At 41.5% G+C, this 288,358-nt stretch overlaps 7 protein-coding genes and 2 long non-coding RNA genes across 13 annotated transcripts; 3 read left to right on the top strand and 6 right to left on the bottom strand.

The window, feature by feature from the left end:
• Window positions 1-16,891: 16,891 nt before the first annotated feature.
• LOC117445001 (complement factor H-like) lies at window positions 16,892-54,602 on the top strand. The gene is made up of 32 exons (XM_071203026.1): window positions 16,892-17,089; window positions 17,195-17,377; window positions 17,587-17,692; window positions 18,874-18,950; window positions 19,041-19,223; window positions 20,023-20,205; window positions 20,298-20,495; window positions 20,583-20,759; window positions 22,533-22,751; window positions 23,081-23,248; window positions 23,697-23,852; window positions 24,408-24,584; window positions 24,677-24,862; window positions 29,991-30,089; window positions 30,275-30,454; window positions 30,778-30,883; window positions 30,980-31,056; window positions 31,702-31,893; window positions 32,503-32,664; window positions 32,981-33,160; window positions 34,956-35,138; window positions 35,460-35,512; window positions 44,039-44,192; window positions 44,509-44,688; window positions 45,479-45,666; window positions 48,063-48,165; window positions 49,174-49,356; window positions 50,766-50,948; window positions 51,041-51,238; window positions 51,298-51,474; window positions 53,510-53,689; window positions 54,316-54,602. Exons 1-32 carry the CDS (start codon window positions 17,020-17,022, stop codon window positions 54,504-54,506), a joined length of 5,052 nt encoding a protein of 1,683 aa, XP_071059127.1. The 5' UTR covers window positions 16,892-17,019; the 3' UTR covers window positions 54,507-54,602.
• Window positions 54,603-56,354: 1,752 nt separating this feature from the next.
• On the bottom strand, window positions 56,355-92,914 carry aspm (assembly factor for spindle microtubules). The gene is made up of 26 exons (XM_034081146.1): window positions 92,518-92,914; window positions 92,158-92,301; window positions 89,946-91,440; window positions 89,565-89,657; window positions 89,376-89,480; window positions 89,113-89,259; window positions 85,434-85,673; window positions 85,194-85,261; window positions 84,945-85,086; window positions 83,877-84,007; window positions 81,461-81,636; window positions 80,452-80,597; window positions 77,192-77,277; window positions 76,884-77,096; window positions 76,203-76,407; window positions 73,480-73,628; window positions 72,931-73,059; window positions 72,273-72,467; window positions 67,347-71,957; window positions 66,955-67,104; window positions 66,660-66,851; window positions 66,094-66,286; window positions 63,395-63,549; window positions 57,001-57,177; window positions 56,703-56,875; window positions 56,355-56,608 (listed from the first exon to the last, which is right to left on the bottom strand). Exons 1-26 carry the CDS (start codon window positions 92,791-92,793, stop codon window positions 56,506-56,508), a joined length of 9,894 nt encoding a protein of 3,297 aa, XP_033937037.1. The 5' UTR covers window positions 92,794-92,914; the 3' UTR covers window positions 56,355-56,505.
• An 11,168-nt stretch (window positions 92,915-104,082) lies between these two features.
• Window positions 104,083-108,129, bottom strand: LOC139433772 (uncharacterized). The gene is made up of 3 exons (XR_011643165.1): window positions 107,739-108,129; window positions 106,657-106,735; window positions 104,083-106,160 (listed from the first exon to the last, which is right to left on the bottom strand). It is a non-coding gene; the product is annotated as an uncharacterized lncRNA (long non-coding RNA).
• Window positions 108,130-109,177: 1,048 nt separating this feature from the next.
• LOC117445814 (retinal Mueller cells isomerohydrolase-like) lies at window positions 109,178-117,464 on the bottom strand. The gene is made up of 14 exons (XM_034081690.2): window positions 117,114-117,464; window positions 116,010-116,092; window positions 115,319-115,469; window positions 114,632-114,739; window positions 113,761-113,902; window positions 113,407-113,554; window positions 113,169-113,250; window positions 112,861-112,993; window positions 112,035-112,177; window positions 111,818-111,947; window positions 110,834-110,948; window positions 110,579-110,673; window positions 110,371-110,482; window positions 109,178-110,140 (listed from the first exon to the last, which is right to left on the bottom strand). The coding sequence occupies exons 1-14, from the start codon at window positions 117,122-117,124 to the stop codon at window positions 109,995-109,997; spliced, it is 1,599 nt and encodes a 532-aa protein (XP_033937581.1). The 5' UTR covers window positions 117,125-117,464; the 3' UTR covers window positions 109,178-109,994.
• LOC117445815 (uncharacterized) lies at window positions 111,205-115,370 on the top strand. The gene is made up of 3 exons (XR_004552046.2): window positions 111,205-111,274; window positions 111,833-111,919; window positions 115,328-115,370. It is a non-coding gene; the product is annotated as an uncharacterized lncRNA (long non-coding RNA).
• A 1,189-nt stretch (window positions 117,465-118,653) lies between the features above and the next one.
• Window positions 118,654-127,147, bottom strand: depdc1a (DEP domain containing 1a). Of its 2 annotated transcripts, XM_034081689.2 has the most exons (12): window positions 126,995-127,147; window positions 125,545-125,810; window positions 125,303-125,450; window positions 125,058-125,182; window positions 124,802-124,932; window positions 124,510-124,557; window positions 123,795-123,932; window positions 122,539-123,477; window positions 121,550-121,722; window positions 120,873-121,049; window positions 120,327-120,533; window positions 118,654-120,241 (listed from the first exon to the last, which is right to left on the bottom strand). In XM_034081689.2, exons 1-12 carry the CDS (start codon window positions 127,040-127,042, stop codon window positions 120,104-120,106), a joined length of 2,538 nt encoding a protein of 845 aa, XP_033937580.1. In that variant the 5' UTR covers window positions 127,043-127,147; the 3' UTR covers window positions 118,654-120,103. The 2 variants fall into 2 exon arrangements, with proteins under 2 accessions (XP_033937580.1, XP_071059097.1); XM_071202996.1 differs by lacking the exon at window positions 122,539-123,477.
• A 2,493-nt stretch (window positions 127,148-129,640) lies between these two features.
• Window positions 129,641-150,374, bottom strand: LOC117445992 (methylcrotonoyl-CoA carboxylase beta chain, mitochondrial). 2 transcript variants are annotated; one of them, XM_034081977.1, is made up of 13 exons: window positions 150,264-150,374; window positions 144,452-144,553; window positions 143,692-143,856; window positions 143,394-143,590; window positions 143,049-143,227; window positions 142,573-142,653; window positions 138,485-138,663; window positions 138,184-138,403; window positions 137,778-137,869; window positions 131,557-131,713; window positions 130,637-130,759; window positions 130,226-130,522; window positions 129,641-130,151 (listed from the first exon to the last, which is right to left on the bottom strand). In XM_034081977.1, exons 1-13 carry the CDS (start codon window positions 150,281-150,283, stop codon window positions 130,065-130,067), a joined length of 1,899 nt encoding a protein of 632 aa, XP_033937868.1. In that variant the 5' UTR covers window positions 150,284-150,374; the 3' UTR covers window positions 129,641-130,064. The 2 variants fall into 2 exon arrangements, with proteins under 2 accessions (XP_033937868.1, XP_033937869.1); XM_034081978.1 differs by lacking the exon at window positions 144,452-144,553.
• A 2,010-nt stretch (window positions 150,375-152,384) lies between these two features.
• Window positions 152,385-217,758, top strand: fnbp1l (formin binding protein 1-like). 3 transcript variants are annotated; one of them, XM_071202941.1, is made up of 17 exons: window positions 152,385-152,578; window positions 196,179-196,294; window positions 198,753-198,803; window positions 201,510-201,657; window positions 203,314-203,376; window positions 204,481-204,585; window positions 205,338-205,466; window positions 205,895-206,041; window positions 206,169-206,393; window positions 207,617-207,769; window positions 208,944-208,958; window positions 209,555-209,664; window positions 209,821-209,953; window positions 210,166-210,260; window positions 211,190-211,365; window positions 211,488-211,525; window positions 211,962-212,430. In XM_071202941.1, exons 1-17 carry the CDS (start codon window positions 152,555-152,557, stop codon window positions 212,100-212,102), a joined length of 1,869 nt encoding a protein of 622 aa, XP_071059042.1. In that variant the 5' UTR covers window positions 152,385-152,554; the 3' UTR covers window positions 212,103-212,430. The 3 variants fall into 3 exon arrangements, with proteins under 3 accessions (XP_071059042.1, XP_033936654.1, XP_033936653.1); XM_034080763.2 differs by lacking the exons at window positions 207,617-207,769; window positions 208,944-208,958 and adding an exon at window positions 213,765-217,758 and having other exon boundaries at window positions 211,962-212,082; XM_034080762.2 differs by lacking the exons at window positions 207,617-207,769; window positions 208,944-208,958.
• Window positions 217,759-217,958: 200 nt separating this feature from the next.
• Window positions 217,959-275,540, bottom strand: bcar3 (BCAR3 adaptor protein, NSP family member). Its single transcript, XM_034081859.1, has 17 exons — window positions 275,388-275,540; window positions 268,041-268,227; window positions 267,561-267,776; window positions 260,637-260,679; window positions 226,758-226,886; window positions 225,882-226,007; window positions 225,643-225,759; window positions 224,603-224,835; window positions 223,855-223,955; window positions 223,611-223,736; window positions 222,769-222,993; window positions 221,742-222,343; window positions 221,404-221,519; window positions 220,794-220,965; window positions 220,485-220,596; window positions 219,743-219,946; window positions 217,959-219,636 (listed from the first exon to the last, which is right to left on the bottom strand). The coding sequence occupies exons 2-17, from the start codon at window positions 268,217-268,219 to the stop codon at window positions 219,458-219,460; spliced, it is 2,880 nt and encodes a 959-aa protein (XP_033937750.1). The 5' UTR covers window positions 268,220-268,227; window positions 275,388-275,540; the 3' UTR covers window positions 217,959-219,457.
• Window positions 275,541-288,358: the final 12,818 nt, after the last annotated feature.

The following is a 288,358-nucleotide window of genomic DNA, read 5'->3' as shown; positions in this document are numbered from 1 at the left end:
CCATATTTCATACTTTTGAAATGTATTAACTTTATATCATCGTATCTCCGTGTTTACTGGGTCTTTTTGCATGAAACAAAGACTGGGATATAGTTTCAAGCCAGTACTTTCGACAGAAACACACGGCCATGTTGTCCGGACTGTTGTTTTTATGCGACACCGGCTTGAACAGGTCATGTGATCTGATCACGCCGGCGTGACGGTCAACTCCAAAGGGTTAATATTAAATACATATAAGTATTGTATTTTGAAATACTCTGTTGTAATTATTGATGCATACATGTGTTCATCCATTTAATGTGGCATCTGCTATAATGGGGTTAATGTATGATATTACTTAATAATACAATACATTATAATATATGATATGATAATTACATTTTAGTTTTATTCATTTCTTATTTCATAGTTTCTCATTATTATTATCTTTATCGCTCATCTTATTTTTGATTTTATTAATCTGTGTGAATCTGTGCTGTCCTGTTTTTCACTCTCACCCTGTTGCTGTTTGAACTACTGAATTTCCCCACGGGATTAATAAAGGTCCATCTTATCTTATCTTAATGTATAAGTTGATTTACTTCAATCTACTGTACAATATTACAAGAAATATACTGCATAAAGCAAACTATATACTTTATTTGATCTAAAATATTGATGTTCCTACAACGCCCATTGTGTATTTTCTGAATGAAGCGCCATCTCATGGTTAAATCCTGTAATTGAACAAATGGGGAAATTGGGCAACGCCCTCTAGCAATTTGGCAACACCCCCAGCCACTGGCATCCGCTGGGCTTTTGACTGGGACACACCCATTTGAGTCTGATCTGGAGTGCTACATCTGTAGATAACAACCTGTCCTTCACTGCAAACATCGCTGCTACACTCTTTACATCAGGAGGATACGTCCCCAGCTGACCCAGAAAGCGACGCAGGTTCTGGTCCAGGCTCTCGTCATCTCACGCCTAGACTACTGCAACTCCCTCCTGGCTGGTCTACCTGCATGTGCCATCCAACCTATGCAGCTCATCCAGAATGCAGCTGCTCGTCTGGTCTTCAACATTTCTAAATTCTCCCACACCACGCCGCTCCTCCGCTCCCTCCACTGGCTTCCGGTAACTGCTAGAATCCACTTCAAGGCAATGGTACTTGCGTACCATGCTGCGAATGGATCTGGCCCTTCCTTCATCCAGGACATGGTTAAACTGTACACCCCAGCACGTGCACTCCGCTCTGCATCAGCCAAACAGCTCGCTGCACCCGCACTGCGAGGGGGACCTAAGTTCCCATCAGCAAAAATACGTGGGTTTGCTATCCTGGCTCCAAGATGGTGGAATGAGCTCCCCATTGAAATCAGGACAGCAGAAAGCTTACACATCTTCCGGCGCAGACTGAAAACTCATCTCTTTCGACTCCACTTCGAGCGATAGAACTATTAACAAAGCACTTATATACTAATAAAGGACTGGCTTATCTAAAGCCAGTTGAGTAGCACTTGAAATGTTTTGGCTCTATTGCGGCTTTCACACCAGCGCTTTTCAGTTTCTAGCTCCGAGCGGGAGCTTTTCTGGTTCAGCTCCGGTTTCCCTTTTCAGCTCCCGCTCTGTACACACCGCCCACTGGCGCCCCAGAGCTGCCCTTGCTGCGTCATGACGTCACCGTTTACATCGCTGATTTGCTCCCCAACGGCAGCTCACAACAACAACTGCGTCGGGTTGATGATCGTGTTGCTTTTAATCACACGAAGCCAGAATAAATTGAATAACGACTTCTCCAACCTTATACTTTGCTCCAGAGTGCCGTGGTTCATTGTTTATTCATGTGTTTCTGCAGCATTTACCGACCGCTGCAGTGCTGGCTGCTCTTCCACGGGAGTTTATTCTCCCGTTAGCTCCCGGTTAGCTCACACTGCAGCGGCCGCTCTAAAGTATTCACTGTCCGACTCACACAAGCAGCTGATGCATATCCCCAGTTCCCCTTAGCCTAAGTGAATGTGTGTCAGTCTGAATTGACACTGTTTAGTATCACAACGCTGTTATGAAAGTTTCTCTGGTATAAAACGGGTGATGTTAGCATAGCAACCGAAGCTAAACTGACTACTTGCATCCGATAGCTGCAATAATACAAAACAACACGTCTGCCTCTCTCCACAATGATCGATAACAGTGAACGGATGGTCAAAGTAAGGCACAAATAAACAGAATCACACGAAGCCTGGTTAGTGTTGCCTGACTTTATAAAGTGTGTTTATAGGCACTACTGCTTGTAGGCAGGCATAACAGTCGACCCATGGGAGGTGGGTTTAGTTTCCTGCACGCCTCGACGTAAGAGAGACGTAAGCGACGTCACCTCTTAGCTCCAAAGCTCTTGCCTCTGGACCGACAATTTTTTGGAGCTGGAAATGAAGCGGATTCCGGAGCTAAGAGCCGGCGCAGCTCCGGTGTGAACTGGAAAACCCGGCGCTTTTCAGGCTCTAGCTCCGAGCCGGAGCTGAAAAGGCGCTGGTGTGAAAGGGGCATGAGAAACCCGATGTACTTATATGATTCTGTTTTCTTCAAGTTTGTATTTTGTTGGTCGAACGCACTTATTGTAAGTCGCTTTGGATAAAAGCGTCAGCTACTGTAAATGCAATGTAATGTAATGTAATACACACATGCCCTTTCCTAGCCTGTGTAGGTAGTTCAACAACAGTGTGTAGTATTGGATCAGCAACAGGGAGCCAACAAGAGAAAGACAGATTTGACTTGAACGTCAAACTGCTGTGTTGTCATCAAAATGCATCTTCTTTGGCTGACCTTTTGTGAAAACATCAGCTGCTTCTCTGCCCATTTTTGTCAGTTGAAGTAAAACTGAACATTTAAAGCTCTATATGCCGGGTTAGAATCATCTTCCTTGTTAGATAGCTACAGTATCTGGCTGCATCCACATCTACAACAGTTAGGTGAAGAAAGGGGGGAAAGGGGAAAACAAGTTTGAATGTTGGCATATCATTTGTTTGATTGTTGTAGAAAAAAATATTATCCAAGCTTTGATGTTGACTTGAAATGAAGTTGGCCTTATTTCAAACATATATTGGCTGCCAGGCAAAATGTCCCACATTCAGATTGTATTTTGTGTTGCCAAACAAATAGTAAAGTAGGGAACTTGTGTTTGTGACTGCATCGATATAAAGTCCATTCAAGTTGTAATTACACCGTGCCTTAAGCAGAGAAGGAAAATTAAATAGCAAAAGCACCTCTGCTTAACAACTCTGTCCAGGAAGAAAACATCATAATAATTGTGCTACCAGAAAATGTTAATAAATAAAATGATTTCTGCTTTCCCTAGCAGCTATTACTCTGAAGAATATTTGTATTGATGACCTGTAATTCACTCATTGCTCACACATTCCTCCACAGACATTAAACTCAATACACTGTGCACATAGATTTACAAAGTGCAATTTCCCAACTCATTGACAAAGCTGCAATCCTTAGGTAAGTGACAAGTATTTCTCACGGACGTATATGAGGCATTCATCACACGAATCAGGGACAATGTTGTCAAGCTCAGCAGGATAATCAGACACAGCAATCCTTTTATTTCCTTTCAGCCCTCTCTGAACTAATGAAGAGTTATTACTGAGGTTAGTCGACCAAAAGAAAACCCTGTCGCTGTCTCTCTTGCTGAGGAATTAAAGTTAATTGACTGTACCGGGGATTAGGTGTAGGCCAGAACTAAATCAGTCTGCACAGTCAGGTGCAAAGTCATCCCGCATCCTCAAATTGAAGTATTATTTTTGAAACCATGTCACATCACTGTCCTCTATATTTTGTCCTCTTTTCTAACTACCAGTGGCAATGATGCACCTGCAGTTTTTCTGTTGTAACATTCATCCCATCTCTCTAAAAACCACAACATCCTTATTATTTAAAAATATATTGTAAAGCTAGTAGGTACTACAACACTTACAGTACTGTCAGATTGACATTTTAATCATTAATGATAATCTCTGAGACTGTTAAAAATAGACTTTTTTGGGGCATACATGGTTTTCTCTTTCCTGTAGTGTGTAATATAGGTTTTTCTGCATGTAAATGTTATGCTAAGGCTGCAAATGTACTTGGCAACTTGTGTTTTTATTAGGGAATTTAATTTGGTTGTAGGGGGAGAGAGGCTTCAGAGAGGGCAGTGCTTACAACCCACAAGGATATGCATGGACGGCAAAACAGGAGGAGTATAGTGCTTTTGTATTCCCCTGTTTAGTTAGTTACAGTATCAATGTGAGTTCTTTGCAACTCAAACCCCGAGCAACGGAAATGTTCGAAGGTGGAACAATCAAGGTAAGTGTGTAAAACTAAACACGGTGTGTCCTGTGTTTTGGGCATCTCTGAGGGGAAAGTGAAAGCAATCTGGTTATCTTTGCCCACGGCTCCAACAATAATACCTCTTTGTAACTCTAGGGGGGAAACTCAAATCTTGTCTTGTTGTACTACAAAGTCACAGCTGGAGATCATGCTGTCTGGGTCTAGGGATATATCAGTGCCTACAGTCCCAGCAGGGAGGAAGTCAAAACCAAGGGAGGAAATGTTATAGGTTCAGGCAGTACTTTGACATAGACATTTTGTAGAGCAATAACAGTATTAGAGGGGAGGGGGTTACAGTCTATTTCTACATAGACATCATTTTTTGTCTTAACTATTTTTCGATAGAAGTCCCAATGTGGGCGTGGTTTCTAACACAAGTCTCTGTTTCAAGTCAGTAATAGAAGTATGAAACTGTTTCTTTATTTACCTAGTTTATGTGCAGTTGTTTCATTTCTGCTCGATGTGAGTCTTTGCATGTTGCTGTCTTGTAAGGTAGGTTGTTTCACTGCAGGCTGAGCCTCACTAGCAAAATGTCAATAAGTGTAATTTATTACACACTGAAAATGCATAGGAGATGAACAAACACACTCAAAGGAACAAAGTTTATTCAAGTAACGCTGAACTGATGCTCTGGACTAAACTTTTAAAGAAGTGAGAAACTCCCTTGAGACAGCAACAAATCAAAGACCTCACAGAGGTTTATTTTGAAACCAATATATATTGCTGCTTTACTGAAAATAGCAATAGTGTCATCATACCTATGTACATATGTTTTTAATGTATCAAAATATAGTAGTTAATCAGTGCCAGTAGATGCTCTTGATGGCTGGATGGAGTATACTTTAAAGGTCCCATGTCATGCTTTTCCGGTTATTACCCGTCCCCTTGTGTGTTATGTAGCTTTTTCTGCATGTAAACGGTCTGCAGAGTCACAAACCCTCAAAGTACACCCTGTAGCGAGTAAAACTCTAACACAGAAAATACCTGTCTATGCTTCCCCAGAACGCCTCGTTGGAGATTCCTCTTTTTCCATTGTTTTCTTCCTGGGTACAGTGACGTGCCCATACCCAAATGGACAAATCCGTGGAGCCGTGACGTTACGTCTGCGGAGCCGGCGTTAGGTCATACACATACACTCAATCTTTTCTCAGCTGCAGCTCCGCCGATTTCTCCTCCCCGAGACGGCAGGACGCGGCGAGGCTGTGAGTCGGTGTGTGAGCACACACACAAACTCCCAGCCAGGCTGCGGGTGTGTGTGTGTGTGTGTGTGTGTGTGTGTGTGTGTGTGTGTGTGTGTGTGTGTGTGTGTGTGTGTGTGTGTGTGTGTGTGGTGTGTGTGTGTGTGTGTGTGTGTGTGTGTGTGTGTGTGTGTGTGTGTGTGTGTGTGTGTGTGTGTGTGTGTGTGTGTGTGTGTGTGTGTGTGTGTGTGTGTGTGTGTGTGTGTGTGTGTGTGTGTGTGTGTGTGTGTGTGTGTGTGTGTTGGGCTGGTTTCACTGTCTCACAGACGCCCACTGGGTTCAGAGGGAGGGGGGGCAGGAGCTCCAACAAGCTGTTTAGGACAGAGAGTGAATACACATACTCAGTGGCGGCTGGTGGAAAATATTTTGGGTGGCGCTGTTGATATAGTGAGTACAAAATATTTTTTGGGGAGAAATGACCCCTTAAATTAGGACTTCTGGTGATGTAATGGCGCGTTTCCAGTGCAGCGCGGAGCTCGCTTTTGGTTGCGTTTCCACTTGGCCTAATTCACAGTTTTTCTGGCCCCATAAAATCGTGGTTCTAGGGCCAGGAACAACCAGGCTGAGTCGGGCTGAGTATGCTAAACTAGAGAGAGAACCGCTGGCAAGGGGGCTACAACTACAACAAGATGAACATATTTTACCGTGATTTAATTGTAATACAGGTTTCAAAATGATGCCGAATTAACAACATACTGATACCGGTTAGTAAAAACCATGAATTAACGCTTTGACAAGTCTGCAGACAGACGGCAGGCGAAAAACCCTTTTAAAATGCGTGTTTTCTAAATCGAGCTTGGCTAAGCTAACGTTATGCTCCGACCGTCCACACTCACAACAACGGCCTATACAGACATAAATAAACCAACGACTGTATTCTCCATGACACAGACAGTCTGTGGTTTGTACTTGTTTAACTTTTGTCTAGTTTCTGAACAGATCGTATTTGTCCCCGGCTGTTTGAAGAGCAAGCATGGGAAACAAAAGACAGCATTTACCTGTTTGCATCCAGCTAGCCATGCCTTTCTGGTGTACCAGCTACGTGAGAAGGCTCGTTGATACGTTTTGTCTTTTTCACGAGCTTGCTGCGATATATACAAATCGGGTTGGTCCGGTCCAAGGTCTTTAAGCAACAGTTTATCTCCCAAACTTCTCCTTTCGAAAGGATTGGAGAGTAGCTCTTGCACGGAATTGGGTGCGGACCTCGGTCCGGCGACTCCACCTGCACACGAAGCCATTCTCATCCAACTACTGCGTCACCTTGGTCACTCACGAGTCTAAAACACAACTCACGTCAACGCACATAAGCAACGTGGGCGCCAATGTGGGCGCCAATGTGGGCGCCAATGTGGGCGCCAATGTGGGCGCCAATGTGGGCGCCAATGTGGGCGCCAATGTGGGCGCCAATGCTGGCGCCAACGTGACCAAAATATTTGACGGCGCTGATTGGCTGAAATTATGTTTCGGCGGGACAGTTTACTATTGAGACTTTTGCAACGTGCTGGTTGCTGCTGTTTGGCTCGGGGGCTCCTTGCACGGCGCCCGGTAATGATAAACTAATGCCACGGGCAAGGCCAGGCAGGAAACATGTGACTTATCAGTAGGCTCATGCTTGAGGAGATCATAAAGGAGTAGGACACATTTAAGCACATTTACATAGCATTAGGAGAAATCAAACAGATCTTATCTTTGTCGCCAATAAGATACCTCATGATCGATTCATAACTATTCAACTGCAGCCTGTATTTAATCAATCAGTTCCTTGTCCCTAGAAGATAGCTGTTATGACTTCCATAAGACAAGATCTGTTGTGGTGAGAAACACAGCACATGTATTTTGTGGAGCTGACAGTTTCATAGAAGGATGCAATAGTAATGGTCTGAAAAGCTTAGATTTATAGAGCTGGCAAAAAAGGCAGAGTACTGTGGTTGGAAACCTAAAATCCACCCAGTGGAGGTCGGAGGTAAATGTTTTTTAGTGAACAATTATAGCCCTGTTAACTGAAGTGGATAGTAGAGGGTGGAGCCTAAAAGCAGGACATGAAAAACGTGGCAAGCCAGTCTTAACAAAGGGCTGTGGGTTAGAATATGGATAACTGACTGTCAAACATAAGTGCAATACTTAGTCTAAACACAACTGTGTGGTGTGTTGCTTGCTTGAAAAAGTGGTTAAAGAACCTTGGCCTGTTTATGTGGTTGAATAAGCAGCTCTTGGCATGTTGGGTTAAATATCAGCATCAGTTTGGTCTGGAGAGGTGGCTCAGCTGGTTAGCTCAACAAGCTGTTAGCACACTAGTAACATAACCGGCCAGTTAGTTTAAGTGTAGTTGTTTTTAACTGTCTCTTCGTCATTCAACTTAATTGAAAAACTACTTTCACCCTCTCTTATTAACATATTGATGTTAACAATTATTCAAGTCACAACATATCTTGAAAAAGGTCCCTAAGGGTCCCTAAGAGACAACGTCCTCCAAGTGAATAACCAGTTTTGAAGCTTTACCAAGATTTTTAGCACATTTTGAATTATTATTTTGGTCCCAACAAACAGGAAAATAATTGCAAACTGAATCTTACTATGAATCTCGCTGCTAAACACCCAGTTGTGGCGTTTTTTCATTCGTTGGTGGACAAAATAACAGAGCTAAAACGAGAACCAAAAAGAATGTTCTTACTTATTCACCTATAACTCCAGATACTATTGCTTTACTATGCTTGTATGCCAAAGGTGAATTGTTTGCTAAAACCTAAGCTCTTTCAACTTTTTATAGGCAATGCAATGTCAGAGAAGTGAGTTTTAGCTTGTTGTGAATGTTATATCAACCCAGAAATAATGTTTAGGCTGAGATTTTGCCTACAGACAATATAACCCAACAATGTATTATATATTTTCAGGCTGTACAATGACATGGAGCTCCTGTGTGTCAAACCATCAGCCTTCAGGATATAAAGATCATGAGAGACTGAGAACAGTGAACCTTGCAAACTTCTTAGCACCTCCACTGCTGACAAAGCAGAAAGACAGAGAAATACAAACTCAGTTTGAATTGATAGGGGCTTTTGAAGACACAATTCCAGTATTTTCGGTCCACAGTCAAGATCTTGAGATTTTGACCTGTCAAGATATTCTGATTTACTGAAGTTGTATTCTTGTCAGATTAAAAAACCAACAGAAAGACCCTGCGGAATACAATGAGAATTCTACCACGGTGAGACTCTCAAAGCACCCTTCCCACGTATTTAGTTGTTAAAAGATAGTTTAGGTAGGGTGTTAAAGAGATTATTATATACATTTAATATCAATAATTCGTTTTCATTTGTTTGGAGTTGTGTGTCTGGCCACTTGGCAAATCTTGCTCCGTTCCAACTCTGGAGAAAATATCTGGCTCTTTAGCTGATAATGCTGCTAAATGTTAACCAGCCTTCGCTAGCATTGGTTATCTGTTTGTTTGGTGCTGTGCAGGTAGTGTACAGTGGGATTTTAGAGCTTATTCTCTGAAAACAGCTGCCTGCTAGGAAGCTAAACAATGAGCTGAAACCTGTTTTATATTACAGACTACAGAGGAGAGCTACAAGCAACCTTTTACACATCATGTCATTTGATGAAACATTGTTATTATAAAACTATCGATTACAGCCATTTTTAAGACGTAGCTCTAGAAGAGGATCTTGTAAGACTATAAGTGGACAACAGTCATGTCAATACATGACATTTAATAAAAAAGCAATCTATATTTTGTCTCAGCACAAATTAAAGGGGATGGTCCAAACTGTTTTGTCAAAATGCAGTCCCACCTATCTTCATCTGAGTCGTTGCTTTCCCTAGAGATAGTTCCGACTATTCACTGCTTTGGCTTTCTACAGGTTTTTCACTGAATTAGTTCCAGATGCATTGATGGACCATCGTTTGTGCTTTTTGAGGCTCAAGTCTGCAGAGACCTCTTGTTTCATCACGCTGAATCATTCATTATTCCTATTTTGAGCTGCGGGAGGCTCGGCCGCTGAGGAGACATGTGTCGGATCTGAATCGGTCAGCCATGTGTTTTTAACAGGGCCTCTCTTCAGCTGTGAGAAACACGAGGTTCAAAGCAGGAGAGGCACTGGAACATAAATGACTATCGAGTCTGTAGAAAGCCAATGACGGCCAAGACTAAGCTTATCTAGACAATCTGACATTTTCACACATCAGACTTTGCAATGTTGAGAAGTAAATCCCCCTCTCAGATGGAACAACCAGTTCATTAACCTGTAAAATAAATTGCTACTATATATCATTAGCATTAAGTGAAATCCTTAGGGAGATCTTGGCTGTGTGTTCATGGGGAGATAAATATTCATTCTTATCCCGTCGAATAAACAGACACAGATTATCATGCTGCCAAAGACAACATGGTAACTGCTCCGGATACAGCCTCAAACACATCCACTAGTCCTCCATAAGGAGCCCTACACAGTTTACTCAGACACATGAAGCTGATTGGCATCTGACCAGCACTGAAAATACGTTCCTTCATTAAAAAAAGTAAAATAAATTTTATAAAAGTTGAATTATTTATGGGGCACATTTTAGGTTCATTATGTCAGTCAGATAAATAATTTATATCTTCAACATTTTAACATCATGTATATTTTACTTTTTACTAAATGATTAACTTGGCAGAAGTTTGCTCAAATTAAAAATATGTTTCCTCTTTACCGATAAGAAAGTGCCATGGTCTATCGTTTTTTTAAACTGAACTGCTGATAGGATTGGATCTTTTTCTTAAATAGCCATGTTTTGCAAATTAATTGTTGTAATTTTGGAAGATAATATTAAGCAGAAGAAAGCTTTTTTTTGATCACATGTGTTTGCTACGTGAAGAAGTTTGAGTTTACATACGTGGTCAAATATTTCCTCAACGGCATTCAGTCTGAATTCTGCTCTTAATACTTCCATCCATCACCTGTATGTGGATATCTGCAACTAAATGAATGTGCAGAGCAAATATACATGTCGTCCCTGACATACATAAACACAGTAAAGGTCAGACAGTATGCATTTCTTTTTCTATATTCTTTGGAATATTGGTTTATTTTACATGAAGCCAAACTAACTGGCTGAGCAGAAAAGTTAAGGTCAACATTACGTTTACTGGACGTAATAAAACCAGCTGGTGTCCATTTTCTTCTCTTTCCAACAATGCGTTATAATATAAAACATGGCATTTAAAATATTTTATTTTTTTATTGATTTATTTTATTTTTCATTATACCCTCAGTTTTCTGCTCTTCCAACATTGTGGATCGCTTCTGTCCTCTAGTGGAGAGATAAAGAAAAGGTGAAAACACAACCTTGTCCTCCAGATATAAAGCTTATCAAGACCTAACATGGTTAAAATAGTGGCTTGGATGACGCCTGTGATTACACTTTTACATTGTGGTGTTTTTGCCAATAATTTATAAATCCTCCTTTTATTCATAATTTGATATGCTTGATATACATTTGTTGTGTAGACATTGCTTCAGATTTTGCATCTTGCTGTCCATAGCTATGGGACACACATGTCCTCCTTGACCCTTTGGTAATCCATATACTGTAAGGGGATATTTCTAGCCTCTGCACCCTCTATAGCAGGGGTGTCAAACTCTATGTCATCGCGGGCCACATTAGCATTATGGTTGCACTCAAAGGGTTGTAACTTTAAGACTATAGTCTTGAACTTTTTTAATCTCAGCTAAAAACTCACCTCTTTGCACTGGCTTTTAATAGGCCTACTAGTTGAACATAAAATGTTGACATTTGTATGTGTTTTTATATCTTTCTAATCATTGTGCTTTTTATCTTGTTTTTAATTATTGTTTTATTATTTTACTCCTATTTTGTTATTCTATATTGTATTTGTTCGCTGTAGAGCACTTTGGTCAACTGAGGTTGTTTTAAATGTGCTATATAAATAAATAAAGATTGAGATATAAATATACATATATAATATAATGTATTATATGATATTACATTATTGCCTCTGCATTGGATTATTACCGGATAGGGTAATAACTTAATAATTAACTACGTCTGAAAGCAGAAGTCTAGGGCAAATAATTGCAAGTCTCTTCAGTGTGCATGTCACAAAATGAGATGCATTGTGGGACATGCAACATGCTTCTGTAAAGCGGCATGTAACTGTATAATAAACGTATTATATTCTTTGCAAGCTCTTGCGGGCCACATAAAATGAAGTTGCGAGCCAGATTTGGCCCACGGGCCTTGAGTTTGACACCCCTGCTCTATAGGCCTACTACAGTAAATGCATCCACATCAAGCATGGTGTGCCCCTGTGGGAATGAGTGGGAGGGCCAGTGGGATTTGAATCTGCCTCTGTTCCCACAGTTGCCTCTCAGCTGTGCTCTGAACAAGACTGACACACAAGCATAGTACATATCAATTCATTAGATGGACTGCATTTACAAATAATAATACAACAAAGATGTTTTTGTTGTTTAATTTGGGGGGATTGTTGACAACAAAAGTCAACTTTTTTCAGTATAAAAACATTTATTATGTGACAATGAATGTTTTTATACTACAAAAAAAAGTGGTGAGTCCCAAACCTATGGCAATTGGTATGTGTTTTATTATGTCATCTGTAGTATGAATTTTAAATGGAGTTTGGTTTGAATCATGATTTCTTTTTAAATAAAAAACACCCAGCAGATTGACTGTTTCTACCAGAAGAGATTAACACAAGTTTGTTTGTGTTGCATTCTGCTTCTCTGTAACTGTATATGTAGTATTTGAATATTCAGCGCCATCTGTTTTAACCTCCTGTCTGTCTTTGCCCCACTGATTTACTTCATAAACTCGGTTTAAGGAACATATGCTTAATCTAAACAGGAATTAAGTTTGGCAAGTTTTTTGGCAATAACAGGAAACTTAAGGGAGAACAAAATGTAACTTTTTTTGTATAGAAATAGTTTATTACTTCATTCCAAACACTTGCTGGGACTTTGCTGTTACCTCTGGATATTTCTTCATATTTCTCAGTGTGTTTTGTCTCTGTGGAGCAACACCTGTCCGGTACCTCAGGAGGTCACTGTTGAGCGGTTCCTGCAGCAGCTGTGTTCATGGGTCAATATCTAATCTAGAATCTTTGTGTTTTTATTTATGGATGTGTCCTAGGCTCTCTTAAAAATGATCAAATTGAAGCATCTTTGCTTCTCATATCATGCCTCTTTCCCTTCTATCAGCCCTTTGCTGTGTACTGCCTAAAACAGATATGCATGCAACTGAAACCATCATAAAACTAAAGAATTCCAGGAGCTTTTTTCCACCCTGGCAGGAAAATAAATTATATTCTTGACACATAAAGATAGCAAGACAGTGTTGAAAAGGGAAGACGGCTGGATTTGAACCCGGGTTCTCTGCATTAGGACTAAGCCCAAGTGCATGGGTTGCCATTTTGGGGAAATGTAGAATATAATAAAGCTTTATATCGGCTTTAAACTAATCTCCTACCTTCAGATTGAATATCATAACAGTTTCTTATCCCTGTTTGGTTACAAATATTGTGCCAAATAAGTTGGTGCAATATTTCAGCCTGTCCTCCTACAAAAAACGACCATATAGGTCGATTGTTCAGCAGCTAAATACGACCCAGAGTCACATTTTAAAGTGTAGCCCCTCTAGTGGTCGTGTAAGAAACAACATGCTCCTGTCGATTGCAAACGCTCCGGAGGGTCGTTTATTCACAAATAACCCTCTCTGGGAAATCCTAAATTGTGGAATAGTTTGGCCATTAAAATGCTTTTTTATTAGATTTCTAGCGAGAAGTGTATATTGTACTTTTATAATCTACGTCCAGTGGATGTGTAGGATCTACAGTTTGCTAGATATACGAAGATGATTTGAGGTCTCGCCAGAAGAACGTGTACTGTATATGGGGCAACTTCCATGTAAAGTTAGCGTGGGTGAAAACAGTATTTCCGGTCTCGAAGTTTTCATAATAAACCCGGAAGTATTCCCCACACTGTCAAATGATTACACAGTGATATCTCCATTACTCATCCACTAAAAAAACATCAGTTTATCCTTGTTAATTACACAATATTGATTGGTTTAAATTGTGTACAATACTTTTGTGTTTTTAACCTTCGATTCGGAGAAACAAATTGTGTTTTCGGAGTTTAGACACTACAGAGTTTCCGAAGACACTACACTACCCAGAATCCCCAGCTATCGTTTGGGACTACAACATCCGCCTTGCTTTACAAACCCCGTGATTAGCCCTCAAGCTCTGTGATTGGATATTGGAGTAGCAGTGCGACAAGGTTACGCTGAGCGTCAAAGCTCTTTGAAATGGAATGGAACCACGCCAGACTATCCAAAACTGGACTTGGACGGGTCCAGCCCGGCCCTCCCCCCCAGAATTACACTTGCTGGCTATTGTGTGTTTCGCAACATGTTCTATGGCACATCTCTACTGGGAAATGTAGTTTTAAAAGACGTTTTCGTATTTCCCACAATTAGAAGTTTCCAGTATTAAACTGTATACATCCCTGGAGGTTTAGGGGATACGAAACACATTAGTGTTATCAAATTTAAAACATATAATTAATACATGGGTGAAAATTGCTTGTGTCCATAATGGGCAGCATTAATACCACATGACAGCTAAGGTCAGAAGAGCTTTATTTAACAGCTGGTCTTATGTCTGTGACCCCTCCTGTTGTTAATTGATAAGCCTGAAACATGCACTTGTTAAGGTTCAGATGCACATTTAGCAAATATGGCAGTAGCCATCGATCATCTTAAGATAAGATACTTTATTGATCCCAAGTTGGGAAATGTTTTTGTTACAGCAGCATGTACACCTTTGTTCTACTCCACTACAATTCACAGGTTAACCTGGTATTTTTACTCTACTACATTTATTTTTGTTACTTTGCAGATTCTGATTAATGATGTGAAATATAAACAACCCTTAAATCAGACTTTAGTTACACCTGAGTAAAATTCAGCCTTATCAGTTTGTCTGTTTTGCACATCCTCTTGTTAATATCTTTGGACGTCCTGCACTAAACTGTTTTATTGTAGAGATCACTACAGTATCTTCTTGATATTTTCCATTCTATATTTCTATCATTGACCCCTATTTTGTATGTAGGCTACTCTTAATATTTAAATGTTTTCATCAAATATAACTTATTCTTCAACAACAACATTCAATAACGTGCTTTAACCACTAGGAGGTGCGGTTTAGACCAGTGGTCTAGTTAATAAAACATAATAATATCGTACATAATATGACTATAAACTTGATTGTGAAATTAAAACAGAACGTTAAAGGAAAATACAGTTTCAGTCTCTCGATGTGAAGCTTATGCATTGTACCATGAACTTGTATAGACCTGTAACAGTCAACTGCATGAGGAGTTGGAAAGGTAGTTCAGAAAATCAGTAATATCTTTAAAAACTACAAAAAAGTCCCTTTCTATCAACAGACTATCTACTAATTGGATCAAATATAAAAGTCAGCCGAATTAGTGTTGATACTGCAAGGAGACGTATTGTGTGAAAAGAAATATATTGATGGTCCACGTCACGTATTCAGTTTTGGCGGCATCTCTTCCAGTTTGTCAAAAGGTCTTCTGATCAGGGCTCTATAAATACATATCTAGGGCAAATATGTAATATTTAATGCAGCCGAACCGTGTATTGCAATGCCGTTATGTGATGACTTTCAAAGAGAAAAGCAAGAACACTCGGAATAAAGTATTATTATTATTTTTTTAATGTTTTCCGATTTCATATCACATAAACACCATACCCCGACGTGCATTGCGGCGTGATTTTAGCCTATCAAAACCTCTGAAAACAGAAATGTGTCTCTCAGAATCGAAAGAGAAAAACCTATGGGGAAAACACAAAAGGATTGTACACAATTTAAACCAATTAATGTCGTATAATTAACTAGTATAAACTGATGTTTTTTAGTGGATGAGTAGTGTAGATATCACTGTTAAATCATTTGATCATTGGTTTTATTATGAAAACGGCGAGACCGGAAATACTGTTTTCAACCCGTAACTTTACATGGAAGCTTGCCGCATATACACGTTCTCCTGACGAAACCTCAAATCATCTTCGTAATATCTATCAAACTATAGATCCTACATATCGACTGGACGTGGATTCTAAAAGTACAATATATACTTCTCGCTAGAAATCTAATCATAAAGCGTTTTAATGGCCAAACTATCCTACAATTTAGGATTTTACAGAGAGGGTTATTTGTGAATAAACAACCCTCTGTAACGTTTGCATTGAACGGGAGCACTAGAGGACGACCATTTTAAAAACGTAATTATAGGTCGTATTAAGCGCTTGAACAAACGACATATTTGGTCGTAATAAGGGCTTAAACAATCGACCCATTTGGTCGTATGAGTTGGAGGACTTGTTGCAATATTTATAATGACGCAAACACTTACCTAACTTCTGTTTTAATATTGTCTGCTTATCTGTATTATTGTGTTGCATTGTTGGAGAAGCCTGTGACCTAAGATTTTCAATGACATAATTACTCTGTAGCTATGTTAGCTTGACAATAAAGAACCTTGAACCTTAGTACATCTAGTATGAATAACATGAAGCCATGTTGAGAAATGAAGGCAAATCCTGCATTGCCTAACAGCTACATTTTGATTTCCCAACTGAGTTTTGGATCTGAATTTGTTTGCAAGCCTTTGGCAACTTTCTCTACCTTTTTACAAGGCCATCAACAAACAAGAGTTTGTATGAACTCTGTGTGAGTGTTGCGACAACTTTGAAATGTATGCACATAAAATAAACTCAGTTTAGTTTGATATTCATGTTAAATAGTGGTAATACTTTGGAGTTCAAGTTTCAAGCTTCAAGTTTTGAAGTCAAATTCCTCTTAACTTATTGTTTTATTTTATTTTCACTCGAGATAAGAAGAATCTGTGTCGACATGATAGAGCGCAGCGCATTTGTTTGCGCTATTGATTGCTGCAAATGATTACCAAGAAGGAAAAAACCAATAAACCCTTACAGGAATATTCTGTTTGAGTTACTGAATGATAGCAGAAGATGACTGGACAGGAAAATAAATTCATTGGAACACTAATTGCATTGTATTAAAAAACCAAAAAACCTAAATCACTTTTTCTGTGATTTATTGAGCTTCAACTACCACATAAATCATAGTCATACTTGAACCAATACAAAGAACAAATGTTTCAGGCTTTCTTAGTGATGCAGTGTGTCTTTTGTTGTGTGTGTTGTGACTTCCCCATTTGTTCTGTTCCCTGTGAGCTTCAGATTGGTTTGGAGGCTGGAACAGACATGCGCAACATTGAGCTCTCTCCCTCTCCCTGTGTATAATAGTGTTTCAGTCTCCTGTTTCTACTTCTGTTTGGCGGTTCAGGGTAATGAAGATAACATGCATCTAATAACCCAAAGCTGTGTCCTTTTTTTGTGGATGCACTCGCTGACCTTCGTGAAAGGTCAAGGTAAGCCCAAGTATTTCAATTTTGTATCTAACCATTACATTTACCGCTTGATGTTTTGTATTGGAGTTGGACACAAAATACTGATATGTATTTCTTGTCCCACAGATTGTACACTTGAACAGTTTTTAAATAGCCCCCTGTATAATAAAAATTTTGACACAAGTGGTCTGGCAGCCACATACAGTGGTGGAAAACAAGTCAGAGTGGGCTGCAATGTTGGCTTCAGCGGCTTTTTCAAACTGATCTGTGTCGAGGGACAATGGGACAGCAAAGGCAAAATATGTACACGTGAGTTAAGATCTATTACTTTGTATATTCTACCATTAGGAAGTCATTCTATGCTAAGTACTTGTAAACATTATATGCAACATGTAATCTTGTAATAGTATATGATTTGACCTATAAATGTCATGGTTTGAATCGGAGTACATTGCACAAGCAGGCTAAAAGTACTAATGTATCACCAAACATTTGTTTTATCATTCTTACTTTTTAAGTAAAACCATGTGGTCATCCCGGTGATTCCCAGAATGCAGATTTTCAACTGGAAAAGGGAGAGGATTTTGTCTTTGGGTCACAGGTGAAATACACCTGCCACAAAGGGTATGAAAAGATATATAATTACAAATGTGTACTTCTTATGAATCTTTGACTTCCTACATATTATACGTTGTACATGTAGTTAACCCTGTTTATTACATGGCTTAGTTGAATACTCGATTCTGATTGGTCAATTCAGAACACGTGACACGTTGTTAATACCGAACAGACAGACCGCTGTCAAGGACTTATTGACCGTTGTTAAGGACGCTCACATCTTCAGAAAGAAGTCCGGTCGATTGAACTGTATACAGTTGGGCCGAAAAGCAAACTGCATGCAGTTTGCTTTTGGAACTGGGACAAGAAAAACTGCGGAGAAGTAACGGGCAGAAACCCTCCTTTTTACGCAGCGGTCCAGACATAGACATCAAACGGCGACACATATTCACTTGCCAGTTACTTTGTCATTAGGGCAGGGATATCTAGATACTTTCCAAGGTTTGACATCATGAATTGTGCTACTTTTAAAGCAAGGAGCGATGTTTTCAAATCTGTAATCAAAAAGCTCCTCAAAAACGCTATCGAAGCCTGCCGTTGCTACGTTAGTTCAAACAGTAACAACGGACTATTTTTCTTCGCGGATGCATGTCAATTTAAATCAATACATACAACTATTTTTTGAATCAATAAAATCATTTTCTAAATCCATAAAAGCATTTCAATTAATATTGGGAGTCATAACGTTACTTTGTTGAGAATGTGGCCATGTAATAAGCGGGATAATGTGCAGCGACTTGGTCATTATGGGGAAAAGAACACCTTCATGCCGATCTAGATCCCTCCGCTTCGCGTCGGGCTCCTGATCAGCCTGTCGGTGTTCTTTTCCCCATAATGACCGCGTCGCAGCACATTATCCCTTACATAACAAGCAGTACAGTTTAAATGTGGCTTTAACCCTTACATTTTAAATGAATGTATTACTATTTTCTACATTTCACCCCATTGCACCGTTATTACACCCATATTTAACTCATGTCACAACCATGTTACACTGTTATTACACCCACATTAATCCTATATTACACACATGTTACAACCGTATTACACCCATATTGAAATGTTATAGCCCCCATTTTAAACATGGACACAGCCTATCAAATGACTGTATACCCCGGGAAACAGGAACTATTTAATGGTGAACAAGGTATGTCCATCATCCTGTTACTACATTATCCTGTTTTCAGTTATCAAATGGTCAGTCGCACAAACTACCGGCGTTGCATGGCTCAGGGCTGGGATGGTAATATTCCTGTATGTGAAGGTAAGAGCTAAACAATTATGTTATTCTTCCAATAATTGACACTCAAAAACTCTATACATTTTTAATTGTTTTGGGTTATGTTTGTTTCAGCACAACAGTGTCCAATAATCAACGTGGACGAGCAAGTCCACGTGAATGGGAACATTGAGGAAGCAACCTTTGGCAATGTAGTTCAATTCAGCTGCAAGTCCAGCTCTAAAATGCTGTTTGGGTCAGCCGAGATGTATTGTGATGAAAATGGAGAGTGGGTGGGCAAATCTCCAACATGCAAAGGTATTGCACCGTGTGAAAACAGGAAGCACAAAGTGTCTCATGTTGAGAAATAAACTGATAATAGAGGTAGACAGACACACATACACTATTAATTAATTAATAGTTAAACATAACAAAAAGCACATAATGACCACCATGTAAAAAAAGCAAAATATGTAATACCACCACGCCCCTCCAGTCGTTCAAGGCGCATTCCACACTATGGCTTTTTCATTTGCCTTTTCCTTAAAGGTCCCCTATTATACTGTTTTTCATCAATATGATACAGGTCTCAGTCATATACAAAACATGTCTCTGAAGTGTGTGGCTCCAAACACCAAACAGATCATTGTAGCATCCCATAATCCTCTCTGTTTCAGCCCTGTTTCAAAAGTGCTGATTCTCTGTCTGTTACTTTAGAATCTGAAAATAAGGAGCCACTCCCCACGCCCCTGTGAGAGATATTTGGTTAAAAAAAAAAATGGAGCTCTAGGAGGAGATTCAGGTGATAAGTTGGGGTGGGGGGGTTACCTTGGTTGGTGATTGGCTAATGGTTACACAAGCCAATAACTTGTGTAATTGGCTTGTAAAGTGGCCGAAACCTGATCACCGCATTTTCAGACAGGTTTTTATATAAATGGATCAGGACAAAAAGAGAGCAAATCTTTTTTCCTGAAACTTTCAGAATCTCTTTATACAGTATAAACATATTATATATATATATATAATATATATATTTATGTATAAAAGACATGAAAAGACATTGCATAATAGGTGACCTTTCGGAAATCTTTATTCTTGCTCGTGTATTATTCAACAGAGATAATATGTACAGCACCCGAGATTGAAAATGGTGAAGTGCTTGAACAAATCCAAGAGTACAAAGAACATCAAATCCTGGAGTTTCGGTGTGATCGCTCATTTACACGTGCTGATGCCAGATCTCCAAAATGCACAAAGCAAGGAGCAAGAGTAGAATGGAGCCCCACACCTCTGTGTAAACGTAAGTAAAAACTGAGTAATGCAGTGTACTGGTGACACTTCCAATAAATATAGGTTCTGACGGATAATGTGTTTATTTTCCAACATATACAGCAATAACATGTCAACTACAACTGCTAGGGCTGAAAGGAACCAGCTATGTACCTGCTAATAAAGACACGTTTCTACCTGGTGACCAAGTGACAGTAAATTGTGGAGACACGCACTGGATTGTTAGTCATCATCAACGGGTGTCAGTAGTAACTACATGCAAAGAGGACGGATTGTGGACTATCAGACCTGAATGCCAAGGTAGGACACTGCTGTGAATGCTGTTTTATTTGTTTATATTTCATAAGCTCGATTACTTGAGATTTACAAAACGTTTTCTTATTCTAGAGGTTACGTGCAGCAAACGAGTCCCACATGTGTCTTGGGACAGTCAACGGCCGCACACATTGAAATTGGGTTATATGGCACGTTATAGGTGCGAGAGAGGCTACACGAGGAAAGATGACAGCAACGACATGGCCACATGCACCCGAGATGGATGGCACCCAAATCCACTTTGTGAAGGTATTGTGAAGTAAACCTTATGTGTATAAGATATCTGTTATTTTGTTTCCATACTTGGCTATAGGGGGGGAAGTTTTTACTATATAGTTTACTGTTTACTGTAAAAGCTACTTTTAAAAAAAAGAGTCCCATGAACTAAGTGTAGCTAAGCACAGGAACAGTCAGGAATTTACTTCTTTTTTTTAAATTGCTTACACATGCTTTTGAAATCATGGCTTTTTTCTTTTGATCACACAAGTCTTTAGGGTGGTATAAACATCATGACTAACAAAAACTAAACAAATATATTTTTATTTTTGTTTTATTATGTGTCCTTTGTAGAGGACATCAGGTGTTAGTTATGCGAAGCATAGTATACAAACAACATTAACATACAAGTACATTTAGACAACATTAGAGCACAACAACTCAATGCAACAAATACTGAGCCCTCATTTGTAGTACTCCATCCTTTTTTGAAATGCAGAGATACATCTGACACTTAAGGCACTTGATGTATGTGTTCCCACTGCATCCGTCTGCCATGAACCCTACAGAAACCTAAGTGTTAGTTTTGGCCCATAGTGGACTCCATGTGTGGTGTAAAATGGGGGAAATAAAAAGTTAGCAAACCCCCAAAAACATTTCGTTTTAGGTCAAATAAGTATTACACTGCTCTGAAAGCTCACTACACTAACTCCTAAGATGTTCCCTTACTGTAATTAATAAAAAATATTGAACTCACAACACTGGTAATTACAAAATTACAAACTTACCATTTATCTTTCTATAAATAGTGCCTGTGTTGATGGATGCCATTTTCTAAATACAATGAAATTATCTTTTTCAAAGCCACACACGCACATATGTCATATGTTTGAAAAGCCCAGGATGTCCTCTGTGGAGTACAATTGGACTTAATTCTGTGGCATGCATAACCTCAAAGTAACGGACCAAAACCCAATGTGCTCCACAGAGGACACAAATGAATGGGTGGGTCTCTGGAGGATAAACACTTGAAGTGTGCACCAAATGGCACACACTTCATTTCAAATACGAGACACTTTTTCCAACCAACTTCAAACTCTGGTGTTCAATCAAAAGCACACTCATTTCTTATGGACTTTGTTCTGTATGTAGATAGTTCTGCAGGACAGACATATGTGCAGAAACACAAATATGTTGTTGAAAGTAAACATTTTTATTTGTATCCTCAACTAATCTGCGAAACATGAATGCACAGCAAATACAGTCACAGTTGTGTGAACAAAAAACATGCTCTCAATCTGATACAGTAAATGGAAAAGAAAACTTAGAGAGAGGAAAGAAAAACACTTAAGCTGCATTTCACCACCTAGCTGGGTCTGGCCATCAACATGCAGAAGAAGCATGCATCTATACATAGGCCTGACGCTCATAGAGCTTCAACTGTTAGGCTGCAAATCACTTTTCAATTGACTGTAATTCATCCTCCCTCTCACTCTTATCCTCCCTCTACCTCTTGCTGCTATGTCCATATATCCATTGTTGTAAAAAGCTCTTACATGAAGCCTTTTTCTAGTGCTTACATCCTGATTGATGAGTCAACAATAAAGCAGGTTGGTGTCTATGGTCATTTGGCATGCGTATTTGTTAACTGCTTCATGTAGTATTTTTAATGGCAGTGTTTTGAAAATAGCAAACAAGTTAATATGTCAGATGTCTGTGTCTTACTTAGAGAACAGTGTGAAGTGTTTTGTATTGAATTGTAAATTGGGTTCAGAGCTGAAAATGTGTTTAGAGTTTTGGAGATTTGAGCTGAGGTTTTGCACATGTGTATAGTATGTCCAATCTTTTCATATATATTGGGGTTGTTTTCAGTGATGACATGCCCTCAGCCGGTTTACCCGAATGCAAGCATTGAAGAATACAAATACCAGAACAAAGTCAAGTTTATTTGCAACAACGGTTACGAGGGAGAATTCACTGTAACCTGTGGGGATTACGGTTGGAGCAGAGATTTGCCATGTAGAGGTTAAAACGTTTTCCTTTTTGTTATGCTTAAAACACACATTAAGAACTTGATTTATTTGTAACAGGCTTGCTGTTCAGTAGATTATCAAGAAATGGATCACTTAAAGAGTAAAAGTGGAGGTACCTTGTCTTTAAACTCTATTATATAGTTTCTATTTTTCTTTCTTTGTGTTGCCTCAACAACTGACTTTGGGGATCAACAAAGGCATTTTCTTTTCTTTTTCTTGAAGACATCATTTTTGAAATGGTTTGTTTGATTATGTTTTAATGTAACCTGAATAGCTGGAGGATGTGTGAATAACTTCAAATATTCATTGAATTTGTTTCAGAAAAACAGTGCAAGAAACCTCACATCGACGATGCAAACTTTATCGGCGTTGTAAGGGAAAGTTACAGGCAAAATGATCACATCAAGTATTCGTGCAAGAACAACGTTAACATAATTGTTACTCTTACCTGTGAAGAAAATGGTTGGAATGGGACTCAGAGCTGTTCAGGTAAAGTCAAACAACAAATCATACAACACATACAGCTTAAAGGAAAATGATAGAGGGATTTGGGTGTTTAATTAGCATGGTCTTAGCGTGTTCTCTTAACAGCTAAAAAATAACATCTTCAGTGACTTTAAATTGCATAATTCCTTCGATGACCCTGTTTCATCAGTTTCAAAATGTGTACTGTTGAACCATTTCTACATCATGCTTTTTCTCTCCCCTCAACACATGCCTGTTTACTTGAAAATGATAAATGAAGCTCCTCTCTTGATTTACTGCACTCTAAACTTTCATTTAAATAACAATGCTATCTTGTTATCATCCTGATCATTGAAATGCTAGCATGCTGTAAAGGTATCAGGTCAACTGTCTTAGTCTAGCATGCTAACATTAGTTATTTATCAAGTCACGCCATCTCAATATCACTTATTTCTTTGTTTTTCATCAACAGCATGTTTAAACGTTAAAGTCCCAAATGGATTTGGAGTGCCATACAAGGACACCCTGTACTACACCTGTGAAGAAGGATATAAGCTTCCAACCAAAGGCTGGTGGGCTGAGGCCAAGTGCAATGACAGTGTGTCGTCCGAACTTAAACCATGCATCGGTAATTCATCTTTAATGCCTAACAGGTCTTGTTGTTACAACCATCATGAAGCATACCAAACACTATTTTAAAAGGTGTAGAAGATGTTTTTTGGAAACCGTTAAGAATAAGATTTCCTAAGGATATACACAAACATAATACAAATCTATACTTTCTGAAAGAGATTTTTAACGGTTCTGAGGAACACGAAAATCATCTCAAATAAACACAATTGTGTATGATTTTGCAAGCATAAAAGCAATCGCAAATATAAAGCTAACGGTAAACTTAATAAGGCTATTAATAACTAATAACACAGTCACGCGACTTCAATTCCTCACCACCAAATTAAAGGCAGACTAATAATGACTTATGAAGTAGTCTGATTTTTGACACTTGTGAGCAACCACCTATTTGTAAAATGTTAATTAGTCTTAGTTTGAATTTGTTACAACTTCATTTCTTTTTTTAAAGTGACATCCTTGATTGTTTACATTTTTATAATTTCAATGTTATTTATTGCTAATACCTGTTACAACAATAACAAACTAATTGTTTGAAACATATCCACTCTAGAGAACACAAAGTGTGGAGATCTTCCTGTTATACCAAATGGGAAAGTGACAGTTGCAGCCCCAGGGGAAAGTGCCCAGGTTAATTGTAAAGGAGGATACAGCACTGAGGTGTCGCACTTTAGTTGTCGTGATGGAAAATGGAATTCAAATGGAGTAGCACTGAAAATAATCTGTACACGTGAGTCATCTTCACTCTTAATCTGTACATGTTAATTATGATTAGAAGATCACATGGCGTAATCTAATGCTGTACATGTTTTCAACTTTCAGCTATTGCTAAACCCTGCAGTCCTCCACTTAAAGTACAGAATGCTGTTCTCGTGACTCCATATCAGAAAAAATACTTATCTGATTCCACAGTTACTTATAAGTGCCGTGAAAGCTATACAGCGGTGGGAGAAACCACGATTCGATGCATGACTGGGCAATGGGGGGAAACGGACATAATGTGCACACGTACGTACATGAAAAAGCATTTCACAAATTGTTGTTGTATTATCTATACTTGGTAAAGGAAATTTACTGGCCTGAAGAAATACAGTATCTCTAAATCAGAATATGCTGTAAGGCAGTATTGGTTCATAATTTAGCTGTTCAAATATGTAGACTTGATTGGTGTTCATACAACTTTATTAATGACATTATGATTTAAACTGAAAAAGAATTCCTTAAGAAATGCTACAATTATTTTCCAATGTATTATTATCATTAAGATGTGAATCAGAAGATGCACTGATTTATGTTTATAGATCGCAAATAAAAAAGCTTCTCAAACTTTGTTATGGTTAGGATTAGGTTCTAGTTTCTCTTTGTTATGGTTAGAGAAAGGTTAGAAGACTCGTGTAAAAAGGATGGAGCTGAATGCATTATTTACACACTGCACTTTAAGATATGATACTGAACACATGTATTCCCTCCCACAGCTCCCGCTCAACAACAGTGATGCTGGATTTGTTGGTGGTCCAAAGAAATGCCAATAAAATGGACCCCCCCAAAAATAATCTATGGTCTTTTTGGCATCTGTTCATCAGTAAGGAAGTGATTTTAAAGTGTGCATTACTCATACTCATATATCATCTTAATACATAATGCATGTATTATTATATACACATGTTGGAAATGGAATGACTGAATCAATCATTTATGTATTAAACAACTTTTATACATTTGCCATATTGATTAAAAAATCAAATAAATTACAATTGCCTTATTTGGTCTCTTTATTGTGTTATAATGAAAAACAAGCCCGTAGTGACTGAATATGCTTTTTACTTATTGTAAGTGGGATTTCGAGCAATGACGAGCTAAAGCTGAAAAATAGACTGTAAGATAAGATAAGATAAGATAGAACTTTATTGATCCCAATTTGGGAAATGTTTGTTTAGCAGCAGCATAAAAAGACATGGCATTGTACAATACAAATTCAAAGACAATAAATAAACAAGAAAGTAGAAAATATACATGTTGAATTTACAAATTAACAATAATAAGATATAAAGCAAGGTGTTATATTTTTATATTTAAGTATGTGAGAGATGGAATATTAAATATTAGACTGAATATATAAATGTAAAATGTACAGTGAAGAGAAAAACTACAGCTTCAAAGGGGTCCAGCTTGATGCCGATGACAGACCCAGCTTTCCTGATCAGTTTATTTATTCTGCTGGTGTCACCGGCTCTGATGCTGCCCCCCCAGCAGACCGCAGCAAAGAAGAGTGCACTGGCCACAACAGACTGGTAGAAGATCTCCAGCATCTTGCTGCACACGTGGAAGGATCTCAGCTTCCTCAGAAAATAGAGTCTGCTCATCCCCTTCTTGTACACAGCGTCAGTGTTGATCCTCCAGTTCAGCCCATTGTCTAAGTGCACTCCCAGGTTGTAGTCCTCCACAACAGCCACATCCTCTCCCAGAATGCACAGGGGCTGTGGAGACGTCATCTTCCTCCTGAAATCAATGACCATCTCTCTGGTCTTGGCCACATTCAGAAGCAGATGATTTCTTCCAGTCCACTCCACAAAATCACCCACCAGCGCTCTGTACTCCTCCTCCCGTCCATCCCTTATACACCCTACCACTGCAGAGTCATCCGAACATTTCTGCAGATGGCATGACTCAGAGTGGTATTGAAAGTCAGTTGTGTTCAAGGTGAACAGGAAAGGAGACGGCACAGTCCCCTGTGGGGCTCCTGTACTACCAACCACCACATCAGACAGCACACTACCCAGCCGGACGTACTGTGGTCTGTCTGTGAGGTAGTTGGTAATCCAGGAGATGGTGGACGAGTTTACCCTCATAGCCTGCAGCTTGTCACTCAGTAGCCGAGGCTGGATCGTGTTGAATGCGCTAGAGAAATCAAGAAAGTGAGCACGCTGCAGCAGGTAAATAATGGCATCGTCCATCCCCAGGTGAAGCTGGTAGGCAAATTGCAGAGGGTCTAGGAATTATCTCACCCGCGGTCTGAGATGTGAGTGCAGGGCAATAGTCATTGAGCCCAGAAGGAGTCGTCTTTTCAGGGACAGGGACAACGCAGGACGTCTGCCACAGCACCGGGATGGTCTCGAGGTACAGGCTCAGGTTGAACAGGTGCTGAAGAACAGGAGACAGCTGGCTGGCACAGGTCCTCAGGACCCTGGGGCTAATACCATCAGGGCCTGCAGCCCGAGCAAAGCGCTTTTACATGTCATTCACCCTTTCACACCTCATTCAGACAGTGCCAATTGTTCTTAGGAAACTAACATTCACACACATGCATACACCGTTGGGGTGGGTTAAGTATCTTGTGCAAGAATAAATCGACATGTTGACTGGGATCGAACCCACAACCTTCTGGTTCACAGTCGCCCACAAAAAACAAATTAGAACTTTCTTAAAACCTTTTAACCAATCAATCAAAGGAACACAAATAAAGTTTCCAAAATCAAAGTTTTTACAGTGGCTTCAGATTTTAAGAACTTTTAACATCTATAATAATTTCTTTAATATGTGTTTTGAGGAAAAGTATAAAGTATAGGAAGAAAGTAACTTGTGAAACGTATTAGTTCTATTGGACTGTTGATCCCCAAAGTAATGCTAATGTAACACTTTCAACTTGAGAAATATGAAATACAAAATAATGATTTAAGATGATTTAAAATTATAAATAATTATTGGTGATTATTTAGATACTTAAGAAGGATTCATTATCGTTTTAAAGGAATACTTAAAACAGTTTATAAAAAGTATGAAATACAATCTATTTGGACCATAAATGCACTCACAGAGCGGTTGTGGGTTAAATAAATAAAACAGCACAGTGGTCATTTAGATTTGAAAGGGACAAAGTACACCATTGTTTTCCAACCAGGACTTTTTAGAACATCATTTAGTTGTCATGTTAAAACTAAGCTCATGGGTTATTATTTATGTATAAATGATATCCTGTCTAAACATCAGTCAGGATTCAGAAAGAAACACAGCACCATCACTGCGACAATGAAAGTGGTAAATGACATTACTACTATTTTAGATAATAAGCAGAGTTGTGCAGCTCTGTTTATTGACCTTTCCAAAGCGTTTGACACCGTTGATCATCGCATTTGAAAGCAGAGGCTACTCAGTATTGGCATATCCAGCCTTGCAGTGGGGTGGTTTGTGAACTACCTCTCTGAAAGGTCCCAATGTGTTCATTTTGATGGACTGTCTTCTGAGTGGTTAAACATTTCTAATGGTGTACCACAAGGTTCTGTTTTAGGACCACTTTTATTCTCCATATATATTAATAGTGTAGGTGATAATGTGGATGAAGGTACTTTACATTTTTATGCGGATGATACTGTGATGTATTGTGCAGGTCCCTCCATTAAAGAGGCTGTTGTTAAATTACAGGCTGTTTTTAACACTATTCAGACTCAGTTCTCTGAATTAAAGCTTCTTTTAAATGTGGATAAAACCAAGGTAATGCTCTTTTCAAAAGCTAAAAAGACACCAGAGCCTGTTTTAGATATTGTAACTATGCAAGGAACAAAACTTGAAGTTGTTGCCTGTTACAAATACCTTGGTATCTGGCTTGATGATTGTCTCTCTTTTAAACTTCATGTCAATAACCTGCTTAAAAAACTGAGGGTTAGGCTAGGGTTCTTTTTCAGAAACAAGTCCTGTTTCTCGCTTGAGGCCAGGAAAAGGCTAGTCACTGTGACCTTTTTACCTGTGCTGGACTATGGGGATCTGGTCTATATGAATGCACCTGCCCATTGCCTGAGCAAATTGGATGCTGCGTATCACAGTGCTCTGAGATTTGTCACAAATTGTAAAGCGCTTACACGTCACTGTATACCAAGGCAGGTTTACCATCACTCTCTGTACGGAGGCTCAGTCACTGGTACACTTTTATTTATAAAATATACTATGTTGGGCAAACTCCCGTATTACATCTGTTCTCTGGTAAAGCAGAAAGTTGCGGGCAGCTATTGTCTGAGGTCACATGATGTAGTCTTGTTAGATGTGCCAAGAGTGAGGACTGTCTTAGGTAAGACGGCTTTTATGTGCGCAGCTCCACTTGCTTGGAACAGCCTACAGTCCAAATTGAAATTGAGCAATTTTATTTCTCTGAATGTTTTTAAGGCACTTCTGCACGAGATGCTTTCTGACACTATGGGTGTTTGTAAGTGTTGGTGAATATGTAATTATGATGTCCTCTATTGTTTGTTTTTATGTTGTTTTTATGTTTCATGTGGAACTAAATGGATGCAGGTCTCCCTTGTAAAAGAGATCCATGATCTCAAGGGACCTATCTGTCTAAATAAAGGTTTGAAATGAAATGAAATGAGTCAAGTTAGGGTAAGACATGTAGAAAGAAAAATGTAAAGGCGACTCGTGCTTTTGAAGGTTTTCAAATGGGAAATGTCCTAATTATTAGATTTTCTTTTAGTTAAACATCCTTATAGAGCATTATTTCAATACAGTAACTGTAATTCCGTCTTTGACTGGTTGTTCTACTTAATGATTTCAACAATGGACTTTGACTCTGTAGTATCAACACATTGGATGTGGTAACTTGACATAAACTGATACTCACAAACATATCCCAAAGTCCCTCAGCTTTATTTCTAAGTTGCTTCAAGATAGTCGTAAACCAGTGATGTATCTGCTCCGTTAAACCATACCAATTTATGATCACTTTAATCGATAGTGTATTAAATACATTATTTGTTTTAAATGTCCTTGTTGCTGATCCTGTCGGGTCCAACTTGATTTACCATAAAATATTTCCTGAAATCTGTCCCAAATGTTTATTAACATAATGTTTTCAGAAAGTGCAGAGTCTCTGGCAGTATTTTATGAATTATTTTTGAAAGGATACCAAAGGGAATACACTATTAAAAGACTACAAATAGATTATTTATAGTACAAAAGACACTGTCTGTGAACTTTTCTGTCGCTTTATTATTGCTTTTACGAACAGTGTGTGCTCTTGTTTTCTAATGCATCATGTTGTGTTCATACAGCCTTGTGCAATCCCACTGACCCTCGGTACTCCCCGACGACTGTGGCTGGGGACAAACACAGAAAGACAGAGTTGGTCAAAGAAGTTAGTCTCAATTAGACTTTGTCTCTGCACGGCTGCTCCTCAAAATGCAATTGTCTCTAATCCTCTTGCTTCTTCAACTGTGGAGGAGTGTGGAGGTTACCTTATCACAGAATGGTAAAACAGACTTTTTTTTAATATTTGCTTTTCATTAGTAGAAACAGAATACAGGTTAAAGGGAGGGGGGTGAAGTTCATGGATGTGATGTTGACTTTTTAATATTACAGTGTACTGTAAAGTTATATCCTCATTTTTAAGACATGTCCAATTAACCCTTGCATTCCCATGTTGCTGTTTGTTAGCATGTGCAAAGGTCCCACACATTCCTCATGCCCATGTGGTTGACGAGACCAAAAGAGCTGAGTACCAAGAAGGAAATGTGATACATTTCGCTTGTGAAACTGGTTATATATCAGGTCTAACCATCAAATACGTATGTACAAACGAAGGGTGGCATGTACTCCGGAAAGGAAGTTGCTACTGTGAGTTAAACAGCTTTCTTCTTGAGTCATTTTTCTGTTACCACTTCAGTGACGGCTGTCATCAGTTTATAACATATATAAATCCTTTATAAACTGAAATTCATTTTTATAAAGACATGTTACATTATTTCCTTCAGGCTCAGAGTAGTTTCACATTTTATTGACACGACTGTAATTGCATACACTTGATTGTCCATAGCATCTGAAAACATTTGGAAGCACCCAGTCAATTTGCGTTCATGTTCAATTAAAATATCAAACATCAAAACAGGGATAATGTTACATTTATTAAGAAACTGTGCTAAGGAATATTCTTTTTTCAGTAAAGCCATGTGAACTACCTGACGACACACCCAATGGTTTTTATCAAATCATCCACGGGGAAGAGCTTGTTTTTGGAACACAAATTAAATACTTCTGTAATGAAGGGTAAGTACTCATGGAATGATTCATAAAATAGACACGTATGTGTGTCTGTATGTATGATGCCATAATGTAAACCTGTATTGTACTGTTTAATTACAGGTATCAGATGGTGAGTAAGGATGACACCAGGACTTGTTTCCTGGACAATTGGACCAATCACTTGCCAATATGTGATCGTAAGTCTGGTAACAACACAGCAACAATATTGTTCAACGTTCTGTCGATTACTATCAACTTCATAGCTACAGTTCTTTTCATGGTTATTTAAAAAGAAAGATTTTATTTTATTAAAGCACGGGTGCTTCTTCGGTATCTTAGTAGGCAGCCCTGTGTTAATGTTAAAGGATTCAGTTGGCACAAAACTCTCCCGGTTGAATCCTCAGAACCAAAGAGCAACAACTAGAAAGTATGTGTTTCTTTGATAAAAAGTTGATGGTACAAAACTGTAGTAAAACAATGGGAGAGAGGTTAACACAAGGTGCATTTCGGTATAAAACATCCAAGCGTCAACGCATTCAGATTTGATTTTTGGGGTTCATTTTGGATTATCTATGTGATGTGTTATGTTTCACAACTGCAACACCAAAGCTTTTTTTTGTGGTCCGTGCCTCTCACTGTCTTACCTCAATTGCAACTTGTTGATGATACAACAATGACATTCAAAACGTTGTTTCTAACCTATAATGATTACAGTGATGGTCATAGGAAAATATTAGTCTTATTTTTAGGCTCACATTGTGTTTTGGGTTTACTAAAACGTGTTGTACAAACTTTGTTTTATTTTCCTTCATTGACCTAACTGAGTGTTTGTGTTTACTCAGCTTTGAGCTGCGACCTCCCGCCTGCAGATGGAGGGTTCATTGTAAAAGGTATTCCAGAAAATGATGACCCCATACTTCCTGACCGCTTCCTCGAATTCAGCTGTGACGGTCCATGGAAATATCTGAATGGCAGCTCAATGCTGATATGTCTTAAAGATGGACAGTGGGACAATGCATTCCCAACTTGTGAAAGTAAAATAAAAAAAGTATTTTGTGTACTATATCTAGATAAATACTTTTTATATGTTTGACACTAAGTTTCTCATTTGACAATATTGATTTCTATTTCACCCAGACATCACCTGCAAAGTTGTATTAGCGATACAGAAGATGAATGTTAACTTATCAGATACATTAACGTTAAGCTCAAAGTTTGGTGATCAATAATTACAGAAATGTTTCAACATAATGTCCTCTCAAGAATCTGCAATATATGTTGTCTATACCAATAACTAAACATACCATATAAAAAAAAATGTGTCCCTTGGCGGCAGTAGAAACGAGCTGACATTGACATTAGTAATTATCTTTGAGATAACTATGTTTACTACAGCTATTCTATAACTGTTACTTCAGTTAGCAGTCAGTGTTCCAGTGCTGTTTATTTCCGACCTCCCTAATGTGATTTATTGTTAGCTTAAAAATGCTTGTTATAGACTCATTAAAATCAAACATCCAACATACTCTTCTGTACCTCTATGTTCCGATATAAAAAAAGAAATCCAAAAACTCAGATCTTTGGTCATTCTATTGTTTATACTGTACAAACTCTTGATTGACCAGATTCTCTTCTCCAAACAGAGAAATGCAAAGTCACGGGTGTATCTGACAATGTACGCCTCGACACAGACCCCGAAAAGTTGAGGTTTAGTTGCCATGAAAATGGAGACACTCTTTTGGGGAATGCAGAAGTGACATGCTTAGCAAACGGACAGTGGAGTGCTCCCTTCCCAACATGCGGAGGTGAATCTTTTCTTTCTTGCTGCTTTACAATACATCAACCTCAACGTCTTTCTTTTAGTATAGAGTAGTTATTCTGACTGTTTCATGGTGACTCAACTTTCATAAAATACACTGCAATCTGGACATATTTTCGCCTTGTTCATGACCTGAACATTAAAACTTGCATTAAGGTATGGTTTGTTGCAGAGCTGTGACAATAGACTGTATTTGATTTAAGCTAAGTGAACCTAGTAAAATGGCAGTGTGTATGTTTACAGATTTCTAAACCCTAAGATTGTTTATTTATTTGTGTGTTTTTCTTTTTACATTCTTTTAGCTCCTTCGGATTGTGGAAAACCAACACCCCTTGAAGATGGAGACATTGAGGGAACTGTTGGACACAGGTACAGGCACGGAGACTGGGTTAAATACACCTGTCCGAATTACTACAAAATGCAGGGTGATCCTCACAAAACCTGCACCAATGGTGAATGGATTGGACAGATGAGATGCCTCAGTAAGTTACAATTTCATTTACATTTTTTTATTCTGTGAGGTTTTTGGTATAAGGCAATATAACTTCCTGTCTGTTTACCAGTATGCTAGCTAGTAAGGCTTTGAATGTTGAGTATTGTAACAGAACAAGATACTGATTACATTTTGGACTATAGTTTTCAAGCCCTAAATATATTAGATTTATATATATTAGGGCTGTCAGTCGATTAAAATATTTAATCGCGATTAATCGCATGATTGTCCATAGTTAATCGCGATTAATCGCAAATTAATCGCACATTTTTTATCTGTTCTAAAAGTACCTTAGAGGAATATTTTTCAAGTTTTTAATACTCTTATCAACATATGAGTGGACAAATATGCTTTATGCTAATGTTTATTATCATTTGAACAATGACAAATATTCTCATGAATATTAAACACAACAACCTGGAACCTCTCTCATTCAATACAAATGGTGTGTGCGTGTGCGTGCGTGTGTGTGTGTGTGTGTGTGTGTGTGTGTGTGTGTGTGTGTGTGTGTGTGTGTGTGTGTGTGTGTGTGTGTGTGTGTGTGTGTGTGTGTGTGTGTGTGTGTGTGTGTGTGTGTGTGTGTGTGTGTGTGTGTGATCGTGATCGTTGGAGCTATGTGCAACTCAAGGCATATGCTCGAACGGGAGCTGCCTGGACGCTGCAATCATGTTGCTGCAATCATGAGTGTGCTGACTTCTCCTACAATGTCCCACTGTCTGCTTCCTGCATCAAGTCAAGTGCTCAGCGCAGTTGTGTGGATAGGGCGCTCCTCTGTTTTCATTTAAACAGCTCCTTATATCCGTTAGCGCAGCTAGCTAGCACCAGATGCTAACAACAACAATAGCCGCGTTCACACTGCGGAACGGTAATGCACGTAGGACTAAGGTCTCTCTCTCGCTCGCTCGCGCCACACATACACACACCCTCCCGGTCCTCCCGATGACCAGTCGGTGCCTGCCGGTGAGCGTGGAAGTGTGGTCTGCCACAAGCGGGCGGCAGGAGCGGGGCTGTCAGCATCAGCTTGTAGATGGTATTTTAAACTCGATGCGCTCTGAAACTACGGGGCGGCCGAGGAAAAAAAATACACATGCGTTAATCGCGTTAAAATAATTAGTGGCGTTAATTTTTTTTTTGCGTTAACGCGTTATTAACGCGTTAACTTGACAGCCCTAATATATATATATGAATCAGAATCAGAAACGGGTTTATTGCAAGGTAGGTTCACACATACAAGGAATTTGACATGATGTAATGGTGCATATACATAAAATATAAAACAAAAAAAATCTAATATAAAACAAAAAATCTTTAAGGACACTGTAATAAAATATAGTTAAATAGCAATACAAATAAATTAAATTAAATAAAGCAGTAATTTACAGTGAAATAGAGTGGAGTGAATTATAAAATATAGAAATAAGAATATGTGCAGTAAGCAGTATGAGCATTGTGTGCATTAATGTAATGCATATAGAGTCTACGTTGTGGCTGAGGTAAAGTGTCAGTGGTGGGGCCGGGCCTTGTTTAAGAGGCCGGTAGCGGAGGGGAAGGAACTGTTCAGGTGGCGAGAGGTTTTGGTCCTGATGGAGCGCAGCCTCCTGCCAGAGGGGAGGGGGTGAACAGTTTGTGTCCAGGGTGGAAGGGGTCGGCCACTATCTTCCCTGCCCGCCTCAGGGTTCTGGTAGCGTGCAGGCGTTATAGTCATATGCCATTAACAATGTACCTGCCCCTCTGAATGACTTTTAAGTATTAACAATATGCTGTGTATCCATTTTCCCTTGCAGAACCCTGCACTGTGAATAGTCAAGACATGACTACACATCATATTGACTTCAGACATGTTCAACAGAATAAAATGTATTCAACACCTGATGATACAATCGAGTTCAGGTGTACCAGTGGAACACATGACGGCGCAGTGGACATGCGTCAGAAATGTAATGATGGTGTGATCCTCCTTCCTACTTGCCACTAAAGCTTTTTAGTCAACTGGATGTGATGACCATGAACTAGCTGGACAAACATGTACGATTAACCAAAGTAAAGAGTTAGACCAGTTCTTTCCTAATCAAGTGTGTGTAACCCAGTGCTCTGTGTGGTCATTCTAATAAAACAAATATGTTGACTTGGTCAGATGTCTGCCTCTATTTATCAGATGAACTCTTTATCTTTCATGATGATATCCAAAATATTAATAAAGCACAATAAATGGCCAAACTGGGCCAAGTTTCCTAATAATGATTTTCCTTAAACATAAAGATAATTTTCCATGAATGTTTCTTCAACAGTTTTTAAGGAGCAGTTCCCCAGGAAACAGACATACATATTTCTCTTCGCTCCTGTAATGCACTTTATCAGTCTGTATTGTTTTGGTGTGCTGTAGAGATGTCTGCTTCTTCTTGAATATGATGCCACTAGATGCCACTCGGCTTGTGTTGCTCATAGCCTCAAATAGATACGTTTTGAATGTAGAATTTAAAAGCAGCGTTTCTTTCCGGAAATCTAAATAATTCGCAGTTGTGAGCAGTTTCATATAGGAAACTATTTTCTATATACCGAGCTACATTTGCCAACAAATAGACAAATAAATATTTTATAGTTGGATTTGTTCATTTTGAAAGTAAGAGTAATGTTCATTAAAAACTAGGCTTGCTGCCTGTAACACATCAAGGTCCTGGTAAGGAGTTTCAAGAAGTACACTTTTCCTGCTGGAGGTACACGTTACCATTATGATCATATTAACCCTGAACTGAAGCCATATCTTCACAATACACGTAATCTACTGTTGTATACTGTACATTTATACTTGTAAACTATACATGTGTACTGGTATACAGTAAGTATATACTGCAATATACTGTTAATATATACTGATCATACACACTGTTATATAATGTTATAAGTTGACCTAATTTCTGTAGTATTATAAGATATACAACATAAGCACCATAAAAAGAGAAGATATGGAACCTGAAACTTCAAAATCAGAAGGAGGAGGAAGACCTGTCGGCACATTGAACATTGAACATGAGATGTGTTGATGGTGTGATGCTCCTGCCCACTTGCCAGTGAAGGGGTTATTTCACTCAAAGTAACTGAATTGGCTGAATACCATTTGAATGCTAAATAAAAGTACAAAAATTGAGCATATATAAAAAATACACGTTCAATCAGTCTGTTTCCTTCCTTACTGTATATGTATTATGAGAAAATATGTAAATACTCCTTATTACCATCTATATTTTCCAACTCAAAGAATGTCATTGAGTAGATGATGACGATACTTTCTAGTATTATAAGTATTTGAAAGTATGTACCTTGCTTGCAAACAGTTTTTTTATTTAAAATGCCCCCTGTGCAGATGTGGGGAGAAGTACTCCGATCTTGTGCTTGAGTAAAAGTAGAAGTACCAGAGTTTAGGAATATTCTGTTACAAGTTAAAGTCCTGCATTCAACATGTTACTCAAGTAAAAGCACAAAAGTACTTAAATAGTACTAAAGTACAGTACTTTAGTAAATCTACTTAGTAACTGTATACCACTGCCCCTCTCCCATCACTGGTATGTCACTGTCTGTCAAACGAATACCCTTTGGTACATTGAGATGGCCTCGATGTTTTGAAGGTGTGATGACCCTGCTCTCTGCCAGTAAACGATTGAGCTAACTGGAAGTGACATGAGCTTGCTGGACAAACATGTTAATGATAAACCAGAGGAAAGAGATTGACAACATTTGTAGAACAGTTCATGCTATCTGCACAATTCAGTGCTTTATACACCAAAAGTTGTAATTTTGAAATATATTATTCCACAGACAGGAAGCCAGTGTACATTTATGAGAACTGGAGGGATATGGGTCTTTGTTGGGACCTCTTAGAGAGACATCATTACCGTATACGCCTATAGAAGGTAAAAGGGGAGGACAAGTTATTCTAAACCCTGGTCAGACTGTCGTCCTCAAATTTCGTGGACTTCTTTAAATAACTGAAACTTTATATTTTATTTGTTATACGTTCTCATATAACCTGCACCTAAATCATTGTTTGCAAACTTTGTATGCTGAAATTTATTAAATACTTATATATCAATACTGCAAAATACGGTGGAAAAACAATTTCCATATCAGGGTTGTTTTATAATACAAATAACATATATATAGGTAAACCAATCGGAGAGAGAGAGTGTGTGCGTGTGTGTGTGTGCGTGCGTGCGTGCGTGCGTGCGTGTTGTAAGGGGGAGGTACTCGTGTTCCTGAGACAGTTTCATTCAATTGTTTGTACTTTCCACTGTGTAGAAAGACTCGATTTAAGTAATTACAGAAGTACAGCTATTCCTGGATCCTCACAATGACATATTTTTACTTTCTTGGGTTCTTTATACTATGCCTTAAAATGGATACGTCTTTACAACAGGAAGGTAAGCAAGAGGGGGAATTATTTGTTATTTTAATTATTTATTAATCCCTCTGTTTCTCTATTATATATGAATAAAACCATATCCAGGACTTAATGTGAACCTATGTGTGAACTGAGTAACTCAATTGACTTGTTATATCAGACAAACCACTGAAAACTGGTTCTGTGATGGACAGTGCAACAATAAAATGTAAACTATATCTGCCACCACTGGAAGGAACGATAGTTACGGCTGTAACTACGGTTCTATGAGTCCCGGATGACCGCCAGAGGCGGTGCTTTAGCACTGGATATGTCCATCGCGCGCATGCGCAGCTCGAGTACCAATAACAACAAAGTCACCTGTGACCCACGTGACACCGGCTATATCAGCCGGTATTGTCAGAGGATCTGTTCCCCGAATCTTCTCGCGAGCACACAAGAATTCTGAGTGACAGGGAACTCTGGCGGTCATCCGGGACTCATAGAACCGTAGTTACAGCCGTAACTATCGTTCTATTTCGTCCCTACTGACCGCCAGAGGCGGTGCTTTAGCACTGGATGACTTATACCAACAATATCATGAAGAATCCAAGCCCTTGCTCACCACTGGAAGCAGCGGAGCTCGGCAAAAGGACCACGCCCAAAGAATGGGGAGTGGCGACATTGACCTGATGACAACTGGAGAATGTGCCAGAAGACGCCCACGATGCCGCGGCGCAGATGGTCTCCAGGGGCACCCCTCTCAGGGCAGCCCAATATGTTGAGACGCTCCTTGTAGAGTGGCATCTCAGCCTGATGGCAGGGGGCGGCCACTGGCCCCGTAAGCCTGTGAGATGGTATCGACAACCCAGTGGGGCAGCCACTGGTTAGAGGGCCTAACCTCCTTTAGTGCCGCCAGGGCAAACTCAAGAGTTGCTCCTCCTGCCGTATACAGGCAGTAGCCTTGATATACGCCCTTTGGGCACCCCGAGGGCACAGCAACTTCGATGTGCCGTACTCCTGGATGTCAAAGCGTGCCAGCTGGGCAGGCTGATTGAAGTGAGTTTGTGGAAGGACCCCGGGCGGGAATGCCACATTTGCCCAAAGGGCAACGCCTGAGAGTCTCACCTCGGGCATGTATTGTTTATGGAGAGGACATGCAACTCCCCGACTCGCTTCCCTGAGGCTATGGCAAGCAGAAATGCTGCCTTCGTGGGCAGCCACCTAAGCCCCACCTGGGCCAGGGGCTCGAAGGGAGGAGATGATAGGGCATCCGGCAGCAAGGGCAGGTCCCAAGCCGGAGCCCTCGGGGTGCAAGGGGGACGCTGCCGTAAAGCCCCTCTCATAAAGAGGGACACCGACCTGTGGCACCCCACCGTGGCGCCGTCGACCCGAACATGTCGGGCAGAATCGCAGCCACATAAATTCAGAGTGGAGTGAGAACGTCCACTATCTAGAAGGGACTGTTGTCTAAGCAACAATATACATGCTGTCCCCAAGGAACACGCACATTCTTGCCCCCCAGTTGGGGTAGAAAGTGCGTGAGTGCAAGCTGCACGGCCCGAAGCTCTAGCACGTTGACCCAGCGCGCACTCTGCTGGGCAGACCGCTGACCCTGAACGGTCCTGCCCTGCCGCACTGCACCCCACCCTGAGAGACATGCACCTATGGTGATGGTCTCCTGGCGAGATGGGATGGCGCCCATGGGCACGCCTACCAGGAGATAGGCCCTGCCCCTCCAGCGTGACGGAGAGTGGAGCAATGCTGCGACACCCTGACTTCACTGTGCCTGTGCCACTTGGTGTCCAAGTGAAGGCTGTTCAGCCACATCTGCATGGGGCACAACGACAGCGGGCCTAAGGGCCCAGCGGCCGAGGCAGCTGCCAGTCTGCCCAAGGGCCGGAGGAACTGAATATAAGGCACCCTCTTGCCCGGCCCACGTGGAAGTAGGCATCCCTCGGTTGAGAACCACTCCACCTGTGCGTATGCAGTAGTCAGCATATAGAATGGCAGCACCTTCAGGAATCTGTTGATTCCTCTGAGGTCCAAGATCGGGCGAAATCCGCCGACTTTCTTGCTCACGAGAAAGTATGCCGAGTAGAACCCCCTGGCTAAGCAGAGGGTCTTACTGGGTTGATTGCGTCCTTGGACAAAAGGACGGACAACTCTTGGCCCAGAGGTAGGGCCCCTGCCGGATCGCTGACGACTGTCAATTAGACCCAGCCGAAGGCTAGGGGCCGGAGCTGCGGTCCGTACCCCTGGGTTAAGGTGAAAACCACCCAAGGGATGGAAGTACAGACTGCCCAGAAACTGAGCTGCTGCTGGGAAAGCAGCCGCCGACCACCCCCGGGATTTCAGAGCCCAGTCCCCCGGACCCTGGAGCCTCTTGGGGGGTTCCGGTAAGGCTCTGGGGCACGAGGCCGCCTGGAAGGCGGGCGACATGGGGCACGAAAGTCATTGGGAGGCGGTTGAGTGGGCCGCTAAGACCTCTGCAGACCACCCCTGTAATCCGGCGGCTGAGTGCGGCTGCTAGAGCGGCCCCTGGGCCTGCTGGGAGTGGGCACAGGTCTGCGAGGACCCGAGTGCTGCTGCCTGGTCTGCCTAGCTTGGGCGGCAGCTGATCTAAACAGCTCCCCTGGCTCGACTGGTACGCTACGGAGGACTCTCCGTCAACCGAAGGAGGTGCGTCAGCCGAAGGAGGGGCGCCAACCGAAGGAGGGGCGCCAACCGAAGGAGGGGGGGGGGGGGGCAGGTGGCCCGCTAGCAGCCCCTACAACGGGCCCAGGCTGAAGGGCCAAGAGGCGACTTCATCATGCCCCTATCGGCAGCTAGCCGATCCACTTTTAGCCGAGACACTTTAGAGGACTACTCGCCGAACAGAAAGAGGGATGTAATTACACCCACGTTACAGGCAGAGGGAGCGGGAGCGAGAGCACTGCCTTCACCTGGCTGGATTAATAAACACGGCAGTTCAGCGTTTACCAGGAGCGGGGGCGAGAACACTGCCGGCTGAGTTAGAGACGAATGCCAGATGCAGCATAACCGGGAGCGGGTGCGGGAACACAGCCTTCACCCGCTACCTGCTTAACGGAAAAAAGGGCAGTTCCGCATCTACCAGGAGCGGGGGCGAGAACACTACCTTCACTGGTTGAGTTAGAGACGAATGCCAGATGTAGCGTAACCGGGAGCGGGTGCGGGAATACAGCCTTCACCAGCTACCTGCTTAACAGAAAGAGTAGAGCCGCGCCGCTACTCGCCCAACAGAAATAGGGATGTAATTACACCCACGTTACCGGCAGAGGGAGCGGGAGCGAGATCACTGCCTTCACCTAGCTGGATTAGTAAATAAGGCAGTTTACCAAGAGCGGGGGCGAGAACACTGCCTTCACTGGCTGAGCTAGAGGCGAGTGCCAGATGCAGCGTAACCGGGAGCGGGTGCGGGAACACAGCCTTCACCAGCTACCTGCTTAACGGAAACCAGGCAGTTTAGCGTCTACCAGGAGCGGGGGCGAGAACACTGCCTTCACTGGTTAAATTAAGACGAATGCCAGATGCAGCGTAACCGGGAGCGGGTGCAGGAACACAGCCTTCACCAGCTACCTGCTTAACGGAATAAACAAGGAAGTTTAGCGTCTACCAGGAGCGGGGGCGAGAACACTGCCTTCACTGGTTAAATTAAAGACGAATGCCAGATGCAGCGTAACCGGGAGCGGGTGCGGGAACACAGCCTTCACCAGCTACCTGCTTAACGGAATAAACAAGGAAGTTTAGCGTCTACCAGGAGCGGGGGCGAGAACACTGCCTTCACTGGTTAAATTAAAGACGAATGCCAGATGCAGCGTAACCGGGTGCGGGTGCGAGAACACAGCCTTCACCAGCTACCTGCTTAACGGAGAAACAAGGCAGTTCCGCGTCTACCAGGAGCGGGGGCGAGAACACTGGCTTCACTGGTTGAGTTAGAGACGAATGCCAGATGCAGTGTAACCGGGAGCGGGTGCGGGAACACAGCCTTCACCAGCTACCTGCTTAACAGAAAAACAAGGCAGTTTGGCGTCTACCAGGAGCGGGGGCGAGAACTGCCTTCACTGGTTGAGTTAGAGACGAATGCCAGATGCAGTGTAACCGGGAGCGGGTGCGGGAACACAGCCTTCACCGGCTACCTGCTTAACGGAAAAACGAGGCCGTTTGGCGTCCACCAGGAGTGGGGGCGAGAACTGCCTTCACTGGTTAAGTTAGAGTCGAACGCCAGATGCAGCGTAACCGGGAGCGGGTGCGGGAACACAGCCTTCACCAGCTACCTGCTGAACGGGAAGAGTAGAGCGGTGCTACTACTCGCCGAACAGAAAAAGGGATGTAGCTACATCCGCATTACCGGTAGAGGGAGCGGGAGCGAGAGCACTGCCTTCACCTAGCTGGGTAAAATAAAGAAGCTTAACAGTATACGCAAGACGTTAGCCGAGCGGCTGCTGCTAACGATCAAGCGAGATCAAGTCAAATAACACACATGTTTAAGACCAGATAACTAGCTTCTAAAGAAGAGAATAGCACATAGCCGTAGTTACAGCAGTAACCATGGCCAGGGCTCACACGGCATCTAACCGTAGTTACAGTAGTAACTATGGCCAGTACTTACACGGCTTAGGACCGTAGTTACAGTCGTAACTCTGGCCAGTACTTGCACGGCTTGGGACCGTAGTTACAGTAGTAACTATGGCCAGTACTTACACAGCATAGAGCCGTAGTTACAGTAGTAACTCTGGCCAGTACTTGCACGGCTTGGAACCTTAGTTACAGTAGTAACTATGGCCAGTACTTACATGGTTTAGAACCGTAGTTACAGTAGTAACTATGGCCAGTACTTACACAGCATAGAGCCGTGGTTACGGTATTGCCTATGGCCAGTACGTGCACGGCTTGGAACCGTAGTTACAGTAGTAACTATGGCCAGTACTTACGGCTTAACCCCGTAGTTACAGTATTAACTATGGCCAGTACTTACACAGCTTGGAACCGTAGTTACAGTAGTAATTATGGCCAGTACTTACGGCTCAGAACCTTAGTTACAATAGTAACTGTGGCTGGTGCCTAAAAGTGTCAGCCAACGGCTGGCCACTAGACAATATAATATTGGGAGGATGAAATCCTCCTTAATGGCCATACATGCAGAGCACACAGCACACACAGTGAAGATTGTTCTCTGCATATCGTCCTAGTGCTAGGAGTATAGTACTAGGAGCAGTAAATACAACGATATAGCAACCCAGTCTCACGGCATTTCGTGTTCACCAACACGATTTTTAATCTATTGATTCGTGTTCACCAACACGATTTGCCCCTTTTTTTCGTGTTACACAGCACGACTTTTTTCGTGTTGCACAGCACGAATTTAAAAGCAATGTATTTCTACTGCCTGCAGCACGTCTTTTGTGTGGTTCATAAAAACATGTTCTTAGTCAATATCAAGCCACAAGTATTGCTTTTATTTTAAATCGTATAATTTCGGACTTTTGTTGCCGTCTGTGATGAAAAGAAATGGGGCTCAGAGCCTCAGGATACTGAAATCTGTATTTTTTAAATCTTGTTTTCCTTCTAATTTGTTATTCTTTTCAAAATAACACACTGTTATTTACTCACCAATAACACACAATTGTCCTTGCTTTTATTTATTGGTTTAATTCAATAATCTCGGGCTTTTTTGACGTCCGTCAGGGACTGAATTTCAAAATAAAAATAACCGGAAACAGACGTAGGCCTATAAGGGACATTTCGAGCATCATCGACTTTGCGCTGTCATCGAGGTGAGGATGGCTGAAGACACTACACTACCCATAATCCCCAGATATCGTTTAGGACTACAGTCCACGTGATTAAACTTCAAATCGGGATTGGATGTTGGATTGGCAGTGCGTCAAGGTTACGGAATCGAAGCTGGATCGATCCGTCGAACGCCCCCCCCCCCCCCCCAAAATGATCTATGGGGCGTCTCGATTGGGAACGTTTTCGTTTTTCCAACAATTAGAAGTTGCCAGTATTAAACACCAATTATTAAACAATTGAAATGAACCGATTAAACATCTCTCTGACACAGTTTAAACGCATTTCAAGTGGAAGAATTGTTCGTGTCTCCTCTTCGTGTCCCGGGAAGCCGGAAGCTGTATTATTTTCAAAAAATAGAAATAAAAAAATATTTTTTTTAACCATAACGGGTACTTTACACAACATTGATTCAAATGTATCCTTGTTTTAATCCTTGTTTTATTTATGTTAAATTGTTGTTGTCGGTTAATTTTCCATTTTATTTATTTTGGTTTAAGATATCATTAGTTTTTTTTATTATTATCATGCTAGATGTTTAAACTTTTCTGTATTTTATAAGGCAATATATACTTTTTTTTCCGTAGGCTACTTAGGTTATTAAAGAGTTATCGTGTCAAAATACAGGAAATGTATTAATATTTTTATATTATGTATTAATATTTAATATTTTAATGCAAAGTCACGGGTGTATCTGACAATGTACGCCTCGACACAGACCCCGAAAAGTTGAGGTTTAGTTGCCATGAAAATGGAGACACTCTTTTGGGGAATGCAGAAGTGACATGCTTAGCAAACGGACAGTGGAGTGCTCCCTTCCCAACATGCGGAGGTGAATCTTTTCTTTCTTGCTGCTTTACAATACATCAACCTCAACGTCTTTCTTTTAGTATAGAGTAGTTATTCTGACTGTTTCATGGTGACTCAACTTTCATAAAATACACTGCAATCTGGACATATTTTCGCCTTGTTCATGACCTGAACATTACAACTTGCATTAAGGTATGGTTTGTTGCAGAGCTGTGACAATAGACTGTATTTGATTTAAGCTAAGTGAAATTAGTAAAATGGCAGTGTGTATGTTTACAGATTTCTAAACCCTAAGATTGTTTATTTATTTGTGTGTTTTTCTTTTTACATTCTTTTAGCTCCTTTGGATTGTGGAAAACCAACACCCCTTGAAGATGGAGACATTGAGGGAACTGTTGGACACAGGTACAGGCACGGAGACAGGGTTAAATACATCTGTCCGAATTACTACAAAATGCAGGGTGATCCTCACAAAACCTGCACCAATGGTGAATGGATTGGACAGATGAGATGCCTCAGTAAGTTACAATTTCATTTACATTTTTTTATTCTGTGAGGTTTTTGGTATAAGGCAATATAACTTCCTGTCTGTTTACCAGTATGCTAGCTAGTAAGGCTTTGAATGTTGAGTATTGTAACAGAACAAGATACTGATTACATTTTGGACTATAGTTTTCAAGCCCTAAATATATTAGATTTATATATATGAATCAGAATCAGAAACGGGTTTATTGCAAGGTAGGTTCACACATACGAGGAATTTGACATGATGTAATGGTGCATATACATAAAATATAAAACAAAAAAAATATAATATAAAACAAAAAATCTTTAAGGACACTGTAATAAAATATAGTTAAATAGCAATACAAATAAATTAAATTAAATAAAGCAGTAATTTACAGTGAAATAGAGTGGAGTGAATTATAAAATATAGAAATAAGAATATGTGCAGTAAGCAGTATGAGCATTGTGTGCATTAATGTAATGCATATAGAGTCTACGTTGTGGCTGAGGTAAAGTGTCAGTGGTGGGGCCGGGCCTTGTTTAAGAGGCCGGTAGCGGAGGGGAAGGAACTGTTCAGGTGGCGAGAGCTTTTGGTCCTGATGGAGCGCAGCCTCCTGCCAGAGGGGAGGGGGGTGAACAGTTTGTGTCCAGGGTGGAAGGGGTCGGCCACTATCTTCCCTGCCCGCCTCAGGGTTCTGGTAGCGTGCAGGCGTTATAGTCATATGCCATTAACAATGTACCCGCCCCTCTGAATGACTTTTAAGTATTAACAATATGCTGTGTATCCATTTTCTCTTGCAGAACCCTGCATTGTGAATAGCCAAGACATGACTACACATCATATTGACTTCAGACATGTTCAACAGAATAAAATGTATTTAAAACCTGATGATACAATCGAGTTCAGGTGTACCAGTGGAACACATGTCGGCGCAGTGGACATGCGTCAGAAATGTAATGATGGTGTGATCCTCCTTCCTACTTGCCACTAAAGCTTTTTAGTCAACTGGATGTGATGACCATGAACTAGCTGGACAAACATGTACGATTAACCAAAGTAAAGAGTTAGACCAGTTCTTTCCTAATCAAGTGTGTGTAACCCAGTGCTCTGTGTGGTCATTCTAATAAAACAAATATGTTGACTTGGTCAGATGTCTGCCTCTATTTATCAGATGAACTCTTTATCTTTCATGATGATATCCAAAATATTAATAAAGCACAATAAATGGCCAAACTGGGCCAAGTTTCCTAATAATGATTTTCCTTAAACATAAAGATAATTTTCCATGAATGTTTCTTCAACAGTTTTTAAGGAGCAGTTCCCCAGGAAACAGACATACATATTTCTCTTCGCTCCTGTAATGCACTTTATCAGTCTGTATTGTTTTGGTGTGCTGTAGAGATGTCTGCTTCTTCTTGAATATGATGCCACTAGATGCCACTCGGCTTGTGTTGCTCATAGCCTCAAATAGATACGTTTTGAATGTAGAATTTAAAAGCAGCGTTTCTTTCCGGAAATCTAAATAATTCGCAGTTGTGAGCAGTTTCATATAGGAAACTATTTTCTATATACCGAGCTACATTTGCCAACAAATAGACAAATACATATTTTATAGTTGGATTTGTTCATTTTGAAAGTAAGAGTAATGTTCATTAAAAACTAGGCTTGCTGCCTGTAACACATCAAGGTCCTGGTAAGGAGTTTCAAGAAGTACACTTTTCCTGCTGGAGGTACACGTTACCATTATGATCATATTAACCCTGAACTGAAGCCATATCTTCACAATACACGTAATCTACTGTTGTATACTGTACATTTATACTTGTAAACTATACATGTGTACTGGTATACAGTAAGTATATACTGCAATATACTGTTAATATATACTGATCATACACACTGTTATATAATGTTATAAGTTGACCTAATTTCTGTAGTATTATAAGATATACAACATAAGCACCATAAAAAGAGAAGATATGGAACCTGAAACTTCAAAATCAGAAGGAGGAGGAAGACCTGTCGGCACATTGAACATTGAACATGAGATGTGTTGATGGTGTGATGCTCCTGCCCACTTGCCAGTGAAGGGGTTATTTCACTCAAAGTAACTGAATTGGCTGAATACCATTTGAATGCTAAATAAAAGTACAAAAATTGAGCATATATAAAAAATACACGTTCAATCAGTCTGTTTCCTTCCTTACTGTATATGTATTATGAGAAAATATGTAAATACTCCTTATTACCATCTATATTTTCCAACTCAAAGAATGTCATTGAGTAGATGATGACGATACTTTCTAGTATTATAAGTATTTCAAAGTATGTACGTTGCTTGCAAACAGTTTTTTTATTTAAAATGCCCCCTGTGCAGATGTGGGGAGAAGTACTCCGACCTTGTGCTTGAGTAAAAGTAGAAGTACCAGAGTTTAGGAATACTCTGTTACAAGTTAAAGTCCTGCATTCAACATGTTACTCAAGTAAAAGCACAAAAGTACTTAAATTGTACTAAAGTACAGTACTTTAGTAAATCTACTTAGTAACTGTATACCACTGCCCCTCTCCCATCACTGGTATGTCACTGTCTGTCAAACGAATACCCTTTGGTACATTGAGATGGCCTCGATGTTTTGAAGGTGTGATGACCCTGCTCTCTGCCAGTAAACGATTGAGCTAACTGGAAGTGACATGAGCTTGCTGGACAAACATGTTAATGATAAACCAGAGGAAAGAGATTGACTGTTTGTAGAACAGTTCATGCTATCTGCACAATTCAGTGCTTTATACACCAAAAGTTGTAATTTTGAAATATATTATTCCACAGACAGGAAGCCAGTGTACATTTATGAGAACTGGAGGGATATGGGTCTTTGTTGGGACCTCTTAGAGAGACATCATTACCGTATAAGCCTATAGAAGGTAAAAGGGGAGGACAAGTTATTCTAAACCCTGGTCAGACTGTCGTCCTCAAATTTCGTGGACTTCTTTAAATAACTGAAACTTTTTTTATATTTTATTTGTTATACTTACTCATATAACCTGCACCTAAATCATTGTTTGCAAACTTTGCATGCTAACATTTATTAAATACTTATATATCAATACTGCAAAATACGGTGGAAAAACTATTTCCATATCAGGGTTGTTTTATAATACAAATAACATATATATAGGTAAACCAATCGGAGAGAGAGAGTGTGTGTGTGTGTGTGTGTGTGTGTGTGTGTGTGTGTGTGTGTGTGCGTGCGTGCGTGCGTGCGTGCGTGCGTGCGTGCGTGTGTGCGTGCGTGCGTGTTGTAAGGGGGAGGTACTCGTGTTCCTGAGACAGTTTCATTCAATTGTTTGTACTTTCCACTGTGTAGAAAGACTCGATTTAAGTAATTACAGAAGTACAGCTATTCCTGGATCCTCACAATGACATATTTGTACTTTCTTGGGTTCTTTATACTATGCCTTCAAATGGATACGTCTTTACAACAGGAAGGTAAGCAAGAGGGGGAATTATTTGTTATTTTAATTATTTATTAATCCCTCTGTTTCTCTATTATATATGAATAAAACCATATCCAGGACTTAATGTGAACCTATGTGTGAACTGAGTAACTCAATTGACTTGTTATATCAGACAAACCACTGAAAACTGGTTCTGTGATGGACAGTGCAACAATAAAATGTAAACTATATCTGCCACCACTGGAAGGAACCAGCAATGAACCTGCAGTTAAAAAAAACAAAAAAACAGCAACAGATGTTAGACCACCATGCCCTCCCACACCCCATTGTTACAGGCTGCATCCACTCTACGGCTTTTTAATTAGCCTTTTCCTAAATACATTTGTATTCTTGCTTATGTGTATTATGCAACAAAGATAATATGTTCAGCATCCAAAAACTGAATTGTTGCTCATTAAAGGGTGATCTTATTTTTCTTTATTGGAGACTAGTATTCATTTCTAAATGGTTTGTTTCACTTTATTTTAAGTATTATTATTTACAGTTTAACTGAAAATTCAAGGGAAATTGTCATTCAGTTTATTTCTGTTTCATTTCCTAAATTATTTTTTTAAAACGCTACATTTAAATGTTTTTGGGGTTATGTTTGTTGGGAGCCCCACACCTCTGTGTGAACGTAAGTAAAAACTGAGTAATGCAGTGTACTGGTGACACTTCCCAATAAATATAGGTTCTGACGGATAATGTGTTTATTTTCCAACAAATACAGCAATAACATGTCAACTACAACTGCTAGGGCTGAAAGGAACCAGCTATGTACCTGCTAATAAAGACACGTTTCTACCTGGTGACCAAGTGACAGTAAATTGTGGAGACAAGCACTGGATTGTTAGTCATCAACAGGCCTCAGTAGTAACTACATGCAAAGAGGACGGATTGTGGACTATCAGACCTGAATGAACAATTATGTTATTCTTCCAATAATTGACACTCAAAAACTCTATACATTTTTAATTGTTTTGGGTTATGTTTGTTTCAGCACAACAGTGTCCAATAATCAACGTGGACGAGCAAGTCCACGTGAATGGGAACATTGAGGAAGCAACCTTTGGCAATGTAGTTCGATTCAGCTGCAAGTCCAGCTCTCAAGTGCTGTTTGGGTCAGCCGAGATGTATTGTGATGAAAATGGAGAGTGGGTGGGCAAATCTCCAACATGCAAAGGTATTGCACCGTGTGAAAACAGGAAGCACAAAGTGTCTCATGTTGAGAAATAAACTGATAATAGAGGTAGACAGACACACATACACTATTAATTAATTAATAGTTAAACATAACAAAAAGCACATAATGACCACCATGTAAAAAAAGCAAAATATGTAATACCACCACGCCCCTCCAGTCGTTCAAGGCGCATTCCACACTATGGCTTTTTCATTTGCCTTTTCCTTAAAGGTCCCCTATTATACTGTTTTTCATCAATATGATACAGGTCTCAGTCATATACAAAACATGTCTCTGAAGTGTGTGGCTCCAAACACCAAACAGATCATTGTAGCATCCCATAATCCTCTCTGTTTCAGCCCTGTTTCAAAAGTGCTGATTCTCTGTCTGTTACTTTAGAATCTGAAAATAAGAAGCCACTCCCCACGCCCCTGTGAGAGATATTTGGTTAAAAAAAAAATGGAGCTCTAGGAGGAGATTCAGGTGATAAGGTGGGGTGGGGGGGTTACCTTGGTTGGTGATTGGCTAATGGTTACACCAGAGGCCTGCATCGGGTCGGGTACCCGACGGGTGACCCGCAAAAAAGGTGATTCGCGGGTGCTATTTTTTCAAACGCTTTTTTCCGGGTTCGGTTCTGGGTAAAACAAAGATGATGCGGGTCGGGTCGCGGGTATTGCATAATAAATATATTAAAATAATAATAATTTAGTTTAATGTTTAAATCCTCAGACTTCTCCCCCGCGGGACCGCGCATAATCATAACCTCTGCAGCGCATCAATCTGCTGCTGTGCGCGCCACATTTGAAATGGCTGAGGTGAAGCTCTCTAGTGGAGAATACAGCATTTTCAATAACACTTCCTCAAGAGCGAAATCCAACGTCTGGGAGGCTTTTGGTGTCATCCTAGATGGAGAAAATAACCAACATCCCACGCTTTTTGAGACAAATATGCCACTGCATGTGTTAATAATTGCACGTTTTCACTACTCATATATAGGCTATGCGGGTTCGGGTCGGGTTGCGGATCTTGTGCCGACGGGTCGGGTCGGGTTGCGGAACTAATTGGCAATATGTGCGGGTAGCGGGGCGGGTTCGGTATTGCACGTCGCGGGTGCGAGGCGGGAGAGGGTCTTGAAAATCAGACCCGTGCAGGACTCTGGGTTACACAAGCCAATAACTTGTGCAATTGGCTTGTAAAGTGGCCGAAACCTGATCAGCTCATTTTCCGACAGGTTTTTATATAAATGGATCAGGACAAAAAGTGAGCAAATCTTTTTTCCTGAAACTTTCAGAATCTCTTTATACAGTATAAACATATTATACATGTTTATGTATAAAAGACATGAAAAGACATTGCATAATAGGTGACCTTTCGGAAATCTTTATTCTTGCTCGTGTATTATTCAACAGAGATAATATGTACAGCACCCGAGATTGAAAATGGTGAAGTGCTTGAACAAATCCAAGAGTACAAAGAACATCAAATCCTGGAGTTTCGGTGTGATCGCTCATTTACACGTGCTGATGCCAGATCTCCAAAATGCACAAAGCAAGGAGCAAGAGTAGAATGGAGCCCCACACCTCTGTGTGAACGTAAGTAAAAACTGAGTAATGCAGTGTACTGGTGACACTTCCAATAAATATAGGTTCTGATGGATAATGTGTTTATTTTCCAACATATACAGCAATAACATGTCAACTACAACTGCTAGGGCTGAAAGGAACCAGCTATGTACCTGCTAATAAAGACACGTTTCTACCTGGTGACCAAGTGACAGTAAATTGTGGAGACACGCACTGGATTGTTAGTCATCATCAACGGGTGTCAGTAGTAACTACATGCAAAGAGGACGGATTGTGGACTATCAGACCTGAATGCCAAGGTAGGACACTGCTGTGAATGCTGTTTTATTTGTTTATATTTCATAAGCTCGATTACTTGAGGTTACGTGCAGCAAACGAGTCCCACATGTGTCTTGGGACAGTCAACGGCCGCACACATTGAAATTGGGTTATATGGCACGTTATAGGTGCGAGAGAGGCTACACGAGGAAAGATGACAGCAACGACATGGCCACATGCACCCGAGATGGATGGCACCCAAATCCACTTTGTGAAGGTATTGTGAAGTAAACCTTATGTGTATAAGATATCTGTTATTTTGTTTCCATACTTGGCTATAGGGGGGGAGTTTTTACTATATAGTTTACTGTTTACTGTAAAAGCTACTTTTAAAAAAAAGAGTCCCATGAACTAAGTGCAGCTAAGCACAGGAACAGTCAGGAATTTACTTCTTTTTTTTTAAAAACACTTAGCACAATTCACAAAACCACACACCCAAAGTGCAAACACTTCATATATCCTGCAGAATTATTAGCTATACTCAAAACTACATAAACACTTATCAAAACCTAACCTTTGCAACAAATTGCACACACTAACTTTATACAGTTCTCGATTGCTAACACACTACAATTCTACATAAAGCACAATTATTTTAACTGACACTCAAAGAGCAAAACTCAAGAACTCAAATCTCTAAAACTCTAAACACGTTTTCAGCTTTTCACAGAATTTTCAAATCAACATGGCACTTTTTGCAAACCTCTGCACACGTTTCTCCACATAAGACACAGGAATCTGACATGAAGTCACGTGTTAGCAGGTTTAAAACACTGATATTCAAAATGCCTCACATATGGACCAATGATCAAGAAACACGTTCCACCTGACCAAACACCTGATAGCATAATTGTTGGCTCATCAATCAGGATGTTAGCACTATGAGAAGACCACAGGTGAGTACTTTCTTACAGCAACAATGGAAGCCACCATGGAAGCAAGAAGAAGAGCTGGGCTGAGAGTGAGAGGAGGAGGAAGAGGTGGGTGAGAGTGAGAGGAGGAGGAAGAGGTGGGTGAGAGTGAGAGGAGGAGGAAGAGGTGGGTGAGAGTGAGAGGAGGAGGAAGAGGTGGGTGAGAGTGAGAGGAGGAGGAAGAGGTGGGTGAGAGTGAGAGGAGGAGGAAGAGGTGGGTGAGAGTGAGAGGAGGAAGAATGAGAGGTAGAGCTGGAGGGAGAGGACGTGGACAAAGAAGAATACTCTCTAATGAAATGAAATGTTATCAACCATGGTTTGACGATGAGAGAGGCTGGACACAGGGTTCAGCCTAATCTAAGCCGATTTACTGTCACCTCTGTAATCCGGACACTTAGACTTGAAAACAGGTTAGTTACCAGTTTTTAGCTCTGCATAATTCATGATATATCAGTGCTTATATCTGTTGTGTGAAACGTATTTACTTCATTACTGTAATTGAATTGTTGGCATGTTGATACTATAACTGTACACACATCCTGCACAATGTATTGTGGTAAACTCACTTTTATGCAACACAGACACTGACCGACCACTATGTCTTTGGTGTTTATCTGAAGGACTGAGAAACAAAGAGGTGGAAGGCTAAGGATTTTCAATGAGGCAGGAAGCAGCAGTTACAAACTGGGTTTTGGCAAACAATGCATCCCACTTAGAGAGATCCGAAGCATAGTAGCTATGTGCTGAGATGCAGAGTAAACAGAGTTATGCAAAGTACTCGTAATAGCACATTGTAAGACTTTGGACGCATTCCCACAATGTCAGTGAGGGCTTTGGTCTGCCACTGTCAAAAGTGCTTAAGGACACTCAATTTGATCCCTTGATGCACACTATCAGTAACTCAGCATTTTTGCAGGGAGCTTTGTGAAGTTATAAAATAGATACAACCAGCCTTTTGCTTACACCTTTGCTGTAGCTCTATGGTGTTGCCAGGGTTTCTGCTCTGGTCACATGACTGAACACTATGAATACTCTTTTAAACACATGTAGCCTCTCACACTCAAGGCTCACATATTGGTATTAGGCCAAAATAAAAAGGGATCATCCCCACTAAAACTACATATCATTATATATATTTTAATTCCTGTGCTTATCTTTTAGTCTACAGTGCATACACATATAGAGTATATTTATGTTTTCGTTTGAGAATGGTTGTCACTTCCTCAAATCAAATCAAGTTTTATTTATATAGCACATTTATAAACGATTTGTGGTCGAGCCAAAGTGCTGTACATAAAACAATCACAATCCAGTACCTGAACTGTATGATATACTTTTTAGAAGTTCTAGGTTGTGGCACAGCACCAAGCATTGCCGATGGAGACCTCAAGTACGCCAGGAAAAGTAATAACAGCCATAATGAAATGGTTAAATACATGTGCCAGGCATACTACACCATGGAGGGAGAGCCTTACAAAACCTGCGTCAATGGTGTATGGACTGGACACATGAGATGCATCCGTAAGTTACAGGTTCTTCTTTAAATAACATGTGCAATATAACAGAAAATCAAACTTCATTTTAAAATGGTTAGTCGTTGCATTTTGTAATTTCATTGGAAACCTAATAGATGAAATCCATTTATGCAACATGTCATTTGTGTCTGACCTACGTTCATGGCAATAACAGAGTACGAAATATGGAAAGCTGTTTTAGCATTTGAGCTGTGTGGCCCTTTTATTTAACCTCCTCTGCCAGAGTTTAAACTGTTCAACAAAAGAGGAATAGTTTGTAAACAGTTGGGTGCCAAGAGGCAATGTGTCCCAAATAAACTGTCAGTTTATTGTCACATTAGCAACCAAGCTAAGCTCCCAAGCTAACAGAGGGCTATATTTATGTAAGTATTTATGTATATTTATATAATTCCAGGGGGAGAGTGAATGGCACAGTACAGAGCAAATAGAAATAAGGTCAGAGAGTTAGTTTGAATTACTTGTGCTGGGCCTGCTGGCTGGCATGTAAGCAATCAGCTCTCCAATTATTTTAGCTCACCAACTAGCCCTCTAAATCGCTATTGCTCAACATTGGCAAAAGTTGTAAATGCAGTATGCTTTAGTCATTCATGCTATGTTGATTGTCTCTTGCAGAACCCTGTACCGTGAATGAAGACGACAATAGACACAATAACATTACCTTTAAATATAATGGCGGTACATATTTCACTCATGATGAAATAATTGAGTTTAAGTGTGCCAGAGGAATACCTGTTGGTTCAGTATCATTACTTCAGAGGTGTAATAGTGGTGTTATTGTCTTGCCTACTTGCCAAGAGTTTTAGCCAACAGTAGATCAAAGTAAAAAACGGATTATGCAGAGTTTTGAACTGATTCCGTCTCCTCTTTGATGTTGTAAACTGTATAAATGTTAAAACATACATGATCTCTTTCTCTTTTCTGCCTCCTAAATACAGTCTGTAGCATACCATGAGTAAAAAGAAACGATTAGAATTTAGCCAGTGTAGAAATAAAATTCGGTATGGATTGGAAGTCAATGGGTCTCATGAAATGAAAGCTATTGCAAAGAAATTTGACTTTTCAATAAACAGCATATTTTTCAAAGATATTATACAAAGATATATACAATTAAATTAAAGCATTAAACATATACACTGAACAAAAATATAAACGCAACACTTTTGTTTTTGCTCCCATTTTTCATGAGATGAACTCTAAAACATTTTCTATATACACAAAATAACCATTTATCTCAAATATTGTTCACAAATCTGTGATAGTGAGCACTTCTCCTTCACCTCACAGGTGTGGCATATCAAGATGCTGATTAGACAGCATGATTATTGCACAGGTGTGCCTTAGGCTGGCCACAGTGCAACACATCTCCTTCGCATAGAGTTGATCAGGTTGTTGATTGTGGCCCGTGGAATGCTGGTCCACTCCTCTTCAATGGCTGTGCGAAGTTGCTGGATATTGGCAAGAACTGGAACACGCTGTCGTATACGCCGATCCTGAGCATCCCAAACATGCTCAATGGGTGACATGTCCCGTGAGTATGCTGGCCATGGAAGAACTGGGATGTTTTTTGCCTCCAGGAATTGTGTACAGATCCTTGCAACATGGGGCCGTGCATTATCATGCTGCAACATGAGATGATGGTCGTGGATGAATGGCACAACAATGGGCCTCAGGATCTCGTCACGGTACCTCTGTGCATTCACAATGCCATCAATAAAATGCACCTGTGTTCATCGTCCATAACATACGCCTGCCCATACCATAACCCCCCACCACCACGGGCCACTCGATTCACAACATTACCCTAACCCCAGATACTGACTGGTTTTCAGACCCACCCAATAAAGCAAAACTGCACGTTTCAGAGTGGCCTTTTATTGTGGCCAGCCTAAGGCACACCTGTGCAATAATCATGCCGTCTAATCAGCATCTTGATATGCCACACCTGTGAGGTGGGATGGATTATCTCGGCAAGGGAGAAGTGCTCACTATCACAGATTTTTTTCAGATTTGTGAACAATATTTGAGAGAAATGGTTATTTTGTGTATATAGAAAATGTTTTAGATCTTTGAGTTCATCTCAGGAAAAATGGGAGCAAAAACAAAAGTGTTGCATTTATATTTTTGTTCAGTGTATGAAAAATAAAGAGATGTATCCAATGTTTAGTTTAGTCAAATGATATTGAATTGATTTCAAGTTCCCATAATGTAGGAGCTTATTTTCAATTTAAAAACTTCAGATTTCAGATCCTATTTAGTAATTTAATGCTGCATTGTTTTACACGAAATGGTTCATATGACATGAAAGCTTATAAACATATTTAAGACTTTAACCACCATCCAATTAAAATTAGAATGCCATAATTGTTATACAATTCTGCATTGACATGGAGACATTTAGGTCTATTGATAGGGAAGCTATTTAAAAGATGCAATAATCTTAATACAATGACGAACATCATTGTATATATAATTCATTCGACCAATGCTTTAACATACCTCATTGTAGAGTGCTTTGTTAACAGTGCTAACAATTACATTAGGTGGCTACAACTTCCCACCTGGGAGCAAGTTACCCTGAATTTCATTCAAACACCCACCTGTTCAGCCTCATTTCAGTATAAAACCCATTAGATAGAAGAAACTGGCCCGTGTATAAGAAACATATCCATTTTAATATTTACAAGGAAATCGTGGAAACGCAATAGTGAAAAAAGAAGAAGAAAAAAACTCAAACTATACAAAAAATTATATTTTCTGAAGCACAAGAATGAGATGATAAAATGAAGATTTAAAAGCCTGTATTTACAACACAATAGAGAGTGTGTTTGCCAGCATCTGAATGGCCCTGAGAGGATCCACAATATCTTGGAGCTTGTCCTTTCTGAGAACCCAATCCGGTGCAAATCTGAAAAACAAACAGGATGTCAGTTACCACTGCAAAACACATGAAATCTGTGAATCTCAGACAAATACTGTACATAGACACATTAAAAACTTACTTTGGCACAGGGCGGGATTTACGAGGCGTAGCTGGAAAGAAAAAGCTCCCGTTGATTGATGCGTTCATTTTCTGTTTCGTAACAGTTCTTTCAGCGTCCATCTTGTGTTTGCGAGCGGTGAGGCGGTAGATACTGCGTAGCCTATCCAACACTTTGGGTAGCTTCATAACCTCCTATAAATAAGAGAGTTCACATTTATTACAAAACTACAATAGCAGTTTCTGTCAGATTAGAATTTGGTTGTGTAAATTCTATAATAACATATTTCAACAGTTTTTATGTCAGAGGAGCTACGGACCACAACGCGGTACTTGTCTTGCAGGAGGAGAGCAAGAAGGAAGCAGGCCTTTGTGAAGATGCTGCCGCCCTTTTCTGCCACTTTATCTCCAGCTTTCTCACGGTATCTCTGCAGCAGGTCCAGCAGAGTCTCGACAGAGTTTTCCACCGAATACACTGCCTCAGTGGTCTTGTGGTACTATGGAAGGAATACCACGAAAGAGTGGAGGAGAGGAAAGGAAGAAAAACACAGGGAATCAAACGAACTACATATTTTACTTTTTAAAACCATCAATGCTTTTGCTTCATCATTCCTTTGGAAGGCTCTGATTAAACCATCTGTTGGTTTGAAGTCATTGTACAATGTACTGGCAATCCTTTTCTTACCCCACCTTCCTCCCTCTTCTTCCAATAAAAAAAAAAGTTAAAAGTCCAAACTGCTATTTACACATGAGGACAAACATCTCATTGTGGAGCTGTACCAATTGTTGAACTTCAGATTTTTTTGTATTCTTTTTTAAAAGTATAGCCATTAATGGAAAATGTTTCACTTTGAAAAAGCAGAATTTCTAATTTCCACATTTTAAACTTCCACATTTTAAACTACACTTATTTAAGCCTGTAACACACAATTATCTGACAAAAAACAATTAACTTGTATTTAATACATCTAAGGGTCTTTCTCAAAAATTAACTTAGTTCAGGACATGTAATAGATTACTGTAAATCAAGTAGTCTCCCTAGGTTTTAAATCACTGGAAAACATATTTCATAGAACCATGTACTACACAGTGTTTCCCCTAAGTTTACTGCTTTGGGGGGGTGGGGGCGGTGGCATTGGGATATATATTGTTTAAATCCTCTGGAGCAGAGAGAGGAGCTGTGTATTATTGTTATTGATTAATGCATCAGTGTTTCTTAGGGTCAAAAACACTAAACTCACAACTTAAAATGAAAGTGTTGATAATTTGCTCCACTAATAATCAATCAGATCGATGGATTCCAGAGAAGAGGAAACTTTAAAGGCCTTTTTCTCAAAATGAGGACTCGGTGACAGTCAAAGTGGCTGGAAAGTGTCCGGCCTCATACCCTATCGGGCGCGTTTCAGAAGCGGAGCGTCTTGCCTGCCGGCTCGCAGTTTTTGTTGATTTGGGTATATTTCCTGGACAGGCTACTTTGTACAGACAAAGTTAATAATAATTGTAATATCCCAGTTATAAACGACATGAATCAAAGATGTGTTGCTGTATTTTAGTGGTAAAAAAATGCATTCATCATCATAATTATTCTATATATATGTAAACCTGAGGAGAACGCTGGCATTTCTCCTCCTACTTGAAAGACTACGGAGGGATAGGGTCTGCAAAATTATATATATATATATTAGGGCTGTCAAACGATTACAAATTTTAATCAGATTAATCACAGCTTAAAAATTAATTAATCATGATTAATCACCATTCGAACTATGTCCAAAATATGCCATTTCTTTATGTATATTGTTGTGGGAATGGAAAGATAACCGAAAGAAGGCGGATATATCCATTTAACATACAGTATCTATGTTTATTATAACATTTTTCTGTGTGTCAAAATGAAAGACAACCCACACACCTATCAATCATCAAACCGTGGGGTCTTAATTCATTACGTGTTGATTTCTATCAACGGGGGAGTACTTCAGGAAAGTCGACCGAGGGGGGGCTAGTGGAGTACTTCGTGACCACAGAGTGTGAACGTTGTGATCAGCTGTTTTAGCGCAGTTCTCCAGTGAAGGGGGGAGTCTCCCTCCGCAGCCGGTTGACGTAGTTTTGGCACAGTTCCGTTGTACAGACCGGTTAACAGCAGCCCTGTCTGTGCACACGGTGATCGAACCGCCTTCTGGAAAAGCTTCACAAGTACGTCGGTACGCAAATGCGCTTTGTGACACAAGTGACGGTACGCATTTCAGATTACGCACATAACCTGCGTACCAGTTATGTGCACCCCTGTACCAGAGCCATATTATTACTATTGTATGGCTCTGCCCTGTACTACAGCAAAAGTATCCTCCGTCGGGACTTCCTGCAACAACACCACGCCGTTATCAAAGATGTTCTATTGAGAAGACGATCACTACGTGACAAAAGTTTTCAAAACCGTGGCTACTGAAATCAATCTTACTAACTGCTGTCTGTGCAATTTACTCCGCGCGAGTTGGCAGACTTTATTTTGCTTACTTTAACATCATTTTTCATGGTGGGGCTAAGCCATTTCTTGGTATGGGTGTAGCCTACCCCAGCCATGCGCTGCCACTGGTGGCACGTATGGGGCGGGCCATTCTGCACATGCGTTAAATATTTTAACGCAATTAATTCAAAAAATTAATTACCGCCGTTAACGCGATAATTTTGACAGCACTAATATATATATATATATATATATATATATATATATATATATATATATATATATATATATCTATCAGGTCAGGGGTGAAAAAGGTGAGAAGGATATTATCCCTCTAGGGGGGTCCGGGGGCATGCTCCCCCGGAAGAACATTTTGAATATTCCATATTTTAAAGATTCAATCGGATGCATTTTGAGATGCATTTTTTTGCCAACCTGGGGAGAGCTGGAGAAACTTAACTTCAGCCATGAGTCAAAAATATTATGGCCTCCTTACTAAGTATTATCAGGGATGCAAACTCATCAGGTATGTTTGTCAACAAGCCGAGGCGCAGCGGCAGCTGCACTCCCACTTGCAGCCATGCTTCTCGTTTTCTCACATGCTCTGGCAGCTAGCGCGTGCACGAGAGAGGGGAGGCACTTGAGCGTGCTTGAGAGGGGCGGGACTGCATGCACGGCTGCAGTGCAGGTAGTGGAAGCAGAGCGTTGAACACACACGGCTCTTATTAAAACGGCGCTTTCTCACCGGAGTACTTTCCCCCGTCATTCTTAAAGTACCGATACTAATGAAACGGAGGAATCGTAACGTTTTTAACGGCAGGGTATCGCGGTACCTTTCAAGTATCGGTACACCGTGCAACACTTGTCAGGAGTCAGTGTCTCTCCCCCAAACTCACACAATTCGATATGAACTGAAGAGCCGCATGAAACAAGGCAAAGAGCCGCATGCGGCTCGAGAGCCGCGGGTTGGCCACCCCTGAGCTAGACCATCATCGCGGCGCAGCAGAGCCGACAGGCAGGAAGACTCGAGCACACAGCTCGCGCTGCATTATAATATATAAAAAAAAGAACACCATGTGTCATGATGGCACATAACAACACATAACAGCTCCCGGCCGCAGATTACTCTGGGTCCCAGACCCCCCCCCCCCCCAAACCCCAAAAATATTTTTATTGCAGATCTACATGAATCACACAAACGACCTATTTTGGATTCAAAATGGCGAATTTCGCCGAAAGGTGAGTGATTTTCATGCCTGATATATGCTATATGTGACCTGCTCCATCGAAATCAGTCGCATTGACCCGAAGACACATTTTGAGTTGTATACACTGTTGGAAAGAGGATATCCCTAGCTTTCTAATGATATCAGGATTGTTGTTGTACTCCAAATATTAAGCGAAATATGTCACATTATATAATGACTGTCACCGAGTCCTCATTTTGAGAAAAAGGCCTTTAAAGTTTCCTCTTCTCTGGAATCCATCGATCTGATTGATTATTAGTGGAGCAAATGATCAAAATACTACGGAGGGAAGATATTTTCGTTTGGAGGGGAAGCTCGCGAGTGTGTGTGTGTATACGTGTGTGTTTGTGTATTTTTGCGTGTGTGTGTATTGTGTTTGTTTCCCGGGGAAAACCCTTACGAGAAACACCGGCTGTTGTTATGCCTGCTGTGACCTTAAATTACTCCGTTCTCCACTTGTAATTATGCCGTTACAAGCTTCAAAGTTGTATTTATCATCTGAATTTGCCGAAACAAGTTTAATATTCTGAAAGCCAAGACTTTGTTTAATTTAAATCAGATGAAAACAAACTGTAACGGACCCTGCCGTGTAATCTATGATTACTATACTCTTACATTCATAATTTCAGCCGGAGGGAGGGGGGGCGGCGCTGCTGGAAGAGCAGAGTGCGAGTGAGAGGTGCCTGTCATCTTCTCTTTACAAGCTTAAAGAATGTATTTATCGTGTGATTTTGGAAATAAAAGTTTCATATTCTGAAAGCCAAGACTTTGTTTGTTTAAAATCAAACAAAACACCCGAACCCCGAAAAAATAGTTTTTTACGTAAATCCACGTTTATTCTGAAATGAGCCGTTGCGTCTTCCGACTGATTCCGATAGAGCGGGTCACATATATGCTCTGAACGTTCCACTTCCTGCCTGCCCGACATTACCTTACGGCTGCGTCGCGTCGAAAAATAGACTTCAATCCTATTTCGAGCGGAGCCCAGCGGCGAGACGCTTCTGAGCCGTAACGCGGCGCGTCTGGTGGAATAGCACCCATTGACTAGAGTGGCCGCGATCTTTGCGGACGCCGCGGCACAGCCGTAACGCGCCGCAGATGGACCCGGTGGAATCTAGGGGTAGCATGAAACAAGGAACTGACAAGCTGTAAGTTTGTGGGGAAGTGAGCTCTGTTGATGCTGTGGCTATCCTCAGCTTTACTCACTAGCGTTAAACATGTGAACATAACTCATGTCAGATCATTTAAGGCGAGACACCCCAGGTGAATAGGGTAATTTTTTTAACTTAAAGATATCTATACATTTCTCCAGGTAATTACTCACAATAAGGCAATTGTTTTTTGTATTACAAGTTTATTGAAATAGCATGTTTAAATATGCAAATCATCCATTATATCAGTAAATATGCACATATTTTAACACATTTCAGGAACCGAAATCTGAACTTTGGATAAAGCAAGGTTCAAAATTCTTGTTTCATTTTGTAGTTATATTAGTATCTAAGGCTTTCACAGAACGGATTTTGGATATCTCTTTTTATCACTCCATAAATCAGAAAATACTGTCAACAGCCCTAAAATATCCATTTTCGCCATGTTTTTAGGTATAAAATGTTATACAATTCAGGTTGTTGAATGATATATGAACAAACCCTTCTGTAAAAGCCTTCATAATATTGATAGGAATATAACTGGAAGGTTTGGTGTATCTACGTGCTACTGAAGTGGAAATTTCGAAAACGACCTTTAAAGATTGCAGTGTGGCGCTAGATAAACCCTCCTGTTATTTGGATGATAGCTTGCGCATCGACGCACTCCGTGAAGGTATTTCATGTTCGGGGTCATTTGTTTTTTGTATAACCTTGCTTCGTGCAAGTGACAATTGTTGTCATCTTCTCTGCGAAAAAAATGTTCGCCGTTCTTTTGCCATTTTGAGATTTACCAAGAAGTGTTTTAGCACACCACGTGACACATCTGAACGAATCACGTTGTCAGAAATTGACACCAGCCAATGAGATTTTGTTTCTTGGTTTAAGACCCCTTTGTACTTTCTCGATTGGTTGCTGATACAAAGGAAATTACCATATTTGGATCCTATGAGGTTGTGCAGGAAAAACTGGTGAAAAATTGGTGAATTTAGGAGAAATCTACAGACGCAAATAGACAAACTATAGTCAAATAAACACTTAAATGTGTATTTTGTACATTTTCCTTCCAAAAGCCTGAAAGAAAACATGTTATAGAATCAAAATAGCACAGAATCTCAAAATTGACCAGTGCATGAAAAACGATGTTTTTGCCTGCCGTGTCTCACCTTAAATAATAACCTGCTTTTCAGCACCATGTGCAGTAGAACTATAGGTACTGCAACATGAACTAAGCACAATACATAGTTATATGTTGTGAACTTTTGTTTGTTTTACATCAACAATTGGCTACCTTGTGGCACGTTGCTACAAAAGTTTTGTACAGACAGATGTTGTCTGTGTCTTCGTTTGACTCGCTAACTCTATCTCACTGTGTTTCGAGTTCATGAAAGTTAGGTGTAAGATTTTAATCCCCTAAAAAAAAAACGTTTTAACCTTCTTTTTTCACACCTGGTCCCAAAGAGCCAAGAGGGCACTGGCAAACGTGGATTTGAAAACTTCAAAACTCTTTGTGATAGTCTCATGCTAGATAGATTTGTGTTGGAATATTATCTTATTACGCATTTTGTGACCAAAAAAATAATAATAAAATGTTCAAACCAAAGTGTCAACTTGGCTTTGAAAGCCCAACTCTTTGTCCATTCAATAGCTAGGACAACATAGGAAAGACTCAGCTACATATTGCATATGTTCCTACCTTCCTATCAATAGAAGAAGTATAGCTTTGAATGTTAAAGTACTGTTTAACAGATTACTGTTCTCTCCATTATCTTATTTTTTCACACCAAGAGCATGATAGCCGGATAATCTTTTTATGGCAACATTTCATAAACAGAGCAGGCACGGTTTGTACCTTGGAGAGGTTGAGGAGGATCTGGATGGAGTAGGTGATGACGTCCATGCAGGGGACGCTCCTGTTGCAGCAGCGGACGAGTGTAAAGATGGTGTTTGTGGCTCCGCTCTCCACCAGCCGCTCACAGCACTCTGGGGACAGTCTGGTTGCAGACTCTGCGCACACACACAAGGAACAAAACACACCAAACGGTAAAAATCTGGATATGGGAAGAGAATAAACACTGCTGTCTTTCATTAACTACCCAAATAGGTCATCTTGCTTTAAAAGCTACTTGGTTTTAGCAGGAATCTTTATGGTCGCATCACAGTGGCGAGTCGTTAGGGACCTCTAGGCCCTCTGTGAGGGCCTAAGATATTCAAAAAAATTATATTTGAAAACATAACATTTTTAAAAAATATTATTTTTTATATATTTCTTTTGTTAAATGTTTCATTACCGAAATAACTTGATTTGATTGTATTTAAAATAACATTTCCAAAGAAATAAATCCTTCGAATCTGCCTGTTCAGTTTCTGTTGGAATGTGAAGGGTTACGTGCAGTCTCTGCGAGTTATGTGAAGACGGGAGAGCTTGTTGGTTCCTCTCTACATTCACAGAGGGCCAGCTATAGTAACTCAACGAGAGAGTAATATCTTCCCTCTAAATGGACGGGCTTTATTTTCGCGGACTTTATGACAAGTTCCGCCCACTGTGAGGTCTATGCAAGTGGTGCAGTGACACGTCCTAAAACCCGGAAATAAGCTGCGCTCGGATTCCCTCGACAGAAAGCAATGGGATTTCTCCATAGGATTTTGGAAAATAGCTGGAAATAAGGTCTGTGGAAAACGAACCTGTTAGGTAAATGCAAGTTTTTTTCAGCCTGATAATATCCACATGTCTACCCTACTTTTATTATTTTTGAATCATAAATCTAATCGATAGATTTATGATCGTTAGATTTCTGATTAGCATAAGTTCGTTCATGATGGCTCACTTCAGTGATAGTGAGGGCATCGTTTGCAAAATTATTAACCGAGTCATTCTCAAGATTGAGTTACAATGATAAACTGGAGTGGCAAAGGATCAGCTGAATGACCCGCAAGTGCTTCATCCAAAAGGACAGGAGGATGGACTTTGTGTTTAAGTGATTTGATCATCAAAGGTAGGCCCAAGTCATTTTCCGTGCCGACTTAGTTCATTTGTAATTGTTACTTGGCTGTGGGTGCCCTGTCATGATATGTGTTTATATAAATGGTGTTGTTTTGTGTGGTAAAGGGTCGCTGTCATTGATGCGTTTTGCACCCCGGGCCACTGTTATGATATTCCGCTGAAGTATACGCTGTGACGTAATAACTCTTCTTTTTTTTTCCGAGGAAAGGGGGGGGGGTCAGAGGGCCTAGGTATAAAAGTCACGGCTCGCCACATCATATGGATGCATTATCCAGGCATGAAAACGGGTCAGGGGTGAAAAAGGTGAGAAGGATATTATCCCTCTAGGGGGGTCCGGGGGCATGCCCCCCCGGAAGAACATTTTGAATATTCCATATTTTAAAGAATCAATCTGATGCATTTTGAGATGCATTTTTTTGCCAACCTGATGCAAACTCATCAGGTATGGAAAAGGTGACAAGGACCCGAGCCCCCCGACCCCACGGAATATCGGCTTTAAAATGAGGAATAACAGAGGATTTTAGCAGTCAAAACAACTAAAGCAGCAATGTTAATAATAACAGAAACGCTAAAGAGTCACATCTAATAGAAATATATAAAAGCATTTATTTTAATTGTGTAGCAGTCAGTTTATAATTTTGGCAGCACTGTTGAGCATTTTGAAAATCTATTGTCATGCCTCTGTGCAAGGCTGAGTCTTTCTATCTTTATGGCATCTGGTGTAAAGTAACTAAATTCATAAACTCAAGTACTATACTTGGGTACAATTTTGAGATACTTGTACTTTATTTAAGTATTTCAATGTTTTGCTACTTTGTTCTTCTTCTCCTCTACAGTTCAGAGGTAAATGGTGTACTTTGACTCCACTACATGTATTTAATACCTTTAGTTACTTCACAGATCTGGATGAATGATGTGAAATCTAATCAAGTGTTGAATCAGACTTTAGTAAATCAACAAGCTACCCTGCAGTATACAAAGTCATACAAACTAGCTGCACCTTCACCAGCTTTGAGAACACTTTCATGATCAATCATTATAAAACATATCATATATATTATTCTGAAATGTACCAATCTGCACAATGACTACTTTTACTGTCACTACTTTCACTATATTTTGATGAGAATACTTTTCTACTTTTACTTGAGGAACATTTTGAATGTAGTACTTTTACTAACAGAGTATTCCTATTCCTACACTCTGGTACTTCTACTTTTACTCAAGTACAAGATCTGAGTATTTCTGCTTTTAATCAAGTACAAGATCTGAGTGCTTCTACTTTTACTCAAGTACAATATCTATACTTATACCACCTCCGTTTATAGCCTATGAAAAAAAAACACACCATGCGTGTCATGATGGCACATAACAGCTCGCGGCCGCAGATTACTCCGGGTCCCAGACCCCCCCCGTACCCCAAAAATATTTTTATTGCAGATCTACATGAATCACACAAACGACCTATTTTGGATTCAAAACGGCGAATTTCGCCGAAAGGTGAGTGATTCTCATGCCTGATTATCAGAAAATAGATCAAACCTCACCTAGGTTTCTCAAAGCCTCAAGGATGTACGAGAAGTGTTTGTATCGGAGGAGGTAGTCCAGGGCAGAGGACGTCTTGTTGCACAATTTGTCCTCCTCTCTGACGCAGGCGGAGACTTCCCATAAGCGCTGTCTCAACTTCACCACCTTGGCATTGTCATTCAGTCGACGGGAGCAGTGTCCTCTCCAGAGAGCCTTCAGGGGAGATGAAGAGGAGAAAGACGATTAGAAGATTTCATCGTTACATTATATTTTCCTAAAAAGAGTTAGCCTTTTTGTCCTCATGAGTTAAAATATCGTATGCCTTTGGGTCAATAATGTTATTGACTACTGTGTCCACTAATGAAAAAAAACAACAGGTTGGAGTGAATTTTGTCCTTCATCCCTTCCGTTAAAAGCAGAGCAAAGCCAATATGAACAAGAATAATAACCACAACAAAAAAGTTTCAACGCTCGCATGGCCTCTTATTGAAAGACCTGCTAAAAATACAGTGAGCCATTTAAAAATACAGTGAGTCATTTAATTTACAGAAGTAATTTGTGGGAAATTAACCACTAGTTGAATCACCTGAGCTTTGACAATGCCCTGTTCAACCCTCTTCTGGTGCCTAAGGAGGAGGAATTTTCTGGCGGCTTGCTGGATGACAGACGCTGACTTGTGGCGACGAGCTAACCAACGCTTGACTGCTCTCTGGGCTACAACCACATTCCTCCTGTCCTCAAGATACCGTCTCCTCTGCTGCCTCGCCTTCACACATCGCTAGGAAAACAAAAGGAAATCATTGTAAGAAATGTTCACCGATTCATCAGAAGTGACAGATTGTTTTTCAAAATGTCATTCATTGCGGGTTCTGTGTCTGTACCTGTATTGTGATGACAGAATGGATTTGTTTTTTGGCCGACTCCAAAGCCCAATGGGATCTGAGTGCTCGTTGGATCTTTATGGCACTGAGATGGTAGAAGACCGCTGATGTAAAACGGAGCCTCCTCTCTGCTTTGACTCTCTCTAGTACCTGGAACAAAATAGAATGTAAAGGAAGGTAAGCTTTTTTGTGTAGCCTACTAGCACGCTCACAACATATCAGATGTTAATGTAGTCAGCATCTTTCCAGGCAGACAGTGGTTTAATTACATTTTCTCTCACAACAATATCAACTTCTTATTTCTTAAAATATGTGATGATAATCTGTTATGAGCAATGTAACAAGATTAGTGAAGGCTGCCTGAAAGGTGTGAAAATTCCTAGCAAACGCACCTGTCGTCTTGCAATCCAGGCTCTGCAGTGTGTTTGAAGTGTGATGGTAGCCTTCTTCATTCGGATGTAGTTGTTTCTCTCCAACCTGCCGAGCTGCACTGCCCGGACCCACCGCTGAAGCTTCACAGCAGTTTCCCGCTTCCTCTGGAAGATACGCTTCTGCACAGAGCATCTCCAGCACGACTGGATTACAATGGCGGCTTGATTTTGTCGACTTATATCCCTCCTGACACACCAGCTTCTGAAAGCTGCCTGAAGGGTGATAGTTGATTGCTTCAAGTTCAGGAATGCTCCTCTTTCTTGCCTCTGAAGAATACAGGAGCGATAGTATCTCTGGATGATAATGGCGGACAGACGCATGGCCTGGAATTTGACTTCCTCTCTGTGCTTCCTGAATGCAGACTGGATCACAGTGGCAGCGTGATGCCAACGAGCCACCTCCTTTCTGACTTTCCACCCTCTGTATACCGCCTGAATAGTAATGGATGCATTGCGCATTTCCACATATTGCATTCTTTGAGCTTTAGCTGCAACAGAAGCCCGATATTTTCGCTGAATAGCAAGGACAGAAAACTTCAATTTCACATATTGTTTGCGTTCGAAGAAACATCTGTAAGCTCTCTGGACAACACAGGCAGCATGAAGTCTTTGTTTGATGATTCTTCTGGACTTCAGCCCACGGAAGGCGGCTTGTAACACAATAACAGCTTTCCTGACCTCCTGATAATGTTTTAGGTCAGCATTTCTCCGCCTCTGAGCTCTAAACCTCTGCTGTAAGACACAGGCTGCCCAGCGTTGTTTCCTGAAGGCTGACTGCTGATTATGCCTCTTGAAGTTAGCTTGAACGACAGTAGCTGCCCTGTGCATTTTGGCAAGTCTACTTCGCACACGATGACCTCTAAAAGCTGCTTGGAGGATAATGACAGAATGTCTCACTTTCAGGAACTTTTCTCTGTCCTGTCTTTTCAGAATACAGGAGCGATAGTATCTCTGGATAATAATGGCGGACAGACGCATGGCCTGGAATTTGACTTCCTCTCTGTGCTTCCTGAATGCAGACTGGATCACAGTGGCAGCGTGATGCCAACGAGCCACCTCCTTTCTGACTTGATTGCCCCTGCATGCTGCCTGGATAACAACAGCAGCACTGCGCATCCTTTGGTATTGTTGCATCTGTTCTTTTGCAGCTACAGTGGCCCGATACCGTCGCTGAATGGTGAGAACTGAAGATTTTAGAGTCTGATACTGCTGGTGTTCACAGTGGGCTCTGTAAGCCCTCTGGATAACAATGGCAGCCTGATGCCTTCGTTTGACAAGTTGTCTGGATTTCATTTCACGATATGCAGCTTGTAACACAATAACAGCTTTCCTGACCTCCTGATAATGTGTTAGGTCAGCATTTCTCCGCCTCTGAGCTCTAAACCTCTGCTGTAAGACACAGGCTGCCCAGCGTTGTTTCCTGAAGGCTGACTGCTGATTATGCCTCTTGAAGTTAGCTTGAACGACAGTAGCTGCCCTGTGCATTTTGGCAAATCTACTTCGCACACGATGACCTCTGAAAGCTGCTTGAAGGATAATGACAGAATGTCTCGCTTTCAGGAACTTTTCTCTGTCCTGTCTTTGCAGAATACAGGAGCGATAGTATCTCTGGATGATAATGGCGGACAGACGCATGGCCTGGAATTTGACTTCCTCACTGTGCTTCCTGAATGCAGACTGGATCACAGTGGCAGCGTGATGCCAACGAGCCACCTCCTTTCTGACTTTCCACCCTCTGTATACCGCCTGAATAGTAATGGATGCATTGCGCATTTCCACATATTGCATTCTTTGAGCTTTAGCTGCAACAGAAGCCCGATATTTTCGCTGAATAGCAAGGACAGAAAACTTCAATTTCACATATTGTTTGCGTTCGAAGAAACATCTGTAAGCTCTCTGGACAACACAGGCAGCATGAAGTCTTTGTTTGATGATTCTTCTGGACTTCAGCCCACGGAAGGCGGCTTGTAACACAATAATAGCTTTCCTGACCTCCTGATAATGTGTTAGGTCAGCATTTCTCCGCCTCTGAGCTCTAAACCTCTGCTGTAAGACACAGGCTGCCCAGCGTTGTTTCCTGAAGGCTGACTGCTGATTGTGCCTCTTGAAGTTAGCTTGAACGACAGTAGCTGCCCTGTGCATTTTGGCAAGTCTACTTCGCACACGATGACCTCTGAAAGCTGCTTGGAGGATAATGACAGAATGTCTCGCTTTCAGGAACTTTTCTCTGTCCTGTCTTTTCAGAATACAGGAGCGATAGTATCTCTGGATGATAATGGCGGACAGACGCATGGCCTGGAATTTGACTTCCTGTCTGTGCTTTCTGAATGCAGACTGGATCACAGTGGCAGCGTGATGCCAACGAGCCACCTCCTTTCTGACTTGATTGCCCCTGCATGCTGCCTGGATAACAACAGCAGCACTGCGCATCCTTTGGTATTGTTGCATTTGTTCCTTTGCTGCCACATTGGCCCGATACCTTCGCTGAATGGTGAGAATGGAGGATTTTAAGGTCTGATACTGTTGGTGTTCACAGTGGGCTCTGTAAGCTCTCTGAATTACGCTGGCAGCCAGATACCTTTGTTTGATCATTCGTCTGGATGTCATTCCTCGGAATGCAGCTTGTAAGACAACAGCCGCATTTCTCATGGTCCTGAGGGCTTTCATCTCCTCTCTCATTTTTTTGCTGGCTCTGTAATGTGCTTGCAAAACACTGGCAGCCCGGCAAAGGGTCTTGTAGTAAGTTCTCTGCTGATACTTTCGGAAATGAGACTGAATTGTTATAGCTGCCGAATGTTTGATACGTAACTGCTTTCTGACCTTACATCCTCTGTGGGCTGCCTGCAGACAAATTACTGCCCTGCGCTTTGATATATAGACCAACCAGTCTTTTCTTGCCAGAGTCACCGCTCTGTACCTCTGCTGACAAACAAGAACGGCTGCTTTAAGAACTAGGAACCTATTTCTATCTCGAATAGTAAGTAACTTCCTCTGAATGATTGTAGCAGCTTGATGCATCTCTACAATCTTCCTTCTGGCCCTTTGGCCACGATAGGCTGCCTGGATAACTACAGCTGCAGATTTCATCATTCTGTACCTCTGCATCTGCTGATCTCTGAGCATGTTGGCCCTATAGCATTGCTGAACAATGATGGCAGCACACTTGGTTGCAAGGTAGGCCATACGCATCATATGCATCCTGAACTGAGCTTGGATTGCTCTGGCAGCGTTGTGCCTCTTCTTTAGATCTTCTCTCAATTTATATCCACGATAGGCAGCTTGTATCTTTAAGGTCGCCAGCTTTAGCGCCATGTATTCTTTTTGCTGTGCCTTGCATAACAGAAGAGCTCTGTATTGACTTTGAATGACAATCGCTGCACTTTGGAGGAGGAAATACCGTTTCCGACATATAAACATCCTAACTGAGGACTGAATGACAGTGGCTGCCTTATGATTTTTCCTCAGCTCTTTCCTAACTCTCATGCCTCTGAAGGCAGCCTGGAGTGTAACACAGGCTGCTCTCATGCTCAGGTATGTTTTTCTCATTTCCTTTACAGCAACATAAGCTCTGTAGTGACGCTGTACAACCAAAGCACAGGCCTTCTTGGACCTGTACTCTGCTTGCGATTTGTGCCGACGGTAATGCGCCTGTATCAGAGTGGCACACTGATGCCGCTTCTCCACCCTCTTCCTGTCAGCTCTGCCTCTCCAGTGAGCTTGTAAGGCAAGTGCAGCATTCCTAAAGGCATCATAATCCTTCTTTGTCTTACGAGCCAAAATTGTGGCTCTGTACTTTTGCTGTATCACAGCTGCAGCTTGTCTCAGGACAAGGTAGCGCCTTTGGGTAGCATGCTTCCTGAAAGCTGTCTGGATTACTGTTGCTGCCTTGTGCTGTTTTTTCAGGGCCTCTCGAGCCACTTTCGCACGATAGGCTGCCTGTATGGTAATTGCAGCACATTTCATCCTCAATAACATTTTCCTTTCGACGGAGGCCCTGAACCAGCTCTGGATTAGGACAGCAGCACATCTCATCTCCGCCACCTGTTTTCTGACAGCATAACCCCTGTAGGCACTTTGAATGACAATAGCCGAGTGGTGCTGTAGTTTTAACATCTGAAAGCAGCGCCTCTGTGCATGACCTCTGTACTGGGCTTGAATGAGCTCAGTGCTTCTCTTTATCTTTTTGTATTGATGGAGACTTGTCTGCATTCTGTACCAAGACTGAATCTTTACAGCAGCAGCTGTTTTCCCAGCCATTTGGTCCTCGTACCATTTCCTGAACACAGTTTGTATCACTTTGGCAGCACAGTTTTCCTTCTCCGTTTTCTGGGTTTTCCATCTTCTGTACACTCTTTGTATTTTCATGACTGCAGATCTAAGGTGAAGATAATGTTCAAGGTCTCTTTTTGCCAGAGCCCATGCTCTAGAGTGCTTCTGAATGACAGTTGCCGCCCAGGATATTCTCCTATAAGCAGAGGCTGCACTCCTCATTCGCCATTGTGCTTGGACAACAATGGTGTAGTATCTGAGACGTTGGAAACCCCTCATACACGAAAACATCCTCCACTGGGCCTGTATGGGAAATGTATTCAAAGACCAATTACACAAACAGGCTTCATGATAAAACAGCTGTTAGATTTATATAAATAAATACAAAGAAAACAGTTGTAAATGTTGGCTAGACAGTATTTAAATACAGGTCAACATCAATGTGTTGTTCAACAAGTTAAGACCATTTGAGAATACAAATTGCGTACCATTTTACTTCTACTGCAATGACTAGTATTTGAATCCTTTATACATAATTTATGAAAAACTCTTATGTGTACATGTAGAATGTGGTCTTTAATATTGGTTAACAATCATTTTCATAATGAAAACACCTACCTGAATGACAGTTGCAGCTTCATGCTGTAGAGCTTGAAGTTGGGCCTGTTTTTTTAGCCTCAGCCTGTTGCGGGCCTCATAACCTCTCCAGACTGATTGGATGATAATGACAGCTTGGTTCTGTCTCTTAGCTCTGCGCTTCTGGAGAAAACTCCTCACAACCAGCTGGATCTTCGCAGCAGCCATGTTTCTTTCCTGTAACCAGACAAAAAAAACAACATTTTTTTTTATACTTTTCTGTGTTTCAGTACGAGAAAATATTTTTATTTTCTTTGCAGTTTTAATCAGATCCATTTACTTTAGAAATACGTTTTCTTGTAATGTAATCATTAAGTATAATAAAAAATATGACTTTTGCACAGTATTTGTTTAATTAAATAACAAATTGTACATGCATGTACTTCATATCTCAAACAGTGGTAGCCCTACTCAAGTTTTCCACGTGGAAACAGTGTTTTTTGTGTAACAACTAAAAACTATAGAAAATAAAGCAGGAAAAGAAAATCAAGCACAAAAAAGTTGAAAAATGTGCTTTAGATTAAGTATGATTCCATCCAGACACAAATGGTCTCACCCACGACTGATTTCAATTTGCTAAAATAAATCGAAAAGAAGTAAAACTCCAGCACTAACCAGCTGTACCAAACACTGAACCCACCTTGTAGAGCTGCAAGTCTTTCTTTAACCTGTATTTCCTCCAGGCGGCCTGTATGACTCGAGCGGCTCTGGTTTCGTTCCGAAGGTCCAGAAGACGAGCACACAGGAAGGAAAGGTAAGACATCACAACCTGGAAATAAACAGATGAGGATGAAGGTGGAGGTGTAGCATTTCATCACTTTCCATTTACAGAGTTTACAAATATGTTATGACCAAAGGTATAGCCAGTTGATATTGCACAGTGAAGACATTGTAAACTCCTAGGATTTATTGGGCATATTTTGCAAAACCACTCGTATGGTCCTTTTATTGTGCCTTAAAGCAAAACATAACTTTGGGGCTAAACCTATGAAGGGATATTTATGAACATGAACAATACTAGAAGCTAAGATGTGGTGGGCTTCCATGCAATAGTCTGCTGCAGTGTCAAATGTATTATGCACTGTAAATATGGACTGGAATGTTAAGCAGCTTTTTACAATCTGCATTAAAAAAACAAAACAATGATCTGTGTTCCCGCAGAGGGAGGAGGAAAACTGTCTGCGCTCACCTTCTCGTTGGGGATGGTGTTGGACATGTCCGCTGGGTTGATCATGGCAGGAACTCCGCCCAGGTAAGAAACTGCAGTGTTGACCTGTCTGAAGTTATTCTTCTCATTCTCCAGGAGCTCTTTGAACTCCACAGACGGCGAGTCTGGGCCTGTTCACAAAAATAACAGATAAAGTCATCACAAGTCTGATTCTCTTAAAAAAGGGAGACTCTTCAGGTTAAAGCAGGGTTCATACACTTTTTCACCAATGATTTTCAATGACTTTTCCATGACTTCTCAATGGCCTTTACCTCATTTTCCATGACCAAAAAGAAAATTCCCACTGAAAATGGTTTATTTTAACATGGAACAGGAAAATAACATCTGCCTATGAAACATGTTGTGCCTATCTAAAACAAATCAAATAGTAGGCTTACTAGCTTCTACATGCTAAAGCAACTGTAGTCAGGGAGGCAAAGTCATCAGGTATGAAAAAGGTGGCAAGGACCCGACCCCTGACCCCCTGAAAGCAGCAGTGTCAATAATAACAGAAACGCCAAAGAGTCACATCTAATAGAAATATATAAAAGCATTTATTTTAATTGTGTAGCAGTCAGTTTATAATTCTGGCAGCACTGTTGAGCATTTAGAAAATGTATTGTCATGCCTGTGCAAGGCTTAGTCTTTCTATCTTTATAGCCACTGGTGTAAAGTAACTAAGTTCATAAACTCAACAAGTACTATACGTGGGTACAATTTTGAGATACTTGTACTTTATTTAAGTATTTCAATGTTTTGCTACTTTGTACTTCTACTCCTCTACAGTTCAGAGGTACATGGTGTACTTCTACTCCTCTACAGTTCAGAGGTACATGGTGTACTTCTACTCCTCTACAGTTCAGAGGTACATGGTGTACTTCTACTCCACTACAGTTCAGAGGTACATGGTGTACTTCTACTCCTCTACAGTTCAGAGGTACATGGTGTACTTCTACTCCACTACAGTTCAGAGGTACATGGTGTACTTCTACTCCACTACAGTTCAGAGGTACATGGTACACTTTTCCTCCACTACATGTATTTAATACCTTTAGTTACTCTACAGATGTGGATGAATGATGTGAAATATAATCAAGTGTTAAATTAGACTTTAGTTCCACCTGGAGTAAATCCACAAGCTACCCTGCAGTATACAAAGTCATTCAAACTAGCTGCACCTTTACCAGTTTTGAGAACACTTTCATGATCAATCATTATAAAACATATCATATATATTATTCTGAAATGGACCAATCTGCACAACGACTACTTTTACTGTCGCTACTTTCACTATATTTTGATGAGAATACTTTTACTTTCACTTGAGTAACATTTTGAATGCAGGACTTTTACTGTAACAGAGTATTCCTACACTCTGGTACTTCTACTTTTACTACAAGATCAGAGTACTTCTACTTTTACTCAAGTACAAGATCTGAGTACTTCTACTTTTACTCAAGTACAAGACCTGAGTACTTCTACTTTTACTCAAGTACAAGACCTGAGTACTTCTACTTTTACTCAAGTACAAGACCTGAGTACTTATACTCAAGTACAAGATCTGAGTACTTCCACTTCTACTAAAGTACAAGATCTGAGTACTTCTACTAAAGTACAAGATCTGAGTACTTCTACTCGAGTACAAGATCTGAGTACTTCTACTTATCTGAGTACTTCTACGTTAACTCAAGTACAAGATCTGAGTACTTCTACTTTTACTCAAGTACAAGACCTGAGTACTTCTACTTTTACTCAAGTACAAGATCTGAGTACTTCTACTTTTAAGAACAACATCTGAGTACTTCTACTTTTACTCTAGCACAATATCTACTTATACCACCTCCGTTTATAGCCTATGAAAAAAACTATTAGAAAACGAAGGCTAAAGCTAACGTTAGCAGATAGTGACAATGCTAGCTAGCTAGCTAGCTATCTAGCATTCCTTAATGATATTGCTAGCTAGCTATCTCAACGATTCCTTAATGATATTGTGACAGAAAAACATTTCAGTTCACATCACGCTCTGCCGCTCTGCTCTGAACACCTGAACGGCCCGTTCTAACAGCTGTTCACCAGCGGTGCAGTCTGTGCCACAGTGACTCCGCACAGTTAACGAACGCACCGTAGCTAATCTAGCTGACCCTCATACCGGAGCAGTAGAGTTCAACCGACAGGCAGGAAGACTCGAGCACACAGCTCGCGCTTCATATATTAAAAAATAACACCATGCGCGTCATGATGGCACATAACAGCTCGCGACCGCAGATTATTTTGGCGATTAGATAAAATGTAAATTATATTTGACGCAATCTTAGTTACATTTCCATGACTTTTCCAAAACTTTGGGAAAAACATCGTTTTCCATAACTTTTCCAGGGCCTGGAATTTGCATTTTGAATTTCCATGACTTTTCCAGGTTTTCAATGACCGTACGAACCCTGTAAAGGTTATAATATTTAGCTAAAGGATATTACCATGAAACATCCCCAGCTCGTTACTTTTAGACACAGACTGAATATTAAACAAAGCAAGTTTAAAAATATTCGTTTCATTCTGTTAAAATATGAATCACATTTATTTTTTTGGATATCTCTTTGCATCTTTATCAACCTGAAAATACTGTCTTAAAAATTGCACCCTAAATGTCTCAGTTCAAGCAATGTACTAATGCAGACATTTGCCCTGAAGACACCGCACACAAGTACCGTTCAGTCCCGTGGACGGGTAGTCAAAGGAGTTGTCAGAGTCGCTGCCTGAGCAGTTGAGCTCCAGGCGACCCCTCGGCGAACACTCCACCGTCTGAGTGGTGCTGTGACTGACGGCCCTCTCTGGCAGCAGGCCCGGGTGGTAGTGGTGGATGAGGTAGCAGAGGACGCGGCCATCCGAGAACGACACGGTGAAGTTCTCCACCTGCACAGACACACGCAACGTTTTATTAAGGAAGCACTTGTGAGGAATTGTATGATTGTGATTACCTAGGGAAATAAAAAGTCCTGAGAAAGACTCTAGGCATTTGATATTTCTTCTGATGATTAGGTTAATATGTGGTAAAGACACTTTGACTATAGTATAGTGTATAATGAGTTCAATTTTGTTTCGTAGACGAAAACGTTTTTTGTTTCTTGTTACTTTTAAAGTGTATTTTTTATTGGGGCCGAAGGTACTACCTAAAACAGAGGAAGTGTCAAACAATTCAAAGGAATAGACAAAAACGGGAACATAACAAGACAAAACTACAAAACACAGCAACAAAAATAAAATGTTTTTATAAATATGAAACAGTTGTTGTGTTGTGAGCACAGGAACAGAGTATCACTGCATCCTGGCTACTAGCAAAAATCATTCAACTAGAAAGTCTGGGCTGAAATTCAAAGTGTAAAACTCACCTTCAGATTGTAGAAGTCACACACAGCGTGAACCCAGTCCATCAGCAGGGTGATCTTGGAGCTGCTGTGTTGGTACGGCGCCTGGCTCTTTACAGGACTCGGCTGAAGACCCCGGTCGGCCCTCAGGCACGCCAGCCTCCGCTTGGCCCTCAAGGATCTCTTCAGGAAGCCAATTTCCTCTTTCAGCTGTTCCCCATCCAGAATCACCTCCACCTTAAGGATCATTTGATGTACAGCATATCAATTAACTCATTCCCACATGTGAACATTGTATCAAAATGTTGTGCCATATTGGAAAGTGTACACACATGAAACGCAAAGATGATTTTCCACAAGAGGCTCAGAGTCTTCTCTCTGTGTCCATCCACAATGTCCCTGGAATCAATGTTCGAGCCTGGAAGTGAAGACACAAATCTTTAATTTCCACAAATCAATTTAAGTTTATTGCACTCAAATCATTTGTCTATCAAAAATGTCAAAACATCCTTTAATACTGTGAGGATTACACTGCTTTAATGCAATTCCTATTATTGTAAATTAAATATTTTGAGGTTTAACTAAAGGAACAATAATTAAAAGACATTGTTTTGAGCTTTAGGAACAAGTGACATGAACTTAACTAATTATTTGTAGTAAGTGCAGCCTAATATAAAATATACTATACATATATTTATAAAAACAGACAAGTCAAATCAAGCAATCTGATTGGTTCTTAGCCGTGACATATTGAGCATATATCACGGGTAGAATTGTAGTTACTTTTCACAACAAGTCAGTATCGCTCCACGCCTGAGAAAAGATAGAGCCGTTACAACCGTTACATTGCTAAATTATGCTTGATACTTGATAATGCCTTAAAGGTGACATTTCATGCTTTTCCGGTTATTACCCGTCCCTTGTGTGTTATGAAGGTTTTTATGCATGTAAACGGTGTGCAGAGTCAAATCCCTCAAAGTACACCATGTAGCGAGTAAACTCTAAAACAGAAAATACCTCCCGAAAACGCATCGTTGGAGGTACGTCACTGTCCATCGATTCTTCCAGGTAACTCATGTCATGCGTTACCCGGAACCAAATGGATCAATCCGTGGAGCCGTTACGTTAAGCCCCTGCTGATTGGTCCAAATTGACCAATCCACGGACTTCCTCACACCAGAGATGGGGACTCGAGTCTGCGACTCGGACTTGAGTCGCACACACAGAGACTTCAGACTTGACTTGGACTCGTGACCAAAAGACTTCAGACTCGACTTGGACTCGTGTGTTGGGACTCGTGAACAATCATTGTGTTTTCTATTTTTGGCGTATTAAAGGTGGGGTAGGTACATTTGAGAGAAACCGGCTCGAGATCGCTAGAATTTGAAAATACACAACCGGAGATAATCTGCTAGAGGCTGCTACTTCCTTATAGAGCCCGCCTCCTCCAACACACACGAACGCGCACATGACCAATGAGGGCACGAGATCAGTTTGTGCCCAGATGGAAGGCTGACAGGCAGGTAGGCCATCCAGTTACTTTAGCCGGGCTCATTACGCAGACGTGCTCGCCTCTGTTACTACCTCGTAGTAACACAATGGCCACCGGCGGCACACCTGCGGCTGTACCGTTTGTAATTAGGTTCAACTACAAACACTTCTAACAAAACGCCGGCGGCACCAACAAAAGGAGCGCACACTGCAAAGTCTGCAATATCAAAATCAAGGATGCTGGCGCAACAACGTCGAATTTCATCAGGCACTTGAAAACTCACCCGGAGAGGTCAGTCACATTAACGCATGGACGGTTAGCAAACATGTTTAGCTCAGCATCAGCTATGTAATGTTAACTTAGCTTGCTGCTAGCTTTGTAACTGAATATTTGAAAAGATTAGTGAATTGCTTGTCACACTTGTTTGAGTTGAGTGGCGTTGACATCCAACTCTTGACATGAAATAAAAAAGGTAGGTAACGTTAATCATTAACCGCTTTTAAGTACTTTTCCCTGCGGAGGATTAATAAAGTATTTGTGATACTGATTTCTGATTCTGAAGTGTTTTGCTTATAAGTTGTTTGCATTTAGCTAAAGTGTGATGTTTTTCCTCATATTGCATTGCAATAGCCTGTTTAAGTGATCATATAACAAACAACTAATCAGTACTAATACTGTATGCTAATAGATATAGGAGTGATAATAACACAGTAAATGCTTTGGATTTCTTAGATATAGCTGTGCAGTATTCTTAACAGACTGGATAGCAGCAGACAATAGAAGGCTTATTACAACCAGAAGAGACATGAGACTTTTATTCGTTAGAGACTTGAGACTTGACTTGGACTCGTGACCAAAGACTTGAGACTTGATCAAGTCTCACCCCACAAAGACTTGAGACTTGACTTGGACTCGTGACTAAAGACTTGTGACTTGACTTGGACTTGCAAAAAAAGACTTGTGAACATCTCTGCCTCACACGCACACTCAGTGCAGGCAGCTCTGCTGATTTCTCCTCCCTGGCTGCAGGCTGATAACAGACAGTTGGGATCGCGGCGAAATTCTCTCTGCAGACCCATTCTCACAGCGTTTATCAACCTTTTTCTTACTCAATATCAAGCCACACTTATTGTTTTTACTTCGGCTGTGACTTTGTGTGTGCTCAGGATGAGTTTGGCTGTGTTTCGCTGTGTATCGCTAAACAAGGAAACCACACCTCCACGGAGCTCAGCGCGATTCACAACGTCCCAACCAATCAGAGCACACTGTGCTCACAGGGAGGGTGGGGGCTGGAGCTATTGGAGCTACAACGAGCCGTTAAAGGCAGAGAGTGAAATTCAGTGAATACACGTAGTTTACAGAGATGCTGTATGAGAAACCAATGTGAGTTTGGAAAATTGCACAATATAAATCTATTCTAGTAGACCTCAACAATGGAATTATGATCAGTGGAAATGGCCATGACATGGGACCTTTAAGATGGAAACATGTAAGGGATAATGTGCAGCAAGGACTTATTGACCGTTGTTAAGGACGCTCACATCTGCAGAAAGAAGTCCGGTCAATTTAACTGCACACAGGTTGGCTGAAAAGCAAACTGCATGCTTCGCGTCGGGCCGAACCGCGCCCCTTAACTGTGATATAATGACCATATACTACGGCCTGTCGTGAGCTATTGCTTAAATATATTATTTATTTTTTCTTCTTAGTTATTTAGTTGCAGGCAAAGTAGTATTTAATTTTTGTATTTCCTTGATGTTTGTGAAGCACTTCCCTTCATCGTGAACTGCTTAGTCACACATGTTCACTTGTGCAAAATCGCACAAACACTGTGACATAACAGGCCAAGCAGTCCAATGATGTCGCTGCGCTGCTAAGCAACAGTAGCTGTTTGTGATCAAACACAAAAGCGGTAACAGTGAAATGGCAGATGTTCATGCTAAAGTGGAAAATGTCAAAATAAAACAATTAAAGGTAACACTTCTTTTAAAGAAGACATCACGCGTGAACATAACAACTTATCATGTAGAGGAGGACAAACGTTCTTCCAGGTTTAGAGTCTCTGTTTTGCAGTTTGCACAGGAAGAAAATTAGAATTACCAAGTTCATCTTTGAGGTCCACCCCCTTGCTTTTGAGCACTTGCAGAGCCATGTCGACGTTGTGGACCTTCTGCAGGCGGCTGATGGCTGGCAGGCGGAGTTTGGCCGACATGCTCCAGTCCTGGATGAGGAGCTCCATCACACGCCTGCGAAACCCAACATGAAAAAATTACTTTATAATTAAGCTGCACAAGAATCTTTGTCTGCCTTTCCTGGCAACTTTAAGCACTGTAAAATCATTGAATGCTGATGTTTTGAGACCCAAATCACTAATGACAACAGTCTACAAACACTTTTTGATGAACCATTTGGATATAAAAGCAAAAAGGTCATTCATTTTTGCAGGAAACAAGTTTGGAAAAAGCTACTTGAGTACATATGTTTAACATTTTGAAAGAGTTAATATTCAGTATATGTTCCTGCATGTTACTGGGTAAACAGCCTGTGGTGGAGCCCTGGCTTTGATTGTAATACAATAGCGGCTATTGATTGAGAAGGTATGGATTTTTAAATTAATTAGGTATGCAAAGGGCTCTGTAATGGGCAGGGGCAACAAATAAATGAAATTAATGAATAAATAAAAAACGATTGAATGTTCATTTATACCATTGATTCCTACCAGAGATGTGGAATATTAGTATTAAACGTAAAATGTGGTTTCACTGAGTTACCATTCAATCTTTCAAAGTCAACCGAATGAAAGAAACACACCAAGAATATGGCTGGGTGATATGGAGAAAAAACTATATTTTTGATCGAATATTACTACATCGATTTTGTGAGGATATTGTAGTGTTGCTTTTTTGGCGCTGGGAAATAATCAGTGCTAATGTGGATATAATGACAAACAGGTGAAAATGTGCGGTAAAATCATTGATGGATATGACTCAAATGCAGCCTTTAAAACTGGGAAAGAGACAACATTTATGGCTGAGCCTGAACTCTGAGAAAAGCAGATATCCCAACAGGAATCAGAGCATCACATTTCAATTCAGGCTGTGTCACTCACACTAGACGTATGCCGCATTTCAAGTCAACCGCTAAGTTCTTCACAGCGAAGTTGAACTCGTCCAGGGGCATCTGCACGTGGGAGACTGGTAACCCCAGGTAGCCCAGGTGGCGGGGGAGGATCCCCTCTCCGCTCAGGAAGTCCCTGGAGAAGGCCAGGAGCAGGTCTTTACTCATCTGAGAAGGAAGCAACATAAGGCATGGCAGAGTTAAGTTCTGGTTGGTCGGTGATTTTCGAGATAAGCTCGTCTGGCAATACGGGAGCTACAATTTCCCATAGTGAGACATCGAACGGAGTGTTATGAATGAGAACTATAGGTTACTTACGTAACCCCAGTCTCAGAGTAACATGACGTGAGATGTCTCACCAGACGGCCCTCCTTGCTATGGTGAAGCGAGAAGAGGTGCTTATTTTGAATGACGCATGCGTTGTGGCGCAAGCTACTTATAGGGGGTGAATTCCCTGACGCTGACGTCAAGATCACCAGCCAATCAGGATTGGCATAATGAGATTGATGCTTCTGTTTGCTCCACGATGAGGCGCATCCCATAGTGAGACATCTCACTTCATGTTACTCTGAGACCTGGGGTTACGTAAGTAACCTATAGTTTTTATGTAAAAATGATATCCTGTCTAAACATCAGTCAGGCTTCAGAAAGCAACATAGCACCATCACTGCGACAATGAAAGTGGTGAATGACATTACGAGTATTTTAGATAATAAGCAGAGTTGTGCAGCTCTATTTATTGACCTTTCCAAAGCGTTTGATACCGTCGATCATCGCATCTTAAAGCAGAGGCTACTCAGTATTGGCATATCCAGCCTTGCAGTGGGGTGGTTTGTGAACTGCCTCTCTGAAAGGTCCCAATGTGTTCATTTTGATGGGCTGTCTTCTGAGTGGTTAAACATTGCTAATGGTGTTCCTCAAGGTTCTGTTTTAGGTCCACTTTTATTTTCCATATATATTAACAGTTTAGGTGAAAATGTGGATGAAGCTACTTTACATTTTTATGCGGATGATACCGTGATGTACTGTGCAGGTCCCTCCATTAAGGAGGCTGTTGTTAAATTACAGGCTGTTTTTAACATTATTCAGACTCAGCTCGCTGAGCTTATGCTTCTTTTAAATGTTGATAAAACTAAGGTAATGCTCTTTTCTAAATCTAAGGAACACTGCTTTGGATATTGTTACTATGCAAGGACAAGTACTCAAAGTGGTTAGCTGTTATAAATACCTAGGTATCTGGCTTGATGATTGTCTTACTTTTAAACTTCAGGTCATTAATCTGCTTAAAAAGCTGAGGGTTAGACTAGGTTTCTTTCTCAGAAACAAGTCCCGTTTCTCATTTGAAGCCAGGAAAAGGCTAGTCACTGTGACATTTTTACCTGTGCTGGACTATGGTGATTTGATCTATATGAATGCACCTGCCCATTGCCTGGAAAAGTTAGATGCTGCGTATCACAGTGCTCTGAGATTTGTTACTAACTGTAAAGCACTCACTCATCACTGTACCCTGTATGCCAAGGCAGGTCTGCCTTCACCAACTGTACGGAGGCTCAGTCATTGGTACATGTTCATTTATAAAGCCATGTTGGGTAAACTACCTTTTTATATCTGCTCTCTGATCTCTCGACGAATTAAAAGTACGTATTGCCTGAGATCTCATGATGTTGTTTTATTAAATGTGCCAAGTGCTAGGACTGTCTTAGGGAAGAAAGCTTTTAGTTGTGCAGCTCCACTAAATTGGAACAGTCTGCAAACATGTTTAAAACTGAGCACTTTGGTTCCCCTGCATCATTTTAAAACTCGGCTGGGTGACATGATGTTTGATACTCATGGTACCTGTCACTGTAAATAGAGTTTGTAAACTGTACCCTATACATTATGTTGTATGTCATCCTTATTGTTGTTCTGTTGTTTTTATGTTACATGTGTTACTAATGTGCTGCAGGTCACCCTTGAAAAAGAGATCTTTTGATCTCAAGGGGCTTTCACCTGGTTAAATAAAGGCTACAAACAAACAATAGATATGTATGGTGATAATACATAGATGTAAAGTAATTTCTTATTATTATCATTAAATCCATCTGTGGATAATGATCTTATAATACATATATACAGTGAGAAGGCCTAAACTAAAATGTAAACACAGTATGACACTGCAGACTAAATTAACAGTAAGAGTGTCATGTATTTATATATTTGTATCACATTTATCCATGTTTCTTACTTTAATAGCTTTTATTCTTTACTAAGAATACCCCAGAACATGATGTTAAAACCAATTCTGATGTTATAGTGTCATGTACCAAAGTACATTTGTATTTATTTGACTAGGCTGTACCTTTGGCATCAAATAAAATAATCATGCAATATTTATTTATGTTTTGTTGACATATTGGGAAATAGCCTACCTTGAACTCTGAGTCCAGGCAGAACAGACACGGGTTGTGTTCAATCAGTCGCGACTCTTTGGCTTTGTCCAGGAAACACACCAGCAGCAGCAGCTTCTTCAGCGTGAAGCGAGACAGCGCCTCCTCGTGGCCTAACCGAGAAAAGGTAGATGTTGACCATTCCAAAGAAACACATGCCTCACAATGTACACAGCATACACAACTCTCATGGGGAACTACATAAAAACAATTGTTTTGTGGTAGTACTACAGAGTTGATTGTACTGAGTTTAAGATACATTTCCCTCATCATAACATGGGTACTGAACTCTTAAATTTCACATTTAAATGTGTACGAGAGATAAAAAAAAAAGGAAATCAATAAAATGCTTGACCATTATATTTATAGCAATGGTAATTTTAACAATATACAATTCCAGTAGAGCTGCAAAGATATGTAAATTGTTTAAACAATTTATGATGGGGTTCAATAAAGTACATCTTATCTAAAAATCTAATCTAAATGAATGTATGCATTTCACTTTCGATTCAATTCATTACTAAATGAATATATAATATGAACGGCAAATATACTCAGATTTAAATAGATGAAAATATTAAACTGTGGGTTTTCTCCTGAAGTTTTTCCGTGTACGATGTGAGGGTCTAAGGACAGAGGGTGTTGTATTGTGATACTGATATTCTGTACAAACTGTGAAGTCCACTGAGACAAATGTAACATTTGTGATATTGGGCTATATAAATAAACATTGATTGATTCAAAGCTTGCGGCTTTAAATGTCAGGCAAAAATATTTTTTGAAGATTGGTTCATGTCAGAGAGAGAATGGTAAGGAGTCAAGCTATGAATTAAGAGTAACAAAAACCAAAGTTCTCAATTTCATTTTTTCTTCATCAGATTTCTGTCTGCTTATGCTATGGCAAAATAGGTTTTCTGCTTGTAACCCAAAAAATAGCCTTTTACTCATTTGGATTCAAATGTAGCACATGGAAGAAAGTCTCCAACTCAGTCTTGAGCATTTTTATGACAGTAACACGCAACAGTCTCCAGTTCAATGTTCTTAACTTACCGTCTTTGTAAAGGTTTGGCACTTTGGCGTGTCTGAACTGTGCAGCGATGTCTGGGTTCCAGAGCAGCCGCTGGAGGATGAACATGGCCAGACCCAACGCGTCGCTGTTGCTCTCCAGGGAGATCAGCTCCCCGAAGATAGTCTGTGGGAGAAACATTTGTGTTAAGCAACTGTTGCATGGATAGTGAAGAAACTTGCAAGATTGTCTTGGGGGGAAAAAGCAGAGGGAAAATATTTGTATCAGAATACCTCGAGCCCAATCCGTAACCACAGCGGATTGTATGAAATAAGCCAGTTGAGCACTTTTCGCCGTTCACCTGAAATATGGCAAAAACAAGGAAATATAGTTACAAATTCGGAGGTTTCACAGAGCAAAACTTCAGCAGATATTTCTTTGCTAATGATATAGCAAAAACGTCTTCCACTTGTGTGAGAAAAGGGAACTAAAACTTGACTGATAAGCCCCCTCAGTAAATAACGCTCAGGTACCTATGTCCTTCCAAAGATGGCGGTCTTTCCGGACCAGCAGCCTCTTGGCCTCCACCTCAATTTCCAGCTTCTGAATGGCCTTGACCATGGCCTCAGAAGTGAACAGCTGACAGGCGGAGCGACGGAGGCGGTTCAGCTTCCGCCGGGCCGTGTAGGTGCTGAAAGACATCTCCTCGTTGGTGGGAGCTTTGGGAACGCTGTACTTATGATCGCTGCCAATGGCAATGGACACAGCATTAACTACAGAGGAAACAAATATAAAAGCGTTTAGTAATCACTATGTGCAATCGTCTTGGGCTGAGATAGTCCTATATAGAAATATTCCACTGCGCCGATAACTGCACTTAAGTTGTTATGTCAGGGGTGTCCAAGCTACGACCTGGGGGCCAAATGTGGCCCATTTTGAATCGGCCCTCAGCAAATTTGTGGGCCGTATAATGTAATACAGCCCACAAATGAAACGTGGGCTAGTCTTATATTGTACATCTTAAATATATATGTAAAAATATATTACACAGTAGTATTCATGTGTTAATAAGCCCACTTTTCTAATAAATTCAGTCAATTAAAGTTGGGAACATTTTCTAACAAATCTTAGTTTATAAGTAAAAAAGCCCAATAACTTATTTACCTAACAAGCTTGAAATATGTGACCCGCTCTATCGAAATCAGTCTATCAGTAAAAAACTATTTTTTCGGGGTTCGGGTGTTTTGTTTGATTTTAAACAAACGTCTTGGCTTTCAGAATATGAAACTTTTATTTCCAAAATCACACGATAAATACATTTTTTAAGCTTGTAAAGGGACGAAGACAGGCACCTCTCACTCACAATCTGCTCTTCCGCAGCGCCGCCCCCCCTCCCTCCGGCTGAAATTATGAATGTAAGAGTATAGTAATCATAGATAACACGGCAGGGTCCGTTACAGTTTGTTTTCATCTGATTTCAAATAAACAAAGTCTTGGCTTTCAGAATATTAAACTTGTTTCGGCAAATTCAGATGATAAATACAACTTTGAAGCTTGTAACGGCATAAATACCAGCGGAGAACGGAGTAACTTAATGTCACAGCAGGCATAACAACAGCCGGTGTTTCTCGTGAGTGTTTTCCCCGGGAAACAAACACAATACACACAAACGCAAAATTACACACACACACACACTCGCGAGCTTCCCCTCCAACGAAAATATCTTCCCTCCGTAGTATTTTGATCATTTGCTCCACTAATAATCAATCAGATCGATGGATTCCAGAGTAGAGGAAACTTTAAAGGCCTTTTTCTCAAAATGATGACTCGGTGACAGTCATTATATAATGTGACATATTTCGCTTAATATTTGGAGTACAACAACAATCCTGATATCATTAGAAAGCTAGGAATATCCTCTTTCCAACAGTGTATACAACTACACTATACTGAAAATGTGTCTTCGGGTCAATGCGACTGATTTCGATAGAGCAGGTCACATATACCCTTCATATTCCCCTTATAAGAAAACTGAGGCTCCTGTTTTAGGGAACGAGCTACCAACAAAATAAATGAAACCCTCTGGAGAGCTGTGGTATAACCTGTTTTTTTTTTTTTTTTTTTTTAAAGGTCCCATGTCATGGCCATTTCTACTGATCATAATTCCATTGTTGTGGTCTACTAGAATAGATTTATACTGTGCAATTTTCCAAACTCACATTGGTTTCGCATACAGCATCTCTGTAAAGTATGTGTATTCAGCAGTATTTACTCTCTCCACTAAACGGCTCGTTGCAGCTCTTGCCCCCCCCCTCCCTGTGAGCCCAGTGTGCTCCGATTGGTCGGGACCAGTCGGGACGTTGTGAATCGCGCTGAGCTCCGTGGAGGTGTGATTTCTATGGGCATAGATATGTCTCACAATGATTTGTGTGAACATAAAAATAATTTGTGTAAATATGTGATATGTAAATGTAAAACACCATCCACAAATACATTTAAAAGATTTGCAAACTCACAAATAAATGTGCAAGTGTAAAACGGATCTGCAAATAGGCTAAATATTTTCACAAATTAAAAAAAAGATCTGTGAATATCTCTTTAACATTTAAAACTTTCGATCTGGCATTTGTGAATCCATTTTGTATTTGTCGACCAAAAATGCACTTTCGGATCTCAAATCTCTGCTCGTGGATCTCACATTTCTGCTTGTGGATCGTCTTTTTCCACACACGGAATTTTGAGACATATTTTCCGCCGGTCTCTTCTAAAATCTACTCGTGTCACTCGGTTATTTTCGGAAACCACGTGATGGCCTGCTGATGACGACATTTCCCGCTTGACTGAATACACAACAAACAATGAAGAAAGAGTTTTATCTGGGCTGCTTCGCTGCTCCCCCGGGACCTGAAAGTGTCGTATATCCTGTACTTCAACATCAACAAAAGTGCTTGATATATGCTATATTGATCCAATAAACTAACACAAACTAACTGTATCACTATAACATGATGATGATGGTGATAAAGAATGCATCTAACGTTCCGCTGTTCATTATAATACAAAAACAGAGCATTAAACAAACCATCATGCTCTTACTTTGAAATCATGCGGAAATGTCGTCATCAGCAGGCCATCACGTGGTTTCCGAAAATAACCGAGTGACACGAGTAGATTTTATTCCGTGTGTGTGTGTAAAGACGATCCACAAGCAGAAATGTGAGATCCACGAGCAGAGATTTGAGATCCGCAAGCGCATTTTTGTCGTCAAATACAAAATGGATTCACAAATGCCTGATCGAAAATTGTAAATGTTAAAGAGATATTCACAGATCTTTTTTTTTTGTGAAAAATATTTAGCGTATTTGCAGATCCGTTTTACACTTGCAAATGTGTTAGTGAGTTTGCAAATCTTTTAAATGCATTTGTGGATGGTGTTTTACATTTACAAATCACATTTTACACACAAATTATCTTTATATTCACACAATGTGGCTTGATATTGAGTAAGAAAAAGGTTGATAAACGCTGTGAGAATGGGTCTGCAGAGAGAATTTCGCCGCGATCCCAACTGTCTGTTATCAGCCTGCAGCCAGGGAGGAGAAATCAGCAGAGCTGCCTGCACTGAGTGTGTGTGTGTGTGAGGAAGTCCGTGGATTGGTCAATTTGGACCAATCAGCGGGGGCTTAACGTAACGGCTCAGCGGACGTAACGTAACGGCTCCACGAATTGGTCCATTTCGTTCCGGGGACGACATGACATCATGATGTCCCCGGAAGAATCAAATGGACAGTGACGTATCTCCAACGAGGCGTTTTGGGGAGGTATTTTCTGTGTTAGAGTTTTACTCGCTACATGGTGCACTTTGAGGGTTTTGACTCTGCAGTCCGTTTACATGCATAAAAACCTTCATAACACACAAGGGGACGGGTAATAACCGGAAAAGCATGAAATGTCAGCTTTAATGCATTATCAAGTATCAAGCCTAATTTAGCTACACTTGATTAATTTTGCTAACTCATAACTGAACTTATGAGGCACTCTACCTCACCTCTAGTGAGCGGCCCAGCCCTCGTATATTTTTCTGTATGTGGCCCTCGGTGAAAAAAGTTTGGACACCCCTGTTTTAAGTGATTAAACTGTATTGGAACAAAACACTACACACTTAAAGTTTTCCCAAGGATGTTTAAGCAGTGACAGCCCGCTGAATGCTACCTTTAGCGACTTCAGTGTTGACTTTAAAGTCATCAGGGGTGAGGACATAGTTGATCCACCATGTGAATCCCGTTTCCTGCTTCTCGATCCACCTCTCATCGTAGAACATGTTCTTTGCGGCAAACGGCATCGGGTGTCTCGGTATGGCTGGAAGAAAAAGAGAAATTGTAGAACACTCTAACATTTTTTAGATGAACAGACAAGCTAAATAACTTTACACACATCAAAAATGTGCAATGTAGAATGTTCTTCCATCAAAATACCTGTTTGAGCCGCCGGCTTGATGAAGGTCAGCTTTGACTGCGCTACAGCAACAATCTTTGACGTCTTCATGGAGGAAATACGAGATGACCTCAGAGACTGGACACCTGTCAAAAGAAAAAACATAAATGTTTACTCTTATACAAGATGTATTCCACTTCTTAAAAAGGCAATAATGCATAACTTTATACCTCGTGATGAGGTGAGTTTGGAGCTTGGTTGCTTTGCAGGAACCACAGACCTCGCCATCTTTAGAGATGATGTTGTCATAGATCTCACTGAGCCTATAAAAAATTATAATAATCAAAACAGTAAATGAAGAGAGTCCAGAAACCATGCAAACCTTCAACAGAAGTCAGATTTTTAGAAATAAGGAACACATTTATTTATTTATTTAGGTCAACAACAAAAAAAATCTGTGAATATTACATTTATCATGGCTATAACTTTAAAAGGCTTTTGTGTTATGATACAAAAGTGGAAATTCACTTCACACTGAATTTAATATACAGGTCTTTAAAATCACAATGCATTATAACACATATCCTAACATCAATGAATGTTTTGCCCACCTGTTGTTCTGGGCCTCTGTGTTGCACTCCTCCTCTCCTGGACGGATCTTAGGGGCTCCTTTTTCCCAGGTACCACCTTGCTCCTTTTGACAGGCTCAGCTTTCCCAGCATCCTCAATCTTCACATCACTTTTGAAATACTCCTCACTCTTTCTCTTCTTGCTATTCACAGCCATGTAAATGGGAAATGATTCTTCCTGCACGGACTGAGATACAGACAGATTTGGAGACGCGTGTGGTGTCAGGTGACGGTGAAGAGGAGAAGATGAGCACAGGGGCGGCGGAGAGCTGACAGTAAAAACAAACGGAGCGTGGGCTGCTGGGGGCGTGGAAGTGGCTGAGAAAGAGAAGCGAGTCGGGGCCAAAGACGGAGGGGAGGGGACGGGGAAGGTGATAGGTGTAGGGGAGCCATCAAGGCGTGGAGTCAGGCTAGAGGAGGTTAACCCCTGGGCTGGATGGCTGTCATCACACGGGGAGTTTGCAGAGTTTTGCAATCCTTTGGTTTCCGTTTCTAGCTTTATGATAGGAAGGATAGGTGTGCCTGGTGCAGAATCACACAGACTGCTTCCATCAGACAGCTCCAGGGTTTTCTCTAAGAGCCTTCGTCTTGACTTCTTTATCTTCCTTCCACTTGAAATAATTGCCTCCACTGGTGCTTTGTTCTTGATCACCGTGGCAGAAGTAAAAGAGGTATTTTTGACCCATTCCGTAGCCTTATCAGCCTCTAAAACCACCTCGCTCACAACAACCTTTTTGCTGACAAAGAAGGTCAGCCTCGGCTCGTTGGAGTCCGACCCATATGGGCTATCGGGTAACACTGGAAGGACATTTTTGTCAGGTCCACAGCCACGAGTCCCACTCTTGGAGTCCAATGAATCTGAAAATCCACAGCTTGAACTTGTGTCTCTAGGACTGGTGTTCATTCTGGTCAGATCTGAGTCAATGAGGGCAAGTGCGTCTTTCAAAGAGGGAACTGGGGTTCCAGTTAACCCACTGTCAGCAGAAAGTGGGCTGTCGGACTGAATACGTGGCATAAACTTCTTAAACATCTCCGGTGTCCCGATAGGTGACAGTGTCTTGTTGAGCATCTTGGTTAGATCTCTATATTCGGGTTTGCCCACCTGCAGATGTGGACTAGCAGACATGTTGCCAGAGTCCACCAGCTTCCCGGCTGGGCCGAGTAGGACAAGAGGAGAGTCCTTCTGAAGAAAATCGATATTCTCCTGGTCAGAGAAATTATAGGCCTTCTGCTCCTCTGATTTCTGAAAGTATTCGCCCATTGGAGTAGGCTTGGAGAGGGACCGCTCTCTGAAAGCTTCGCCCTTATTGAGAGCAGCAAGAGGGCTACGTGGCTTTTCCCGCTTGTACAGTGACTTTCGGGACACTTGGAAGGTTTTGTTGGCTGCCATCTTCAGTGGCTGATCCGTTTTGTTTCTCCTGGGTACACTTACATTTTCACCCTCCCTTTTGTTTTTGATTGTGTCCCATAAACTTTTCTGAAACACAAAAAAACAACCAACATTTTTTATTTATCATGTCATTATGAAAACTACGTGATGAAACCGTTTCAAAAAGTTGTTCACTGTTTAACAAAATAACCAACTAGGAAAATCAGGACTGTTGACTTGCATACATTTCTTTTTAAACATTATTGTAGGGCTGTACCCGATTATCCGTTCGTTTGGCTGTACCGGATTATCCGTTCGTTGGGCTGTACTGGATTATCCGTTCGTTGGAGTACTATTCGGGTTTCAATTTCGTTATACGGATATTCTGTTTTTTTGGCACTGCGGCTGCCAAATTGAATTTATTGAAAACTCCAATATCAACGTAAGAGCAAAATGGTATTCGGGACAGCCCTACATTATTGCATGAGCATCATTGGAAGAACCCCAAAAACAAATAAGTAATTGCAAACTACTGTTTCACTAGAAATGTTGAATTTAGAAATGTAACCGACCAACGTTATTGTGATTTGTAAATCTGCCAAATATATTGACAATTAATCATCTTGAATATAACATCAGAACATTTATTAAAATATTAAATCACAATTTCCTTGAGCTAAATGTGAGGCCAGGCCATCAATAGTTGTCTCAAACATTTAAAAAATGTAATTTACTACTATGATAATACAAACAATCTGTATATTTTCCCACTTCAGAAACTACAATATTATACATTTGTAATCATCGATACAGCTCGACATTTACCTTTTTCTTTCTCGGTGCTTCTGCTCTCCCCAGCAGTACAGCCTGTTGTTTGAGGACCCCATTGGCATTGAAGACGATGAGCTCCCTTATTCCACCTTCTTCTGATGGAGTCCATGTTACGTTCAAATTGAATGAGTCCTCGGGCTGCAAACACAAAGCACAGGGGAACATACATTCAATTAAACAACATTTAGTCTATATCGATCGATTTATCCTACTGGGAAAACGTTAACGATGGATAGCAGAGATACAATATGTTAACTTGGCACAACGAAGCTCCAGAGCATAAAACTATTGAGACATGGGAGTTGTATCCATTCGTACAGAGAAAAGCTAACGTTAACTGAGAACATAACTTACCTGAATCGTGAAAGTCCTGTATTCCACAGAAAATCCTTTACTTGCAGGGATCTTTGCAATTGTAACCTCCGCTTCTGAATCCGCTATTGGGTTCTCAATACGCAGAACAGCCGATTTTGAGGTGCCCAACTTTACATTTCCAAATGTCACAAAAGGAGCCTTTGAAAACAGGGTCAGAACCAAAACTGGAACATCGTTCTCCTTGTTAGCGTCGGTTCGCTTTACCGGACTGGAGTCCAGAAATCCTTTCCTTGCTGAATTATCCGTTTCAGCCATCTCAGATGAGATACAGTAGCAGTAGCAGTAGCTAATGTCTAGCTACAAACGCAGTTAGTTTTACGTTTTAGCATGTGAGCTGACACTAATGTTGACTAGCAAACGTTAAATCACCCTTCCTTCCAACCAAAACACGCTGAATGACGGTTTGAAATTCGCCGTGGTGTAAATCCGCCAATGATACGCGAGGGATGGCTACCTATTGTCCAATGGGTAAAGAGGATAGTTCGAATCCATATGAATACAAAGCTATTGGCCAATCAGATATCAGCTACATTTTGTAACTGCCCAGGCCACGCTCACATTTCCAAATACAATAAACGAAGATATCTCACTCTAATGTTATTTAGTTCGAGTTAACTAAAGCCAAAGGCTAATCTATGCTCTCACTTATACTATTAATTTCCCGTTGCACTGAAAGTAATGCTTAGAACCAAAACTAAGATTTAAGATGTTAACAAGTCTGTATATACCGTCAGTATAATGATGTAATGTATGGCGAAGTCCCTCCCCTTCCGGGGGAGCCTCTGAACCAGATGACGGTCCTTCATTTTACTTTTGAGTAAGGGATCTGCAAACTAATACGATCTTCAAATGTGCACTTTATTTCCACGATTTCTTATTTCGGTTATGTCTCATCCAAAATATAACTAAACGTGTTTGATGCAAATAAAAGAATAATATACAATTAATATTCGAAGTGGCTCAGAATTCTGAAAGAACGAAATGTTCACTTTTATATGAGAGTAGTAGTAGTACAGCCTGTCACCACCAGAAGTGCCACCTGGCCAGTCGAACATCTCGCAGTGATCGTATGGTTAGTTAGGTCACGGCCGTCTCCTATCTCCTTAATAGCAGAAATTAGCAATGACACCTTTACCGTTAACGTTATTAATGTAGCTCCAAAACTTGTTGATTTCCAATTCAAAGGGTCAAGATAACTGCAATATTTATAAACCTACTATGGATAAGTTGTATAGTTGTACTCTTAAATTACATCCAAACTATACCTTTTGGGAAATGCGTAACAACCGTAACAGGGTCATTCTACAGAAAAGGTGGAAGTACTGTCACTTACTTTTGCAGACACCAAAATACATGACGTTGACCTAATACTCACATTCATTATATATGTTGAATAAATAGAGACTGTCTTTGATCATAGCCTACATGGAAGTGGAGCCTATAGTTTTCATTTAAACGATTTTGATATTGACTGAAGCCATATTTGGTCTGACACATGGCAGCAATTTTGTTAAAATGGTAGTGTTTTCTCCAAATTGTCACTGGTCATTCTACAGAAAAGGTGGAAGTGCTGTCACTTACTTTTGCAGACACCAAAATACATGACGTTGACCTAATACTCACATTCATTATATATGTTGAATAAATAGAGATTGTCTTTGCAATGGTACTAAATAAAAAATAAGTAAAAAATGGTTTTATATGTAAATTGCAATTTATTTAAAATGCCAAGTTCAAGGAACTGCCTTGTCACTTTGATCATACATGGTTTTCATTTAAAAGATTTTTTTTTTCCAATAAATAAATCTAATTTATATTTACATAACATTACAAGCATTACATATAACACTAAAATGGTAAAAAAAAAACGCAAATTATTATTAATAATATCAAATAAATGTCAGTCACCCAAAATTACGTCATTGGTGTTACTGCTACACAAAACGCTTTTATTTTGAAATAATGTACTGTCTCTGAAGTGCCTCCTGTAACAAGAGATCATTTGAGGCAGTGCAGTGGACAAAGACATAAGGAAAGTCAGATACTTCTTACTTTGTTTGTTAAAGGTGTCATTTTATCTTCAAATTGTACGTGCGTCTTTCAAGTCTGTCATTAGTGTTACTCATTTCTTCATAGCCCTATAGGGGTGAACATTTGAATGGGAAAATGGATTGTATTGAAGAGTTAAACGATTTTGATATTGACTGAAGCCATATTTGGTCTGACACATGGCAGCAATTTTGTTAAAATGGTAGTGTTTTCTCCAAATTGTCACTGGTGTTACCGTCACTGTTACTCTTCTTCCTGGTAACACGTAACACCAGTGGGGTCATTCTACAGAAAAGGTGGAAGTGCTGTCACTTACTTTTGCAGACACCAAAATACATGACGTTGACCTAATACTCACATTCATTATATATGTTGAATAAATAGAGATTGTCTTTGCAATGGTACTAAATAAAAAATAAATAAAAAATGGTTTTATATGTAAATTGCAATTTATTTAAAATGCCAAGTTCAAGGAACTGCCTTGTCACTTTGATCATACATGGTTTTCATTTAAAAGATTTTTTTTTTCAATAAATAAATCTAATTTATATTTACATAACATTACAAGCATTAAATATAACACTGAAATGGTAACAAAAAACGCAAATTATTATTAACAATATCAAATAAATGTCAGTCACCCAAAATTACGTCATTGGTGTTACTGCTACACAAAACGCTTTTATTTTGAAATAATGTACTGTCTCTGAAGTGCCTCCTGTAACAAGAGATCATTTGAGGCAGTGCAGTGGACAAAGACATGAGGAAAGTCAGATACTTCTTACTTTGTTTGTTAAAGGTGTCATTTTATCTTCAAATGTTACGTGCGTCTTTCAAGTCTGTCATTAGTGTTACTCATTGCATAGCCCTAGGGGTGAACATTTGAATGGGAAAATGTATTGTATTGAAGAGTTAAACGATTTTGATATTGACTGAAGCCATATTTGGTCTGACACATTGCAGCCATTTTGTTAAAATGGTAGTGTTTTCTCCAAATTGTCACTGGTGTTACCGTCACTGGTGTTACTCTTCTTCCTGGTAACACGTAACACCAGTGACATTCCTATACAAATAAGCTTTGTATAAAGTATAACAATAATAAAAAAGAATATATATATTTTAAGCTCTACTTGTTGTGGATTCATCAAGTTAAGAGTTAGTTATTGCTATTTAACAGGTTTTAGATGTTTTTAGAAGGAATATATTTCAGCAGATTTGTGAGTGTTGCACGGCCAGATGAGGCTGGAGAAGCTGACTCAGATAAGGAAATATATGATATATTATGATATTATATGATCGATGATCTGATTGATGATGTAATATGAATGATAAGTGCGACACGTCGGCGTCTTCTCTGCATACGGCAGTTTAAACTGTATTTCCTTTATCCTGTAATATGACTTGAGAGATTTAAACTCCGCACACTGAGTGGATCTCTTTTCTATAGACGCCGGAGGCGGGCAGCGTCAGGTAAAAGAAGTTATTTAGCCTTCTCAAACCTGAGCCTCACGCGCCGCCTATGGGGGATGTGCTAGTTACTTATCCGACCGGCCCACTTCGGTACCGGCCCATCGGGATTCGTCCCGATGGCCAGTCCGCCACTGCACCCAGCCCACGTAAACTGTCAACGGGGGGAGCCTCGCTGCGGGGAAACGGTGGACCTAGTGTCCCGATCGGAGTGGGAATAATAATAATAATTCGTGCATTTTATCTATTAATTTCCCCAACATTGTGGTAAAAAAAACACACGTTTAATCCATGTTGTTGGTGTACTACAACTACAAAAAGCATTGGTTTGTTTTCTCATCAGGAAATGCAGACCGGCTCAAACAAACGATTTTTAATCATCATCCTCACGATCATTTAATGTATCATATGTTCGCCGAATTGACATGAAAGCACTAATAAATGTAGTTTCATCCACTTTAGTTTACAACTACAAAAATAATCGATTTGTTTTTATATCACATCCGACGGGAGGAAATTCAGCAGCTCTCACTCCCGATTTTTAATCCTAATGTAATCATCATCTTCACCACGATCATTTATGTTTATGTTCGCCGAATTGACATGAAAGTACTGACAAATATGAATATACTGTAGTCAACTTCATTAAAACGTTATTAACGTGCCTAATCTCAGTCATTCACCATTTCTACGCATGACAACACACTGTCCGTGTTTGGCTCACGAAGCGTTCCCGCATTGACGTCACTTCCGGCTTCCCCCAAAACTTCAAAATGAGTCGAAGGAATTTCCCCGCGATGTTCGAAATTATTGATATTTAACGGAACGGTATCGCTTTTTCTTTTTTAAACTGACGGTTCGAGATTACTAGTAGCCCAATATTTCATTGCACAACAGTTGTTGGGATGCTGTCACAGGCTCTTTAAATTGCTATTGGATAAAAAAAGTTAGGAAACGCCCCTATACGATCCGCCCCTATACGATCCGCCTCCTTGCTGCGGTCTGCAGCCAGACCCATCTCCTCCTTGCAGCAGCGAGCCTCGCAACGTCCCGCCGAGCAAGCACGCGCACATAAGTGGGCTTGAGCCCCTGCCCTTTTTCTTCCTCCAGAGAAAGTGTGCTTTTTATGGGGTGCTTTATTAGGGTCTGAGACCAGAGGTCGGCTGGCGACCATATTGAACAGCAAGCGATAAACCTGCGAAACACACACAAAACTGGGAAAACGACCGGCAAAAGCACAGAAAAGATTCGGAAATCATTACGTCAGATAGTCCGCGCGAGCCCAGCGCCCACGTGACTGCAACTCGCATGATTGATATCGGTAGGATCAATTTAGTCGCTCGCAACAACAAATTACTAAACTGCCAGTGCTTCGAGTTTACAGCTAATTAGCTAAAAGACAAAAACAAATATAGTTAATGGTAGGCTACTAGCTAATGGATAAGTTAGCTCAAGGTTTAACTAAGGCATTTTATCATGGGCATTGAGGCTAATGTACTGAACTTAAGGGGAGACACCATGGGCGTCGCCTGGGGTAGGCATCCGGGGCTTTAGCCCCGGATGTTTTTTCTTTAGCCCCGGACAAATTCTCCCTCAATAATATAATACATTAACCGTACTTTACCTAGAGGATGGTAGAATTGTAATTTCCCGTGTTCAGTGAATGCAACAGAGGCAACCACCAGACCAATCAGAGAGTTGCATGGAAATAAACGTGTTTTATTGGCTGACAGGTACGTACCTCTCCTCTGTGACAATGTTTACACTTTCAGCCGCGGACGCGGAGATTCTGAAGATGGACATTAGACATTTTTTTCTCTCAAGTGGTGGCTCAAACAACAACCCCAGAGCCACTACCTGAGCCAGGTGAACAAGGTATGTAAATGTCAGTAAACTTACAAGTTATGCGAACATGTAAGCAAAGCATAAATTATAGCTACGTTGACGTTACTTTGAATCGCGGGGGTAAGCTAAACCGTTAGCAAGTAGCTTAAGCTAGCCAGATATATTATATACACACTTTGTCATACAATCTAAATGTTGTATTTTTTAGCGTTACCTGGTGATTTCAAAGAAAGCTCTCTGGGAAAGGTTGACTTACTGTTCGACATGAAGCTAGAAGCTACCTTACAGTACACAGTTGATCCGGAGTCTTGTCAGTTAAAGTGTTTCATAGTTAGCTTAGCTTAGCATCAAACTAGCACTGAAATATATGATTCCTGGATGTTATGTGACAGTATTTCTGAGAAAGAGTCAGCTGAAATGGTGGCATAGTTGCCACTGCTTTACGTGTCGACAGCATGTTTGAACGTATTTGCAGCAGTAAATGTGGCTGTTTGGCCACTGACGTTGCCATAACAACACAGGTGCATTTAAATGTGCAACCTCTTTTTGTGACAGATTTTTGCATTCAATTATAATTCTTCTGATTGATATTTCCTATTGACAGCTAGTTTCTATGTGAACATTATGAGATGGACAGCCAGCTAACAAGCTTGTTATACAAATATTTCAGATCAAAGCTAATCCAGTGGGGCTCCTGAAAGGGGGCAAGGGACACTATGCTCCCAAATATTAAGCCTTGACCCGGGACCCCATCTTAAAATTGATATGATCCAAAAATGATCTGCATTGTCGGAGGCCTTTTTTCCTCATTATCATGTCAAATTATACAGCTTTCCTTAGTGTTGAATGCAGAAAGATGACTATATTAGAGTATTAAGTGAAAATGACTATATTAAAGTGTGATGTGAATATATTAAGTGAATTACTCAAACTGCATTTGTAGGAATGATTATGTCCGTTTGGCAGATAACTACTCTAACAGTGATATCTACAAGAGATGTACATTTAACTATTTTCAATTGGTTAGTATTACATTTTGTGACTGTGTGGTGAAACTCATTTTAATGAAGACACGTGTGTATCTTGAAATTCATTTATTTGACAGAGCTGGAAACTGATTGACTTACATACTTGTTTGTGTTTACCTACACAGTCATCACAGATGCGCCAAACGGAGTAGAGGATGGAGAACAGGAGAAAGGGACACACAAGGAGGAGATACAACAGACAAGAACGACAATGAACAGGAGCACCAGAACAGACAAGAGTCAATGGGTAACATGACTGATGTAGGGACTGCAGATACAGGGCCAAGGCAAGTGAGACATCACTGCTTTCCATCCAGCATGTTTGGCCAGCAAAAGTGATCATTTCAACGGCAAACAGCAAGAGATGAGGGATTATTATTTCCTCCTTCCATCCCTTTTTTCTGTTTAATCTGATTACTAACAACTTCTAATAATTTGACATAGTTTATGATTTAATTGGAAAATAAAGTGTTTTAAAATAATAAACCCGTTTCTGATTCGGATTCTTTGATTTTTGTTGACATATGGGTGTTGAGAGATGTATCCATATCTCTTGATGTTGCTCTCAAAGTGCACAAGATTGATGCTTTTAACTTTTAACATCATTTAAACAAATCTTCCTGGGGGACCCTAGAGGAGGTGAGTTCCCTCAAAATAGCACTTTTTCTCTGTTTATGTAATTCCGGTGTAGTGTCCCCTCTGCAACAGATCACTCAGAGCTGGTGATTACTTTCCTGCATTTCAATGGACAGCATAAAAGGACACGTGCTCAGATTAGCTATTGATGATCACGTTGATAAATCATATAAAACCAATCACACAAAAACATGTTGCTGTGACTGTGAGCATTAAACAATTAACATTAAACTAAACAAACACAACAGTACGTTATTGTCCTTATAAAATAAAAACATACATTTTGTCCACCGAGATAATACAGGCACCTTACCCTCAAGAGATCCTCACGTGCTATGAGAATCTCCCACAATCCATTGCCGTAACAAAGCTAATGCAGGCACACGTTTGTGACACCAGATGGCGCAATTGTGTATGTGCGTGTGGGGAGTCTTGCAGTAGAAAATGTGTCTGTAGCGCCGCCACTGTGGGCTAAGCCCCGAATGTTTCCAGGTCCAGGCGACGCCCCTGGGAGACACTAAAGGTGAATACAGTAAAATGTGTATCTAATAACGTCATCACAATCACCACATTGATATGCAAATTAGGCGTTAACTAGGCCTGATTAAAATGCGCTAATTTGCATGCAGTTACCAAGGTGAAAAGGATAAAACTAAAATGTCTTTTTTTAAAAACACATCACCACAACTTCCCCATAGTTACTTGCGTCAAGTCAGTATTTTACCCTGAAATGTTATGTTTAAATGCAGATTAGCTTTATCTATAGATGAATTCAGACATAAAGATATGTTTGCCTGTAATGTCCTTAATTATTTTACAAGTTTGTTGTCTGCTCTTGTGCGTAGTGAATACTAAAGAAGACTATTGTCTCTGCGTCAGCTGATTATTTTTGTAGAATTCTGTTGAGTATTAAACAATTGTGTGAGGGTATTAAAATAAATTGGTCAGTAAGTCAGAGATGTGCAACTATATTTAACTTTTAGTTTTAATATTTTTTTTTATAAATGATTATTGGAAGTGCCCTCTTTCTCACTTGAGCTCCTGCCCCCCAACATTTCTGTGCACGTCCCTGCCGCCGTGTGTGTTTGGGTGTGTGTCTGAGGAAGTCCACGGATTGGTCCAAACGTAACGGCTCCGTGGACGTAACGTCACTATACCCGAAATACGTCACTATTCCCAAGAAGTAAACAATGGAAAAAGAGAAATCCCCAACGAGGCATTCTGGGGCAGCATAGACAGGTATTTTCTGTGTTAGAGTTGTACTCGCTACAGGGTTTACTTTGAGGGTTTGTGACTCTGCAGACCGTTTACATGCAGAAAAAGCATAACACACAAGGGGACGGGTAATAACCAGAAAAGCATGACATGGGACATTTAACTACACACTTTACTTTTATTCTATTTTACGATTTATATTGTTTTACTGTATTTTTTTCTCTAAACTCCCTTAGGGTATTTTTTTAATTTCCATAATTTCCTAGTTATATAAAGGTATTATGTTTTGATTACACATGTCCTATAATTGAAATCAGAGTAGTAAAATATTTAATTGTATACTTTGAACACAAATTGACAATCATTCATTGAACATTCTGAATACAAAGATGTCCACATGGACAGTGTACAGTAATAATAATGTATAATTACAATAATAATGTAACAGTTAATTGAAGTGAATCACAACGTTACTGTGTCCTTTTGTGTGTGTGTGTGTGTGTGTGTGGGGGTGACGGTTTGCAAAGTAACGTAACGATCACTTCGGTTAGATAAGTCAAGTAGACCATGCTACACGAAATACTCTCTTGCAAAAGCCCTGCATTTAAACATGTTAATGTTACTTTAGTAAAAGTATGCTAGTATAATTAGGAAAGTGTTGTTAAAGTATTTAAAGTCGACAAGTTATACTATTATATAATTTGTTTTATTGTTATTACCGATGCACGAGTTGACTTAACTGTTGTAGTTGGAGCTCATTTCGAACAATGAGCTAACTAATGATTACTTTCATAATGGTTTAATGTGCTGACTATTTTCTACATTAATAGATGAAGGTCTGGTTTGTTCAAACTCTCAAAATAGTAGGACTTGCTGTCATAATTACCCAGTCCGAAGTGACACCTTTACAATGTTAAAGCTGTTAGATAAATGTAGTGATGTAAAAACTAAAGTATTCAAGATAGTGTAGTGGAAAAGAGAATGTTTTTAAAAAAATGTTTACTAAAACAAAATCTCTTGTTTTGGACAGACAGTAATGATTCAAGAAATAGTAGATAAATAAATACACACACATTTGATTTGTTGTGGATGCAACACAACAAATGGTGCTCTTACCTGTGATGCCTCCTCCAAACATTATAACCAGACTATCATTCAAACTATAAGTAACAATTCTGTACATGACTTTAGACAAACAATTCAAAAGACAAAATCAACACAATTTATTGAAAGACCAATCTTTATTTTACAGTGCCTCTCCTTTTGTTTGTATTATTAAACCCTGTCAATCTAAAAAACTGAGCAACTCAACAGTTAACTTTATATTTCTTATTGTCCAAAGCATCCATTACACTATTTGTTCCCCTCTCATATTCACAGGATGGATGATTAGAGACTTTGGGGGAAACCTCAGCTTTATGAACGTCCTGTCTGTTGGTTTGGCCAGAGAGGGCTGAGGGTCTTTCCCTGCGAGGAGGACCTGGGGGGTATACTACGAAGCAGGATTTTCACTTAGCCGGCTAAATTCAGGGAAAACTCTGGGTTTCCGGTCCTATGAAGCTGGTTCTCTTTTTAGCAGGCTAGATCTCCATGGTAACTTATGCTTAGCGGCTAACCTGGTCGGGACCAGGTTAGGTTGCAGGCTAAGAGCTCAACTCAGTGAAAGCACTGCCTGCTGACCAATCAGAGCTCAGTGTGCGGAGTTTAAAGCGATCGAGTCATATTACAGGAGAAAGGAAATACAGAAAAGCTGCCGTTGCAGGAAAGACGGCCGGCAAAAATCACCGACTGTGTGAACGTGAACATTAATAGAATATCACCCCCATCTTCAGAGCAATCTGACTATTATAACATTAGCGTTAACAAAGCTAACTTAAATATCTGCCACAACATAAGTAACCGGATCAGAGTAACATTAAGTACAGTCCGCGGCATATCACTTCATCCATCCATCCATCCATCTTCTCCCGCTTATCCGTGGTCGGGTCGCGGGGGTAGCAGTTCCAGCAGAGAGCTCCAAACTTTCTTTTCCCTGGCGACATCAACCAGCTCTGACTGGGGGATCCCAAGGCGCTCCCAGGCCAGCGAAAAGATATAATCCCTCCACCTGGTCCTAGGTCTACCCCTTGGTCTCTTCCCAGCTAGACGTGCCTGGAACACCTCCCTAGGGAGGCGCCCAGGTGGCATCCTAACTAGGTGCCCGAACCACCTCAACTGGCTTCTTTCGACGCGAAGGAGGAGCGGCTCAACTCCGAGTCCCTCCCTGATGACCGAACTTCTCACCTTATCTCTAAGGGAGACACCAGCCACCCGGCGGAGGAAACCCATCTCGGCCGCTTGTATCCGCGATCTCGTTCTTTCGGTCATGACCCATCCTTCATGACCATAGGTGAGGGTAGGAACGAAAATGGCCCGGTAGACAGAGAGCTTTGCCTTCTGGCTCAGCTCCCTTTTCGTCACAACGGTGCGGTAAAGCGACTGCAATACCGCTCCCGCTGCTCCGATTCTCCGGCCCATCTCACGCTCCATTGTTCCCTCACTCGAGAACAAGACCCCGAGATACTTGAACTCCTTCACTTGGGGTAAGGACTCATTCCCTACTTGGAGTGGACAGTCCATCGGTTTCCTGCTGAGAACCATGGCCTCAGATTTGGAGGTGCTGATCCTCATCCCAGCCGCTTCACACTCGGTTGCGAACCGATCCAGTGAGTGCTGAAGGTCGCAGACCGATGAAGCCATTAGAACCACATCATCTGCAAAAAGCAGTGGTGCAATCCTTAGTCCACCGAACTGCAGACCCCCCCCCCACGACTACGCCTCGAAATCCGATCCATGTATATTACAAACAGGATTGGTGACAAAGCGCAGCCCTGGCAGAGGCCAACCCTCACCGGAAATGGGTCCGACTTACTGTCGAGGACCCGGACACAGCTCTCGCTTTGGGAGTACAGAGATTGGATGGCCCTGAGTAGAGACCCCCTCACCCCATACTCCCGCAGCACCTCCCACAGTAACTCCCTGGGAACCCGGTCATACGCCTTCTCCAAGTCTACAAAACACATGTAGACCGGATAAGCGTACTCCCAGGCCCCCTCCAGGATCCTTGCGAGAGTAAAAAGCTGATCCGTCGTTCCACGACCAGGACGGAATCCGCATTGTTCCTCCTCAATCTGAGGTTCGACAATTGGCCTGACCCTCCTTTCGAGTACCTTGGAGTAAACTTTCCCGGGGAGGCTGAGTAGTGTGATGCCTCTGTAATTGGCACACACCCTCTGATCCCCCTTTTTAAAAAGGGGAACCACCACCCCGGTCTGCCACTCCTTCGGTACTGTTTCCGACTTCCACGCAACGTTGATGAGACGTGTCAACCATGACAGTCCCTCAACACCCAGAGCCTTCAGCATTTCCGGGCGGATCTCATCCACCCCCGGGGCTTTGCCACTGTGGAGTTGTTTGACGACCTCAGTCACCTCCCCCCGGGAGATTGGTGTTGATCCCCCGTCATACTCCAGCTCTGCCTCTAACATAGAGGGCGGAGTTGTCGGGTTCAGGAGTTCCTCAAAGTGTTCCTTCCAACGCCCCAACACTCCATCAGTTGAGGTCAACAACGTCCCATCCTTACTGTACACAGCTTGGATGGTTCCCTGCTTCCCCCTCCTGAGGTGTCGGACAGTTTTCCAGAACAACTTTGGTGCCGCCCGAAAGTCCTTCTCCATGTCTTCTCCAAACTTCTCCCACACCCGCTGCTTTGCCTCGGCCACGGATGAGGCTGCTGCCCTTCGGGCCTGTCGGTACCTTGCAACTGCTTCGGGAGTCCCCCGGGATAACAAATCCCTGAAGGCCTCCTTCTTCAGTCGGACGGCTTCCCTGACCACCGGTGTCCACCAGGAGGTTCGAGGGTTACCGCCCCTTGAGGCACCTAGGACCTTGAGACCATATCACTTCATAATGTATCATATTTCCTTATCTGAGTCAGCTGAGCCGTATCTGGCCGTGCAACACTCAGTGTCACATACTGTATGCAGAAGTATTATTTTAAGCAACACATAAGTTGACGAAACACTCGAGACAAATGTAATGAAAGTCAGATCGTGTCTTAGACGGGGCAGTGATATCATAAACCTGTTAATGTACACATTCAAACACTTGTTCTGTTACCAGCTGTATTCACCTTGCAGGTGCAGCTATGTGGCTTTTATCCTGGATAAAGTGTTTAAGTCATGGATGTTTAAAGTTTAACTTCTTCATATGTCTAATATTATAGTTGACTTTTCATTCAGGAAGTATGACGCTGCGCTGTCAGTATGCTTCTCCATGTTTGTGATTGGTCGAATGCTCCAGATACCACCCCTTTCATGTGAACGCGCACCTAACTAGATAGGACACGGCTGGCTTGAGCGATCCACTTGATAACCCGCGTCGTAGTACCGTTTAGCGAGAGCGCGTATGTTTTGGATTAGGCCAACCGGCTAACTCAAACATATCCAGGTTAGGTTGAACCAGCTTCGTAGTACAGGCCCCAGGCCTGAGGGAGGAGGACCTGCACCAGCTGCACCTACAGAACTTAGCCCATGCTGGGCATAGCTGTTACCACCTGCACAGGCCTAGCCTGTCACTTTATTTGACAAAATGTGTTTACTTAATCAATTAACAGATTAACATTTAGTGTAACTTATGTATATTATTTCATTTTTATTTAAAAAAAAATTGTGATGGTTCATGCTTGATAACCTTTAGCTCACATTTCAATAAATTGTATTTGCACTCCTTTTGTCCGTTATTCTTACTGAAAATGTTAAGTTACACATTCACATCTGACTGAAGATTGGCACCATTTATTTGGGTATATCCAGTCTCTGATAGTGTTACGTTATTATGAGAGTGCTCTGTTTGATTCTGAAATTGTATATATTTATATAAATATATACATAGGCTATGTGTGTGTGCGTGTCCGCATCTGTAGCCTGTTATTGTCTCATTATATCGCACTGTGAATGAATCAAAGTAAATAAATAAGTCGTCATGAACACATCTGTCCGTCAGACAGAGGGCTGCTGTGCCTCCTGTCATCATTAATGGATGTCTCTTTAAGATGACCGCTCAGAGGAGAGAAGTTCTCATTTCTCTAACCGCCTGCTGCTTCCCCTCCTCTCTCCTCGGTTCCCTCCTTGGCTCCTCCGCTCGCATCTCCTGTGCGCGGGACTAAGTCTCGAGGAGGGCAATTAGTGAAATGAGAAAGGGCCTAAGTGTCTCTTAGTGAATGTCCTGTACTGCTCTTAAATCTCATCACATCAGCTTTTCCTTTCCCTCTTGGATGTTCTTCTGGACCCTCGGAGAAAGAGAACATGGTGAAGCAGTCCTGTCTCTCAGGCGTGTCCTTTCCTAACAGAAATATCAAAAAACATATTATTGCAGAGCAAGTGTGTTATTTAAGAAAGAGGTGTGTTTGTTTGTTCAGGGGCTATAAATATAATGATTTTTTTATTTGAATGTGTTTTTTTAAATTCAACAGTGTACTACAAAAATAATCAGATTATGAATAAACCGTTCTAAATTCATCAACATTGAAATGAATGTATTATTAAAATAATATTTAACTGTTATCAAAACTTAGTGCAACTGTAGAAGCTTGCTCTGTCCGGTTGTCTCACTGAAAGACAAAGGGTCGCAGTTCTCACTATGTTCAATAATATTTGCCTTAAATACAATACACAAAAAAGTGATGTTGCTTGGTAAAATGTAACCTTTTGCTAAGAAAGTACACTCAACATCACTGATGTGCAGGTGGTCTAGTATTTAGTCATGTTTAATGGCATGTATATCAGTGTATTAGAGTCATTACTTTATGCATTCTTTGTAAAGTATGAAAAAGGTGTACCTTGGAATCCGTGCTGAAGTTCTCTGCTGTTAGGAGTCCAGATCTGTCTCTCCTCCTCTGGTCCAGCCTGTCTGGATCACTTTGAACAAACAGATGTAAAGTTACATGCGTGGGTTACAGACTTCTTTACATGAAAACTACTTTTTATCTTCTTTTAAAAACAGGTCATAATCTTATTGTTATATTTAAGAAATTGCTGGATATCACAGTCCTTATACTGTATCAGTTTGATTGAGTATTATTGTGTAGGTCCTTTTTATTTTACTGTTACTTTGGATGAGTTTTTCATGAGTCAGTCAAATTAATTTGTTTTCATATGCCATATTCATATGCATCACACACGTAAGGGTAAGACACAAACCTATTGAACAAATGCAATGGATAAGCTTAATTTTCACTGAAGTCACACATAACGTCATATCTAATATTTAAACAAATAATTTCCTTGTCACTAAAGCATTGACTACGCTATTCATCATCCTTAAATGCAGGCATTAAGTTACATGTTCCGTTCTACAGCCACGATGAGGCTGTTTCTCAAGTGTGATGATAATACAATTAAGAGAGGCATTGGTAATAATAATATTAAAAACAACAATGTTTGTGTCGTTCGTCGGATAGGCGGTTAGCTGCAATAAATAACTCCAGTTCAACAAACCATATTACAATATCTAAGGGAGCGTTATTTCTGGACCATCTTGAAATGTGACGCTCATATTTTAAAGATACACACATTTCATTGTGAGGTTGATTTAACAATACGTTGACGTTAGCTAGTCTATTGTATGCTATAGTAGAGCATAGCGAATTTAAACGAACCTTAACAATGCATACAGTAACCTAACTATCTAACGTACAAGGATGACCTTATTTTAGCAACCTCGCACAGAAGCCTTTTGGTATACAGTAGCATCCCACTTAATGTTATACACTCTTGGATGCTACGCATAGCATCGTTAGCACAGATGGAGCTACGATTGCTCAAATGCTAACCCAACTCTAAACATTCATTAACGTTAGCTTAATAAAAACACCAGTAACATAACATAAGTACTTTATGTACTTATGCAGGGTTGACTTACCCAAGAAACTGCATTCACGGTCGGTCTATTTTAACCGCAGATAAATCCTATATTTGCATGACGAATAGTCCACCAGGAGCCAACACAACAAACACGGCCGAGTTCAAGTAGTGTTCTCCTCATGAGCTGAGCCGCTGTAGCATCACGGAGCCAATGGAGCTAACGGAGCTAGCAGTGAGACAGAGGAGCCAGGAGAAGCAGCCCTGTTGTCATGAAGGGGGAATCTAACTATATACAGAATATGTTTTTGTGGATCCAGGCTAGAAACATGTTCATTTTCTGATGTTAAGTTGGACATTTTAACATAGGGTCTACGAGAATTGCTCCCATATGCATCCATCGCCTACAGTTTGCAGCAATTGAGCTTCACAGCACTGTCCCCCAGAAGTCGGGTTGATTGCATTCGGGCTCGATTGCTTATCCTGTCTGAGTAGCCCGGATGATGCTGCATCGCAATTTTTGACGTCGAATTTTTATACACCGAATTTTTTTACATCGAATTTTAAACACCGAAATATTTGACGTCGAATTTTTTTCACTTGAATTTTTGGGATCTGAATTTCAACATTTTTATTTCACATAGGTAAATTCGGAGCAAAAAACATTCAGATACATGATTTTCAAAGTAATTATTTTCAATGCTATAAATTCGGTGTCTGATAAAATTCAAATACTTCTGTTTCTTGTTTGCTTCCATAACAGTGGATACAAAAATAATTTCATTGCCCACCCCAATGAGCCAAACCCTTTTTATAGAGCTGGTAGAAACTTTTAAAATTAGCAAGAGATGATCTCCTTTAACATGCATTCATTGATTTAGCCACTTGGGGGCAGCACAAGAACCTGTAAACACAACAATTGTAACAACAGTTACACAGGAGCTGTATTACTCATTACGCATGTCCTTACTACGTTTTTTTCTGGATAATTTAGTAGGATATACAGAAAATATATATTCTTCTATGCAAATGTATTATCACAAGTATACGTAAGTCTATATTACTGTTGCTGTAGTATAGTATTTTATAGAACAGTCTAACTTAACTTGAACATTATATATTGAGTAGTAGCCTATGTGTGGTTCATGTCCATTATACTGTAGATATGTATACCCGCTGTTTATTGATTTTATTTTATTATTTTAATACTTTTTGTCCACCTTTTAATTTTAATGTCTGAACACATTATTGTTACTGTAACAAAATATTTCCCAATTTGGGATGACTAAAGTAGATCCATCTTTCTATCAATCTATCTTATCCCAGAAGTTACCTCTCTAAATGATATAAATCTGCTCTATGAAATAAAAAAAAGTTGTATTGTGTTTTTATGTGTATACTATAAAGAAGCAAATTATGCAACCAGCTTTTTAAATAAATGTTTTAAATATTGTGTTTGTACATGTCAGGTACCAAGCAGTAAGACAACAGGACACAGGAGTGGTTTAAATAAACTAGGGTTTTTATTTACCCAAAAATCCACAAAACATCATATAATAGCAAGGCCTATAAAAGAGGTCAACAGAAAATACCTCAAAGAAACATAACAGATGTTAACTCAACAAAACGGACCTCCTACAATAAAAAACCAAGGAACCTATATAGTGGCTTGGCCAAACCAAGTTGAACCCAAGGGATAAACTGGGTAAAACCCAAATCCCCCCTTTGACATGGAAGCAGGTGGTTTGTCCCAATCTGTCCCAATTGGCTCCTTGCAGTATGTATGAGTCCTCAGCGTCCGGCCACACCCTTTGCTGAACCATGAAGTAACCTCCCCCAATGGACATGGTAACATTTAGAGCAAATGTGTGGTGTTAATTGGCATGTTTTATTGTAGCTGCACTGGAGCAAAACTACTGAAGATGAGGATGCAGTGTAGTTGGTTTACCCTGTGTGGCCATCACAGTACATGACACCTGCTTTACATAACTCATACACAACATGCAGTAATTATTTTTGAAGTAAACTCTCTGTACACAGTCACTCCACCAGCTAAAAGATACAGTTCAATTATGAGCCAGTTTGCACCAAAGGGTGGAAAAAACATTAATTCCATTCTATTTAACAACATCGTAAATGTAATTTGTTTTATCAGGTCCCAATGGCATGGTTACAGAAATTATGTTTTAATCCAATGCAAAAAAAAGCTACTTTGTGGATCCATGTATAGTTACAAATGTAGTGTGCTGGCAGGAAAGTGAAGGCATTGTGCTGTACATAAGGACGTGTCTTGGCTTTTATAGGTCGAATGTTGGAGTCACGGTTTGTACAGGCCGTGGAGGGTCACGGGTATGATGATGTTGACCTCGGCCCGTGCCAGCTCTGTGAGTTTCACTGCATCCAGCACCAGCAGGAAGCCCGGTCTCTCTGCACCCGGCTTCACCACAATGCTCAGCAGCACACCTGGAACACATGGTAAAACATTTGAGTTTACAATTTCAGACATGGTCCTTGGTCAGGATTAAATAAATCTAGGGATGAGGTTTGAATACAGTATAAGTTACATTTTTGATCAGGCAGATTTTTTAGATATGAAAGGGTTCACTGGTAGAGATATCAAAATAATTGATTTTAAGAGAACAACTTTTGTTTCCTTCAGATTACTTGTCAGTATAATTATGTGTGTGTTGTACCATCGTCTTCCTCTGTGGCTCCAGGTGTTGGTACAAACAGCGGCTCGGATGGGTAACAGTCCTCCTCCTGCCACACCAAGGTCTCTTTGGTCTGTACATTCAGCTTGACTATCTACAGCAAGACAACAATAAACACCCGAAATTTTGATCAACAAAAATCATTATCATCATCAAAATTCATTCTGTGAATTATGAAAGCATTCCTTACCCTGTCAGGGATAAAGTGGTTGAGTCCCAGACCGTACGCAAATGAATATTTCTTCCCACTACAGAGAGAGTAGTTTATCTGGGGAAACTCAAAGGCTGAGAAAATGACAAAAAGAAGGTGGTTAGCAGCATCTGAAAAAAGTTAGTTGGATCTCAATTTTGTTTTGTCATGATTTTAAGAGCAAGAATGATCTCTGAAGATACATTTAAAACCCTTTTACTGGTGTGAAATGCTTAGTTTGTCTGTATGTGTTACCCTGTCTTGGTCCAGAGAAGAGGACTTCAGGCTCGAGCCAAATGGTGCCATCGCTGTTAAGAACAGCAGTTGCTGTGGTGTAGGGAAGAGACACCAGATTCTTTCCCTGCTGCTCCTGAACACACATGAAAGCAAACACAAATGGATGTACACACATACACACAAACAGTCTACTCTGAGGGGGTATTTTATACATTATAGTGTGAGAACTGTGTGCTTTATGTGAAAAGTCTAACTGGGTAAAACACTTATCCAGAAAAAGTTGCTAACAAAGCTAGCTCAGCAGTTAGTTTCAGTTGAACATGCTGTTGCTAGTAGCAACAGCTGACTGACAACGATATCCACTATTTTTGTCAGACCTTTGTCCGGGTAGGCCTATATTACCAGGCATCTTGTTATCTACTCCTTAAATGCCAATTTGGAGCAATATCTGTAAGGGCTGTAAGTGTTATTGTTACAGCTGTTTTGTGGTTTTTGATTTAGGAGAATTACTTTTTTATATGTTTAGCTGACTGCTAACCTAGCTAGCTGTGCTAACCTCAGGCTTTCAATTTTTGTAATGTCTTCTGTTCACCTTATCATTATTCTGTTTGGTTGAAATGTGTGTATAGTGTACATTTTTCTCTTTATCTGTACTATTATCAGTTAAATTGGTACGAAGCAACACAACTATACTTCAGATTAAATATTTGTCTCTCATATGGAGCTATTTAACAATTTTATTTTTATTCTATGTTTAGGACATTAATACATTCAAAATGTTTGCATTTACTGTAGGAAATTACGATTATATTTTCATGAAGTGAGTTCAAAATAATTTATTAGCTTTGATAAAAGATTTTAAACACCAATCAAGCATTGTCCAAAAAACTGATCAGTCCATTTAATAGTTTGTACATTTTATGAAATGTATGACCAGTTAAGACTACTTTTAAAAGAACACCTCCACACAAATTCAAGTTCATTAACATTACCATTACTCACCTTGTGTATATCCAGTGGCAGTACATATCGCCGGACCTCAGGCTGAGGAGCTCTCATCGCAGCTTTCTTCACTTCCTCCCACTCCTGCTTTATGTTGGCCAGGTACAGGTAGTCGTACACAAAGTCATGACTGAAAAAAACACAGAGATATTTCATTATGACACAATTAATTATACGTTTGGTATACATTTATACAGACACGCTCGCTCACACTCACCCTTTCCACGTGCAGAGGTCAACCACAATGAAGCCCTCATCCTCGTAGGCGTTGATATGGTGAAAGATGTTGAAAGCTGATGTTCTGAACTTGTGGCTGCTCAAATATTCAGCTGGGTCCTTAGTGGCCAAGTGAAACCATGTCTACAGCACACAAATACATGAAGAGACACATACGTCAACATACTGTATGAACAAAGATGCACATGCACAGTCCCATACACACTTCCCTTCCTACCTCCAAAAGTCAAAATATACAACATCCCTTGAATGATTATAAGACAATGGGTTCCTGAACACAGACATGTAACAGTTGCTCCATCACTCCTACTGCGTAGAGACACCAAGACTGAAAGAGAAACAAATCAGCTGCACAGCTGCATGTCCTTGTGGTGTTTTCGTATCATTTTGTGCCTTTTCGTGGTGGTTTAGCAACTTTTTGTGGTAGTTATGTGTATCTTTATGGTCATTTTGCTACAATTTGTGTTCGTTTTGGATTTTTGTGGTAGTTTGATTTCCCTTTGTGCTAGTTTGTGTCTGTATTTGGTCATTTTGCATTGCGTATAGTTTGTTTTTTGCCTTTTCTGTCATTTTGCTCTTCTTTTCAGTCTTATAATTTTGGGTCACTTTGTAGTTGTTCTGCATCTCCCAGTAGCTGTTTTTTGTTCTCATCCGTCTCTTATTTGCTCCTCTTTGTGGTTGTGTTTGACCACCAACAAATGTTAACACTTCATGCTGACGGTCTCATCCAAAGGCCCCTGAGTCTGTAATCCATTCATGGTTCACAAGCTTCTTACCACCACCCTCTTGCGCCGCCCCTTGCTTACCCCCATGCTTTCGTTGGATTCAAAGCAGTCCATGTATGTGGCCCCTCTGACGCTCCAAGCCGACAGGAACTTGAGCAGGTTGATTTTTACCGGCTGCTCCACAAACACAAAGTGGTTGTCTGTCATACCAAAGCTACAGAGAGATAGACAAAACAAATCCATAAGCAGCAGTTTTCAACTTCCACAGGGTTCATAGAAACAAAACTGAGTTAATGTGTTTGGTTAGTGCAAAACAAGTACAGATGCAAAGCTCAGATTATGATGAATATGATGTATTGTGTATTGATCTTGATGAATTAAGTCGGTACCTGTGTACGTAGGAGGGTTTTAACCTCTCACTGCTGGGTAGTTGAACAACAACCTGTGATTTCTCCAGGGGATCCGACCCATCTGAAAACACACAATTGCAGTGGGTGATGTTATCATTCTGTAGTGAGTGGGTGCATATGATGAACTACAATTTTACTCCAGCTCATAAAGAAGAAAGTCCATTTAAAATCACTCACAATCAATCGGATGACAGTTTCAATGTGGTACAAAAGTCACCTTTCTGAGCAGGTGGGATCTTGACGATGTTATAAGCCAGACTCAAGTTCTTTCCAAAGCAGTTGCCGATGTTATAGACTGTACCATCTGCTTCAATATGGGGATGGGCCGTCAACCCATTCACTGAGAGGTACTTACATAAGTCAACCTAATACAAATATGTACACAAGACAGGACATAATTGAAGAGTCATTTTATAAAGCATTATACAAATAAATTATAAAATAAAAATCCTGTAGCACCAAAACATTTAAATTGAAAAGATTTACTGAAGTAAGACTTGGTACTAGTAGTGTTGTTTCTTTAATGTTATCTGTTTCTGATTCAGCAAGATGTAAACCAATCAGCTCTCACCCTCTTCAAAGTCTCCAGCGAATCAGGATCAACCTTAGTGATGAAATTTGTCTCCGTGACGGCGTAGAAGTCTTCACCGACTGGATAGATGTTCACCATGCAGTTATCAGTCACCTCAATGCCTCTGAAATAAGTGAAGAATCTAAACAGAAACAAGGCAATATTTTGTTAAAATATTAAAACAGTATTTTTGAGCCATTGGATGTTTTATCATAATACAGTATATCGATTTTTTGTTGGGCCATAAAAGATCAGGAATTAGTACAAATAAATTAGCATTACTACTACCATGACACCAGTTTGTCATTTTTAAACTGCTTTGTTGTCCAACCAACAGATCAAAAAAACAAAATGCTCAGTTTAATATCTTGATAAACTTAGAATACAACCACATATTAACATTATAGGAGCTAGAATTTGGGCTAAAAAAAAGACGAATTCATTGAGAACATTTAAGGTACTATGGGTTAAACATGGAAGAAATGTGAAATGTTCATAAACAATTTTACTAACAAGAATGTACCATCAAATGTTAAGACAACTAGCTGTTGACAAAGTAGTTAACATCATCATCTGATGAGCTGAAATACTGTGCAACTTTATCTAAACTGAAACTATTATTTATCTATTATTTTATACCTTGAACATTTTCTTTTTATTCGTTTCTCTTTGTTATAATAATAATTATTATTATTATTATTATTGTTTGTTTTGTTTCTAACATGTTCAATAATATGACTAATAAAAATAAATCTAACTCTCAATCAATGCAGCAAGTGAGCATATCACCCAAAAGGTCACCTGTGTTCCTTTAACACACTTGGCTTCATACATTAGGCAGAGCACCTACAGTATGTGGTTTCGGGGTTACCTGGAGAAGATGTTTTTGCAGGGGTCTGGGTAGGCTGCTGTGCCAAACTCAGTGATGACTATTCTGTTCTCTGTCATGGCACGAACATACGCATCTGTCTTGATGAACCTGAGAAGAGAAACACATATCATGCACATATCATACCTCACGAGACATTTCTGGTCTATTAATCAAACTGTCAATGTAGTTTTGGAATTTCACAAAGCACATTACTGATTCTGCTAGGTAGACAACACTATTGGAGTTGGATGAAGGCTTGTGGTCTGCAGCTGAGTATTGTTGTTGTCTCCTCCCTTGCAACATTCCTGTTTGGAGGAATTTACTGTCAGCTTTTTTATTTGGCTGCACAAAACTGCATGAAGAGAAATCAGATGCCATAAAAGATCTGCATCTGGATTTAGATCTATAAAATAAAGGTCCAGAGTGCTGGGAAGTACAAACAAGTACATTGAAAGGGTTTTTCTCTCAGGAACAAAACAATTAAAAAAAAAGGTCTGGCAAAAAGTTAGAAAGCCTTTAATCAGATGGCTATAACCCAAATGTAGCAACAGAGAGCTTTCTTCAGGTTGGGATTTCAGATTTATATATTTCTTTTATGTAGAGAAAGAACGTATTGGTGAACAAACAAGTATGTTAAAAGATGTGCTTTTTCCCCTGATTTGGAAAGGTAATGAGAAGTGTTCTTACTTCCTGTAGTAGGTCACCTGACCGTCCTTCAGGTCAAACTTGTGAATCATAGCCTGTCCATCAAACAGATGGTGGAAAGGCTCATCTCCCACCTCAAAAAGACCTGGACCCATCCGGAGAAGACTGCCGCCCAGCCATGACGGTATGACACCTGTGAACAGACACACACACACAGACACACAGACACAATTGACACGTGAATCCAGTACATAAATACCCTTACAAATAAATGAACACAATTGTGTTTTCGTACAGATTGAACAAGCAAGATATAAAGGTAAAGGTACAGTTGTGAACTTTTTTTAAATTGTTTTTTTTAAATAGTTTTTTGTCATATTTCTTAGAATATGATTTGGACAACACAGAATAGGACAGACCATTTAATCAAAATGTGCCAAAAGGTTGAACTAAGATAAGATGGACCTTTATTAATCCCCCTGGGGACATTCAGTTTAACAGCAACAGGGTAAGATTGAAAAACAGGACAGCACAGATTCACACAGATTAATAAAATTAAGGATACAATCCAAGATAAAAATTAAATATGATAAATAACTATAACTATTCCTTAAATATAAATCAATCAGGCTTTTGGAAGCTATTCTGGAACATGTCTTGGAGTCTTTCTTTCTAGACTTTCTCTTAAGGCAGAAATGCCAAAGAAAAGTGGGTAACCCACTCTCTTCCTTACCCTTTATCTCTGCAGGAATAGGTTCGTTCAGCTCCTCCACCGTCTCAAAGATCTTCTTGTAGCCTGCAGCAGGATGCTCCACTCTGGAGAGGAAAACAAAGATATTGATTTGAAAAAAAATTACTAGTAAAAGTAAATTAGTGAAAAAACTAAATGTATAGCATATAAATCTAGTCGTATTACACATTTAGATGCAGAAATGTTATATCATTAACTCTGGTGGTGTTATAAGCTTATAATGAAATGCATATTGTGGTGAGATTGTCCTGCCAACTGTTGATACCTTGTTTCTGTGCTGCCCAATTTACAGGTTCCTTTGTTTGGTTTTTCTCTTTTCTTTTGTTTTACTATTTTAATTAGCTATGTGTGAAATGCTAAACATCTCTGTTAAGGGATTTACACCACAGGGGTGATAAACAGGCAAAGCAAACAGTGTTTGGAAACAGTGGGTTTTGCTCTTGACGAGGGCAGGCTCTGGTGGAAGGAGAGGAGGCATACTCTGTGTTTACATCACAGTTGCTTGATGCTATAATCTCATAAAAGATGGATAATGTTTCTCTCACGTCGATATTTTATGTCAAAAATACTGGCCATATTATGTTTAGAAAATTCCCTGCTATTTTTGTTGGTGTTCTTTATATTTCTCCTGATGTAAATTCAGAACAATGTAAAAGGCAATTGTAAAATAAATGGTTTTCCCCCCCGTTCTTGTCTAGTTTAGCGTAAACGGAATACAACTGCATATCTCTACAATGTTCCTTGAATCCATACATTTAATATTAAAGGACTTTAGCTGCAAGGAAAATCTTACACTGTTTGGACATCAGACATAAAAATCTACCCCCGAAAAACACTACAGTTTGGACTGCAACAAATGAAAGTGTCTCACTGCTGCAGCAACAACCTTTTCAATGGAACATTTGACAGAGTAGACTCACCATCAAATATGTTTCAGGGAAAACAACAAGAGTCACTGACAATCTGGTTTCTCTTATTGCATTTCCAAGAACCAATATATTTAGACCATGAAAGGTATTTCTAAAAGTTTTGTCTTTCAGGCTAAATCTTCACACATTGGACAAAAACACAGAAAGTTCCACTCACCGGCTGGCCATGCTGCTGAATGTTCCTCACCAGTTACTCAGAAGTATCCTGCAAAACCAGACTGACTTGCATTTAAACCACTCACACATTTCCTGTGGTGAGAGATGGAAACAAGGTCCCCTCCTCCCTTTTTCTATTCTACCTTGCCTCCCCCAATCCCTCCTCTTTTCCTCTGCATCTTCCTCTCCTTCATGTTTCCTTTCATGCCTTTTGCTCCTCCTTTTTTTTACCCTCTTCCTCCTCTGGTCTTACCCGGAGCAAAACAAGCCAGCTTTGTCTCAGCTCCTTTCAGGCGCATGGCCATCGGCTCCATGCAGAATGTTCTTTTGGCCTTGAAACAAAGTATTTCTCAACCTGGGGGCACAAACACTGACAAACAGGCCGATGATGAGAGTCCAACCAATAAAGTCAGCTTTTAAAGGCAGAGTGTGCTGGTATTGTTTGTGGAAGTAGAAGGAATCCTGTCTAATAAGTTCCAGACCGCCTGGACAAACCCCTCAAACTATTTTAATTGGCTCGCTCTGAGGGGGGAGAAAGAGCAACAGTTTTCTCTGGCAGAGAGTGAATGATTAACCCTGTTTGTTTCTTTGGTTCTCTGTCATGTTGATAAATGAAAGTTGAATGGAAGACTAAAGGGTAACTTAAATGTTTGGTTGCATTAATAGGAAGTTAAAAGGAGCAGCAATTGATCATCTAGTGTGTGTGACAGCTAAACAAGTACAATAACTACTGGTTGGCTTGCCATTAACCTTTGTACAGACATTCATGGTCCCCAGAGGATGAATCCTTAACACATTCGCACTATGTTCAAGATCAACATTAAATGTCATTTTCCAGAAATCATGACTTGTTTACTCCAAATAATCTGCACAATTTCACACAGGGCACAGTATTTGAATCCTGACAAGGATCTTGAATTCAGCCGCTGTGAAAGGTAGTATTTTGTTGAGGTCTTTGCATGTTAGGCCTAGTGCTCCACCAGCCTGCTGTGACTTTGTTCATGATAATTAGATTAAACTGAATCTACTTAAACCTGCCTGGTTTCGGTTTGAACTGCCAATGACTCTCAAACCTAAACAATGAACACGTAGAAGTAACAAAAGCCAGTCACATGTGTAGTGCCTGGTCAAATATACTTGATGTTTCAGGATTTATGTCACATCGTACGAGGGCTGCAAGATTTGGAAGAAATTATTGCAGTTATGACTGAAATTTGGAAATGATTTCTTTATAAAATAAAGAGAACGAACCATTGATCACTTGATAAGAGTGTGCTTTTTCAGAGGATCTGAACGAAGGTCATTTTTTAAATCTAATCTTTACTGTTTGTTGGGCCAGACTTCTCTTCAGCACCAGTAACCTCTATTTAGAATTGATATTTTCACATCTTTTTTCACATTATTATTTAAACAAAAATAGAGCTTACTGCGATTAGGATTTTGCACATCACTACATTTCTATAACATGTTGGTTAACTTTGCAGCCCTACATCGAACACATGCTTTCACACACGGTGGCAAATAGAAACAGGACTATGGCATAAAAATAGAACAGCTGAACATTTATTTCCCAGGAGTTTGCATAGTAAACAATAGAAAGTAAACAAAGGGTAAAACTGTGTACAATATAAAACACTGCTGATGAAGGCATATACGGTTACACACACACACTTTGATCTGAGGTAAGGAAACCAAACATATCATGGTAGAACTAATACTTCATATAACATAAATTAAAAAGGAATAGCTTGAAATGTAGAGTTACAAATCCTCAGATAATTGACATAAGGGTTCTAATAAGCACTTCTGTTTACCACAAGTTCTCATTCATCAATGAATAGATGACCAGTTTATCTCCTTAGAGAGTAGTAGCTAATAGCCACTTCACTTTTGACATCAAATGCTGTAGGAGTTCAGAAAACACTTCACAAGGTTGTTGACAGAAGCAGTAGCAACAGTTTACCCAAACTGTATTTGGTGGAACCTTCGTAAGGGAGTCTAATATGCATTCAATATGTATACATCAGCTATTCCATGATTTGCTATTTGCAACGCCTTAATCCAGTGCAAAACATGTCTTTATCCAATAAACTATGCAGGGAGGGATCAAGGTGAAACACACATGTCAGTAATACAAATCTAAACTGTGAAAGAAGTTTAATCTAACTAGAGTTGTAAATGAAAAACCGGAGATCCCTTTATCCAAGATCTCTACGAAACAACCTTAAATGGTACCGTTACATCGCTTTAAAAGCAGAACGAAGAGAAAGAGCCAAAAAGGACAAGAAAGAGAAAAACATAAAAAGAATAAAAACACATTTCAAATAAAACTTGAGATTCTATGGTATAACATTTTTAGTGATATCTATAAAAACAGTTAAGACATTTCACTGCTCCCAATGTCATAATTTATATAAATTAAAAAATCTATAATCTAATTATTCCCATATGGACCAGGGACCTTAGAATTCCATATTTATATCTCCCAAAATGCAATCTGCAGTTTGTCCGCACACACACACACACACACACACACACACACACACACACACACACACACACACACACACACACACACACACACACACACACACACACACACACACACACACACACACACACACACACACACACACACACACACACTAAGACAGGTGAGCGGATAGAAAGCAGATAACCAAAAAAAGGGAACATTTTAACAAAAACAAAAACCCTCCTATATTCTCAAAGAAGCAACCCTCTGTCTATCCGCCTTCATTTTACTCAGCTGTCAATACAATCACACACACAGGCAAATAAACACATTAACTATTGTAGAAGTCTTCCAGCCTGCATTAACTCTAACATTACTACAAACCAAGTATGTCCAACGTAATACGGAAACGGTTAATGGCTGCAAAGAGAAGAGGATTCTCCAGATCTCTTAGTATCAGTGCGGTTATATTGCAGTGAACAGGGCTGTGGCTTCTATAATGCTGCCAACCTGTACGGTTAGTTCCTGATGCTGAAAGCTTTGGTCTTCTTGATGGTGAGGAGTGGAGGTTTAATCTTCGGTTTGGTGTTGTTCTTACTTTTCTTGTCTGAGGAGGGGCACCGGCGACTGTAGATGTCTGGGTACTGCTTCTGAAACTGAAGGAAATGTTTGAAGTAAAGCTCAGTTGCAGGTAGACTTGATAAGGAGTGTTTGTTATACAATGGGACCTCTTTTTGTTACCTGCTTCAGTTTCTTGCGTCTGTCCTTCTCGCTCATGTTTTGGTTGGTCAGCAGCATCTCTAGCAACTCCTCCATGGCCTTCTGGGAAGATTCCAGCTTTTGCTGTTCAAACTCCGCGCCGCTGATCTGCCGGCAGAAGGCGTAGATGGGCATCGGAGCGCAAACCTCATCGGAGGCTTCGACATTAGAAACACCATCCATCGGGACCTGGGTCAGGAAAGAGGAAATTACAGTCACTGTATTAAACTATTTATTGATCCTGGCCCTTACCTAAACAAATTATTGATCCGCTTTTTATGAAAACGCTTTTCGACAAAGTAATTCTGTCAATTTGATCTGAAAGAAAATGACATACACTGAATTGTTATTGATGAGCATGCAATCATTAATACATTTTGCCGTAAATGAGGCTAAAAATCGAAATAAGAATCAAATAAAAATGGATTTGCTTTCTTTTTTCAGTTTTTTGCATTGGGGTTTGGGAAGGGTGCAAGCCCTACATAAAATACTGCAGGACACATATAGTGTAAGAGTTTCTGCGTGTACCTGTACGGCACGCAGGTACTGGATGTGGTCACTGATAGCACTACGCAGGTACTCTGGGACTGAGAGGATGCTTTCTTGATGGTCCATTAGAAATGACACCAGTCTGGTAGCCAACAGCTCGTCCAAATCACACTCCTCAGCGCTGCCCAGGACACAGCCGGAAAACGTGTGAACCATCTGGAATGACAAACATAACAACATGGTTGAAACAAGATCAAATGTAACTGATCCCTAGATAAGACAATACGAAGGCATGTAACAGTACTATACATGTACTAGTCAATACAAATACCAGTGAATTTCAACAATTCTAAATGTCCAATAAAAACAAAAAGCACTCATTTCATATCGTTTGCAGTCAACATTTCCTCTCTAATATAAAAGTTATAATGCTGTGATAACATTTTCTTGAAACTGTATTTATTTAAGTTTATACCCAAAAAATACTTTTTACAAAATACATTTCAACAGATCACGATAACACGAATGCACCATTATGTTACTCAGTGACTCGGGTGCTAACTCAGAGCTAACAGCTAACACTAAAGAGCTCTCCTCATGCCTAGTTCCACATGACTTGGTTAAAATCATTGGTTCTTGGGACATCCCCCAAAAAGAAGTGTGTTATAGGCGGGAAACAAATGTAGGTCTTGTGAGCCATCATGTTGTCGTCTCACCAGTGTGCGGGTGCCGATAGCGGGGTGGAGGCGGGGCATGTCAACGTTCTGGCTGATGCGTGACATCATCCTCATGAGGAGCTGCAACTTCCTGCGGGAGGATGGGGGGAGGAGGAGGGTGCAGAGCTGCAGGGCCTCGATGGCCACGCGCTCACTCTGAGGCTGGAGAACGCCTGTACACATACACACACGGTCACACACTGATCATAATGTAGAGTCCGTAGTGCAAACGGTACAGAAACAAGCTGCAGTAGAATCACTCTTTGGCCACATTCATCCATCACTGCTTCGTTCACTAAATCAGAGAAATGGATGGATGAATGGATGATGGGATTAAATCAACTACAGCTACGGTGTGAGAAGAACATATTTATTGTAATATGCTATTAAAAGCGTGTGCACCCCTGTTAATAGCTTTGATTCAGCACTGTATTATGTGCATTATGTTTCCTGGACGTGGTCATTTCAGTCAGTCCACTCTTATTATAGTTATCATTTGGATATTACAAACGTGTTAAGTGTGAGAAAGTCTTTGATTTTACAGTTTGTATTATCTTTAATGAATGAAAACAATAGCACGATTCTTCCATCGAGTTTGTATCTCAATGGTCTTCCTGTCACACGTTGTTCTATGTGGATCTGTCTAAACATGTCGTCGTTTAAGGCAATATGAATGCAGGACTGACAAAATGCATTGCATACAATCAAAGCAGCATCGCTAACAAAGCATGCCATAAGCAAGCACAATTTAGTGTGCTGCATAATCTCAAACATAACAGGTTGCACATGAGCTCGGTGCACCTTGATCCAGGGCTTTGTTCTGTCAAGGTTTGCTGGAAGCTTGAAAACATTTTATAAAACACTTTCTGCATCTAGACCTTTTCAACACAAGTATTTCTAAATGTACCGGCGGTTGTTAGATGTTAGATTGAGTTAGTGTGATTAGACATCTATAGGCATGCAGACACACAGAGGTGAGAGGGTCTTACTGTGCTCAGCTTGGGGTTGGGTGGGCACACAAACAGAAGGTTTGAACAGTGAAACAGGGCGATGCAGCTTCGACACATCCAGAGAGCTGAGGCAGCGGCGGACAACAGCCGGTGCGGAGAGCATCTGAAGATTAGAGGTGCTGGAGGCAGGTCTGGGCCCGCTGGGTCCTGAAGGAGCACGGGACCCTTGTTCTCTGGCCGAAGCAAGTGAAGAAAAGGTAGAGAAAAGAGTATAGGAGGGAAAGGCGGATGGATAGGAGGACAACGAAGGAGGGCGTGAGGCTGAGGAGGAGTGATGCTGTTCGGCGGGAGTGTTCACGTTGAGGCAGCTGGTCGCGCGATCCTGCAACTTGGACTCCATGACGTCTTCCTCCTTGGTTTCTATGACGATGTCTAAACAGCTGCCCAAGCTGCGGGGTCGCAGGAAGCGTGACCTCTGTGCAATTGACAGTCTATTTCTGATTCTGGCACCTGCAGTCAAAGGGGTTGATTTGGAAACAGAGGTAAAGTCTGTGTGACTTGTGTTTGCCATCTTGTCATCCTGGCTCATGTTGCTATGGGTGCAGGAGGCCAGGCTTTCATTGGACAGAAACAGCTGTTGCCTGGTGAGAGGGGCAGAGTCATCTAGGATAGTCTCGAGTGAGCAACTCCTGGTTCGAGGCCTCGAAAAAGAAACTGTACTCAGACTGGTGCAGCTGCCTCTTAACTGACCCTCGCCTCCTTTCAGCGCCGCCAGCCGCGACTGAATCTTCCCACCGAGCACCTCTGTCATCGGGGACTCCGTCTCGTCACACCCCCCCTGTCTGAGCAGTGACAGGAGGAGACACTCTGTGGAGCGGAAGGAAGTCTTGGCTGGAGGCGGGGCCGAGGGGAGGTCGAGCTTCTTGCGTTTCCCACGCTGGTTTATCGTGTTGGGCGCTGCGACGTACCCGCAAAACACTGAAAGCGGATGCAAAGAGAAGAGGGGGCCAAGCGGGGCAGGCAGTGTCAATGAAAGCAGACAGAGTAGGGGAGGAACAGGGTTAAGTTAGTTTAAACCTTTACGTAACATACAGAACCAGACACGACACATAACAGACACAGAGCTGCTCATATCACTGACTTCACAAACACAAGTGACAACAACCAAGATCCTCATGTTAGCAGTCCACTGTTAGGGAAACGGCATGTCAATTAGACGGAGAAACAAGATGCTGCATACTTCCCGTTTCATATTTTAGAAAAAATAACATGTGAAATGAGTCCAGAGTACATACCCAAGACGTTGATAAATAGTTCATACAGCTCATATGTGAGTACTGGCTGCGGAAGGCTGTAGAAGTAATCCGACACCGTTTTAAAGACGTCTCTCTCGAAGCCGGGATAGGACGGCTGTTCGCTGTCGTACTTCGGCCCTGGAAATAAAAATCATGTTAATGCATCTACCATGAAATGGAAGGATATTTGAGAGGTCCCAAAACAAAGCCTTATGTACATGGTTCATTTTGTAACTTTCTATTGGATTCTTAATCATTCAGAGGGTTCAGTTTCCTGAAAGTTGATCCAAGGCAATGATTTTGTTAAGTATAAGTAATAAGTTAAAGAAATAATGTGTTTAATGACGCAATATGGTACAATTAAACATTGAAAATTAGCTAATTATTTTCTGTATTACAAGTTCTCATATATATTTTTGTTTAGATATGCAAAAGAAACATAATGTCATGTGTGTGCATTTAAGAGAAAGCTATAGACGTGAATAAACAAAGAAGGATTAACATCTTAATGTGTATTTTCGGATGTTATCTTTGCACTAGTCTGAAAGAATGTCCTGTTATGAATGCAAACTAGCCGGAACTCTTGAAATTAAACAGTGCAAAAGCAGTGTTTCACTTGTATTGTCTCGCATTAGGTTGTTATGTTTTCCCCATGATCAGCTCTTAGCAATGTTCATGCAGCACAGAGGTGTAAAAGCAGCTTGCGGTTACTCACAGTTGGCCAGGCTCTTCATGGCAGACAGAACCCAGTGTGGGAGGTCATCTAGAGAGATGATACACGGGTTACACTGGTTGCTAGTTGCAGTACATTGAACCATTAGTGTGTTGTATAACCTTGAAATAACATCTAAAATATCTCACGTGTCAATGCTCAGATTTTTGATAAAAGCTGTTTCAAAGTTAAAAGACTATATTGTATCATCGTATTCATTCAAAAAGAGAATCCTTATAGCATATGAGGATTTTTTATACTTTTCATACTGTTTTTTGTAGATGTATAAACCTACTTGTTTTGTCATCCAGAGTGACCACTCCATGCTTGTTGACATTGGTCATATTATGGACGATGTTCTGTGGGTTCACATAACGCTGGTCTACAACCTCATCAAGAGATGCAACGCCCAGAATCCTCTGCAGGCTGAAACACAACACACAAGCTTCAGCCACTCACAACAAATCTCCTTCACTTTCTGATTTCAAGGCTTAGTTTAGATGTATCAAAAAGATGTTGATTGTGAAATGTGATATCTTTGGGGTTTATACTGTGTCGTGGTAATGTCTTTCCAGATCTCCTGTTCATCCTCAACTGTCAGCTCTCGCCTCGGCACCTGCTGCTCTCCTATTGGCTGATTTTCTCCTCCTGCTTGGAGGGCAGGATCGACATTTTCCTGGAAGGCACAAACAGAGAATCACAAAACTGATTATTTTTCAAATAAGTACTGTACGTCAAACCTGGGTCTTGTGATAAAGTTGTACATAAAATAGAAACATTGCCCTGTCTAGCTTACCTGCGTCTCCTTCTCATGTTCCTTCTTGATACCCCTAAACTTGAAGAAACCCTCCCTGTCCCTGAATGAAGGTCTTTTCTTAACAGAACCAGGAGCCGAGCCTGAAGCTGGACAGGGAATTGGCTTCAGAGGGGAAGTGGTGGGGAATCTGGGGAGAAAAGAGAGGACATCGATTGCATTATTTTGTGTGGGGGAGTGTAATCTACATCGATTGTGTATGTTTATAAAGAAAGTTGCCCTACCTGTACAGAGTGTTGTTGTCCTCCAGATCCTCTGTGCCCCAACGACCCTTCACGTCTTCGATCACGTGGTTCTTCAGGAACTTCTTCAGGAGCTGCACTGTCTGCTGCCTGGTGACATCAGGGCCAAAATTGCTGTTGTTACGTAGCAGCTGGTGCATCCACTCCACAGCGGCCGAGGCGGCGAAGCAGGAGGCGTAGTGCCGGAAGTTCTGGCGATGTTTCCTGAGGGGCATTCCAGATCGAAACAAGCGAGTCACCTCATTCCACTGAAACAGAGAGGGTGGAGTTTAGTAAATTAACTTATGTTCATTTCTTCTTTTATTTCAAGACCGTGTCCTGTGGGACGTTCTTGAATGCATTGACCTGAGGACGACTGGACAGAAGGGATGCACTGGTGTAGTTTGAATAAAGGTTTGCAAACATTTCTTTCAAAGAAACAGAAAAAATGTTGCATCGGTAAAGCATTGATCCGAGACAAAACAATGCAGACAACCAAGAAGTCCTAAAAAGATTTATGGCTCATGGTTCTAAAAGCCAAAAACACTTGTAGTATAAATAACCAGTCTATTGTGAGAACAACTGTCGTTTTCTGGGACAAAGCGGGTCAAAGGTCAAAGGGTTGTAGAGTTAGGTGTAAGGTTTGGCTTTGTACTACACGTGTTGCTGACTTGTTTGAATTTGTACCATTTAAGACTATTTCCCACCTCTGGCACCTTGTCAATAGGGAGAGTTGAATATGTTTGAGTTGCAGTCAGAGTTAAAGACATCTCCTTGTTTTCAAACCTGGAATTTACGAGAGTCATTTTCCACTTTCTTCTGATATTTTAATGACTTAAAGCCTCCCTCAAAGGAAAACAAAATATATATTTGTAAAATAAGTCCACAATCAAAATGTTTTTAAATGGAGGGGTATAATTAACATATATCTGATCGAACACTGTCTAATAAACCCTCCAACAGTTCGCATAATTCTGATGTATTGCTCAGTATCTATTTAGCTTAAAGTTGGTAACAATTGACATTTAAGAATACTATTCATGCAAATCATCTGATTAAACCTTCTCAATATTGAATATGTTCTAGTCAATAATTGAACGGAAACTGTTATGTTATGTCGGCCTAAAACATTATTAACAGATACACAAGAATACTTGACGCATTCCTGATAATGTGGAGAAAAGACGTTGAGAAAAAGCTACGTATTGGACAAGTTAACAAGTGAGCAGGATTAATTTAAATTATGCTAGGGTAAGGAACTCACAAAAGACGATATTAACTATATGAAAACACAAAAGGTAACCAACAAACTGTTATTTACGATAAGGAGTAAAGTCACATTAACCAGCTAACATTATAGCGTTGCGGTAGACGGAAATGTGTCTCATGAATTAGCAGTTAGCAACCTCTAACGTTAGGAAGCTAAAGCACTTATCAACAAATGGTAACTTACGAGTTTGGTGGCCCGGTACGGTCCTGGGGTGATAACATGAGAATTCATTTTTATCTCAAAAACACAGAACGTTTTTCCTCTAAACGATATGACAAGAGGTCAAGATATCCATTACTCAGGGGAGGATTTAGCCGATGTTTTGCTGCAGGATTGTGTGAATGGCAGCATTGATAATACACAGCTCTGCCTGCTCTGTTCAAAATTACGAGCCGTGTGATTCTGCAACGCGATTGGACGACCAGCGCGTCACGTGATCAGGCTCGAAGAATAGAGGTTGGGTCACTTGGGTGGAGTACAGTAAGAAAACAGTGCGACCATGAAGACAGCACGTTTAGCTGTTTCAAACAAAATTTGTTATGTCGTTTTTCCGTTGAGACAACCTCTTTACTTTATTTTATAACCGTTAAGCAATGCAATTATTTAAAGCCATACATAGGTAGGTATACAAGTCAATTTGTAAAAAGAAAGCAAATAAATATATTGCCTAGCATACATGAGTTGAGTTCCAATATGGAACTATTACTTTACTATTAAGAGTAAATGAACGCCTTAAAACATGCTATATTTCACCAAAATGTGTGAATACATTGGCATTCATATTGACTTCCACATAGTTTGCTGTGATCCAAGAAGCCATTGAGCTGCCATCAGCAATAATCAACCCTTTTGTGTTCACTGGCTCACTCACACACACACACACACACACACACACACACACACACACACACACACACACACACACACACACACACACACACACACACACACACACACACACACACACACACACACACACACACACACACACACACACACACACACACACACACACACACACACACACACACACACACAATTTACATAAGCCTACTTTAAATGGCCTTTTGTGGGGATCATGCTGTTCAGTTAAAGGCAGAATGATAGTATGGTGGGGGTCAAACAGAAAGACAGTGGAGGTTAGAGACTGGGGAGGATGGGCTTGATTAAGCCACTGCTTTAGTTATGCTAATGTTTGTAAACAGTAGGCTACTAAAAGATAGACCCAGATGTCTGTTTGGAAGATTACATCTGAACACTTTTTAAGGGATTAAATCACTCTCCTTTGATTACAAATCTGCCCTTTTCACACAAAAAGGTAAATTCCGTTGTTACATTTTCTGTAACTACTTCATCTTCTCTAATCAGTCCTATTGAACACATGAATATGCACATAATAGTAATTTCAAAAGTTAAGTTGTTGGACACTTACACTCAGAAATTGAGGCTTTGAGTTTTCCAAAACACTGGTCCAACGCACAAGTTGCATGTTGGACCAGGATATCAAAATGTCCCAACATGATGCTCCTGCTGATGCGTCCTAACGTCAGATGTATTGCGCAGACAGTGCAGAGAAAAAGTCTCTTCAGCAAATAAATGTGAAAACATGCTTCTAATTTTAAACTCTGCAGATTCCTCGGTCTGCACGAAGCTCAAACATCCAAAGCATTTACATTTTTAAGAGATGAGGACTTCTGGAAGCTGACAGCCACACCTTTTGAGAGTAGGATTCAAATGAGCAGTGGTGGAAGTTAACTACTCATCAATATACAAGGAAAAGCAGATGTGCCCCCCACCCCCATTAAGAATACTTATAAATGTGTTACTTAAACTGTATGTGAATTACTCACTTGCGCCCTCTACAAACTCTACAGGTAAAAGAACATCTGAAAAGCTTCTTTCTCTTATTTAGGTAAATGTTTCCATTTACAGAAGGTTTAATTCAACTTATGCAATAAAGCACATTATTTGTGATGCTTAAATATAAAAAAAGGGGTTCCACATTTTGACCAAGAATGTAAAGTTTTGTATTGAACTTTTCATCATGGCTGCCCCCAGCTGGTATTGAATGGTAGTGGTCGATCATCCTTTTTCTCCACTGAAAGGTCACCATAGAGTGCATTTCGTCTAGCATACTTCACTGACTATTATATGATCTTGTCAAGAGTTTAAGATTTTTTTTTGCTTGCAAACGTTAATGTTATTTCAATTTCCTTTGAATTAATTTCACATTTGGATGCAAGCAGTGGTACTCACTTCAACATAACAATACCTTTGTTACAGCAAACTCAACCCAAATGTAACGGGAAATGTTTTAACTTATAAGTAAACTGGGACATTCAATTTTGGAATATCCCCCTTATTAAAAAAATGAAAAAAAACACACTCGTTTTTCAATTGATTTTTTTTTACATTTTTGTTCATTTTAGAATACAAATGAAATAAAATTACATTACTATTATTAATTTACATTCTTAATTACAGAGCATGATATCTTACAATGTATTCATTTTGGACAGAAATTACTGTTGAATAAATTGTTACTAGAAAAAAATATCAGTGCAGTATGTGGGGCTTTTGAATAACAAATTAATAAAAAGTGGCACATGATAATCTGTGGAAAAAAACACAACTCGGTTGAGGCTCAAACACAGTACTTGTGCTAACAAAAGAAATGTAACAGTCATATATTAATCACAATACTTCACACTTCTTGTAGCATTGATTGAATTTCAATAGCGTTTCTTTATGTACTCAAGACATGATGAGGCACTTAACCGGGACTTTTTTCAGTGTTTAAATTCAATAAACCAACATAACTTTGAGAAATATTATACCAAAAATGAAACTTTAATTCATCACCTGTGTTTACAGCAGACAGAAAAATGTATTAGGTTCAAACCTAAAAACAAATTCAATATTTGAGGACTCTTGAACCTTTTGGAAAGTTGGTGAGTGACATTACCAAGTATCTGACAAGATGTTGCAGTAATGTATGAACACATTTGTGTGTTTAAAAGGTATGTAGATTATTTTAAATGCTGCGATTTCCCCATTTTTCTCTTTTAGGATGATGATCACCCTCAATGACCAGTCATACTGAATAAAGGCCAGGGCTGGCTTTGATTCTTTTGGCACATTTTGGTAAATGTCACTAATGGGCTATAGCAACCAGATTAAATTAAAAACAGCAGCTCAGTGGACGGATGCTTGTAGAGTCCAGAGGTAGTGAGGAGAAGGAAGATGGCAGCCTTTATATACGCAGAAGTGCTGACCGGACTCTCTCTGTGGTGAGTTGATACTGCTGCTGTTTGATGATGTCAAGGCAGTCTCTGAGAACCTTCAGACATGTACACATTAGTATTAAAAGATTTCAAAATGGAGGCGGTAAATTGTATTGGTAATGCTTTATACCTTTCTGGTGTCCTGAGGCAGAATGACTCCATCGTCCCAGAGTCTGCCGGAAGAGAAGAATGCTGAGCTCTCCTCATCCAGTCTCTTATTTAGCCTGTCCTCCTGCTGCTTCTTCTTCTTCTTCTTCTTCTCCTTCTTCTCCTCCTCCTCCTCCTCCTCCTCCTCCTCCTCCTCCTCCTCCTCCTCTTCTGCCTCACTGTCAGGGCAAGGAAGAGAGGCAGCGTGACCCGGAGCCGTCATCGACACTCTGGCATTGGGCCACAGGAACAGGAAATTAGGGTCAAAAGCCCGCCCACACTAGAAGAAAAAACCGGAAACAGGATTCAGATTATTGTGGAGTTATTCTAGATTCTACATGAGCGTAAAGTATGATGATGAAGAAAAGTACGGAAAAGATTATGAGAATCTCACCATGGCGTAGCTGTCTGCACCATGGCAACCACCAATTACCACAGTGATTTTTGGGACGGAGGCACACGCTACTGCTGACATCATCGAACCCTGAGCTTTCAGGCGGTTGGTGTTCATCTCTGCCTGGAAGAGAAAGAAAAAAAACACAGAAAAAAAAAAACAGATGTGAAATTTCAAAATGTTTCATGATTTCCACAATTGTATTATTTCCCCAAAGTCCCAAAATATCAAAGCAAGGCAAGTTTATTCATATAGCACAACACAAGGCAATTCAAAGTGCTTTACAAAAATGAAAGACATTAAAGATCCCCTATTATACTGATTTTCATCAATATATTATAGGTCTGTTTGGCTCGATATACCAAACAGATTATGCATTGTAGCATCCCATAATCCAGAAAATAAGGAGCCACTCCCCTCGCCTGTCTGCAAGATATTGGTTAAAAATAATGGAGAGATGCAGGTGATAAGGTGTGTGTGTGTGTGTGGGGGGGGGGGGGGGGTTACCTTGGTTGGTTGGACAAGTTTTTTATATGGATCAGGACAAAAAGAGAGGGAATCTTTTTTCCAGAAACTTTCAGAATCTCTTTACACAGAGAGGACACATATTTACGTATAAAAGTGCATTTTTCATAATAGGTCCCCTTTAAGAGCATAAAACACATTATAAACATTAAAAAGCAAAGATAATAAAACATGAATAACACAGGTACATGAATAAAAGTTACAGTGCAGTATAAGATGTGAATAGTACAACATTGATTTAAACAATAATAATAATAATAATAATAATAATAATTTTAATCAGATATAAATCCCAAAAAGACAAAATATTAGTTTTTATCAATTCTACTTTTGAGTTTTATGTTTTATGTATGTTGTATTTCAGCAGGCCTGTGTGTGTCACTGGGGGTGTGTACCTGAGTGGTGGTGAGTGTAGGCGCTGCGGTGGGCACTGTGTTCTGGAGGAAGAGGAGTGGGATGTCTCTTTGGTCACACAACTGAACAAATTGACTTCCTTTCAGTGCCGCTTGGTATGACAGCTCTCCATTGTTGGCTACTATTCCCACTAAGTTGCTAACACAGAACACATACACAGATGTAAAAAGGTGCTCACATATACTCAAGAACAAGTAATACAACAACTAGAGCATGAAACTATCCTGCTGATGAGTCAGTCACACTGCTCTCCAACAACAGTAAGCGCTATGTGACAGTTGGTCATTGGTGGAGGGACAGAGATTTAAATTTGCTTTGGTCTTTTTTTCTTTTGACGTCTGCTGATCTGATTAAGATGTTACTGAGGGCAGCAGCTAATCCTGTGAGGGTGAGGGGTCACTGTGTTTCTGAAGGTAAGCCTTCAATTATGCAAATGTCTAAGGAAGCAATGACAGAATTAATAAGAGTTTCATTAAACCACCAGCGACTATCTAAGTGCCCTACGAAGGACTCTTTTTGTTTTAGAAAATATTATAGATCTGGGGTTACCTACTGTAACCCAGCTTCTATGAGTAATGGCGCAGCCCTCTAAGGCTATCGCTATTGGGTTATCCCTCTGCGCCCCCGCACAGCACTGAAACACTTGTAGTCCACGCCCACCCGCCAGGTGGGCCCCACCCTCGCGCCTCCTTCCGGTATAAATAAGGGGGTCCGGCAATCTGCTCCCATACAATATAACTTTTCTTCAGCTATTCGTAGAGCCAGTGGGGCCCAGCGCTTAGAGGGCTGCGCCATTACTCATAGAAGCTGGGTTACAGTAGGTAACCTCAGTTCTATTTCGTATATGGCTTCGCCCTCTAAGGCTATCGCTATTGGGTTAAGGGCGAAGCATGATGTAGTCTGCGCCCCACTGGGTCCGCCCGGCACTAGAAGCACAGACACACCTACTCAATAACACCCCCCTGCCTGTTGTGCCATGCGTAATGGCGCATCACCGTCCCTGGAACATAGCAAAACATGCCTGTCTTCCCGACGGGGTGAAGGCTGGGAACAATACATACTGGCCGCTGTGAGAAAGTAGAGACGAAGGTCCCATCTTGCCCAGCGATCATAGAGGGAGAACAGCTGCTTTCTGCGTGTCAGACAGGTAGGAGAGCGCTCAGCTGGATCCCTGACGTCACTCACTCTGACCAGACACTCCGTACAAAGTGTGTCAGAGGAAAGGGAACATCCTTCTCATACGAGGGAAAAAGGGCCGCTCTCTGTGTGCCGAGAGGCAGGAGAGAGGCGCACCGCTGGATCCCTGACGTCACTCACTCCGACAGGACACCCAGTACAGGGTGTGTCAGAGAGGAAAGGGAGACATCCCTCAAATAACATTGAATACATGAACAGGGGGAAGACCAAGATGCAGCAGTGCAAATATCTTCCACTGACATTCCTCCGTGCAACGCCGTGGAGGAGGAAATTCCTCTGGTGGAGTGCGCATTGATGTTCTCCGGGGGATCCACCCCAGAGGAGACATATGCCTGCGACACAGCCTCACACAGCCAGTGTGACAGCCGTTGTGCAGACCGAGGTTGCCCGATCGAGTCCTCTCTATAGTGCACAAACAGGCACTGAGAACGGCGCCAGGCCGCCGTGCGCGCCACATAGCAAGACAGCGCGCGCACAGGACAGAGAAGATGAGATGTGGCTTCTTCCTCCGATTTATAAGAAGGCGGAAAAAACCCGTCCAGGATGATCACTCCTGACCTAAAAAAGCTTGTGATGACCTTTGGCATAAAGGCTGGGTTAGGACGTAACACAGCCGAACTGCCATCCCCTTGGATCCGGAGGCATGACGGGGCTACAGAGAGAGCCGATAAATCATTCACCCTTTTCGCCGATGTTAGAGCCAAAAGCAGTACTACTTTGGCTGATAACATGTTGAGGGGAACCTGCTCTAAAGGTTAAAATGGGGCTTTGCATAGTGCTCGTAACACCAAAGCCAAATCCCACTGAGGCGCCAGTGCGCGTGACACCGGTCTGAGTCCTCGTACCCCTTGCAGAAACCGTTTCGTCAGTGGGCGACTGAACAACGTCCCTGCTCCGAAACCCACGTGACAAGATGATATGGCAGCCGCATATACCTTGATTGTGCTGAACGCCAAATTCCTGTCCAACAACAGCTGGAGGAATGACAGCACGTGAGGCAGGGGCCACGTGATGGGGTCCAGGCTTCTTTCTACACACCAACGCTGGAACGCTGCCCTCTTGGCTGTGTAGGACGCTCTGGTAGACGCGGCCCTGGCTCCCTGAATGGTGCGTACAACATCTTGAGAGAGACCCCACCTCTCTAAGTGTTCCCGCTCAGGGGCCATGCCCATAAGGGCTGGCCTATCACTGGGTGACTGCAGATCGCTCCCTCCACCTGTGAGAGAGCGTCCCCCCGGCCGCCACGGAATCTCCCATGGCCTGCCTGACAGCGTACGCTGTAGGCATGGAAACCAGGAAGCTCCCGTGCGTTCCGGGGCAATTAGGATCACTGACAGCCGCTCCTCCTGTACTCGGTCCAGGAACCGAGGAATCAGCGGGACTGGTGGGAAGGCGTACAGCAGTCCCCTGGGCCATGGCCGATGTGCGAACGCGTCCGCCCCCAGAGGGGGGTGGTCCCGCGCTGACAGGGAAAACCAGCGCACGCATTGCACGTTCCCGCGTGCGGCACACAGATCCACCTCCGCCCTCACGAACCGGCTCCAAACCTGGGCGATCAGCTCGGGATGGAGGCTCCAGTCTGGACATGAGGTCTGCCCCTTTGTTCAGCTCTCCGGGCACATACAGTGCTCTGATGGAGAGCATGTGTGCGCGCGCCCAGATCAACAGCCGTCTGGCTGTGTTCAGGAGCTGCGCTGAGCGTACACCTCCCTGGCGATTGATGTAGGCTGCCGCGGCTCTGTTGTCTGTGCGAATCAACACATGCTGATTCCGCAGCAACGGGGCAAAATGTTGAATTACTCTCCGTACGGAGATCAATTCTAGCACATTTATGTGGAAGGACATGTGAGCCGGCCACTGTCCTCCCACTGCCTGCGACATGCACGTTCCTCCCCACCCTGAGAGAGATGCGTCTGTGAACACCGAGATGTGTGACGTAACTCTGCCCGGGGGAACCCCCTCTGACAGGACGTGGGGACTTCTCCAGTAGGTTAAGTCTGAACCCACGGACAGAGGGATGACCACCATGCACCTCTTCTGTCGTACGGGGTCGATGCGTAGGCTGATGAACCACCTCTGCAGTCTCCTCATGTGCAGGAGACCCAGGGGATCTGCTGCCATCATGCCGAGCAGCCGCATCACGGAGAGTGACGTCACCACGCTGCGGGGTGTGACGTCAGCATGTGAAAAGGCCTCTTCATTATTGCCTTGTTGAAAGCTGACAGGTCGAGGATGGGTCTCATTCCCCCCGTCTTTTTCGGGATAAGAAAATAGCGGGAGTAATACCCCTGATTTTCTTCCTCTTGGGGAACCCTGGAAATAGCCTCTTTCAACAGGAGTTCCCGTTGCTCTGCTTGGAGCGCAAGACACTGTTCTCGGGATGACAAGCGTGTCACCTGTATCCCATTGTACTGTGAGGGGGGGGGGGGGGGGGGGAGGCGAACTGCAGGGTGTACCCTCTGCTGATCAGCCTGCTCATCCATCTGTCCATTAGACACACGCGCTGCCACTCCGAGAAACACTCTGAGAGCAGGCGCACATGCTCGAGATGTGTTGTGGTCGTCATGACGACGAGCCACGCCAAAGCCCTCGCTGCCGCTGCCCCTGAGGCAACTCAAGGTGGGCCTAGAGCGAAAGGGCTGTGAGGAAACCTCCACACGCTGCATTTCACTCCGCCTCTCATCATGAGGCGCGTACACGCTCAGAGGATGGATGGGTGTGTGTGCAGTGATATCCACATGAGGCGTTACCACAGCGCTCATGGGCTTATTGTGACTGTGTGTAGGTGGCGTATCTCGGACAGAGGAATGCCGCGAGGTCTGTGGTTTAATAACCGAAAAGTCATAACCATCAGGCCTCTGCAGCGAATCCTGCTGCCTACTAATCAACAGATTGGAGGCAGCTGGTGTAGTTACTGTGCTCCGCAGCTTATTAATCGATAGATTAAATAGCGCAGGCTTTTGTAATGAACCCTGCTGGCTATTAACCGATAGGTCATAGGCAGCTGGTTCACCCAGGGTGGGGGATATGTGAAATACATTTGTAACTGATGACTCAGACAGCATGTTGGGAAATAATCTTCTTTTATTTCCTTCACACACCCCCCCAAACCGTCAAGGCCGGCTTTGTTTTTTCGGCGGCTCTCGTGGAGCAGACGTCGAACGGGAGTACCTCACTCCCTTCTTACCCCCCTTCTCTGGTGGGGGGCCGGAGGCGCGGGACGGTGCCCCGGAGGCGCGGGACAGTGCCCCGGAGGCGCGGGACGGTGCCCCAGCCGTCGCTGACGGACGAGTCTGATGCCTCGGCTGTTGCTGCTGCGAGTGTCTGTCCGTCTGCCGCTGTGGCCGGGTTGGCTGCTGCTGCTGCCGCTGGAGCCGTTGCTGCTTCACCGCTGGCTAGAGCTAGCCGACGTGCTGGCGGATATCCTCCGCTTGCTCCGATGCCGCCTTCATGGACTCAACCATGGCCAGGAACTGGGGTCCGAACAGCCCGTCCGAGCTGATCGGAGCGTCCAGCAAAATCTTCCTGGCTGGCTCTGTAACCGCTGCTTGTTGCAACCAGAGGTGGCGCTGGATCTGAGTCATCCAGGCTGTGATCCTTGCCTGGGAGACTTCCACGGCTGCGCACAGCGTGAGTGCCGTGCTGGCCGCCTTAGCGATCTCTTCCGCCTCCTCTGGAGTTACGGTGGTGGACCGTTCGACCAACGTCACCACCGAGTTGGTCAGCAACGCGATGTTATTCGCTGCCGCAGACGCCTGGAACGCACACTGGTGCGCCCGATCAGCCTGGCGGGCGACATACTGGTCTTTGGGGGTGGCCAACATAGGGCGCCGTCCGGCGACCAAGTTGGCCTGCCTAACCCCGAAGAACGACGTTAAGCTCGGTTCCAGAGCGGGGGTGGTTGGAGCGGTGGTGCGTCTGTGAACCCTTCCACCTTAGTGAAGGGAACAAAGGTGGCCACCGGAGCCCTTAAGGTCCTCGGGTTCGCCGCTGCCCCTTCCTGGTATCGCCTAATGGCGGGGAAGCGCGGCCAGATCGGGTCACTCCTGCCCGTCTGAACCCGGGAAAACACTCCGGCCATGTCGTCCAGAGCCACCCTCTCCCGTCCTCGGGGAACGGGGAGGCCTCTGCATGCTGCTGCTTTGCCGATTATTTCCGGCAGCTCCAGCATAATGCCACCCAACGCCGGTAGCGCCGTGGCCACGGAGAAGGGGACCACGTGCTCGGCCGCCACCTCTTACTCTAACTCTGACCCCGTCTCCCCCGTCCGGGGAAGAGGGGGAGGGGAGAGCCGCATGGCGAGCCATGGAGGGAGACGTGGTAGGAGTCGTCCGACTCCTGCCCCCCACTCGCCTCCAGAAACAGGCTGTTGTCCCTGTTCTGGATGGGCCAGTCGTCCTCCTCACCCGCAACAGCTAGAGCGTCCGCCCTTTGCTTCCTGTCGGATGACGGGAGACGAACACAATGCGAACATGCGATCTGCTGGCTGAGAGCCGCGTCCGCGTGCTCTGGCCCCAGGCAAGATGCGCATATCGGGTGCAGATCGTAGCTCATGATGTATCCTGTATTGCATGAAGGACACATGCGGATACGATCATTGCTGCTCATGATTTCTTCTCGTGCTTCAGTACTGCTGGTTGCTGAAGAAAAGAGGGAGCAGATTGCCGGGGCTCCTTCCTATTTATACCGGAAGGAAGCCCGAGGGTGGGGCCCACCTGGCGGGTGGGCTTGGACTACAAGTGTTTCAGTGCTGCGCGGGGGCGCAGAGGGATAACCTAATAGCGATAGCCTTAGAGGGCGAAGCCATATACGAAATAGAACTGAGACAAAGACAAACAGGGATTGAGAGGGGGGTTGGCAGGTTAACAAGCACCGTGCATTTTGGTCAACAAATCTATTATTCTAACATACTTAGAGACCGTTTGTTGGCTGACATTTTTCCTGTTATTGCCCTTGCTATCTTAACCTACATCTTAATCCCTGTGTGTGTGATTGTATCTTTTACCCATGAATCTTTGCAAAGCCAGTGATGAGCGTGGTTCCATAGCGAGTTTTAAACTCCTGGAAGCGGCTACCGTCTGTCAGCCGACTGACCACCTGGACAGACACACAGAAACAACAAACAGCTTTCATACATACTGCATCACTGAGAAAGCAAAATGAGCGCCATTATAGGAAAAGGACTTTTCCAAAAATCACAACGAAGTGTGAACTGACCATTTACAAGAAAGTGACATTTATAGTGTTCACTGTCAGCTTCAGTTACTGCTTGTGTGTATGTGTGTGTGTGTATGTGTGTATGTGTGTATGTGTGTATGTGTGTATGTGTGTAGTGTGTGTGTGTGTGTGTGTGTGTGTGTGTGTGTGTGTGTGTGTGTGTGTGTGTGTGTGTGTGTGTGTGTATACTGTACCATTTTAACATCCAGACTGTAGTTATAACTCTTAGGAGCGAGCCCCAGAAGCTCCTCTGAACTATACAGCGGCTCTTCCTCAGCTTTCTTCTTCCTCGTCCTCTCCTCATCCTCCTCCTCTTCCTCGGGCAGTAGGAAGTTGAGGGTGGACACAATGTTTCTGGTACACTCATACGCCTCCTTTTCATCCCAGGAAAAATGGTCCACACAGCCACTCACCCTGAAGAGAAATCAACAGGCATGATAATGTGAATTTATTCTTATTTCTTTAATTATAATAACAATGTGTTTAGTGACGTACTCTGCGTGAAGCGTGGCTCCTCCCAGGTCTTCTGGTGTGACTTCCTCTCCCGTGGCGGCCTTAACGAGCGGTGGCCCGCCCAGAAATATGGTTCCTATCCGGTGCACCATCACGGTCTCTTCTGCCATGGTGGGGATGTAAGCTCCACCTGCCGTGCATGACCCGCACACCACCGACACCTTTTGGATTGTTAGTGGTTTTCATTTGCAAATATGTTTTTCAGAGAGTGCACATTTTAAAACTGAAGTAGCTGAGATTTTATCCAATTCTTATGTGGATTTTTGTCTTTTCTCTCAGGACTTTCAAGACGGACACAACATTTCGACCACATTCCTGCAGTGCGTAAAGTCTTATCTATGTCCGGTTAAAAAAACTATATTGAGAACAAATGAAATATTATTTCACAATGTTATTGTTGGGCATAGACCTTGGCCCTTTCTCATTTCTCTAATTCCCCTCCTCGACTCCTATCCTCGTGTTTTAGTCCCGCGCACAGGAGATGCGAGCGGATGAGCCGAGGAGGGGAGCCGAGGAGAGAGGAGGGGAAGCAGCAGGCGGTTAGAGAAATGAGAACTCCTCTCCTCTGAGCGGTCATTTTAAAGAGACGTCTGATGGACAGATGTGTTCATGACGACTTATAGATTTACTTTTAATTAATTCACAGTGCGGTATAATGAGACAATAACAGGCTAGAGATGCGGACATATACAGGTATATATATCTTTATATAAATGTATACAATTTCAGAATCAAACAAGTACGAGAGCACTCTAATAATAACGTAACACTATCAGAGACTGGATATATCCCCCCTCCCCCCCTCTGGTCGCTACAATGAGGAAAGTAATGTAGGCCTGTTATACTGAGTGATATATATTATACACACTGCTCTGCTTTCTGCACGGATCTCACAGCTGTTCTCACTGGAAACATTGCGTCGCGATGAAAGCAGTTAATAAAATAATATCCAGGGGATGCATGCAGAGCTGTCATTGGCTGAGATAAGTCCGGCTGTGCGCCACGACTCTTTGAAACATCACTGTTGCCGGAAATGCATCCGCGGAGGAGCCGTGGAGGACCCATCAGTGTATCCTCGGGTATAGCCAGAGAGCCTCCTCGACGCTCGATCCTCGAAGTGCATTTGGAGAAATTAGATGTCCTTCAACATGGCGCGCTGAAACTCATTTCCGGGTCATTACCGGAGGACCGAGGAGTCGAGGAGGGGAAATTAGAGAAATAAGAAAGGGCCCCAGTGCCCTGTACTTGAAAGAGTGGTTGCTGACCAACTTCAACAACACCTGCACAACAACAACCTTCATGAACCCTTCCAATCGGGTTTCCGCTCAAAGCACAGCACCGAAACAGCGCTGGTAAAAATCACCAACGACCTCCTCCGTGCAGCTGACTCTGGACTGCTCACCATCCTAATCTTCCTTGACCTCACAGCTGCCTTTGACACCATCTCGCACCCACTGCTTATCAAACGTCTGGCAGACATTGGGATCACTGGTACTGCACTCTCATGGTTTTCATCCTACCTCACAGACAGAAAACAATATGTCCGTCTCAGCACCCACCGGTCAAGCTGCTCCACTGTCTCACATGGTGTTCCTAAGGGGTCAGTATTGGGTCCAGTCCTGTTCATTATCTACCTACTCTCTCTTGGCACTATCCTCCGTCATCATAATGTCCATTTCCACTGTTACGCCGATGATACCCAGGTCTACATTTCCAGCAAACCCAACACTGCCCTCCCCCCAACCTCTCTCACCAACTGCCTCCAGGACATCAGGAGCTGGATGAGCAGGAACTTCCTAAAACTCAACGGCAGCAAAACCGAAGCCCTGCTGGTTGGCACCAAAACCACCCTTTCCAAAACCTCATCCTCCCCTGCCTCAAACCTCATAATTGATGGCTACTCCATCCCCTTCTCTGGCCAAGTTAAGAGCCTTGGTCTCATCCTGGACAGCTCCCTCTCATTTTCACCTCACTTAAATAACATCACCCGGACTGCCTTCTTCCACATACGCAACATCTCCAGACTCCGCCCATCTCTTTCTCAATCAAACACTGAAGTCCTGGTCAATGCATTTGTCACGTCCCGCATCGACTACTGTAACGCCATCCTCTCAGGCATACCCACCAAGCTCATCAATAAACTACAAATCATACAGAACTCTGCAGCCCGGATCATCACCGGCACCAAGGCCTCAGAACACATCACCCCCATCCTCATCCAACTCCATTGGCTCCCTGTTCAATCCTGTATCAACTTCAAAAACCTACTGCTCACTTACAAAGCCCTCCATAGCCTGCCCCTCCCCCCCTATCTGGCTGACCTTCTTCAGGAGTACACCCCCTCTCGCTCCCTCTGCTCCACCTCTGCTGGTCTGCTAACCGTCCCCACCCCATGCCTCATCACCATGGGTGCTCAGGCTTTTAGCTGCACTGCTCCCAGACTCTGGAACTCCCTCCCCCCGCACATCCGACAGTCAGACAGAATCACCATATTCAAATCCCAATTAAAAACCCACCTGTTCAAATCTGCCTACTCACTGTAGTGCTCCCCATTATATGTTTCATTTGTATCCACTTGACTGTCTCCTCCATGATTTCCTGTTTGTGTTTTTATCATGTTCTGTTGCCTATTAGCGGTTTTTGTTTTTTTCAAATTGTACGGTGTCCTTGGGTGTCATGAAAGGCGCCTAAAAATAAAATGTATTATTATTATTATTATTATCGAGTTAAGGAAATATATGATATATTATGATGTGATATGATGTGATTGATGATGTGATATGAATGATAATGGGACACATTGACGTCTGCACTCACAGTGTCGCGGACTGTAATGTTACTTTGATCCGGTAATTTATGTTGTGGCAGATAGTTAAAGGGGACCTATCATGCAAAATGCACTTTTTTATGTCTTTTATAGATAAATGTCTTCACGGTGTGTCAGGGAACTCACGCAGCATCAGAAAATAAAACCTTCTCTCTTTTCCTCCGTACCCAAATCTCTAAAAACGGGGCTACAACGGAGCTGATCCAGATTTCCGCCTAATATCGGAAATGTAGGCTGGCTTTACACCCACGGCCCTATCAGAAACAATGCCCGACTGTTTTGGACATAATATGGTCGGTGCATGTTTACATTAGCATACAAAGCCTTTGAGCTCCATACTGTTTCAGGAATAATCCCTGATAATCCATGATATGGCGTTTCATCGTAGAATCTCCCGCATGAGCTCAGCCCCCTCCTTTCTTTTTGTTAATCAATTTTTTTTTTTTAAAGGTTTATACCCCAAATCAGCAATTTTGAAACAGGAAGTGAAATAGAGGGATATGAACAGGGGTGCACATAACTTTTTTTTGCCCTGGTTCTCAATGGAGCACCTGGAGATGTTGCTTGGTGCGCATCCTTAAAATGAAATAAACCGGACCTTTTGAGGGGTACTTGACTTTATGAGCTGGGTGGGGGGACTGGGGGGGGAGGTGCGCTAGTGAGCACGCTCATGAACTGTTCGCCGGACAGGGTTACTGTGTGGAGCGCATAAAGCAGACCCTTCATGCGATAGCGAGGGGTGGAGCGAAGCTTAGCAGATGCCGTCGTGTGCGCGGACGGATTAAAACAATTAAACCTAAATGGCTCGCGAATTATACTTTGACGGCCGTTAATATACCTGGGCGGCCCGCCCAAGTAAAGTCTATGTGTGGGAAACCCTGCTATCTTACCAGTTCTTATGCAACTCGCAAATATCTCTCTCTTCTCTCTCTCTCCCTCTCTTGGTGCGCAAATGCGCCTTTTTTCAAATGATCCGGTGCTCCTTCTTTGGCGGGGGGTGCGCATGCGCAGCTGCTCCGGAGCAGGTTTGCCGTTCAGCATAAGTTACCATGGAGATCTACCCCGGTAAGAAGTGAACCAGCGTCGTAGAACCGGAAACCCAGAGTTAACCCTGAAATTACCTCACTAACTAAAAATCCTGCTTCGTAGTACAGGGCACTGGAAAGGTAAGGTCAGATGTGCCATGTGTTTAAGTTTATTACAACAACTTTTATTTTTTATTTACTACTTTATATTTCCTTACCTGTGGGATCTTCATCGCAGACATGATGGCTTCGTTATAAAACGTCCTTCCTCCCTGGTTCTTATCAGGAAAGATCTCTGACTGGCAATCACACACACACACACACACACACACACACACACACACACACACACACACACACACACACACACACACACACACACACACACACACACACACACACACACACACACACACACACACACACACACACACACACACACACACACACACACACACACACACACACACACACACACACACACACACACACACACACACACACACACACACACACACACACACACACACACACACACACACACACACACACACACACACACACACACACACACACACGTTAGAACTACAAACTGCAGTCATGTAATTCAACCATCTATCACATTTAAAAATACTGTAATGATGCTAACCTCTTATTATGGCTGGGGAGGCTCTGTCTATGTGTGTGTGTTTACCTGCAGTGGTAGAAAAGCTCCTCCAGAGTCCACAAGGTAAACACAGGGCAGGCGGTTCTGAATTGCAACTTCCTGTGCTCGTAGCTGTTTCTTTACAGTGATTGGATACGCTGTGCCACCCTTCACTGTGGCATCCATGGCAATGAACACACACCACAGGCCATTGATCCTGCCGATGCCTGGAGGGTTACACATACAAACACACAGAAGAACTCAGTGACATGTGCATCAAAATAAATTGCTCACAGTTTGAAATAAAAGAAGGTAGAAGAGGAAAATGATTTAATCAGAGCCATTTAGCAAGAGAATAGAAAGATACATTATTTAATGTAAGTGGTTTCTCACCAGTCAGGCATCCAGCTGCAGGGATGTCACCGTATGGCAGACCCAGACCAGCCAATAGTGACAGCTCCAGGAAATCCTCATCATCCAGAAGGAGGCGCAGTCGATCCCTGACCAGCAACTTCCTGTTTCTCTGAGTGTGTCTGGCGATGGCTTTTTCCCCTCCACCCTTCATTGCCTTGTCAGTTAACTCAATGTACCTTACAGAGAGAGAAAGTTCATGCATTTGTAGACATGTTAGTTAATAATGTAGAGGGGGAAATCGACCAAATGGATCAGGGCTAATGAGAGTCGAACTGACTTTTTGTGGCAGGCGTTGCTGTTTTGTAGGTTTGCTTCATACACATGTTGTTGGATGGGCTGGAGGGGCTGTTCCAGCACAGGGAAGGCACTGTGCAGAGACCTTTTCCTCTTGGCTGCAGAGCTCATACAGCGGACTGAACACTGCCAACGCTGCTCAGCCAGCCTGAAACACAAGATTCATAAACTAACTTTGTTATCACTGAAAGGAAGGGTCCACCTTTAGTCAGAAATACAGTAGGCCTAAAGTGTACTACCTTTATGGCCTGTTTACAACATGACAATAGGGTAGAAAGGTGTGCAAACACAGAAGAATATTGCACAATTATTGTGTTAACCGTACTGCAAGATACAATGACAATTCTAACCAGCATATTTACTCAGATGTGGCTATTTGACATTAATTCTGGGATTTATTAGAAACAGGCATGACTTAACGGCAGTTTATCAGATATATTTACCATAAATAACCAACTTTACAGCATCATAATGACCAAATATGGAGTTATAGTCATGTATAACACTAATGTAATAATATCCTATAAATGTATGCTAAAGTAGTCAATTTCACTTCTTTTCATTAGCTAACCTTGGAGGAGTTTAACAGAGAAAAACTATAATTTATATGATTTATTAGGAAGAACCAAGATAAACCTGCAATTATAGTTGGTATATTGATATCATAAAATATTAACAAGTTTATTCACAATAATGGTCAGAAAAATATAATGTTTTCCTATAATTCTTAGTTCATGAATTACCTGTGATATCTTTCCTCTGTGGTGTTTCTCAACATCCATGAGGGTGAGAGAGTGTGTGGAGGCACAAAGCCTGGACACACTTTTCCTCCCCTACACACACTTCTTTTAGGGACAGAGAACAAACAGGAGTAGGTACAATAGCTTAGGGCAAGTGACAGGTTAATATTTATTCTGACTATTTGTGTATTTTGCATTGTGGATTCTTAAAATAATTAATTACATTTGAGATACTTGTACTTTACTTGAGTATATATATATATATTATACTTCTTCTCTGCTACATTTAAAAAGGGAAATAATGTAATTTTACTCCACTACATTTATTAAACAGCTTTAGCCATGGATTTGTAAAAATTAAACTAGTGGAGGAACTCTTTAAGTCACAAAAGAGTCTATTTTTGTAATTTTGTAATATTTTACAAAAAGTAAATCAGAACTTTGTTTGTCTTCAACAGTAAAATGTGTATTGATGCAACAATATAACCTAGAAATGTCACATCTATAAATGTAATTCTATAAACACGTAAAGGCAATTTTTCTGCACATTGATTACCTTTACTGGTTATACTTTAAGTACATTTAGCTGATAATACTTTCGTACTTTTACTAAAGTAAGATTTTGAATGCAGGACTTGTACTTGTAATTAAGTATTTTGACAATAATGATTTGTTAGCATTACAAAATATGATGCAATATGTCATACATTCAACTATTTTATGAAATACTCCAATATGATGCAGTACAATGCTACATTGCTACTTACAGATTAATTCGACAAATGCACCATTTTACCTAAGTAACATTTTGGATAGAGGATGTTATATATTATGTTTACAGTGTTATTCCTACTATGAATGCGACTTCATAATAACTATTACCTCAGACAGTTGCTACTAAAAAATATTGAACCCAGTAGGCTGGAAAGTGGAAACAAAAGTATGAAAGTTATAATTTAGCATGTTAAATATGATGTCAATGCCGACATTGCACACGCTCATTTTTCTCACTGTCTATTCAAACCATAGACTGTATAAAGATTCAAACACATACATCGAAACATATGTACAGTGGGGCAAACAAGTATTTAGTCAGCCACCAATTGTGCAAGTTCTCCCACTTAAAAAGATGAGAGAGGCCTGTAATATACTATGAGAGACAGAATGAGAAAAAAAAATCCAGAAAATCACATTGTCTGATTTTTAAAGAGTTTATTTGCAAATTATGGTGGAAAATAAGTATTTGGTCAATAACAAAAGTTCATCTCAATACTTTGTTATATACCCTTCGTTGGCAATGACCAGAGATGGGGTCGTTACTAAAAAAAAGTAATATATTACATATTACATATTACTTCAAAAAAAAGTAATATATTACACTACTTCGTTACTATCTACATAAAGTAATTCGTTACTTTACTCGCAGGGCCGGCCCGCCCCTCCCTACAGGCAGATCACGCAGACTGCTAAAGTTTCAAATGTTCTCTTTAGTTCAGTTTCCATTGTCGCATAAGACTGATCCAGATAGCTCCTGAATGTTTTCCTATCTGACCATGGCTGTCCTCTGTCTCCTGCTATCTAACCGTGGCTGTCCTCTGTCTCCTGCTATCTGACCGTGGCTGTCCTCTGTCTCCTGTTATCTGACCGTGGCTGTCCTCTGTCTCCTGCTATCCGTATATTTTGCGCAGTCTATCTCTGCTCACGCTGTTGCGTCAGCGTGTTCTCCTGCGTGTTGGCCATGTGTTGCACTGGAGCCAGACTTCAGCCGAGCACCTACGAACTGCGCATGCGTGAGTGGCAATAACTCTCCTTACCAGCAGGCAGCGGTAGTGTGTATTCGTCATTCAAAACAAGCAACAACCGGAAAACAGAGAAGAAGAACTACGTGTGTGTGTGTGTGTGTGATATAAATAAACAACAGCTATGTGCGTTAGCTTCACCTAGCATGTGTTCTTTGCAGGTGTTTGTTGAGGTTTGATTATGACTGATTTTAGAAAGTAACGAAGTAACGCGTGTCGGGGCAATGTTAGTAACTGTAGTGTGATTACTGGATTATAAAAGTAGCGCGTTACACTACTCCGTTACCGACAAAGTAATATTATTACAGTAACGCGTTACAAAGTAACGCGTTACACCCAACTCTGGCAATGACAGAGGTCAAACGTTTTCTGTAGGTCTTCACAAGGTTTTCACACACTGTTGCTGGTAATTTGGCCCATTCCTCCATGCAGATCTCCTCTAGAGCAGTGATGTTTTGGGGCTGTCGCTGGGCAACACGGACTTTCAACTCCCTCCAAAGATTTTCTATGGGGTTGAGATCTGGAGACTGGCTAGGCCACTCCAGGACCTTGAAATGCTTCTTACGAAGCCACTCCTTCGTTGCCCGGGCGGTGTGTTTGGGATCATTGTCATGCTGAAAGACCCAGCCATGTTTCATCTTCAATGCTCTTGCTGATGGAAGGAGGTTGTCACTCAAAATCTCACGATACATGGCCCCATTCATTCTTTCCTTTACACGGATCAGTCGTCCTGGTCCCTTTGCAGAAAAACAGCCCCAAAGCCTGATGTTTCCACCCCCATGTTTCACAGTAGGTATGGTGTTCTTTGGATGCAACTCAGCATTCTTTCTCCTCCAAACACGTCTAGTTGAGTTTTTACCAAAAAGTTCTATTTTGGTTTCATCTGACCATATGACATTCTCCCAATCCTCTTCTGGATCATCTAAATGCTCTCTAGCAAACTTCAGACGGGCCTGGACATGTACTGGCTTAAGCAGGGGGACACGTCTGGCACTGCAGGATTTGAGTCCCTGGCGGCGTAGTGTGTTACTGATGGTAGCCTTTGTTACTTTGGTCCCAGCAGGTCATTGACTAGGTCCCGCCGTGTGGTTCTGGGATTTTTTCTCACTGTTCTTGTGATCATTTTGACCCCACGGGGTGAGATCTTGCGTGGATTCCCAGATCGAGGGAGATTGTCAGTGGTCCTGTATGTCTTCCATTTTCTAATAATTGCTCCCACAGTTGATTTCTTCACACCAAGCTGCTTACCTATTGCAGATTCAGTCTTCCCAGCCTGGTGCAGGTCTACAATTTTGTTTCTGGTGTCCTTTGACAGCTCTTTGGTCTTGGCCATAGTGGAGTTTGGAGTGTGACTGTTTGAGGTTGTGGACAGGTGTCTTCGATACTGATAACGAGTTCAAACAGGTGCCATTAATACAGTTAACGAGTGGAGGACAGAGGAGGCTCTTAAAGAAGAAGTTACAGGTCTGTGAGAGCTAGAAATCTTGTTTGTTTGTAAGTGACCAAATACTTATTTTACCGAAGAATTGACCAATTAATTCATTAAAAATCCTACAATGTGATTTCCTGAATTCTTTCCCCCCATTCTGTCTCTCATAGTTGAAGTGTACCTAGGATGAAAATTACAGGCCTCTCTCATCTTTCCAAGTGGGAGAACTGGCACAATTGGTGGCTGACTAAATACTTTTTTGCCCCACTGTATGTGGCGGTTCTAGAACATTTTACATGGGGGGGCAAGAGGTCATGCCAGGGTGGCATGGGAGGGCGGACAGTACGTGGTATTTTATACTGTATATAACCTATTTATTGTTAATTCATGCCCAAACACAAGTGTTCTTAATGCACAAGAGAAACAAGGTGTTCAGACAAACAATCGGGTGCCCTTTGAGTCCCCCAAGCTTACTTCAATAATTTTAAATGAAAGGAAACTACAAAATGTATTTTAAAGCAATGAATTAATGGAACAGGTTGTTTTGCATTACAATGTAAAACTAAATATATATATATTTTGTTTTAAAAAAATTGGGTGTCTTAGTATTAGACAGACATATTTGCATGTCCTCACTAAGCATTACAAATTCATTTAATATTAAACAAATCAAAATGGCCAATTATCCCAAAATGTTGTTGCTAATATAATCATATGCTTGTCAACTTTAACTGATCAAAAAAGAAATTCTGAAAAAATACTTGAATTATCTATGAAATTGCAATATTGTCCCTCAGTTTGTTTCAACCCCGTCATGCCATACCATTTACCCTCCTATTAAAATAATGGATCAGTCCATGTGTGATCTGCATTGAGGGAATTACATCACAAAAGTGTCCGTTTCTTCTCTTACCTATATTTCAGTTTTTGTATTTTCAGATTAAGATTGACGAGCTCAACATTTCAACTCTGTTATATGAATTAATAATAGTAAATAATTGTTTATTACAAAATAAACAATAGTTTTGCAAAATATTACAATTTTGTAATGTCCTTGACTTCCATGTGGTGCCATATTTTAGCTAAACAAGGTCTCATGCCTACTTTTTGTCAAAAACTTCAACCCTGTTACATTTTTTCAAGGAAATTCCTAGTAATTATTTATATGTTGTGCCTGAGGTGGGAACATGTAAGTAGTCCACTACCAGATGTTATGACCAAACATTTTGGTTTCATTTTTCAAAGATATAAAGAGCCAAAAGGCACCCGATTCAGAGAATATTCAGAATTCTGCATACTGTACGTACTTCATTATAATTAAGTACACAAATGACATCACCCATCTCTTCAGAGAGCTAAAGGTGACCTGTGCAGCAAGACATTTCAATCAATATTTGTCAATATTAAGAGCTGCTAGATTGTGCTGCTGTGATGGAATATGTAAGGAGAATAAAAATATACCATGTGGTCCAGCTGGAGTTAGCTCTGCCTCCTGATCCCTGCATCTGTCCCTCTTTCTGACACTTCATCTTTATTCCTCACATATATTTCTTCTTCTTCACTAATGTCTTCATCTCCTCCTCTTCCTCCTGCTCTGACCCTCTTGGTCTCTTCAGTGAACTCTCTTTTCCTTTTTCTGTTCGTCCTGATCACTTCTCATATGTCTTTTTGTTGTTGTTGAATCACTCCTATACTCTGGCCTGCAAGAGTCTTGTGAAAAGCACTGGTACAAATGCTTGTATAACTTTACACGTTAGCGCCATGTAGGTTGCTAATATGTAGCTATCATAAATATAACATCAGAAAGTATTTATCAAACGCACACAGGCTCTGTGTTTAGATCCAGTTTTTACGGTAAAGGATGTATCCTGGTTTCATTAATCTGGCCTCATTGCTGTGATGTGTAGTTTACGTGGATTTAACAGTTGGCTACCTCGTAGTTTAGCAAAGTGATCGATCTCCCAGCTAACGATGTCTGCGTAGTATTTTGTAACGTAACGCCCCAAACAGCGCCCATCTGTTAAACGCTATCGATTCAAACGGCAGCGTTTTATTAATATTTAGTTTCAAGCTCTCGTCCTTAGTAAAAACAAAACTAGTGGAAGGGGAAATGCTCCCAGGGGAAGCTGATCCATAGGTGCTGGGACAGCTCACTCCCTCTCTGCAGCTCTGTGAGCCGCGGTCTGTGTGAACGCCGCTCCGCAGTTTAATGCAGGGCCGTAGCTGCGTTTTTAACGGGCCTAAAATTATATTTAAAATGATTCACTTTTAACTAATGTAATGCTTGTTTCGTTGCTTGAGAAGCTTGTGGAAATAGTGTAGGGTTTTTTTAGTACAGTTTTAGGGAAACAAAAGTTAAGGGGGCAGCTGGGGGGGCAAGGCTCTACAGTGGGGGGCAGCTGCCCCCCCTTGCCCCCCCCGTAGATCCACCCCTGGTATCAGTATAGCATGCATTTAACGCAAGACAAGTAGTAAGCTAACTGCATACAAAATAAAACTATGCCAAAGGTCGTAAGGACCCCTGACTTCACTATAAGGTGAGAAATAAATGTGTTTTTTTTAAATTGGTAAATGTAAAGAGTCTTACCTTACTATGCAGCGGTACATGTCAGTCTGCCTGCTGCAATACAGCAAATTATGCTCTTTAATAGCTAAACATTCAACCAAAACAGAGCTCGACCTCTCCTCTTCCTCTGTATTGTGCTTGTTAGTAGCTGTTGCACCTGTCATACACATTACCGCCACCTACAGGAGAAAAAATCAGGTTCATATATCTATCTATCCATCCACAGCTCTGAAAAAAATTAAGAGGCCCCTGCAGCATTTTCAGTTTCTCTGGTTTTAGTTTTTATAATTATAATAATAATAATAATAATAATAATAATAATAATAATAATAATAATAATAATAATAATAATAATACACTTTATTTGTATAGGACCTTTCATGCACAAAGCAGCCCAAAGTGCTTTACAGAAAACACAACAACAATATTACAATTAATACAGAACAAGATACAACATCTACAGTGATAATATGTTAAAAAAAAGAAAGAAAAAGGAAATGTAAAATAAAAGCAAAACAGAAACAAATGCAATAAAACATGGAGAATGATTTCATTTCATTTCATTTCAAACCTTTATTTAACCAGATTGGTCCCATTGAGATCATAGATCTCTTTTTCAAGGGAGACCTGCAATATGATACTGGTGAACATTGAAAGTTAACCCAAATTAAAAGCCACTTTAAAAACATAGGTTTTTAATGAGCTTTTAAACAATTCAAGTAGGCTATGTTTTCTGTTCCAAGATCCACGGGGAGGCGGTTCCATAGTTTAGGGCCGTAAAAACAGAACGCAGCCTCCCCAGATCTCTTGAGTGATACCCTTGGAATTTCCAAAAGCAGGGCACTGGAGGATCTAAGGGTTCTTGTTGGAACATAAAAAGAAGACAAATAAAAAAGAAATATTGTATGTGTTTGAGTAAAATGAAAACTAAATATTTTATAAACTACTGACAACATTTATTTGTGTTGGAATTCAACAGACACTGGAAAGGAATGGCTTCCATGTATGTAGAGATTGAGATTTAATAAAACATTTTGAGGGGTCTCTTCACTTTTTCTCGAGCTGTATATCTCTCACTACAGCTGTAGTCACACATATAGGCCGCTAGAGGGAACTGTATAATCACTAATTCAAGCCTAGCGTTTCTTTTAAAAAGTAAACATTTATTTGCGCATTCTAAAGAAACATTTACAACATAACATCATCATAACACACAAACTGCTACACAACACAGTACAAATATTGTAGGGAAAGCCAATTTATATAGTAATAAGCTACAGCTAATAGAGTCACTTAGTCAACTCACTTCATTAGTTATATCTGATGGTCACTCCCTAAAATAAAGCATTTTTTTAACAGTTTTTATGGGACACCACAACTTTATTGCATGTCTGCAAAAGCAAATAAGTCAGCGAAAATATTTAATTAAGGCTTTCAAACCTAGTTTTTTGTTGGAAAAGTTAAATGGGAAAAGTCAATAATGTATAATAGTCTACTATACTTCATAGAAAAATGATATGTATAAAGTAAATGTATGTGTGAAGCAATGTGTAACATTAATTGCGAACAGAAATTCCAAATTTGGTCTTTCATTTAAACTCATGAAATGAATTCTATGCCAAAAGACAATCCCAAACCAAAGCAACAATTATAACATCTGCGGTAGGTCTATACATTAAATAACTACATTTTCACTGAGAATAAGCTCATCAAAAAGCCATATGCAAGCTGTATCCATTCCACCTATTTGTTTTTTGAACACATACCAAAAGACGTGTAATTAGCTTGAATGATTTGGAAAATGTCAATGAATTAAAAATGTATGTTTTTATCAAGAGTATTTTAGATTAATAGCTATATTTGGCTACAGTAACGCAAAATGACCAGCCCACGTTGATGTAAATCACCTAGATTCAATGACAAAATGTAAAAAAAACCGAATAAACAATTACAATGATGAAGAATAACAACTCCTGGAAAATTGCAGTATGCAGCACTATAAATTACATACAATACATGCTGTGAATTGTTGCACAAGCTCATAGTTTAATCTCTTTTTTATTTATTCATGTTTTTGTTGGTCTTATCAAAACGATATAAGAATACACATATTTTTGGGGCCACTGTGATCCATGATTCCTGTTTTGTGCAGCCCTGCTGATTCAGGCGGATAGAGCTGCAGCAGGAGGAGGAGAAGGAGGAGTGTGTTTGTGGGCAGACAGTCGCAGGACCAGAGTCCCAGAGGCAGTTTAGGAGAGTCTGAGCGGGGAAATCAGCGTCCAATACGGGATAACTCAGAAGAGGGATCCGCGATGAGTTGGGGAACGGAACTCTGGGTATGTTTAAACTCTTTAAACTGTGTTTGTGACTAAGTGTTTGGCTTGTTTGCGGTCTGTCCTGGTCCGGTCAACACACCGACTGTTGTGAAACCGAGTGGAAGAAAGGTGCCGTGTTACCTTTTAGCTTTGTGTGAAAAGGCGAGTGGCTAACATTGACGCTAGCTGGCAGGCTGTGCAGTTAGCCGGCGAGGCTAAAGCTAAAGCTAATCCGCGGTGCACCTTAACGGCTGTGACAGCGGCGGAACAATAGGCTGCAGACACACGGGCACGGGAGCCGGGGCGGGGGTCACGCTGCTTTCTCCACCTAGTTACTTATAAACTTGAATTATATAAAAACTGCTGAATTGATGTTTTTGTTTTATTGGCTAGTTACAAAGTTGTATGTTGAGGTTTATTTGAGTGTCACACCCTGTTTCAAGGAGAAGCTGGCAGGGATTCCCGGTAGCAGAATCCGTCCTGTTCGGTTTACCTAAAATGAACATTACCTTCAAAGCTACTGGTTTATCTGAAGGGCATCACATGGCCCTTTGTTGCCACTTATCCAATCTTTTGTCTTAACTTCCATGTAATTAGAAGTAGCTCATGAATCAGCCGATACAACTCACTTCCCAATGTCTACCCTGTATTTCTGGTTTTTATAATTGAACGTGTAGCCAAATACAAATTAGTCATATACTCACATTTATATTACTTAAATCATGAGTTGCTACTGCTCTTTTCTATATACAGTAGATATCAGATTATGTGAACATGTCTTTTTCAGTTAGTTCCTTGAGCAAAATTAGATATTATGATCTGGTTTAATTTTGTGTTACAGCATAGAGATAATTTATGTAATATGTTTAAATTAGAGTCATATGACATACTGTGTTTTTTGGGGTGTTGGCCTGCACAAGCTGTTGCAACCAGAGAGGCAACCAGCAGCAGCATCCTCTCTCTGTGTGTGTGTGTGTGTGTGTGTGTGTGTGTGTGTGTGTGTGTGTGTGTGTGTGTGTGTGTGTGTGTGTGTGTGTGTGTGTGTGTGTGTGTGTGTGTGTGTGTGTGTGTGTGTGTGTGTGTGTGTGTGTGTGTGTGTGTGTGTGTGTGTGTGGGTAAATCCCCCTTAGATGATACTCCTCCAGCTGACCTCAGTGGTTATTATCTTCAGTTTAATATAAGCTATTTTTTTGCTTGCTCAGCCCTCACATGTAACATGACTATGCTGCTACAGACAAATAGATAACTGTTTGCTTGTCTGTGATTCCAAAGGATTGCATACATAATACAAATGTGATTTTTCAGTGTTTGTTATCTTCCATTCATGTTATCCATCCCTTTTTAATCACTTTATTTCTGGGATTTTTAGACTGTTTCTAAAGGCGTAATGTAGTTTCAGCCAATGTGTTTATCTGAAAAATATTAATTTATAGTTTTCTGTTTCTAGGCCGTTTGATTTAGTTCATGAAAAGGTATCCGTAGCAATAATGGTATAACAAGAAACGGGTATTTAAGCATTTAACCAATCATATTTTCAGATGTCAATATTTTGTTTATTTACTAAAGCTCTATATCACATACAATTCTTGAAAATAAGCTCTAAGAGAACAATCCCAGTGTGAATCAATATGACAAGAAAAGCAACATTATAGTTTTAGTAAAGCTTTAGTAAAAGTGACTACATTTTAAATCTTTTCGTCAGTGCTGCAGCAAGGCTAATCATGATCTGTTGAGTGGGGGAACGCCTGCTGACGGGTCGTCATAATCCCCCCCAATCCAATGATGAGATTAATGTGTTGGTTGCCTGATGTCAGATTACACATGATTGGCTGCCTGATGTCAGATTACGGATTATTGTCCACACATCGGTTGCCCCCTCCCCTCCTTGGAGATGCTGTACAGCTCTCGTTGCCTTAAGAAGGCAGTCAAAATCCTCAAGGACCCACACCACCCGGGTAACGAGCACTTCGTACGGCTGCGCTCAGGCAGGCGCTTCCGTACCATGTCTTCCCGGACAAACAGACTCAAATTCAGTTTCTTTCCCAGGGCCATATTTGCACTAAACGCTGCTGATATTTAAATTATATAAACCTTCCGTGCAATACGAGGGGAATCGTGCAATTTAATTTATCTATTATTTATTTATGTACATATTCCCTTTTTTAAGTCCCATTTATTGTTTTTATAGTTTTTATAGTGTCTTGTTGTTTTTATATTGTCTTGTTGTTTTTATATTGTCTTGTTGTTGCGTGTTGGCACCTTGAGTCTGTTGTAATTTCGTTGTACTTGTACAATGACAAATAAAGTTCTATCTATCTACAGTGGGGTGTTAAACTACTGTGTTTAACAGATGACTGACTATCTAATGTCAGATGTTATACAATATTGTCTGTCTAATTAAGTAGTAGGTGATTGGCTGTCTGATCTCAAATGAAACCTGATTGGCTGTCCAATAGAATATATTACAGTCTTTGGCCAAATATTGATTGATTGATCAAATCAATCAATCAAACTTTTATAAAATGTGATATTAAATAAAAAATCTAGAACCAGTACATTTTCAACATTTTAGCTTGAAATGAAATTATGATTACACCAAATAGCAAAACAAGCTTTTCTGTGTTTTATTTAACAATTTTGAGAGGCATGTTATGGCGCATTTCCACTGCAGGGCCTCACACGGCTTCGTACGGTATAGTTAGGCCTTGGTAGGCCAGGCTCACTTTATGCTGCGTTTCCATTACAGTTTAGGAACTGGGGTAGTAACTATAGTAACGCAGTGTAGGCGGAGCCGTGACGTCATCTTCAATGCGAAACACAAAGGCTGCGTCTCAGGTCGGTTATTTTCATTTCCTCGCTCCTCAGTATCACCGGAAATTGATTTTGTCTGCGCCATGTTGAGTAGCGTCCCATGGCGCTTATTTCTGCCGGAGGATCGAGGAGCGATAATGGAGGAGCAATAATGCAGGAGCGATAATGGAGGAGCGATAACCGAGGAACAACCAGAACATCCTCCGGTGAAATCCTCAGGCACTCGCTCCGCCCCCTTACTGTGTATCACTCACTGATTGGACGATGCACTGATCTGATGCTTCTTGACATGAGAGCAGTTTCCCAGCGGAGTGAGGAAAATACATGAAACTCACGAGAGTCACTCCTCAGTTTATACTGTGTTTTGTTTCAATTCATGTATCATTTAGTTACAAATATGTGATATATCTGAACAACAAAGTGGTCAAAAATCATTTTATTCATTTATTGGAAACATTTTCATGATCGCTTTTTTCGTTTATTCATTTTAAGAATGGCGTTTTATCTTTTTTGAGAATGAGTTCTTATTTTATTTATTTGGGTCTACAACAGATGATACAAATGTATATGTCAGTGTAAATGTGTACTAACAGAGGCGGGGGTGTGTGTGAAAACAACAGGGACAGAGCTGCTGTCAGACATCAGCTGTGCGGTGCCATCACAAACGGACGTCACTTAATAATAATAATAATAATAATGGGTTCCATTTATAAAGCACTTCATATTTGAATTCAAATCCCAAAGTGCTACAAGTAGTGAGCATGAACAGTATAAATAAACATTACACAACACGGTAGAATTTAATAAAAAAGCAATACAAACAAATAAAAAATAAATAAAAGGGTGATAAAAAGGTCTAGGCAAAGGCTCTTTTGAAGAGATGGGTTTTGAGTCCTTTTTTAAAAGCCTCCACGGTGTGTGGTGCTCTCATTTGGTCGGAGAGAGCATTCCGCAGGCTGGGAGCAGCCGAGCAGAAGGCCCGGTCTCCCATAGTACGGAGCTTAGTCCTGGGGGGTTTGAGGAAATTGGAGTTGCTAGAACGGGTGGTCCGCAAGGAGGTATGGGGGGTGAGGAGTTCCTTGAGGTAGGGAGAGGCAGTTCCATGGACACACTGGTGGGTGAGGACGGAGAACTTGAATTCGATCCTCAGTTCCACGGGTAGCCAGTGTAGTGCTTTAAGGATGGGGGTGATGTGATCATATTTGCACACCCTCATCAGGATCCTAGCAGCGCTGTTCTGAATGTACTGGAGCCTCTGGATGCTTTTGTTAGGGATCCCGATGAGGAGTGCATTGCAGTAGTCCAGCCTGGAGGAGACAAAGGCATGGACCAGCTTTTCGGCATCAGACAGAGTGAGTGTGGGGCGGAGTTTGGCGATGTTCCTGAGGTGATAAAAGGAGTTCTTGCACAGCTGTTTACTTCACGTGACGCTCCGGAGGAAAGGACATTCCATTGCTCATAAAACTCATTTCCCTGCTTCTCGTGGTTTCCTTGCGTCTCTTCATGCTTCCCTGGTGGGAGGGACTAAACGCAGGGAAACGACGCAAGTGAGGGACGCAAGGATTCCATTTAATCGACCTGAGATGCAGCCAAAACCAACATCAGCCGTTAGCTGTTAGCACTCAGAGCTCACAGCTCCTCATATCTGTTCAGAAACTAGACAAAAGTTAAACAATTACAAACCACAGACTGCCTGTGTCATGGAGAATACAGTCGCTGGTTTATTTATGTCTGTATAGGCCGTTGTTGTGAGTGTGGACGGTCGGAGCATATATAACGTTTGCTTAGCCGATCTCCATTCAGAAAACACGCATTTTAAAAGGTTTTTCGCCTGCCGTCTGTCTGCAGACTTGTCAAAGCATTAATTCATGGTTTTTACTAACCGGTATCAGTATGTTGTTACTTCGGCATCATTTTGAAAACGTGTATTACAATGAAATCACGGTAAAATATGTTCATTTTGTTGTAGTTGTAGCCCCCTTGTTAGCGATTCTCTCTCTAGTTTAGCATATTCAGCCCGGTTGTTGGCCCGGAAAGAACCTGGATTTCGGAGAGCCAGAAAAACTGTGATATAGTACCTGCTAGCAGGAACTACCCCTAGTGGAAACTTAACAAAAAACGGGCCGGGTTTGGCACGGCACGCTTAAACCATGCTACGTGCTGCAGTGGAAATGCGCCATTAGAGGTAACAGCTCATAGTAGCAGAAATATGTTTTATTCCTTAATTCCTATCCTTTTTATCATCGTATGAGCCCTCTGTTTTTGAAGGTGCCACAAAGTACATTCCAACCTTTGTGATTGTAAACTAGGGCTGCAACAAACGACTAATTTGATAATCGATTAATCTATCGATTAATGAAATGATTAATCGATTATTCGGATCGTTAAGGTTTTAACTGTACTACTACTTATATCGATACTGCTTATCGATCCGGTCCTTTTAACGATAGTATTAACGGTTATTTTGACAAGAAATAAGGTAAACTAACTAAACAAATTGTGAACAAAACTAACATCGCTTTTTATTTTAATTAAATGCATAATATTTCACATCAAAAGAAACAACAATGTTTTAACAAATCATATTAAATAATCTGATGACAGAACTGTAAACAGAATAGCTGAAACTTTAACAAAATAAATAACTCAGTTACCTCTAATCATTAACCTATGTTTTTATAACTGAGTTAACTCTGTGTGTTGCTGCTAGCATACATAACACCTGACGTGGAAACGTTACTCGTGGACGGGGCTACAGAGCTGCTAGAAAGACAGTGGAACCCGGTGTATTTCTCCGTCTGGATCTGGAGCACTTTTGCTAAATGTTTAGACAAATTGCTCGTGTTACCGCCCTTACATGATAAACTGTTATTGCACTTTTGGTAACGAGCATTGTCCACATCGAGACGGCTAAAGTTTAACCATACCTCGGAGCGCGTTCTCTCCGCCATCTCCTCCGTGTGTGAGTGTTGCATGCATGTAGCAGCTGCGTGTGTGTGTAAACTGCCCCGCCCCCTCGCAAGCAGGCGGGGGAGAGATCTCTCGTCTGAATTGGGAAGATCGAAAATACATTATAGACGCATTTTGTAGTCATATTGCATATTAGAAACGGAGTTGGCGACACTAAGACTGCGATATAATGTTTATGTAGCAATAATACATATGACATATGTTTTAAATGTCTCCTGTACCGATAAAAAAGAGCGATAACATTGGAGCTTAACGGGGTGTAGAACACATGTGATGACGTCACCAACGAATCGACGACTGAATTAGTTGCCAACTAATTTGGTAATCGATTTTAATCGATTAAGTCGATTAGTTGTTGCACCCCTATTGTAAACCAATGCAATAATCATTTATGGTTTTTACAAAAAGCATTATATGAACAGAAAGTGTCTCGCACTCAAGGCAGTATTATTATGTTAAATTAAGCTTGGTGCCTTTGCTTTTCCTCTGGCTCTAACCCAGGTCTTTGAGACATCAGTGATCACAAAGCAAGCGAGGAACATCCTATTACCGCGCTGGCTTCCTGCCCTCCCAGACACACACATAAAGTAAGAAGTGTTGGTCTGAATTAAAGCTCTGTGTGCTTTTGGGGTGTGCGCTCAGTGCCGGGATGCTGCCATGCTGTGTTCTGGTCTGTCTGGTTGAGGTGAGCCGGAGGCCAGCAGAGCAGAGCAGCCAAGACTGACAGAAGGACAAGAGGTTGACGGGTAGTCGTCTCACTGATCGGCCAAACTCAAAGACAAGGATAAGAGGATAGAGGAGGGAAAGGTAGAAGACGGTAAAGGCTTTAAACGGCTGGCTAGACTCTTGATTTTACTTTGAGTCTGTCGGCTGTTAAACTGAGAGGAGACTAAACACCAATTGTGGAAACTCTGATTCAGAGCAGTGAGCAGGTTTTACCCTCTTGCAGATGAAGGGGTCACAACAGTTTGCCTTTCTTTCCTTTATCTGGTGTGTGTGGATTTTGAAGAGGCTTATTACTGTGTTCCCTCAGGTGTTCCATGCGAGGTGTTGTTGGAGAACAGGGTACTGGGGTTATGTGCAGTGTTGTGCTAGTTACTGAAAACCAGTAACTAGTTACCATTACTAGTTACTTCATTTCAAAAGTAACTCAGTTACTTTACTGATTACTTACACCAAAAAGTAATGCGTTACTGTGAAAAGTAACTTTTTAGTTACTTAAAAAAAGGGCTCCCATTAATGCCCTTATAGCCTTCATTTCAGTACTGTTATTGCATTGGAGAATAATACAATCTGTTGATCAACTTGACATGCATTATATGCAATCTGGATTGCATCGATATTAGCTGGCTTTCCATTTTTGTATATTCTTTCTCCAGGTAGTTGGAAAAAGTTTTCCGTCCCATATGCCGTGTGCCGCCCGGACATGCTATCATGCTAACTAGCTCCCTGAAAGCGGGTGACTCCACTGTAGCAATAGCCTGCATGTGTTCTACAACATACCGTGCAATGGCTTTATCGACTTTTCCCTGGCTAGCAGTCCCTCGGTTAAAATCCAGCCGCTGTTGCTGAGGTGCAGGTGGAGTGGAGTCGGCTGAGTCTCTGTGGTCTTAGCTACTAGCTTCGTCCCAGCATGTTGTTTTTGCAGATGTTTTAAGAGATTTGAATGACTGGTTTGGGCAGTAGATAGGCTCTTTGACCCGCCAGGACACAACTTACATTTAACTAAAACGTTCTTTTCTTTGTGCTCGACAAAAGTGAAATAGTGAGAATATCTCCAGGTGGAGACACTAGACTTGAGCTCCGCCGCCGCCATGATAGTCTTGTTAGTAAACAACACAAACACGCCCACAGCCCGTCTCCGCATGTGACACAGGAAGTATCTAAGTACATTTACTCAAGTACTGTACTTAAGTACAGTTCTCATCTCTGTTCACCTGGCTGTTGACTATATAAAAAAACTAACGCAGTAACGGAGTAACGCACCATGTAGTAACGGTAACTGAGTTACTGAATTTAAAAAGTAATGCGTTAGAGTACTAGTTACTGCCAAAAATAACGGCGTTACACTAACGCATTACTTTGTAACGCGTTAGTCCCAACACTGGTTATGTGCAATCATTTGATACTTCGAGCAAGAAGGTGGTTTGTATTCTTGGCATCAGGTGGCCACTGTCTCAGACAAGGCTGCGCAATATCCCCACTCCCGTTTGTGATATTTATAGATGCATATATGAAAGCCTAGCCTACAGTATATTAAGGTTTTACCGACCACAGGGTAGCATCTCTGCGGCTTTCACATTGTGTTGTCTTCCTTTATGGCACTATCTATTAAGATAGGGCAATATATTGAATATTGAAGAGACATTTGAAGTGTTGTTGTTTGTGAGACAAAGAACATCTTAATATCAAAGTGATCTTGGTGTTCTTTTTTCCACGTGTGACTCGGCTAGTTTTAGTTGTCTCACAATCAACCCTTGCAGTACTTGCACCATTTAATTCATTATTCAATCTATCAACTAGAAAATGCATTGACAACTATTTCTCTTTTCACGGTTGGACAGCTGATCTGACAAAACAAGCAATTTTGAAATGCTAAACAGTTAACCGATGACCATGGAAGTTCGTTCAGCAGCATTAGTGAGGCAATACTATAAGGCAATACATCTAAAAGTGTCTTCTAAATGCAATTAGGTTAGTCGATTGACAGATAAATATGCTTTTGAAATGCTATTTTCAGCCTCTGAAATATGAAAAGCTAATGGCGGATTTGTGTGTGTCTTGATGGCTTTTAATAAACATATAAAAGCTTTAGACATTCACAAATGGTTTGTTTTTCATGTCTTTTTTGTCGTTGAACAAAACCTAAAAATCTCCTAAGCCTGCCTTAACTACTGCCAATATTTCTGTCTAACCAAAATCTTATTTCAAAAGTAAATGACTCAGAGACGAGGGAACCCTGGAGTGCCAAAATGTTTGTTCGAGGGTTTATGAATCATTCCTGCTATACCTCATATCTTTGACTTGAGAGTATGAACGATTCAGCTCAATAAGTTCCGCCTTGAGCCACCATTTTCTGTATCTGATGGTCAGGTGTTCCTGTTGTTGAGTTGGGCACTGGTCTGGATCTTAGCAGGCCACAGTGGGTTTGAATGAAGTCATGTTGAAGCTGAGGGCACTGGCCTGGACTTAACAAGCTGTTACATCCAACCGGCCAAGCTCTTCAACACATTGAGTGTTATGTAGAGGCTGGGGGGGTTTTTCTTAGGTGTGAGTAAGAGAACATTGTTTTTTAGGCCTGGATGTTTGAGACTAATTCTTGAAGCCCACATTAGATTTGTGTATGCCCTTAGTGGGAGGGTAAATGTCTTTTTTAATTAACAAAATTGTGCTAACGCGCATGTCCAGGGCACAGGGAGGAAGATGATGGTGGAAGAAGGTGTAAGAGGGCCATAAAGAGGAAGGGAGGGAGGATGTTTTTAATGACATGAGAGAAGGGAGATATTTTCACATCGTGGGAGGATGTGAATTTATGAAGGCAAGTAGAGTTTACACACACTTAATGGACTTGATGAAACATTAATGGTAGCGGAGGAGGATTGGATACTGCAACAGGCCATATTAACAGGATACATCAAGTATGAATGATTAGAGCAAAATTAGTGTACATTGTATAAAACGATCTACACAGCAGCAATAGGTGCACAACAGCAGCAGAAGCCACTCTACTAACTTACCATTTGGCCCTTTCTTTGTTTTTGGAATGCTTTAATATATATTCTTTATTGAATATTCATCCATCAATTGTATTGAAGTGTAAATGTGGCTCAGTGGATAGTGTGCTGGCCTTGGAATCAGGGGGGTAGCAAGTTCGAATCCCACTGCAGTCAGCATGCCGTTGTGTCCCTGGGCAAGACACTTCACCCCAGTTATTACTAGTCATTAGGGGTGTAACGGTACACGAAGGGCCCGTACCGAATAATTTCGGTACGGGCCCTTCGGTTCGGTACACGTGTGTACCGAAGTGTACCAAATGAATATAACGTTAAACGTAAAAAATTGAGAACGTGAACAACTTCTTGGAAGTAATCTCAAGTGCTGCGTCGCAGCATTCAGAGTAATTTGCTCCCATTGTGTTCAACGCGTCATAGAGCGAGCAAGTCATTTCATTGGACGAGGTGGTCAGAGGGATGCGTTCAAATGTAGTCAGTAATTTGAGGAACTGTCGAAATGGTGAATGCAGATAAAGTTGAGCTCGAAAATCCTCCAGCATCATTGAAGTCTCCGGTTTGGGAACATTTTGGTTTCGCAGTTACGTACAAGGATGACGGACAAAGACAGGTGGACCGAACCAAAGCTGTTTGTCGGCATTGTTCAACTAACATTGGTTACGCGGCTGGCAATACATCAAACTTGCACACTCATTTGAAAAGGCATCACCCGAACGTGAATATCACCGGTACCAAAAGACTGAAGTGCAAACCCAACTCCCGCTAGCATGTAAGCCTCCACCACTCGCAAAAACATCAGACCGAGCCAAAGCTATTACAAACGGCAAATATCCTTATGTTGCCATGTTAGCAAAGCGCTACCTGGCTGTATCTGCTACCTCTGTCCCTAGCGAGAAAGTGTTCTCCACAGCAGGAGACATTGCTAGTGCCAGCAGATCTGCGCTTTCGGCAAGCAATGTGGACAAGTACATTTTTCTTTAAAAAAACATGAAAATACAATGACAAGTAGTGCTGCGTACCTGGACTCACATTCAGGTTCAGGTCCGGACTCAAGTCCAGAGGTTCAGGTTCAGGTCCGGACTTATAAGTCCGGACCTGAACCCATGGCTTGTGTCAAGTTGTGTGAGTAACTAAAGTGAACTTATTGTGAGCTAATTATCAATTGAAAATTAACTCATAATCAACTCAAATTCAAACTCATCAGGTTTATTGTGCTCCCTTCCAACTTGTGTCTACATTTCTCTACAAAGTACAAATGTGCCACTTAGTCTACAAATGACTTATGACAGCAACTACAGTGAACTACTACAAAGTTCAAACATTTATTTCATTTACCAAACTAAAGTAACCAAACAGTCCCTGAGCTGACTGAGCCTAAATCCCTAAAACGTTGCTGAAAGGTAGAGTGTAGAGTAGACTATACGCATTACACTGTTACACACCTACTATACAGTATAGGCTACACTCTAGTGACTGTACAGTCAGAGTGTACTGTACTGTCTGTGCACCATGTATTTTCTACAACTCTACAATACATACTGTTAGAAATTAAAATCAATGTTGATATGGCGTAATTTTGAATTAAAAACACTAATTTAAATCACTTTTATTCTGAAAAAACCGAAAGTTCACACTATTAACTTAAAACTTTTATTCTGAAAATTCTTCACTTCCGGTTAGCATTAGCATGTGGCGAAATTCTACGTTTTCAAACCGTAAATCGAAGGTGAAATGACATGTGATGTTGTACACTGAGCACACTGGGATTAGCACTCATTTATTGACGCTGAATAACGTTTATCAGGGAATGTTTAAATAACCACAGACACCAGAATATACGTAAGTGCTAGTTTTTTTGCGAGTCCAAGTACCGGTTCCTGACGTTCCGGTTTTAACCGGACTTGAACCGAAACTTTTTACAAGTCCAGTACCGGTTCGGCGTACCGGTACGCAGCACTAATGACAAGCAAGTCCTAATGTCAAACTGGCTGCTTAGGTACTAGTACAGTACAGTTCAAATACAGATTATTTCAGTTCATCGAAAAGCTGCACCTTAATGTTTATTTTATTATATTTTATATTTATTTGAGTGAATATTCATAGTTTAATAATAATTAAAAACCCAAAACTAATAGTTTATGTTTTGTGAGTACTAGTACAGTAAAGTTCAAATACAGATTATTTCAGTTCATCGAAATGCTGCACCTTAATGTTTATTTTATTATATTTTGCATTTATTTGAGTGAATACATTATTCACAGTTTAATAATAATTAAAAAAAAATATGTTTTGTTTTGTGATAATTTTTTCTGCTGTACCGAAAACGTACCGAACCGAACCGTGACCTAAAAACCGAGGTACGTACCGAACCGAAATGTTTGTGAACCGTTACACCCCTACTAGTCATTGTTATGTGGACACTGTATTTCGTCTTTACTTTTCATAGATTAAATGATAACAGCCATGCCATTGCCAACTTTTCCATTGTTGTAATCAATACATAATTATGTTGGCACATCTTGTATCCCAGGTATCATTTTTAATATAAATTGTGCCAACACAGATCCATACATTATCAATAATTAAATCAGAATTTGTTCATGGTGTCGGCAGTTTAGGGGATGACAAATGAACAAACAAAGGAAGGCAGTGACAAATGAGATAATTAACTTCCAAAAGGAAGAAATGAATGATAGAAAAACAAATCTATATTCCTCTGAATCTAACTATTACTTTCTGTGGGACTCAACACAGAGCTGCTGCTTTCCTTCGCTTTATTTCAGAATCTGTCCCCAATGCTCCTCTCACCCCCTCTCTTCCTTCCTCTCATCCTCCCATCGCCCCCTCTCTTCCCTCTGGATGCAGTCACAGCTGTATCCACATAGCCAGCTGTTTGGCAGACAAGCTCTTCTTGGATTCAGACACCTGTGCACCTGTCAGACCAATGCAGTGACCCTGAATACACCCTGTTCTCTGTCAGTGTAAATGGGCCAACACGTGTTTTATGACCTGGCTTAGGGACCTTCCTCAAAATCAGGGCTTACCTGCAGGGTAATTTGTCAATTTGTGTCATGAAACATACACAGAAAGCATCGGTGGAAGCCGCCTTTGAAAGGAAGTGAATAAAGTATGGCCTATTGTTACAGTGTGCCAGATATCTGGTGCATGTCTTTTTTGGTTCATTGTGTTTCCTCATAAAGATGAATTATTATCATCATCTACAATTGTTGTATCTATTCTTGCAATATCTGTGTATATTATAATTGCTTTCCAGGAAGTAAGATCTGAATCACCAGAGACGAAAGCGCTTCCAGACGTCTCGGTTTCATGACTTATGTAGATGCAGGGTTTTGGTCAGAGTTGTAGCTGCATTCACTGTTTGATGTCCTCCAGGAGTCACTTTGTCTGTCAACTGTTTATTAGTCAGTTACTTTATTAGCCAGCGGATACAAATTCAGGATTTTGGACACATGGAAAATTGGAAGATGTAGGGAATGTTTCTTGGGAAATGTCCCTAGATTTCCAACTCAGTTATTACATTAAGCCTCTGCTGTCTGCTGTCAGTCTGCTTGTGAAACATGCTCACAGACTGTAACTCAATACTGATGGCATTCCATTTTGTTGTCCTTGTTTATTAATTGTGACATCTGGTAGTTTCAAAGATATTTAATATGATTTGAAGAGGGTTGGGCAGTGTCAGAATATAACAATTGTTTACTGTTATCTTATAGTAACTGTAGCCATTTAATTGTGTCTTGAGGCAGAAAAATGCTCAATTAGTATAATGTCCCTAATTATTCGGTAATTCCATATTTTTACATTTGAGTGTTTGCTGCTTGATTGTGTTATGCGATCTACCAAGAATGCTTAGGTTTTGGACTGTTTGTTGGATAAAACAAGCAATTTTAATGACTTCACATTGAGCTTTAAGACACAGTTTGTTCACATGACAACACACAATGAAAAGAATCATCAGCTGTAGCTAGGGTTGCAACAAATGACTAATTTGATAATCGATTAATCTATCGATTAATGAAACGATTAATCGATTATTCGGATTATTACTGTATGCCTTGCACAATTTCTCAAACGCTCTGATTAAGCCATCAACTTTTAGATTTAGCTTGAGGTTGTTTTAGGCATGTGGAAACTAACAATGAAGACAATAAAGATGAGTACTTGATTAAAAAAAAACTTATATTATTAAATTAACTAAACAAATTGTGAACAAAATTAACATTGCTTTTTATTTAAATTAAATAAATAATATTTCACATCAAAAGAAACAACAATGTTTTGACAAATCGTATTAAATAATCTGATGACAGAACTGCAAACAGAATAGCTGAAACTTTAACAAAATAAATAACTCAGTTACCTCTAATCATTAACCCATGTTTGTATCATTGAGTTAACTGTGTGTTGCTGCTAGCTAGGGCTGTGCGATTATGGCAAAAATCATAATCACGATTATTTGGGTCAATAATTGATATCACGATTATTTTGACGATTATTCATTGACCATTTATTGAACTTTAAAACAAATAATATTTTACCAATAAACAAGATCAACAAATATGTTGGAGCGCACTTCCAAAACCATACTAAACATATATTATTAATATGATAAATAAAAATAAATTAGACCAAAATAAATTAAATCAAATATGATGCAGTGCACTGTCACAACCTACTGAAAACTCCTTAACATATAGCCAACATTTTGGTAAAACATATTCAACATATTCCACTCAGTTAAACGTTGAAGGCTGGCCAACCGTCATGGTCCAGAAGTAACAGGAAATAAATGTTGAACTACAATTTAAGACCAAATAAAAATGTTTAGGCCACCATGGCAAATGCTGGTGATGGCTCATGTCATCTCTTAAAGATTTGTTGCAAGAAACACCAGCCTGTTGACATGGTCTGGTTTCAGAGATGAGCGCAGGCAGGTGACAATATTGCCACCTGTACTGAAGACCCTCAGCCACGCCCCGACACATGGGGTGACGCCGGCCAATCACAAAGCTATGATGCGTTCAAGTGCATTATTCTGGCACAGGAAGATTATGTTACAGGACATTAACGATAAAACAGAATATTGTTGTTCTATTTTTAGACACATCTCGCGATCGACTGGTTGGGCACCCCTCGGCTAGACCATAGGTCTGTTGTGGTAGCAAAGTAGTCAGCTGAAGCCACATCTCTCTCAACTTCCCCACGGCATTTGTCATATAGTGCAGGCAGCGCAGACCTGCTGAAATAATACCGAGACGGCATCGCGTAACGCTTGTCCAACGTGTTGACAAGTTGCTTAAAGCCCTGGTTGCTAACAGTGCTAACTGGGCACATATCTTTAGCGATGTGAAATGTAATGACAAAGTACTTGCAAATAGTGGAAATAGTTTTACCTTTCTTTTTAACGAGTTGCTGCTCTTGTTCTGACATCTTCGCTCACGCTGAACACTCACAACACATGTCACTCCCACGTGGCTGAGTGGGCTTTCAGGGAGGGGTGAAAGCGCACCCAGCAAAATAATCGTATTTTGTCAATTATGCTGTTTTCATAATCGTCGCAAGCCATAATCGTAATCGCGATTAAAATACGATTAATTGCACAGCCCTACTGCAAGCATACATAACACCTGACGTGGAAAAGTTACTCGTGGATGGGGCTGCAGAGCTACTAGAAAGACAGTCGAACCCGGTGCATTCCTCCGTCTGAATGTGGTGCACTTTTGCTAAATGTTTAGACAAATTGCTCGTGTTAGCGCCCTTACATGCTAAACTCTTATTGTACAATTGGTAACGAGGATTGTCCACATCGAGACGGGTAAAGTTTAACCACACCTTGGAGCGCTTCTCTCCGACATCTCCTCCGTGTGTGTGTTGCTGCATGTATCAGCCGCGTGTGTGTAAACTGCCCCGTCTCGATTGGAAAGATCGAAAATACACCATAGACGCATTTTTAACGAGTCGGTAACACTAAGACTGCGATATAATATTTATGTAGCAATAATACATATGTCATATATTTTTTAAATGTCTCCAGTACCGATAAAAAGACCGATAACGTTGGAGTTTAACGGCACGTAAAACACACGTGATGACCTCACCAACGAATCGACGACTGAATTAGTTGGCAACTAATTTGGTCATCGATTTTAATCGATTAAGTCGAGTAGTTGTTGCACGCCTAGCTGTAGCCCAAATATGACTTGACATCGAATTGCCATCTCCCTACTGTATAATATGCCCTAAATGATCATTTCGCTCACTAGGCTATCCTCTGTTGACTACATTGGTAGATATCTATGTCCTGGCTATGGACCCTGCGGTGAACAACTTGTTGAATTGGTGATGTAGAAGGGAGATGTCCTCCAACTGATGTCCTTTGGTTGCTGTGTACTAAACACATCAGCTGCCTGTCAAACCTGCTCACCTCAGCTGCACTGATGCTATCTGCTCTGTGGACGGACAAAATACCAAATTACTGTGACAAGGAATTACAGAGATATAACATGAAGAGCTTTTGTGAAGAAAGCTCAGTCTCTTCAGGTTGTTGGTTCAGCTCCATGTTTAGTGATCTAGCTCTCGGTTTCTAGAGTACCATTACCTCCCTTAGCTACCAATGTTAGCACGTGTAGAATAAATCAAGCTTGAATGAATCGAGAACCTTTTTGTTCCCTGTTTGTGGGTGTGAGGAACGACCAGCGACTGTGTGTTTGCTATGTGACAGAAAACCAATAGCTCTTCCTTATCCCATTCTAGAGTTGATACCTCTTACACCAAAACTCTTCATGGCCCTACTCAACATGACCCCCTACCCAAACCCTTCCTCCTTTCCCTTGGGATGAATAATTTTCCTGCATAAAAACTTTTATTAGAGTTTCCCACAGGCTCAGATAGAAGTATTTTAAATTGGTTTAATGTCAGTCTCGAAATAGACTTTAGTGACGGGGAGCTGCTGTGTGAAAAAAGTGTTCTACCGGGATCCTTATGTTGTCTTTGTTTGAGTTAAACTGGATGTAATGGTGGTGAGAAACATATGATTCAGCTTGTAATTGTTAAAATGGTGAATGTCTCTTCCTTTTCTACCTTTGATCACAATTATTCTGACACCACAAGTTAATCTTGGAAGTAGACTTTTTCTGAACCTTTCTTTTACACCTTGGAGTCCTCATTAGCAGTTGAGATTTTTCGCATTTACTCTAAATGTAAAAAATGGCAATCACCTTCTTACAAAAGAAAAAACTTGAAGCATGTTTATTTAACAAAGGTTAAATATCACAATAATACCAGATAATGTATGGTATTTGTGCTCCGTGTGACCCTGAATTCACTTCAGAAACATGAATGAAACCTAGAACTCTCCTGTGAATGCAGCTGCACATCAACCCCACATGTTGTCGTGACCTAAAAGGTCACTATTCGTCTTTTGACTATAGACTTCCAGGAATCATCTCATGGGTTCTTGTAGATCCCCAACCCCTTTAGCTGATATAGCAGTTAGCATTGTGTAAAAAAGCAATTTAAGATGCTGCCTTATCAGACAGCTGGATCTATTTGTTGTGCATTTTTACTGCTTCTGTGGTCCATTAGTCTATGCATGGGAAACACTGGCTTTAGGCAGGAATTTACCACAATGCACATACCCTAAATAGTGCCCTGTGCAAAATGGATGCATATATACATGGGAACAAGCGTAACTAGGACAGCCCCCCCTCCTTCCTTTATCCGTCTTCCTCCCTGTCCGACATACAGTCTTTTAGCATTCCAGGAAACAATGTTAATCCTAGCACCACAGGAGCTTTCCCAGGCTGTTTATTCGGCCGATGAAGTTTCAGAGCCCAATAAAACTGCTTCTCACACAGGCAAGAGGTTTTCTTGTAACCATGGTAACATGTCCATGGTTATCGCGGGCATGTTTTTTCAAAGACGCACTGCAGAGCAGGGGAAGCATCAATAACTGATATTAATGCCATTTAAGGTAGCACTACTAGCTATAGGAAAGTTCATAATGGCCCATGTAACCCACTCCCAGACAGTGCTGACTCAAACACTGAGTAACTACAGTATTTCAGCAGCATTAGTAGTAGTAGTAGTTGTACTACACCAGTGTTCTGAGGTCATATCTTATATTAGTCATATGATATGGAGGTAATGGTTAATCTTAGTGGTGCACGATACCGATAGTAGGAATTATGACGTCATCCCGATAAACCCGATAACAGTATTAATAGCCCCGATAATATACAATATATTTTTTGGGTAAAAAAAAGAAAAAAATACTGCGGTGTGGGTGGATTGGGATGAGGGGCGCTTGTTTTTCACTCGGCTCCTCCCGTTTTGCCAGTACTGTGGTATTAGTGGTTTAGGAAGAGGGGAGTTTTTCACAAATCCAGCGCTCCCTAACTCATGCCTGGCTGTGACGTAAATGGTGTGCGGCCGTGAAGCCAGGACAGTAAACAAACATGTCGTCGGTAGTATGGGACTATTTCAAAGTTTGAGTTAGATAGTTCGCTTGCTATTTGTATTAACAAATGCAATGCAGACGTTCCACGAGGAGGGAAAAAGGCAATGAGCTATAATACCAACCTGATTAGTCACCTGAAACATCGCCATCGCTACGATGGTGTGTTAAAAGCGTACGAAGACGCCTGCGCTGCTAAACTAGCGGCAAATCCAAAGCCAGCTGCAAAGGCACCGGGGCTTGTACCTATCGACGAGGCTTTTGAAAAAGGCAAGAACTTTATTTTGGAAAATAAATATGGTCACTTTGAAGAGTCAAAACTGTTTTTGGCTTTGTTTTGTTCATAGTAGTAATGCTCATGTCATTTGCTCACAACTAGTCTTTTTTGTACCACCAGGTGTGCAAAAACTACATGTACATTTAATATATATATTAGGGCTGTCAGTCGATTAAAATATTTAATCGCGATTAATCGCATGATTGTCCATAGTTAATCGCGATTAATCGCAAATTAATCGCACATTTTTGATCTGTTCTAAATGTACCTTAGAGGAATATTTTTCAAGTTTTTAATACTCTTATCAACATATGAGTGGACAAATATGCTTTATGCTAATGTTTTGTCATTGTTTTGAACAATGACAAATATTCTCATGAATATGAAACACAACAACCTCTGAACATTACAAATATTCGCCTCAATTCAACCTGGAACCTCTCATTCAATAATTGTGTGTGTGTGTGTGTGTGTGTGTGTGTGTGTGTGTGTGTGTGTGTGTGTGTGTGTGTGTGTGTGTGTGTGTGTGTGTGTGTGTGTGTGTGTGTGTGTGTGTGTGTGTGTGTGTGTGTGTGTGTGTGTGTGTGTGTGTGTGTGTGTGTGTGTGTGTGTGTGTGTGTGTGTGTGTGTGTGTGTGTGTGTGTGTGTGTGTGTGTGTGTGTGTGTGTGTGTGTGTGTGTGTGTGTGTGTGTGTGTGTGTGTGTGTGTGTGTGTGTGTGTGTGTGTGTGTGTGTGTGTGTGTGTGTGTGTGTGTGTGTGTGTGTGTGTGTGTGTGTGTGTGTGTGTGTGTGTGCTGCGCTCTCGCTCTCGTTCGTTCTATGTGCAACTCAAGGCATATGCTCGAACGGGAGCTGCCTGGACGCTGCAATCATGTTGCGCACTATCCGTGCTGAGTGTGCTGACTTCTCCTACACTGTCTTGCTTCCTGCATAAAGTCAAGTGCTCGGCGCAGTTGTGGCGAAATGTCACTCCTCTGTTTTCATTTAAACAGCTCCTTATATCCGTTAGCGCAGCTAGCTAGCACCAGATGCTAACAACAACAATACACGTAAGGTCTCTCTCTCTCGCTCGCTCGGGCCACACATACACACACCCTCCCGGTCCTCCCAATAGCCAGTCGGTGCCTGTCGGTGAGCGTGGAAGTGTGGTCTGCAGCAAGCGGGCGGCAGGAGCGGGGCTGTCAGCATCAGCTTGTAGATGGTATTTTAAACTCGATGCGCTCTGAAACTACGGGGCGGCCGAGGAAAAAAAATACACATGAGTTAATCGCGTTAAAATAATTAGTGGCGTTAACAATTGTTTGCGTTATTAGCGCGTTAACTTGACAGCCCTAATATATATATATTATATTATTAACGGGTATTGGTATCGGTCTTGAGAAGCAGGAAGTTATCGGTTTCAAAAAACCAATATCGTGCATTCCTAGTTAATCTACATGACACCTATTCATGGCAAAGTACACTGTGTGTACAGTATGTGTTGTTCTCTGCTTAAAACATGCAGACCACAGGGGAAAAAGTAAAACTGTGCGTAAGATTCACTGTCAGCATGTCACATGATAAGGTCAGCCATGCTCAGTAACTTCCCACTGCAAGTAAAAGGGCATTTCTCTGAATCTACATGCTTATTTATGCTGTGGCAAAGGCTTATCTGAAGACATGTTACCAACGAATGCAGGCAGTTTTAAAAAGGACTTTCCGCTGGATATTGAAGGGAATACTCTTTCAGCCAGTTGGTGCCTTCCTTACTGAGCAAGTTGTACAATATCACATCATTTAAATTAATTTGTTGTTCCCAATACTGTTGCAGTGCTAGTCACAAGTTAAGCAGTTATTTCTTCGTAACAACAGATTTTTGATTGTTTGTGCTGAAAGGACTAAAGTTAATGTGATGTGTTCATTGCCTAAAAATAGTGCTAGCTGTCAGCACCCAAACCAAGTGTCATAGCCTACAGGCAACCGCACTAACCTTCATGAACACAGTGAGGAGCTGTCATGGTCAACACACACTCATTCACAGCTGGGAGCCTCATGCCAAACCTCTACTGTGATTGGGGCCCTTGAGTCAGCGGTAAGATAAATCAGGGATCCTGTGGCTTTTTTTCTGAGATGAATGTGTGTGTGTGTGTGTGTGTGTGTGTGTGTGTGTGTGTGTGTGTGTGTGTGTGTGTGTGTGTGTGTGTGTGTGTGTGTGTGTGTGTACACAGGCATGTACATATGGTCTGATGACACAGCTCACTGGATTGCTGAACTGATACAGTAATAATCACATCCTCTCTTTCATATTGGACACACACACAGGAAACGCTGTGGTTAATACTGTGGACGACCACTGAAACTGATTATGCTAAAATTACATCCCCCCCACCTCTTATAGATGCAGCTGCATGATGTGTTGCAACATAGTTAACTTGATTCAAACTCAAAAGAATACAACTCGACAAAAATGTTGTGGTTTGGTCTTTTTCACCGTTACAACAATCACCTTTTCTTGTTTCATCAGAACAGAAAATGTGTGGTATCTCTCTATCGGCCTGCCAATAACCAATTTCTGAAAGCCAATATATTTGTCCGATCGACCAAGCCTAGAAAACATATCGTATGTAGTTTAAGAAAACAAAACTCTTCTTTAAAAAAAATAGCCAGTTGTATAATATACATTTTAAACTCGGCAACATATTAGCCTGGTTATGAAGGTATCCTCAGTGTTGGTATCTAGTTCCTTGTTAGCTTAAAAAGTAAGAACGCTACATTCTTCAGGGCCAACAACAGGCAATTATTAATAGCTTCAGTTGCCTGAAAGCTGAGGCCAATTAGATCTCATTAAGGATTTAGAAGGATTACGATATATTGTTTCAAAACCGGCTTTAAAATCAAATAATTCTACCTTACAACCTTATTGCTTTAGTCTGTAGTCTGGATGGATATTGGCAGGTTTTTATAATTTCAGCCACTCTAATAAGAACTTAATATATCTCTGTAATTATGCAATACTCGTTTCCCATTTCAGCAGCCCTATGGGTTAATAAAATGCTCCAGTCAAACTAACCTGCTGGTGTATGCATGTTGTTCTGTTGTTTTATGACTGAAGCTTTTTCTGATGCCCTGAGCTAACGTCTAGCTGGTATAAAACATCCATCACTGGACCCTGTGTTTAATAAACATAAAACCACAGACAAATAGTTGTGTGTAAGCTATTAAGGAGCACTATTGGAGTGACTTTGATGGTTATTGGACTCAGGATTAATTCATTTGGATTCCCGCTGTATGAAGAAATTAAAGGACGGCACAAGTGGAAACAATTCACAAAGGGATTAAACTGTTTAAAACACATGCTCAAAGTAAGCCGGATTTTGCCGATGTGTTTATGTGGACTCAAAAGTCATAAATAATCTAAATGGGGGAGACCGATCTGATTGGAGCAACTGTGACAAATAATCCAACTGAAACCGGCATGGACAATGACTATGTTTTTAAAAATGCGCTTATCCAGCAAAGCCTGGTTTGGACACTTTACGGGCAGAAGAAACATTTCTATCAAAGAAAATTATTCATTTTTGTATTTTTATGCCTTTAATAGCTACTAACTTGAATTTTTATTCAAATGAATTAATCAATACTTTTTTTTATTGTATTGTAATGAAGAGACAAGGCTTTTAGTGACTATCATGTATTGAATTACTATTATATGTAAAAAATAAATAAATGTTTTTTAAAAAAAAAGTCTAAATATGATATTTGGCCTCAAATCATCTGAGGCATGGCGCCCCCCCCCTGCGATCTTTGGCGCCGGCGCGCCCCCCAGGTTGGGAACCGCTGATTTAGATGATCCAGAAGAGGATTGGGAGAATGTCATATGGTCAGATGAAACCAAAATAGAACTTTTTGGTAAAAACTCAACTAGACGTGTTTGGAGGAGAAAGAATGCTGAGTTGCATCCAAAGAACACCATACCTACTGTGAAACATGGGGGTGGAAACATCATGCTTTGGGGCTGTTTTTCTGCAAAGGGACCAGGACGACTGATCCGTGTAAAGGAAAGAATGAATGGGGCCATGTATCGTGAGATTTTGAGTGACAACCTCCTTCCATCAGCAAGGGCTTTGAAGATGAAATGTGGCTGGGTCTTTCAGCATGACAATGATCCCAAACACACCGCCCGGGCAACAAAGGAGTGGCTTCGTAAGAAGCATTTCAAGGTCCTGGAGTGGCCTAGCCAGTCTCCAGATCTCAACCCCATAGAAAATCTTTGGAGGGAGTTGAAAGTCCGTGTTGCCCAGCGACAGCCCCAAAACATCACTGCTCTAGAGGAGATCTGCATGAAGGAATGGGCCAAAATACCAGCAACAGTGTGTGAAAACCTTGTGAAGATTTACAGAAAACCTTTGACCTCTGTCATTGCCAACAAAGGGTATATAACAAAGTATTGAGATGAACTTCTGTTATTGACCAAATACTTATTTTCCACCATAATTTGCAAATAAATTCTTTAAAAATCAGACAATGTGATTTTCTGGATCTTTTTTTTTGCTCATTTTGTCTCTCATAGTTGAGGTATACCTGGGATGAAAATTACAGGCCTAATCTTTTTAAGTGGGAGAACTTGCACAATTGGTGGCTGACTAAATACTTTTTTGCCCCACTGTATATATATGAGAGAGAGGGAGAGAGCTCTGTTTTCCAGCCTTAGTCTATTTAATTGATTGTTTTGGTTGTGTGTGATTTAATTTTTTATAATTTAATTCATTTTATTTATTATATATCATTTATATATTTGAATATTATTTCATTTGCAATGTTGGATGTTCACTAAAAAGTTCTGTTTGAAAGGATGTACTTTAGGGGTGCAACAACTAATCGACTTAATCGATTATAATCGATGACCAAATTAGTTGCCAACTAATTCAGTCGTCGATTCGTTGGTGACGTCATCATGTGTGTTTTACGTGCCATTAAGCTCCAACGTTATCGGTATTTTTATCGGTACTGGAGACATTTAAAAAATAGATGTCATGTATTATTGCTACATAAGCATTATATCGCAGTCTGAGTGTCGCCAACTCGTTTCTAATATGCAAAAAGACAAACAAATGCGTCTATGATGTATTTTCGATCAGACGATCTCTCTCTCCCCCGTCTGTGTGCGAGGGGGCGGGGCAGTTTACACACACGCAGCTGCTACATGCAGCAACACACACACACGGAGGAGATGGCGGAGAGAACGCGCTCCGAGGTGTGGTTAAACTTTACCCGTCTCAATGTGGAGAATGCTCGTTACCAAAAGTGCAATAAGAGTTTAGCATGTAAGGGCGGTAACACAAGCAATTTAAGATGAACTTTTATTAATCCCTCATGGGGAAATTATTTCTCTGCATTTGACCCATCCTAGTGTTAGGAGCAGTGTGCTGCCATTTTGAACGGCGCCCGGGGAGCAATGTGGGGAACGGTGCCTTGCTCAGGGACACCTCGGTAGCACTTGGTCTTTCGGGGACTTGAACTGGTGACCTTCCAGTTCCCAAGCCAAGTCCCTATCGACTTCGCCACCACCGCCCCCTGTCTAAACATTTAGCAAAAGTGCTCCACATTCAGAAGGAGAAATGCACCGGGTTCGACTGTCTTTCTAGAAGCTCTGTAGCTCCATCCACGAGTAACGTTTCCACGTCAGGTGTTATGTATGCTAGCAGCAACACACGGAGTTAACTACATGATTGAGCTAAGTATCGCTGGTGTTTTATTTTTATTTTCTTTAGCTTTCTAGCCCCTCATGCTATAATCATGTGTATTTTCTCCATTCCTGTTCATGTGTCTTCTCGCAATTATCACTGGCCCCGTGTATCTCCTAATCGCTATAACCGGCCTGCTCTCGTCTATCCCACGTGCTCCACTGACATCCAACATCTAGTTTCAGGCGGCCTGTGGAACTGCCAGTCAGCTGTTCCTAAGGCTGACTTCATCTCTGGCTACGCCTCCCTGCAGTCCCTGGATTTCCTTGCTCTCACTGAGACGTGGATTACTCCATTCAACACATCCACCCCAGCAGCTCTCTCCACAGCATATTCCTTTTCCCATACACCCAGACCCACTAGCAGAGGAGGTGGCACTGGTCTCCTACTCTCTCCCAAATGGAGCTTTTCCCTCTTCGAGCTACCTAACTTCACTCCTTCCACCTTTGAATTCCATGCCGTCACAGTAACCATTGTTGTTCTCTACCGTCCACCAGGCACCTTGGGGGACTTCTTGGAGGAATTGGATAATCTCCTATCACACATCCCTGAATCTGGCCCTCCCGCTGTACTTCTCGGAGACTTCAACCTCCAGACGGGGAAGATAGACGAACTAACATCTCTGTTAACCGCCTTTGCTTTCTCACTGTCTCCGTCCCCACCAACTCATAAAGCTGGCAATGTCCTTGATCTCATATTCTCAAGGAACTGCACTACTTCTAACCTCTCTGTAAACCCGCTCCACACCTCCGATCACTTCTTCATTTCATTCTCTCTACCCCTTTCCAAACATAACAAACTAATCTCTTCTCATCCTGCACCTGTCCGCCGTAACCTCCGTTCCCTCTCCCCCTCTACCTTTGCCTCATCGGTGCTCTCAGCCCTCCCTTCCTCTGACTCGTTCCAACTCCTGCCTCCAAACTCTGCTGCAGAAACTCTCCTCTCTACTCTCTCATCCTCTCTGGACTCTCTCTGTCCTCTCATATCTCGGCAGGCTCGTCAGTCCCCTCCTGCTCCCTGGCTAAATGACGCACTGCGTGCTAATAGAACCGTCCTTAGGGCAGCAGAGCGGAAACGGTGGAAATCCAAACACCATGACGACCTCCAAACCTATCAGGCTCTCCTCTCCTCTTTCTCTGCTTCGATCTCTCAGGCAAAAAGCACTTTCTTTCAAGGCAAGATCCAATCTTCCTATTCCAATCCTAAAAAACTATTTTCCACCCTCTCCACCCTCTTGAACCCTCCCAAAGCCCCTCCCCCCTCCTCACTTCTGTCAAGCGACTTTGTTAACCACTTTGAAAAAAAGGTTGATGATATTCGCTCTTCTTTTTCTGACTCACCTCTACTCACCGCTGGGTCACCAGACCCTCCTTCCACCCGCACACTAACCTCCTTTTCCCCTCTCTCGCCAAGTGAGGTTCTTACCCTCATTACCTCTGCCCGCCCCACCACTTGTCCTCTCGACCCTATCCCTTCAAACCTCCTTCAGACTATCGCTCCTGATATTCTACCGTTTCTCACCCATTTCATCAACACTTCTCTAACTTCTGGTCACTTTCCAAACAGTCTCAAGGAGGCAAGAGTAAACCCTCTCCTAAAGAAACCCACTCTCAACCCGTCTGATGTTATAAACTACAGGCCTGTCTCTCTCCTCCCGTTCCTGTCTAAAACACTTGAACGCGCTGTCTTTAAACAACTCTCCTGTTATCTCCATCAGAACAACCTTCTGCATCCGCACCAGTCTGGTTTCAAGGCAGGTCACTCCACAGAAACTGCCCTCCTTGCTGTCACTGATGAACTGCACACTGCTAAAGCAGCCTCCCTCTCCTCTGTCATCATCCTGTTAGACCTGTCTGCTGCATTCAACACGGTGAACCATCAGATCCTCCTTCGCACTCTCCAAGAACTTGGAGTTTCAGGCTCTGCACTTTCCCTCCTCACCTCATACCTCAAAGACCGTACCTACAGGGTTACTTGGAGAGGGTCCGAGTCCGACCCTTGTCAATTAACTACAGGGGTCCCTCAGGGCTCTGTTCTTGGTCCCCTCCTCTTCTCCCTGTACACAAACTCGCTCGGATCTGTCATTAGCCCGCATGGTTTTTCATACCACTGCTACGCTGACGACACCCAATTAATTCTGTCCTTTCCCCCGCTCAGAGACCGAGGTCGTCGCACGCATCTCTGCTTGTTTAGCTGACATCTCTCAGTGGATGTCCGCTCATCATCTCAAGCTCAACCTTGACAAAACTGAACTGCTTTTCCTTCCGGGAAAAGATTGTCCCACTCTTGACCTGACTATCAATATCGGCACCTCTGTTGTTTCCCCGACCCAGACTGCAAGGAATCTGGGTGTGACCCTAGATAACAACCTGTCCTTCACTGCAAACATCGCTGCTACAACCCGCTGCTGCAGATACACGCTTCACAACATCAGGAAGATACGTCCCCAGCTGACCCAGAAAGCGACACAGGTTCTGGTCCAGGCTCTCGTCACCTCACGCCTAGACTACTGTAACTCCCTCCTGGCTGGTCTACCTGCATGTGCCATCCGACCTCTGCAGCTCATTCAGAATGCAGCGGCTCGTCTGGTCTTCAACCTTCCTACATTTTCCCACACCACACCGCTCCTCCGCTCCCTTCATTGGCTTCCGGTAACTGCTAGAATTCATTTCAAGACACTGGTACTTGCGTACCATGCTGGAAATGGATCTGGCCCTTCCTACATCCAGGACATGGTTAAACTGTACACCCCAGCGCGTGCTTCTACACTCTGCATCAGCCAAACGACTCGCTGCACCCTCGCTGCGAGGGGGACCCAAGTTCCCATCAGCAAAAACACGTGGGTTTGCTATCCTGGCTCCAAAATGGTGGAATGAGCTCCCCATTGACATCAGGACGGCAGAAAGCTGACACACCTTCCGGCGCAGACTGAAAACTCATCTCTTTCGACTCCACCTCGAGCGATAGAATTACTAACAAACTGCTAACAGAGCACTTATATACTAATAAAGGACTGGCTTATCTATAGCCAGTTGAGTAGCACTTGAAATACTTGGCTCTATGAAACCTGATGTACTTTATGATTCTGTTTTCTTCAAGGTTGTGTCTTCCTGGTCGAATGTACTTATTGTAAGTCGCTTTGGATAAAGCGTCAGCTAAATGCAATGTAATGTAATGTAATGATACAAACATGGGTTAATGATTAGAGGTAACAGAGTTATTTATTTAGTTAAAGTTTCAGCTATTCTGTTTACAGTTCTGTAATCTTTATCAGATTATGTAATACCATTTGTTAAAACCTTGTTGTTTCTTTTGATGTGAAATATTATTTATTTAATTTAAATAAAAAGCAATGTTAATTTTGTTCACAATTTGTTTAGTTAATTTAATAATATATGTATTTTTGAATCAAGTATTCATCTTTATTGTCTTCATTGTTAGTTTCCACATGCCTAAAACAACCTCAAGCTAAATCTAACAGTTGATAAATAAATAAGAGCGTTTGAGAAATTGTGCAAGGCAGACAGTAATAGTCCGAATAGTCGATTAATCGTTTCATTAATCGATAGATTAATCGATTATCAAATTAGTCGTTTGTTGCAGCCCTAATGTACTTGAATTATTATTATATATTATCATTATGTCAGACTAAAATGGTCTTACAACGGTGCCGACAATATTATCGTTTATCGCAATAATTTCCGTGAAAATGTATCGTCCAACAAAATGTATTATCGTGACAGGCCTAAGTGTGATGTTAAATACATCACAGAGCGAGCATGTATTGTTAACATTGTTAAGTGTTGATAATGGCTAACATCCTGTGCTTCCTTGGGCATGAATCATGATCATAGCTGGATTAGATTTATTTATTTCTGGATATCCAATCATGTGTCTGTCTTTCTCTCTCTCGTCTAACTGGTCTGTCAGGGTGTGTGTGTGAAGCAGCAGCAGAACAACACAAGCATGTGGATCAGGTTGCTTTGAAACCTGACTAGCTAGCCACAGAGAGGAGTGTCCAGGTGTGTGTATGTGTGTGTTTTCAACAGATAAGTAGTAAATACATTGGGAGTAGACCTCGGTCAAACCCTTGGTTTTGGGAACAGGTTACAGTGGATTAGGATTTCAACACCAATTGAAATCCTTAATAGATTAAAGATGACTTTAATGTCCAATTACCCCGACTAGAGGCCATAAAGCCTTGAGCGCTATTAAATCTTGCCTTGTGGGAACAACACATTGCAGGAAATGTTTGCTCTTTTAATGATCAATTATCCTTTTTTTTGTTATCTTGGGATTGCCATATTCAGTGTCAACCAGAGGTCGCGTTAACCGAATATTTTCCGCCTATGACGGATTGTTTTTTAACAATGACGGACAAATCTGAAAGCAGTCCGTCATTTTGACAGATTAGAACAAACTCGGAACAGCGCCAAAGTTTCCCTGCAGCGAGGCTCCGGTGTTATGCATGCCCTCCAAAAAGGAAATCATACCGTTTCCAAACCTAACTGTGCCATACAAATCATTGAAATGTCTGTTTTGGCTTTACGCTGTGCACGCTCCCGCGAGGTGCAGCAGCCATGCATTACACGGCGCATGTGAACTGTCCCCCCCCACCCCCGTTGACAGTTCACGAGCATGCTCCCCCCCCCCCCCCGTCAGAGTTGTGTAAAGGCCGACGGGTAATTCTGGATTTTTTACGATCCTGTCTGTCAAAATGACGGGCAGCGAAAAAGTCTAGCGCAACCTCTGGTGTCAACAAACACATTTGCTTTGGACATATAAAAAGTTCTAAAAAATGTATTAACTAAGTCTGTCTCAGTTGTCTCTTATTGGGGATGGGACAGTTACCTACAACAACGTGTTGCCTATGTCATGTATTTTTGTATTCTTTACTTACCTTAAATATTGCTATGAAATGCTAGAAATCCAACAAAATTACCATTTTATTTAGCTTATTCACACATTATTAGCAAGTAGTGTTGTCTTTCAACATTATGAAACACATTGGCCTACATATTTAGAATTGCTTATTGTTCTTTGTGTATGAAAGACAGACAGAGAGAGACGGTGGGTATGCATGGCTGTGCTGCAGCAACAGCCTGTTTATTGTGGTAAAGGAGGTCAGATGATTGAGTCGGTGTCATCCATTTTTATTATCAACACATGACACACACGTCCCTCAATGCTCCCTTTTCTCTTCTTGTTAACCAGGTGCCTTTATCTATACAGTCAGCAAAAAGCTGAATTGACCAACGTCTGACCACTGATTTGTGATCATTGTTAAGGAGCATTGTTTCCTTCTACACTTGCATGTTGACTTGACCAGCACCGTCCGTGTTATTTGCTATAGGTACACCAATGGCACAGAGAAACATTAGCTGGGCTCCTCTTGCAGAGATAATCTTCCCACTGTAGTGCTTGTTTTGTGGAACAGAGTCCCACTGTGGCAGGGTTGGGTTAATGTTTGACTGACCCGCCTCTGACTCAAACACAGACACCTCCTGATGGGTTTTGTCTGTGTTCATTCAAAGAGGGCCCACTAGCTAGAAAAAATTGGGCCATAGCTGGAAATAATTAGTTACACGAGCCATCCAAGAAACTGGTAAGTTTGCTTGGATGGTTGCAAATCAGTTGGTCTGGAAAATGTTGATGTTTAGTGATAAATACTTTTAAACCATAAGGTTATATACTTGTATTCCTTTTTATGTTTGACCAATAGACTTAAACCCAAAAATATGGAGTTCTCAGTAATTTTGAATGTATGAAACAGCAGCAAATCCTTAATTTCAAGAAGATGAAAGAAGAATGTTTGACATTTGCTCAAATAGGTCTACAACTATAAATAAAATCATTTTAATCAACTCGTATATTAGTTGACTAGTTTTGTCATTGGCGCACAGTGTTCTTCTAAAGTTGCAGATCAGAAGATGGACCTTGCTAGCATGTTTCCCGTCTCTGTTTCGGTCCACTTACAAATGTAGAAACATGCACTTGACCATAGTGGACATTTTCAGCCAACATCTGTTACAGCTTTCCAGTTGCCGATCAGTTTCAGTGTTGAAAAGTCTGTATATAAGGTATTTATTAGCAGCTGCAATATTTTCCCCCTTTCTGTTCCTTTTGGGTTTTTTAAAAACCTGGTCTTTTTTGATGTTTTCCCCCCAGCTGCGTGTGCTGGCACACATTGAACACAGGTTGCTTTTAAATCCCTTCCTGGGGGTTTGACTGCATGGTCCAACCATTTAAGAAACTGAAAGCACACATTCCAGTGGCGAGTCTGTCAAAAGAGATTACTGTAATACAAGATGTTCAGTTCTGATACAGTTTCTGAGCTTTGTCTTTGTGCTGATACAAAGTATTTCCTCTGTAACATGTGCACGAGCTGTTAGCGAGGTGTAAAATGGTGCACTCTGTTTGGGATAATCACCCAACTGAACAGTAAACAATGCACAGACTGGAAAACAAAAGCTTCATCTATTACATAAGAGGAAGCAACACCCACGTATTCAACTGAACTGATGTAACCAAATATATCGCCTGATTTGACACGCAGAGTAAACCTAGTTGATCAGTATTCTCCGGGATTCATGAAACTAATTCACAGATCAATGACAATTGAGTCAAACATGGAGTCACAGGAGTGAAGTACACTGAACAAAAATATAAATGCAACACTTCTCCTTTGCCGAGATAATCCATCCCACCTCACAGGTGTGGCATATCAAGATGCTAATTAGACAGCATGATTATTGCACAGTGTGCCTTAGGCTGGCCACAATAAAAGGCCACTCTGAAATGTGCAGTTTTGCTTTATTGGGGGGGGTCCAAAAACCAGTCAGTATCTGGTGTGACCACCATTTGCATCACGCAGTGCAACACATCTCCTTTGCATAGAGTTGATCAGGTTGTTGATTGTGGCCTGTGGAATGTTGGTCCACTCCTCTTCAATGGCTGTGCGAAGTTGCTGGATATTGGCAGGAACTGGAACACGCTGTCGTATACGCCGATCCAGAGCATCCCAAACATGCTCAATTGGTGACATGTCCGGTGAGTATGCTGGCCATGCAAGAACTGGGATGTTTTCTGCCTCCAGGAATTGTGTACAGATACTTGCAACATGGGGCCGTGCATTATCATGCTGCAACATGAGGTGATGGTCGTGGATGAATGGCACAACAATGGGCCTCAGGATCTCGTCACGGTATCTCTGTGCATTCACAATGCCATCAATAAAATGCACCTGTGTTCGTCGTCCATAACATACGCCTGCCCATACCATAACCCACCACCACCATGGGCCACTCGATTCACAACATTGACATCTGAAAACCGCTCACCCACACGACGCCACACACGCTGTCTGCCATCTGCCCTGAACAGTGAAAACCGGGATTCATCCGTGAAGAGAACACCTCTCCAACGTGCCAGACGCCATCGAATGTGAGCATTTGCCCACTCAAGTCGGTTACGACGACGAACCGGAGTCAGGTCGAGACCCCGATGAGGACGACGAGCATGCAGATGAGCTTCCCTGAGACGGTTTCTGACAGTTTGTGCAGAAATTCTTTGGTTATGCAAACCGATTGTTGCAGCAGCTGTCCGAGTGGCTAGTCTCAGACGATCTTGGAGGTGAACATGCTGGATGTGGAGGTCCTGGGCTGGTGTGGTTACACTTGATCTGCGGTTGTGAGGCCGGTTGGATGTACTGCCAAATTCTCTGAAACGCCTTTGGAGACGGCTTATGGTAGAGAAATGAACATTCAATTCACGGGCAACAGCTCTGGTGGACATTCCTGCTGTCAGCATGCCAATTGCACGCTCCCTCAAAACTTGCGACATCTGTGGCATTGTGCTGTGTGATAAAACTGAACATTTTAGAGTGGCCTTTTATTAATAATAATAATAATAATTCCTTACATTTATTATAGCGCTTTTCCAGATGCTCAAAGCGCTTTACAGATACACATTACACATATTTTGAATACATGCAATGGTCACTGTGGACAATACCCACAGGAGCAAGTTCAGGTGAAGTGTCTTGCCCAAGGACACAACGGCTTTACAGACGCAGCAGCGGCGGGTTTCACCCCTTGATCTGATGATCATTGCACTGCGCCACACCGTCCATCTTCATGCCTCGAAGTCATCGAGGCGTGTCCAGCCTAAGGCACACCTGTGCAATACTCATGCTGTCTAATCAGCATCTTGATATGCCACACCTGTGAGGTGGGATGGATTATCTCGGCAAAGGAGAAGTGCTCACTATCACAGATTTTTTCAGATTTGTGAACAATATTTGAGAGAAATGGTTATTTTGTGTGTATATAGAAAATGTTTTAGATCTTTGAGTTCATCTCATGAAAAATGGGAGCAAAAACAAAAGTGTTGCATTTATATTTTTGTTCAGTGTAGCTCAGTGACTCGTAGTTGAGTGTGATCCATTAGATTCACTTTACAACTACTATGAATCACATGTTTCCTCAATGGCTTGAGTGTATAGGCAGCTCGGTCTGTATTTGTGTAGTTCTATTGACATGCGGTAGTTTCTGTTTCAGCAAAGGAACGAAAAGGAAAAAAAGAGAAAATAGATCCAGCCAGGCAGAACTGATAAAGGTGTGTGTGTTTAGGTGTCGATAACACAGCTAATTTAAAACTGAATCAATTTAATTACCAACACTGCTACAAAGATAGATAAAATGATAAAAAAGTAAAAGTCTGCTGCTTATTGTTCTACTATAGGCCAAAATAGAGTATATGAGAGTGAGAGTGTGTTAATTAATATATTTGGCAGTTTGGAGTGAGTCTGTAGATTTGTTTGTGTGTGCGTTTCATGTATAGGCCTCTCACGATAATTAATTTTGTTGGATACATTTTCCCGGAAATTATTGCGATAAATGATAATATTGTCGGCACCGTTGTATGACCATTTTAGACCACTGACATAATGATAATATATAATAATAATTCAAGTACATCCTTTCAAACTGCTAGTCACATCCTCATGTAAATGGAAATGTATCAAGTTCATTTTTATTTATTGTGGGCTACGATAAGTCAATTAATTGCTTATCGCGACAGGCACACAATAAAACAGTGGAAACAAACATGTGTTTGACTTTCATTAGAGAATGAAACTTTGTGCGCTTTATAGTCTGTGTCCAATATTGTGTATTTGTATAATATTGTATATATATATCCTATATATATATATATATATATATATGCTAAGGTCCCGCTGCTGACACGATAGCAGTCATTTAGTGCGCATCTGTGTAATTAAACCCATGATATCAAAATCTCACTCCAGCCAGGTGCCCAAAGTTGGCAACCCTAGAGTACCAGGAGACAGCGTTTGGTACTCTGGTACAATTGTGGTGAAGGCATCTGAGTTAGATGTGTTTGAACCGAAATGTCTACAGGCATAGCAGAAGATGGCATCTTTTTTACAGGAAATTCCAGCCAATCTCTGTTTTTAAACCATGAGCTGCGAAATGAGCGCCTTACCCCACTGTACAGGCGAGTTGGGAACTTGTTAAAATATACCTGGGCAGGCTCTGTTTTGCTGTGGTCCTCTGGCACTTGCGGGGTGGCGGTGTTTGGGGCGACGAAGACTGCTGCTCTGGGGGCGAGGCGGGCAAAGCGGCGGCGGCACCTCTTGACGCATCTACTGAGTACTGCCGTACCGGCACCATGCCGGTACTCAGTAAGAAGTAACGGTACCAGATGGGTCAAAATCAGAAGTCCCGGTACTGCGTACCGGTGAGTACCGACCCAATTCAAGCACTGATCATACGAGCAATGGGTCTTACTCGTTCTTTCGCTTCCCGTCTGATGAAAGGACCAGGAGTGGCTGGCTGGATCAAGTTAGCTAGTTTACGTTAGTTAGCATTACAGCCGGCTTAGCCTTGTCATTTTTATTAGCCTTAACATGAAGTAACATTAAGTTAACCAAAGTGTTAAACAGTAGAGTAGTAGTCATATTACTGTTAAGAGTACTGTTACACCGGTGTGATCATTCTATAATACACCTTTAAGCCCGGATGCCCCCGAGGGAGACATGCTAACGCTACTTAGCATCGGCGATCTTTTATTACTTCATGCTATCTGCACAAATGGTTAACATTGAACATTAAAAAGACCAGGCAGTTCAGGGAGAATCGAAGGAAGGCAGGCAGGCCGGCAGCTTTGCATGACATTCTTCTGGACATGTTTCATTGTGGTGATAGGGCGGGTAGTCAATCCCTTGTTTGGCAAGACAGTAGTGACGGCCATCTTGGTGACGTGTGTTGTTGTGCGAGACCAGAGATGTAGTTCATTGAGCGTTTTCACACAAAAAAGTCTTACTTCACAGTTTTACGGCATTTTTTTTTTTTTTTTTAAATGCTTAATGGTATCGGGTGCTATGCCTTTCTTTTTTTCTTTTTATTAAAATAAGTCAGATATAAAATGGTCAAAAAATGCCACGCTTTAGATAAAAAGCTGTACAATAATTTAAACCTTTAAGGCAGTGATCTCAAACTCAAGGCCCGGGGGCCAAATCCGGCCAGCGACTTCATTTTATGTGGGCAGGTTGCCCATAAACTATATGTCCCACAATGCATCTCGTTTTGTGTCATGCGCACTGAATATAACGTCCACGCTAGCTGCTACATGCTTTGCATTTAGGTGATACTTTAGGCTTGATGTGCTGCGGTGATATGCAAATCCTTTTTTGCATAATTTGCACACAACCGTGCTCTTGTCGACGCTTCCATCCGTCCGTTTTTTAAAACAACATTTCCCATCCACGGGGCCGACCAAAGCGGTCTTATCAGCTTGTTCGTTCATGTTTGACTATTGTTCACCGTGGTTTGTTGTTGTTTGAAGTCCCATGCTGAAGTCATGAACGTTAGTTGGTGCTCCAGTATAATCGGTACGCCTGAAACTCATCCAGTGAGAAACGTTCCGCTGTGCAAAAATAAGTGCGATTAAAATGCGTTAATTTTTGTGTAATTAATTAATCTTAATTAACGCGTTAAAGTCCCGGCCCTAAATATAATACATTATTTTATATATATATTGTATATTTATATAGTTACAACCGTCCCTTTGAGTGCAACCTTTATGCGAATGTGGCCTGCGATGAAATTGAGTTTGACACCCCTGCTTTAAGGGCTTTTAATGTGAAATAGCTACATAAAATCTAGAGAGATTGTTAGAAATGTGTCTAAATCTCTATCTGTACATTTTAAATGCAAATTAGTTGTTTTTACACCAGATAACTACAATGAAGGAAGGTGGAGAGCTGCCAATGCTTATACAGTTAAATAATTCATCAATCTTCCAACACAGAATGAAGCTCCTTACACACCAAGCCAATTCTCGGCGTTGAAAGATGTTGATATTATTACTATTATTACATGTCATTTGTTAGACGCTTTTATCCAAAGCGACTTACATACATTGAATACTGTGGACAATCCCCACAGGAACAATTTGGGGTGAAGTGTCTTGTCCAGGGACACAACGACATGCTGACTGCAGTGGGACTCGAACTTGCTACCCCCTGATTCGAAGTCCAGCACTCTACCCACTGAGCCACAGCCGCCCGATAGATGTCGGGCCGTCGGCCAAATAAATCACTCTGATTTGCTATTCAGCTTAGCAAATCAGTGCATGAGAAGCGAAACGGAAGTGAGGGACCCAAACAAACTATTAAGAAGGCAAATCTGAAATTTCATTTAACTCCAGCTCTCGACACAGGTTCGGGAAAGCCCCATGAGCTTCTCGCTGTAGAGTGAAACGCACACGTTAGTTGTTTGTTTATATCACGCAGTCTGTTCTTCTTCTCTCGGTGTATACGCAGTCTGTCTTCCGGTTGTTGCCTCTTCTGAATGACGAATACACACTACCGACGCCTGCTGGTAAGGAGAGTTATTGCCACTCACGCATGCGCAGTTCGTATGTGCAACTTGTCCGTCGACTGAAGTCTTTGCCGTGTGTTCCAGTGCGAAACATGGCCAAGACGCAGGAGACATGAGCCTTCCCGACGGAAGGAGGGCTCTCTATTGAAAGCTCTTTTAGGATCAAAATACAGAACGCTAATCTTAAATCTAAAACCACTTTCATCACAGAGTTTTTTAAAGCAGTCTAAGAAGCTGGCTGTTCATCCTGCCTGCAGAGCAGTGACGGAGGTGAAGTCAACAGTGAGCCAGCGCTCCTCTCTGATTTGCCCATAGATGGATATTGGAGACATTTCAACACAATAACTCCTTTTAGCAACAAATCCAAATCTATTCAAATCCCGATGCTCTCAACAAGGAAACAGCCAGGCTTGTGTGTTTGTAATAAAAACAGGTATGAACTACGTGTGCTTACCTCCTGGCCCTATGGCCTCCACTCACTCACAGTTCAAACAGTTGCAGGTCAACTCTAGTTTTGTCCAACCAACAGTCCAAACCCCTCCAAATAGTATTTGTTAAAAAATGAGTGAGGTGTGTAAAATGTAAAGGAAGGTTTATAGTTTATCAGTGTTAACATTACAATATATGTACACAGTACTGAAAACAAATAGGTTTCCCCTTAGTGTGTATACTGTAGGCAATGGTGCAAACCAATAAGCAGTGCTTTGATCAGTCATGTTTAAACATCGTTGGGAAACAAACGACACCATTCCCAAAAAACAACATGTTTTTGGATATATATATATACTATATATACATGTTTTTAAAAGCGCTCTATAAATAAATGTATTGTGATATTTAGAATGTTGGTTCGAGACATAGCCTTTTATTCATATTACCTACTTTTAACTTTATCAGTTACCCGAACAAAAATGTCTACTGTAGCATTTTATAACATATGTCTACTTATGACTAACACTCTTATTTCAGAATTGCTATTTAATCCAAACATGCAGACCTGTTCTCTTGAGCAATCCCCCCCCCCACACACACACACATACACATACACACACACACACACACACACACACACACACACACACACACACACACACACACACACACACACACACACACACACACACACACACACACACACACACACACACACACACACACACACACACACACACACACACACACACACACACACACACACACACACACACACACACACACACACACACACACACACACAGTGCAGACAGAGCCTGAGGGTCTTCAGAGTGATGCCAGTGTTTCAGACAAGTTGACATTTCCCACCCAGTCTCAGCCATGTGTGCACTGGTGTGTGAGTCTGTGTTTGTGTGTGGGTGTGTGTCTGCTCTGGAATGCCGCTGTGTAATTCATCTTTTGTCCTAGCAGCATTTTCTATGCTAATTAACCTGGCTTCTCCCATGGAATGCACACACAGGCTGTCTAGGTCTCCGATTGGCTCAAGAAAGGGCTGTCTAGCGGCCTGATTGGTGTACAGGCGACTGTGGGATCTACACACAGGGTGTCTTGAGCTTTCCTCCTCTGGGAGCTAAATTACTAATTTATTCTTTCACCCTTAGTTCGGAGCTCATTAAATCAGAGCAGCGGCTTTGTCAGTGAGACTCGCAGCGGAAGTACAACTGTGACCCAATTTTTGGGTTTGAATCCAGGAAGGAAAGAAATATTATTGTTCACCGGTCAGTGATTTTTGTCCAATCAGGCTAAAAAAATGGGATTGTGTAGTTATCATATCCAACATTAAAACCCAACCGAAACACAGTTAAACTTAACACAATAACATTTTATATATACCCCTCAAATTATTTCATTTGAGTCAAAGTTATGATCTAAGCCGGACATTTAACAGTTAATAAATAACCCGGCCAGAGCTTTTTCTTAGACAATATATTATCCATCATATAGTCCCATTTTTCTTCCAAAGATACAAATATGCAATAAGCTGTTTAACCGATGCACCAGGCTGGCTGAATCATCACTCTGTCCCAATTTAAATAGCAGTTCCTAAATCTATATACAAACTGTTATTGAAATGTGGGGATTTAGCTACTACAAAAAACATGAAGTGAATTGTGCCATTTATTTATTTAAAATGAAGTGAGAATTAATTGTTGTACTTTATAACATACTTATACCCATTTTGAAAACAATTATTACAACATTTTCTAGAATGATTTGCAAGTAACAGCTAGGACATCTCATGTCCTCTTTAAATGAAGCATGCCAAACAATACATGTCAGTGTTTCCCCTACCATTGTCTTGGAGGGGCGCTGCGCCCTGCAAACGCAGCGCCGCGCCCCCCCTGAAATTCAAGGTGTTTAAAAAAAAGAAAAGATTATTATTATTTTTTTAAATTGTAATTCTAAAATGTTTTTAATATATAGCACCAAATTGCAACTAATCTATATCTACTGTCACTTTTCACATTGAACATGTTCTCTTTTATTAAATAAACTAAACACTTTCATTTTAAGTTGTGAGTTTAGTGTTTTTGACCCTAACCCCCTAATCCCACCAGCGTTTTTAGCGATCGCGGCCACTCTAGTCAATGGGTGCTATTCCACTAGACCCGCTGCGCCGCGGCGGCTCGAAGCGTCCCAGAAGCTCCTCGCCGCAAGGAATTTCTAAAATATAGGATGAATCCTATTTTTGACGCAACGCAGCGCAGCGCAGCGCAGGCAGGAAGTGGAACGTTCATCCAACAACTGCGAGGCTGCACACACGACGCTCCGCTTCCGCAAAGTTTTGAAACGCGCCTGGTGGGTTATGACGCAGGAGGGCAGCGCAGCGCAGCGCAGACGCTTCCGGTGGGATCAGGGGGTAAGAAACTCTGATGCATTAATTAATAACAATAATCCACAGCTCCTCTAATGCCACCGTCCCCACCCCGCTCAGACAGCCCCCCCCCCCCCAAAGCAGTAAACCTAGGGGAAACACTGCATGTTGTCTCTAAAGTTCTCTGCTTCTGACATCTCTAGTCTTCTTGTGTTTTCTTATGGAAGAAATATTTAAATAATCTGCCTGGAGGACAGTTTTGTGATAAGCATGCAGAATAGCTGCCCCATCTGAAGACTGGAACAATAAGGATGAATCCTGCTTCTCTCAATCCAGTACACATTGCACATCAACCCCCTGCACTGCGGTGGAGGGTGTGTTTGTGGAGACATCTCTTCCTGTGATTATGTGACGGGATGTATAATTGTTGTTACTGATAACATGGCTATTGGTGCACCTTTGTGTTGCTAGCTGGGATCAGCTGATATGAGTCTGTTGTTTTTTCAGCAGTACTTATTAATATCATGCAATAGCTTTTCGACGGCTCAGCCTAAGGTCTCAGCCTCTCGTTCGCACGAGAAAGTTACCAGTGCGCCAAGTAGGAAGTGGAGCGCACAGGAGACAACCGTTTCATTGCAGACTGTTATGTTTATGTGGGGAAATGGCAGTGCATACATTATTTGAGATATATTTCAAACTCGTACTTCATTTTATGATTCTGTTTTCTTCAAGTTTGTATGTTCCTGGTCGAATGCACTTATTGTAAGTCGCTTTGGATAAAAGCGTCAGCTAAATGTAATGTAATAATGTAATGTAATTTTAAGGACATGTCGGCCAAGGTTGTAGAGCTATTTGTTTAAGCACCGGATTGGCAAACCAGGAGAGTCTGTAAACCAGTCTGCCTTGATCTATGAATTCATGTCCGTGACTCTCACAGTATCTGCTTCCTGCAGCTGTTTTATAGAAGGAACACCTCCTTCACTTCATGAAATGGCTGCAGCATCAGGAGGCAGCGGGACGTGTAACTCCGCCTCTGAGAAGAGGAGCACCAGCGCGCCGAGAGCTGTGCCTTTTTACGCACAGCCTTCACTGTGTTTACCTTCATCAGAAGAGCTTAAGAGGGACTGCAGGCTGCTACGTGTTAACCACACACACACACACACACACACACACACACACACACACACACACACACACACACACACACACACACACACACCCTGGCAACCAGACATCTCCTTCATAATGCGCCATCTCCTCGTTTTGCCAGCATTCACTGGATTATCCGTAAATCATACAAACAAAACCAAAACGTTGATTTATCTGTTTTCCTGTTTTGGTTTAAAACTGAATAACGTCGGTTTTTTGGTTTTCCGTTTTGCCGAAAAACCAAAAAACGACACCGGTAATATGTTTTGGATACATACAATTAGCCTCTGTTGCTACCTGCTGGTGAGTAAATATTGACAACCGGTCCGTGATATTTTTTTTTAATGTATCTGCCGGTCCTTGGCACAATAAAGGTTGGGAACCCCTGCCTTAATGGATGTGCCAAAATACAAATCTTGATTTTATTTAAAAGAAAAAAATATTGGAATGTAGTAAAACAGATTTGGTTATTGGCAACCTGTATTTGCACAAACTAAAACTATCAAAAATATTGGCACCAGGCTTATTTGAAAATGCTGAAAGATTAATTTCTGACTCTTCTTTTTTTTGAGGAACAATTTAGCAACATAGCAATGAGATATTGGACAGCTATTGTACCATAAGGAAGTAACAACTGCTCGCTTCATAATGTTAAACTGGAGTGAGAGGTCTGAATGCCAAAGAAAAGAAGACTGAACGGACAGGATTAGTTAAATTGCAGGTGCTGCATGCAGGCTGTATTCCTACTCTTTGTTTCCTTCAGCTAAGCAAAAACCATCCTCATCATTTCATCTTCCTCCTACCTTTCCTGGGGGCTGAGAGACCCGGAGCACAAAGATGCTGTCATTTCCCCAGTGAGCCACTTTGTGCTCAGCTTGCCACAATGAGCTCATACTCTATTACTTATTCATAGACAGCGTCACACAGGCTGACGCAACCAGACACACAGCCGGCTGAAAGGAGTTGGACAGGCATGTTTGCAGGCCAGACTTGCAACAGAAGGGCTGCTGGGTATTTTTGCAGATGCAACTAGACTGGCAGGATGCAAAGGATAAAGACCAAACAAAATAACAGGCATCCAGATACGTTCCTTGGTTCTTGGCTGCATCCTTACGAGCTAAATATTTGTGGTCGAACAGCAAAATATGCTTGAAATTGGCTGCTAAACACTTGGCTCTAGTTTGCACCACTGAGATATTTTTCAACTTCTTTCCTGCTGATAAAAACTGGCGTCAGGCCTAGGAGAGACCATTGGCTGCTGTTTACTCCATGTTTCACCCCCGACACTGGTTTGTTTTAACATGCTGGGGCCCTTTTGTTCTTCTCAGTGGCTTCATTTTGTCAGCCTTTTCTTTGATTGATGGCTCCTTTTCGACTGCAGGCGTTCTCTTGCTTTCAGTTTTTGAATCAGAAAAATGTTCTCCAGATCACATTGGAAATATTATCCCAGGCTTTTGTTGGACCTCAATGTGCATTCAGCATTGGCTACATAAACAGAGGAAACATGAGACAGCTTCATTCATGCAGCCTGACATGTTGCTCTAATTCTATTTGGAAGAAGGTTATTGTGTTCAATTGGTCTGTATGATATGGTAAATTATTTTACATTGATCCAACAAATTGAACTGTCAGTGTCTTGCTCAAGGACACTTCAGCAGGGCAAATGCTAGACATGGGATCAAACCCAAAAGTCCCAAGAGTCTTGTCTGTGCACCTTTCAAATGTTACAGGTTACTCAACACACACTCTCCGAAAACACAAGTGACTAAAGACTAGGGCTGCTCGATTATGGCAAACATCATCATTTCGATTATTTGGGTCAATCATTGATATCACAATTCTTAAAAACGATGATCCATTTACTTTGAAAACATCAATTTATTGAAAAAAAAAGTGTAGTATGTTTTTAACAGTTGATTACCCTGAACTTTAAGTATAATTCAATTGAAAAAAAACAATACAAAAAATAATATATATTTTTTTAAATAAATAATAATAATAAAAAAGTAATCGTTTTATTTCGATTATGTTGTTTTCATAATCGTTGCAAGCCAAAATCGTAATTGCGATTAAAATATGATTAATTGAGCAGCCCTACTAAAGACACATTGCAACATGGCCGCCCTTCTGTCTTTTTGTATTTGAAGAAAATGATGACTGAGCCGACAAGGAGGTCAGCTGTCTCCTATTTCCCATGGCGACCCTTATTTGCTCCTGTCCGGGCCTTGGTTTGTGTTGACACAAAAACAGAAAGATGCAGAGAAGTATAAAGAGTGGTAGGTGGGGCAGCACACTTAACACAGATTGTTGTTACAGTAGAGCCACTTGTGAATCTATACGTGACACAATGCTGACTACGATTGTTTTTAGTGTTGTAATTTCTTGATTGTTTCTGAAAGTGTTGGTGTCTCTTTGTGTGCATTAGTGACATTTAGATCAGTATATGCACCTTTACCTGGAAACTCTTATGTCCAGTTTGGCTGGAGAGTTCAGGGTTAAAAGGCCAAAAAGAACCATCCGAGCCTGTCTTGTTACCACCATTGTGGTGCACTTAAACAAAGCACTTAAAGGACCCACAAAACACCCCAATGGGAAGCAGATAAGTGTTTGTGCTGGGTGTGAGTGAGTGCGGAGCAGTGATAAAAATATATATTTGTGTGTGTGGTGGATGCTTCTCTGAATTCATTCATACAAAGCATCATCCAGGCACTGAACACGTGCTGTCAAATCCTCCCTAGGACTGAGAGAACATGCACATATACATATTGTAAAATGATTCATCTTAAATTGGTAATTTCTCGCATTATGAAGGTCAAGGCTGCATGGTGGGGAAAGGGTGGAGATTGTTTATTGTGTGTTCAAATAGACATCTGATAACAAAGCTGCTATAATCCCTGTGTGTGTGTGTGTATGTGTGTGTTCAGGGGCTGTAAATGATTGTCTTTTTCCTCTTGAGCAGAGCCATTGTTGCCAGTCTAACAATCCTGAAGACACACACGCAGTAATATCTTGTAGACGTCACGTGAACATAACTGATTCACCATATTGTGATTGGATCATTTTATCAATTTGTAATCCTCATATTTATAATAGCGTTGGTTTTTTGTAATGTTTATAAAGCATGAACTGAATCTGCACGTGGATCTATCATAATTTGTTCTGGATCACTTTTAATCTGGTATTGTGTGTGTGTGTGTGTGTGTGTGTGTGTGTGTGTGTGTGTGTGTGTGTGTGTGTGTGTGTGTGTGTGTGTGTGTGTGTGTGTGTGTGTGTGTGTGTGTGTGTGTGTGTGTGTGTGTGTGTGTGTGTGTGTGTGTGTGTGTGTGTGTGTGTGTGTGTGTGTGTGTGTGTGTGTGTGTGTGTGTGTGTGTGTGTGTGTGTGTGTGTGTGTGTGTGTGTGTGTGTGTGTGTGTGTGTGTGTGTGTGTGTGTGTGTGTGTGTGTGTGTAATATGGTTCCCTGACAAATTGAACACTAACTGCTGAGTCACTGGCAGCAGGACATGTGTGTTTTATTTGTATAAACAGGAACAGGCTTATACAAGCATCCAGACTGCTGAGTCATGTAACCCCAAATGTTAACCCTAATGTCGGACAAAAGAAAGTTTCTCCTTCAACTCGCTTTTTATTTGTATTTATTGTTTTATTACTATCTAATGATTCTTCTCAAATGTGTGTTTTGGTTGCAGAAAATGTTTGAAAAATGTTGTCAATTGTTTTGTAAAAGAACATTTCTCTCCCTTTCTCCTCCCTCCCTCCCTTCTTTCTTCTTCAGGACCAGTTTGATAATCTGGACAAACACACCCAGTGGGGCATCGACTTTATTGAACGCTATGCAAAGTTTGTCAAGGAGAGGCTGGACATAGAGCAGACCTATGCCAAGCAGCTAAGGTACACACACACACACACACACACACACACACACACACACACACACACACACACACACACACACACACACACACACACACACACACACACACACACACACACACATCTCTAGTATCCCGTCTGATATTCATATTTTATTGCTTCACATTTTAATATACTTTTCTGTTTAACCAAAATGTAATTGCAGATAAGCTTTGCATTTACCCAAAATAGCCTACATCACACTTTTACAAAAAACTGTCGATATTATTGTTTATAAGGATTTATGATGTGCTGTGATCAGTCATCTCAATATTGTATCATTTCAATCCCTATGTACGATGCATATATGCTCATATTCAGGTTCAAATGTGTATGTTGTGCCTCTGACATGTTTACATGCTTTAATGTTCAAAAAGCTCTTTATGTTTCTCGTACTGCCTGTGCTGCAGCACCTCTTTTCACCCTCTGTCTGAAACCAGAGCGCAGTCTGCTCTGATTGTTAGATGTTGTGATCGCTCAACTGCTCAGAGATGTCCCACCCCGTAGTCTATCGCATACAATGTGTTGGAGTGCTAGCCAATAGAAACACAAAAGTGTTACATATTGATGTCACTATATAATGCAACTACAGGTTAAACCCCAAAAAGCACAATAGGGCCCTTTTTAACATGGCAGACTATATGTTGGACTAGGGCTGATCGAATTGCGATTTTTCTGACAGATATTGCGATTGCGATTCGATTTGTGATATTTGTTTTTAAGCGACCCAACGGAAGTTTATTGTAAAATGCGGCCATATCTCTGGCTAGGAAGGTCGCATCAACGTGCTCCCGTCTCTAGCACCCCCGCAGCCCGAGCTACGAGTGAAAGAACTAAACTTACATGAAACTTCCGTTGGGTTGCTTTAAAGTCAAGCTTCAGTTTAAGACTCACCCTGTAATAGAAACATGTGATGGAGCATTACTACCCTGACCCAGATGGGTTGTTTCACCAAAGCATCTAGGAAAGCTCCATTGGAAGCCATTTGGAAAGGGCAGGCACTTTCAAAAATACTTGGCAGGTGATTGGATCAATCTGTCTATCACCTTCTATCATGGGCCACTTCTGATTGGTTAACAATGGCTGGTACATGTGGAGCACAGCACTTCTGATTGGTGTGGATGACTGACACACAAGAAACAATTTTTTTTTGAAAAAATCGCAGGCGTTGCGATTTGATAATCGCATCATTTAAAATCGCGATTTCGATTTAAAATCTATTAATCGTTCAGCCCTATGTTGGACCCTGACATGCTAGTGTTCTAGTCAGGATGCCCTGAAGAATTTGAAATGCATCATCAGTTACACAATACAGATGCACTCATTTCCTGAAGTCTGAGCTCTGCAAAAGTGTTCGAAATGTTCAAGCATGATTTGTGCAGCCTGTCTTTATATCCAGCATACACATAACACTAAGATTTAAGAATTTCTTCAACATATTTCAAGTGTTAGAATAAAGGTAAGGTTGGCTGGTTATATCTTTTATTTAGCTTAATCCTGTCTCATGAGACAATTCAACCAGCACACACCAAGTAATCCTCATTAAAAACCAGTGGAGTCCCAGTGGTTGATTTCAAAGAGGGGGGAATCCCTTCAGAATACATCTCACACACACACACACACACACACACACACACACACACACACACACACACACACACACACACACACACACACACACACACACACACACACACACACACACACACACACACACACACACACACACACACACACACACACACACCACACACACCACACACACACACACACACACACACACTTCCACTCTGCTTGTCTGAAGTATGATCAAAGATGGAGCTCTGTGTGAGGGGACGTGCACATTTTTACAGAACATGTATTGCAGGAAGACCCCGTTCTTTGTTGCTGAAAATACACACACACGCACGCTCACACACACAAACACAAACACACACATTCCTCTGCTCTCTAGTTAAATCACTTTCTGACTGGTGTACTGTCAGAGCCTGAGGGAGTGGACATGCTGAGGCTCTGATGTTCAAATTCTCGATTCATCTTTAATAAAATACTCAGATCGTGTGTGTGTGTGTGTGTGTGTGTGTGTGTGTGTGTGTGTGTGTGTGTGTGTGTGTGTGTGTGTGTGTGTGTGTGTGTGTGTGTGTGTGTGTGTGTGTGTGTGTGTGTGTGTGTGTGTGTGTGTGTGTGTGTGTGTGTGTGTGTGTGGGTGTGTGTGTGTGTGTGTGTGTGTGTGTGTGTGTGTGTGTGTGTGTGTGTGTGTGTGTGTGTGTGTGTGTGTGTGTGTGTGTGTGTGTGTGTGTGTGTGTGTGTGTGTGTGTGTGTGTGTGTGTGTGTGTGTGTGTGTGTGACTCTTGTCTATTTATCTGTTTACCTACCAGGCTTACAATATCGGACAGTATTTGTAACTTCCTGCGTCTGCTTCTCTCTCTCCCATCAGGAACTTGGTGAAGAAATACTGTCCTAAACGCTCTAAAGAAGAGGAGCCGAGGTGAGTAAAATTAGATCATTTGTTAAGTGTATTACTTTTATTCATCATTCCAAAACACCTTTTTATTTTACTGTATTGAACATATGATGTATATAATGTGGCAGATCCACTTACCTGCCATCCCTCTGAAACAGTTGTGCCATGTGACTCTTGACACACACTCTTAGTTTTCCTTTCTTGTGTTACCAAATAGTTTTACACCCTCAAGTGATTCATCAAGCAGCCACAATAAAGAACCAATGTTGAGGATGCAGCAAGAACTAAGCATTCTTGGTAGAAATGTCAAATTTAGATACATTAACAATTGTATTCCTGCACAATATTTTTGTTTGTGGTGAAAAATCACATACACAAACTTCAAAAGTTGAGCTTACAAGGGTCTCGCCCAAATGAAAGGGTGGTGATATGATTCAGAATTATTCTCGATTAAATAAATACAGTCTCTTTCTTCAGTGCCAAACCATTCCTTCTATTTCCCATGCAATACTCCATTCACTTAACGGTCCCATGTCATGGCCATTTCTACTGATCATAATTCCATTGTTGAGGTCGACTAGAATAGATTTATATTGTGCAATTTTCCAAACTCACATTGGTTTCTCATTCAGCATCTCTGTATAGCAGGGATCACCAACTACATTTGTCCAAGGGCGGAAATGTAACCAATAGACACTATCGCGGGCCAGCGATTTTTATATAGCCCAGAATTTTATAAATAGTATTCAGATTACTTTTGGAATACTTTCTTTTTCCATAACAGATGGGTATGTTTTGGTGAACAGGAGACACTTATTTTACTGTTTTCATGGCTTATCAAGAACTCAAACACAACATCTTGGTGTCATTCTGGACAGCTCTCTCATCTGCACCCACATAAAAAACATCACCCGGACTGCATTCTTTGTACTGTCTTAAAACCTTTCCTTGGAATATGTTATGAATTGTAAGGTGTCCTTGGGTGCTTTGAAAGGCGCCCTTAAATAGAATGAATTATTATTTATTATCTGAAACGATGTAATAACTTTTAAAACTTTTTCCAGTCACTTGCCCCATGCATTCAGCAGCAGCAGGCCATTCACTTTGATTTCATCCCGTTATGAAATGTCATCATTTCGACAATAAAGAAATGCTACATAAACGTTATCTTGCACATTTTATCTAACCATCTCCGTTTCTAACTTTCAATATATTTAAAAAGAGATCTCTCTCTCTCATCTGCGTGCGGGGGCGGGGCCTCACAGACACGCTGCATCTCTCTCTCGCTCACAGACATGCTGCAGCGCTGTGCAGTGTGCACACAGTTCTGCCGGTAATGAATATTACATTTTGTGAGGAAACTTTTCCACCAATAATTCCAATAAGTATTCCAAAATGTATTCACTTCAGGTTTACGAAAGTAACTGTAATCAGATTACTCGTTTTTCAAATGTAACGCCAGCTGAATACAGTTAAGCCTACTTGATGTTTGTATTCTGATTACGTAACGCCGTTATGTTTTCCGTTACAACCCAACCCTGCTTCTTGGCTACTGTCCCGCAGCTCCAGCCTCTCTGTTGGACTCTGTCACAGCGGGGCTACTGCTGTGGTGCGGAGCGCATTAACCAGACTCTTCACAACAAAGGATCACTTCTTCTTCAGGGGAGGGAAGGTTTCGCAGTACGCAGTCTACTGTCCCGCAGCTGCTGCCTCTCTGTTGGACTCCGGTACTGCACCTTACTCACGAGACGTTGTAAACAAAGAAATGGGTGGGGGCGAATGCAGTAACCACTCCGCCAACGCCACAGTCACCCCCGTCGTGCGGGCCGGATGAGAATGTCTGGCGGGCCGGATGTGGCCCGCGGGCCGCCAGTTGGTGGTCACTGCTGTATAGTATATGTATTCACTCTGTCCTACACGGTTTGTTGGAGCTCCTGCCCCCCCCCCTCCCTATGAGCCCAGTGGCCGTCTGCGAGACAGCGAAACCCAGCCCGAAACCAGCCCAACACACACACATACCCGCAGCCTGGCTGGGAGTTTGTGTGTGTGCTCAGTAGCTCACACACAAACTCCCAGCCTCGCCGCGTCCCGCCGTCTCAGGGAGGAGAAATCGGCGGAGCTGCAGCTGAGAAAAGATTGAGCGTGTGTGTGTGAGGAAGTCCGCGGATTGGTTAACCTAATGGCTCCACGGACGTAACGTAACGGCTCCACGGATTGGTCCATTTGGACCAATGGGTCCATTTGGGTATGGGCACGTCACTGTACCCAGGAAGAGAACAATGGAAAAAGAGAAATCCCCAACGAGGCGTTCTGGGGCAGCATAGACAGGTCTTTTCTGTGTTAGAGTTTTACTCGCTACAGGGTGTACTTTGAGGGTTTGTGACTCTGCAGACCGTTTACATGCAGAAAAAGCTACATAACACAAGGGACGGGTAGTAACCGGAAAAGCATGACATGGGACCTTTAATGCTCAAGAGATACGTACGGGAGATCCATGCAATAATATAACATATCACACTGCATACATACACTACACGTATCATACATTAGATGCTATTAATTAAAGTAACTGGATGGCCTACCTGCCTGTCAGCCAAGTAATGATCATTTAGGCTCTGGGTTCTCTTCAGCTCTTAATGGACAGCAGATGTCTCTGTGAACAGATCAAAAAGAGGAAGCCTGTTTTTTTTGCAGTGGTAATCACTTGTTTGATGTGTGTCTGTTGTGCAGGTTCACATCATGTCTGTCTTTCTACTCCGTACTGAATGAACTCAACGACTACGCCGGGCAGAGGGAGGTGGTTGCCGAGGAGATGACTCACAAGGTGTACGGAGAGCTGATGAGGTACAGCCAAGACTTCAAAGCTGAGAGGAAGCATGTAAGTTCACTAACCAGTCCATAGTCACTGCACTCTGTATACAATTGCAAAAAAGGTTGGTGTTCAGTGTATCCATCCATAATCAAGACCACGTTTCCCAGAGAACCTGCTGCTTTCTGTCACGAAACGGATGTTGCTGTTTGCCCTTTATATCCTGTGTGTCGCCTCATATTCACTTATTTTCTGTTTGGCTTCACTCAAGGGGATGCATATGTTGGATGTGATGTTAACCATCTGTCTTTTACTTCTTCCCCCATCTGCTGAGGCCATAGGCCCCAAACATTTGTCATCCATGTGTTTAGGAAGAACAGCGCCCCCTTCTTGTTTAGTGATGATCAGCACCAGATAAATCGATACACTATAGGCACAGTGCACTTTCTATATTATTGAGGTCTTATAATTTACTGACAGTGTGTCATTTTAGTTAATGGCAACTTGCAGAAACACATTTATTTAATATTTGTATAATAATGTCATTGGAACTGAGTCAGGATTTTACCCATAACAAGAAATCTGCTTCACACAGAGAAATATTACACTGGTTTTTTATTTTTTATTATTTTGAGTTAGATTTTTTTTAAGTAGGTAACATCTCTTCAGAATTGTTTTGTATTATCAAGTAGGTTTACACATACGACAAATTATCTTTGGTATATGTCATGCATACAAAGATACAGAAGTACAATATAAACACTACTTTTACAACAGCTATTTACATTTTTTATTTTAAGACTATTCTAACAAATTTAAGACAATATTTACACAAAATATAATTATGTGAGAAAATGAGTACAGTGAAAAAACAATTACTATATACTTTATTCAAAGTGGATAGCTGTGCTGATTTAAAAGAGGTAGTGAGCAACATGTGCAGAATGTATTCTCATGCTTATCATGGTTATCGAACCCTCCACATATAAAACATCTATTCAGAGATTTTAAGCAAAACTAGTGGTGGAGGCCATGACACGTATACAGAGACAAACTATACAGAATTGAAATATAAGAAAGAAGGTAAATATTGGTATGTGATGATACACATTTAGAAATCTGACCTTGAAAACCATAGTTTCTAAAAACATCCCAACTCTAGGTCCACTGACTGGCACCGCACAGTAGATTTCTCCTCAGTGTTGGCCTATAAGTGAAGCAAATTGTTGGTTTGACAAAACAGTCCCAAGCCAAGGTCCGCTACAGGCCTCTTCTGAACTCATTACCTCATCATGTGGTCGTCGTCAGCGCATGTCAACACATCCATCTCCATGGCTACTCTGCAAAACTATCTGCCCTCAGGAAAACTTAATGAGTAGACCTTGAGCTGGGATGGTTTTGCCAAATTATGAAAATATTTGAATCAGACATGTGGTATAAAATGTGAAGTGTCCTAACATTATGCTCTAACGATGAATGGAACATCGTCTTAATGATGTAATGTGTAACTCATTTGCAGGTAAGTCTGAATGTGTTCTTTCTCTGCTTTACTCACTGGACTCTTTTTGTTTCCTGAGGATTGTATTTATGTACGTAACAGTGATACAAAGTCCAGTTATGTTGTGTATGTGCATATGAATGTGTTTTATGAGCTCTATTTATGTGATTTTTCCTGTGTAAATGTGTCTCGTTTCTGTGTGTGTGTTTGTGTGTGTATATGAGCAGCATCTACAGGAGGGCAGGAAGGCCCAGCAGCATTTGGATCATTGCTGGAAACAGATGGACAATGTGAGTGGGGAGGGAGGGCTCAAGAAGGGGGGATGCAGAGAAAAAGTGTTTAGTGTAAATATCCTCTGCTAGGGACAGCCAGCTGGACTCATACTTGTTGCGCAAGGAATGCAAGAAATGTAAACAAAGGTGTACTTTAGGACAAGTAGGGGTTGCATTTTCCCCGTTTAATTCCGCACATGCCATTATTTAATGAAGAGACTAGCACGTCATGTGTGGTAATTGTATGTCATTTATATCAAGATAAGTAATATAGGCTCCCCTGTAATGTTAGTCCCAAATGTAATAGAAATATGAAAAGATTCGCGTCTAGCTGAGAAAAGACAGCAGTGACCTATTCTTCTTTCTGGCAATCCTCCCAGGACAGGAGCCAGGACACACACACACACACACACACACACACACACACACACACACACACACACACACACACACACACACACACACACACACACACACACACACACACACACACACACACACACACACACACACACACACACACACACACACACACACACACACACACACACACACACACACACACACACACACACACACACACCTCAGTGTACACCAGCCCATGTGTCACATTTGGCCCTCGACAACGGTCTTTTTGGCTCGTGCAAACGCAACTAATATTCCATTTGTTCACTTCTTAGGTCATTTTAATGCGTTTGCAAAAAACGTTTTATTACAATCGGCTCATTACAACATTTATAATTAACTTCCACGATTCCTGGAGTGCTAAAAATCCAATTCCTGCTTATTACATGTATAAGAAATGCATGTCCACTCAGATTCCATAGGTCTGAGTTACTTCACGCTGGCACATTTTCAGCGTGTGGTCTGCATGACTTCAACGGTGACTACTTGGTGACTGGACTGCGACGTCTCAGCTATTCTCTGTTTCCTGCACTGCTAATGTGACCCAGATGGGCTGGCAGGAAGTGAACTATCTCCCTGCCTGATTCATCTCCCTCTTGGCTTTTGTTCTGAACACTCATTCACATTTTTTTTTTTTTTTAATTCACTGAAGACTCTTTGAAAATGTGTCTCTTGATGTATGAACTTTCCTTTTCTGTTTTTGTTTCTCTCTTTTAGAGTAAAAGGAAGTTTGAGAGGGAGTCTAAAGAAGCAGAGAAATCCCAGATTACCTATGATCGGTTAGACAATGACATCAACGCCACTAAATCGGAGGTGGAGAAGGTAGGAAGCTCTGCCTGAAACACAACTGCTCAAAATAACTTGTTGGACTGAGAACTAACTTCTCCTCTCTTCATTCTCACTGGACACACCAGCATGTTTACTCTCAGTTTATAGCGGGCACGAGGCCAAAGACGGTACATTATTGGATGAGCAGTTCAGTAATACAATCCACATTTCAAGACCAATGACTCCCTTTTACAACCCTTTATACCTAGTATTTTGCTTTTCTCAAAGTTAGTATTGTATAATTTATGCTTTTTAAAGTAAATTATACTCTAGCTCCCTTTTTCCTGCACACTTACTGTATAATTAGACTAGGTGGATTAAGTTTAAGCTTGGAGGAAAATAAACCTTTCCAAATAGAGGTTAAAGCATAGCGCAGTCAGCCTTATTTTCTACATGAGGTACTGTTTAATTACAGTTGTTTACAGAAGAACTCTGGAAATAAGGATGATGGATTCAAATGTCAAGTCAAATGTCAAATTAGACAATTACAAATTAGCTTTAGGTGGCTTTATCCTTGCTTAAGAAATACAATATATTAAGAGTGGGGTAATATGTTGGATTTGTTCTGTTAAAACCATGTGACGGCTTTGAAATGTCTCACAATCCTTTAATAGGGGAAAATGCAAGATACTTTTCCCTTCGTATCATTATTATGCCGGTCATTTGCTAGCATGGTAATGTTGACCAAACGAGGGGTTGTTGATGCTCCAGCTAACTTGGTTCTCATGTTTAATGTCACGGTTCAGGCCAAAGCCCAGTTCTACCTGCGCACCCACATGGCCGACGAGAGTAAGAACGAGTACGCCGCTCAGCTACAGAACTTCAACGGAGAGCAGTGGAAACATTTCAACAATGCCATACCACACATCTTCAAGGTAAAGCTTCTCGTAGGGATTTGAATTACAGTAATAACCACATTTTTTTAAACTTAGAATTGAATTCATTTCAGTGAATGAAATGAAGTAGCTGTTCAACAGTATGGGATTTTTCTCTTAAACAACTGGAGTAATAATCTTTTAGATAGTCTTTAAGAGTGGATTGTGATGTAATATATATATGTTTGGCTTTTCTTGGATATGATCTTATTTATCTAAAGAGCCCCAGCAGAATGAAACATTGTAAAATGTTAAGTATAGCAGCTTGTCTCATGTAAGCCATTTCAAATATACTGACTAGGTATGAATGGTGCCCAGGAAAAGGATCTGCTAACTCTGACAGGATGTTTACGGCTAATAAGCCTGTAGAAGTGTTTCTATGAGCACTTTGTTAATGGTGTTTATTCTATTTCCGCTTCTTGTTACAGAATCTGCAGGACATGGACGAACGTCGGACGGTAAAGCTCGGTGAGACGTACCGGAGCTTCGCCGAGGCGGAGCGCAGAGTCATTCCCATCGTCTCCAAATGTCTAGAAGGGATGGTTTCTGCTGCCAAAGCTGTCGATAGCCGAAAGGTATGTAGCCGAGCGAAGGATGTTGGAAAGGAAGAGAAAAACAGTAAACCAGAACATATTTTTACTTGGTATTTCCTCCCTTTTCGTTTCACACCACTCACATATTTATTTCCTCTCCTCTTCCCAGGATTCAATAATTGTGGTGGAGTCGTTTAAATCGGGCTTCGACCCTCCAGGCGACTTCCCCTTCGAGGACTTCAGTCAGCATCTGAGCAGGTCAGGTTCAGATGGGACCATCAGCAGCACACCCAAAGTAGAGAGAGAACGAGAGGCCCCGGCGCCACGGTCCGACCCTAAACACCCCATGAGCAAAACCAAGAACAAGCTGTGGCTGTTTGGGAAGAAACCAAAGGTATGAGGAGCGAGGGGTGTATGTGTTGTTGCCTTTTTAATGTAATGAATCAAGTGCTAAATAATAGATTATAAAAATGACTTTAAATTAAACACTAATGCTTCAATATTAAGGCCACCACATTATGTCTCAGCATATATCTCACATAAAAAAAATAAAAAAAGCCAAAATAAAAGAATAATTAGGTATTATTATTATTAAGATGTTTCACATTGAGGAATACACCTACATACTAGTGACGTAATTTACCATAGTCCACTGTGTTTCTAAATACAACGACAAAAGATCAGATCGTGAAACAGGGGAAATTCCCTTTTGGAGTTATTCTCTTGTGGCCTAATTATTTGTTTTAATGTTTTTAGAAACCTTTTCTCAGCATAAGATACAAGACAGAAATTAAAAAACATCCATTTATTACAACTGTGCTTATATAAACACAAGAAAGGGCAACCTCTTCTGGGGAGCTATTAACATTTCTTTATTTTAAATATTTTACTTGCAATACGTTCAAACTTGAACTGTTCTCATACATTATATATTCTTCAAAGTATGGACACAAACTCATTGTTGGTGTATGATGTACAGAGACCTAGAAGTCAAAGATAGTGCCTTAAGAATTTATATTTATTTAACAGTGAGTGAGTTTACTTTTTTTATTCAGCTGGTTGTCAATTCACTTTTCAGTTGTGTACTTTAAAGATCACCATGTTGTCTTCCTCACAGACTCATTATCATCTGCAGTTAACATTCCAACCATGCAGCAAAACCTGTTCTTTATCAGTCACGTCCTGAACACCCATGTGTTGTAACTTCCTCTGCTCCTCAGATGTATCTCCAGTCGTAGGTTATTGTCACCTTTCCAATGTGTGTAACCCATTCAAATATATTCTGTGATGCACTGCTTGAACCTTGCCCCTCTCATAAAGAGCATGTTGGTTAATCATTAACCGTGCTGTTGGTCTATGTCGGCGTCATCAGCTGCAACATGTGTCATGCTTAGGGTGTGTGTTTGTGTATAGTTTAATTGTTTAACACACTGCTCTTAATTTCACACAAACCCATGATCCCCCCCAAGCCTGGATGATGAGTCAGTCTTCATCAGAGAAAGTCACACACGAGTCATGCTTATGACGGATCCATGTTTTGTTGTGAGTCCTGTGAATAACTTACCGAAAGGCTCTCATGATAAAGAGTGTCGTCCTGACCTCTGGTTTTTTTTCTCTCCTCCTGCTCCCCACCAGTCTCCTTCCTCCTCTCCCCCTTCACCACCTTCGTCCTCCCGTTCCCGATTCAGCACTGACTTAGTGAGCCACTATCTCTCTGAGATAAAGACTACACCCAGAAAGCCTCAGAATTTGAAAGGCCTGAGACGAGGGGTGAGACAGGAGGTAGTGTGTTTGATTGACAAGTTGAAGTGATTTATGTTTTCTGAATGTCTTCTGCAGGATGTCGGCAGGTTCTAGAAAATATATAGTGTTCAATCAAACATAAAGAAGCAATCAATGGCTTTAAATATATCATTTAACCTTAAACTTGGTTTAAGATGTAAGCCATTTTAACCCTTAAACTGGGTTTAAGGGTTAAAATGGCTTTAATTGTAACTTGAAGAAACTGGCAGACACTTCCTTCCTCTCCTTTCCTTTCTTATTGGCTCTTTTTATTGATCTGTGTATGTAGACCTGGTGTTTGGGAATAGGCATGTGTATATTGGAGGGATTTGGGCATTCTGGTTGCAGTGCTGTGTGGCGAAAACAAGCGTTTTCAACATCAGGTGTGTTGCTCTGATGCTGGCAGTTTGCAGTGGTGTGTGTGTGTGTTTTGGAGTGGCTCCGCTTACAGTGTCAGTGTGCTCTGAAGCAGAGCTTTCTGTTGCACACAGTTTAACAGAACAGTTGACAAACCTCTTCAGTCAGGACTGTCGTGGATAGCTCTTCCAATAAAATGGCCATCAGAAGAACCAATCTTACCGTTTGACTACTGACGTGATCATCACTCATTGTAATATTATCCCAGTTGGAGAGATGTGTTCCAGATGGAAACAAGTAGAGGATGTTGATGGGTTTTATAGGAATTCAGTTACAAATGACCTGTGAAGATTTATTGCAAACAAACACGAGTTACATACATTTTCTCCAATTAAAATGTAACACCTATACCCTTGAGGTATATCAATCATAACAAAATAAAAGACCACATTAAAGTGGAAACGTGCGGCCTCCCTTCACAAGATAATCTGGTTTTAATAAATGCAGGAAATAAAATCAGAAATGAATAATTGTGTAGTATAAATATTCAAAAGTTAATGTGCATTACACTCTTATTTCATATATATGAACTGTGTAATATACATGAGCTATGTGAAATATTCACACTAACCTCCTGGTGTGCAGTGATTTACTTCTGATATGTGTTGCAAGTTCCATCTCTGAAACTGTGTAGTGATCTGAGCATCTGGTTTTCATGCTGACCCACTGGCTTCATCGTGGCTGCTTTACATACTGACCACTAACCAGCATCCCATGTTGTATATTGTAACGGTTAATACGTCAGTGGTCAGTCACGATGGTAAGTGTGTGAGTGTGTGTATAGAGTAGAATGTATCCTCACCCTGTAGGACTTTCCTTAGTGCCCGATATATAAACCCAGTAGTGATAGTAAAGTCTCCTCTCCTAGTGAAAATAGATGTACTGCCTTTTGACATATAATATTATAATGCACTTACTGAAGCTTCATCACACCCACTAAAATAGAACTAGAGTTCCCCATTGTAAGTATATTTACCGTATGGTATTGTCCCCTCCTACTGTATATTGTACATGGTAAGTACTGACAAATGATAAGTACAGATAGGATATTCAGTCAATTCAGAATCAACATTTTTTTTAAAAGCAGAACCATGGGGAAAAAACAAATATTCAAATATTAGTTATTATTTAGCCCAAGGTATGGATTAAAAATAAGATGTATCATACATCACCAACCATAGCGTCTCTTTAGATGTTTGTTGCATCAGTCAGTTTAAAAAACAAATTGGAGATTAATTTTTTCAGTCGAGTATTTCCAACAGACCTCTTCACACCTCAGAGAAAGTTAATTGACACATTTCTCCTCCAGTCAGGATCAACTCTGAGTTGGTAGTTTTGTTTTGTTTTCATCACCAGGCCCCATCTCTGGAGGATTACAGCCACTTACCGCCCGAGCAGAGGAGGAAGAGGCTGCAGCAGAGGATCGACGAACTCGGAAAAGAGCTCCAGAAAGAGATAGATCAGAGGTTGGCCTTCACCCAGAATGCCTTGCCCAGTCCAAATCCTCCCCACATATGACCAAAAGGGCCTTAACATGGTTCTGCTTACATTGTTACTCATGACCTGTGACCTGCTTATTATCATGAGTCCATCACCAACACCGAAGCATGTCTGTCTTTCAGAGATGCCCTGAACAAGATGAAGGATGTATATGAGAAGAATCCACAGATGGGAGACCCCATCAGCCTGCAGCCCAAAATATCAGAGACTATGTGTAACATGGAGAAGCTGCGCTCAGAACTCCACAAAAACGAGGTAAGAAAGGAAGGTTTAGCTTGAAATAGAGCCAAAACATACACAACTGGAAAACCCAAGAAAAAGAAAGACAGATTACAGGTGAAAGGTTTCAGTTGAGTATTTGTTCAGGTCTTACAGTTGGTCATAATGTGATACTATGTAGATGAGGATGGTATTAGAATAGACGTGTCATATTGACTGAAACCTTCTCTCTCTCTCTTTGTTGACAGACTTGGTTATCGGAGGTGGAGGGGAAGCAGAGCTCCAGAGGAGACAGACGGCACAGCGCCGACAACCACCATCACACTCCTCAAGGCAGAGAGAGGTACACACTATATACACACTGACAGACAGAGGGAGCAAGAGGATCAAATATTAAGCATTTGGTATTCATTAATGACATGTATATCAAATCAAATCAAGTTTTATTTATATAGCACATTTATAAACGATTTTTGGTCGAGCCAAAGTGCTGTACATATAATAAAAATAGCCTACAGTAGAGACACGTTACAGCTAATACAACAGCACAGATTGTTCAGAATATCAATATAGAGTTAGTGATGTATTTTTTCACAACATTCATATTCATATTCATTTCAAAGTCATTCAGTTTAGTAAGTAGTGTTTATTTCCCACCTTTAGCGTTTGTTTGTGTAGTTGGCTGTTTGTGTTCATTATTTACTTTTGAATCATTTCCTCGGAAGTAGTGAACAATGTCATCTGGTACTGATAACAGGGGAAATAAAGGCAAGGTCCAGTTGGTATTCCTCCAATTAAGTAACTGAAATGTACACTTGTCTAACCTTAAGAGCATAGTGAGCATGTTCAGCTTAACATGTGAACTGTCTGCAATTAAACATTTCTATTAAACATGAATGAAGAATGGATTAAATAGTTACTTGGGTTTAAAATAAAAAATAATCTCCTTTAATTAATTCTAAGCTAGATAGTTATTTGCTGACAAATTCCTTGGGCATTATAATTTTATATAATAAAAATGTCAATTTTACCTTTTTTAAATCATAATTCTTGTTAAAACATAAACAATGTCCCAAACAATATGAAGGCAGGAGCTCTGTTATTATTTGTATAGACTCATTAGACCCGCTGGTAAATCTCTAATATTCCTGCTTAGATTTAATTTTCTTCATACGAATAATAATGAGTCTGCTGTTTATATATAATCAAGGAGCAGTGATGTATTTTAATGAATGCAAACGCAACCTCATTCGGCTGCCTTTCTCCCTTCAGTCCTGAGGGCAGTTACACAGACGACACCAGTCAGGAGCAGCAGACGCCTCAGAAGCGCACGACCCCTCCAAAGCCCGGGCAACCCAACCCCGACCCGCACGAGTTTGACGACGAATTTGACGATGACGACCCGCTGCTGGTCATCGGACACTGCAAAGCGCTCTACTCCTTCGATGGTAATGCCCAACACCGTAAAGTGTTACAAATGTTCTCAGTGTTGTTCTCAAAGGGAAGTGACTCGGCTTTTATTATCTAACCTTCGTGTGTTTAATGCCATTATGCTTTGTCTGACTCTTAGGTCAGAACGAGGGGACACTGGTGATGGCAGACGATGAGGTAATGCTTTTCTTTAAGGTTATAAATATATTTGTGGGCAATCCCAAACCAGCATTTAACTGCTCCGATGAACAAGTATTTTTGTCTTAAACTATAGTTCATTTTGAATCATTCCCACTACCACCGTCCTGCTGCTGTAAAGTCTTTAGAGCACCATATGTAGATGAATCCACCGATCACCATTTCCTCCTGTTTAAGTCATGTTATTTTTCACCATTATAGTTTGCTTTTTAAAGCCCGAGTGTAACATTTCAAAGTATTGGACTTTGGCGACTCTTAGTGGTACTATAAAAAAATACACTATTGTGATACTAACTGACAAAAAGAATCCTCAAAAAATCCAATAGTGTACATGAATCTTCAATGGGTTAGCCTTATTTATTTCCAACCAATAATGTGGGCCAGTAATTTAAGAGACGTATCTTTGCCGCTGCAGGTGTTGTACATCATCGAGGAGGACAAAGGCGACGGCTGGACGAGGGCGAGGAAGCAGAGCGGCGAGGAGGGCTACGTCCCAACCTCCTACGTAGAAATCACCATGGAGAAAAACAGCAAAGGTGCTGTCACCTACATCTGAGTCTAACACTGTGTTCTCATCCTGTCTGTCGTCCTCTCCATCCTCCCCGTTTTCTCTTTCTCAAAATAACACTACAACAAGGAAACAAAGACAGCATCTCCACATCTGCATGGACAGTTATCTATTTTCTGACTTCCATCTCATCTCTCTATCCTCCTGTGTATCCCACTTACTGTAATCATTCGTCCTCCTGTCATATCTGTGGGACTGGTGTATCAGAGGTGAGTGTAAGAAAACAGAGACAAATAGGAAAACCCTTTTTAAATTGTGTGTGTGTGTGTGTGTGTGTGTGTGTGTGTGTGTGTGTGTGTGTGTGTGTGTGTGTGTGTGTGTGTGTGTGTGTGTGTGTGTGTGTGTGTGTGTGTGTGTGTGTGTGTGTGTGTGTGTGTGTGTGTGTGTGTGTGTGTGTGTGTGTGTGTGTGTGTGTGTGTGTGTGTGTGTGTGTGTGTGTGTGTGTGACACCTCTTCTTATCGATCAAAGTTTTTAAGTTGTATGTAATATATTAGAAATGATCTATTTTTTAATTGTTTTTAATGTTTCTTTTTTTAAATGGAGAATTTTAAAACTGATTTGAAGCTCTTTGGATTCATGTGTGGAAATTATTTGAGGATTTCATCTGTGTTTATTTCGGTCTGACTGGTGTGTGCGCGCGCGTGTGTGTGTGTGTGTGTGTGTGTATACATGCACATTTGTTTTTTGTTTTTCCTGTGCCATCACACTAAAGTTGGAGTTACACTTAGAGAGGTTTGTCAGGTTTCATCCTTGGTAGTGTTGTATCATACCTTGACAGGGGTTTGCCTGATCTAGCATTATTGTCAACAAATCTAATGCAAAACAACTAAACCAACAATGTTATCTATATCTTACAAAACAGGTCCCAAACAGTACATAGTATATTCTATTTACTTTACAATCCTTAACACTCACTGTAACAGCAAGTCACTGTAGTTCTCAGTGGACATTTATTAAAAATAGTGCATTTCTCAGACTATTTTCAGCTGCTAGCAGTACATTTTAGTGCAAGCAATACACCTGCATTAGACATAGTCATCTGTCAGATAACTTTTACAAGTTGCAGTGCCAAAATATGTAAGGAAGATAAAAATGTTTTAAATCTGGCACGCCATGATGATGATGTGGGAAACAATCTTGCATTAATTTAATATAATTTAGACATTTTCTTTAAATACATTTTTAATATGAATACATAATTAACATTAACTGACTTAAATTATTAGGTCATACTTGTGTTTTGCCCTGTAGTAAGTATTATGTACCTTTTTAGTATTTTTGGAAGCACAGAGTAATAAAAGACACATACAGTAGGCTCTTTTTAGTAGGCTTAATTCATTTGTTAAGCTATAAGAAGAAAATACATTTATCACCAGCCGCATTCTTGAACTCTATACTTCTAAAGTTTAAAATTGTAATGACATTTAAGTGAATGCAGTCAACACAGTGCAGTACGAACAACGTTGGAAAATAACTGGTAAAATGTGTTTAATTGGGAGGCTGCCGAATGTATAAACACAATCCTTGTTCTTCCTTTATTTCGCACTGTGAATCAGTTCTATTATTTGTATTTGGTTACGTTTGTGCGTGAGAGCGAACTGCAGCACCGGATGTTGTTGTAACTCCCTCTCTCCTCTATGTGACTGCAGGTTCCTGAGGGCTGCAGGGTGGCCGGGCGATTTGATTGGCTGGTGGAGGGCTCACGCTGATTGCTGATTATTGGTGGTGGGGGTGACACAAGAAAAGAGAGAGGTAGAGAGGGAAAGAGATGAAATAAAGACAGGTTGCATGTTGCATGCTCACATATCCATAACCAGCAAAGCATTCTGGGTTACTAGAGGCTGTGATGGCTACCCTCCATCACATCAGGGGGGGAAACATACTGATGTTCTGCTCTCTGAGGGTTCAATAACTGTTTGACTGCAAATAGAAACCAACTGCTGCTACGACCTCACTAGTTATGTTGTGTACAGTAAAAATACATGCCTAATTGAAAGCTTGAGCTCACGGAGAACAGTATGGCACCAGGACTTGCTCTTATTGGTTGTGGATTTATAATTTAATGACAAAGAGGAACATTTCCAGGAAACGTTTTCTGTGGGCCTTTTGTTGTGGGTGACCATTAACACTTATTTTGCTTGTTTTTAAACTAATGGGCTCCTTAAATCATTAAAGAGCATTTTGACCAGAGATTCTCATCACAAAAAATAACACGGCAACTTTAATGAATGAAATATGGCCGAAAGCTTCGGAAACATCTCGTAAGTGAACCTTGTGATGAGCTTTTTTTGGTCAAAGTTCTATTTCCAAAGAATGGACCCTTAACCTCAAAGTAGCTTTGAGCTGTCTCATAACGCAATTTTCAAAGTCCCACTTGCCATTTATTCTAAAATGTATTTGTAAAATAATCTTATATTTCCATACTATATTCTCCGAATAGACAAACTGTTCCCCACTACTTTTGGTCCAGCTACTCAAGAGAGGGCATCGGTGAATTCTAATCTCAGACTCTCAGGGTTTGTCACATTTGTTAGGGTCAGTTATGCTTACAGTATTTGCTAACACTAACAATGTCAGTCCTGCACTCATCCCTGTTGTCATCATCTGTGCTCTGTTGGTGATGTTTGCCTGCCTGCCCGCCTGAGCCACTCTGCTCCTCATGCCTGCCCTCACCCTCATACAGCCGTATGTCCTTAACGTGTCCCAAACATGATCACACATTTCATGTGTGACTTTAACTGCAACTATGAGTGTGTGTAACTATGGATGTGAGTTGTGTGTTGATTGCTGCATCATCCCGGTGTATTTTGATGTCCAGCATGAGTATGATTTTGTGCATTGAACGTCATTAAGTTACTCATTGGACAGATAGCAGGCCGATCAGGTGAACACAGGACCTCTCTACCACTCTCTTTCTTTTCCCACATTTCCTATCCTTTACTTCCTGCGTTGTACTACCCCCATTTGACCAGCAGATGGAAACCTTTGCTCACAAAACCATGGCTCATCTTAAATTGAACTGGACCACCTTAAACAACACTAAACATGAAGGAGCACCAATTTCTTTTGCAGTCAGACTCTGCCTTAAAACTCCATTTTGTTTTACTTTGGTTGGATTTTTGGATGTCTCCACTCTCCTGCCTGACTACATCTCCCATCAGCCACCTGGGCTCAGCCTTACCTCCTCGGGGACTCAACTGCATCTCCATTATCCAAAAGTTTTTTTTCCCCATCTTAATTGGTTGTATTTGTGAATGTGACCACAGATGCACACATGTATCAATGATATGTAAACACCCCTATGGAAGGCCAAATGGGCCGAAAACACGTTTGGGTTTCCATACGTAATAATATGTAAGTGTGTCTACATGTGCCTGCGTTACATGTGTGATGTTAGTTTTTACCATTGAATGAATTGTAAATATTAACATCTTTTGTCATGCTGAATGTTTTTCCATAGTGATTGTTTTTAGGTTTGTTTGACACTCTTCATGAGAGACAACAAGGTTTGAATTGAACTGATGCACTTTGCCCTGAAGTACAACAGCATTTGAATCTGATTAAATGAATTAAAGCGAATGAATGAATGAATGAATGAATGAATGAAGGTCTGTGTTGTCTGCTGAGAGGCGTAAACTTAATGAATGACCACTGTATAGCAGCGAGAAACAAAAATGGCTCTAATAATTTCCTCTTCCTGATGGTTTTTATACTCTTTTTGTAACTCTTGACGAGCAATGACCCACCATTTTTTTGCATGGTTTTCTAGTTTCTTTACATTAATTCTTTGTGTGTTTGGTGAGTGTTTAACCATTCACTTTCTCAACAAAACACAATTGAGGTTTGACTGTTCTGTTGAAAAAATGCCACTAATAATTCAGCTGCTTTGTGGATCTTAACAGCAGGAGGCTCCGTAGTGGTCAGTGTTTCTTCTATGAAGCTGTGAAATGTACAGAATGATGCTGTCGGGGATGTTACTTGAACTTCAGTCACAGTTCTCCAAATGTTCTCTCCTATCCGGGTCCATTTTGCATCGGATAAAAACAATAGAAGTTTGAGAGAAATTAGCTTTCCACAACATAAGACTTTTTACCATTGGAACAGAACCAGGCTAGCTGTTTCTCTCTGCTCCCAGTCTCTATGCTAAGCTAAGCTAACCGACTGCTGGCAGTAGCTTCAGATGTACGGTACAGGTGTGAGAGTGGTGGAGATATTTTCATCCAACCTCACGATAAAAAAACATTTTCCCCAAAATATCCAACAGTGTTTTTCCTTCTACTCAATATTTTAGCCTAACCCATTCCTTCACTTTGGTTTTTAATAATGATGCCTTGTAAACGCATACATCGATCTATCAGTGCGTTCAATTGTGTGTGTACACATCTGTCGTCATTGTTAGTTACATCTGCTAGCCTGCTTGCTTTTCTTTAAAATTAGCTATAACTACATGTTTGCCTTTTTTGAAAACTAAACCGTGACATAAGATGCGTGCAGTAAAGTGTTGAATATTAGATTTATTTTTGTTCCAATGGCAATACAGTCATAACTTCAAATCACATGTCTGTGGTTAAGCAGTCGGGGGTGCAAATAGTCTATAAATTGTCAAATCAAATCATTAAATCATGAATGCCTATCAATTGTTCTAACAGCCCATCGTGATGTCTTCCATTGTTGGTTTTGTTCTACAAACTTTCCAAAACCCAAAGATATTCAATTTACAATAATATAAAAGATGGAAGATCAGCACATTTGAGAGTTTCTGTTTGCCAAAGGACATGGGGGAAAAAGCAAACCACATCAGTTTAAGCACTAAAACCACTACCTTGCTTGTAATTGAATATTATTTGATGGTGGAAAAGATAATCCACTGACATGAAGATGTAGGCAGTGATAAACAAAACAGTCCCCTCTGTTTCCTGCTGAATTTGTATTGATGTTGCCATGATGATGCTTGTATAACATTTATACTAACTCTTAAACAGACAGTACACTCCAGATGTTTCATATTCTTCATTTTCAGACATATTTGGAGTGTACTGTCCCTTTAATCAAAGAATACATGTCAGTAGAAACGCAGCACCTTTGCAATCAGTCAAACTTAGAAACATTTTCTTCTTAGTCAATTGATATACTGTACATATAAAAACGTTGAGCTCAGTAAATGTTATAGCTACTTAACTGTACTTCTGGATATTATGCAAAAATACATAAAGCAGCTTTAATAAAGTTCTTGCAACGGTTCTTTAGTGAAGCCATGCTACTGTGAGTGGGGTGCTGTTTACCACCCAGAAAAAAACACACTTCTACATTCCTCTTGTTTTTGAACGTCGATCATGTTTGTCTTGAGGAAGCTTTGTACAGATTATTCTCTCAGCTCTTTAACTCACGATAAAAGTTTTTATCAGCATCAACATCCAATCACAGTAAATAAAAACAGCAGCAGGTACAAAGTGTTTCTGAATGATGTTAACATCCATGTAAATGTGTTTTTACCATGTTGTATATTGTAATAACCAATGGCAGTACTTCCCTTTCCATATTGTTGTGCACATCTTTTTACTTTGAATGTTGTCAGACACTTTGTGACACTTTGTTTTTTCTTCCAAGATATTGTTCTAATAAAATAAGCAGCAATGGAAAGAAGTGGATTGGTTTTCTTTGACATTTTAGGAAGAAGTGAGTTTCAATTCAGCTCTCTTTTGAATCTCCCTGTGAGGTAACGTAGTGTATTACTTCATGTGAATTCATGAGTAAAATGCATTCAACAAGTGCCGTAAAGAAGTACCTTAATTATGCTCGAATGAATTTCAATAACAAGTGAAACAAAGCCAAATGTCCTCAAAGATGCAGATTGTACACCATATTTATTCATTCTTAAATTCATAGTAATATAAACATATTAAAATCATCGGACATTTTTTTTTTTACAGTCAGTCTTCTACAGGAAATATGTACAGTCTCTTATTAACATGCTACATTTTCAATTATATACAACTTTAGTCTCTCACATGTTAACTTAGTTTTCAGGTTTATGCAGAAAGAAACATATTTTCACCTGGAAATATTATATATCTAATGATTTGTGAAAAAAAACCTTATATTAATGTGAATGTTGTTATATAATGTTATTATATAATATCATTGTTTTCAGTGATTTTATATCAAAGGTCACAGAGATCATTACAGCCAGAAATCTCATTGCAACTCTCAAATGCATGTTTTCTTTCTATCTAAGCAACATACAGAGATGTGCACTTTGTAGGGAAATGTCCTTCCTCCATTTATAAAACTACTTTCACATAAATAAATACGGAGGGCATACACATCCTGACATTTTCTTCTGATTATATTTGTCACAAGATGAGCTATTTGTAGTTTGATGCGGCAAAATGATGTTCTCCATTAACTGGAATGTCAGAGTAGAAATAAAACAAGTGCCTTATCAGGAAAAAAGCATTACAAGCCTCAGTTTAAGCTCCTTTTGTCTGCTCTGTTCTCAGGAATCAGTAACTCCCTTTAAAAAGATTGTTTTAAAGATAAGCTGTGACAAAGCTGTGATAAAGCTGCATATCTTTCCATTTCATGAAGGATTCAAGTTCCAAGGATTTAAACCTTGTGTTGCGTTCAAAAGCGTTGACCAGGTGCATGTTGCGAACAATTCTTGTTACAGTGGGTGAAGGGGGCGGGGCTGGGGTGGCTAAAGTCAAAGATAAATCTTGATTGGGCCAAATTGACCTCGAGTCACTCAAAACAATTCTGCTGGGTCTCCCCAGACCCGAACACCAAATGATACACTCTTTTTTTTAGAGACCTTCAGACTTCAGTTTTGTAGTGTTTATATAGCTGTTGTGGAGGATATCATGAAGCCTTGTTCCGATAATATCATTTTAAACTTGAAACGGGTCACGGGAGACCCGAACACAACATAAGGGTTAAGTGAACTTTGGATACTGCCTGCATCTCCTGATCATGGCAATGTCATTCAAATGTAATAATAATGATCTTGATCCGGGTATGTTTTAGATTATGCCTGCATGTGTATCTTAAAATGTGAGGTGTTAGAGCTATGAGTCATTGAGTGAAATTGAAGCCTTTAAACTAGAGTAAAACGACAGACTTTTGTTAAATATTTAACAAATTAAGAGCCTAATCAAGATCTGACATCAGGTTCGGCTGCTGAGTCTCTGTATGAAGATTTTGAAGTGTATCCTCTTCATCATTCGCTGATCAACTTCCTGCCTCGTCACAGTTTGCTCCTCTTCTTCTCTTTGTTTCCTGTCCTCCTGATGCTCGACTGAAGTCCAAAGTGCATTTGATATCAGAGTTTTTGTTCAGGTTGGAGTCAGATTAATGTTTGTGTTTTAGGCGGGGGCTCCAGTTTCCGTGACAACGCAGTGAGGATGAGGTTGAATTTGTTGTAGCGATCTGATTGGTTAACTGAAGCTCCACGGCTCCCCCACAGCAGCCGCAGCTGAAAGTCCGTTTTAAACACCTCCAACAGGTCTTCATCCCATGTCAATCCTGATGGGGATGAAGAATTACATATTTTAGACATCTTTTATTTTTCTCTTATAATCCACAAACTATATATTTTTCTGTACATATTTGTGCGTTTTCTTATTTTTACCTTGTAATAACTTGTGTGCGTTGGCTGTGTAGCTGTGTGCGTTGTGTGCCACTTGGCGTGCGGCCTCTAGGTGGCGCAGCATGATGTCACAGCCCTGGTCGCTGGTCTCCCAGAGCTCCGCCCCCTCAGGTGTGATTGACGGGCGCTCCATCAAAGTGAGGAGGGGCAGCAGGAGGGGGACGCAGACCACCGCAGGGGAGGAAGCTGCAGGAGGAGGGAGGTGGATAAAAAATAAGAAGAAAGCCACATTTTATTTCCCATTCATATTTTAAAAAAAATTCTTGTAACCCTTCAATCTATAACAAATTATAGTATCTCTATCATGTTACATTATTCTGCACTTGTAGGATAGACATTTAATTAATTGTGCTTTTAAAAACATGATGTGATTAACCAGGGATACATTTGATTCTAAAAATGTTATAATTACTTCCATTAATTTGTCTTAACTCAAACTTGTATAGCATGTGACAGCTGTCTAAATTGTTAATAATTTGTTTTGATGCTAGTTTTCTCCCCTTTTTTTATTGAATCCACGTTTGATGCTGTTTAAGACACCTTGGGCCAATGTGTGTGTGTGTGTGTGTGTGTGTGTGTGTGTGTGTGTGTGTGTGTGTGTGTGTGTGTGTGTGTGTGTGCGTGCGTGCGTGTGTGTGTGTGTGTGTGTGTGTGTGTGTGTGTGTGTGTGTGTGTGTGTGTGTGTGTGTGTGTGTGTGTGTGTTTCTGTGTGCATGTTTAGTACCTGTGCCCTCATACAGATTATTGTAAAAAGGTTTGAGTATTTTCTCGTAGTTGATGGCGGTCTGTGTGTAGTTCCTTCGTAGAGTTGTCCATGTTTCCTCCAAACGGCTGATCTGCAGAGTAAAAAACAACACAAATCAAGTTGAAAGATTTCATACAAACAGAAAGACATATTCTTGCAAATAGAAAACAAATGACACAAAAAAGTGAAACATTCTGGCAGGTAATGATTGAGAACTATTTATCCGACACTTTTATTTCATCACTGTCCGTTAAACTTTGAAAGTGTGTGTTTGTGTGTGTGTGTTACCTGTGGCAGATCCAGAGCTTTCATCAGGGCCGTGAAAGCAAACAGGTCGCCCACCGTGTCCTTCAGCTCCACTGCGACCAGGATGATGCGATTTAAGGTGGAGGCCCGCTCATCTGCGCTACCCGTACATCCCAGAATATCCACGGCAACACCTATCGCCATGGTGTGGTGCCTGGGAGACCAAGAAGGGGTGGATAATCAACACAAGCCAACAACTATGTGATGTCAATGTATTCTTTTGTTTCTAATTTGATCTCTCAGTGAGTGGAAGAATGACAGGAAGTAGAATGAATGACTCAGCAGTTATGAATCAATGATATCATCTTTAATCTTTAGTTTGAGAGCAGGCTGGTTTAACCGAACCAGTTGTTCCCAACCATCTTGGACTGCAACCCTTTCAAATAAATACATGATATAAGTGGCAAGAGCCAAAAGTACCCAGTATCTTGAAAAAACACCCAAAAGGTCAGAAAAACAAACTTGAAAAAACAAAATGATTGTGACCTTTGAGATTGAACTTGGGACCCTTTGAAAGGAGTCACTGGGTTACATGTAAAGGGGTTTCCTGGAAGTGTGTTACTAAACGTGTGATGCAATGTTTGTGCTTTACCTTTCCATCAGGTCCAGCCGCAGCTGTCGACCGTGCGGCAACGTCACCAGCTCCAGACCGGAGGACACGCCCATCTGACCTTTGACCTCTGGAGTCACTCCGACTATCCTCGCAACCTGGAGGAGGAAAAAAGGTCAGCCTCGTTGTAGCTTCCTCTTGTTCTGTGGCTGCCAGTTTGTGAGTAATACAGTGGAACATCTGTGTGGGTGTGTGTGTGTGTGTGTGTGTGTGTGTGTGTGTGTGTGTGTGTGTGTGTGTGTGTGTGTGTGTGTGTGTGTGTGTGTGTGTGTGTGTGTGTGTGTGTGTGTGTGTGTGTGTGTGTGTGTGTGTGTGTGTACCTGGCAGTCAGCCATGAGCAGGTGTCTGGCGATGCTGTGGTGATTGTGGCTGAGCAGCAGCTCCTTGGCTCTCTTCAGCACCACCATCTCCAGCGGTTTGTTCTCCTCCGGCAAAAGTCGAGATCCGAACTCCGAAGGCCGGAACGTGGACTCCGTCTCTTCCACCGGCCGCTGGAAACTGCTCCTTTTTTCTTCCTCCTCCTCCTCCCTCCCTGCGTCCTCCTCCTCTTCCTCGCTGGTGTTTTCCAAAGCAGCGATGGCGTGATGGTAGGAGCTCCTATCCAGCCCTCTCCTCCCTCCCGCATCCTTCTCCTGTCTCCCGCCCTCTCCCTCTCTCCTCAGTCTCTCCACGTAGCTGCAGGGCAGAGGCTGAAGGTAGAGGTCCGACATGGAGTCTGGCTCCTCCCACTGTAGTGGGCTGCAGGACCTCGGTTCTGCGGGACTGGGCTGCAGGCGCTCAGTCCATCCTGCGTTTGTCTCTGAATCTGAGTACTGTTCAGCGGGGGAGAGGAGGGAACTGGAGGAGCTGTAGGAGTCTGCAGGGTGGAGCTGTTGGAGGAACTTCAGGGGTTTCACTGGAGGAACAGGAGGGCCTGTGGTGGCTGTGGGGAACCAACAACAGTGCTTCATTTATTTCCATTTGGTTTTTAAGAGGGGAAGTTGACATTTATATATAGATGTCTTTACTCCACAGTCAATGTATCAATTATATAGGTATCAAAATAGAATATGCACATCCAGAGCCTTTCAAAAAGCTAATCTTGATATAGAAAATTCAACTGACTGAAAGCAATTTAAATAAATTAGGTTGAATAACTTGGATAATGAAAACAGTTCATTTATTAAAACAGAAATTAATAGTATAGCAATGTTTGATCAATTGAAGTATTTTGTAACTCTGTTTCAGACTACTATGTACGAGTGTGGCTCTTCATGTAGGACTATCTTTTCCTGATACGTTTACAAGTCTTTCCTTACACGCCGTGACTGACCAACTGTGGATGCATTTTACAAGAAATAAAGTTACCTCCGCTGCTCCATGTAGAACCATGAGTATCCACACCTGTGGAGTCCAGGGAAGGTGCAGTCAGCCTGGGGGAGGTGGAGGAGGCGTCTGTGAGGCTGGAGGAGATGGGGGGCGGTGCCAGAGGCTGCAGGGCGGGGGAGCGGGGCAGCCGGGCCAGGGACACCTTGCTGGGCTTTGGAGGAGGTTTGGGACACAGCTGGCTGTCTGAGCCCCGGATAGCCTGGCCTGTAAACACCAAATGATTGATCAGATATGTCTGCAACCAAATGTAATCAATCAAGGCAGTAAGCCTCTGTGTCTGTGTTAGAGACATTTGTTATTTCATTTCTGTGCCATGTAAAAGCAGTTTTTATATTATTCACTTTACTCTATTTGCCAAATTTGAATCAAACAACCAAAAAGTGCATAGAAGCATATGAGGACAGGGTTACATGTCATTTCCTATTTGCATACAAACAATGGCAGGAGCAAATAAGGATAGATTACACTGTGTGTGTGTGTGTGTGTGTGTGTGTGTGTGTGTGTGTGTGTGTGTGTGTGTGTGTGTGTGTGTGTGTGTGTGTGTGTGTGTGTGTGTGTGTGTGTGTGTGTGTGTGTGTGTGTGTGTGTGTGTGTGTGTGTGTGTGTGTGTGTGTGTGTGTGTGTGTGTGTGTGTGTGTGTGTGTTGGTTTTACAACAGATAATACATGCTGTTTGGACTTTATCTTCTAAACAAATATATATATATATATATATATATATATATATATATATAATGCATTGCAGAACATTTTTAAGGTTGTTTTTCTGTTGACAGTTTTGAAACAGATTTGTTTAACATTGGATTGTATCCCCCTACTGACCTGGCAGAAACTCTGCAGACCTCCGTGGGACTGAGGGGCTCAGCAACGGCTCACTGCCCGTCCGAAACACTGGAGACTTGGGGTTGGTGCCCGGCAGCAGAAGGTCAGGAGGCTGGGGTTTGGATCCTGGAGAAGTAGAGGAGGTTCCAGGAAGAGGAGGATAAAGGTAAAAGGTCAGAAAACAGAAAATAATGCCAATATTGTTCTGTGTCTCATACTAAGGTCACATTTTACTTTCACTTACCGAGAGGCAGGTAGCTTTCTGATTGGTGTGCCTTCAGTGGGTGTCGCCTCTCTGGGACCTGATTGAGACTCGCTGGTTGGCTGCCACAGCGATCCTTCAACCTGAGTTAGAAAGGGAACGCCAAAAAAAATCAAAGCTATTCCAAAGAAAGGTTTAGGAATAAAGAAATAGCTACATCATTGAAAAGGAAGCAAAGAAAGAAGACCTTGACATAAAAAATGTTCTTGTTCTTTTCCTTTCTCTTTGTTTTTCTTTCTACCTTGTTTTTCTTTTGGTCTCTTTACTCGGACAGACATTGAGTCATTACATTAAGCTCAGTGTACTCGTGAAATAACACACTTCTGATCCTTATAGCAGAAAAGTCATACACCATGTCTTTATTTATAGAGGGCTTTTGATACATATGGAACATGTCCTATATACAGCCCACTTCCTGGATAAAGAATGTAAACAGAACAAGGGTACATGTTAAATGTCCAAAAACAGGAAGGGGTTTAAGGGGTTTATTTAAGTCTTTCCCGAGAGTGCGAGAGAGAGAGAGAAACAGAGAGAAAATATTACTTTAGTAAAGGTAAGTGTACATTAATCAAATATAGCCGACAGTATGTTAGTTGGTCTGCAGCCTACTACCCACTTTAAATATGAGGTTTGTGTTATTTGGAACTCAGGGATTACACATGTTCTGTAGGTGATCATCTAAACACATCAATCATGCCACAATGTGTTTTTCTTCCAGGTGTGTACCAACCTGAGCTGGCTGCCTCGGCTCGTGCAGTTGTCCCGGCAGTGTGTGCTGTCCTGCGTGGTGGGTGCATTGTCCTGTGTGTGTCCGTTGGTGATGTTGAGGCTGAGGCGCTTCTGGTTACGTTTCTCCTGCGATATGATCGTCTCTCGGTGATGGCTGGACAACCCGTACTTCTCCTCCAAACAGCGCAGCGGCAGAGCTCTGTTGATTGGCTGGAAAATAATGGCTCCAACCACCTTAAATGCAGGGAAAGAAGAAGACATAAAGTAAACTCAAGTTGTTTTTTTATTCTTTTTATGAAAGTAGAGTATTACATTGCTTACGTTGTACATTTTCTTTCCGATCATGACTTAATCTTCGGATGGCATTTGACACCCAGTCTATGTAAACATTAGAAGGTAGTACCAGAGGTGGGAGAAGTACTCAGCTCTTGTACTTAAATAAAAGTTCTAAAGTTCCACAAGTACCAAAATGTAGGAATACTTTGTGACAACTAAATGTCCTGCATTCAAAAATGTTTCTCAAGTAAAGGTACAGAGTATTACCATCAAAATATATAAAAATGTACTCATTATGCCAACTGTGCCTTTTCAGGATAATATATATTATATGTTTTCATTATAATTATTGATGCACTGAAGTGCTATCAAAGCTGGTAAAGGTGCAGCTAGTTTTAATTATGTATGGTAGCTTGTGAATTTACTCCAGGTGTAACTAAAGTCTGATTTAACTGTTGATTATATTTCACAACATTAATCTAAATCTGCAAAGTATAGGAAAGTATTAAATAAATGTAGTGGAGTACACAATTTACCTCTGAATTGTAGTGGAGTAGAAGTACAAAGAAAAATGTAAATACTTAAGTAAAGTATAAGTCCCTCAAAATGTTACTTAAGTACAGTACATGAGTAAATGTACTGAGTTACTTTACACCACTGGGTAGTACATGTAACGTTTGTATACTTCTAACAACTGTGTCAAAGAACTATTGAATATGTTTTCCATTACAAGAGTACATGTTTAAAATACTTGATGGAGCCCACCTGGGAGACAGACTTCCTGTTGCCAACATAGTATCTTATGAGTGCAGGGATGTTGTCGAACCCCTCCCTCTCCAGCCGGTACTCCACCCTGGAGTAGGCTTCGTTCAACATTACCACCTGAAGGTGACGTGTTCAAATGTGATTCATTTATTAGTTAGTATTCTGTGGATTTACAACTTTTTATTAATACATAAGGTAATCTTTGCGTATTTTATATGAAATCATACACATGGCTTTACCTTCTTATTGATTTTAAAGTGCTGGGCAGAATTTCGCCACTGGCAGGTGAGGACATAACTTCCTGGGCTTGACAGCGAATCACGCATCAGAAAGTCTCCGTCACGCTGAACCAAGTTTTCTGCAACCTGGAAGAATGCAATAGATTACATTTGGCATTGGACACACAAGCAAATTCACAAGCTACCTTACACACACACACACACACACACACACACACACACACACACACACACACACACACACACACACACACACACACACACACACACACACACACACACACACACACACACACACACACACACACACACACACACACACACACACACACACACACACACACACACACACACACACACACACACACACACACACACACACACACACACACACACACACACACACACACACACACACACACACACACACACAGAGACACAGTAACAGTAACAGACTTTAACTAAGGAAGTGTTTGTATAGTATATAATGGTAGTTTAGTTTAGCCAAAGGAAGCAGCTTATTAAAAATGATTACATCTCAGAGCTGGCTTTCAGGGGGAACACACAATCTGTCACACACACACACACGCGCACACACGCGCACACACACACACACACACACACACACACACACACACACACACACACACACACACACACACAGCAACAGACTGAGCCTTTTATACACTGACCTTATGCTATAACCCCGGCTCTGCTGCTGAGGCCACTATTTAAGTTATACTCTTTCTGTAAGCGCTGTGTGTGCAGTATGGCAGACTGATAATAGGCGATCAGGTTCAACACGTTTTTAACCGGGCTTTTAAAGGGAGGGACTCGTGACTCAGATTTGTGAGTGTGTGTGTGTGTGTGTGTTACCTGTCTGGGTATCGCTCCGTGGTACCATGCATGACTTCTCGGCTCCTCGCAGTTCATCTTTAGTTCTTCCTCCAGCTCTCTGCGAAGTTTCTCCGAAGGACAGTCCACGATGAACTGATCCCTGGAAAACTGTTATGAAAAAATAATTAACTAATTAATTTAGTGGCAGATTTCCATAGAAAACACACATACACATGGGTCATAGTATGTATTCATCTGTCCAAAGCTTGGATATGCTTATTTCAAAAGTGTCAAATATAGACAATGCATTTAGGTGGTTGTAGCTGACACATGAAAATATCATAAAGCATCAACAGTTCCTCATTCAATTAAACAAACAGGGATGAAGCCAAAGCTCCAAGGCACAGCAATAACAAAAAGTACTTCCTGTATACCAGTGACCATGGAAAAATGAAAAATAATTTAAGTGAAAGTGGGATTCATTTTATTTTTGAAGTGAAATTAAAAGCAAATATGTACTTGTGTACATATGTACACACAGTAAATCACTGTGTATCAGTGGTTTCCAACATGTTTTGCACTCCAACCCCTTAAAATGTGCATATTTTGAAAAATGTATGATAAAAGACACATATTAACAACTGTAACTGTCACTTTTCTTTGCTGTTAATCCTCTTATTTCCCCTTAGATGTATCAAGTTTGTTGTAGCAGCAGCAACAACCAGACAACAACAATAATTTAGTCTCAATGCTCAAGCCAAAGCTACAGCTAATGTTCAGCACCAGAAACCAGCAGATTTTTCAAAAAGAAAGATATTTTATTGCGTAGCCCAAAATGACTCATTATTTTATATTCTGTGAAACTGACAACATATCCTTAAAACCTAATAGATTGAAGGTCACCTAAGACAGATAGAGTAAAAAAAAGCTAAGGTACAAAGACAGGCAGCATTAATAATTCTAAGTTATTTAGAAACCTGTCAGATTTTCACACGATCTGCAGTTTAATACTGACAGTGAACACAGAAAGTCAAGAGAACTGAAACGAGACAGAACAATCTGGGAACATGCTGACAGGTTGCAGTGCCAGCACAACCACCTGCACACACACACACACACACACACACACACACACACACACACACACACACACACACACACACACACACACAGCGAGTCCCCACACGTGACTGTGTAAACAGATTTAGGTCCCCACAAGTATAGTAATGCTAGGCCACACACACACACACACACACACACACACACACACACACACACACACACACACACACACACACACACACACACACACACACACACACACACACACACACACACACACACACACACACACACACACACACACACACACACACACACACACACACACACACACACACACACACACACACACACCAATCAACTTACATGACAGCTGCTCGGTCTCTGCATGTCTTCAATTGCCTCCTATCCTCAAATACACACTTCATATCAAACTCATACACAGTTCATATTTTAGAATCACACAGCTCACTTTCAAACACACACAACATTTCTCCGACAACATGCTCACACGCACTCTCTCTCTGTATCTCTCTCTGTCTTCTGTGATCTTCTCTTCTTGGCTTTCCATCCCCACCCAACCGCCCGGACCTGCCTCTGTACACACCCTCACCTGACGTACATAAACACACTCACACCACACACACACACACACTCAAGTGACGCAAACACTTCCTTGAAATTGCCCTGGGACTTAACAGTGAGTAGTTAAGTTAAATGTACTGTATAACTTGTATTGGCTTTTTTTCTGAAGTCAGTTTGGTCCATTATGTAAACATATATATATATATATTTGTGACACATATTGACATATATACTTTTTTAAGCGTCCAGATACCTAAACGACATAATATATAGTTTTCCAAGACTCTAAAAAAATAAATATATAAAAATTAAATACATGTTTCAAAAAGCAGCAACATTTTAATTGATAGCCAAAGAGCTCAAGGGAAACTGGAAGATGGTTTAAATGTAGGTGCACAGCTTCATGGTGTATGCTTTTTACAGGTCCACGTGCTGGTGCAAAGAGACCTTTCAAATATCAACGCCTCAAAGATCCTCTGAAGAAGAGTTCGATCCACACAGCTTACACACACACACACACGCACACGCACACACACACACACACACACACACACACACACACACACACACACACACACACACACACACACACACACACACACACACACACACACACACACACACACACACACACACACACACACACACACACACACACACACACACTCAAAGGAATTATTGAACCATGTACTTGAAATTGGAAATATGTCTAAAAGCTTTCCCATGAAATTGAAACCTTAACCCTTTCATCTATATCCCCTTTCTCTCCTTCTGTGGCTCCTCTCCCCTCTTTTTTCATATGTTCTGCCTCTCTCTAAAGACATTACGAGAGACCCCTCTGCCTCCATACGTGACAGGAAACCAGCGTATCTTATTACAGCTTTTACGCAACACAAGAAAGAGTAGAACAGAACAGGCTCTGCGTCACAATGCCCTGATTCTGTGTGTCTGTGGTCTCAAACAGTGACACCAACCACTGCAGCCTGCATTTGAGTTCTTATGAACTGTGTGTGTGTGTTTTGTTGTAATTTTACAACATTTATGGAGATGTACACCATGTGCAATCAAAGCTACATTCACTAATTACAACTAATCCTTTAATTAAATGTGGGTATTTTAGTTAATATCAATTATCTTCTATCATGCATAGTATAAAAGGGTTGATAGGTAATTGCCAACCTTTTTTGTGTGGTATGTTCCGACATTATTCTGATTTAGGGAAGGAGGCCTTCTTAAAGTTTTGATTCATTTTCACTTTTTTCATTCTCTGAGCACGAGATAAAATCAGTAAGTCACACCCACTAACGCATTGTCAGGGCAGCACGTTGTTCCTGTTGTACGGGCGTTACACAACACATGTACCTGAGATAAGCTAAACCTGATCAACGGAAAACATTGCTGCTTTGACTTCACTTGATATGGCTCATGTTGAAGCTCTGGTAAACATCCTCATGATTATAGTCACATCTGAGATCATATCCATTACAGCAATAAAGTCCTTTTACACCTGCAGCCACAAGGCCAGCAGCACTGATGAGTGCTGTAGTAATCAAGGATGCTTTGAAGGAATGACACAAGGATGCATGGAAGGAGGAAATGGATGGAGCTGATGTAGCTGCGGAAGTATGAACAGGAGAACTGAGCGAGAATCATATGAGTAAAGACAGATGGAGGGAGGGAAGAGGGAGAGATGGAAGGAGCAAGGGAGAGATAGACATGGTGTATGGAAGTGACTGGCTTTTAATAAAACCCTGCAATATGATGTCATCCTCAGAGAGCAGCTGCGTTTATACTGTACCACTCATGGAGCTCCACACAGCAGAAACAGCACCAGCCTTCCTTCATCCTTAATCCCTTTCCTCTCACCTCCCATCTTCTTCTTCTCTCAGTAAGTACACGTAGACACGTTTCCTTATTGAGCCATAAAGACCGACACCTTCATGAGTGAATGACTATAGATAAAGTCACACATCTCCAGTGACATTGAGCTTCAGTGCACGTCATCCTCCTGTGGAACTGACTGATGCGTTATAACTCTGACTGAATGATCTTCTGGAGGTGAAGGAGAGTGTTGAGGTGGGAAGGAACCATGTATTGAATATGCGTATATTTACTGTACTGAAGTAATGTATTTTAGAGGAATTTGTGCTGAGTATTTGCATTTTTGGCTTTTGTACTGAATTTCTATTCTAATTAAAATATGTTGCTTTAATACAATTGTATAGTACCAATCTGCCCCCTTATATAGAATCTATTAGTAATATATATTAGGGCTGCTCGATTATGGCAAAAATCATAATCTCGATTATTTGGGTCAATAATTGATATCACGATTCTTAAAGACGATTATCCATTTACTTTGAAAACATCAATTTATTGAAATAAAAAAAGGTGTAGTATGTTTTTAACAATTGATTACCCTGAACTTTAAGTATAATTCCATTGAAAAACCAATACAAAAAATAATATATATAAACATTTTTAAATAAATAATAATACAAAATTCAAATAAAAAAATCGTTTTATTTCGATTATGTTGATTTCATAATCGTTGCAAGCCAAAATCGTAATTGCGATTAATATACGATTAATTGAGCAGCCCTAATATATACAAAACAAACATATAATAAATGGTTTAATTAAGTGTTAATGAATAATTGTCAACAAAAAAAATTATATTTAAAAACACCTGCTATCGGATCATGACAACATCGTTTTGCATTATGAACAATGCATTTACTGTAAATAGATTCTTAAAATGATAAATGCTAAATATGTTCCATTTAGTGTGAGACATGCTTATATAAGATATTAGTAAATATATCGTAATCTAAACTGTGACATTTAGGGATCTATAAAGAACAGCCTTGTTTGTAAAATGTAAATACATTTAAAAAAAGAGAGGACACTGTCAGTAATGTGGCTTGACTGCACCTATTCTGTATGCTGCTTTAGAAAAAAAGCCAAATAATTAAATGTAAACATACAGAAATAATAATCTCTAAAGTTATAGCTGAATCTGTGTAAAATGATCCGTATGGAGCAGTGTTTGGGTCCACAGGCAGCAGTATTAATATGAATTGTCAAGGGAAGATGAATATGATACATTCAGGGATTAGCACAGGACCTTTTGAAACTGTCATCAGCTCTCAACTTCAATATAATGTCTGAAAACAATGACATGCCATAATGTGCTCAAAACTAAAGCATGGCCATTTTTAACATTCAAAAAAACAAAGGGTAATATTCAGGAGGATTTCCACAATGATTGGATTTCCTTTGGATTTCCTGGATCAAAGTAATATCTTGAAATGTTTCCGTGTATACGGTAGGAGATGATGGTGGGGTCAAAACCGGGGCTTTTGTTCGCCGTGATAACCCCAGTGCAAGCTGGCTTTGACCAATCAGAAGCAGCGGACAGCTCCGTAAACTGATTGTTCTTTGAGTCCAGCGAGGTGAGGATAAATAACCTTTAAGCATTATAACTCTGATCCTCATCATCTCATACAAGCGTGTATGCATGCACAGAGTAACAGACGTTATAATCCCTGTTTTGTGCAAATCCTAAATGTAATGTATTTTGGAAAAAAACACATACAGTAACCTTTAACAGTAACACGATTGACCCACGGTGGGTGCGCAACATCATTGATTTAATCTGAGAATGTGCAGCCTGATAAATAACAAAAGAACTTTAAAGCCAAAACCAAGTGGCCACAAAAACACACTTTTAAATGACATGAGATATTTTCCCCCAGTACAGGACAGATTCATAATTTAATAAGTAAAGAAAAACCTTTTGATGTTGCATCATTAATCAGCAAAAAGCTCCATCTCCACCACACATGACAGGTTTTGCAGTAAATTCATTTACATTCAGCTTTTAGTTTGAAAGATAATAAGGGCATGGAAGCACTGCTTCTGTCTTTAACCTTTGACTGGAAGGGGCGTTTTAAAGCGTTAGAACATAATAATGAAAGATAATAACGCTCTCTCTGAATCTTTTGATTTTAAGATCTGGACATTTTGGCACCATGATCACACGGTCCCCACCTTTCCTGTTTACTCACAAATAAATAGATGCTTCTTCCTGTGTTTGGGCCAGGGGACATCTAACTGGTCGGACTGGGACATCTACAGAGGGGTCATTATCAGTGCCATCTCTAAAATGCATCCGGTGTGTGAGTCTAGGCTTTTTATATTGTATTCAGGATTTATTTGAATATCCCTACATTGAACACCAAGACAGGTTCATCTAGTTTAAATTCTCAAAACGTATTTTCAATCCTTTTATGGTTAAAAAAAATGAAGGTAAATTGGGGGAAAACGCTGCCCGAAGATAATCGAGAAGCACCCTTTCCCACCATTAGGTTTCCCAGCTGTCAGCTGTTCTGGAGACAAGTCTCACCAAAACTATCCGCTGAACTCATCTGTGGTGATAAACTTGAGGCGAAAAAAAACCACGGTTATTTAAACCGTTTAAACCAATTTTTTACGATGTTGTATTTTAGTGTTGCCTCTGTGTTTAGTGTCCTGTCTGTCTGTAACTTTGTGTGGTAGTGTTACCACTGAACAGGTCTCTCTTGAAAATGAGACCTTGTGTCTCAATGAGATTTTACACCTGTATAAATAAAGGCTAAATAAAAAAATGAAATACATTTTTTTTAATTGCTTAATTTTAAGGTAGAAAGTGTCATGTTATCATGCAGTTTGTTGAGTGGCTACTATAATCTATAGCCAACCACTGTCAAGTTCTTTGTTTCACACCTCACTTTTTATAGCTCAACAGGCACTGACCTAATACACACTTTGAGAATTGACTAGAACACCAACTGCAGATAAAGCCTTACCTCTTAAAATAATAACAGACCCCACTGCTCCTGTGTTTGAATGGGAGCAAATCTCTACAGCAAAGTTTACAAAATCAAATGTAACATCTTCACAGAGGAGGTGTTGCAGCTGCATAGCAATATTTACTGTATGATTTTTAATTGTCAAGCTGATTTACTTTTAATATTTAACTGTATTGTTGCTTTAACTATTGGCTTCAAAGTGTATGTACCTAACAAGTGTCAAGACCTTAGTATTTGTGTTTGTTTTACTTCCTGTGTTTTCCCTCCTGTGCCTGATTGTCTGATTGTGTTCACCTGCTGCCCAGCTGTGTCTTGTCTTGTGTCTTGCACCCTTGTGTGTATTGAGTCGAGTCTGCCCCAGTGTTCTCTGTCAGTTTGACATCGTTCCCATGCATGGCTCCCTGGTTTGTACATGTTTAGTTTTTCTTTCTTAGAGATTTCTTTCTTTTTTTAGAAACTACTTGACATATTATTTTGTACTGCTCGTTGGTCCGCCTTCCTGCCTCACTTGCGGCTTTCACACCAGCGCTTTTCAGTTTCTAGCTCCGAGCGGGAGCTTTTCTGGTTCAGCTCCGGTTTCCCTTTTCAGCTCCTGCTCTGTGCACACCGCCCACTGGCGCCCCAGAGCTGCCCTTGCTGCGTCATGACGTCACCGTTTACATCGCTGATTTGCCCCCCAACGGCAGCCATTACGGCAGCTCACAATAACAACAACAACTGCGTCGGGTCGATGATCGTGTTGCTTTTAATCACACGAAGCCAGAATAAATTGAATAACGACTTCTCCAACCTTATACTTTTCTCCAGAGTGCCGTGGTTCATTGTTTATTAATGTGTTTCTGCAGCATTTACCGACCGCTGCAGTGCTGCTCTTCCACGGAGTGTATTCTCCCGTTAGCTCCCGGTTAGCTCACACTGCAGCGGCCGCTCTAAAGTATTCACTGTCCGACTCACACAAGCAGCTGATGCATATCCCCAGTTCCCCTTAGCCTAAGTGAATGTGTGTCAGTCTGAATTGACACTGTTTGGCATCACAACGCTGTTATGAAAGTTTCTCTGGTATAAAACGGGTGATGTTAGCATAGCAACCGAAGCTAAACTGACTACTTGCATCCGATAGCTGCAATAATACAAAACAACACGTCTGCCTCTCTCCACAATGATCGATAACAGTGAACGGATGGTCAAAGTAAGGTACAAATAAACAGAATCACACGAAGCCTGGTTAGTGTTGCCTGACTTTATAAAGTGTGTTTATAGGCACTACTGCTTGTAGGCAGGCATAACAGTCGACCCATGGGAGGTGGGTTTAGTTTCCTGCACGCCTCGACGTAAGAGAGACGTAAGCGACGTCACCTCTTAGCTCCAAAGCTCTTGCCTCTGGACCGACAATTTTTTGGAGCTGGAAATGAAGCGGATTCCGGAGCTAAGAGCCGGCGCAGCTCCGGTGTGAACTGGAAAACCCGGCGCTTTTCAGGCTCTAGCTCCGAGCCGGAGCTGAAAAGGCGCTGGTGTGAAAGGGGCAACTGTGACAACAAGGCTGATTTAAATCTGGATCCAGACTCATATCTTTACAACTGAGCCTTGGAGATGAAGTGCTCGGCTGTAGCTTCAGCTTTAGCGATCCTTTTGAGATTCCCACGAAAAGTAAATACACACAATGATTAACTCAAAAAAAGGTGCACTGAATCCCTGGACTCTTTGGATACAATTGGAGGAGTTTTCACTTTTAATACCTTGTGGTCTAAAGTGAAAACACTCTTAGGCTATCTGTAATTCCTTTTCATTTTATAGAGAGAGCAACATAAGCTCATACTGCAGAAAAGACAATTATGGTAGAAGCAGCTTTTCAACATGTTACTGTACATTTGTTTTATTTTGTATCACATGTTGTGTCCCAAGAGTGACACGTGTAATCTGGATGTATAGAGTCACTGTGCTGCGAAGATTTGGATTAAAATGACATTAACATAAAAGATAATCTGCTCAATCCCTATATGTTCCCTGTGTCAATAATTGTTTTATATGGTTATGGATTCAAACGGGTCTCCCATGACTACAGTAAAAGTTTGTTTTGATACAGAGAAACAAGAGGCTTGCTCTTTATGGTTTAATGGCGACCTCCCAAAGAGACAGATGGAGAAGATAAAGAGGGTAGAGAGAATGGAATAAAACCCCAGGGTTTTTGGATTCAACAGTAAAGACATGAAGAGGACACAAATAGAATGATAAGGAGCGAGTGTGTTTGGGGGAAGATGTACAAACAAAGAGGAAGGATGGAGGAAAGGCAGTGCTCGAGGGACAGAGAGGATGAGAGGACACCAACACAGACACATGCAGATAACAAGTTCAAATCCCATAACGACCCATGTTACCAGATGTACTCACTGTGTAAAGAAACCAATACAATTAAGGGGAACCCAGACAAATGGAGTATGCGCAGTTTCTGTGGAATTGTACAGTAGATGTTCAACATTAATTGTTCTGACTATATTAAGGACTTCTCACCCATGTTGGCTTATAGTTGAGCCAATTGAGTTGAGTTTAATCATCAAAGTGCTCAGAAAAACACACAATGTGGACAGCTACAATTACATGAAAATTGGGCAGTCAATTGATGATGAATGTGTCATGACTCCAAATACAAATTATTTTACAACAAGAGTCAGTGTTGGCTAAAAAGCAAACCAGACATGTATCCAGATTGTGTGTATTGTAAATTACTAATGTGTAGTGGTGTATATTATTCTATTACCATATTTATCAAACGTAATTACACTGCACCAGCACAACCCAACAAAGAACAATGAAAAAGGCAAAAGCTCTAAGCTCTGATGTACTATGTAAAATTGCATCCTGCCTATCAAATAAAAAAAGCATGAATGAATGTTGCTGCTGGAAGGTAGTTCCTACGTCTATTATGTTTAACTTGAATTTGGTCATGGTTGAAAAAAATAAAATAATCGTCAACTATTGATTGTCTTATTGGTGCATTTGTATGTTTGAGTATAGATTGTATTCCCTTTTCCTTGACTAATACATGCGTAATGTCTTAAATGACTTAAAGCTAAAGAGCACTTAAGCAAAGTCGCACAAAATGAAATGAAACAAAACTGCAAACATGATGGTCATCTGTCTGACTGTGGACAGGATGCGATCACTCTACTCTTCCAGATTCACATTGCATATTGTAATGGCATCCAAGCTTTCCTCTTGCCACGATAGAGCGGCGTTGACGACACGCAATCCAAAACAATAAGCAACCGAAGGTTTTCAGTCAAAAAATATGTAATTTATTTACAAAAAGGTATTGACTTAAATAGTCTCAAATTAACAAATCTTCAAACAATATTTCGGCGATATGCTTTCCTATATAAACTAAACTATACTTTGTGTGCAGTCAAATTTGCAACACTAATCTCTGTCTGCAATTTGCGGTCGAAAAACTGTTCCGCTCCCCGTCTCATCAGGTCTCCGAGCACGCCGGCTGTCCTCAATTACCTCACTTAAATACTCACCGGAAGGTACAAGGAAACAGATCCTATTTACGATATAAAATTAACAATCATTTCATCATAACATATTCACCATGGCAATATAAATCATTTTCCATCATTAAATCATTTATCCAATTATCACCTGAAATAATAACTTTGTGGCTCTAACATACCGGTAGCAAAACAATTAATACATTATAATAGAGCCAAAAAACAAGCAGTTACTCAAAATGTAACCGTCATCAATATACAATCATTGTCATAGTTCATAGTCCAATGTTTGTGTGTGTGTGTGTGTGTGTGTGTGTGTGTGTGTGTGTGTGTGTGTGTGTGTGTGTGTGTGTGTGTGTGTGTGTGTGTGTGTGTGTGTGTGTGTGTGTGTGTGTGTGTGTGTGTGTGTGTGTGTGTGTGTGTGTGTGTGTGTGTGTGTGTGTGTGTGTGTGTGTGTGTGATACTGGGTGTCAGAGGTTACTAGCACATGACACCTTGTGTTCAATCAACTGCTTCCAGAAGCAGGCAGAGTTTGTCAATTGGTCACTGTAAGGTGCTACTCTTGGTTTTCACCAAGACACTTCGGACAAGCCCTTTGGACCCTGACAGTGTCTTTATCACCCGGCCCAGTTGCCAGGAATGTCTTGGTGCAGTGTTATCCACGATGACGACGAGATCATTGGGGCGAAGGTTCCGTTTGGGGTTGTGCCATTTGACTCGCTGTTGCATGGTTGGGAGATATTCTCTTATCCATCTCCTCCAGAAGAGATCTGCCAGGTATTGTGCCTGTCTCCATCTCCTCCGTGAGTACAAGTCCTCCTTGTGAAAGAGTAATGCATTTTGAATCTTGTGTTGATTCAGGTCTTTAAGAGCAGCTCTCAGCTCTTTCTGTGCTCCCACAAAGTTTGTGCCGTTTTCGGTCCTGATGCTTGTCACTTGCCCTCTGCGACATATGAATCTGCGCAAAGCATTGATGCAGGAGTCAGTGTCCAATGAGCTTGAAACTTCCAGATGTATGGCACGACTCACAAGGCAGGTGAAGATCACTCCCCAACGTTTTACATTTGCTCTGCCTCGTTTAACCTCCAGGGGTCCAAAGAAGTCAATACCAACATGAGTAAAGGGTGGTAGATCTGGAGACACCCGATCCTCTGGGAGGTCAGCCATGTTCTGCTCTCCAACTGTGGCTAGCATTCTTCGGCAGAAAACACAGGCTCTGATTATCTTTCTGGCTGCCGAGTTAGCACGAGGCAACCAGAATCTTTGATTTAGTCTTGAGAGCATGTGGCTTCTCCCCGAGTGTCCAATCTGCTGATGGATGTGGCCCAGGATCAGTTTGGATACAGTAGAGTCTCTGGGCAGGATAATGGGGTTCTTCAGATCCATTGGCATTGCTGATTTGCTTACTCGTCCTCCCATTCATGCATGCCTTCAACTAAGATTGGGTCCAGCTTCCTGATAGAGCTGCTTGCTCTTACTTGCCTTCCCTTCTCCAAAAGTGCAAGTTCCTGAGAGAAGTGACGTCTTTGCTCAGAGTGAATTATTGACCTTTCAGCTTCTCTAATGTCCTCCACAAACAGATGCTGTGATCCAAATGTCAACTTTAGCTTGTTCATTTTGTCCTTTAAGGATTTCAAAAGAGTCCAATCTGGGGCAAGGTCAGCCTTTGCAGATTTCCTTCTTTGATTTAGCAGAAGAAGAATTCCCCTTAATTTAAGTATCCAAGCAACCCCTCTCTGCAGTCTGCTCCATGATGAGTAATACTCAAACAGTTTGCTGGTTGGGTTGGTTTCGTGGACACTCAAACTGTTAACTGCTACGTCCTTTCTAACCTCTGGGTCCTCTGATGGAATGAGGCCCAGGTTCTTAGGTGTTTTTGGCCAATATTCCTTTTCCTTTTCCAGATACTTAGGTCCTGTTATCCACCTTGATGTCTTTAGAAAGTCTTCTACATGCAGCCCACGGGACGCGTCGTCGGCAGGGTTGTCTATGGAGCTCACATGCCTCCACTGCTTCTCCTGAGACAGGTCCTTGATCACTGAAACTCTGTTTGCCACAAATGTGTGATATCGTTTAGTCTGGTTGCTGATGTATCCGACGACAGAGGTGCTATCTGTCCAGAAGGTTGAGTCGTTGAGGTCCACTTTAAGCTCCCTTTTCAACATCCTGTCCACCTTTACTGCAAGTGTTGCTGCAGTAAGCTCCAATCTAGGAATAGTGATCTGCTTGAGTGGAGTCACTCTGGATTTTCCCAAAATAAATGAAACATGGACCCTTCCCATACTGTTTGTAAAGCGAAGATAGCTGGTGGTGCCGTAACCGTTTTCGCTTGCGTCACAGAAGTGATGAAGCTCTGCAGTCCTGATTGGTCCAAAGTTCTCAGGTTTCATACACCTGTCCACTTGGAATCTGCTAAGCTGCTCCAACTCTGTGATCCATTTCTGCCATTGTTTTGAGTATTCTTCTGGGATGGTTTCATCCCATCCACACTTTATCCTGCATAGCTCTTGGAGGATCTGCCTGGCTTTAAGGATAAATGGGGAGAGGAATCCTAATGGGACGTAGATGGAACTGACTGTAGAGAGGATCCCTCTCCTGGTAAGAGCTCTGTTTTTGATATTGACTTTGAATATGAAGGAGTCTTTCTCTGTATCCCATTTGATTCCAAGTGCTCTTTCAATTGGCAGGTTTTCCCTGTCAAAGTCCAGATCCTTGAATAGCTTTGCTCTGTGATGCTCAGGTATACTTGCAAGCACTTCACGGTTGTTACAGACCCATTTGGTCAATGAGAAACCTCCTTTGGCGCATGCGTCTCTGAGTCTCTGATAAGCTTAATAACTTGTTCAACTGTGGCCACTGATTTGAGGCAATCATCAACGTAAAAGTTGTAATTGATTGTTTCAGTTACCTCTTCGTCGTACTTGAAGCTGTTGTCTTCTGCCACTTGTCTGAGAGCATAGTTAGCAATGCTAGGTGAGGACACAGCGCCAAAGAGGTGGACCTTCATTCTATATGCCTCCAATGCATTTTTAGTGTCTCCATCTGGCCTCCACAGAAACCTAAGGAAGTCTTTGTGCTCTCTCTGGACTTGCACTTGATAGAACATTGCCTCGATGTCCCCCATGAAAGCAATTTGTTCTTGGCGGAATCTAAGCAGAACTCCAATGAGAGTGTTCGCCAGGTCTGGACCTTGGAGAAGTTCCTTGTTAAGAGATGTGCCTTTGCATGATGCAGTGCAGTCAAACACAACTCTAAGTTTGCGCTTTTGTTGATGGTAAACACCGTGGTGAGGTATGTACCATATCTGTCCATCATTCCTTTTAAGCTGTTCTGGTGGCACTCTCTCTGCATAACCCCTTTTTAACACATCCTCCATGAATGTTTTGTATTCCATGGCATATTCTGCATCCCTCTTAAACCTCTTTAGGAGATTTAGAGTACGTTGTTTTACCATTTCGTGGTTGTCAGGCATAACTATGTCCTTTTTTCGAAAAGGCAAGGGTAGATGATAGTGTCCATCCTTGAGTTCTACGGAGCTTGATGCTATCTCCATGAACCTTTTGTCTTCCCCTGACATTTCCTTCTTCTCTTCATAATCTTTTTCCGAGAAGTCCTGATTGTATTGCGTGATGAGGAGATCATTCAGGTTGGCTACTGATATTCTGTTGACCATTGTGACCACAGGTCCGGATTCCACAGCAGTACAAGCATTGAGTGGTCCATTCACCACCCTTCCAAACACTGTCCTGACTGCATATGGTCCATTTCCTTGACTTATTATTATGTCCCAAGGTTCCATTGCCTTAGGAACATCAACTCCTATTAGAAGCTCTATGTCAGCATCAATTTCTTTCAGCTGTATGTCACTTAGATAAGGCTATCTTTCCAGATCCTTTTGGGTAGGTACATTTTCTTTTGAGACAGGAATCTTACTCTGGGGAGTTTAGATGGTTTAGATGGCAGTACTTACATTGACATTGACATTTAGATGGCAGTACTTACATTGACCTACCTCAGGTGTACACCTGAGGTAGGTCAATGTAAGTACTGCCATCTAAATGTCCTATCTCCAATCCTTTGAGTTCGTAACTCTTTACAAGTCGTTCCTGACCCATTGTTTCGTAGAACGACTGTCGTTTTTCGTGCTTTGGGATTCAGCTGTCTCATTAGATTCTCTGTGCAGAATGACGCTGAACAGCCGGGATCAAGAAAAGCATAGGTTGGGATAAACTTATCTCCTTTGTGAACCTTGACTCGAACAGGCACTATGGCTAGGGCACAATCCCTACCGGCCCCAGTGGTGGCTTCACCAGCCGAGACAAGTGCACTGTTGACCATGTTTTTCTTTATCCCGGCACATCTTAACAGCCAGTGTCAAAATGGTCCAGGATGCACAGACCTGATCATCTCCTGGCTGATCTACAGAGGGACAAACCCCGTCACCTCTGCCTGCTATGCTGCTCGCCCCATCCTATCAACTAAAGGGCATTCATACAGCTCCCTGACGTCATGAAGCAGCGTCACAAGTTAGTAATATCATCATGAGGAATATCATCCTGTCAGCCAGCACTAGTTATGGATCAAGCCAGCTGTATCTCACACACACACACACACACACACACACACACACACACACACACACACACACACACACACACACACACACACACACACACACACACACACACACACACACACACACACACACACACACACACACACACACACACACACACACACACACACACACACACACACACACACACACACACACACACACACACACACACACACACACACACACACACACACACACACACACACACACACACACACACACACACACACACACACACACACAGTCGGTCATTTATGAGAGCGTCTGGTCCGAGTAATAAAAGCCCAGTGTTCAGCTCACAGAGAGAGTGAGGCATAGAGGAGGACTATTCAGAGTGATTAGATTTAGCTCAGACTAAAGTGTTCCCATGCACTCTTTAAAAAAAATGTATACAGTGCAGTGTGGGATTTTGTCTTTTTATTGTGCCTTTTTCTAATGTGTCATTGTGAGATTGTGAGCCATGACAAGTACACCTGGATGAAATCTAGAAAGGATTTTAATCCACTCAAAACGCACAGAAAACACTTGAATATGATAAGGCAGAAATAAAGTCTGCAGCATGAAGAGCTGCATACAAAACCTTCATGTGCTCTTGCAAACATGCTTGCCATAAAGTTCCCACACATTACACAACATTGTAGACTTGCTCACACACACTCTCCTTTCTCTCACCTTTGCAGAGATGACAGAGTTCTTGTGGTAGAAGCAACACAGAGCTGCTGTCAGGTTCTTGAGGTTGCATCGCTCCGACATCCTTGTTAGCTTTTCTTAAATTCAAAGACAGTAAAGCTACCTGCAGTCTTCACCTGTAGACACTATGCAGCTCTCGTCACCCTATCTACACGCACACAGCCTAATCACTGTCAAGTCCATTAACAATTCCCAATGGCTTCTTCCAAGAAAAACTTCCATCACAGAGTTACAAAAACGAAACTGGACTAAACTATTTGAAGTGTAGTTGTAGGTGATGTAAATAAAGTAGAGTAAAGTCAGATTCTGCAGCTCCCAACACCCCCATCAGCATCTCCACTGTTGTAATCCCTCTCCTCCACAGTCCCCTGCAGAGTGAGCCCTCCACTTCACTCAGCTCCGGAGATCCTTTCTCACACATTGGCCCCGCCCCCATAGCTCCATATATGAAAGAGAGAAGGACCAATGTGGTCTGCTGTCAGCCAATGATATGTGTTTTAACTGGGAGTGGCTCACAGGCAAAGTCTCTAGAGATGAAAACACATGAATGGAAGAATATATAATCAGGGGTGCACATAACTTTTTTGCCCTGGTTCTCAAAGGAGCTGGAGATGTTGCTTGGTGCTCATCCTTAAAATGAAATAAACCGTAACTTTTGAGGGGGTCTTGACTTTATTTGCCAGACACACGACACTAAACACACATGCAGAGGTGAACACAGAACACACATGCAGAGGTGAACACAAGACAACATTAGCACGACCAGTAATCCTACAAGCTGTCATCACTACCCTCCTGACTGTTCTCCTCACTGTCTTCCTCTCTGTCAGACATGGTAGCTGATGATGTAGGCCTACTTCTTTCTCTCTGGTTGAGTCTGCGATTAGCTGCTTGCATCCACAAGTCTGGGTTTGGGTCGAAAGTCTCTGTTGTCATCTTAGACAAGTGGATGTAATCAAATAAGTATGTGAACATAACCAATAACCTATCATAGCCAATAACAAATTAATGTAACTTATTTTATTTATGTTGTTCATTCATATCTTATTTTACCTTAACATTTATTTATTTATGCATTTTTTTTTATCTCTCCAGTTTTAAAGGATATTTTGGTTACTGTCCTATAGTATACATTGGAATGATTTCAAACCTGTTATCCCAATAATTATAAAGGAGTGCCTTGGAAATATGTGTTTACATAAATTGTGACCATACCGTTTGAACTTTGACTAAAGTGAACTATCTAAACACTCAGAGTCCTTTACCTCACTGAGCTAGTTATCAGCCTCTCAGTCTGACTGGAGAGGACTCTTCTTCTTATATCCGTTAAAGCAGCTAGCACCAGATTCTAATAACAACAGCGCCGGTACTGGTGCACCCTCCCTCTCTCCCTAGCTCACTCGCCCTTTGGCTGTGAGCTGCGGGCGCCAGATAAGCCAACATCCCCCATTTTCATCACTTACGGCGCCCATCGTACAGGGCAAATGAAACGTGTAACCGGGGTGAAAAGGGTGTTACATTTACTTAATTATGAATGTTGTTACATCAAGGCCGAAAATGTGGATGTGCACCAACGGTCAAAAATGTTTTTTTCCCTCCCAGAACTGCCAGTGCAGCGCCTCCCAGATCTGGCGCCCTAGGCGAACATCTATAACGCCAGTGCTACGTGCCGACCCTGAGTTCATATGCAACTTGCAAATATATTTCTCTCTCTCTTCTATTTTCTCTCTCCTCTCTTCTCTCTTTTCTCTCTCCCTCTCTCTCTCTCAATGTTGGTACGCAAATGCGCCTTTTTTCAAATGACACGCTCTTTTTTTGGCGCAGGTGAGCATGCGCACCTGCGCACCAGTTATGTGCAGCCCTGTATATAATACATAATATGTACAACTAAATACATAGTTAATATATTGCCTGACCTACATTTAATTTTCTGTGACAATTGTTTATCCTGGTTTTAGATAGTTTGCATATTGGGATAAAAAATAACCATAAAATGTCCTAGTATTGTGAAACATCTACATTTTTCAAAGCATAAGTTGATATATTCAATAGTTTTGGGTTTGTCCAACCAGCAGTAAAAACCCAAAGTTGTTCAAGTAAGATTAATTTTATTCATATTTGAGAAGCTGAAACTATAGGTTACTTACGTAACCGCAGCCTCAGAGTAACATGAAGTGAGATGTCTCACTATGGGATGCGCCTCAACGCGTATGCAAACAGAAGCATCAATCTCATTACGCCAATCCTGATTGGCTGGTGATCTTGATGTCTACGTCAGGGAATCCACCCACCCTTTAAGTAGCTTGTGCTACGACGCAGCGTCATTCAAAATAAGCACCTCTTCTCGCTTCGCCTTAGCAAGAAGGGCCGTCTGGTGAGACATCTCACTTCATGTTACTCTGAGGACTGGGGTTACGTAAGTAACCTATAGTTCTCATTCATAACACTCCGTTCGATGTCTCACTATGGGATATTGAAACTCCCGTATTGCTAGACATGCTTATCTCGAAAATCACCAAAACAACCAGAACTTAACAGGTAGAACCCTATCTCAACACGGGGCCCAGCACTGCGCGGGCCACACTTGGAGCAGAGAAATCTAGCCTGTAAAAGCGGACAAAAGTGAGCGGTGAGGACCAGCTCGCTGCTGCACAAATGTCTTGGATGGAAACACCCTTGAACAAAGCCCAGGATGTAGCCAGTCCACGAGTAGAATGAGCACGCAGGCCCGTTGGTGCCTGCAAACCCTGACTCGTATAAGCCAGAGCAATCGCTTCCACAATCCAGTGGGAGAGCCGTTGCCTGGTAACGGGCTTGCCCTTATGAGGGTTAGCCCAGGATACAAAGAGTTGGTCATTGCATCGAAACTCTTTTGACCTGTCCATATAGGTGCGTAAAGCACGGACTGGGCACAGCAAATTCGGCCGCTGTTCCTCAGAGGAACACAGTGGCGGAGGAAATGCCTCAATGTCAATGGGGGTACATGAGCCAACCACCTTAGGTACAAAGGCAGGGTTGGGCTTCAGCAACACTCTCGTTTGCCCTGGGGCAAACTGAGTGCATGAAGGATGTACAGAGAGCGCATGAATGTCACTGACTCGCATGGCAGATCTATGCCAGAGCCAGTAACAGCACTGTCTTGAGTGACAGGTGTTTCATGTCAGCTTCTTCCAGGGGTTCAAATGCAGGTCGAGTGAGCCCATCTAAAACCACTGCCAAGTCCCATAAGAGCACCAGTGACCTGGAAACAGGGAGGAGCCTGCGAGCCCCTTTTATAAAACGGCAGACCAAGGGATGTTGGCTAGCCGTCTTTCCCTCAAAGCCCACATGGCATGCAGCAATAGCAGTCAGGTACACTTTGATCGTAGAGAAAGCTCCGTGTTTATTAATCAGGTCCTGTAGAAATGATAGAATCACCCCGACAGGACATTGAAAAGAGATGTGTCCTTTTGAAGGCACCACTCCACTTACAGTCATAGAGGGACCTGGTGGAGGAAGCTCTTGTGTTTATCACCTTCTGAGGGAGTCCCACTGTATTCAGGTTATACCACTCACGGGCCAGGCCTATAGTGCCAAGCGCTCTGGGTGTGGGTGAAAAATCGCCCCACCCCCCCCGCCTGAGACAGTATGTCCCTGCGTAGTGGGAGCTGCCACGGCTGCCCGCACAGCAGCTGATATATCTCCGCCAGCCAGTACATTGCAGGCCAGTGTGGAGCTATTAGGATCAGTGTGTGGCGTTGTTCTCTCACTCTGGCCAGAGTTGGGGGTATCAGAGCCAGGGGTGGGAACGCGTACAGAAGGACCGGAGGCCAAACGTACGCGAGTGCGTCCACGCCTAACGGTGCGTTTAAATCGCGCATTGAAAAGAACAGCTGACATTGAGCGTTTTCTTTTGATGCGAACAGATCCACCGCGGCCCGGCCGTAACGCACCCACAGCTGACTCACAATTATTGGATGTAGAGTCCAGTCTGCATACAGTGGTGCACCTCTGGACAGCAGATCCGCCCCGAGGTTCATCACTCCTGGTACGTGCCTCGCTCTCAGAGAGAGGAGACGTCCGCCGCTCCATAAGATCAGTTTGTGTGCCAGCATGTGTAACTGGAGAGAACGCAAACCCCCTTGGCGGTTTATATATGATATTGTGGTCGTGTTGTCTGTCCTCACGAGGACATGATGTCCTCTGAGAAAAGGCAGAAAGCGTTTCAGGGTGAGGAACACCGCTAAAAGCTCCAGATAATTTATGTGTGACCGTTGGAGGTCTCTGCTCCAGAGACCCCTCACAGGTCGACCTTCGTATATACCCCCCCAGCCCGTCAGACATGCGTCTGTGGTGACCACCTTCCGCGATAGGACAGCACCCATAGGCACGCCCCGTACTAGAAAAGTCGGGTGCAGCCAGTGGCGCAGTGCCATTATGCATTTCATAGTGACCATCACTCTCCGCGCGCCATGACGCACAGGGTCCAGTCTGAGGGCAGCTACCCAGCACTGAAACTCCCTCATGTGTAAGCGTCCCAGTCGTACCACCAGGACGGCTGACGCCATGAGCCCCAGTAACCACAGACATGATCTGAAGAGAACATATTTGCGTGGCTGGAAATGAGCGAGGCAAGCCCTGAAGGCTTTCACTCTCTCTGCTGACAGGCGGGCTGTAAAGGGCACCGAATTCAGGCGTAGGCCCAGGAAGAGTACAGTCTGGGCTGGGGACAACATGCTCTTTTCTGTGTTTATTACGAAACCCAGGTCGAGCAGGTGTTTTACGCGGACATTTGTCTGCGTAATAGCCTCTTTCTCCGACGGTGCGAGAAGGAGCCAATCGTCCAGATAAGTTGCCAGGCGAATACCCTGTTGTCTTAACGGGGCTATCGCGGCTTCCATACACCGTACAAACACTCGTGGCCTGAGAGACAGACCGAAGGGACGTACTCTGTACTCGTAACAGACACCCTGAAAGGCAAACCTCAGATATTTCCTGTGAGGATAATATACTGGGATGGGGAAATACGCATCTTTCAGGTCGACTGATGTGAACCAATCGTTTTGGCGCACGAGACACAACAGAGATGTGTGAGTGAGCATTCTGAATTTGTATCTTTTGAGATATTTGTTCAGAGCCGAATTCCATCCCTCCCCGTTTGGGAACGAGGAAATACTTGGAATAAAAGCCGCTCTGACTCTGTTCGGAGGGTATTATAGATATAGCCTTCTTGTCTAGTAGCGAGAGGATCTCTTGCTCTAGAACATGGGCCGACTCTCCCCGGGCTTGCGAATGCAAAATGCCCGAAAAGTGAGGGGGGGTGACAGCGAATTGGAGTCTGTAACCCCGTGTTATTGTCTTGAAAACCCAAGCAGAATCTGTGAGCATCCTCCACTTTTCGCTTCTCAAAGCGAGTGGAGATGTCACATCTCTGTCGTCTGCCCTCTGTGTCTTTTTTTGTTGTGTTATGGGGCCCTCTAGTGTCTGAACACGGTGGTACCCCAGGTTGACAACCCCAGGTTGACAACCCCAGGTTGACAACCCCGGTCGACACTGCGCATGCGTGTGGCGGTGATGCCTTCACAGCCCCGTCCATCGCCCGCCTTCTGAGAGAGGTAGCAGCCACTCTTAGAAGGGGGGTAGACGTCAGACTGTTTATTGTTTGTATTGTCTTTATTTTCATTTTTATTGACTGCGTCCTTGGCTTTAAGCCTGGAAACGACAGTGGGAAATTATTTATTAAAAGACAATAGTGATGACATGTGTTTGTGTGACTTAAACGAGCAGCGTAGCTTGCTGTCGTTGATGTTAAGTCCATTTCCCTCATGGCGCGAACTCGAGGATGACGTTCTGACATCACTCGAGGCGGCGGGAAGATGGGGGCATGGTGGCACCCCGGAATCACATGAGCATCTAACACTGGAACGTGTTCTGAGCTGGAGAACAGGGAACTTCCAGCTCCTTTATCGAGGAGAGAGGAGGCTGTTAGGCTGCCCTCTTCTTCTCCCTCGTCTGGTGGCTGAAAGTCTAGGCCGGCTTTGCCTGAGCGGCTGCTGCCGGAACCGGATACTTTCTTGGCCAGCTCGTCCTCGCCTCATGTCTTCTTCGAAGCTAGAGCGGAGCCAAATATGCCCTCGGGAACAATAGGCATGTCCAAGACGTCCTCTTTTTCCCGGTCTGGAAGGTTCGTCAGGGTAAGCCACCAGGCTCTCTCCTGTACCACCATTATCCCCAGTGCTTTGCCCGTGGCTTGGACTGCACAGCGCTGCACACGGAGGCAAATGTCCGTGATCGCTGCGATTTCGTCCCACACGGCAGGCTCAGGTTTGATCGTCATGTCTTCGCAGAGTTCCGCCTGGTAGGCGGTCAGCAGCGAGGAGACGTTGAGCGCCCTGGCGGACAAAGCTGCGGCTTTATAGGCTCGTTCGGTCATTGCTGACTGGAAGCGGTCTGCCTTTGCCGGTAGCGTGGGGTTCCTGCTCGGTGCTGAAGCCAGCCGCGGTTGGAGGTGGGCTGCCACCAGCGGTTCCATGGGCGCCATTCGGAGCAGGCCGAGCTTCTCCATGCCGACACAGTCCAAAGAGGAGGCCCCCCGGATTTGGGCCTTGTTGCTGAAAAGGCGGTCTCTCCACGAGACCGACACCTCGTCCAGCATCTCTGGAAAGACTGGGAGAAGCTGCTTCCTCATCCTCGCTGCTTGGGGCAAGTTCTTCCCCTCGTAGCGAGATCTGGAGGTCTCCTTGGCCACTTCAGGCCAGGGGATGTCCAGGCGTTGGCACACGGTCTGCAAGTCCATACTGAAGCAGGGCGAAGCTGGTGTGCTTTCGCTGGGGGAGCGGACATCGCCTCCGGTTTGGCAGCCTGGGCAAATGAAACAAAGATGTTATCTTCGTGCTCATCCGAGTCGGATAAGAGGAACTCAGAGGCATCCTCTTCATCCTCCTCCATATAATCCAGCTGTAGGACATCCTCCGCGGGTGGAACCACGGTGAGGTCCAGTTGGGAGCCCCAGCTTGACACAGCGCGGGGCTCCGCTCTCGCGGCTTTTGCCGCCACCGGGCCCCAGCCTGACAGGGCGCGGGGCTCCGCGCCACCATGTCCTGGCCGGCGAATCAACGGACATGAAGGGGATATAGATAGCTTCCTGGGCGTGTTCCAGCCCAAGGCAGGACGAGCAGACCTGCTGTGAGTCCGTGCCCGAGATCCTAAACCCGCAGCCTCCGAGCCTCCGACTCCTCTGGTGTGAGGGAGAGAAGGGTCCATCCTCGTTTGCCGGGGTGTCGGCGCGGAGGGACAAGCTAGTAACAGGTATGTTACCGAAAAAAATCCAACCTTATCGTTATTCCGAAAGGAAAAAACGACGGGGTAGATTTTTCTTTAAAAAATATTAACTGGTGTGTTAATATCTTTCTTATCTCCGTCTCCTCTGGTGTGAGGGAGAGAAGAGTCCGTCCCCGCTCGCCGTGGTGTCGGCGCGGAGGGATAAACTAGCAACAGGTATATTACTGTTTGAAGAAAAAAATAAAACCTTACCGTTATTTCGAAAGAAAAAACGGCGGGGCAGATTACAATATTAACTGGTGTGTTCATATTTGTTCAATTCTTCTGCAAAGCAAAAAAGTAACCGGCAAGCGCCCGTCGACCGAATGTTAGCTTGGGTTCAGTCTGTGGACCGTTAAGCTAGCCCGGCTACTGATATTCGTGATGTGCTCTGAAGCGAGAAGAGGTGTTTGAATGACGCTGCGAACGTAGCGCAAGCTACTTAAAGGGTGGGTGGATTCCCTGACGTAGACGTCAAGATCACCAGCCAATCAGGATTGGCGTAATGAGATTGATGCTTCTGTTTGCATACGCGTTGAGGCGCATCCCATAGTGAGACATCGAACGGAGTGTTATGAATGAGAACTGGAGATTTCTTTTGTTGCATTTTTACTTTAAAAAGAAAAGTGATTAATCAACGGAAAATAAATGTTCCGTCCTTAATTTGTTCTTTTTTTATTCCAGTCTTATCCTTCTAACAATCATTGCTGTGGAGATTCTGCACTTGCTAGAGTTCACAAGTCAATCAAACAGGGCGTTCAGCACTGATTTGACTTTTGACCTCATCTGTATGGAGTTTAAGTCTTTTGTTTGACTGTTAGCCATGATTCTTTTATCTCTCTCTCAAAACACCTACTATTTATCACAAACAACTGAAAATTCTTTACTTCCTTTCAAGATTTCTTCTGAAGAAATAGCTGCCAGACCATAACAATTACCATTTAAAACATTTAATGGCAAGTGCAGTCGTTGTTGTGTATAATAATCTAAAATGCTGCATTATTGTCTAGACAAGAGGAAAGAATCAGGTGTGTGTGTGTCAGTGTGTGTCAGTGTGTATGTGCGTATGTGTGTATGTGTGTGTGTGTGTGTGTGTGTGTGTGTGTGTGTGTGTGTGTGTGTGTGTGTGTGTGTGTGTGTGTGTGTGTGTGTGTGTGTGTGTGTTAGCCTTGCACAGTGATGATAAATAGCTGGCCATTTGTGTTACTTAATGACTGCCAAGCAATTACACACACACTAGTTAAGTGCTACAGGACTTGCATGTACACTCAGTGTGCACAGAAAAGGACAAAAGGCAAGCATTTGTATACAGAAGAGGCACAAGTGTACACAAAGTATACAAAAACAGTCATTTACATCAAGAAAGACACAAACACACACTGAGGGTGACACACCAAGAGCAACCAGTTAAAGGAATATTCTGCCGCAGGAAATGGAGCCACTAATTACAGTTTGAACTCTCTGAAGATCCACGGAGGAAATACATGTAGAACATTCCCAGGGGCCACACACACACACACACACACACACACACACACACACACACACACACACACACACACACACACACACACACACACACACACACACACACACACACACACACACACACACACACACACACACACACACACACACACACACACACACACACACACACACACACACACACACACACACACACACACACACACACACACACACACACACACACACACACACACACACACACACACACACACACACACACACACACACACACAGCCAACCACAGCAGCCCCAAATCACCAGCTAGGTTACATTTCCACCTTAAAATACACACATTCGTCACACCAAGAATGCTTTGGAAAAACAACAAGGTTCTATGTTTTCTATTTTCTATCTGTTTTTTTCTTTCTGTCAACTGGACAAAAGAGAGCAGAAAAACAGGGAGGTTGAAAGGTTAAATAGAAAAAGTTAAAATGGTTCAAAAACGTTTTAAACAAAATAAACAATGATCTGACACTTAAAAAGCAAAGGGGAAATCATACTCTGTTTATCACTGGAGGTGCCACCTTTACATCGTTTTTTATAAATGTCATGTGATTTGAATCATTGTTATTATACAAATATTGATTAAAGCCGCTTTAATTAAAATGTCTTAGCTGGATACGCAAATTACATTAGGGTTTATTTTGTGGTGACCATTGATGATATAATGGCAATCCATCCACCAATTGCTCAGATATAGTGATGGACTGACCGACAAATATAAAAGCAATTTATGATCATCCCAATTACCTATTTCTCGCAATTTTTAAGTACAAAGAGAGATAAAGAACATAGCAAAGCGATCTTTCTGTTAACAAATGTACCGCAGACATTTTACATTAAACGTCATCTTTGTGCTACACTCAAAATAAAGTAAATATTCCACAAGCAGGTGGCTTTGAATACATCATCAGATCCCATGACACTGACAGGATGTTTGTTTGATAGGAATAGCATGAAGTTTTAGCATCAGTGTCCTTCTATACCAGTGATTCAGCTCCCATCATTATCTAATGTCAGAGAATAAATATCAGGCACTGCTGTCCGGCCCCTGGGTGAGTATTGGCGATGGGTCATCTCTGGTTAATGGACTGTCTTGATGGCAGTCATATTGATTTTAGCATCGTGACGCCTCTATACAACGTCAGTAAAAATGTGTGCAGTCAGTGGATCCAGTAGCTTTTAGTGCGGCTTCAAAAGAGAAAGAAAATCTAGGACTTTGTAGTTTAGAGTCAGATACAAGATTCAAACTGCTTCAAAGATAATTGTAGACTTGTAGATAAAGCAATAAATAAAAGCTTGCACGAGAAGACGGACTTCATGAACCATTGAGAAAATGAACACTTGTTTGGGTTTTAAGGATTGTTTTCATTATTTAGCCTTCAATATAGACCCAGAAAACTGTTGGGAGGCAAATCATGTAAAGTCATGATGTATTAAAAGCATGTCATGATCTGTTTTTATAATGACACGAGACACGTGACTGACATGGTTTACATCATGACTCCTGATCTATAGTCTGACTGACCAGCCCATTGACTCGAGTGGCACCCTTTGTCTGATTTGAAATGGGTGATACAGCCGATAGAATAAAAGGCTCTCAGTGGCAGTTCATTGGTTTTTCTAACTTTGAAAGTGTTACAGTATTGATGCTAAATGCAAGTCCATCCATCCATCCATCTTCTCCCGCTTATCCGTGGTCGGGTCGCGGGGGTAGCAGTTCCAGCAGAGAGCCCCAAACTTTCTTTTCCCTGGCGACATCAACCAGCTCTGACTGGGGGATCCCAAGGCGCTCCCAGGCCAGCGAAGAGATATAATCCCTCCACCTGGTCCTAGGTCTACCCCTTGGTCTCTTCCCAGCTGGACGTGCCTGGAACACCTCCCTAGGGAGGCGCCCAGGTGGCATCCTAACTAGGTGCCCGAACCACCTCAACTGGCTTCTTTCGACGCGAAGGAGGAGCGGCTCAACTCCGAGTCCCTCCCTGATGACCGAACTTCTCACCTTATCTCTAAGGGAGACACCAGCCACCCAGCGGAGGAAACCCATCTCGGCCGCTTGTATCCGCGATCTCGTTCTTTCGGTCATGACCCATCCTTCATGACCATAGGTGAGGGTAGGAACGAAAATGGCCCGGTAGACAGAGAGCTTTGCCTTCTGGCTCAGCTCCCTTTTCGTCACAACGGTGCGGTAAAGCGACTGCAATACCGCTCCCGCTGCTCCGATTCTCCGGCCCATCTCACGCTCCATTGTTCCCTCACTCGAGAACAAGACCCCGAGATACTTGAACTCCTTCACTTGGGGTAAGGACTCATTCCCTACTTGGAGTGGACAGTCCATCGGTTTCCTGCTGAGAACCATGGCCTCAGATTTGGAGGTGCTGATCCTCATCCCAGCCGCTTCACACTCGGTTGCGAACCGATCCAGTGAGTGCTGAAGGTCGCAGACCGATGAAGCCATCAGAACCACATCATCTGCAAAAAGCAGTGGTGCAATCCTTAGTCCACCGAACTGCAGACCCCCCCCCCCACGACTACGCCTCGAAATCCGATCCATGTATATTACAAACAGGATTGGTGACAAAGCGCAGCCCTGGCGGAGGCCAACCCTCACCGGAAATGGGTCCGACTTACTGCCGAGGACCCGGACACAGCTCTCGCTTTGGGAGTACAGAGATTGGATGGCCCTGAGTAGAGACCCCCTCACCCCATACTCCCGCAGCACCTCCCACAGTAACTCCCTGGGAACCCGGTCATACGCCTTCTCCAAGTCTACAAAACACATGTAGACCGGATAAGCGTACTCCCAGGCCCCCTCCAGGATCCTTGCGAGAGTAAAAAGCTGATCCGTCGTTCCACGACCAGGACGGAATCCGCATTATTCCTCCTCAATCTGAGGTTCGACAATCGGCCTGACCCTCCTTTCGAGTACCTTGGAGTAAACTTTCCCGGGGAGGCTGAGTAGTGTGATGCCTCTGTAATTGGCACACACCCTCTGATCCCCCTTTTTGAAAAGGGGGACCACCACCCCGGTCTGCCACTCCTTCGGTACTGTTTCCGACTTCCATGCAACGTTGATGAGACGTGTCAACCATGACAGTCCCTCAACACCCAGAGCCTTCAGCATTTCCGGGCGGATCTCATCCACCCCCGGGGCTTTGCCACTGTGGAGTTGTTTGACGACCTCAGTGACCTCCCCCCGGGAGATTGGTGTCGATCCCCCGTCATACTCCAGCTCTGCCTCTAACATAGAGGGCGGAGTTGTCGGGTTCAGGAGTTCCTCAAAGTGTTCCTTCCAACGTCCCAACACTCCATCAGTTGAGGTCAACAACGTCCCATCCTTACTGTACACAGCTTGGATGGTTCCCTGCTTCCCCCTCCTGAGGTGTCGGACAGTTTTCCAGAACAACTTTGGTGCCGCCCGAAAGTCCTTCTCCATGTCTTCTCCGAACTTCTCCCACACCCGCTGCTTTGCCTCGGCCACGGATGAGGCTGCTGCCCTTCGGGCCTGTCGGTACCTTGCAACTGCCTCGGGAGTCCCCCGGGATAACAAATCCCTGAAGGCCTCCTTCTTCAGTCGGACGGCTTCCCTGACCACCGGTGTCCACCACGAGGTTCGAGGGTTACCGCCCCTTGAGGCACCTAGGACCTTGAGACCACAGCTCCCCACCGCGGCTTCGGCAATAGAGGCTTTGAACACCGACCACTCTGGTTCAATGTCCCCAACCTCCACAGGAATGCCCGAAAAGCTCCGCCGGAGGTGTGAGTTGAAGGCCTCCTGAACTTGGGCCTCCTCCAGACGTTCCCAGTTCACCCGAACTACACGTTTGGGCTTACCAGGTCTATCCAGAGGCTTCCCCCGCCACTCGACCCAACTCACCACCAGATGGTGATCAGTTGACAACTCCGCCCCTCTCTTTACCCGAGTGTCCAAAACATACGGCCTCAGGTCCGATGATACGATAACGAAATCGATCATGGACCTTCTGCCTAGGGTGCTCTGGTACCACGTACACTTATGAGCATCCTTATGTTCGAACATGGTGTTTGTTATGGCCAATCCATGACTAGCACAGAAGTCCAGTAACAAACCACCACTCCGGTTCAGATCAGGGGGGCCGTTCCTCCCAATCACGCCCCTCCAAGTGTCTCCATCATTGCCCACATGTGCGTTGAAGTCTCCCAGCAAGACTAAGGAGTCCCCTTCAGGAGCCTCATACAGGACTCTTTCCAGGGTCTCCAAGAAGGCCGAATACTCTGAACTGCTGTTGGGTGCATAAGCACACACAACAGTCAGAGTTTTCCCCCCCATAACCCGCAGGCGTAGGGAGGCGACCCTCTCGTCCACTGGGGTAAACTCCAACAACGAAGCACCCAACCGGGGACTTGTGAGTATCCCCACACCCGCCCGGTGCCTCACACCTTGAGCAACTCCGGAGAAGAATAGAGTCCAACCCCTATCCAGAAGTAAGGTTCCAGAGCCGACGCTGTGCGTAGAGGTGAGCCCAACCAGATCCAACTGGTACCGCTCCACCTCCCGCACAAGCTCCGGCTCCTTCCCCCCCAGAGAGGTGACGTTCCACGTCCCCAAAGCCAGCTTCTGTCGCCCGGGTCTGGTCCGTCGAGACCCTCCGCTTTCACTGCCACCCTTCTGGCAGCGCACCCGACCCCATCGATGTTTCCGGGTGGTGGGCCCGCGGGACGGAGAAGCGGAGGTGTTGCCCACGTTGCCTTTTCGGGCTGGGCACGGCCGGGCTCCGTGGCAAGCCCGGCCACCAGACGCTCGCCGACGAGTCCTCCTTCTGGGCCTGGCTCCAGAAGGGGACCCCGGGCTTCCTCCGGGCCGGGTATCCTCACTTCTTGTTCTTGTTTCTTTCATGAGGTCTTTTGAACCAATCTTAGTCTGGCCCCTTGCCTGAGACCAATTTGCCATGGGAGACCCTACCAGGAACACAAGGTTCCAGACAACACAGCCCCCAGGTTCATCAAGGCACACAAACCTCTCTACCACGGTAAGGTGCTGGTTCTTCAGAGATGCAAGTCTCTAAATGTAAAACTAATACAACGTTTCTTCATGTTGTGTCTAACTGTTACAAGAACTGTCTGAAATATATAATACGTAAGAAATCAGAACAAAATCCCACTAATAATTCAGGAACTGATGAGTGATGAGTTCCCAACAGGAATAATCTGTATTCATTCAACACACTGAAAGATTGACCGGCTGTGTATTGACTGGCAGGCAGACGCACCCGCAGGCTGAACAGCTGACTAGCTGTCTGGTTTCTATGTTAACTGGCTCGTTGCTAACTGGTGTGATGATCCTGATGAGTGTCGAACTGCTGTTTGGATTTCTAACTGAATCCTTATTACAGGGTCTCACACTGCAGCACCTGCATCTGACCACTAGAGTGTACCACCTCACCTCTGAGAGCACTTAAAAGCCCTTTCAGAGATGAACTATTTCATGAATGAATATGAGTCAGTAAACACTTTGACTGATGTTTGGATCACTTAACTATAAGCGGATGGGTGTGTACTGTAAGCTGTTCAGTGCCTTTCACTTTGAGAGTTGAAATCAATTGCAAGACCGCACGAACACATACACACACGGACAGACAGAGCATTGTTGTTGGTCAATGATCTTTCATGATGGTAGAGCAAATTCAATTTGATGTTTTCAACTCAAAGACAGAGTGGGAATGAAAGAGGAAGTACAAAAGAGTGAAAGTCCTTTAGAGAACGCTGAGTTTCTTTCTTACCTTTTCAGACTTTCAAAGTCAATTTGCTATCAAAGAACGTGGAGAAAAGCGTGCATTATACTACCTATTGTACCAGATGGCTTTACAAACAACTTTCTTTTTTAAATGGTGCATTTTGCTCTAAATCCCTTCACCTTTCTTTAAAAAAAAAGAAAAGCTTAGGTATTAATTTTCAAGATTGAAACACTCCAACCTTCAGACAATCTGTTTTGTCAGCACTTTGTTCATATGATTAACTGTGACGGCAATATGAGTGAACATCATTGCTTTGTTTGGTTTGTTTCTTACTGTAGTGAGAGAACAAAAAAGTAGAAAAAGTACCTTAAATACCTTCATTTCTGATGATAAATGTAAAGAAACGGTCAAAGGTTTGCAAAAATATTTGTATTTATGCAGGACAGGTTTTCAGCACTCTTCACAATAAAGATGTTGCTCAATGTACTGCGGCATAATTGAACAATCCTTTCTCTGTCCTAGAATTATCCTGTGGGAACTTTGTACCAATCCTTCTTCCTAATTCCTCACACAGACATGACTGTTTTGTAATCCAGCCAAATGTAGCTACAGGACCCCGCTGCACTGCATGTTTTCCTGCCTGTCAGTGTGATAACGTGAGTAGGTGATAGATCATGCAACACATTACTGTACATGTGTTAGAGACTTGTGCGTTTATCCTAAAATATCCAAACACTTAGTAACATTTCAGTATGTTTCTTGCTTTTTCTTTTACAGGATAAAACGCCACAGTCGTGTTTTTGCATTTTGTTAATTAACAATGCAGGAAGCCAATCATTAATAGTTCCTTGCATTGTGATTATACTTTATCTAAAAAAAATAAACTTTATGCAAATTAGAATCTAGTCATAGATGCCTCGGTAAAGCTGTCCAATATACAGTAGTTCTTTCTACTGTATTCTCTTCTTTTTATTTGAGTATTTATGGTTCATATTGAACTGTTCTCAAAGACGTTAGCTGATTTCCCTCACTGAGAGTAACTATAAAACATCCAACAGTAGAATTCAGCCATTTAACATCTCCGGGAATTAGAGAAATAGTCTTGAAATCAGACAAGAAGGATATCTTATATGATTTTACTCCGTGGAACATCCATATAGATATATCCTACACACTTATACTGGACATAATCGATGTCCAGATCAAACTAAACAAGGCAAGGCTCACTGCGCAGTTTACTTTTGACCTTTCCACAACACATGCACTGCCTGCTGCAGTCTGTGCATGTTTTCATCCACAGTGGCAATGCAAACACACCTGGAGTACCACAGCTGACAGCTACACTTTCACACTTATTATATAATACCTCGGACACAGTAGCTCCATTTGCGGTCAGCACACACACACATACACACGCACGCACGCACACACACACACGCACGAGCGCACACTCTGTTGACTCACACACAAACCTGTTTGTGTATTTGTGTGTGTGTGTGTGTGTGTGTGTGTGTGTGTGTGTGTGTGTGTGTGTGTGTGTGGTGTGTGTGTGTGTGTGTGTGTGTGTGTGTGTGTGTGTGTGTGTGTGTGTGTGTGTGTGTGTGTGTGTGTGTGTGTGTGTGTGTGTGTGTGTGTGTGTGTGTGTGTGTGTGGTTAGCTCCCATATGTTCTCGTGGGAAGGACCCAGAGTTTGCTTTTCAGACCGAGGTGTGAGCTAAGAGATGGAAAGCAGTGATGGATGGTTTTAGGGGGTTAACAAGAGGGGATAATATAAAGAGTTACAGAGAGAAGAATTGGAAAGCACTATCTCAGTGTAGTTAAGGCTGCTTTAGACTTACTGTATAATATAGCTTTAAAAAATATGGTTTTCAGATCAAAATAAGATCATATGAGAGACACAAGATCATAGTCTGCTTTGCTTTGTTATGACCAGGTCTATGACGATGATTTATACATAGGATAGGTTCAAACGTAATCAATTGTAATCAAAAAATGTTGAACTATCCGTGCTTTACTCTCCAAGATAATATAAGATTGTATATTTGTATTATTCAAGTATGTTCAGTTTTAGCAGCATACAAAATACAGAATTTCTGCAAAATGTAATTAACAATCCCTTTTTAATAACTTATATTTCGGAATATAAATGTAACATTTAAAAATGTCTAATTCGAAGAAAAATAACAGTATGCCTCCTAAATGTTGTTAATCCTTTGTATACTTCATAAACATACTGTGAGAGCAATGTAGGAAGCCTTATGTTTGTATTCAAAAGGTATTAAAGAGGCCCCATAATGCTTTCTTGGGAACTACCTTCCCTGTAGTTTGTTATTGGTTTGTGTGCATGTACAAAGGCTAACATTCCTCCATTGGACTCCTTTGTTTACTTCAGTGACACAGTGACATCACTATGTGACAATTGCGCTTCTAATGGCCAGTGCTCCAATACAATGTACGTGATAGGCTAAAGGGATGGGACATCTCTACAGTTGACCAATCGCAACAGAGCCGGCCGGCTAACCAATCAGAGCAGACTGGGCTCTGGTTTCAGACAGAGGGTAGAAAGAGGTGCTGCAGCACAGGCAGTACGAGCACAATAAAGAGCTTTTTGAACATTAAAGCATGGACACATGTCAGAGTAGAAGCACAAAATACAAATATGAAACCTGAAAATGAGTATTTGGAGCCCCTTTACATTTGATACCAGGGCCCCAGGTTCTTTGTGTACATGTATTTAGTTAGCTGTGCAGTGTAAGTATAACATGAATGAACAGAAAGAGAAACACAGTAGAGCACATCATCGGTCAGCTAGATGATATGGTGAAGAATGATCATCTCTCTGTCATCACTCTTTTGAAACGGGTCTCAGTGTGTGTGTGTGTGTGTGTGTGTGTGTGTGTGTGTGTGTGTGTGTGTGTGTGTGTGTGTGTGTGTGTGTGTGTGTGTGTGTGTGTGTGTGTGTGTGTGTGTGTGTGTGTGTGTGTGTGTGTGTGTGTGTGTGTGTGTGTGTGTGTGTGTGTGTGTGTGTGTGTGTGTGTGTGTGTGTGTGAATATGATGTGAAACAGTGTTGCAGCCAAAGCAGTGTCACATATGATTGAGAGGAGTGTTTTCCTTGTAGCCCCGGGGTAATTGGATTCACTTTTTGTTTTATTCAAATTACAGACGCTGATTGTGATGGATTCAATACAATTTGTTTTACTCTTTACCAAATGATTTCAACTGTGTGTATCTAATGAACATGTTGAGGAAAGAAGTATTTAGTTTAGAGTTGCAGTCATTTTTACAACAGAGTGGAATGCTTTACATTTTAATAGTATTACTTATTCCACAGTTTTAATAGGGCTCATTTTTTATGATCACACAAATGCGTGTTCATAAAATCTAATGCATGACATGTAATTATTGAATATATTGAAATGATATTAAATTGTTGTATATAACAAAGTCACTGTCAGACTGTATACATATTTTAATTCAAGTTTGTTTGGTATGTTTACCATATAAAAAGCACCATAAAGAAAAGTAGATTTCTTTCATTTTTTCATTATTAGCGTCATGGAACAGTTAAGCATTTTGAACTCTCGTGTTTTTCAAAATAATTGTTTCATAAGATATTTTTGATTGTTACAATTGTGAATAATTTGTATTATTTGTAAGGTAGCTCAAATTGATAGTAGGCTAGGTTTTTATAAGCAATATTTTTACATATAAATATATGCATGTGCCTTATCAGTCATATTGTATCCTAGACTGTGTATTCTATATATTGCTTATAATGATTGTATTGTGTGTAATGAATGAATGAAAGGTCCAACATACTGTGCGATACATTGGCATTAACTTTTTATATAGCCAGCCAAGAGATATTTTTAAATGCCATATAACTTTGCATCACAAGCAAAGTTTTAATCAAAAATCCTATGTTTTTAATGAGAAATATGACACTATAGTGGTAGTGTTTGCATGATTAAAACCACAGTGATACACGTCTTTTCTGCAGTTCTAATGGTAGAGGCAGCAACAGCAGCTTTTTTTGATTTTCTGTAAAAAAACAAACAGGCGGATTTGCTGTTCCTACCTTGACATAGTCCACCGTGGCATCCGGGCCGGCAGCAGGCTCCCTGGGGAACATAGACAGAGACATGGACCTGTTTAGTGAACACATCTTGCTCCTGGACCCAGGCGGCTCGCTGTTGAGCTTCAGTTCCTCTCTGGAGTTCCTATTACAAATACACTAGTAGTGTTAAGTCCAAGTGGGACCCTGGCTGGTGCTGAAGCTGCTTCGTTAGGAGATTCAGACACTGATCAGCTGTTTTTGGAGATGATTAAGTTCAGTGGAGGTTTTTTAAAAGATCCAAATGGGTGTTACAGGTCCAAACATAACGCCATGTCAGCCATACGATAGACAAAGAAGGTACAGCTGCACTGTAAGGCTTCTGTACAGTGAACTGTAAGGGTAATGCTGTCCAGATCTCACTGTTTTTAATCTAAAAGAAAAGACGTCCAGAGAAACAAGACTTCACACTGAACTGCTTTAAATCTTAGACTCTCTCTGTCCTTCTGCTGTCTATCTCTCAGTCAGCGGTAAACATGTTCACTTACTGCCTGCCTCTCTTGGCCCCCCTCCCTCACTCCTCCCCCGCCATAACACACATCGCAGCCACACGCCTATCCTTCAGAGTCTACTGACAAATTCACAGGGAGGTAAGAGCACACACATTTCTTTCATTTTTCTCCTTTTGCATTGTCTTTGATAACTTAAAGAGGCCCTATTATGCTTTTTGTTGTTCCCTTTCCTGTAGTTTGTTGTAAAGGTTGTAGTGCATGTAAATGGTCTGCAAATCCCCAAATTCCCTCCAGAGGGAAATGCCTCGATTGGACTCCTTTATTTACTACCGTAACATAGTGACATCACTATGTAACACTTGCGCTTGGCTAGCGCTCCCTACACATTGTACGTGATAGGCCAAGGGCCTTGACAGCTCCAGCTAACTAACCAATCAGAGCAGACTGGGCTCTGGTTTCAGACAGAGGGTGAAAAGAGGTGCTGCAACACAGGCGTATGAGAAAAATAAAGAGCTTTTTCAACATAAAGGGACAACGAATATTAATCTGAATATGAGCATAATATATCATCTTTAAAAACATCCACATCCGACAGCAGTTCTCTACATGATCTTGTTGGACTTTCATTGGCTGTTCTTACACATTTTAGTGTAAAGGTCAGAATACACATACAACATTATTTAAGTATTTTGGTTTTGTTTTGACCAGCAGTTCTTAACAGAATATCTGACTCAAGCACAGCTCATTATTTCCCTTTCTCTCCCTCGATATTGGTACTTGAGCGTATAAATGTAGCTCTCTCTCTACAGGAGGCTTATGTCAGAGGATCAGTGAAGAGGTAATTAGCTCAAATCCCCCACAATGTTAGCAAGGTTTGTAGTTTAAATCCCTTAAGCCCACATTGCTGTTCCCACGGGAATATTAGCACAGTCCATTGCTTACCAAACCAAATATGTTTAGCTCTAAGCCCTCTCAGTTTAATATGGCCCCAGATAATGAGGTGGGATTAAGTTATGTAACTAAACAGAAGCCTCCATTCACAACAATGTGTAGTTATTATTCATAGAATGAGAATGCTCAGGACTCTCAATCACCCTCAGCCAATTTCACTTTGCAGGGACGAGAGATGCAGTATATTCAAATGATCCTGTTCCAGGTCTAAACATCCCTAATCCAACATATCCTGACCCCCCCCCCCCCCCCCCATCACAAAGTATCAACACAACTCTACACTGAGGATACCCCACAGCAGAGAGCAGATCAGCTGTTGGCTGAACTGTTGTCTGATTGTGCCTGGAGCGATAGAAAGTTGAAAGTGCTGCAGATCACCCTCTATTTCACAATATAGTTGTTTTTGAAAAATCTGGTAAATTACAATGAGCCATTTTTAAAAAATATTCTAAGTAGGTATCTATTATAACAGCTGAAAGTAAATCAAAGTAATCAAAATGTAATCAGTTTACAGTTATTTGATGAACTGTTAATAGTAAATGTCATTTTTGTTTGTGCCTTATTGTTATTTTATGAACTTGAAAGGCAATATGCATTAGGCAAAGGCATTTGGTTAAGGCATACGATAATTTGAAATTATATATATGTGGATTTCATTTCATGATCATTGTTGTATTTAAAAAAAAAAAAGAAGGTTAGAAACACTTTTAAATCGTGATTACCCTTTAAGTGATTGAAGGATCTTAAATAGGGTTATCATAATTGATTATGCGAGTCAGTTTTATCTTTCATTTTCAAATCAGGCTCTGTTTTTCACCTCTTTCCCAAGAGTTAGACAGTTTTGCCAAGCCACTCATCTGAGGATATTCATGATAATCCTATTATGTAATCTCAGTGGAATTAAAACCTTATATTGTCCATTTTAATTTGGCTAAACATATGACATCGGAAAATAGCAATCATTATTTTCTTTAAAAAAAGGAATGGTTGGATTATGATCAGTGACAGCTTCTCAGAGCTAAACGGCTTAAAAATCACCACTGCAAAAAGAGGAAGGATATAGTGAAGGAGAGCAGGAGGAGAATGAGGAAGAAGAAGACAGGAAGTTTCTGTGGTCTAAAATCTAAACTTAAATCAGACATTCAGTTTGACACAAAAGTACCGTAGCAATATGTGTTGGTTTTCAGGAGTCAGTGGTTAGCTGGACCTCTGATTGGCCCCACATCTTTACCACTCAAACCACCTGCCCACCGTAACCGTGCGCTGGCTCCATGGTCAGAGGTGGGTGCATGGAGAGTCACCACATACCAGACAACACCCATATGAACCCTCCTGCAGTTGAATGTGCTACAACTGAGGGGAAATCCAGATGTGTTTTCCCTGAGGGAGGTCAGCAGGTCAGAGCAGCAGCCCTGGAGATGATGGAGATTCAGTGTTAAACCCAGGTTGTTAGCCAGGTGTAGGACGAGGTCTCCGCCCAGCGTCTTAACGGATGTTTTTTACTTCTATATTCTTCCCTGATAGCGTTAAGTAAGGCTGATTGCAGCACTAACAATCTGAAACAAAGTAAAGTCAGAGTCACGCATTCCAGACTAAACAAGCTGACCACAGCTAACTTTGCCTTTTTTTTGTTGCTGAAACAGCATCAGACGCTTTTTTTTCTGCTTCTAAGACCACAAAGTCAAAAAGGCAGAAAGACTGGAAGCAAGTGAAAAGATACAAGTACAGGGAGGGCAGCAGGAGCCACAGTCTTTTTCTGGCTACTGTTGTTCCTTGTGCTTCACCACACAACTCTCAGCACGGCCACAACTGGCTTCAGTGACTGACTTCACTATGTGTGTGTGTCTGTGTGTGTGTGTGTGTGTGTGTGTGTGTGTGTGTGTGTGTGTGTGTGTGTGTGTGTGTGTGTGTGTGTGTGTGTGTGTGTGTGTGTGTGTGTGTTCGTGCGTGTGTTCGTGCGCGCGTGTGTGTGTGTGTGTGTGTGTGTGTGTGTGTGTGTGTGTGTGTGTGTGTGTGTGTGTGTGTGTGTGTGTGTGTGTGTGTGTGTGTGTGTGTGTGTGTGTGTGTGTGTGTGTGTGTGTGTGTGTGTGTGTGTGTGTGTGTGTGTGTGTGTGTGTGTAGGAGAGAGAGAGTGAGCAACATGCAGGGGCTGCAGGCGGCCTACAGAGGTCAGTGTGTTTTCATATTAAGATCCACACACTAAGGGGAACATGGATTTGTGATTCCACTCCAGACTATACACATCTGTACCTGCTATGCTAACTGTATTGTTTTGGAAGTTGATGTTTTACAATTAAGTAAATGAAAGAAGTGAATGTGGGATGTTGAAGCCATGTAGCTGATTTACCTATATTTATAATGAAATAATAAGTGTTATTTTATTATGCAGAGGATGTTATGGATTTTCCTGTGTTTATATGTATTATTGTTTTGATTGAAGCTGACTATCAATCAGAATTACGTCACTTGTAGTCGTGGTTTTCGGATCTTTCATTTAGGAGCTATGGGTGGAAGAATTAAAGCCGTAATAGAAACTGCATGGTGATCTCTGCATGATACATGCAGTTTAGTTGATTCAGTGTGCATATTGAAATCTTTTGAAAGTGTATTGTCCAAGCGTGAAAACCCCTGTTAGAGCCAGTGTGTATTACGACTTTGCAACACATTAAGATGCTAAAAGTCTGGTTTGTATTTGCAGCTCTAAAGCAGCCTGCTGGTTCTGTCCCTCAGTTTGTCAGAGGTGTTACAAGAGCAATACATCAACAGGTATGAACAAGGTAGGAATGTTAGTTAAATACCATCTTTTACAATTCAAAAGAAAATATAGTGTAGACGCTGTTGATCATCAGAAGAGGTCAATCCAAACTCATTCAGCAGAAGCAGAATTAAAAAGGGTCAACAATAAGCTTATTTATGTTGCTGAACTGAAAAGTGGCATGTGTCAACACACTGCCTCTCCTCTCCTCCCCCCACTCTCTCTCCTTCTTCCTCCCCCTTTTCCTCTCGGGTGGTCTGCTGAGCTGTTCACTGAGGTCAACACAGAGACACACTGACCAATCTGAAGCCAGTGCAACATCAGGTCAGGGGTCAAAGGTCAGCTGACAGCATGAGGAATGGAAAGTCAAGACCGACCGGCCAGTGGTTGCATACTTTAGAGCTAGGCTCCCTTGTCTTTTTATAGAAAACTCCAAGATGGCCGACAGAGGAGCTGGGGGGAAGTTTGAAGGTTTCTTTTGATACTCATTGCTTTAACAACACCAGGGTCTATGTTTAACATTTACATGTTTGTTTTTTTAGAAAACACAATGTACAAACCATCTGTATTATTTGCAAAATTGTCTTTTATTTAGAAGAAACTTGGATTTGAGAAAAGGTACTTGGAACCATTGGAAAGCATTTCTTATTGATTACTACGAACTATATTTTTCTTTATTAATCAATGTACAGATATCTTTTTAATGAATGGTGGGCAAATCAATGTGAATATCAGCCAAACATCCAAAGGTGATGTTTTAAACCGTCTTGCTCCGTTAGTCCAAAACCCAACGATGCAGAGTATACTATGATATAAAACAGAGAAGAGCAGCAAATCTCCATTATTTTGTAGGCTAAAATGTTTTTTTTGCATAAAGAGTACCTTAAGAACTACAAAATGATCTAAAAAGCTCACCAAATATTTTTCTGTGCAACAACTAATACATGTCATCTAATTGTTGCAGCTTTAACCTCCTAATGAGCTGAAATGTTGTTATGTAGGTTATTATTCCAAGTATGTTTATGTCAATGATGATGTATCTTTAAAAACCTTTCACTAGGGCCAAGGAGATGAGTGTAAGTATGTGAAACAAGAACCTCAATCAAAGAGATAACATAAATCTGGACACAGTGAGATGTATGTCACTGACATAGCAAAGTCTCTTTTGTAGTGGTCAGGCCATTAGTAGGGTAATTCAGTAATCACCAAGTGCTGCTCTTTGATCTTCAGACAGTTTGAAGTAAGGCTATATATTAGCTGATTCTAAAGAACAACCCCCACCTGCCAAATAAAACCCAGCCTGAAAGAGATGTATCATTTTGTCACTTTCAGCTCATTGAGCTCATTGACACCTGAATTGGACATCATCTGACGGTAAGAGATACCATTGATTGATTCCAAACCCCATACTTTTGCCCTAACTTCATGAAAAATGAGCCAAAGTGGGATAATGATGCTGTTCATTATTTGGCCACCTGCACGGGTTGAATTTGACCTGGACAAATTGTGCTGCTGTATGTCAGCAGTGTATGAAATGTATCCAGCACGGAGGCAGAAGATGGAGAGAGCAGACAAAGAGCTCACAGTAATCTGTGATCTGTCCCGCCACACCCTGACCTACAAAGGTAACCCAACTGCTGGGGGCTACACACACACACGCACACGCATACACAGACACACACAACGCTGGCTACATCAGATACTGTCTGTTGTAACTCTACACTAGAGATAGAAAGATGGGAGGACATGTTGAGGGATGAGGTGTGTGTGTGTGTGTGTGTGTGTGTGTGTGTGTGTGTGTGTGTGTGTGTGTGTGTGTGTGTGTGTGGTGTGTGTGTGTGTGTGTGTGTGTGTGTGTGTGTGTGTGTGTGTGTGTGTGTGTGTGTGTGTGTGTGTGTGTGTGTGTGTGTGTGTGTGTGTGTGTGTGTGTGTGTGTGTTCCCTCTGAAGTGAGCTTCACCCCCTCAGGACTCGCATTTCTACGCATTTCTACGTTTTTCTTTCAGAGCATGGCAAGTGTGTAACGCAAGAAAGATTGCCTACAAATGTTGCATCCCTCTAAAAAACCTTACCCCAATACTACATAAATCAAGAGTATTTCTACTTAATTGGATATGTCATTGGCTTTTTGCTTAAAAAGTCTCTCCCAAAAGTTTGGTTGTCAGAAAGTGCAGTTTTATTGAGATTTCTCTGATTTGTGTGTGTGTGTGTCTTTTTCCATTTTAAAGACTAAACGATTTATAGATATAATAACCATCAGATTAATTAATAATGAAACTAATAAGCTTTAGCCCTAAAGCTTGGATTTTCAACATTTACAATTCTCCCCAATGCTGACTGTAGTCACACAAACTAGAACAACCTACCACTGGAATCTGTGGTAACTGCTCTGAAAACAAGATGCTGTTCTCCAAAAATGCAAGTTAAAAATATTTTAGGTGTATTTGAAAATATATGTTTGGTTGAGTGTTCCTTTGATTGTGTCTCTTTTTTGCCCCTTAATAGTCTAAAATTAAAGCTCAAGCAAAAGTAAAAAGGGTCATATTTTATATTTATGCAGCCTAATATTATAAATAACATATTAGCTTCAGTGGGTTTCCAATCTACATTACATCCTCTGTCCAAGACAAAATCACACAAAGACGTTATACATGTACATTTCAAAATGCATTGTGTTCATCAAAAAAGAGCTTGTATGACCTCATTATGTGTGTTTTAAACATGTGTTTACCTGTAACCATGAAAGTCGTCGATTATATGTTGGACCAGTGGAGAGGTCAGGGGTTGATGGGCGTGTCCGGGAGGCAGTGACGTGTTCCAGGTGTAGTTTCCATGTGGGAGGTTTGCTCCGCCTCTCTTGCGTCGAGGCAGAGTCCCGTGAATGGAGATTTGCTGGTAGGCCGAAGCAGGCAGATCTGAGAGGCCGCTGCCATGGCCTGTGGGGAAGCTGGGGGAGGGGGAGGGAAACATAAGGCTAAAGTGTTCCCGTAAACAAAAACACTTTTGTGAAGAATTTTTTCTCAGAAGCCAGATTCTGATGTGATGACCTTCTTATTAATACCTCAAAATGTAATTAAATGTTGGTAAATTGCTATGATAGAAACCTGCATTGCATTACAGAGAAGCCTATGGGTTTTTAAAACTCATTTCATTTCAGACCCTGAGCTCTGCCAGGCTTCTTTGAAGAGCTGTTTTCAGTCTCCCAACTCACCCCGGTTTGGAGCTGAGGAGGTCCATGGAGGAGGCGAGGGAGGACTGCAGCCCCCTGGAGGAGCAGGTGGTGCTGCCGAGGGAGTTTGAGGGGACTCCATGGTGTACAGTGCCTCCTCCCAGGGCGTGGTGTGCATGGAGGGACCTGGGCAGACTGGCAAAACGCCCTTCTGCCATCATCCTCAACTCTGGGAAAGAAACACACGCAAAGTCAGAGGACTTCTTCAGAGTGAGTTTACCTTACAGGGTGTGTTATAATATATGCTTCTTTACAATGACAAGGGAAATGCAGGGGATGTCATTAAGCTGTTATCAGTTTGGTTAATACATTTCTGTAAGACATATGATTTGAAAACATAAAAGACACGCAAAGATGAAATACTATATTAACACAATCACATTTCTCACATACCCTTTCACATCATCATGCATACATGACACTCACTGACGTTTGCCTTGAGGGTTTACAGCTTCTGATTACATATCCTCATACCAGCAGTGTTAGCTAGGTAATGTTATTCTACCTCAATGTACGCATGCGAACAATCAAAAAGAAAATCTGACAATATACTGTATATATTGCTTACTAATAGGCATAATTTAAGGTTAAAGTTGATCCAAAACACATCGGAGAACCGTTTTGAACATTAGGAGACATTGCCCGTTACTTTTGTCTTCAATTATTATTTTTCAGTTTAAACTGAGAAGAGCATAATGACATTGGACACTGGATTTTTTTGAAGAGGATAACACAGCCCAAATGCAGGCAGGAATACAAAGCACAAACTATATATGGTTTAGCTTGAATTCCTTAGGAGAGCAGCATGACCTTTAACAATACATTTGACATTCCGTGCAATAACAACCAACTGGAATACCATTTTGGAGCAATCAAAAGTACCACACACCGTCCGGTCGTAGTTTCATAGATTTCATAGGCCTCAAAGCCAAAAACAGCAGCTTCCTACTGGAGGACGTGAGAAGAGAACAGAGGTCTGACCTTCTGCTTTTTTATTTATTGAGAACCTCTATATGTCATACCGTAAGGGAATGCTTTGAATTATTTATATTCCAGCAAGGCACTAAAACATAGCTTTTACTCCAGCCTTTTCAAAAAGTAAAAGCACACAACATGTATTGCTAATGGGGATAGATATATTTACTGTACACAGAGATGCCCAAGATAGACAAGTCATAAGGGATGGGGAAAAGCACTGGACAGGTTCCTGATAAATTCCCCTGCCGTGTGATGATGACTGGACAGCAGCTAGAATCTGCTCTGAATCACTCAGCATGCTGACAGCAGACATGTTGGTACACTGGATGGTACGAAACTCCACATACCTTCCCTATTTCTAATCTCATCAGACATGAGAATCTGGCCCAAACAACTTCGCTGTTGTTTCTTTTTATTGTGTCTTAATTTGGACAACCTGCCTTTGATCAGAGAAAGTAGGATGAAGGGAAACTGTCTGTGTAGTTTGATGCAGGCAGCTCAGATGAAGAGGTATTGTTTTGAACCAAAGCGATCAACAAGGTTAAAAAGTATTTGATTTCGAAGGCAGAGGATACGCTGTTAATTTATTTAATCTTTGAATATAAATGAAATATTACCTCAGTTGATGAATGTTAGATGTTAGTACTGTCCTCGACAAAAACAAGTCTTAACCCGACAAATACATTGTTTCTTACAAAGTTTGTGCAAAGGCAAGCTTTGGCAATAATTGTCAACAAGTAAATAAGGGAAAGCTGGGTTGGCAAAAGCAACCTTGATGTTTTATATACTGCTCTTTTTTGTAGATAAAATCCACAAGGGGATATTACATATTAAATAAGATATTTATAAGTTTCGGACCCTAGCAAGTACAGAAACCTTGATTATAAAAGGAAAGTAAACCTTTAACAGGGGGTGATTGAGTCTACAGCTTGTGATAATGAAGATCAATACAAATGCAAATAGAGTTTTAAGGAGGAGAACAGCTGGCCAACTCTAGACATTTCAGCATGACAAGTAAAGAATACACACACACACACACACACACACACACACACACACACACACACACACACACACACACACACACACACACCACACACACACACACACACACACACACACACACACACACACACACACACACACACACACACACACACACACACACACACACACACACACACACACACACACACACACACACACTGTGAAGCCCTTCGAAGGCATGCTGGGTCAGAGAGTGGATTCCTCTGAGGGGCAGAAGGCCTACAGGAGGAGGACCTATTATAAGACCCTCAGGGATGGTCAGCCTGTGGTAATGTGTATTTGTGTGTGGCCATGGCCATCTGCCAGACACACACCCTCCCCTGTAGAGGAGAAAGGATGTCTCTCACTGAGTAAAAACACACAGCACTTACGCACATGAATACTTGGTTGATTAATCGTATTAATGAATTATTCATGCTAAGTGCTTAAGAAGTTGTTTCCACATGCAGGGAATGTGTGAACATCTTACTTTCTCCTTTAGCCTCTCCTCTCTCAATCTACTCTGTCCTTCAACACTGCTTGTTTCAGCTAGTGGAGCCTCGCAGATGGGGGTGCTGCAGCCCCCTCAGCACCCTCCCCCCCACATCCCGCATCCAATCGCGATGTCTCGCAGATCCCACGCAGCAAGCAGGAGATGAACCCAGCTCACACTGTCCGCTCCTCGCAGCAGCGAGCCGCGCGACGTCCCGCCAACACGGCACCCAGACCCCACGCAGCATTCTCATCTGTTTGTCATTGCTGGTGTCATTTCCTGGTTGCTAACTAACGCCATTGTAACACATAATCACTGATGTTCCGCTGTAACGGTGGTGGACTCATCAGAACAGAGTGGGCGAGCTGACCAATCAGAGCACAGTGGGCTCACAGGGAGGGGGGGGCAGGAGCTCCAACAAGCCGTTGAGGACAGAGAGTGAATACTCATACTTTACAGAGATGCTGAATGAGAAACCAATGTGAGTTTGGAAAATTGAACAATGTAAATCTATTCTAGAAGACCTCAACAATGGAACTATGATCAGTAGAAATGGCCATGACGTAGGACCTTGAAGTCCCTCTTTCTTCTTTTGACTTCATCCATACTCATCCATCTCCCCCTTTCTCTTTTAGTGTTGTGCTCTTCCACAGAAACACAACCCCCCCTCCCTCCTTCTGCCTGTCCGTCATGATGTCAGCTCTTCTTTAGCTTCCTCACTTTGTCACCTTCTTTCTGCCCTTTGTCCACCCTCCTCTCATAATAATAGACTTTGCTCTTTTTTATCCCCCCCTTTTCTCTGCTTGCCTGATCCTCTCCTCCCTACAGCTGTTCAGCCATCAGCTAGCGCACACTTCAATAGACACACTCACGCACATACACAGAAACATTTAGTTTGTGGTCATTTTAACCACTTAGGTTAGTTTGTAAGTAAGAACATCTGCATTATCGAGCTGAATCTTAACATTACACCTAATAACACTTTCATTGGTTTAAAAACTTTCATTTTAGATTACTTGTCAATTGCAGGTTGAGGTTATGTTTTGAATTAGCTACTGACACAATATCCTTTCAAACTAACTGCAAATCATTCAAATTGATGTCTATAATTTAAATGTGTAGTGACTAGTTTAAATGTCCCTTAAACCCGTAAGCAGTGCTACTATTTGTAACTTTTGTAAATCAACTTATTCAAAAACATGTATATCTTCTTTTATATGTCATATTTTTAAAGCTGTGCCATCATTTTAAATGATGCTTACAAATTCCCGTTTGGAAGCCAGAGCATAAAAGTATCTTGTTTATTGTCATTTATAAGCATATATATATATATAGCGATACTAAAACATCTTAAATTAGTCAGATCATTTATTGGCTGAAATGGACAGCGTTTAAAACCAGCCTTCATTGAGGATATCACTCAAATAAAACAGTAAAATAAGATTTCACAGTGGAAGAATACACCTGGCATCAGAGGTATTTCCCTGCATGGTGCAAAAGACACAATATTCTGAGGTAAGGTTTGCTTTATCAGCAACACTAGTAAAGGCCTTGGGTTGGGAACGCCAGCACACACAAACAAACACACACACACACACGCACACACACACACACACACACACACACACACACACACACACACACACACACACACACACACACACACACACACACACACACAAGTCCTTGGGTGGGAAATGAGTGCAGATTAACAGGAAGAGGAAATGGCAGTATAAACAGTCGGCAGGCAGCTCATTATAAAGGATCACCAGCAATAAAACATAAATCGCCTCTCACCATCACTGTACTTCTTTCTATTTCTGTCTCACAGGGGATAAGGACATTACTTTGTAAAATGTAGTTTAACTAAAGTTGATAATTTAATAGAAGGCTTTTCCCATCTCTCTGTCTGACTATACACATCAGTGAGGAGTCAGAAAGCTCGTCTTTAATCCACTCAAGAACTTCACAAAAGGCGTCTTGGCCACTGCTGGGAATTCAGGTTGGACTAAAAGTCCTCTAATATACAAAAGAGAAAACAATCACATGTTGCACTACTGGTCTCTTATTAAACATGGACACACAATAGAGAGGACAACACAAACATGTTGGGGAATAAGTGGCTTCCTCTAGCTGCCTTAAAGAGTCTTCCTGCTATGGCATGCTCACACACACACACACACACACACACACACACACACACACACACACACCACACACACACACACACACACACACACACACACACACACACACACACACACACACACACACACACACACACACACACACACACACACACACACACACACACACACACACACACACATACACACACACACACACACACGCAAACCACCCCTGGCCAGAAGTGAACAATGGGAACAACTGTCACATGACCGCTGTTTAGAGCCGGCCTTTGTTAGACAGAGAGAGAGAGAGAGAGAGAGAGAGAGAGAGAGAGAGAGAGAGAGAGAGAGAGAGAGAGGTCCTACGGCGCTCTTCGGTGCGTAGGTTTACCAGTGTGTATGGGTGTGCAACATATTATTGAGTCTTTTATTAAATCCCACAGCAGTAGCTGCCATTTAAAACTGTTGAATCTCTCTTTCTCTCTCACACACACACACACACACACACACACACACACACACACACACACACACACACACACACACACACACACACACACACACACACACACACACACACACACACACACACACACACACACACACACACACACACACACACACACACACACACACACAACACCACCTGCCCTCCATGTGTGCTCGTTTCATATGTCGTTTAAGAGATGGAAAGTGTGAGGCAAAATGTGTGTACAGTCACTGATCAGCACACTGTGAGCCAGTCAGTCACTTAGAAGCAACCAGCTAAGTCAGTCAGTATTTAGTTCCTTCAAAAAGCAAGTCCATCTCAAATCTATAACTCAAGCTGTACTTGAAATGATGCTCCAGCGACATCAAAGATGGGCACACATGCAGTTAAGTTGCGCTTGTGGTGTCATCTCAGCCGGCCTTTGTGGGTGTAACAACTTTATAGCTATAATTAAAATCACCATGACCAACCAACCAATTGCTTAGTTATAAATGGACATGCTAAATTGGCATGTGATGACTTGTGTTTATCTTTCTGAGATAAAAAGGTTCAGTGTGTCCATCTTAGCGTCTAACAATCATGCAGATGATAATAAATAAAATTCCTTAATAGTCATAGGAAGTCACATTGTTTGTGTTAACGACTTATTTGCTTACTTCCAGAGAGTTGGATAAAAGGCAACGCTTCTGTCTGTATGCTAAACATGAAGCTTTAGATGGTAACTGATGACAAAACTAAATCAATTCACACATATTTCAGTGAAACCAGATATTATCAAGTTTTCAATGTTGTTCTTGTACTGTTTCCCTATGTTCCCAAACGTTGTGCTAAGCTAAGATACCGTCTAGCTCTAACTTCCTTATCTATGTACAGACAAATGAGTGTATCTTCTTTGACAAGAAAGCAAATGAGAGCCTTTCCTTTTATAAAACAAGTTGGAGATTTGAAGTGTGAGTGCCAAAAGCAAATCTAGTAATGCTCCTTTCAGATTTCAACATTATTGATGAGATGTTGTTGCAGCTTGTGCCTCAATATTTAGTCTACAAATGAATTCGTAGCATCACGGTTAACTAGTATAATTAATACTAATTTAATTTCTTAAAATGTAGCAATGTTAAAAGTTGGTAAAGGCGGTACTGCTAAGGTTATACACCAGTACCCCATCAGAATACTGAAGTTAAACCCTTAAAAAGTATATTTATCGTATTATTTTTTTGTTTGCCATGGTTCGGCTTTTTTGAAGATTACAAGTCACATGTGCTGACGGCTGGCTGGAATACCAACCATTTCATCCCACAGGAGCAAGTAACACAACACCACACACACACACACACACACACACACACACACACACACACACACACACACACACACACACACACACACACACACACACACACACACACACACACACACACACACACACACACACACACACACACACACTGCAAGTAGGCAACCGTCACACAGTTACAGCTGAGCTATGTGAGTCTTTTGGCATTAATCAAAGGTTGAATCTCATTGGCTCGATTCGACGCCACAACAGGGTTCAGACCTGACACTGACTAATATCTGAAAACAACCTGCTGCATGTTTCTCTTCACAAGACATCCACACACACATGTCTGCCTGTCATCATCTCGTGGGTGGTTTACCGTTTAAAGATGTCTTCTCAAAGGTCAGAGAGCTGCAACCTGTCAAAGTGTCTCTGAGCACGACAGCTGTTTGATAAGAGCCCTCCTTAACCTTTTCAAGTTTAAAATGAAATACTAAAATAAATGTTGGTGGGTTTACAGCAGTGTCAAAACCTATTCGTGATATTTGGCTGAGAAAATAAACCGTGAGGAAAGATCTTTATCTTATCTCTCATATTCCATGTAATTATGTCCTGCTGGGGGTTTCTACCGTTAGCAGCACCAACCAACCAACCAACCCCATCAACCACAGCTACACCCAGCGCCTTGGGAAGACGACTTATTGCTCAAAAAGTCCCTGAGCAAATTTCACTCACTTTTGAGATGTAAACAATTCAACCAACAGGGGTGGAGAGAGAGAGATGAGAGGAGAAATACACAGCAGCCACAGAAAGAGAAACACATCATTTACTCTTTTTACTTTTAAATAAAAAAGTCTGAAATGACTCTAATGCACGCAGAGGAGATGGCCATCAAGACTTAACAACACACATTCCTCCACACATTTATATGCCATACCTGTCAGCGTGACCTTTTCTCTATCCCTTGGTCTTTGCTCCTATTTTTCTTTCAGTCGTATCTAATCCAAAGTATTCCCTTTCATAGTTTGTTTGAATGACTGAGCTTCTGACTAGCGGACCGGCTGCAAGATTATACACTCACGCTGCTTGAGACAGGCAACAACAAGTAGCGCCGCACAATCGGAAGCCCTGCCCTCCTCTTTCTCTCTCAGGGGAGTGATTTGTGAGCAGACAGCCCCTCCTCTTTCTCCTCTGTATTTGGGAGGAGTTTTCTTTCTTTCTTTCTTTTAGCTGAGTTGTCTCTTGCCCCCACATCCCCTGAACAAAAACTCTCCCCTGCCACCACCTCCTCCTCCTCCTCCTCCTCCTCCTCCTCCTCCTCCTCCTCCTCTCCCCTGTGTTCCCTGCACAGCCCCGTATTTCATGCTCCAAGTCTTTTTGTTTGGGATCTCTAACACCAACACCACTAAGTGCTTAGAGAAGATTTAAACGTGACCTACTGTTGCTATTTGCAGAGAAGGGATGAAAAGGTTGCATGGCTGTGACATGTCTGAGAAACTTGAGGTGCACTAAAGACAAAGTGTAACTACTGCTGACAAATAAATCAGCGTCATAGCTTAAAATATACCACGAAATACTGTTAAAGGAAGGGAGGGAATGGTGGCCAAAAAAACATTACTTTTCATCTAGTAAGAGTAGAAGAGCTCCACATGTGTTTATCAGGCATGAGGTCATGGTGTGTGTGTGTGTGTGTGTGTGTGTGTGTGTGTGTGTGTGTGTGTGTGTGTGTGTGTGTGGTGTGTGTGTGTGTGTGTGTGTGTGTGTGTGTGTGTGTGTGTGTGTGTGTGTGTGTGTGTGTGTGTGTGTGTGTGTGTGTGTGTGTGTGTGTGTGTGTGTGTGTGTGTGTGTGTGTGTGTGTGTGTGTGTGTGTGTGTGCTGACTGGCCCTCAGGACAACACTCTCTCCTGTCTTTGTCCTCCTGTTCCTCCGTATTGTCTAGAGTTGATAACACCCAGACACGTGTGTGTGTGTGTGTGTGTGTGTGTGTGTGTGTGTGTGTGTGTGTGTGTGTGTGTGTGTGTGTGTGTGTGTGTGTGTGTGTGTGTGTGTGTGTGTGTGTGTGTGTGTGTGTGTGTGTGTGTGTGTGTGTGTGTGTGTGTGTTTCCTCTCAGACAATACAAGTAGCCCATCCTGCCGCTATGAAAGCCGAGATGATCAGATGGCCCCGAATACGACACACACATTGAAACACACACACATTGCCACATACATGTAGGTGTTTTGATCCTGAGCTACTCATACTACATGTGATAAGACTGTGAGAAAGCTGAAGTGCAGTCTGAAGCGCTGTCCATTTAACTGCCATAAAGCAGAGCACTTAGCAAGTACATTGTTATAAGCCACAATAGGATAAACAAAACTAAGGATATTTTAATATATTAATAATTGAATTCATCATAGGTGTTGGGACATCAACAAGGATTTTATTAAAGAATCATTAAAGGAGTTTTAAGATTGGGTAGTAAATAATAAGGCTAAAGCTAAAACCTGTGACACAATATTTGTATTTATCTTTTGTAAAATACAGCATTAATTCCTATTCCAGAAGGAAATCACTCTTCAAATGAACTGTCGTAAGCAACACAAGTAAAGGAGCCATTTTTTAAGGCTTTACTTTGGTTCACATGTGAGCATTTGTCTTTTTCACCACAAAAAGTAGATGAGGTCCAGTTACTAAAAGTAGTGACTAAGAGAAATGCAGAGTCACTGTTCTAAATCTAAGAGTTGTACTTCAAACAAACCGCTCAACATGTGGTCAATTAAAATCATGCATCACAAAGGTCCCGAGGCATTGGCTCTGGTGATCTGATCACTAAAATAAGGACGTATTTGCCTGTTCAGAATAACAAACATGGTGATCAGCAGATAGCCTGTGTCAAATCCAAGGAGAGGGACACGTGTCCAGTAGAGGACACGTGTCCAGTAGAGGACACGTTTGGTAGTAAATATATCCAGCTGAATCTAAAAAAATGGAGTAAATCTCAGTACGTTTTCAGGCTTGTGAACATTCTTGGCATCTTGTATGTTTGAGGGTGGTATTTCCAGGAAGATGTTCAGTGAGTCAGAAAGGTGATCTGTACTCATCTCCTGAATCACCTAAACGTCCCTAAAAAAGGTTGGTAGGAGGAGGCTGTCTGTGGGGGCGGCGAAGCAGAACTAATCCTTGACGGATACCTGTCCTTGTCCTGAAAGATGATATCAACTTGTTTGGGGAATAACAAAACCAAAAGCCAGCAGAGAGGCACATCCTCACTTTGAAAGGATCTGATCCAAAAGACATGAATGCTGATTTATGACTTGTTTTTAAACCGCAGAGTTGTTCCCACCTGTGTTCCCACTATGATGAATCCCATTGTCCTCGTCAATTAAAAGAGCATGCCAGTTGATTAGAAGTTAAGTGTTTTTTTATTTCGTGTTTAGTCCATCATCTTAGGGTTCTTTTGTTTTGGGATCATGCTGTCCATTAGATGTTTAGGCGATAATACATGAAAAGGAAAAGAAAATCCCCCCCGATGTAATGCACGGTGGCATTTCATCCACTTAAAACAGTATTTTTAGATGTTCTTTTGCTGGGTACAGAATAAGTGCTACTGCACAGGAAGCCCACATCATCAAGACTTTATCTTAAACTTCAGGGCAGTCTACACATCAAAACATTTACTGTGACTACATTTTCGGAATGAGTTTGGAGAATGCAACACCATTACGGCCATTTCCTGCACTTCCTGTTAATATGAGTCCTCGGGCCAAGCCCTGCTTCGGCACATTGGCACTGAGTCAGCGCAACGTGTTGGCACAACGCCTCACTGAGTCATCCATCTCCAAACATTGACCACCAATCCACCTCAGGGCACCAGGGTTTCCCAAACCATTACATAGATGAGTTTGGCCTCCCCACTTACTGGAGATGTCACCTGCACATAATTGGATTGGAGTAATACTGGTTTATGACAAGTGGCAGTTGCACACCTTTTTTTGCTTCTTATCCATACACACAGATTTGTGGTATTCCTGTTGCTCCACATAGGGAAGATATAAAGTGTGCAAGGAACTTCTCTTCCCGATTGTATCTTCTCCTCCTCTTCTCTCCCCCTCATTCCATCCACTGCTTGTCTCCGCCATCTGTTCTCCTCCTTCACTCCCTTTGCCCTAATAGATTTGTATTTACACATGCCTGTGTTTCCATGTGAGTGTTTCTGATCAAAAAAGAGTGAAGTGTAAACAGCTCAATGTACGAGCCACTCCTCATTCCTCTGGTTGCAGCCTCAGGGTCTTACGATCAGAAACGATTCGTCATCATGGTTTCTGTCAGTTATTTGAATACACCTCATTACACTTTAGAATTTCAGAGGAGCATCACTGGTACTCTACGTACAATGCATCTGTAAAGGTTGCAACATGATTATAAAGAAGTGCAATAATGACTGGGGTTGGTTACTTAACAGTAATTTAATATCTTTATAAAAGGAAACATAAAAAGACATAATTTGTTATTAGTTCAGATGCCTAAAACAGCTTAAGTTTAAGTGTATCTGAAAGGACCCATAGTCGTTTTAAAGCATTTGTTTAGCTGTCTGCAGAAAACGTTTGGATCTTTTATAGACCGCGTGGGACCATTTTTCTTTGCTTGATTAAAAAAAAAGCCTCCACAGTATTTCAGCTTCACTTAAAGTATTTCTGTTTCTCGGTGTTCCTATCTTTGGTCGGTCTTACTCTGTGAACGGGATCTTCTGTGTTTTGACGAACGAGAGATAACATTTGATGACACCCAGACAGAAGAACATGTTTATAGTACACTTAGTATTAACTCTCGGTCATGTTGATGAGTTTATCACCTGAGATTACCCCAGTTCAGCATGTACTCTGCAGAAGGATGTAACATAAATGATCTAACACGTAGTAAAGGTCGTGGACATAGAAATATCTGCACATTAAATAAGTAATAACCTCTAATTCTGTTTTTATGGATATTGTCAGTGGGACATGAATTGTGATCAGATCTCTGCAGTGAAGGGGAAACGCTGACAGAGTGCAAGCTTGTATTTAATGTAGTTTGATGTTGGCCCTTGCTTTATGTGGCAGCGTAACACTTTGTTCACAATGTCTTACATTTCCTTCACTCTAACAAAAGTACAGCTTGTGAACTACATTTTGTGCTATTGATTATTTTTGTGAGTATTTCATGTTTAATTATTTCATTCCCATGACACTGATTTAGGTTTCAGGACATAGGTATCTCTTGTAAATGAATGTATTACAAAATATCTGCCTTCCCAAACCACAATACCACTGGCAGTTGAAAGCTATGAATGTGTGTATCTTCAATCTATTTTTGGTCTGCAAACTAATTGAACTCCCGACTGACCATTGTAAGTATTCCGCTACCCTGACAACACCACTAACACAAGTTAAACAAACAAGCAAACAAATTGTCTCCATGAACACCTGCTGTCTCTCACACAAACACAATGTGTAGTGACTAGTTTACACGTCCTTTAAACCCGTAAGCAGTGCTACTATTTGTAACTTTTGTAAATCAACAAAAACATGTATATCTTCTTTTATATGTCATATTTTTAAAGCTGTGGCCCATCATTTTAAATGATGCTTACTGGACAGCATTTAAAACCAGCCTTCATTGAGGATATCACTCAAATAAAACAGTCAAATAAGATTTCACAGTGGAAGAATACACCTGGCATCAGAGGTATTTCCCTGCATGGTGCAAAAGACACAAATATTCTGAGTTAAGGTTTGCTTTATCAGCAACACTAGTAAAGGAACGCCAGCACACACACACAAACACACACACACACGCGCACACACACACGCACACGCACACACACACTAGCGCTGCACGATATATCGTGTCGTGACGATAATTGCGTTATGCGCATGCGCGATATTGACATCGCAGGACGTGCGATTTTTTATTATTATTTATTTTTAGGACGTGTGATATTAAGTAGGCAAATGAACTGAAATACGTCATGTTACAATTATTTTGCTGCTTGCTACAAAAGGAAAACTCGCGCGGCTCTCATGTCACTGGTACTTGAGTGAGTGACATGCAGGCTCTGCAGGCACAGCAAACTACCAATCACAACCATTCTTGATCAGATCACAGCAGGATAACGGAACTAGCTCAGCTTGTTGCTCTGATAACTTAAGATCCAGAAGTCAGTGACTAAAATCCTTCATCCGGTTAAATATTGTTAAAAAAATACCAATTGTATAGCATTACAGCTTCAAGTTCAAGAAAGGATGGTTTGCGGACAAAAAAAACAGTCTTTTCTTCAATTCCTGTATTTTTTCATATCGCAATATATATCGCAGGGGAAGAAAATATCGCAATGTCAGTTTTTTTCAATATCGTGCAGCCCTAACACACACACACACACACACTAGGGCTGCATGATATATCGTGTCTTGATGATAATCGCGTTATGTGCATGCGCGATATTGAGCTAGGCTAAATTTCCACCTTAAAATACACACATCCGTCACACCAAGAATGCGTTGGAAAAACAACGAGGTTCTATGTTTTCTATTTTCTACGAAGCCATGCTAAGCATGGTGCAGCATAACAGAGGGTTGTCTGTCTGTTCTGGTATTCGCATGAATCACTTCCTCATCCCATATAGTTCAGGAAGGGACAAAACAGCAGGGAGGCCATAGCTCATAGCAATGAACGGAACGATGGAAGAATCCACGAGAAATCAATACAAAGACATTGGAACTGGCAAAAGTTTAAGTTGCAATCTTCTTTTGAAGTCTATAGTGTATATCGGAAGGGAAGAGTGGGCATTGTAATACAGGGGTTAATGGGAGGCTGCTTTTGTCTGTTTTACTGTGCATTTAAAATGTACAGCACACGATGTAAAGAGAACGCAGGAAAACACACTTCTGCTTTCTGATGATGCCAGAAATCTACTAAACCCAGCAGTTGTAAATGACAGTGCTGGTAAGAACCACCCAACATTTTACTTAAGTGATATTAAAATATTATTGATTTCACATGTGCCCATGTCCACTGCAGTGTCTCCCCAGTAGGCGGGGATAATCATTTAACACGAGTTTCCTGCTTTGATTTGAATCAAACATATACTATATATAAATACAAAAATCTTTCCCTATGTTTATCATATTTCAGACAAGAAATCAGGTATGGTTACAGCCTTAGCACTGCAGCAACAACTGTAACTAATCATACTGTAACTTGAACCTAAAGCGTCTCAAATATGTGAAATATGAGCGTGCACGTGTGCGTTTTACCGATGCCTCCTACTTCACCCTCTAATTGTCCTAATTGGAGCATCTCTGCTGCATTTTAAGTCCTGCCAACGAGGAAAGTACCTGACACACACACACACACACACACACACACACACACACACACACACACCACACACACACACACACACACACAACACACACACACACACACACACACACACACACACACACACACACACACACACACAGGACTTTCATTCTAGCCACGTATGCACATACTGTAGCCAACAAATGGTTATATGATTAAATTAATATATACAGTGTGTGAGTCTTCATGTTTTTCATCCTGACGGTGGAATGCTCTTATCTTGGTCAAATGTTGAGTTGGCTTTTTTGGAGGATGCTCGGGTGTGTTTGTGAGGTATATGTGTGTGAAGGATACCATTAGCTGAACAAATCTGGCCTTTGTGTTAATGATAGGGGTGGCAGGCTGCCAGGCAGACAGATAATACCACAGTAGCTGGTGACTGAGTGATTTCAACTAGAGGCTGTTTCACCTCAGCAGCGGTCCTCACGTTGCAGGTTGAGGCTACGCTAGCGGTCACTCAGAGATCTCAGGAATGTGAAAAAGTATGCTTTCAAAAGGTTAACGCGCAAATTCCTCGTTATGTATTTGTATGTCTTCGGCGGGAATGTCACTCACTGATTTCCCCCCTCCCTCTTTCGTTTTTTCTGTTGATCAAGTTTCGGTTTGTTTTAATTATAATGCTCAATTCATCAAACCTTTTTCTATTTTGATCTTAATTTATTAGCAACAAATGTGTGACACTTTGAATAGCAGTGTCTATGTCTATTTGTCCAATGCTTTTGTCAAAACATAGAACTATCAGGTGGGCTGTCTTGACATTTTGTAGATACATTCACGTTGGTCAGGAGACGTATCCTAATAGCTTATCTGGCATCCCCAACAGGCAAGAAAAAACTCTTTCCACATACCTTTAACTTGCATTACTTCTTTTAACCTCCTCCACTGACACCTGTTGTTGTCCCTCCATTTAGTCGCAACTCAAAGAAAGTAGGACACTAGTCAAAATATAGCAATATAAATTATTAAAAAAGGAGAAACAAATAATAAAAAAAGTTAGTTATGCAATGGGAGATGAACGTTTCCACGAGTGAAAATGTATTACGGGTGCCGTCCTAGAGCCTAACATCTTGATGGAACTGGTTTACATTTAAAGTGGGTTTCAGGTTATAAGCACTACTCTAAAACATGGCATAATGTTGTTTCACAGTATACAGGCTCTTACGTATATAAAAAACATTCTAAAACGGTGGAATGAGACTTTGAGGTGAACTTTTTTATTGCCTGTTAACACTGTTAAAGATGGGCTATCAAACTGCATGCCATGTTAACTATAGCGAGAGACAGTCATAGTCCCTGCTTCCTTTGGTATAAGGAACTGGGAGACAACTGAATCCCCAAATACAGAACAGTTGTTAGAAAATAAATAGATATGTATACTATAGAAAAATGTAGGATTTATGACTGTGGAAATGGACCGACATGAGACCTGATTTGAACAAGCCCTTCGTTGAACGGAACGCATACTTACTACAAACTAAAATGCAATGTTTTAAGTTTTAAAAACAGTTAGCCAGGAAATGACTACATACATTTCAGACTGGATGTTTTGCCTGTCCTAAACACTTTTGATTTAACTCCTATTAAATGTGTTTTGTGTGATGTGAAAACTGTTGTGGGGTTCAACAAGTCAAGATTCAAGAAGATTCACTGAAATCATTAATTCACCCGGTTTAAACTGGACTCAGTCACCAAGACAACAGTTAGATTTCACAGTATAATGCATGGGAAACTGGGCAAACAAAGCAAGCAATCACACACACACACACACACACACACACGCACACGCACCCGCGCACACACACACACACACACACACACACACGCACCCGCACTCGCGCACACACACACACACACACACACACACACACACACACACACACACACACACACACATAAACACACACTTCTAGAAGTGATTAAACCCAGCAGGACTGCAGGCCTCAGCAGTATTCTCCCTATTTACTGACAGCTTTAGAAGTGTACACATTTGAATTTGTGTGTGTGCGACACTCTATTGTCTTCTACCAGACAACCCCCTCCCCACCACCGGACCCCCAGGCAAAAGCATGTCTTTACATGACACCAATGCTATCCATCTCTGTCTCTCTGTCTTTCTGTCTACTCTCTGGGTACAAAGGGAGAGAGAGACACGGAGCCAGAAACAACCACCTGATGGAAAAGATAAGTAAAGAAAAGGTTTGGTAAACTTTGTGTGTGTGTGTGTGTGTGTGTGTGTGTGTGTGTGTGTGTGTGTGTGTGTGTGTGTGATGTGTGTGTGTGTGTGTGTGTGTGTGTGTGTGTGTGTGTGTGTGTGTGTGTTGTGTGTGTGTGTGTGTGTGTGTGTGTGTGTGTGTGTGTGTGTGTGTGTGTGTGTGATGTGTGTGTGTGTGTGTGTGTGTGAGAGAGTGTGTGTGTGTATGTGTGAGAGTGAGTGAGTGAGTGAGTGAATGAGTGTGTGTGTGTGTGTGTGTGTGTGTGTGTGTGTGTGTGTGTGTGTGTGTGTGTGTGTGTGTGTGTGTGTGTGTGTGTGTGTGTGTGTGTGTGTGTGTGTGTGTGTGTGTTGTGTGTGTGTGTGTGTGTGTGTGTGTTGTGTGTGTGTGTGTGTGTGCTGTGTGTGTGTGTGTGTGAGAGAGAGTGTGTGTGTCTGTGTGAGAGTGAGTGAGTGAGTGAGTGAGTGAGTGAGTGAGTGAGTGAGTGAGTGTGTGTGTGTGTGTGTGTGTGTGTGTGTGTGTGTGTGTGTGTGAGAGAGAGTGTGTGTGTCTGTGTGAGAGTGAGTGAGTGAGTGAGTGAGTGAGTGATGTGAGTGAGTGAGTGAGTGAGTGAGTGAGTGTGTGTGTGTGTGTGTGTGTGTGTGTGTGTGTGTGTGTGTGTGTGTGTGTGTGTGTGTGTGTGTGTGTGTGTGTGTGTGTGTGTGTGTGTGTGTGTGTGTGTGTGTGTGTGTCTACCTCTCCTCCTCTCACGCTCCTGGAGGAGGCGTAGAGAAGTGAGAAGGTGCAGGCGGTGGAGGTGATTGTGCACTCCCAGCTCCAGGAGGTCGTACTCTGAGAGGTGGAGCAGGTCCTGGAAAACAGAAAGATAAAGGTTTAAATGGGAGTCCAGATTATATCATGTCAACTAGGTACAAGTTTGGATATACATTTTAAACAAACACAGAAACAGTTACCTGATTAAATCATAGAAACAAATGTACAGTCTTTAACGCCTGTTTTAATATGTGTATACACAGCTGCAGTTTGGTATTTTAGGATGTAAACATACCATCTGACTGTGTATATATTGCTGTTCCTGCTTTAATCAAGCCAGATTCATGAGCCAAACAAATGTTGACCCTTACCTCTGGTTACAATATGAACTTTGACACAAATAATGGTCACTCAGATCCTTTACTTAAATCAAAGTCATGCACTCAAAACCCTAGACTTAAGGACAGTGATGTAGATATTATCAGCAGAACATATTAGAAGTATATGCGGTAAAATGTTCCCAGTGAATGTTTTGCTACTATGATGTTTTTGGATTATTGTCACTGCTGCATTACAATTTATGTTGAATTTCACTGCTGTAGGTTTTTTCTTTTTTTAATAATACATTGTCATAACTGTATATGTTGACATCCTTAATTCAGAACATGAGTATACTAATGACAGACTTAGATCTTCTCACAGAGGAGACACTGTTGTTCTTAGTATAAGATAAGACACACAGTTGGTCTAGACAGGTTGGTGGCTCCAGCAGGGCATAAAGGAATACATTGCAGAGACCACTGGTGACCTCCTATCTTCCAAAAGTGTGCCGTCTCCTCCCATCATCCTGCTCCTCTCATTTCAGCATTGTTTTAAAAACACACAATAACACACCCTGGGACACTCCAACCCCCACTATGGTATTAACGTAAACGACCCCTGAAATAACCAAGTGAGGGAGAGCCAGAGTCTTTGAACCAGAACTCAACCTTGTACAGTAATGGAACCACACACAAACAGGCGCACACACACACACACACACACACACACACACACACACACACACACACACACACACACACACACACACACACACACACAAACAGCGCATACATGACACATGTCGTGTCATCACAGGACACTCCCAGCTCAAACCAATGCCTTGTTGTTTTGGTTCTTCAACAATACGACCATTCTTTTAGTTCATCACAAACACTGTTTTATTTAGACTACACACATGCAGTAGGCAAACCCATGAATATACACCCACACACACACACACACACACACACACACACACACACACACACACACACACACACACACACACATCAAAAACTCACAATCAACTATAGTCACTCTTAGTCACATACAGAAAGTTGGAAGTTATACACGTGCACATCTACAACCACACACACATACCTGCATACTAACGTAGCCAGTTGCTAACGTGCACACCAACGCACTCAAAGTCATCCAGTCACGTACACATGTGCACACAGACATGAAGACAACGAGGGTTTTAAAAAAGCCTGCAAACATGTCCGAAAACTGCAAACACTGAAGATGTAAGGGCATACGTTTACTGGAAACACACACACACAAACAAACAAACACACGCACACACACGCACACGCACGCACACACACACACACACACACACACGCACACGCACACATTATTGGGTGTGTGTTACTGATCAGCAGCACTAATGTACAGTAGTGTCCTCTTCTGTAACCTACAAACATGTAATTACTGAGCTGTCTAGGCACGTAAACCGCAATGACCGGCTGTGTGTATGAGTGTGTGTGTGTGTGTGTGTGTGTGTGTGTGTGTGTGTGTGTGTGTGTGTGTGTGTGTGTGTGTGTGTGTGTTGTGTGTGTGTGTGTGTGTGTGTGTGTGTGTGTGTGTGTGTGTGTGTGTGTGTGTGTGTGTGTGTGTGTGTGTGTGTGCGTGCGTGCCTGTGTGTGTGTGTGTGTGTGTGTGTGTGTGTGTGTGAGTGTGCGTGTGTGCGTGTGCGTGTGCGTGTGTGTGCGTGTGTGTGTGTGCGTGCGTGTGTGCGTGTGTGTTTGTGTGTGTTTGAGACGTGGCTGGCATATCACAAGTCTAATCTATCTCAGAACCTGTCTCCCTCCTCCCTCTCTCGTTCTCGTCTCCCTCTGTGTCTAACAGCAGGTTGACATGTTTTCTTTTTTCTTTCTTTTCCACATCGTGCACAGCTGAACAACAACATGAACTCTCATAACAGTCCTCTGCAGAGTTGGTATAGCGGTGGTGAATGTTGGCTTTGCCCTTGTGATTATTGCTGCGTCGATGAAGGTGCTTCTGAGTGAAAAGACTGGAAAACGTGGTACAGAGAGCAGGGGCAATGAAGACCTCAAATTTAACATTTCTGATATCAAAATGAATCACATTTTTATATGTTGACCTTGACACGTTTTTCAAGGCTTTTTACAATATACATTTCCTATTTCTTATTTAAGCTATCACGCACCAAACAGAACTGAGTTGCATGTGAAAGGACAACACGTTTTACTTATGGACACATTTACTCAAAACATGGACAACTTATTGTTGTTTTGGAGATGACCACTCATTTTCTTCATTGCTTACAATGAAATGCAAAATGCATAGGAAACTGTTTCTGAAATGTTTCAGTCGCCCACATAAACAATTGTAGAGCACGATTGCTACTACAAACAAATACTGTACAAAAAAAAAGAGATGTGCATGAAGCTGTTAGTTGCTGCTGATGATATTGGATTTGAGTTTGTTTAATCCACATGTTGTGTTAACGATCATTCTGGATGCCGAGGAGGCACTGAGTTGGAGAATGTTGATATAATATTTAGAGAGAGGTCGAGCTCAATATGCATGGACTATGGTCCAGCAAGACTTAGAGTATAACACTTATGTAGACCTTATGCTGCCCATACTTGCAGTAACTCTGTACAGAGACGGTTAAGAATAATAGAGGCTCTAGATATCAGCTTAATAAATATATTTAGACTTTTTTTAAAACTTTTTAACTTTCCTACGAGTCTGCAGTGACATTTACTGATTGATGTCGTATAATTCATTTCAGAAAAGTCATTTAACTGTGAGAGAATATTTCACACTAAAACTCCAAAGTAAACTCCACAATCTTTAATCAAGACTAGAACACTTTGTTGTCCTTGTCTCACCTTGTTGTCTCTGTATCACTCTCCACTCTCACCTTCTTCTTCTTCATAAGCTTTCCCCATTATGCCTTCACTAATTACACCAATGCATTCTTGGCAAACATTAGCGAAAGCAATTGAATAATTCATGTCTTACTGGCTAATCGATCTCATCTCCTAGCCAACTGCTGTGGTAGCTGTCAGTTTGCTAATGGTTGGATGTTAAAACACATATCACTGTCCATGTGTAAAAGGCCCATAATGAAGTTTTATTAAGCTGCAGTGGGAAATACTCTTAATAACAACAGTTGGTTTTTACCAGAATAGGAACCGTATCCTGTAAAACTCAGCTTCATTAACTAAAATCCTATTTTTAAAAAGACAAGTTAAAAGGGGATGT

The sequence above is a fragment of the Pseudochaenichthys georgianus genome, chromosome 4 (assembly GCF_902827115.2).
Source record: "Pseudochaenichthys georgianus chromosome 4, fPseGeo1.2, whole genome shotgun sequence".
Taxonomy (NCBI): domain Eukaryota; kingdom Metazoa; phylum Chordata; class Actinopteri; order Perciformes; family Channichthyidae; genus Pseudochaenichthys; species Pseudochaenichthys georgianus.
The sequence above is the reverse complement of the archived record's forward strand: the minus strand, read 5'-3'. Positions and strand labels throughout refer to the sequence as shown.

Bases quoted from the DNA above. Each gene is read 5' to 3' on its own strand.
- LOC117445001 (XM_071203026.1), top strand. From the start codon at position 17,020: ATGCATCTAATAACCCAAAGCTGTGTCCTTTTTTTGTGGATGCACTCG. The intron at 30,884-30,979 runs GTAAGTACTCAT...GTTTAATTACAG, and splicing joins AAATACTTCTGTAATGAAGG to GTATCAGATGGTGAGTAAGG. The intron at 51,475-53,509 runs GTATTGTGAAGT...TATACTTTTTAG, and splicing joins CCCAAATCCACTTTGTGAAG to AAGTTCTAGGTTGTGGCACA.
- fnbp1l (XM_071202941.1), top strand. From the start codon at position 152,555: ATGAGTTGGGGAACGGAACTCTGG. The intron at 196,295-198,752 runs GTACACACACAC...CTCTCCCATCAG, and splicing joins ACCTATGCCAAGCAGCTAAG to GAACTTGGTGAAGAAATACT. The intron at 211,366-211,487 runs GTAATGCCCAAC...TCTGACTCTTAG, and splicing joins AGCGCTCTACTCCTTCGATG to GTCAGAACGAGGGGACACTG.
- depdc1a (XM_034081689.2), bottom strand. From the start codon at position 127,042: ATGAATTCTCATGTTATCACCCCAGGACCGTACCGGGCCACCAAACTC. The intron at 125,451-125,544 runs GTAGGGCAACTT...TTTTCTCCCCAG, and splicing joins GACAACAACACTCTGTACAG to ATTCCCCACCACTTCCCCTC. The intron at 125,183-125,302 runs GTAAGCTAGACA...TGTGCCTTCCAG, and splicing joins AACATGAGAAGGAGACGCAG to GAAAATGTCGATCCTGCCCT.
- LOC117445992 (XM_034081977.1), bottom strand. From the start codon at position 150,283: ATGTACCGCTGCATAGTAAG. The intron at 143,591-143,691 runs GTCAGTTCGACT...TCTCTCTGTAAG, and splicing joins AGCAACGCCTGCCACAAAAA to GTACATTGAGTTAACTGACA. The intron at 130,152-130,225 runs GTATAAAGCATT...ACATGTCTGAAG, and splicing joins TGCCTCAGGACACCAGAAAG to GTTCTCAGAGACTGCCTTGA.
- LOC117445814 (XM_034081690.2), bottom strand. The intron at 115,470-116,009 runs GTAAGGAAGAGA...GTCTGTTCACAG, and splicing joins TATTCCTGCAGAGATAAAGG to GTGTCATACCGTCATGGCTG. The intron at 112,178-112,860 runs GTAAGCAAGGGG...TGTGTGCTGTAG, and splicing joins AATCCAACGAAAGCATGGGG to ACATGGTTTCACTTGGCCAC.
- bcar3 (XM_034081859.1), bottom strand. From the start codon at position 268,219: ATGATGGCAGAAGGGCGTTTTGCCAGTCTGCCCAGGTCCCTCCATGCA. The intron at 222,994-223,610 runs GTCAGTAGGGGG...TGGTGTTTACAG, and splicing joins GTCTGCAGAGTTTCTGCCAG to GCCAGGCTATCCGGGGCTCA. The intron at 219,637-219,742 runs GTAAAAATAAGA...CATCCCCATCAG, and splicing joins CGCACACAAGTTATTACAAG to GATTGACATGGGATGAAGAC.
- aspm (XM_034081146.1), bottom strand. From the start codon at position 92,793: ATGGCTGAAACGGATAATTCAGCAAGGAAAGGATTTCTGGACTCCAGT. The intron at 57,178-63,394 runs GTACAAACCGTG...TTCCTTCCATAG, and splicing joins TCCTCCTCAACCTCTCCAAG to TACCACAAGACCACTGAGGC. The intron at 56,609-56,702 runs GTAAGTTTTTAA...TTTGTTTTTCAG, and splicing joins AAATCCCGCCCTGTGCCAAA to ATTTGCACCGGATTGGGTTC.